The 255295-nt window shown below is 39.5% G+C and overlaps 1 long non-coding RNA gene across 6 annotated transcripts; it reads left to right on the top strand.

The window, feature by feature from the left end:
- Nucleotides 1–17324: 17324 nt before the first annotated feature.
- Nucleotides 17325–157857, top strand: LOC136099325 (uncharacterized). 6 transcript variants are annotated; one of them, XR_011738269.1, is made up of 6 exons: nt 116529–116609; nt 119471–119586; nt 123271–123354; nt 123466–123548; nt 124874–124956; nt 128865–131954. It is a non-coding gene; the product is annotated as an uncharacterized lncRNA (long non-coding RNA). The 6 variants fall into 6 exon arrangements; XR_011738271.1 differs by lacking the exons at nt 116529–116609; nt 119471–119586 and adding an exon at nt 17325–17432; XR_010651072.2 differs by lacking the exons at nt 116529–116609; nt 119471–119586 and adding an exon at nt 17626–17733.
- The last annotated feature ends 97438 nt before the right edge of the window (nt 157858–255295 follow it).

The raw sequence follows: 255295 nt of genomic DNA, 5'->3' as shown, positions 1-255295 counted from the left end.
CCCCAGCAGCAAGGGCAAAACCTGCACAGGCAGCCTCGATTCTCCGCCTTCCGCCGCCCAAACGCAGGTGTGGAGCCCGAAGCCTTCAGGCAGGCCCTGCCCGCCGGCTGCTGTCGGGGTCAGCGCGGGAGCTGAAGGGTTCACACACGGGGTGCGTGTCCCGGCCGGGACGGGCAGAGGCGCAGGAAACACGGTTGTTCCCAGCTCGGGAATATTTCTGGTGTAAAATACGACTGCAGCCTCAGTCCTGCCCATGTCTCAAGTAAAATCTGTGAAACGTTGTCATGATAGAGGGAACTAACTAGCTAACACTTTATAAGGGTGCTTATTTTAGAGCTTTATGTAACCAGTTATGTGAAGAAAAAACATCCTCGTTGAATGCCAAGATAAGAAGTTTTACAGCACCTAGATGTAAACTTGAGAAGACCAGATAACGACGATTTACAGCAAAAGGGGGGAACTCAGTCTGGTTTCAATCGACTTGGCAGCTTGGGTTCCAGCCAATGCATCATAATGAGCCAAAGGTAAAAAGTTCACTGTGATGAAGCTGAAGGAGCCTTCATCCAAAGACGCCCAAAGACTCCTCTTCAAAATCACCAAGTGTTGCTGCGCAGGCGCAACAGGGGAGGGTCAAGGAGGAGAATATGGAAATGGTTATCTGAGACTCATTTTAATGAGAAGTGGGGAAAGGTTATGAATATGTACAGGCATTCCTGGGGTTATTATGAATATGTAATACCTCATCAAATGCCAAGATAAGTTTTACAGCACCAGCTGTAAACTTGAGGAGACAAGATAGCCAAGATTTACAGCAAAAGGGGGTGCCAGTCTGGTTTTGGTTGACTTGGCAGCTTGGGTTCCAGCCAATTCATCATAATGAGCCAAAAAGGTAAAAAGTTCACTGTGATGAAGCTGAAGGAGCCTTCATCCAAAGACCTCTTCTCAAGACCAGCAAGTGACACTCCGCAGGTGCAACAGGGGAGGGTCAAGGAGGAGGCTATGGAAGTGATTACCTGGGACTCATTTTAATAAGAAGCGGGAAAGGTTATGAATATGTACAGGCATTTCTGGAGTCATTATGAATATGTAACACCTTACTGTATTTAAACACACCTCATATTGTTAGAAGTTGCGCATGAATAGCAGAACGATCCCCCTTGCGCCCGACGTCAAAATAAACTTACCTGCTTTATAACCTTGTGAGTTGTAAAGTTGTTTCCATGCATCAGTCAGATGTTGGGCACGGGAAACAAATAGTCTGATCTTATGGGGCATAAGAAAACAATATTTCAGTTTTCCAGCATTATGATAATTCCCCCACACTCCCAGTGTTTCCTTATAGTGAAATGCCCTGCAGCCCACCACCCACCTCTGGGCGCTGGGTCTGCGGAGCGTGGCCGCCCACGGCCGAGCTGAACTTGAGACCCTTGTTCTGACCTGATTCAGACATGAAAGGGGGGGCTTGGGTGCCAAAATTTCTCTGGATCCCCTTTCCCAAATTATATCACTAGTTTTCCAAAAAACACATTTCCCTAAATAGCTTCTATTACTCTTAATCTTAGAACTGTGCAGCTGTTGTATCACTGTAGCTCTCAGGGCTAAAATTCACACCTTTGTACACCATGCTGCTTCTATGATAACTCTCCCGATTTAAATAATTTTGTTTTCTGTTACCAAATTGCTGTGTCAGGGAAATATGCGCTTGCAAATAATGATTGCAAAAACATTAATGATTCTCTGCATAGTTTTAATGCTTTTGTGTTCGACCCATGCGGTACTTGTGGATGTGTGAGGAACTGGGCTTTACAATTCCTCGTACCAGCTGTTATTTCAAGACAAATTATATGTGCTGGTACAGATTAAAATGTTTAGTCAGGTTATGCTCAAATGTTTGCTCTGCAGCAAAACACCTTCTATGCAATTCATTCTTAAGAATTTAGACTTTAGACTTCATTAAGTCTTTAGCTTGGATAGAAACTAACATGAAAACTTAACACAACATTGCTTGCTTCCCCCTCTCCCGCCAAAGCTGAAGCCATTTGAGAATTAAATAGAGACTTGAATTGCCTGTAACATGGCCAAATATCCATTCTGAAACCATTCCAATCAGTATGATATCAAGGTAACACACACCAGTCAAAACAATAGAGAACATAAGGCAAAAAACTGTTTTTAACTACAGTTTTCAAAGGATGCAGAAGCAAGCCTGATGTTTACATTTACAGTACCTTTATGAAGCATCACTTTTCCCTCTAGAATTGAAATAACTGTAATTAAAGGACTTCCTGAATTTAACTGAACAGCAAGTGATAATGAAGGGTGAAATACAGAAAGCATTTTATGTTAGCATTAAATGTCATAGTTGTTCAATTAAGTGAACCTTTCAATTGCAAAACATGTTCGATTATATGTAAAGTGAATAAAGATCAGAATTTGTTAACTTCAGAAAGAGGCAAAAATTATCATTTTATCATTTGCTTCATCATCAATAAAAAATATCCACAGGATTTCCAATATTTTTCTTCAGTAGTTGTTATTACTTACCATGAAGGGTCTGGTCCTGTGGTTCTATAGTTATTTTATTTTACTTAAAGACTACGTTAAGCTTGACTCACATCTGTAATCCAATTGAATATGTCAGGGCTGAGCATATCAGGAAAGATAAGAAATGAAATGTCTTTGCACGCTTAAAACCTTGTATTTTTCCAGTTTTATCAGACTGTACGAATACAGGCATAGCTCATTAAACCAGCATAAAATCAGCTTTTACACCTCCAAAGACAACCTCTCACTGTCAGAAGTACCTACTGCTGCTTGACAGAAACACCCAGAATTAAATGAAACTGTAAAAGAAATATGATGAAATAAGAGCATCTGCGTAAGAGATTATTCCAGTTTTTTTCTGGGATACAATCATGTCATGTCATGTCATGTCATGTCATGTCACGAAGAGTAAGCGGTTTTGCGCATGTGAGACAGCAGCTAGAGGTTTGATTTCTTTGCTGTTCTTGGCACCTATCTGAAGAACTAGTACTCAGTAAACAATTAAATGTTTGAAGATTGTATATTTAGGCCAAGATGCTGCGCAGTGGTATGTCTTTGCATTGTAACTGAAGCTGCGTGTGAAATTCTACCACGGCAAAATAATACCTGTCTACATCTGTCTGCAGAGATCACCGTCACTCTGGTGAAGCTGAAGACAGTTACTCAAGACAGTTTTAGGATCCACAGAAACTCTTGCCACTGGTCCTTCAGCTGTCTTCCAGACATTATGCAGACATTCAGTTGTGTTTGGCACAGAGTAGTTCTGTAGTCCAAATTCCAAAGAGAGAAATTTCCTGCCCTTCCTGCTGCTGCCTTCCTTCCTGACTTACAGGGATCCTAGGCTAGCCATGGCTTGTTTAGCTCTTTATTTGTTCCAAGATTTTGCTGAATTAATGCTTTACAGTTTACAAGTCTCATTCAGCACTCTTGCACAGTCAGAGATTAACCAGCTTTCCTCACGAGGCTCTGCACTGAGCCATTTGTAAAAGCCTATGTGCTGCCAAGGAGTGTGACACTCACATGGACAACGGAAGGGCAGAGTCCAGTCCATGTTCCAGTGTCCTCTGTGAGCCTATCCCAGAACAATACAAAAATGCAAAGTGCTGGACTGCTTCCAGTGCTCTTCATGCTTCAGATAAGCACCGAACAAAGTTTTAGAAATATGTTAATAATGAGATAATAATCATTTAAAACTCTCAGGAAAGAGCACAGTGTGTGAACTGGATGGATCTGCCACACTGAGTCACAATCCGAACTAAGCATCTGTTAGGAGTTTCTCAATGTCTTGCTGAAACTTTGGGCTACACGCCTGAACAAAAAGCAGAGCAAAGTGGAAGACCTGTTCCTGTCCTCCTGTGGGGCTGAAACACACCCAGTGCTTGTGTTGGGGCTGCAGTTCGAAAAAGCTGTGGGACTGCCTAGTCTAGAGCAAGCAGGAGAAATCTTTCATGTCCGACTTCCTGCAAACTGAGTACAAAATAACTGTTAGACTTTGCAAAGACACCCTGATTGTTTTGTCCATCTTTTTGCAAAAGCAGAAGAACATTGTCCCTCTCTGCAGTTGTTGCTAGTGAGCAGCATAGGCTTTAAAAAAACTACCACGAGGACAGAGATTCACTGTTAAACTTCAGGGCACATGTGAGGTACGAGTTACTAGCTTAGGACATCTCAGTTGTTTGACAGCATCATAGCATTTTTCAGTTCAAAGCACACCACTTTGTAATTATTCTTATCTACACTTGAAAAATGCTAAGGAGCTAGTGCAGCACAGACTTCCATTAGAGTTTGCTTTCCTCATTAGAAAGAGGCTCAAGAGCCTTTCTGGTGTTTTTTTCCTGGTAGCTGGCACAAAATAACATGCACAGGGATGTACTGCTCCCATGGAATTAAAAAGCATGTGCCAAAAAACACATAGAATTACAAACAGGATTTTCTAAATACCCGTGCCAAGGCTGCCACAAAACCAACAGCCTCTCACAGATGTAAAAGAAATCACAACAAGACCAGCCATTTTAATCAAATTGGTTTGAAAATCATTGCTGTGGAACCATCCAGGCTGGTTAGAAAACAGGTGTCAATGTTGTTGATCCTATGTCTGCTATCGCTCCTTACCTTCTGTCTGCTGAAGAAACCCTCCCCTCTCTCATCTTCTTATTCTCCTCCTTTGCTATATTTTCTTTGATGTCATCTAGTTTTGCTGCTCATGACAATAAGAAAAGAAGAAAAAAAAAAAAAAGAGGGTTTTAATGTTACTAAACTTGTAGCGGTAATATTTTTGGCATTCTCTGTTTGAGCAGTATCTAGCAGTATATCGAGTAATGGGCTGTGGAATACCAAGGAATCCAACTGATCCTACACATTTACTACTCCTAAGTCTACATTTACTCCTCCATACTGTGCACAGCTACGCTACAGAAAAGGCATTAAGAAATGCATAAAAAACAGAGGTTGATATAAATAGAAAAGGAGAAAAAAGGAAGCAGGGAAGGAATGGGAGGAAAGAAGGGAGGAAGAAAAGGAGGGAGGGAAGGAAGGAAGGAAGGAGGAAGGGAAGGAGAGAGGGAGGGAAGCTAAGGAAGGAAGGAAAGAGGAAGGGAAGGAGGGAGGGAGGGAGGGAAGTTAAGGAAGGAAGGAAGGAAGGAAGTCTCAGACCTGAGAATTCAGCTGTATTTTGGACAAAACAAATCGTGATCTCCCTGCTTCCTTGAAGTACAGATCCAGTTCTTGGTCTTCGTCTACTCTAAGAGAAGGAATTATGCCTTCCCTGCTCCAGGAGAAATGCACTGAACCTCAAAAGGGGAGAAGGCAAACTCCAAATGGCCTTATACTGGCTTTGTCCTCAGGCATTACGTTAAAAAAAAAAAAAAAAAAAAAAAGCCTCTCTTGAAATTGGTCCCTGTATTTGGAAGAACAACTAATTTAGTTATACAGCTGGACCAATGATCTCATGAAATATGATGATTATTTCCCATTTAATTTGCTTTGAAGCAAGAATATTCATCGATAACAGGAAAAAACCTTCTCCACATCCCAACAAAACAATAAGCAACAGCACAGACCTTAAAGATTTAGTTGTGACTGAAGAGTTTCATGCGACTTGGAAATCAATTCAGTCCTGTCAAGCCTCTAAAGTATACCTGTCTTATCCCTTTCAAAACCAAGTGGGAGTGTTCATAGCTGGCATCTTAGTCAACCTAGGATACGATTTATTTGGCTTAGTTCACTGACAGAAGCCAGCTTTCAGTCTGCTAAGCATCCCCCCCACAGTAAGTGAAACTGTAACAAACATCACCTTGAGAAAGTTAATTTGTATCCAAAGAGCTTTATCAAGTTAGAAAATTGCAAGGCAGGAAATGGAACAAAATAAAGTAAAATAATAAAAACATTAGGGCATCTTTGTGGGCTGTTAGGGTTAGGGTTTTAGGGTTAGGGTTAGGGTTTTAGGGTTAGGGTCATTAGGGTTAGGGATTAGGGTTAGGGATTAGGGTTAGGGATTAGGGTTAGGGTCGTTAGCATCAGGCTTACGGTCATTAGGGTTAGGGTTAGTGTTAGGGTTTTTAAAAAATACCAAGGAAATTAAGCTAATAATTCACTTCTTTAGCATTTCAAAGAGACTTAGTATGAGACAGTACATACAAATAAATGACATATTCTTCTAGAGAAACCATTAACACTTTATAACAAAACGAACAGCAAGGGACCAAAATTATGGTTTAAATATGAACTGAAAGGCAGCTAGAAGTAATATGCAGAAAAAACCACTCTGGATGACCTCAGAGCTGTATCCCTATTCCTGGAGCACTCTCATGCCACCTTCCTGGCAATGCTGTGGGGTTAGAAAAAGCTCCAGTGAGAATGATCTTTTTTCTGTTGACTGGCTGCTGTGAAAGGGCTTTTGAGGTTATGAAACATTTAAAACCAAAACCAACCAGTCAACCAAAAGAAAAAAAAAAACCCACAAACAAGCAAACAAACACCCTAAACCAAAAACCAAGGCAAAATAAGGGGAGAATCCAGCTTCCACACAGCCTAATAATGGGCAAAGTAAAAGGCCACTGTAAAACCAGCTCATCTTGATCACATCAGATCCCCATCCAGACAAATGTTTGCTGTACCGATTGCTTAGAGCCTAAATGTCATAGACAGATAGACAACATCCATAGCCTTTCCTTTGTCCACTGATGTAGTTACTCCATTGTAGAAGGCCATTAGGTTGGTCAGGCAGGACTTGCCCTTGGTGAAGCCATGCTGGCTGTCCTGAATCACCTCCTTGTCCTCCCTGTGCCTTAGCATGGCTTGTAGGATGATCTTTTCCATGATCTTCTGAGGCACAGAGATGAGGCTGAAAGGTTGGTAGTTCCCGGGATCCTCCTTTCTACTCTTTTGAAAAATGGGTGTGATGTTTCCTTTTTTCCATTCACCAGGAGCTTCACCTGACTGCCGTGACTTCTCAAATATCATGGAGAATGGCTTGGCAACTACATCAACCGATTTCCTCAGGACTCTGGGATGCATCTCATCGGGTCCCAAATTACACACATGCTTACTCAGAGTGTAACTCTGGAGACTTTTTCCAGCTCAGTTGTTCCATTAAACTACCATACTGCAAAGAGGGTGTGGAGGGAGTAGCCGAAGCATACAACTCTGTGCAGTCTTGCTCTTCTCGGTGACCCGCCATCAGTGGGGCTCTGCTCCGCTCACATCTGCAGACAGGAGAACTAATTAATAGCAGTGTCTTTGCTGCACATAACAGCATATGCTGTACTTTGACCTTTCTTTGCCTATTGAAACAGGGGTAGGCATATCCACCATCTGACCATTCAGTGCAAGTTTTTAGTCTGTTTTATGTGTCTGGGTACAGATTCTTACTACTGAAGAAATAAAAATGGCAAAAAATCTCACTCACTATTTCAACATCTGGATAGGTCTAACCCTACAGATATTTGACATTTAACATCTTGCATCTGACCTAGTCTAGCTTCAATACTAACCATCATTATTTCCCATCTACATGAGATAAAATCTGTTGAGGAGTTCGGGGTTTGTTGTTGTCTTTGGTGTTTTTTTGTTTGTTTGTTTGGTTGGTTTGGTTTGTTTGTTGTTTTTTTTTTTATTTACTTTGACTTGAACTTAAACCTTCAGCACTGTCTCCTGTGCAGTCTGCCTTCACTAGAGATGCTTGCTTAACAAGGAAATTACACACCACAAGATATTTAAAGTACCCTTTTCACAAGGTTACACCATTCCTTGTATGACAGGCAACAATCGCATGTGAATGCCTCTGATTTCAGATTGATTGAAAGAAGAAGGAACATGAACACCTGAAGTTTTAGAATGAAGGGACATTTATTTCAAGCTTTTTTAAAAGGCTTCAGTTCAGGATGGTATGGAGGTTCAGCTTAGGGTCAGATCTGAAAACCTTTGGTCAGTTCGAAATATCTCATTTAGATAACTGCAGATGGGTTCTAGTATGCTTAACACAGATCTGTCTGTTTTAGCTAGCTGGAGAAGTAATGCTGAGACAAGTGCTACAGATGTCTAGGTATTTGGGGAGTGAGAATAATACTTGTGAAGATCACCAGCTTTGGTATACTGAGGGCATCTGCCTCAATGAAGAAGAACTGGGCCCTCTGCTGGATGGTGGGTGTCTTCAAACACTTATGGTGGGTGGGTGTTCTTCTGGAAGTGATTCTTTCCATCAGGAAAGAGGCACCATACTCTGTATGTACTTTGTTTAGTTATCTAAAGTTTTATAGGATCAATAGTGTTTCTGGTACTTGAATAATTTGAAAAATTGGTGCTATATAAACAGCTAAGCCAGGTTCTTATGCTGTTAACCTTAATAATTTTTCAGCAAAATCACAGACCATGTTTTTCTTGAGAGCTTTTCCTGCACAGTAGGCAAAATTTCGTAATTTGGGCCAGTCTTATTTATTATAAAGCATTAGCAAAAGCTTGTGTGCTATTGATGGTAGGAAGAAAGAAAAGCTCTTTCAAGCAAAACTTAAAATGACTTAATTTAAAAAACCCAAAGAAACAAAGAAAAACAACCTCCCTAAAAACCCCAAACCAAACCATAATCAAATGCAAAACCAAACCCAAACCTCTTCCTAGTTCTCTACTCACTTAGTTGTGACATTTTTCATCTGACTTTTCCAAGTATGCTTTTCCAAGTATGCTCTTCCAAGTATGCTCCACCAAGGTAGAAAAAGATCTTTTCGATGGGAGGAAGCAAGAGCCTGGTGTGTTTCCAGTACTTGGTTCAAGTGACCCAGAGGAGCAACATCAGTTCCAAGCCATTAGTATCACCAGCCTGAGCTGCTCTGTGGCTGCAACTGAGCAGGAGCTGAGCCCTCAAGGCAGAATCATGCAGTGCAAAGTGTGGTACTTCTGGCAAAAGCAAAATAAATCTCCAAGCCCCCAGTAAATATTGTTTGCATATATAGCTCACTACAGCAGGATACCAGGAGAAATAAAACATGTGGAATACTGTGCTTTCAGCTGAGGGTACACAGCTTGACTTAGATAGTACAGGATCTGGAGCAATCAACACCATATTTTAATGAATAATTTCTTGAAATATCAAAACACAGAGTCATTATAAGGGTTATCTGTTTCCATCAGCAATCTGTTGTGTTTCTGACAGTAACTTCAGCTTGAATTTGTTTACATTATCATTATACTAGGAGCTTTTAGGGGGGTTGCTGTGGCTTGTAATTCCAACCCACCTGGAAAGTGGATGCTTGTTAGCACCTTTGCACCTGAAAGGTGGAAAAGGAGTAATCAGGAGGTCAATATATGGGTGGGGACAGTCAGATCTCATTTGTTTCAGTCCTTTGTGGGTGAAAGAGAGAGGTATTAGTTTAGACAGAATGGTCATAAAATGGTTTTTGTGAGGCATCCTTACTTTTTCCAGAGTCTGAAGCTCCCGCTCAAATGAGAAAAGCAGAAAGTTTAGAGGAAGCTTATTGTAATATGGTGAGTAGTTTTTATTTTTCTTTAGGATGATTTAGGTATTTTTAACATCTTTTTTCATGATTGTCTTGATAGGATTTGTTTTGTAATCCATCCTTGTTGAGAATATTTTGACTGTTCTGTCTAGTTACTACAGAAAGTCTGGTTTCTTCTTGAGACAGTGTTCCAGTTCTTTGCTACTATGAAGCTTCACAACATGTTGTAAAGTGGGCATATATTCCAGCTTTGGCCAGAAATTTTTGTTGTTGACTCAAGAAGTGGAAGGTTTGAAATAAAGGATTTCATTGTTATTGGTAGTTCTTTTTCCTTAGTATACTGTTTTTCCTGCAAGATCATTAGTCTGGGGAGAGGGTAAGAAAAGAGGTGCCAGCATAGCTGTTGTTTAAGCTCAGAATGGGTCCTGATCCCTTTCAAGAGAGGATGGTGTCTTTGCCCAAGAAGGTTCTCATTTTTTCCTTCTGTTGTTGTGCAAGTTGTCTTTGACATGAGGCTGAGCTGTCATGGGTGGAGAAAGGGAAGATGCTCTTTGCCTTCAAGTCATACTTGGGGGCAAGGTGACCAGTTAAAGATGGCAGATGAGTTGAATTTCCCCTTGCATGGATCCCTGTAAGTTGAAATACAGCGTGAGTGTGTGTAATGGAAAAACAGCAGAAGACTGAAGAGACAGTTTTTTGCTCAGACTGGCTTGACTAATGGTCAAAATATGAAGCCAGGTCTATTTGAAGAGTGGGGTCTTTGTTATTTTATAGATTTATTTTCCACATTTACACAAGTTGCAAACCCCTGTGACTGAGCATTTAGAGGGCTCTTAGGGGAAAATCTTTTCCCTTTGGTGCCTGGCACCTGAGAAGGGGGTAGTGGTTATTCCTTTTTATTTTGAAGGGTGGGAGGACAGGTGAGAGGTGGGAGTGGTGTTTATTTGTTGTTGTTATTGAAGGGCAATCTATTATTTTCTGCCTTCCAGATCTGCTAGCTCTCAATCTGTTCTGAGCCCAGATATGATAAAAGAGAGCATTCACATGCAAATATGTCAACTTACTTCCATGATAGCAAACCACTGAGGGCTGAAAGGGAAGCCACTCTAACGTTTAGAGTTACGTTGTTCCAAAAGCACTCTCTCCTCAAATTTGGGAGAGGAAGTCTAATCAAAGGCCATTCAAATCTCAAAAACCACAGGACTTGCCTTTCTTATCTTCTAGATATTTCTTATCATTCTTGAGTTTTCTTTTGTAGCAAAATCACTGATATACTCACCTGCTCAGCTCCATCTGGCCATATGACATCAAACTGACAGAGCTGAGGATATTTCTGCCAAGGCCTGAGAAACGCGTTTATCTACATTGTTTCCTTGTGTCTTTGGCTTTAGGGAGGTATGGTTTAAGAAGACCGCAGGCAGACTGCAGAATGGAATGCTTTAATTTGATATGTGTTATTTGTGAACTAAATGAAGTCCTTTCCCCCAAGAAAGAGAAGTCAATTGTAATCTTGTAACTGTCACCAAAATGTGAATATTTAATGTGCTTTCACATTGTGGCCAACTAGTAAGCAATTATTCCTCGAGATGCACAGTCTCGAGGAAAGACCATATTTATACCACTTGAAAATTAATGATGTTACCTTGAGTTCCTGTTGGGCTATCAGAATACAAATGTCTTTGTAATGTGAGAAATGTAGTTGTGATTTATGCAGAGAAGATGTTTAATGTTTACAGGTATAACCAAATGAGGCATGGGCTCTGAACCTGAAAAAAGGAAAAGGTGGTTAAGTTCTATGTAAAAAGTTGTGAAACTTGTTTATGAAGTTATATTGATAGAGGGAAGTAACATTTTAAGGGTTAACCAACCACATAATGAGTGCCTACTAACGAACTAACACTTTAAGCCACATAATGAATGCCTAGTTTAGAGCTCTATGTAACCAATTGTGTTAAGAAAAAACAGAACCTCATCAAATGCCAAGATAAGTTTTACAGCACCTGCTGTAATCTTGAGGAGACAACATAGCCAAGATTTACAGCAAAAGGGGGTGCCAGTCTGGTTTTGGTTGACTTGGCAGCTTGGGTTCCAGCCAGCTCATCTTAATGAGCCAAAAACATAAAAAGTTCACTGTGGTGAAGCTGAAGGAGCCTTCATCCAAAGACCCCTTCTCAGGACCACCAAGTGCAGGCGCAACAGGAAAGAGTCAAGGAGGAGGCTATGGAAATGGTTATCTGAGACTCATTTTAATAGGAAGTGGGGGAAGTCTATGAATATGTATAGGCATTCCTGGGGTTATCATGAGTATGTAATACTGTACTGTATTTAAGCACACCTCTTATTGTTAGAAGGTGTGCGTGTTGGGCAGAGTGAATCCCCCGTGCACCCAGTGCTGTTTTGCCTGTGCTCTAATGAACACGTGTTTAAGGAATACAGTTAAGGAATTGGATTAAATGCTGTTTATTCATGGAAAAAGTGAGTTATTTCAGTAATAAACATCATTCTCTTCTTCCCAACCACATGCTTTAAAACCGTTTCTTGCTTAGGTTAGAGGAAGAAAACAGCTCGTATGCTAAAAATGTAGTGGGAAAAATAGCTGAATAATTAGGCAAAGGAAAGCTCTTCGTAGCCCTTTCCAAAGTTCTTATTCAGTGCATTATTAAGAGAAAAAGTAACAAGATGACAACATTTCATGGGAACGTGTGTGTGTAGAGTATGCTCATGTGGAGGTGGAAAAGCTTGTATTCACTGAAACAAGCCTAATCTGAATCGTGCTGTCATAGATGAAAAACCAATGAGCAAGCTGCCTCCTGGGATGGTGAGCCAGAGCTGTCCCACCAGCTTAGCCAGGGACTGGAAGAGCTTGGGGGCAGCCCCAGACACCAAGCACCTACTGGAACCAGGCTGTGGCCAGGCTGGGTCATCAGCCCCTGGGTGGGGGTCAGGCTCTGGATCAAGGAGGTTGTGGCTGAGCAGGGACAGCCCTGTCCCAGGAGATGGGCAGCCCCCACTGAGCCCCCCAGCAGCACTGTCTGGAGGCACTTTCCCCAAAAGCCACCAGCAGCATCAGCTCTGTGTTGATGCCAAGCCCAGGAAGGGAAACCTCCAGGATGGGGAAGGATGGATGTGCTCAGGGCTCTGACATATATTAACAGGGATACATTCTCTCTTCACACTAACTCATTGCTGAGTGGCCTATTTGGTGCTGGGGTGTATGTTATTTTTAATCTTGCTGTGGATTTGTAGAAGAGAAAGCTCAGCGGCCTGTGAAGCAAGTTAGAAAAAAATGTAAATTAAAATGAAGACAAAAGAATAGATGACAAAACACTTTATCCTAGCATCTGATACCAAGTAGACACAGTGGCAAATTTAGAGAATGTTGATTGTTTTTTGTGCCACCACGGTGAGCCTCTGGTTTTTAGGTAGGTTGCATGCTAAGATAATGCCTCTTCAGCATTGAGGTTGGTTACAATGAAAAATGCTTTTTTTTTTGGACCTGGAAGTGAAGCTTCTTCCTTCTGTTAGCCTCTTGTCTTGAAGTTTTGAAAAATATACCCTTCTTAGTGCTGAAAAGGTTTGGGGGGGTGTGGGTGTGGGTGTGTGGAACCCTGGGCAGCTGAACTAACCTCACCACAGATGGACTTCCTGAAATACAACTCCGATGTCAGTGGCTGAATGTGCAGGGCTGGCTGTTCAGGTTGGGAGTACAGTACAGGGTGCTGATTAAGGCACCGAAAATATCCGTGTTCCCAGTGTAACTCTGAATTTTCTGAGAGCTGTTCACGGTCAGGTCAGTTGCCCTTCTTCTAGTTCATTGTTGAGGGTTTAGATTGCGTGGTGACAATAAAACCCTGGCAGATGTATTATTAACCTCCTCTCCCCCCGACTTCCCCCTTTTTGCCCCTCCCTCTCCCCCCTTCCCACTCAGGACAGGCGATCAGGGGGAAAGAAGGACAGAGAGAAGAGAGTTGGAAAAATTAAAAAATGTTTTACTAATGCTACTCATAAGAATAGAGAAAATAATACAAAATATACAAAACCAATCTTGAAAAATCTCAGCAACTGCAGAGCCTGCACCCAAAGTCCTGGACTGGACTCTGCAGCCAACCGGAGCTGGATTCAGTCTCTCACTAGGCCTCAGTTCGCAGGGACGACTAGCAAGGTCCTCTCCTAATGTCGGCCATAAGCAGAAGGGAAAAGGGAAAGGAAAAAAGGGATGAGATCCTCGTGATCTCCCACTTTTATATGAAGTATTCACATGTATGGAATGTTAGACACAGTTGGTCAGCTTCTTGGTCACTGGTTTCTCGTTGCCCCTCTTGCGAGATGTCCATCTGTGCTTATCAATAAGTTTGCATTCCATTGCAAGGTTTACCAAAACATGTGTTGGGTTCTCCAGGAAAATGCAGCTAATATGAAGGCTTTAGCTGACAGGCAAATTCACTGAAAGAGAAACTTGTTTTTTAACAAAACCAGAACATTCATATATTTCATGTTGCTAGCTTTGGCTGATAAACTGGTTAATGCTCACTGTTGTATGAAAAAGCAGCATGTTACTTTGTCACTGTCTATTGTTAGAGACAATTCACTGAATCATTTTTGCAATAGCTTTTCCTTTGATTCATCACTCTTTCATTCCTTTATCTAATTAGAAAGCAGTTAAACAGATGCCTTTTGCTCATATCTGTGCAGTAAGCCTAAATTGATAAATATTATTGCATCAGTAATGATTCTCCTTTAGTAACAAAGCAGCTGACTAGGTTGAAATGCTGAGAGAAATTGAAATGTGAATGGAAATGCAGGTTAATATGCTTATTAGCAGACAATAATTAGTAATGCTACTTGCTTGAAAAGTAGGTAGCTTCCTGCCTAGGAATGAAGCTGGACACTTTCAGATGGGAAATTTCAGTTTAGTACTCATATAAAAACTATCTAAAAAACCCCTGGGCCTAGTATGAAAATCAGAATTAAAGCTTTGTATTGTTTTATTTATGTGGGTTTGGTTTTTTTGCCTTGTTTGCAAAATGCAAATGCTAGGCATCTATGGTAATTAGAGAAGGTTAGAGATGGGCCTATACCAAGTTTTGCATTATTTAAACAGATGTTGCAACACTTGCCTGTAGTGTTACAGGACAATTCACTCATCTACATTAAAAACTGAATTCTGATGAAGGCTGAATGGAAAAGGAGGAAAACTTGGGTAAGAAGCAATCCCTTGTGAAAATCTAACAGTAAAGTAAATTTCAAAGCCTACTGAAGAGACAATGTTCTTTCCTTGGAGTAACTCCATGAATGCAGCTGGGGCAGTTGAACATTAACTTCTGGGTGATATTTCCAGATGATCTTGCAGTCCAAGGCCCTCTAAGACTTCCCAGATGTCATCAGGCACTAGAGGAGAGAGAATATTTTTCTTAACCCAGAGTAAGTCCTTTTCAACAGAAGACAGGCTATTGTTATATGGTCAGACCTGTGGTGTTGTATAATACATCACAGGCTACCTGGAAATACAATACTTCCAGGCAAATACAATATTAATGAAATACATTATTTCTAGGTAGTTTGTGGAGTCCAACACTGCTACTGGCATGATGTGAAGTGGCCAAGAACTGCAATGTGCCTATTTGTATGCAAGATACATACAATCCTAAATGTAGTAGTGGCATTAAAGGCTTTAAGTCTCATGCAGAAACAAGTAGTTCTATCCTTTTTCTTTCAGGCCTAGAAGTCACCAACATGGAAACTTCCTACCTCTCACAAAGCTATAATAAAACAAAAATTGTGCTTATATTGTTCTTCCTGGAGTACTATTCCAAGAGATTTGCTCTGAATTTGTTGGCTTTGTTGGCATTTGGGTCATTCTTCATTCTGATTGTTTTGCCAAATGTGCCTTTCAGGAACTTTCCATGTTTTTGTGTGGTTTTTTTTTTTTTTTTTTTTCTCATCTGTTGCAGGTTGGACATTAGCATTGGCATCAACGCTGAACTGCTCTGGAGTACTGATAGAAGAGTTTGTGGTGAGAGGATATTGGAGTCCATGTCATGGACTTGCATATGTATGCAAACACCTTTGAGGTATGGCAAAGTACTGATGCTGTAGACATCAATGCTGTCTCCACTTAAAAGGACTGTTTTCTTAACTTAAATCCATGTTAAGCCAAATGGATGCATGATTTTAGTGTAGGTATCATACAGCTGTGGTGCTTGATCTGGGGTATGGTGCAACTGAACCAGGCAAACGTGCAGAAAGTCTTATTTTATTAATGAAGCATTAATCTGTGTATATCTCAGAATTTTTTCTGTAACTTAGAACTTTAGTGGGTGTGTATAAAGATAACTTCTTAATAAGTGTACTTAGTCTGATTTATACTAGCTGGGGTCTATACATCTAGTATCTGCAAGGAATTTTTGGAGGCTTTAACAGATGTATTTTCAAGACTCTGAAGATTTTAAGACACATATTATAATGTATTATTATAGTATAGCTCACCTTTGAATGTATGAGTAGATAAATGAATGTGTCATGTCAGGAGACAGTTCACTATTTTTTAAAGAAATGTAGATATGAAGCTTCACAAGAGAAGGGTGTTGCCAGAATATAGGTACTTCTGGATTCTAGTTGGAAGAGAAATCAGTCCTTCCCAAAGTTCCTTCAGTAAATATCTGTGGCAGATGCACACCTCCCTCCCTGCCTCGCCCCTCCCCCCCCCCCCAGCCCGCCCCTTCTTCCTTCGATATGGAAGGTGCAGACACATCCCCACACTTTCCTACAATGGGGGTAACAACTTCTTTGGTTTGACCCCAGAACCTGTTGCGAGAAATGCAGTTGTGATTTGTACTAAGATGTTCAATGTTTACAGATATAACCAAATGAGGCATGGGCTCTGAACCTAGAAAAAGGAAAACACTGTTAAGCTCTGTGGGAGATTTGAGGAATTTTCTTGAGGTTGTTGTGTGGATGGGTTTCTATTAGATGGAGATTTATTTCTGAACTAGCCAAAGGAATCTCAAGGCCAGCGCGAAGGCTGAAAAACAGCACCCTGAAAAACAGTGAGACTCGGGCGCGTGGACAGCTCGTGAACATGGACAATATCCAATCAGCTAATGCACGCTTGGAGCATGGACACGTGATCAGGAAATAACTGCATATATAAGGAGGCTTGTTTCTGTAATAAATGGCTTTCCTTGAATTCATATTGGATTGTGTGGAGTCCATGAGTTTTCGCCTTCGCAAAGTTCTATGTAAAACGTTATGAAACTTGTTTACGAAGTTATATTGGTAGAGGGAACTAACATTTTAAGGGTTAACCAACCACATAAGGGCCTACTAATGAACTAACACTTTAATCCACATAATGAATATCTAGTTTAGAGCTCTATGTAACCAATTGTGTTAAGAAAAAAAAAAGAACCTCATCAAATGCTGAGATAAGAAGTTTTACAGCACCAGCTGTAACCTTGAGGAGACAAGATAGCCAAGATTTACAGCAAAAAGGGGGCACCGGTCTGATTTTGGTTGACTTGGTAGCTTGGGTTGCAGCCAGCTCATAATAATGAGCCAAAGGTAAAAAGTTCACTGTGATGAAGCTGAAGGAGCCTTCATCCAAAGACCCCCAAAGACTCCTCCTCAAAATCACCAAGTGACACTGCGCAGGTGCAACAGGGGAGGGTCAAGGAGGAGACTATGGAAATGGTTATCTGAGACTCATTTTAATAAGAAGTGGGGAAAGGTTATGACTATGTATAGGCATTCCTGGGGTTATTATGAATATGTAGTACCTTACTGTATTTAAGCAGACTTCTTATTGTTAAAAGGTGTGCGTGTTGGGTGGAGGCGAATCCCCCATGCACCCAGCGCTGTTTTGCTTATGCTCTAATGAACACGTGTTTAAGGAATACAGTTAAGGAATTGGACTGAACGTTGTTTATCCATGGAAAAAGGGTAAGTTATTTATTTCACCGTTGATCAGGGTCATTAAGAGAGATGAGTGGGGGCGCAGAGATACCAAGGAACCGCTGGGCGCCCACAGCCAGAGTGGGGGCGCAGAGAAGCTTCTGGAATGCCCACAGTCAGATCTGATGAGGCTTTAAAAACAGGATCCCTCCCACCGACGTTTTGCCGCTGGTTGTGTGGACTTCTTGGAGCACGGGCCAAAGGCTGTGGCTGAGAGCCCTCCCCCTTAGGCAGGATGGCTGCCTAAGGTAGTCTCCTGGGACCGGGATTCCCAAACCAAGCCACGTGGGTGAGTGATACAACTTCTTAATAATTCCTCGCCGGATTGCGGGTGCTTACTCCGTGCTTAAATGTAAACGTGTGTATTTTCTTTAATAATTCCTTGCCAGATTCAGGCAAGTGTATACTTTTCCTGGAGTCAGGGATGGCTCTGGCATTGTTTTTGGTGAGCCATGTGTATGCACACTGTGGATCTCCATTGTTATTATTTGCTGCACCTCAATAATTACCTCAACTGATACTTGAACCTGTATTTATGTCACTATTGGAGAGCTAAAACCCTATTTTCTGCTGGTTAATCTGCTGCAAAAGTTTTTGGACCCCGTTGTCAGCCTAAACTAACTTCAGGGTGCCTCCGTGACAATGTCCCGGTGAAGCTGCAGTGGAACTGGAAATGAATGACAGTAAGGATACTTGTGGTACTTCTGCTGATTACATAGATTTCCTTGAATGGCACACTTAACCCACTCATCCCTTGCTTCTTTGGAGACACTTGTGGAATCCTGTCACTCAAGGTGGCTTTGCAATGCAACAAATCGCCTGTCACTGCTGGGTGCCATAGACTTACCATCAAAAGCACTTTTTCTGCTGAAGATTACATGCAAATGCTTGATGGGCATTTGACAGTGCCTGCTGGATTAATAAATACAATATACTGTATAATTGCAATAGCTGTGAATTGTCTTAAGCAAGGTGGGGGTTGGGGGGGAAGGTGATTGCTACCTCACTATTACTGATTACAACTAGTGTATTTAAGTAACTCTGACATGTTTCACATTAACTCTGTTTTCATCTCCTGGGCTTTCTAATTATCACATTGTTATCAAGAGTGTACGTTTTGTTCACAAGTTGAGAAAGAGATCTGGAGTGTACAGATTGCAGAAGTTGTCTTCTGAACAGCAAGATCTACAGGTGGACAGAGACAAGGCAGCCAGAAGGTGGAGCCTTGGCTTTTAACTCTGATACTGATATTTTGTATCATCTTGTAAAGTCATTTCATTATTCTTAACTTGTTGTTATAGGAGCCTGGCATGACCAAGAAAATGTGCTAGAACTTTTCCGAAGTCGTTCATAACATTTGCTTAAGTTTCCCATCAGTGACATACAGACAATGTTAAAGACAAAACAGATAAAGCACCATTCAGGGTTCTGTTAAATGACAAATCCAGCAGCTTGGTTAATGTGGACTGTGATGTTATTTGAGTTTTCATAATATGCCTCAATTTTACATTCTGATGAAGATGTGTGCCTGGCATTGTGACTGAACTAGAGCAGCATTCTCTCTATAAGACAATGTGAACTACCTTGCCAAGAAGAGTACATTTACAGTGGGAAAAGCTGGGCAGGAGTTCTACTTTGTTAGGCTCCTGCTTTTTCACTATCTGCACTTCATGATGTATGTAAGCTTCAGTTGAACACCTGCTTGTCATTCAGAAACCTTTGGGAATACTGGCAGGAACCCATATCTCAGTCAATACTGAAATTAAACTGATGATTGTCACCACTCATTAAAGATGCAGACTTGCCACTGCCCTCAGAATGATATGGGAAACAGATTTTTTTTTTTTTTTCTATAAAGTATCTAAGCTATTGTAGTCCTGTCAACCTTTGAATAAATTGCTAATCTCTGAAGATGTTAGGCTTGACTTGTGCCTCCATATAAATTCTTTTTCACCATTCTGGTTGGTATGGAGGAGCTAAAATGAAGTACATGTTGCAGTTGTGCCTATTATGATCTCTTTGTGTTCAGGACAGAACGATGAGTCCTAGCATAAGTGAGACACAGCTCTTTTACCTTTACCTGCATGAGGAATCCAACTGATGTCTGTGGAATCAATGGTAAGAGTCATGTAGTCTTCAGCAATAGCTGTATCAGCACATATGCATCCACTGAGAGAGCAGAAGGGAAAAAATATTTTTCTTTTTAAAAAATGTATATTTTAGGTACTTTGAGCTGTTGGGTGAGGCCTAGCTTCCTTTAAAATAAAAGTTGCATTTTGACTTTAAAAACATTTACCAGTTCTCATGTTATTTGAGTGTTTTAATGTTCTTAACTTACTGGTCCTAGCACCCAATACCAAATTGGTCACACAAGCTGAGACAAGGGGACATTGGGTCCCTTTGAAGGCTGAGTCACAGTCAAAAATGAAATATAAAAAAACAAACCTCACAATTTTGGTCATTAGAAAGTAACAATTGGATGTTTCTTGCAAGAGTAGATGTAGTAACCTGGCCATCTTAGTCCAGTTCAAACATTAACCATTATATCCGGTCTGCCAAAAATCTTTTCTGTTTTTGTGTTTGGCAGCCTTTGTTGCTCCATGAGCTGAACATGAGCTGAAATTTGGGATGAATTTCACTGCTGGGGAAAAAGGCTTTGCTATAGTGTGTACTGTATGTAAGATTATAATAGCATATGGAGAGGTATGCACTACATTTATAACTGACAGGGTATGAATCAATTTATGTACCAGTAATTAATGTGACTAGCAAAGTATTCTTATAAAAGGTTGAAGACTCTTTTGTCCCTATAATAAAGGGTAGAAAAGTGTTTTATAGCTGCTGAAGTCTGTCAGCTTTAGCTTTATTCCATATCAATCGGGTACATGCTTTTTCTCTTCTGTAATTGCAAGTAGTATCAATGATGAGTACACAAACAGCAATGAAGCTGAGTAAACAAGTTTACCAGGTGATATTTCATGTTTGCAGAAGATATTGTAAGGAACATTTAAAGAAGAACTGTTGTTTTTACATAACTGAGGACCTGGTGCCTGACTCCAGCAGGGGGGAAGGACCGAGAGACATCTGACTATGAATTCTTAATGTAATATACTGTCTCTTCCCAGAATATGTACTGACACCTGTACACATACTGATACCTGTATTGATAAGTTAATTTAGGGGGAAGTGTAGCCGAAGTACCAGGAATCCATATCTTAAATAGACTGATAAAGGGAAGGGTATTGTGTATGTTGGGATAGTCTGTAAACCCTGAAGTAACCAACCAATGGGGGCCAGGGGAGGGAAATTGTGGCCGGGATTTTGGGGAGATACAAGCAGGGGCTTTTTGCCCTATTAGGTGTGCCTACCTTTAGGTAGAACACCCGGTCTTGTAAAATCGTTATTAAAATATGCTTTGCCGAGAGATTCTGCCTGGGCCTATTGTATTTGTAAAATAATTGTTTCCTGCAATATGAAGGGTAATTTTTAATTGACATTAAAGTAAGCATCTGAAAAACAACAGTTCTAGTAAAACAGAATTCCTGCCTGCTATGTTTGAGAACTGAATCCACTTGAAGGGGGAGAAAAGAACGGCACGTATTAGATAATTAGAAAAAAAGTTGTGAAACAAAGATTATTGTAGTATTCCCTTGAAGACCTGTCATCTCCTACCTTAAATGACTTGTTGGAAGGAAATTCCAGTGTGACACACGAAGTCCTATTAGGATAAATTGTAACTTGTGTGTTTTCCTAGATCTAGAACAGCAATTTTGATGTAGTGCAGGTGGTAACTACAAACCTTGCAGAATAAGGAAAGATTATGAAAGCAACAAACCTCTGTCCCTGTGACTCTACAAGCCTTTGATTCCTTAACATGGGGCTTGCCAGCCTAGTCCTTCTGAATTAGGCTGGCTATAAATCCCTGTGTTTGTTACATGTGACTCTCTTTAGGTATCAGTAATTAGGAACAGCCTGATAATCAACTGGGTGTTTCATGTGCCACTCTGAGGGTATCCTGGGAATGTGCACAGGGCATTAAAAGATGAAAACTGAGCAATAGGGAGGGAAACTATAGCATTGCTTCTAATATGTTCCTGATTTGGTATTGTTGACTGTGGCAGTTACACTCCCCCCACCCCATCCCCCTGAGAACCAATGTAGCAGTTGAACACCCTCCTCTCCTTCAACACATTCCCTTCTCCTACAATGAGGTGGTGAATGGCTGCTTTTGTGAGACCCTGAGTCGGTTAGCCAGAGTTGTTATGAGAGGAGAGGGGTTGCAGAGAAGCTGGGAAGCTTCTGAAATGCCCACAGCCAGCTCTGATCAGGCTATAAAATGGGCTGCTCACTGAGGATCCCTCCCTTTTGTGTGGTCTTCTCAGAGCTGTGGGTTTGCTGAAGCTAAGAAACCTTCCCCTTAGACTGGGGTGACATCTAAGGTAACCTCCCCGGACTGGGACCACCTCACCTCTGTATGTGGGTGAGTGATAACTTAGTAGATATAATACCTTGCTGAAATTAGGCAAATGTATTTCTTTGCTGAATAAGCAAGTGTATGTTCCTTGCCAGACTCAAGCAAGTGTATAGTCCTCGCTGGACAAGTGAGTGTAATATCCTGGAGTCAGAGATGGCTCTGGCTTTCTTTTTTGTGAGTGCGTGTATGCACACTGTAGATCTCCATTCTTATTTGCTGTACCCCAATAATTTCTTCAACTGATATCTGAACCTGTGTTTTATGTTACCGGAGTGCTAACTAGTTGTATAAACCTTGTTTCTTGTCGGTTGATTTGCTGCACATTTTTGGCCAGAGTAAAGTCTGTTTTGCACCTTGTTGTCTGCCCAAAACTAATTTTGGGGTGTCTCCGTGACATTGACCTTGCATCAATGAGACAAAGGATGTTCCTGTAGCCTCCCTGTTGGTGGCCACAAGAAATGTACTTGAAGAGGCAACCAGGAAACTTTTTGCTGGGAACACAATCTGAAGCCACACCAGGCTTTTAAAATCTGCTTTATAGACCAACTGAAAATGCAATTGTTTTTGATTGTTATCTGTCTGGCCTGAATGTGAGATAAAACCCTTGACTAGAGTTTCTTAAACCATCCATCAGGACTTTCTTGGAAGTTTATTCCAGCACAGTGCATTGGGAGAATTTCTCTGTCCAGTAGTGCAAGAATAGGCATTTTATGGTATTGTATTTTATCTTCTCTCTTTTTTTCTCTCCCCTTTCACTATTTATCTTCCTCATTTTTGGACACACTGAATTGCCCTTGAAGTTTGGAGGGGAGGAAGGATGGCACAAATGAGCGATCCTGAGCTAGCCAGGAAATTCTTATACAGCTACAAATATAGCCGTACCATGAAGGATCTAGGGTTACAGTATGTTTCCTTGCTGGTTAACTGAAGATTTACCAGATATATCACTTTTTTGTCAGTACGTCTGTTTTTTACAGCACTGACATTCATCTTCATTTCCTTCCTGCACATATTCTCTCCTAATGCAAATAAAAGTGGGCTAAACATCCTCCAATGCAGCTGAAAATGGGTGAAGGCAGGGCTAATGTGTTGTGTTGGTCTGTGGTGTGTTGTTTTTTTTTTTTTTTTTTTTTGTAATTTCTCTGATATATGTAGTTCTTGAAGAAGATACTTGTTCAACACTCAAGTGGGGAAAAAAAAAATATCCCTCACCCATGTAAAATTGATTAGATGTGAATGATTGCTTTCTAAGACGCCTCACTCCAGACCTTCAGGAGTGCCTTTCCAATGTAAGGATGTGATTCAATCTCAGCTGTTGGTACCTTAGCCCATATGCTTACATTTCATAGTGGAACAACTAGAGAATAGTGTTTGTGATACAGACAGCTTCCATGTAGGACCTGCTATTGCTTATTTCATACATATTGCGATGTGGTTAGAACTAGATTTGAAGTTGCTGGTATTATCTGGTGTCGTATAGTAAACTGCAGGAACAAGAAACCAAAGTTTTTCAGCAAGAACACAAATCTCAATTTTCCCTGTAGGTGTCCCACACCCAGTTAATCCTGCTGCAAATCATTGTCTAGTTTATTCAGGGAAGATGGAAAAACTGCAAAAGCTAAAACATGACTTAATTAATAATTCCCAAAAAGAGCTCACCAAAACTTCCAGAGAAAGGTCTGTGGGGTGAATAACCACCAGCCAGGTCCACCTGTGTCCAAGGCACAGTTCATGCTATGAAAAATTCCTAAACAGGCCTGCTTACCATCGAAAGGCATGTGTTGTATAAACCACACATTAAGAAGTGATGGTTTGTAAAATTCACGAAGCCCAGAAGCAAATCCTCATTGGAGCCTTACATGACCACACAATTTACCTGCAAAAAAGCAGTCCCCTGAAATTAGTGAGCAGAGTATGACTTTCTGTCCTCTTACATAAGGTTTCCCAGTCCTTGCAGAAGGCAAGGTGGATAGAATTTTTTTTTGAAAGAAAAGATTGAGAGAAGTTACCAAGACTGAAATAGTATATATATTTTCTGCTGAAGTGACTGTAACTTTTTAATTTCAAGTGTTTTTCATAGCTCTATAGCCTAAAACACTTGAAGATCTTTCCAAAGCACTGGTGAAACTGAAGCGAACCACAGGTGCAGAACTGTGAACAGCTGAGTTGGGGTGAAGTTTCATGTTACAGCTGAGCTGGTTTACCTGCAACCCCCCCAGAGGAGGACTCCCTTTCCCTCCCTCCCTCCCTCCCACTGGCATTCAGAGCCTTCTGTCAGCAGCTGAAGGAGGTAAACCAGGAGAAAATTAATGTCTTTCTGCAGGATAGTTTTCTGCCTGTTAACTCCCTTGGCCCAGTTCACAGCTGGGTCAGACAAGTGCCAAATCAATAGAGGGGGTAGGAAGAGGCAAGTACAGAGCAGGACCACCCTGGAGCTTACAGTAAGGCTTGTCAATAGGTTTGGTGCCACAGTGAACCAGTACCCTCAGCTGCAGGAGGAGATAATACAAATTTCCCCCATCACATCTTGCTGTGATCTTCAGTCTACTAAAATTTTTCTTCAGTCTTACCAGAAGTTATTCACAGAGGTGGGGGAAATAATAAATTCCTCATCAGGCAAGCTGTATCTTTCATCACCATTTATGGTAACACACAACAGTTCCAGAGTAAATAAACACTGGCTTTACCTTAACAGGATGGTAGCCAAGTTCAGTGGCTTTGTGGATTCCTTCCATTACCTTATGAAAGCCTAAGATATAAAAAGAATTAAAAAGATATTTTTCTTGTATAAAAACAGAACACAAAAAGATGACAAAGAGAAACCAATCTGATTCCACAGACAGGGCTGCAATTCAGAAGAGCTGCAAGTAAAGAGACTTCAGTGCTACACACAAACATCACACAGGCTGCCAGTGTTACTGTGGTCAAGTCACCAAAACACATTTTTTAATGGGTATCTAAGTAGTCAAAATATTGGTATGTTTTTCTGCATATTTGGACATCTGTCTATTGTTGGCATATGATTCTCCATTGCCCCATACTCAGTTTTGCCTTGTGTTACGTTCTTAAAGAGAGTGGCAAGCATTTGTGAACTGCCTCCAGATGCAGTGATGAATGTTAAATTAATGTTTATTTGATAATAATGGCACATGTTTCATTGCCAAAATGGCAGAATCTCACTTTTCTCAGCCATAGAGCAATATCGCAAAGCAAATTTTTAAAAGATCTATCTGAAGTGGCTATGGAGGGGAATGGGGTTAAGAACAAACAAAACCCCCTCGATTCCCTGTTCATCCCTGGCTACAGGTATAATTGGTTTCCCAAAGCTACTGACTATCCGTTAGTTTGAAAATCACAGGCAGCATTTTGCATAATTGTCATTTTTATGACTAAACATGTAAAGTTGGTGAGCATCACATGGGGGTGGAGGGGGGGAATTAGAGCATTTGGGAAAGCAATTTAGTTGGCTTTTGAACCTTGAAAACAAATGAAAGAGGTCAGTAACTGCAGTGGCTTCAAGGAACGAAGTGCCTGGCCTCACCCTGCCATTTAGAGTGGCCTACACTTGTTAGCTGCTCCCAAAGAGCTACGGTTAATTTAGGGCAAGTATATTCACCCCTGCACATACCACCTAAATTTGGAAGAAAAATAAAGTGACAATGCAATTTTGGAATTCCAAAGGCCTTTAGGAAAGCCTCTTAATCATCCCATTCAAGCCACACCTTCTGTCAACTTTAAACAAAGTGAAGACCCTGCATCATGATACAAGTTTTACATTTGACAGATTATTCCTTCCCTGCCACACTCACTAGCTGGCAGAGAAGTTGGGTGATGGGAGTAAGAAGGAGACAGAAGCTACGGAGCTCTGGGTACGCATTTCTGGTGAGCAGCATGCTCAGCTGCCAGCCCAGTTTGTGAATGTCCCTCCTGCCCTGTCAGGTACCAGACTAAGTTCTCCTCCTGTTCTGCACTCTGAACTCAGGTGTGAGAGACCAAATGCTGTATGGGATTGTGCTCCTTCTTCCAAACCTGCAGGCTTCAACAGTGAATACTTCACACATGCAAGCAAAAGGGTGGTATCTTCCAGAAGTTTGTGTTTTCCCGTGTAGGTCCATCACCCTCCTTTCCCGTATCTTTTATGTACTGGAAACTTAGATCCTCTAGTGAAGACCTTACACCTGCATTAATCTGTAGGTGTTTTACCAGAAATAAGCAATAACTTAGTAATAATCTGTGCATACTTTATATTGGATGTATTTAACATGAGGGGAAAAAAAAAAGACACAATACTTTGACTTAACCACTTTGTGGCTGATAAAGGCATTATAAAGCATAAACACAGGAAAGCAGAAGATGCTAACTGTTTTATAAGCAGACTCTAATATAGTCCTGGCTGCAAAGAGAGAGGTGATGAGCAAGGAGAAGACAGCAAACTAACACTTGCAAGCAACTCTTTGAACTGATAATTTGTCACCCTTCTCCTTCACTACCTACTTGTTTTGCATGTGCTCAGGAAGCTTACAGCCCTGGTGGTACTTTTGTTCCAATTAAGCAAGTTTGAAGGCTGAATGTGGCAACAGAGATAATGATACAGCACTGTAAGCACATCCCAGAGCCACAAAAGGGATCAAAAAGCTCCCCAACAGCTTAGAAAACCTTATGTGCAACTTAAGAATTGCAGAAAGATGTAGAAAACCTAAAAGACTCTAGCCAAGGACAACTTCCTGCACCTGTCAGCAGAACTTTGGTTTGATAGCAGAAAGTTTCAAACACTGAATGATTTCTCAGAGCATCCAAGATTTCTGCATTCCTCGCCCTACACTTCTCTTGCATTGTTCTACCATCTAGTGGCTATTTGGAGGTTTTGTCTGAATTAGTAGTTCACAGACTGCCTAAGTTACATTACTGGACAGAAACAGAATGATACAAGATCTAATTAGTTTCAGGTTGGAAGGAAGCCCAGCCATGAAGATGAACTTCATGATGAGCTTTCAGATTCATTTAAACAGGAATCTGTAATACTGGGCATAGCCAAGCATTGTTGAAACTTTATATGGAGTTCCTAGAACAGCTCAATCAGAGAAAAGTTCCAAAGCTTGCACCTATCCTCAAATGAACCCTGGCACCGTTTATATTTATTCCTAATATAAGGTAATTGAGGCACGGAACATCACTAATCACAAGTGAGACCACTGCAAGCATACCCTAAATATACCTTCCAAAACCTGCCACTGTTCATGACAGGAAGTTGCATTTCTTGTGGTATCTAAGTCGCCAGCTGCTACAGCAGAAACGTGTTTTTTGAACAGTATTGAAGAAGAGCAGCACGCAAGACCAACACCAGATTTGGAGAAATCTCTTGACATCCATGACTAATCAGTAACCAGCCAGCTACTGGCAGCTGTAGTCACAGTTCCACTGACTGTGGGGAGCTGAGCATCTTTTACTCTACCAGCTCCAACTAAAGAGGCTCTACCTGCCTAAGGGTTGTGGAAAGAATGAAAAAGAGTCACTAGAAAATCAGCTAGGTTTAACTAAATTTTTTCCTAACCCCAGAAGGAGAGCAATTCATTCCCTTTCCTAAGTAAATGAATGTGAAAGGCACACCAAACAATTCATAGCATTACTGCAAGTATTAACACAGTTGCCTTAGAAGACAAGCCTGTACCTTTCCTCCGGACAATGAACTCAAACTTAGCTGGGACCAAAGTATCCAGGCTAATGTTAACGGCATTTAGTCCTGCCTCCTTCAGTCGGGGCAGTAATCTGGCCAAGTTGATCCCGTTGGTTGTGACAGCAATGGTTTTCAGCCCTTTAGCTTGTTCAGCTGGCCTAGGAAAATAAAAAATAAAAAACACTCTAAAAGAAGTAATTCAACTGTATGTTACACAGGTAACTGAAAAGAAGATTTATGAAACAAATGAAATATCACTGAGGGTGTGAGGAAAACATGGACAAGTCAGTGCTTCAGCCTTCTTCCAGATGTACAAAAATGTACAAAATGTACAAAACACAATCATTTGTTGCATGCAAAATTGATTATAAAGAACACTAATTTTGTTCTCCATTTCTTAGAGTGAATAGCTACTTTATTGTTGGAAGAACGCCTCTGATGTTGTTTACCTTCTTTCCCTCAATCTTGCTTTGCAAACCAAATTCTGTGTTGTGCAACAACAATAAGCAGCAAGCCATCCCTTTCACACCTGACACCTGAACTAACTGTGTTTTCTAGCAACATTTGTCCTGCTCTGCTCTATCAAAAAACAATTCTAACTGAGAGGTAGCTGCCAACAGTAGTGACTTTACACTACTGAAAGAAATACCACATATATGCCTAAAAAACCAGAAAAAGGTCAACATATTAGACCACTCCAGAGAATCCAACGCAAGAACACTGAAGGGACAAAACACTTGCACTCGACAACTGAAATATTTCCATGACTCACAGTGGTAGCCCAGCCAATTGAAGAGAGCTTATACAAGACACTAAAAACGGCCAGCAAAAGTAAACCATGTAAGTAATGGTTAATCACATGATGTTAAGAATTAGAATAAGAGCTGCCCTCTCAGCCCAAATGCAGAAATCCTCAAAATACCAGATCTCCAGAGGGCAGGATTTCAAACCTCCAGTTATCAGTACAATAACTGTTCTGTTCCAGGGCAGGGAACAGAACATGTCTGAACTCTTTGTTTCCTGCATTAGGAAAATGATCTAATCACCTTGCCATCTAGATCTGTCATGGCAAATCAGTCTGCATGTCCTTGGACTGTGGGTTTGTATATGCTATGAAGAAGATATTTGGACATGTTCTGAGAAAACAGAAAGAGACTGACCTCCTTGGTTGGTGGTAGCAGAACATAGAACTTTCACATGAGCAGGATACAAGCAAGAGCACAACAAATCCTACTAAAATCCTGTCACAGTGAAAGACATGTTAAAGTCCTCATCCTGAAACACTCATTCCCATAGGCACCTGGGCTCTACACCTTGTATCAGAGGAGACAGTACCCATCCCGAGGAACTTGGTTCTGACTTGGCAAGATATGTGATGGGACATAAGTAAAGGAGTTGGGGAAGAAACATGGTTGAAAAAACATAGATGAGCCCCAAACTTGCAGGATCTGGTGATAATCCCTGTATTTCCACCCAGCTGGAATGGCTCTACTTTCGCTAAATCACTAATAGTGAGTCACGACAAAGAAATGTTCTGAAAACTTCCATGTAGTTTGTTTGTGCAGTCAAGACATTTGACTGGCTTAGAAACTTATAATCTAGAACATAGCTGTAATAAAACACTTCCTTTAAGGTGATTAATATGCAAGGAAAATCAAAGCTGATTTAAGCCTATTTTACTTTATCAGGACGAAACATAGCTGTAAGATCAAATGATAAATTCTGACCTCTGGCTCATTCTAATCTGTGATCTTCTGTCTATAAATTTCAGTGCCTTTAATCTGTTCATTTCCCCATTGACACTTCAAATATTGTGTTCGCAGATTTTTCCTGCAATATATTTCCTTCTCTTCTTCTTCTTCTTTTTTTTTTGTTAATATTTGTAAAAATATGTAAAGTGTAACAAAATAACATTAAGCTTTTTCTCAGAAATTTCCCATAAAAATTTAGACTTCAGAAAAATTTTCACTAGAACATGGTCCCCTTGCAAAAAGGCAATTCAGCAGACAGTTCATCTGCTATTTCAGACAAACTAAACCGTTTAATGACTCACAATATCTGCTAATACAATCGATGTTTGAGGAGAAACAGTCCTCCTTAAACAGAAGATATAATCCAAGCAGTTTTTTCGTCATTGACTTCTGCCTTGTACAAAAATTTGCAATCAACTCACATGGGTAAATGACTGCATGAGGCTACAGGATACTGAGCCCTTTGATACAATTTTGGTCCATCTCAAATGAAGAAAAACTTTGTCCTTGAATTAATAGGAAGGATATGGCCTTAGTCCTCCTAATTTGTTTATGGTTAGGATATTAACTCAGTCATGACAAAGTTAACAAAGACTTCATTCAATTCACATACAGACTGAGAATCTGAAGAATGAGAATGTGCAGACGTTAATTCTAAGAACAGATATATTGCAGCAGAGGTAAGCCCAAAACAAAAGCTACCAGAATTTCAGACTTTCTCTGCTTACCTTCCCAAATGACTCCAACTTGTTGTGATTACTGGAGTTTTATAATTATGTTTCACTGCCTGCTAGCACTTTTTCTAATTTTCAGATTACCATGACCTCCAACAATCACAGGTGTAGGCATCAGAGGCGAAAAAATGAAGCGAGGAGGGAGAAAGCTAGGTGGAAATTTTCTGTAGGAAATTTAGTAGGACAGGAAGGGACTTGGAGGACCATTGAGATGAGTACATTGCTGTTAGAGATGGCCACATCACAAACTTGAACCTTTACTGTTCCTGGGAAGCCAGTTCAGAGCCAAGGAGCTCTGATGGCTATAAACTTTCTAAGTTTTGACCTAAAAAAAATTGTCAGTACCTTATGCACAAGTTGGTCTCTGTCTTATGTACTTCTATTCCCAGCTTTCCAGCCATGTACTCCTTCACAGAACAAATGAAACACACGTCTTTTAGATTTCTCTTATTAAATGTGGTGTTAGGGTAAGCAGGGAAATGGAAAACTTTTCTCCACATTTGTTCTGCTGTAATTAGTTTTGCTATTGGGCGATTTAATCTGTTCTTACTATTCTGTAGGTGCTGTGAGTGAGACAAGTGATGCTTCTTCTTGGCAAAGTCATTCCTGGAGGCCCTCAGCTACAGAACAGTGCTATGAATTCCCAGTGCCATTAGACATGGCACGTATGTTGATCATCCTTCTGAATGACCCAACATTCTCTTTGCACCCTTCCAGTATTAAAAAAGAAGAAAATATTTTTCTTTACTTGGGTGGCTGTCTAGATATATGTTATAAGATACATCCTTCCAGCAGCTGAGGTCTGCACTCTGCCTTATATATTAAAATTAATCCTTTCTCAATATATTGGCTGCTGGAAATGTCTTTCCTAATATGATCCCAAGATGTATTTATCTTTTTGAAGATCATATCATGTTGGTATTAATAGACAAACTACGATTAGCTACTAAGCATAGGATCTTCTGTCATTTCACCACTAAGGAACAAGCAATAATATATAAATGCATGACCTTCTGTCTTCTGTGATTTAATTTCACCTCATTTCTGTTACTCAGGGCCCCATGGTAATCCAGTTTTTCCTGTCTGATATTCAATACCACCTCTGATTTGCTAATCACTGTAAAGTGTATACAACAATTTTAATCAGAGCACCAGAGTTCTGAGCCAACATCATTAGTGAAAATATTTGACAAGTTTGAAGATACTAGCCATCTCTTTCTAGGCCTTTTCTTTCAGCAAAATGTTCTTTGTAATTTTTAGATAGTGCTTAACTAGCTGAGGTCAAACTAATAAACCAGTTATTGTCTGAATCACACTACTACTCCTTTCTTAAACAGAAAATATAACATCTTCTCTTCAAACCTCATGGAACCATTTAAGACTAGAAGGGATAGCTTTTGAAATAACCTTGCCACTAGCCTTGGGTCAGTTAATTCCCTGTTGAGTGTGTACTTTTCACATCCATGCACTCATTCATATTAATAGTCTTGCTTTTACTGCACTTTCAATAAAAATATGTGTATGTAGAATGGGGAACAAGATGCTATTTACTGGTTGCTCCTATATCAGTTATCTGTAGTCTATGCTATCTCTATACAAAGGAGCACACTACTTTCATTTATTAGTTTTTATTTCTACAAATAAGCAAGATTTTACCATTTATTTTTGTAAACACTGCAAGCTCTATCACACTTCAATGTTTTCCAACTATTTTTGTACTTCCAGTTTTGGATCTCCAAAGAATAACTTTCTTTTCTGGTCAAGGCTTTCCTCCTCACCCGTTCTCACTCCCAATATTCTTGTTGAAGTGATTCTTATCTTCAAAGCTCATCCTTACAGATTTTTCCCCTCAACTAGGATGTAAATAACAGATAGGATTTGTCAGCCCAGATGCAACAGTGGTCTGGTTATAAGGGCTATGCAAACTCATCAGAAGCAACCATGTCCTGTGAGGTACTGCAGGAGGAGGTACAAAAGCAACATGGTAACTATCTTAATTCCCTAAATAAATCTCTTCCTCCTATTTAGAATAGGAATAAATTCTATTCCTTTTCAGTATTTTATATGTCTGTGCTGCAGCGCATTTCTTTTTCTCTCAAAGTTTGTCCTATTAAACTAAATAGCTACAGACTTTGATTTTAAATTAATACACTAATGATCAGTATATGGAGTTATTTGATTATTTTGTAATATCTTCTGTCATACCTAACCTAAAACTAAACAACAGAAATTGTTATTTGTTTAGGCATTTGTAAAGAAAAAAATAAATATTTTGTTCATTGCATCAAAAGTGTCTAAACTGAACTAATATTTAAGTTCTGTTACTCTTTTCCTTGAGGAGTTTACTCTCACTTTCTGGGTAGTCTCTGCTTCTAACCAAGATTCAAAATTACAGAACCTCTTCCAGAATCTTATTGCCATGTACCTATTTATTTACAGGATGCTGGTAAAGCAGCGTGGAAGGAATGAAATGCCAAATACTTTCTGACAATGTGGATTGCAAGGAAAAGGAGGAAGGGCATGACCATTTCCCCTTACCTTTTTTCTTCAAGAGTGTACTGATTTTTAGGCTACTCTGGCACATTACTTCTTTTGCCTGAGGAGGCAAGAGTCCACCTCTCTGGCCATGTTCTGTCTAAATAGTCCTGAGTAGAGCACCATCAGTCCATCTCTGTTGAAGGTGCTGTTGATTTGCATGGGAAAATTACCTTTTGAGCCAGGGGAAAAAACAAGACTCTTCAGTCTTACAGCTAAATCATTCCATTTTGTAAGCAGAGGATCATGACTGTTATTTTCCACTCTAACAAACACTTGATAATTATAATAATTGGTAAGCAATGACATCTGAGTCCCAAGCAGATGCCCAATGTAAAAACCTCACACATAACAAAGTTTTGTTTTATGCAGAATTATATTAAGACCTTTCCATTGGATGGGTTGGTTGTGAGCTGTGTACATTTACCAGATTTTCCCTGTCCCTCAGTTTTCGCTTGGGAAAAGGTAGGCATCATTGTATTAGGCTTACTGAATCAGATCATGGAAGTAAAAATATCACTTTGTGCATTCTATTTCTCTGGTCTGAGCTGACAAGACATGTTGGAATAATGCAGCAACCTCCAGCCATACAGCAGCCATATATGTTCTGGATGGTGGGGAGGAGTGTGTGTGGAAAGTGAGGTCTTAATGACAGAACCATCTAAATACCATTTCTAGCACCTTCACTAAATGTTTAAGTGTTTAAATTCCTCTTGAGACACTTTCCTTTTTTGGATTTCCTTGGCTGTAGTTCTTTGTTCACATGTTCAAAATTTTACTCAGAATTATGTGAAAAATATCACTAAGGTCCATTAAACCCAGGGTTCCAAGGACTTTTCTTACTTGTATGCAAGACTGTTTTTAACATAGATCTGTTCTCCAATTAATCTCACCATGTTGTCCTCAAACAACCCTGCTGGCACAACCAGAAGACTCATTTCAGAATGCATGCATACAATGCTAACAAGAAAATTTCACAGTGCTTTATAAGTTGTACTGAGTAATGGATAGTAAAGGTCAGCAAAAGCACTATATGCAGATTCTTCGATATGCATCAGAAAGAGGGGTAGGGCAGAAAAGCTGTGAATGATGACTAACAATCCAGGGAAACATTTCCTATTTCTCTGTAATCATTAAGGTTTTACAATGGCTTCTTATTGGCAGTTAACCTCGCTTGCTTAGTCTGGAAGTGTGAGCCATTAAGAACAGTGAATTTTGTCCCAGTCCTTTGCCCTGAAATTCATCCAAAACATTCCTCAAGATCAGGAAGAATTCATGACTTATTTGAGTAGTTTCTCTTCATTTCTGGAGAACTTCCACAGCAGGGCTTGGGCGGCCGGAGCTGTCAGAATGCAATCTTGCATTGAGAAGGATGCAATCATTTCACTAAGCTTTGGGAAAGCTTTTATGTATTGTTAAGATAAGGCAACTTTGAAATCAGCAACGAAGTTTCCAAGTCAGTGGAAATGATGAAATGCAGAATAGCTTTACCTCTGTGGTTCAAACAGCTCACCTTGCCGTATAGCAAAAGTAGCATTCCAGTGTGCTTAATAGACATCTTATCATAGAATCATGGAACCTTCTAACTCTCTGGTTAATTTCTAATAGAAAGCTTGCTTGGGGAGAAAATTTGTATCTTTCCTCATGTCTGTGGTAGCATTCTTTGAAGCCTGGGGCATGAGATTTAAGGTGCTGATACTATGATCTCTTTTCCACCTGCTTTTTCTTCCATAAGCTTCCAAAATAAATCTTCTGAAGCACCAATAAGAAAGCACAGGTCCAACTGTGCTAAAGCTGTCATTTCAACTTTTCTGTGGGACTTTTGATAATGATACCGAAAGAAAAGTCTGTTCTGTACAGATTAAAAGTCTCTCCAAGTAGTTTTGCACAATGGCACAAGTGAATCCTGCATCCATGTAGCAAAGAGACAAGGAAGCGGACATGTCTAAAATGCTATCTCTAAGGAAAAGAAAACTCAAACTATTCTCTATTCTCTAAAGCATGTGCTGCATCTTCCTCAAAGGCGTTTTGCTGAACTCTACCTCAGGTGAACATTGACAAAGAAAAACATTAGCTTTCTGTATTTTCACCAAATATAATAGCTATTAACAGTATAAAGATCTCTCAGTCATGAAGACCTTGCCATTAAAACTCAAGCATCTTTTCTGACTGTAAGTGTATCCAAGGCCACCAAGTTCATAAAAACCCATCTTGTAAATGTCAAATTCTACTTCTTTTATGCCAAGGTTTCTGGGAAACATATCAAGAGCAATGAAGACATTAATACATCTTGATATATCTCCAGCCTGCTGTGTGGAATTGGCTAAATAATAGGATATTTGAATTTGTTCAATGGCTCTAAGAAATGTCCCAGAAAAGGAAGGCACATTGGCTTAGATTAACATAGAAATGAATAGCTATTTAAGAAAATAGACAAAATACCATTTTGTATAGACTGTTTCTTTTAACCCCCTTGTTAAGTGAACTCTTTAAACCTGAAGAATACGGGTGTTTGTTTTCAAACAAATATGTATTTGTCATGTTTTTAAGAAGCTGCAGAAAAGAAGAGACAATTTGGGAAATTTGATATTTCTTACCGCTTTCTGGGAATTTGAAACTGCCAAATTTGATCCAAAGAAACAAATACTTCTGACTTTCAGAAAACATCAGAGTTTTTGTGGTTGGTTTTAGATTCCTAAATTATTATTATTTTTTTTCTTTTTGGGTTGGTAACACAATTTTGTGGTTTAACAGACAAATAGCTTCAGTATTTGTTCTGGTTCAGAAGGAAGAAATACAAATTAGGACCTTGGCTCAGCCAAGCAGTCTTGTACCTTGAAGTGAGCCCTAGACAGGTAAGTTCCTTCCACCAAATTGGTACACATAACTAAGCACCCATATGACATCCTATAACAGATCAGTGACATGAGCCAGAACATGCAGAAGACTTGGAACAGGTCTGGGAAGCCAGAGACCAGTAGATTTGTAGTACTTAACCCACTTAACCCATTTAATTCAGTGCTAGCTGAATTAAAGCTGAGAGCTGAATTACAAAGTTGTTTTTTTGAACTGAAAAAAATTAAATCACAAGTGTTTGCAGCTAGGTGGTGCCATAGGCTTATGCAATCCAAATTAGTGATGCATAATAAGAGGGCTTCCATTCTAGTCATGATGTGATGTAGCAGTCAGAAACTGCTTCGAAGGCTCTGTTTTGCTGTCTCTAGTATTGCAGGAATAGTAGTCACTTTAGAATAATTTCCTGTCTCATGACACACCCCAAATCAAATAGAAATTTCAATGAGACCCCTCTGTGGAGAAGCAGAATTGAGATAATAACAGGAAACTTCAGTGATGGAGGAAGAGATTTGTTTCCTGACAAATACTGAAACTCTGTATGAGCTTTTCATCAAATTAATGCATTCAAGTGCTAGACATGAAATAAGATCTGTGAAATCATGTGGCAGATTGTCTTGATTGGACGGGTGTTGAACAATATGAAATCCGAGGAGAGACTATGCACACTCATGATTTGCTTTAACACTTGGGGTCTTTAGCTAGTTATGTGCATCCTCTCCTGAATACTATATGTAGATTTTATTCTTTGGCCTTGATAGTTATCCAGTTCTCCCAGTTACTTTTCCTCAACTTCCCGAACTCCCCAAAAAGAACAAGTATTTTGTTAAGAAACTCCCACAGACATCTTAAATAGCTGGGGGAAACAGTAAGCTAAGTACATTTGTAAGGTTTATTTTCCAGATTGCATACTTTTATACCACTCCTAGGGTACAGAACCATTTTGGTGGAATCTCTTCTGTGCTTCCTCACAATTTATATTTTGAGGGCAACTTATAATTTTTACATTAGTATGCAGCACAGTATAAATGACACTGAATACAAATGCACCATTGTTACATGAATGCATTTGACAGAGCATTCAAACTGTGTGGCTCACCAGCTTGAACCCAATACAAAAACCTGAAAAGAAGCAGCAGGATTATTAGGAAGCAGAATTCAGTTGAACTCAGTGATGTGCTGTTCTTTAATCTCCTTCCATATAACACATGCATCTCTCTAGAAGTAAGGAGCATTTTCTCTGTTGCTTTGGAGCTCACTGCAGTGCATGTGGTTACAATCCCTTTAGAAGCTGTGCATTAACAGACTAAGAAATGGAACTCTGTCTGTGACTTGTCTGAAATTTAGATGCCAAAAGGTTCAATGAGCTTGACACCATCCGTTTTCGAGTGCTACCTAAAAATTATGCTCTGTTCTGGGCCACAAGGATCACCCTTAGTGTCTACACTTGAAATCACTGAGTGGATTAAAACCTGGGACTTCCCCCTGAACTAGAAGTGTCTCACAACTGAATTTGTTAGCTAGAGTTCCTTTCCACTGGCTTATACATTTCAATCTCCCCTTGTGATGGAGAGCCCTGTTTTTTCCTCCTTTCTACTTCTTTTCTCTTCCTCCCTCCCTCCTCTTGAGTAACCATATCATCAGAAGAAAAACAATTTCTCTTACTGTAAGTGATTTGTTCCTTAGTGTTCAGTATACTTTTTACACTTCAATAAGTATGAGTTGTATATCTTGCAGGAAGAGGGCTGATGTGTTTATTCTGTGCTATTTAGTTATTTGTGCCTTGATTATATAGTTCTTTCTTATGGTGACATTTGCAGTGAAAACGTGTACAGAGGAATTGTATGGAGAATTGCTACCTACTGCTTATCGGTACTGCATCTTGTTTATTTTTATACCTTTACCAGTCAAAACTCCCTGAATGTAAAGGAATGACTAATGGTATTAGAAACTCCATTGTTATTCTCAAAGGGAAGCTGAGGCTGACAGGCTAGTGATAGGAATGAGGAAGATTTCCATTAGTGCTTCTTCTAATCACACTTGCAAGGTAATGTGTGACAATGAGGTACCTTGATGCCTTGCTCAGTGAAGGCTAAATCCAGTGTTTTTTACTCAGCCTGGAGATGTTGTGCATACAAAATTACGAATGCAGACCTTCCTGTGTTGCAGTAGGATGGGGTACACTTCTATGGGCTCTCACAATCTGCCCTACCTCTCTTTTCTGTGGTAGCTACACAAGGATGGCCTCAACCAGAGGCAGAATGCACACTTTAGTGGTGTGTGAGCATCCTTCTGGGCCCACTTACACAAGCCTCTGTCTTGGAGCTGGCAGGCCGATGAAGTGTCAAACACAGTATGTATTGAGCCCTTCTTGTAGCCTCTTTGTCACTGGGTAGCTAGTTGTTCATCAGAGATGGTGCTCTGGTTTTCAGCAGAACTGTTTTTCCACTGTCATCATACAGCCAGGTGTTGGTCAGATGGCTGGGTCATTGGTTGTACCTGTTCTTCCCTAAGGTAGTGCTTTACACAGGCTTTTGCCAGCTGGTTTGAAAGAGTTAGCTGTGCATGTACGGCTGTCAATACAGAGTAAGTCAGTTTAAAGTGCTCAAGAATGATGGTTATGTGTGTTTGTGGGTTTTTGTTTTGTTTTAATAAAAGGAGGAGGAGGAAGAGAAAAATAGATAATAGAATCAGGGAAGTCTGGTGATGATGTGTCCTTTTAGTGACCTTCTTTGATGCTCTTCGTATATTAGATTAATTTTGACTTGGTTTTAGTGGAACTGGCCAAATGCTTTGAACCATTTCAGCACAAAAGTAAGCAATACCCATTGCAAATGGTTGGGATAACTGTAAATACTGTAAATATTAGCAAGCTTTCAAAGCTACCATGCAGATGCCTAACATGGGAGATGTTGAGTTATAGGTAATAATCCAAACACTAATTGGAAAGCAGGTCTCTTAAATAAAAAAAGAGCAGTCCATATAACTGAGTACCAGAGACTTGTTTTCCCCAGTGTAAGAGGCTCAAGGCAGGACACATGTAACTCATCTGGCTGCATCCGGCATTTGTGAGGACCGCACACTGTGTAGCATAAGCAGAATTCAGATTCAAGAATTTCTTTATATTGCATCTTGTCTGCCGAGCACAGAGGCAGCTGTCAAGATGACCAGGAAACTGATACAAAAAGGTGAACCAACTGAAGGCAAAACCCCATAGGCTGTATTTCTAGGCAGTAGGAATACAGTAAGAACAGGCAACATACAGGTATAGCACATGATGTTGTACCTGTCATGTTCTCCTTTCCCTACATGGACAAATATTTGAAGTCAGAAATAATGGAGTCATTCAAAGACTTCAAAAGTGACTGCTAAGCAAGTAGACAAGCACGTGTAAATAATCCTTCAAAACACCATCAAAATTCTGCAAAATGTGGTTCCTGCTTGAAGGAGGGTATGCAAACACACAAAAATCAAACAAAAAAACTACCCCAAAGAAACAGATATGGAAAAGAAAAAAAAAAAAAGATGCTTGCACAATAATATTAATAAAAAGTGATAACTGGGATTTATACAGACAGCCAGATTTTCTGCCTCCTCTAAAATCTTTCTGGAGCATCAGCAAATATTCTTCTGCCTTTCTGGCACACCTTTTGAGAGGCTATGAAGTTATTTCTCTTAAATAAATCTTTTGTATTTTCCCTCCTACTAGAGCCCTGGGTTTCCAATGAACTGTACAAAACCTTCAGGGAATTTCACACACACACTTTGTCAACACATTCAGAAGTTCCCTCCATGTATATTTTATTAATTTCAACTTTCTTTCACCTCAGTGCAAGACCTTTCTCTACCATTGTGTGCCATCTGGAAACTTGTCTGTATCTTTCCACCTCAAGGGCTGAAAAAAAATGCCTAATTTCCTCACCTTTCTGGCATTTAATTCCTCCACCATTCTACCTAATTTAAATTCATAAAGCACTTTGAGATCGCATTTACATCAAAGACACTCCACAGGATACCTCTGTATTGTGTTTGTGTTCTGTTCATTCATTAAACGGTCGCCCACTCCATTTGGAACATACACTATTGAGTTTCTATTTTCTTTCAAAATACCAGGAGTTAAAGAAAGAGAACCTACTTTTTGAAGCCCAAATATTTGTGTTTTCAACAAGACACTTCACGTTATTTACATGGTTTCTCCTGTTTATAAGGAAGATTGCATCAATTGGACATGAAAACATGAAGCTCAATGGTTCAAGAAGTTGAGAAAAATTGAAGGAGATATAGAAACCTTTTAAAGACAGTAATAAATGAAGTGACACTTTTATTTCCTGTTATTAGAGTTACTCTTCTAGCAGCCTAATATTTTCTGTGCCCAAGCCCTGATTAGAAATTTGTTTTAAAGAGAAAAAACAGTAATCAGGTTTTGAATACGCCTTGTTTCCCCACACCCCTTTTCCTCCCTCTTCTAAAGCCTACATGAAAGCCATTTCCAGCATCACATCTTTGTTTATGACCTTCCCTTCTGCCCCCACATGTGCATTGTGTTATGTTAAATTCCCTGTGATCTGTACACCTTGGAAGTACAATAAGTCAATGTTTTATTTATAAGTGTGGCAAATTCATATACCATTATATTATCTCAGCTAGGTTAGTTAATTGTATTTCACCTCATTTCCTATGTAACTCTGAAGTTTTGTTTCCGTCTACCCTCCAATTTTGGCAGTTGCTTCTAATCACATTCTCTTTTGCTGTAATTCTCCTGTGAGTACATAGGAGTCCATAATAAGCCTATCAGAAGTAGTTGTTTCTGTTCCTATTATCAGTCACCTACTGATGGCATTTTACTTTTAAAAAAAGGGACGGGTCAGCTTCCATTTATGTCTTGCAACACTTTATTATTCGAGTCCAGGAACTTCTGTTATGGTTGTCTACCATATCTTAGTTGTGATTTGTATTTTTCTGTTTCAAATGGAGTACTTTCATAACTCCTGTAATCTGACTGAAACAATCCATAAGCTGTTCTAACGTTCGCCTCCTGTGGATCACAATTACTGTCTCCATTTCATAGATGTAGAATCAAGGCAGAGTGGAGAGCAAAGTAATGTCCCTATAAACCCAGGGAAGGAGACAGACTCATAACCAAATGCTTTGATCGTGGTCCTGTTTTCTTCCTGATGGAAACATGGGCCATCGAGAAGGCAGGACACAGAAATTGCTGACATTTAGAAGAAAATGTTTTCAGCGAGCTTCTGTCAGTGATTAGATGGTCAGCAAAAGAGGCAGCAGAAATAAAACCCGGAAATACGGGAAAGGGGAAGCCTGCTAATAACTAGGCTTTTTGGCTTAATAGCAGAATGGCACAAGAAATGACTAGCTGACACGACAGAATGGGTTGTGAGTAATCCAGATTTAAAGAGAAAAGAAAAGAAAAAAAAAAGAAAGAAGTGCAAGGCAGAGTGTAATAGTTTAAATCTGTAAGTTAATAAATAGAAGGAAGTGCAAATACTCATCTTTGGTGGTCAGAAATGGGATATACGATAGTTTCTTGCATAAATTTGTAAGTTTGGAATATTTCCTTATTTCTATGTTAATATACCTGATGTTTTCCATATTGTTTTTCTCCAGGTAAATAGTTGACACTTAGAAAGATACACGGCAGAGAATATTTTTCACTTTTGGGTATTCTAGGAGTTGCCATCAGCTGACATAAAATTCTCCTGCCTAACACAAAATTCCTTCTCATGGAACACGGCTTAAAATTAGTATCTGTAGAGTCACCTGTTACATATTTCACTTGCACTGTAATCTGTCAGCACATATTCAGGCTGGGGATTTATGGTGAAATATGTCCGTCTGGTGTCCCTAATCCATGTAATTTCAAGCTAAAAAAAAAAAAAAAAAAAAAAAAGCATAGAAAATATTTTTAGTTGGGTACCATTTATTCTCTTCTATACTAATCACTCCCTGCCATTGTTAAGTGACTCATTTTTAACACTGTTCTGTTAAACTCGTGCTGCTTAATGCTCTGTGTGACCAGGATCTAGCTTGTGTTAGTCATTCAATCCCACAGTTTAAAAATGACTGAAATTCAACAACATTCTCCCCCTAAAATAAACACTTATTAATGTATCCAAATATGCAGTAAGAAGGGGAACAAGCTCGATTCTGGTGCAAATTGAATGAAGTCAATGGAATGACTCTTATGCAAAACCAGCATGCAACCAGAACAGGGCCTCAGAGTACTAACAATGATTATTTCCTCATCAGATCAAAGTCCCATAATACACTGCACTGCTGCTCACTGACCTCTTGGTCCAGATTCCTGTTCAGGATAAGTCCAGTGATGTCAGTAGGATTTAACACAAGTTGTAGTGGTCAGAATGAATGCTTATTGAGTAATCCACAGCAATTTGCAAAACTGAGTTAGAAACCACTGTGCAAAGTTCAAAATATAGTTTGCAAAGGCTTCAGTGGGCACATACAGCTGAATTAGGGGGAACGAAAGCTTCCCCTAGACTTTCCATTATAGAGATAATTCAGAACATGTAATGAATGTTTAAGATTTAAGATGCCTCACTGAAGCCAATGGGCTTGCCATAATACTTAAAATTATAGACATGTTGATTAGGTATTCTCTAATCAGATCTATTTTACCCACTATATATATTTGCTTTTTGCATTGTATTCTTGATTCTGCTTGTATATGGTAAGTTAAAAAAAAGCTATATATTCAGTGAAACACTTGAATGTATGTTCTTTTTCCTTCCTATAATGAAGTCAAGATCACAGCTAAATGTTTCATAGTATGTCATTCAAAAAAACAACCCAAACCCACCATTGGCAGTATTAATTTATTCCAAAATAAAACTGAAGACAATTGTGAAGACAGCCTCCCCTTATTATATGTTATTGAAATTATTTAAATTATTTCAATAAGAATTTAAGTATATCTTGAAATATCTCAAACTTTTTCTTATTTATTGTGATTCATGAGCTTTATCAAATATCACACCTTCTAGCTGAGGTTGTACTGTTTATCGTTGTTGAAAAGAAGCCCTGACATTTTTTTAACATACCATATGGGGGTGGGGAGGGGTGAGGGAAGGGCAAGTGGGGAACACCAACCGACCAAAAACCAGCTACAAGAAAAAACCGAAATCAAAGCCATTCCAACCTCCAACTCATATACAAGACCAACTAGCTGGAAACCATCCTCCAATTGTTTAGCTTCTCCTTTAACCTACTGATGAAGTGGATTTCATATCTCCAGGCTGCCTGGTCTAGCCCTTCATCAGTCTTCCTCACAGTAAGCAACTCTTTACATTTAGTGTAAATCTCTGCTAAAAATAAACTTTTCTTAATTTCTTTTCCCTATAGAGAATCTTTTATTAATTAGGAAGCTTGTGTCTCTTTACACTTTTTCTTTTTTTTAAAGGATGAAGACAAATTAAAATCTTTGAAGATTTCTTCATAGTTGGTATTTTCTCAGCTGAAGTTTGTTCGATTTCACCTCCTTTATGCTCTTCACCACAACTATCTTACTTGTTTTAAGATTACCAGTGGCTTTGTGATTGTTTATAACATTTTAGCTGAATATCATGTTTGTTTTAAACCACTAGAAAGGACTTGACTCACTTCATCTGCTGTGTTAGGCATGATTACAAACGGAATGGACTGATTTTTGTAAGGAAGGAAAGAGGCAGCATAAGAATTAGAAAGGGGATGAAAAAAACTTGCTATATTTAAAAGCTGACTTCCAAAATTGTGCTATTGCCAAAAACCAGAAAGTAGATGTATAGGATAACTTTTTTTTTTTTTTCATTTTCGTGCCTTTCATTTCCCTCACCAAAATACAGGGAATGCATAAGCTAGCTCATGGTCTGACGATGCAGTATCTAACCCTTTTTGCAGCTGTGTGATCTTGTGTTTGTTGAAGACCTTTGCTGTGCTACCTACATACTTGACCTGTTAGGAGGTCTCAGTTACCTATTTGAGAGATTGTGTGAAGGCTTCCCTGTTCACTGTACAGCAGACAAACCTGCTACATAATCTACACACAAATAAAAAACCCTAGGATTATACCTTTTATCCCTCATCTGTAAAGTGAACAAGCCCTTACTGTCAGAACTAAGAGACAATGTGGTGGCCAGAGTTAAAAGTGTTATTGGTGCCAGGGGCTAGGAGGAAAAGTCACTTGTATTTAGAAAGGTGACATAGTTCCACAACCATGGGGAGAAAGTCTGCTAAAGTTGTTTTCTCTTAGCCTGTTCACTATATGAAGGAAAATCACGTATTTGTTCTGGATTCTGACCAGAGTATGCCTTTTCTACAACATCAATGGTAGAATATAGGAAAACATGCATTTGTGTCATTAGGCCCTAGGTTACTCTTGCATGCACTGGGACTTTTGCTCTCAGGCTGAGGTAAGCAGAAGATGGTGAAGACAGAATGATATTATCAGAAGCACAAGCAAGCCAAAAGGCTTTGCTCTATCTGAATTATACTGATGTGTCTATCCCCACATTTTATCTTCTTTCACATATCACGAATAAAGCAGGATCGGCCTTGAGAAATGCCTGTTTATCCCACAAGATAACAATGCTTTGAATTTCTATACAGACCCACATCCAAGGCTTTCAAAGAGCTTTACAGATGTTAATCCATTAAGTATCAGTGTAAGGCATTCCCATGAGGCAGGTGTTTTTAATTACCTCCATTTTACAGAGCAGAAGCAAACAAGGCACAGGTAGATTTAACCACTTTATTTGTAAGGTAACAGGGAAAATAACAGCACAGAGAGAGAACCAAAGAGTTTTGATGCGCAGCTCTGCTGAAAAGCTTTCTATTCTTTCAGCACTTTCAGTAACTTTCATGTCTTAAAAAAGAAGAGGGCAAGGAGGGAAGTTTTAGTAAGGGGATGAACTGATTAGATTTTGACATGAGGTTACAACACAGAAGAAATGGACAGAATATTTGTTCCATGGATCAATGGTCAGACTGCTACCATCAGTGTCATTAAGCCTGCAGAAGAAGAAAAAAATGGAGGAGAAATGAAAAACAAAGAGAAGCAGTATCTACCTATCTATCTGATTTCCCTAAAGGATAATGTAAGAATAACTTAACTTCTTCACTTGAAGCAAGTAGCATGTAAGTTTGGAGCCACTCCATTCACCTGACATCAAGCCCGCCATCAGGCAACACTGGCATCTCTCTAGGTTCTGCTATGGAAAATTTCTTAAGCAATTGTTTTTGATGGAGTTGTAGAACAACATTATGACCCCAACTCTTACAATCCCACTTCCTACATGCTATTATCAGCAGTTTCTTTTATTCTAGAGGAGACAAAAATATCAGAAGTTGACATGTAAAACTGTCTATGCGTTTACAAGAGAAAAGGCAACATTGTAAGGCTCCTTTCCTCTGATATTTTTTTTCATAATCTTATGGAAAGTAGATGCTCACGCGTATATAAACAACACTCTCTTCTTCCACAAAGAGTGAGAAATTGCCCTACAGAGCATCTATTTAAACATGTATGTTTTCCTCCCACCCCTAAACTCCTCACCCAGCTCTGCACGATGGATAAAAAGATGTTGCTTCTTATTTGAAATTTTTGGAAACTGATTAGCAGAGTTCTTAAGTTGGAGTTACAAGGAGATGGCAATGGATCAATAATAAGGATATGCACATGTCTTCCTCAGATAACCCCTGAGTATTCCTGTCCAGTGACCTCACTAGGGCACTTTTACTTTTTCTTTTTTGCTAAGTATCCCTCTTCACAGTTATCGTCCTGGCAGGGACACTCAACATTAAAACACATCTCTTACTAATGTTATTCTTTGTAATAATTCTGAATAGTCTTATCCTTTATTATATCTATCTTAAATCTTCCTCAAGGAGCTTTCCTGTGATTGAATCACTAAATACTGCATAGCTACAATAATTTTTTTTTTTTTTAAGGTCTGTCATGATGTGTCTTTTTCTGTCCTTTTAAGTATTCCTACTACCCAGAATACTTTCTCTTTGAAATTAAGTCAAGCACTCTGGTTTGCACAGCATTGCTGTCTCTCTGAGGTATTTACCATCAATAGTATCACTATTTGCCATCAACCTGGGCCCTGTAGTCTCAGTAAGGTAGCTAAGTTCCATCTCTCACATGTCATGCTGTTTTTTAACATGATGAAGAGCAACCTACTGATAGTGATATTTAAATGGAGTAACATTTGTTAAAATTACTATTACTTGCTGGAAATGCAAATCTGTGATCACTTGGGAATTCAAGGATGTCTTCTTGTTGTGTATTATGCCAGAGAAGAAACACGTCGCTGACCTACCTGCTCCAAGAACAACTAGGCCTTAAGAGAAGTTGTACTAATTGCTGGTAATCAGGCAGGTCTAGCAGAATTAGCCATCGCTAGTTACCTTTTCTCTGCCTACCTTTTTCAGCTTATGCATCTCTGACCTTCCCTGCCACAGACTTGAATTAACACCAGGAACACTGTTCAGTTATTTTCACTTTGACAACAGCAAACACCAAGCAGCACAGCATTTGTATGTTCCTGGGCAAACAACGACCAGCAGGATTTAATCCAGTAGCTAGAATCCAATGTACACTAGCCATGACTTCCTTGAGACAGAAACGTATGTTCTGTCACCACACGAGTCATTTGCTAAGAGACTCCAAACATATTTACTTATTGGACTATCCACTGTCTGATAAGCACATTGATCACAAATTTGGCATAGGTTTTCCCTCTTAGCTTTAGAGGACTTCTGACACACAAATGCCATTTTGGAATATTGTGCATATACACTGATTGTAACTCTAACCATGGTCAGGTGACCTGCAGGCATATCATATTTGCTGGTGATATTGAGTTCATTGTAGATCTCTCCAGCAGCTGACAACTTCCCTGCTAGTTGCCATGCATAATTTTGATGGTCAGTTCAGCCCAGGTCTGCAATATATGTCAGGGGAATGCTGAGAAAAATAGCAATCAATGAACTGAAGTGTGCCATAATAGAGACACAAGAGGACTGAACCAAAATTCTGTGTACTGCCGTCATTCTGCCACTTTCTAACTTTGCACTGCGAAGCTGCAACCTCAATAAAAAGCTTTTCACTTCTTAGAGTGTGTAGATCTAATTCACAATCAAGAGAGAATTGTGCTTCTTGCTTTCCCAGCTGTGGCATTTTAATAAGAGAGCCTGTGCTTTATCTTGTACAAAAAAACCCACAGGGCAGCCGTTCAAGCATGGGGAGCCCTCTGGGGGAGGTGATGGACATAGAAGTAACAATTGATTTTCATTTATTTATTTGTTCTCCCTGCTCATCTCTGTCATGTGTTATTTCCTTATACTAAAATGTCTGTTTCAACACATGAATTTCTTTTCATTTCACCTCAGTTTCTTTCAGAATTTTCATTTGGGCCTGGGGGTCTCTTTTATATATTTACTCAGTGCTTGGCACAGCAAAGCCCTGATCTCAGCTAGGCCCTCTGGAAATTTAAATTTTAACTGTTACCTGCAAGATGCAGAGCTTAGAAAGAAACACCTTGTAGCCTAACTTCAGGCCATAGAAACAATACCTTTACAAAAATGTTTAATAGTTTGCAAAATGATAACTGTTAGACAAGCTATTTGCACTTACATGGACAAGAATAAGGATTTGAATGATACGTATGTAGCCATGGCAGCTACACTCCATCTCCTGTGCATCTGTACTCAGAGAAACAGTTCTTGTGGGAGTAAGCAGCATTTCCATATTGTAAACACTCAGTTTTTAACACAAACCATTAATCATGCAGGGGAAACTGAGGCAGAAATCCACATTTGGCCTTGTATCCTATTAATCACAAGGCTAGTCCTCCATTTTTACAGCCTTATTGGAATCAGCCTGCTTTATCACAGTCTGCGAATGGATACAGATGGCAAAGGATCACACTCCTGCTTTCCACCAACCTACCTAGTACCTGTCACTGTCATTTGATGATGAAGCTTGGGCAGTGATGCAGGCAGAGCTTTTTAGGAGAATTTTACGACTGAGGCCAAAGGCTCACTGCTGACTGGGGTTGGAACAGGTGATGCTCTTCCCCTCTAGCACTCCTTATCACTTCCTCCCTCACTGGTCAATGCGTCAGTTCATCTCCAAACCGCTGGCATGAGGATGCAGTTTTCCCTCTGAACCACTAGATGCCCTGAGATCTCTTTGGTTTCACATTTCTTTCAACGATCAAAACTGTTACTAGGGAGAAGACAGTAACAGCATCCCGGCTAAGCCACGAGTACAACAGCGTGTTCACTGGTGGGCAATATTTTCCAGATTAAAGTAATACCTGCTTTGTAAATGTATTCAGTTCAAGCACTGAAAAGAAAAGCAGTATACATATTAGGGAATTTATCAATATCTTTGTTGAAAGAGGTTGAAAGATAGTTCCTCAGGGCCATGCTGATAGAAGTGAAGAAATTAATATTATGGAGATGGAAATCTTTCAGTTGCCCCAAGTAATAGACAGTTTTGCAGAAATTTAACATCTTTGGCAAAGGTATCCTCAGAAGTGCAGATCACAATAAGAGACAGTTAATACAGTCAAGTTCTGGTATTATTGCACGGTGGTATAAGCTCAAATAATGCCACTAATCTCAGTGGAGTTATTCTAGTTTACATCCGCGTTAAATGAAAGCAGAATACGGCTCCTCAAGTACTAGACTTGTGCTGCATCAGAGCTCCAGCCCTCAAGGCATGGGACACCTTTACCCAGATACAGTAAAGCTCTTAAGTACATGTTAGCCTTTAATTCCTTGCAGAGAGGCCCTTGCTGACTGTGGCAGGAGTACACTTGTATTTAAGCACGCGTGAGCTTTGCTTTGGCATGACCAAGCCCCTCAGCACACAGCAGCACTGACTGTGAAAGGGCTGTCATTCAGCAAGCAGGCCCTGGCCTGCCAAGCTGCTAAAATCCAGATCATCAGTACCTACCATGCAGCATGCTTGTCCTGCAGCTGAGACATAGCTATTATATATCTGGGTTTTTTTTAAAGCATGAATTCATCCTCAGTCTACTCAATGGGCACTTTGGGGTAGATTTCAGTGAGATAAAGATCAGACATCATCTATTTCTGAAGACATTTAAAGATTGTAGATAAATATTTGTTGTATGCACCTTCATCCCAGGTTAGAGGGTTCTGTCTGAACTAGTATTAGCTGACAGAGCTTCCTTGACTTCCTTTGGCTTGTGATCTGGGCACTCTGTTTAATGAGGGAGCATTCATAATACAGGTGCTTCTACACAAGCATTTCAGCAGTTTTCACATGCTAAGAAAATAGTGGGAGGCCTGTTTTATTTTAAACAAATTTGGACTTGCAGCAATCAATTCTGCTGCTCAGACACCCAACAAATTAGTACTAGAGGTGGAAACAGAGCAAAACTATCTGGGCTCATACCTTTTTGTTTTAAGTGCTACATAACCCTGCTACATTAGTACACCTGAAAAAGATCACCCTGCTTCATTCTTTGGGTTGTCTGAAAAGCTCTGTTAAACAGCTTGGGGGATCCCCACTACATAAAAAAATCTTCTGATAAAACTGCTCTCAATTGAACAGTCGTTCCTCATTTCTACAAAAGAAATCATTATATTATAGGAGGAAGTTTTGTCCTCTATTACAAAATAGGATGTTGAGAATGTTGAGGCAGGCTTACCTGTGCCAAGCTTCTCTCTGTTTTTTCTGACATTAGAATGCATTTGCTTTAGGTGGCAGGTTCAGGGGCTTGTAAGTCCTTCCTTTCCTAGGGAACTCCAACAATAAATCACCAGGCAAGTGGTTCACAGGATTAGCTAAAACAGAGACAAAACTCAGCCAGGCACAATGTTGTTGTATAATCACTGTAATCAGGCTTACACTTATGAGTTCATGCATTATGTATCCTCCCACCTGGATTCTTCTCAAAACCTAACCTTTCTGAGTGTGAGGGGTGAAAGCCGCTTAGTGACCTGAAGACTGGATTTTTTTCAGCATGACTCAGAATATACTATCCCTTTGAGAAGTGTTATGTTGAAATTAGACTTGACAGAGAGTGATTAGATAATTTAGAAGTTGCTTTGGATGCACAGATGTTGTCTATTTCCTAAAGAGTTCCTCAGTCCTGAATATGAATGCACTAAAAAGCTTGCTAAGTTGAGGCCTTATACTTGTCACGTACAGAGACTATGTAGAATACTTAATAGAATCATAGAAACATAGAATGATTTAGATTGGAAAAGACCCTTAAGATCACTGAGTTTAACCACAAACCTAATGCTGCTAAGTCCACCACTAAACCGTGTCCTTAAGAACCAAGTCTATATGTCTTTTAAATACCTGCAGGGATGGTGACACAACCACTTCTCTGGGCAGCCTGTTCCAATGCCTGATAGTCCTTTCAGTGAAGATTTTTTTCCTAATATCTGATCAAAACCTCCCTGGTACAACTTGAGGCCATTTCCTCTTGTCCCATCATCTATTACTCGGGAAAAAGAGATCCCAAACCCTCCATGCCACACCCTCCTTTCAGATAGCTGTAAGGAGTGAGAAGGTCTCCCTTCAGCTTCCTTTTCTCTGGGCTAGACAACCCCAGTTCCCTCAGCTGCTCTTCATCTGATTTGTGCTCCAGACTCTCTTCCAGTTTTGTTGCCCTTCTTTGGACACACTCATTTACTCATACTTACTAAGGGATTTAGACCAAACTGTTCACCTCCCTGCCCCCCCCGCCCAGCTTTTCCCTCCAGCTTTACTAATGTGCTCCCGGTATTTAATAGCCCTTATGAGCAACAACATTGTTAACTCAAGTGTTCTGTCTTCGGGATTTCATTTGACTGTGGACACCTGATTTTGTAAGAGTAAAACCAAAGGGGGATTCCTTCTTCATCCATCAAGGGAAAACATAGTGACAGAGGATGAGGGAAAGGCTGAGGTACTAAATGCCTTATTTTCCTCAGTCTTCAATAGTCAGAACAGCTCTGCTCCACATACCAAGCTCCCTGAGCCAGAAGACAGAGATGGGGAGCACAATGAAGCCCAAATAATCTAAGGGGAAATGGTTAGTGACCTGCTACACCACTTGGACACCCACAAATCTATGAGGCCAGATGGCATACACCCAAGGGTGCTGAGGGAGCTGGCAGAGATGATCAGTAAACCACTTTCCGTTATCTGTCAGCAGTCTTGGCTAACTGGGGAAGTCCCAGTTGACTGGAAGTTGGCTAATGTGATGCCTGTCTACAAGAAGGGTCATAAGGAGGATCAGGGGAACTACAGACCTGTCAGTCTAACTTTGGTGCTGGGGAAGGTCATGGAGCAGATGATCTTGAGTAATACTGCACAACACATACAAGAGAACCATGTGATCAGGCTCAGTCAACATGAGCTTATGGAAAGCAGGTCCAGTTTGACCAACCTGGTCTCCTTCTATGACAAGGTGATCCACCTAGTAAGTGGGGAAAAGGCTGTGGATGTTGTGTACTTAGACTTCAGTAAAGCCTTTGGCACTGTATCCCACAGCATTCTTCCGGAGAAGCTGGCAGCTCATGACCTGGACAGGTGTAGTCTTCAGTGGATAAAGAACTGGCTGGAGGACTGGGCCCAAAGAGTTGTGTTGAATGAAGCCAAATCCAGTTGATGGCCAGTCACAAGTGGTGTTCCCTAGCGCTCAATGTTTGGGCCAGTTCTGTATAATCTCTTTATCAATGATCTAAATGAAGGGATTGAGTGCACCCTTAGTAAGTTTGCAGATGACACCAAATTGGGTGGGAATGTTGATCTTCTAGAGGGCAGGAAGGCCATACAGAGGGATCTGGACCAGCTGGTTTATTGGGCTGAGGTCAGTTGTATTAGGTTTAACAAGGTCAAGTGCCAGGTCCTGCACTTGGGTCATAACAACCCCACGCAGCCCTACAGGCTTGGGGAAGAGTGGCTGGAGAGCTGCCTGGCAGAAAAGCACCTGGGGGTCTTGATTGACAGCCTGCTGAATATGAGCCAGCAGTGTGCCCAGGTGACCAAAAAGACCAACAGCATCCTGGCTTGCATCAGGAATATTGTGGCTGGCAGGACTAGAGAAGTGATTGTGTCACTGTACTTGGCACTGGTGAGACTCCATCTTGAATACTGTGTTCAGTTTTGGGCCCCTCATCATAAGGACATTGAGGTACTAGTGAGAGGGCAGAGGAGGGCCATGAAGCTGTTGAAAAGCCTGGAGCACAAGTCTTATAAAGAGTGGTTGAGGGAATTGGGGCTGTTTAGCCTGGAGAAAAAGAGGCTGAGGGGAGACCTTACTGGTGTCTACAACTACCTGGAAGGAGGTTGTAGCATGGAGGGTGTTGGTCTCTTCTCCCAAGAAGCAAGTGATAGGACAAGAGGAAGTGGCCTCAAGTTGTGCCAGAGGAGGTTTAGTTTGGATATTAGGAAAATAAATGATTCGTGGAAAGGGTTGTCAGGCACTGGAACAGGCTGCCCAGGGAAGTGGTGGAGTCACCATCCCTGGAGGTGTTTAAAATGTGTTTAGATGAGGTTCTTAGGGACTTGGTTTAGTGCTAGAGCTAGTTTAGATTATGGTTGGACTCCATAATCCTGAGGGTCCCTTCCAGCTGAAATGATTCTATGATTCTGTCTTTTATGCCTGTTCCTCAGCTAAGTATAGCACAGCTGTAATCCCTTCTGGATGGCAAAAGCACAGAAGAGAGAACAATGCTACTTCCTTTTCTAGTCCCTACAAAAAGGATGCAATTAATCTTAAAACAAATGTAGGAAAAGTGTTCTTGGAGTATTTGGAAGAGGGGGTCCCAAATAGCCTCGCAAGGGTGGGATTTTAAAGTGAGTGCAAGAGGGTAGGGTGAGGATAAATACACTGAGAGAACACTTTAGCAGAACAGCAAGAAATGGGAGCTGTTAGGTTATGGGATAGTTACCAAGGGATGTGATGGAGGCTGTGTTACAGAGGCCATTTGGAAAAGCAGACTAGACAGAGTGCTGTTGAGTATACTCCAAGGAATCATCCTTGCTCCACAGGGAGCCCGGTTAATGGTCTGATTTTCTAAACGTATGATGTGGCTATTTCTAACACTGTTTTTAGCAAGACTTCTGGGTATTGAATTCTTCAAGAAAATAACAGGTTATCGATCATCAATGACCTCATTCCCATTTTTGTGGCCATGAAAGCTATGTTGGATTTTTTTACTCATGCAATGTACAGGGGACTCATGAATTTTCCTGGCTGCAGGAGACCACAGCACTCTTTTTGAAAGACTGGTGTCCCACTGGCTTTTGCTGAAGTAAAGTGAAGTGCACCAGCAGAAGCACCTGGCACCACCTGCCTCATCCATCTATATGGCATTTGAGCCACTATCTGCAGCTGCTTGGGACTGGTAGAGCTGCCATGAGCAGAAGAGGTGGACACATTGCAGAGCCAAGCAGCCCCATGGAGTGGACAGCAACAGGGCTGCTTTAGTTCTGCAAGATAGGCTCTGCCTCTCCTGGGCAGGGGATGGCATATGCATCAGGCATTGTGATGCCAGTACTCCAGTTAAATATTCAAATTTAATTTAATACAGCAACAGAGGAAGCAGAAATTATGTTTTATAGGGAAAATTATTTTCCAGCATGCAGGTTAATTTTTGGTTTTTTTTCCAGAATTTTTCCTATCCTTTTTTCCTCCCTTCACTGTTGTCCCTCTCAAACCTCCATTTTAAATTCCGTTTTAATTTGCTTGAGTAATAGAGCAAAAGGAGGAGAGCTGGGGGTACACAACACCTGACTAAACACTTACTTTTCAGTGGAAGGTGGTCTTGGTTTCAAATAAATTCTCTGCACCAGACCCTGCAGCTTCAAGTTCCCCCACTGTTCAGGTATACCCACTCTGCTATGCAACTCCTCTTAGCATGTATGACCTCAAGATCCTTGTGGACCAAGCAACATTACTTTCCCACCTGTATGGGAACAAAAAATAAATAAACCTGCAATACAGTCAAGAAATTAAAACCATTACAAATAGGCCCCAATTTCTGAGCCATTTAAAATATGTGCTGCAGGTGCCCTGTATGGCAATATATATATATATTTATAAACATATACAGAGAGCAGGATTTATGATGGTTTGCTATGTACCTTAAATATCATGAAAACCAGTCAATTTCATTTTTTTACAGCCTCAATCTGTCTTGGCAGCTCCTGCTACAGTCTAGTTCCTGTTACAACATAGGGCACTGAAGATGGTACAGCCTATTTACTAAATAGATTTCATAAAAGCTTCTGGTAAGGACAATACTTCTTAGTTTAAAAAAAAATGTCACTAGGTGATGCAGAGCTTTGGAATTTGGTCATTGTGAATTAAAGAACTGTCTGAGCTGATTGAAATGGATGTTCTCATCTCTCTGTCTACATATCCTACTAGGTATGATCTGGCTTCTTAAGCTAGTTCTTCACAATGGTATCTGAGCAGTTCTGTGGAGGAGTAAGTGTGCAATGTGCAATGTTCAGTGTGTGCTGCTCCTGCCTGAAACTAAACTAATTTTACCATATCTTTCCTTTCTTTCTGTCTCTGCCTTCCCTGGGATAATCCTGTAAAGCAGATCTGCAGGCTACATTTATGCGGTAGGCAAGAGGGAAAGGCGCTGTTTGGGTGGTACCCAGGAAACATCTAGATAAGGAAAATTTAGTCTGAGCACCAGATATGTCTTCTGTCTGGTGAACTGTGGATTCAGCAGAGTCTCCAGGCACATTTTGAGGCCTAAAACTGCAGACTACCGAATGTCCTGACTCTGTGCAGCCCCCACAATATCTGCCTCAATGGAAGAGCAGAAACATTGGCTACTCCTTTTCTTTTTTGCCTTTTTGAGAGCTTCACAAAAGTGAGTTCTGTGCCCAAGTGATGAATGTAAGTGAACTTCACTGTAGTGTTTACACGACTGCACCCACAACAGTTTTCCTGACAGTGATAATTATGTATCTGTATTTCACATCTTCAGGAATCCTCCTTGAGGGTCACTGACAGAGAGGTGTAGGATTCATCAGGATGAAGCTCTAGGGAGCAGCTTCCAGTGGGTAGTTACACTGATCCTCCAGGAAGCCTTAAATCACTTGTTGAGTAGACATGAGTAGACTTCTGCACTAACCAGAGGTGCCAGCTAAGAGCAAGCTTGTGAATCAACTCTGCAGCAGAGTGGGATCCATGTTGCGGTGCGGCAAGGCATAGCAGGAGTCAGCATGCCTGGTTTGAAGCCATTTCTTTGGTTTCGTCATATGTGGTTTCTAGATGTCTTCTCCTTAATGTTCCAGTCAGTACCAGAAAAGGAAGAGTGCAGCTGTGGATCTAAAGAATCGCTGTGAAAACATAACAATTTTTACAGGCACTGTGTACTACTTGGCTGTACAGATGACTGAATCTGGTGGTCTTCATTAATGGACCTTTGTAGCCATCTGTCAGGTAAATCTAGAGCAGAACCAAAGATACCTGTTAAGAAAGTCATCACCCATCCAGAGGCATGCCAGCCAGACGATGTCTCTGGAAGAAGACCGTTGCCTAATCATTTTGGCAGTCCATTTAACACTGTGTGTTATCTGTGAAACAGGATTCTGCAGTGACTAATATAACTGTCTGAATGATGGACATTTGTAAAAAATTTGTCTTTCAGAACACCATTATCCCATATTCAGAACAGGTAATAAAGCCATAAAGGTTTCTATGTCTCTTAATTTATGTAGGCTATCAAATCAGCATATGGATGTCCTCATTATCTATGTAAATAACCAGTTCTTTCTTCAATGCTGATAAAATCTTAGGCTTTGTGCTTTTTCATGATGTAGCAGGTTTCACATGTTAGCTGTAGTTTGTTTTAAAACCTTTTTCTACAAAAAGTTGTTGCCTTTACTGTATTGTGTGTTACTTTTTGATAAGAATGTTTTCCTGTATTAATTGAAAGTCCAGATCATCTTCCAGGAACTACTGGCACGAGAGCAAATTTGCAGAATCATTCTCCATCATAGATTCTCAGTTTAGGCCAGTGGAGTGCTGGCATGCTGATCTAACACCTGTGCAATTATTCTGTGAAATGAGTTCCTGAGAGGCTTTTAGTGGAGACAGGAGAGCTCTGAGAAACAAATCAGGGCTTCAGTCCTGTATTAAATTCTGATACTTCTTGTGTTCCTGGATTTATAAAAAGGTGAGGTATTGAACTTTTTCCACATGACCAAAACTTCATTGCATTTTTAATTCGGATGCAGTGTAAAGTTTCATTTTCAGTTCTTTCTAGGAACAAGATGCTTCAGTATTTCTAAACCCCAACACTTTGTTGCAATGACTCAAATTTGTCCTTCATTAAATTGTATGTACTTTGGGTGCTGTAGTGATGAAGATATTTTCTAGTGTGAGGAGAGAATGTATGTCTTGCACATCTATTTTTTCTCATGGGCTGGACACATTGCAGTTTTTCAGATACTGCCTTTTTTTGGTCCCCAAATAATTTGTCCCAGGTAAGCTAAGTTTGAAGTTATCTTTTTCCCTCTGGCAATTTGTATTTGCCATCAGAGACATCTGTTATTTGAACTTCTCTGTGTTTATAAATTACCTAAACAGATCAAAATGCCATTTTTAAGCTGGTAATAGCATCAAGAGAAGGGAGTTGATAGAATGGATAGTCCTGACACCTACAGGCTTAATCAGGTGAAAACCGTCCAACACCTCCTCCACACTCCCAATGAAGTGTAAAGACAATTTAAGATGAGAAAACTATGCACTCAGTGCATCAGGTGTAAAATCTGAACCTACAGGTGCACTGCACATAGGTTCTTTTGAGATTCAATGGTCCATACAACAAACATTTTTTTTTCTAGTCCTGTGGGACTGTGTAACTTGGAGTCCTGTGGAATCATACACCAGGAGACTAGGCTTGCATCTCAGCCATCATGTAACGTAGAATCAACCCCACTTTCCTATTCTAAAATAAGGCTGCTGGAGAAGCTGATCTGTACAGACTTGAGGGTATTGAATCTGGAAAGGATTATTGCTGTGTCCATCCGACTTGACTTCTGCACAGCGTAAGCCTCATGGTTCATCAGTTAAGTTCTGTATCAATGCTGTAACTCCTGCTTGAGATATAAAATATTTCAATGGTCCAAGATAATTTTAGAAATCTCATTGAGAATGGGGGCAGGACTTATCCATGACTCAGAAGTTGGGGCTGTCATCAGAAATGAGGGACAGATGGATTTCCTGCTAAAGCAATGATGTGCAGTATCATTGACAGGCCTGTCCCACTCCTCAATTCTTCCAACTTTTCTCTTTACTCATAGTTTCTCCTTTCTTGCAGCCATTTTCCTGGTTAGGTCTGATGTACAAATGTATTCTGTTTTGTTCTCTCTATTTACACTATTTTTCCACTGGCTACATTCTCTGTAGTTTGGGATAACCCTATTGCTTAAAGTCTCATTACAAAGATGATGTTTTTGAAGTGCTGATGGTAAAGGAGGACTTCTCTGGCTTCTTTTCTGGCTGTTCCTCTTATTTCCAGTCTCCACAAGCTTCCTGTGTTTTGTGTTTGAATAAGTTGGTAATGACTCATGAATTACTAACTAGACTTTGTTACAAAATGGATCAGACTATTAACTCCTCCATAGGTTAAACTTTAGCCAAAACCCAGCATAAAACCTGCCAGTTGCATATCCATACAAGTTTGTTGTTTTCTGCAATGTGAGAGCTGATAGGTTGTAACTAGAAGCAAGAAATTCGTATCCCTTGCTTTGTCTGTCTTGGCTTTTATGGATATAGACTTCTCAGTAAACTTTTCAGACCTCACAGTGAAGCTTCTTCAGAAACAGTTACTTTTTAATTGGTGAGCAGTTATATATATTTTTTTCACCTGAGTGCAGACTTAAAAGGTAACTTCTAAGTTTCCTCCAATGTTGGTGCTACACCTGGATGATCTGTACACAGGCATCATAGGTGTTAAAGGTACCTTCCTTCAACAACTTCTCTGGTTCTACTGAAATCTTACTTTCAATAAGGAAATGCAAATTTTTAGATTTTAAGAGCCTCTCATGGAATGACATTTCCCTGGCTTTTAATTTTATTTGAAGACTCAGCACACTGGATGCCGATTGTAAAAGATTTTACATTATTTGATAGGCAGCAGGATAAAAGCCCAAGCTGCCTAGAGTAGATATTCTGTACTAACTTTAAATTATAAAGAAAGAAATCACACTTTGATTAGTGTTAGTTTTTCTCCTCTTCCTACCTGATAGAGCTTTATTTGGCAATTTTCTTTAGCCTAAATTTTACCTTTTCTCTGTTGGATTGCTACATTATGCTGAGTTTCCAAGTTCTGAAGTACTCATCCATATTCTGTCTTCAATCTGTTAATTTTGCACCCTTTGAAGCTGGGAAAAAATACATCTACAGTCCTCATATCAAAGCCTAATATGACATAAATCCACATTCTGTTTTCCCAAAGATAATCTAGTGCTTATTGCACACTAACCTTTTCTATAGTATTATTGACAATTTCATCATGGATTGATACATTGTTTTTTTGTTTTTGTTTTTTTGTTTGTTTGTTTGCGTGTTTGTTTGCTTTTGTTTTGTTGTTGATTTTTCTTTTTCCCCCACTAAAATACTTAATTTCACTGTACTGACCGGGTACAGTACTTTATACAATTTGGTTTACCTTATCAATTTACTACAGCTGAACAGAGAAAAGTGATAGATTTCAATAGATGGAAACAATTTCCTGTAATTCAGGAAAATACAAATGTGTTAAAATATTTCTGTCTGATGTTTGGAGGGAATGTCTGTTTACAAGAATTACATGATGTAATCATATAGGTTGCTCCTGAAATAGTTTCTTCATCGGTACTAACACATAAGAATAGTAACTCCTTAAAGTACCTAATAGAACTATGAGGAGGAGCTAACTAGATCAATACTTTCTGTCTGCATTTGGCCAGAGTAGAGTCACTCTTGCAACGTGGTGTACTGATTTGACGTCTGACGTTGAACAGAGATATCGATAAATCAGAGAATTCAGTATTTCTGATTCTTCATCAGGTATCCTTGCACAAGAATTTGTATTGCAGCTCTTCCTTCTCTGGCCCAGAGCTGAAGAAGTATGTCATTGCCTCACCTCATTGTAATTACTTTCTTCCAGGTAATTTAAGATTAATTACATCACAGGTACTTCAGCTGTGGCTCTACAACATGTTAGAAGACCACTGATTACAAGGGAGATTTTTCTTTTAGTCGTTTTAGTTTATGCTATCATGGAGTTTCTGTCTGCAATTTCAAGAAAGAATTCCATGCTAACTTTAAGCATACCTTTGAAAAAGGGATTTCTACATTAAAAAAAAAAGGACTTTACTACTTTATCTCGAGGAAGAAAATCTGGAACTGCTGGTAGAAGTTTCTTTTTCATGCAAAGCAACTGCTCTATTGGAACACGGCACACTTAACCAGGATGTTATAAACGTATTTGTGTTTTTCTCTGAGGCTTTCTCAGCAAATTATGAGGTCTAAGACATTTGTCTTACATCCACATGTCAAGTTTCTTGAATGCCTGAGAATTAAATTTGGCTTCCAGCCTTGACAGTAGTAAGGTCAAGATGTTGTATCAAGTCTGGGTGTAGTCTAAGGAAAAGTCAGCTGAGTTGTAGTAAAAAAGAAGTTGCAATAGATGCTTCTGAGTGAAGAAAGGTTAATCATGCTAAGTTTTTCAGCTTGCAGAAGAGATGGTCAAAGGGGATTTGACAGATCTCTATACATTCTCAAGTAGGGCAGAGGAAGTAGTGTACAAGTGAAAGAATCAGATGGATATTTTTAAATTAAGAAATTAAAAGGAGAGTATTTTTCACACAATTAAAAAAAAAAAAACAACAACACGCTACTTCAGATTGTTGCAGGGCCCCAGAGTATAAGTAGGTTCAGAAAAAAAAACGGACATTCATAGAAGACAAGTCCACTGAGGGCTATTAAGAGTGAAGATGCAGGTACAATCTACAGTTCAGGACATCTGTAAACTAGCAATTGCCAAAATCTTGGATGTTGTCATAAAGTGTCACTGTAGATTTATCCTAATCTTATGTTTTTCCCCAAATTGGTACTATTGACCAGTGATAAGTTCTGGTTCAGTATGACTATTCTGGTATTGTTATTTTCTGAAAAAATGTAAGAGGTGTGACTTTTTTTTTAGAGACTCATTCAGTCCAACTGGGATAATGCTCTGCTGTGGTTTAATAACAGATAATAGCAGGAATGACAAGGTTATCTACAGGATGAAACTAGTGAAATCTTGCCTTTTTTTTTTTTTTTTTTTAAAGTAAGTTTGAAAAAACAGAGTGAAATCCAGCACCAGAAGCAGCAGCAAGTCCAACATCTTGCAAGGGCAACTTCATGATGTGAATAATAACTAAAGTACATGAGAGAGATACAGGGACAGTGCTGTACTCAACAGTCTGACTCCCGATGCTCTGAAAAGCAGTCTGCTCAGCAGTGGCTTTGAAGTTCTGTTGCCAAAATTCAGAATTACATAGGACAAGAGAACACATGCATTTTGCACAAGAAGACGTGGGATCTGAACCTAAAAAATACATTTCTCAAATGGTTAATAAGATCTTAGAATCATAAAATAGTTTATGTTGGAAGGGGCCTTCAAAGGTCATCTAGTCCAACCCCCCTGTAATAAGCAGGGACATCTTCAACTAGATCAGGTTGCTCAGAGCCCCATCCACCCTGGCCTTGAATGTTTCCAGGGATCTTGCTTATAGTTTAGACACATGGACATGTTGTTCTAGGGTAACATGCAAGAGCACAAAAGTAGACCTGTGGAAGATACTTGTGTTTTTATATATAGCCTGTGGCAGCTGAAAATTACCTCAGCTTATCTTGCTTCCTATTAGACTTGTCTTATGGTTTAGATGTAAGAACAAAGTAACACAGCTAACAGGTCATTGTGCATCAACTAGTTTGCAGTAATTGCCTCGACGCATCCTCTTAGCCCCAAGCAGGTGCAAAATAACTTAGCTGAGGTCTCAGTGAAATATAGCCAAAGTAACACCAGATCCAACACCAGAAGATGACATTGTGTAGAAAGCCTGTTCCATATTCCACTCCTAACACCCACACGTTCCACTCACAGCCTGGAGCTGAGCAATAGGCCTCAGAAGAACAGAGTCACGGCTATCGGGAGCTCCACCATTCCTGTCAATTTGGTGACCAAGGAATGGGATTCATTTATCCAGATTATCTGGCCTCTACTCATATAAAACAACTAAATCTGTGGGACCATGATGAGGGTTCTGGGATCTGGAGGGAGAGTATTCTGGAAAAGAGGCCTGTCTCTGCAAATAGCTTCTATTGGAAATACTTTGGAGTGTATCTGGGTGTGCTCAAGGGCTGAAATTGTACCTCTCTGTGTGGGCTGATCTGAAGCAACAAGCTTCTGCTTTTTCAGCTGACTGGCCAAAAACATCTTCTTTGCCCTTCAGCTATAGAGTACTGCAGAACAGGATGGTGGATTTTTTTTCTCTCTCTTTTTAGCTATTAATGATCTAATACAAACTATAAAAAGTGCATCCAGATATCATGGTGGTAAGTGCCTTAAAAGCATCTGTAATGATAAATAATTCAAATGATGATTTTCTTCATGAAGCTTTTAAAGTATATTAACCAGAAACTTATGTAAGCAATGAAACCTACATTACTCACAGACATGCATATGCAAAAAGTGATGAGTAGATGAAGAAACATCTGCAAGATCAGAACAATTTTTTTTAAGTTCTATATTATTCTTGTTCTGTCACTTGTTCACCCCCTTCCACTCCTGTCCCGGCAACCAAAGCAATTCAAAATCAAAGCTCCGACTAAGTTAAGAAAATGAGTGTTCATAAATGGTAATAGCATACAACAGCAGTGTTTTTTGATGGGATATACTACTCATAGCAAAGAATGATCTGCTTAGGATCTTTTTTAGATAAACTTGGTACATGTAAGTGTAGTACAAACACTTGTGAATGAGTGCTTATTTACAAAAACAAAACTAAACTAAATCTAATCTGTTGGGTTTTTTGGATATAATGTTCATGTGAAGGATCAGAGCTCTTGGATGGGACAGTCGGTTCCTGTCCAGACAGTAAATGTAGTCACCATTCCAAGAGGCTTTGTAATCTTCAGCTGACTTACGTGAGACATCCCTAACTGCTGTTCTGCTGAAGACTTATACCCACCTATGATACAGAACTGCTTGATTAAAAGTAAAATCTTGAACTTGCATCCTGACCATTAGTAACAGACTACTGACTATTACTATGTGCTTGTCTCTTTGTATGTCCATTTAGACATATGAACATATCTGTATGTCTCTACTTGTATGGAGAGGCTGAATTTTGCATAGATCATTAAATATTCACTGGACCTGAAAGTAAAAACACCAACGTCCACAGACCATTATCTGAGTGCTTTATGAAGGTAGAGAGGTTCAGGTCCTGGATCTAGTGATATTCCTTGTACACTGTATTGGCAAAATACAATGCTTAGGGCTGAAGGTTTTCCAAAGCGAACAAAACATCCTTTGAGACTGCTTTTCCTTTTGATGTGCCTTCGTTCACTATCCATAAATCGGGCTCGTTCCTATAAACTCTTTATATCTATTAACTCTAAACAACGTTTGTTTCTGACTGGCAACTAGTAAATGTTGCATATTTACAGGAGTTTGAAAAAATGTCCCCCTTCAGCAATAGTACAATTAATTCTGAATAAAAAGATTATACATGTTACGCAGGGAAGAAAGATACCTCTACATATACACCCCCCACTCCTCCACAACCCTTTTTGAACTGCTGGACTTGCTCAAGGAATGAGTTTTGACTTTGCAGGGGGGATACTCTGACACACCTTCAGCCTGCAATGAACTGCAGTTGAGACCATCTCCTGCCAGAGCCCAGGGAATAGCAGCAGCTGCCTTTAGAATTCTGCTGTGTATCCACTACAGATTACAAGTAGGACTTAACAGGCATCCTTCACCATCACCTTGCAGGTTTCTGGAAGTCTTTAAACTTTGATGCTGGGATGGAAAGATGTCACAGAGAAATGATTATCATAGGCAAGTTCTGCTTTTGCATGTGCAGCTTGCCACTCCTGGTGACAGGACAGTGGACTTGAAGAACACGTGACAATCCTTAGATTCTAAAGGGATTTAAAATGCACTTACACTCACTTGAAGTCTCCATCAGACATCCAGAGCAGTGAAACAGACAGCTCCTTTAAACATGAAATAAGTAACAGATTTCCTCGCTGCATTGTCTCAGTTTCCAGGAACAAATTGCTAAAAATGGACAACAGCAAAGCATGCTGTAAACAGCTACTGTATATTCTGCCCTGGAGAACTGACACAGTTCCAGGATCTCCCAGCAGCATTGACAGAACATTCAGTATTGAACACCTGCATTTAAGTTACTTTTTCCTCTGTCTTTACCTTTAGGTTCACAGGGGAAAAACAAACACACACAACACTTCAGGAAGCAAATGTAAGATTGCTTTGGACAAACTCAGTTAAGCTTAAGTGGAAAACTTCAGCAAACTGTAAATTAAACAGCCTAATCTATATTTTTACTTATTTGTAAGATTCATCTTTTTGCAGCAATGTGGTCAGAGATACATCTGTTCCAAAAGCATCAGAGCTCAAGGATCTGACATATGCTTTTCATTCAGGTGTATGGCAGACAAGAAACCAGCTCAAAGGTCTCAGAAAATAGCACATGTAGTACGTTGTGACTATTTCATTAACAGTGCATGCATTGTCGACCAGCCATGCCATTCACTTCCCATTGGATCCTCCCTTTCTCAAGATACATTCTTTTTCTGGGGAAAAAAAAAAATAATAATTCAGTTATCCTCTCACAGGTTATTTTTGCGCTTTAATTAAAAATCGAATTAGCCCACATGATCATTTTCCAGTATTCCAAGTGCATTTTCTCTCTCAGTTGAGAAAAAATTAGGAGGTCAATTCACATAAGAGCATTAACTCTTCTACAAGTCACACTCCAAACTCTTAGTGTCCCAGTTTCTCTGTTGTTAAATGGGGATAACTGTACTGACTGTTGTTTGTGGAACATTTTGTGATCAGCGTGCAAGTAAAGTTGAAGAGAGAAGTGCAATGCATTATATGTGTCAAGCACTGCTTTTGTAAAAATTTGCAGAAACCATGTCACAGGACAAGTGAAAGTTTCCTTGTAAGGTCACATCAAACCAATTCAAACCAACAAGACTAAGGACATGGATTTGGAGATGAAGTGTCTTTAGATAAATATGTCTGTGGATATCTGTTATTGCAGTCCTCCACCTAGAAAACAGGAATAATAATAGATTCAAACCAAGATTGAATTGAAGTTGCATGTCTGCGAAGAATTTGAGTACTACAGAAAATCACCTGATGAAATAACATAATACTGCTTTCTGGTCATGTAATGGCGGGGTGGAGGGCTAAATGAGGAAAATGCAAATACAGATTAGATAGCTGCTTGTTAGTCATGAGATTAATCTCATCTAATTTAAATCTTCTGAGAGTTCTGTGTCTAGGCTAGTCACCTAGGGCAGGACTCAGCTAACCAGCTGTTAACTCCTACACTGTGCTATAAAAGGAGCATGGGCTGACTAGCTCAGAAGTGAACACCTACACCATAGGCTTCTAAAGACAGACAAGGTGAATCCCAATGCTGGTCTTCCTGTGCAATCACTGCAAAGAAAAAAGGACATTTTTCAGGTAGTTTTCTTAGCAACTTCTAACCTGCTCCCACTGCTTTGTTGCTGAGAAGACCTCTACAACATTTTCTTGAATGGATTTTTATGGAACAGCTAAAGGAACACAAAGGTAACTTCAAATGAAAATACGAAAGAAGTCTCCTTTCTAGACCCTGGAGAATGAGAGTTTGCAAACCAATGTGCTACAAAAGGTATTCTAATGTGTCTAAAAATGCCTTGTTGGAAATGATTGAACTCTCCTGATCAAAACTTTAAATAATGGGTTTACAGTTATGGAATTCAGATTAGAAGGGACTTTAGGAGATCTCTAGTGTGAGCTTGTGCTCAAAGGAGAATCAGCCATTAGATCAGGCTGGTTTTCTCAGGGTTTTATTTAATGTGATCTTGAACGTCTCCAAGGACACAGACTGCATAACTCTTCTCTGTTTGGCTGTCCTCATGGTTAAAAAGCTTTTCCTTATATCCGGTCTGGATCACTGATTTAGATTTGTACCTATTGTCTCTCATGCTTTCACCATGCATCACCGTGATAAGGTTGTCTCTCTTCTTTATAACGTCCCCATAGACACTAAGAGGCTGCTGTTACCTGTCCACAAAGTCATCTTTACTTCAGGCTGAACAAACCTCCTTCCCTTAGTTTCTCCTCACAGAAAAAAGTGTTCCTGCTCCTGAACATCTTGGTGACTCCAGTGAATTTTCTTCAGTTTGTTGACATCTGTCCTGTGCTGGGGGCCCAAAATTGGATGAAGTGGTCTGGGTACAGTCTAATGATTGACAAGTAATGCAGAAAAATCACTTTCTCCAACCTCCTGGCTTTTCTTTTACTACAGCTGAGGATGTGTTGGCCTCCTTCGCTGCCAAGGCACACTGCTAGCTCATTCACAGCTTGCTCTCTGCCTGGATACCCAGATCCTTTTCTGCAGAGCTGCTCCCCAGCCCATCAGTCCCCTACCTGTACCACTACAGGGTCCTTTCCTTCCCCATTTCAAGACTTCGCATTTGTCCTTGTTGAATTCCCTGTCTGGCCATTCCTCCGGACTCTCTAGGTCCCTCTGAATGGCCATCCTGTCCTCATGCATATTGACTGTGCCCATCACCTTGGTGTCACCTTCAAACTTCATGATGGCGTGCTCTACACCTCCTCCACGTCACTGATAAAGCTTAGAACAGATGTTCAGGATAACAAATCTCAGCATGGACTGTTAAAGTTCAGAAAAATTGTAAGAAATTAAGAACTGGGTCCTAACATCAAGCAAATCTAACTCTATAACGTATGGCCAGACGTGCCTATTTTTGCTTCCTGTCACCTAGGAATTGCATTGCAGGAATGTGAGAACATAGCATCTTTCAAAACAATAGAGCTTCACAAAGAAGACACGGGATTTTTTTGAGGCAAGACAAAAATCTGGTATGAATTATGGTAGATAATAACATAGAACAACATAGGAGATAAAAAGGGTACACAAATACATCAGAAAAAGCAGTGACTACCACATATAGCAGAAAAGGCAAAAATAGTATTATATATAGAAGAAATTTTATTTTCTCATACAGGATTCATTTTTCTGTTTGAGAAATATGCTTGCTCTGCTGAACACTTTGGTGTTTTAATGGCCACAAGTAATTGGTCACACAGCCTTCCTCTTGCTGTGTTGGTGCCCCAGTGCACCAAGCAGTACTTCACTGCTCACTGTGTATCGGACATTTCTACCTGCAAAGTGCTAGTGCTACTTATTTCCCTAGGCTATCTTCAGAGCTTTGTTACACAAATTGTGATCAAGCCTGACATCATTTAGTCAAGAAGTTACTGTATGAAATCATAGTCCTGTGTGTCTTTCTAATGATACATCACAAAAACTTTCAAAGTTACCCACCGAGTATCTCCAGACATACATAATTGGAAGAAAACATTGCTAGTGAGATAGAGAGGTCTCAGCTTGACTACGGGTCTGACCACTAAAGTGATGAAATTCCCATTAATGTTTAATGGTGACAGCCAGGTGGTATCTAAGAGGCCAAACACTTCAGTGTAATAAATAGAAAACCAAGTTCTGTTGGAAAGATAGCAGATATCAAGCACATATACACCTAGATATAACCTGTTAAAATTTCTCCTTCTGCCCTTATTTTGCCCTAGAACCCAGGTTATCGCTACTTAGTAAAGGCTGATTGCTAGGACACTTCTCCATTCATCCATCTCTCTGTCCATGTAAAGTGGTTAAGCATCTATCACCTAGCTACCTTTCTCTCCGAGTAAAAGATAGGTGCCACTATCCTTATTCAGAAATCAAATTCTTAAGTCATATCACTTTCTTGGTATCTCTCAACAGAGATACCAGCTCAACTGGAAATCAAATCATCTCTGTTCTCACTAAAAAGAATGCTCAGAATATTCATTTTAGTGTATCTCTCTCTGAACAAAGTATCAGAACAGAGCAGGTAATTTTATCACACACAACCTGCTTATTGCATAGGTGACCTTCAGTCTAAATAACAGAAAACAAGATCAAGGCTGTCTGGCCCAGATGGCTCTTGACTTTTCACAGAATGTTCACAGAATGTTGGGGATTGGAAGGGACCTTGCAAGATCATCTAGCTGAATCTCCACGCCAGAGCAGGAACGCCTAGATGAGGTTACACAGGAATGTGTCCAAGCAGGTTTTGGATGTGTCCAGAGGAGGAGATTCCACAAGCCCCCTGGGCAGCCTGTTCCAGTGTTCTGTCACTCTCACTGAGAAGAAGTTTCTTCTCAAATTTAAGTGGAACGTCCTGTGTTCCAGCTTGGACCCATTACCCCTTGTCCTATTGCTGGTTGTCACCGAGAAGAGCCTGGCTCCATCCTCATGACACTCACCGTTTATATATTTGTAAACATTAATGAGGTCACCCCTCGGTCTCCTCTTCTCCAAACTAAAGAGCCCCAGCTACCTCAGCCTTTCCTCATAAGGGAGATGCTCCACTTCCTTAATCATCTTTCTTGCCCTGCGCTGGACTTTCTCCAGCAGTTCCCTGTCTTTCTTGAACTGAGGGGCCCAGAACTGGACACAATATTCCAGATGTGGTTTTTTGTACTATCTGAGCCTGCAGATGAGACAAGATTGACCAGAGGCTTGTTACACCTTTTCTGCTGGAGAACCTACCCTCTATTGTGAAGATTCAAAGCAGGGAAGCCAGATGGGCCATATCAGTGCTGTGGCTGGGGTCACCGTGTGTTGATGACTCCTTTTTCCTGGAATTAGTCTCTCTGCTGGGAAATAGCAGATCTCTGAGCATCGATTAGCACAGAACTGCCTTCTTCAATCCTTCAGCGTGGCTCAGGCAAAAAATATGATCTGGGACAGCATCTGGAATAGGCCAGCCATGTTAGAAAGATGTCAGGTTACTTTTAACCGGAAGAGTCAGGCTTGGGAGCTCTTTATGTTTTAGGTTGACCCTTGCTACTACAGTAGCTATTCTTCTCTTGCTTCTTGCCTTCTCCAAAGGAGAGAGAGGGACAGAAAGGTAGGGCTAGCCAATACTTGGTTATTATACCCTGCAATTTAGCTTAAGTTGGCAACTTACCAATGTGAATATCCCCAAGTGGGCCTTAATGCTGGAGTGGGTGGTTTAATTAGCACTGTGCTCCAAATTATAATTAGATTTCTGTAAGTTCAGTTTGAAGCATGATTTCATAATACAAAATTATTTTAAAAAATCCTTTGGGGGTATTCCTAGTAAATTAATACTCTGGACTTTGATGAACTGATGCTTTTAATAGACTGTGGTATTTGGAAAACATCTAAATCAAAGCAATAGCAATACCATCCCATAAAAGTCAATGCCACATGATAATAAATTCACATGCAAGAGGGAAAAAATTCAGAGGTTTACTCAAGGAGAATCTGGACTATATGCTTCTCTATTTCAATTTGGAAAGCTTGAAAAATTTAAATCTAGTTAGGAAACATATTTTTTCTCTTTTTTTTTTTTTTTCTAAATAATGTTAGCCTCAAACCAAAATTTTATGTTCATGTTCTCCAAATAGATTTATAATAGCAAATGAAGATAAGTCACTGATTTTAAAACATAAAAAATAAGACTAGAAATGAGAAATGTGCTAAATTCTACACAGTCCAGCGTGCAGTTTACCTTCAATTAATTGATTTCAGATGTGGTTAAATCCTTCTTGATCTATATGATTGGAATATTTCCTTTCTAAATTTTCATCTGATTTTATCATAGTTGCAGGACAAGAGTTGCCTATAGAATGATAAATCATTGCAGAATGACCACAGCAAAACTAACCATGATTTTACTCAAGTGCAATGGCAAATTCATTTTTGTGCAAGGGACAGTGTTGGAGGAAAGCCCCACTCAGATAAAATGAGGTAAAGAGGAAGTAACAGCTCAGTGAGAATCTTGTGATGATCAAGTATTTATAAAAGGACATCCATACTAAAATCATACTGTTTACTGTTCTTTGTTTCTAAAAAAACCTACCAGTGCGAAGCCTTACCTTTTGGAAACATCAGAGTCTATAATAGCAGTGAGAACCAATTTATTTAAATTCTGATCTGACACTTTTGTAGGTAAACCCAGGTGCATGATCTTTCATAGACAGATAGGAAGATGAGGTTCTTGCTCCCAAGGATCATTCAGGCAAAGCCTTTAACCTGACCTCCAGTGAAGAAGTGTCCTTTGACACTATCTCTTTGGAAATGGATATCATGCTAACCAGAGGTTTAACACATCTCCAGCAAGCATAGCCAGGTCTGTTCACATCTAAGGTGGATCACTTTGCATCGGTATTCCTTTATTATAATTTTATTAGTGTAGGTACTGATGGCTAGTGAGTGTTAAAAGCCCCTCTGCCGTAGTAAGTGACTTGCACTGCTGTCATTCTTGCATTTGGCCAGATCCTTTCAGAGGGCTTTTCTCTACCTGAGAACTACCATGTGCCTTTACAGCACCAGTCTGTACAAGCAAATGTTTGATGTTAGGTCCGTGTTCAGTATGTGACACTGTACCTGGAAGAGATACCGCCTTACTTTATTATTAAACAGATGGATCTAAGCCAGGAGTGATACAACCTATTGCTCTGCTTCTGGAGGCAACAAAAGTGTTTTGCAGCTTGCCTCTGCACCCTAAGGAAAAGACGAAGTCTGTAGGGTTCTGCTGGAGCAGAGCTGAGACTCATCCTATTCTTCCAAGTTGTATAAAGAACCCAGGGTGGATGTGAGGCCTAATGGGAAAAGCTAAAGAAGGGTAAGTCTGAAGTCTCCTTTACTTCCCTTTTTCCAGAAATGGGAATATTGAAAGCCATCTTCTGTATGGGTTGAATTCCTGGTCCAATGCAAAAATCCTTACAAGCCCAGCCAGGCTCCTAACCTCCAGGCACTTTCCACACGGTAATCCTTGCTAACCTGACCACCATGGAATGGGAGGGATTGCCTTTAGGTTTGTGTAAATCTGGAAGCAAGTCAAACTTCTTTTGGTAGGAAATGAAGACTAGAATTTTAGTTTTGGTTTCTTTCAGTCTTGAGCAGATATAGCAGTGTGAATGGTAACATGGCATTTCATCAGGTAAATTATTCTATATTTCATTTTTTTTTTTTGAGAAGGAGAAAAAGAGAAGGTCAAGAAGATAAACCATAGGGGAGCAGGGTCCATAGTGTATTTTCATTAGCCATCAACACTCTAGCTGGCATTTTTTTTAAAGAATTTGGAGAGATGCCATGAAGAAAACACACAGATGGACAAGATAATAGGAGACTGAGTATTTTGTCTCCCTTGCTTGTTTTACTACACTAATCTTAGTTTAAAGGAGCAAAGGGAGTAATTTCTTGCTATAGTGTGAAGAACAGAGGGCTGAGTAGCCCTTGCAGATTAGATGGTAATAAACAGTAATATAAATGTTAAGTAGTTATTTAACAAATAGTAAAACAAATGTTGAATTATTAAAACTAATACTTGCTATGTTCTTCATCCTTCAGAAAAATCCCTATCCATTGTTTCTTTCCTTCTTACTAGATGATTAGACTAAATATATATTCCCAGTGCCACCATACATATTTGAGCCGTTGCTGCTAAACTGATGGTTTTATAATGAACACATCCATTTCAAAGAACATCACTGCTTTCTACAGCCACACAGGGTCTAGAACGCAGTCCAAAAGACTTAGATAAACATTAGAGAGCACTTTAAACTTGTAGAAGTGTTTTTTTATTATGTTACAACTTCTACTATAGTTATGACAGCAGAAGGTTTTGGCCCGTGCAGGCTTCAAACTGAGCAGCAGATCCTCAGTTGTAATAAATCCTGACTCATACCTGCAAAAATGTCTGTATCATAGCTGTTGTATTACTTAGCTGCCATTTGTTGACCTGACTGCTAGATCACTAACATATATTTTAACTTTTAACTTCACTTTAGTGCACATCTGGCACAGAAAGTCCATGCAGGCTAGGTAAATTAAGCTTATAGCTTGGTACTTTGGAGCAATCAAATCCCCACTTGCATAGGTGTAATTAATAGATAAACAAATTAGAGGAGCTGAAAGGACATTATGACTATCTCACCTGATCTTCTGCCTGTAATAGACCTTGAGGATTTCTGGAGTTAATTGTTTATTTCCCTAAAGCTTTGAAATTTTAACTCCCTTTTTGATCATCAGTCTTCATGCAACCGCTATGAAAACAGGTGGAATTTATTAAGCTTAAATACTTCATAACATTTCTTTCTAAAACTTATCTCTCATTTTTCTATAGTCTTGGGGAATCATGACACAAAGTTGAAGAAAACTAACATAATTTATATGATATTAATTAAAAAATATCAGAGGTGGGAGCTCTACAACAGCCTTCATAAAATTTAACCTGTCCTTAGATAAGCTACTGTTTAAAATACACTTTCAAATTATATAGTCCCATTTTCCCTGCGGTCCCATAAGAAGATACTTACAGACTGTTATGCAGTAGACCTCCACATGAGCTCTTGCAAACTCTTTTAGAAGGGCATGTTTTCATTTCTGTAGCCATTTTCAAGGTTACTCTACGAGTGTTCTCCAATTCTTCCATAACCTACACTCTTACAGGCCCCAGAGCTGAACATGGTCTTGCAGGCAGTGCTATGAGACTGCTTAGCACAGATAGAGGCAATGCAACTTCTCTACTTCTGCTTGACCTCTTTATATGCACAGTGATCTAATTAGCTATTTTATTAAGTTTTATTTCACTTCCCTAACATTTGTGTTATCTGAAGAACTGAAGATGAATAATTTTGTGTTTACTTCTGAGGCAGTAGCTAAAAAAATAAATTACTGGATTAGTGCAGGCTGCATCTTCAGCAGTGGCTGGCAAAAAATGTTTCAGGAAATCTTATAAGGAATAGGGTATATATAAAATGGCTCTTACTTCAGTTTACTCCTATCTCCATAATCATAAGGGTTTCAGAATCTGCAACTACATCCGGCAGATAACTTACGAAAAAGAATGGGTCGTGACTTGGATGGCACTGATCGCTGGTCTTCTACATAAATGTGATTCACAAGTACATTCTGAAGCTTGCCAATTAGTCAGTTCCTAATTCCTGTAATATATGCCTTCTTGATTTTATATAGCAGTAATTTATTTTATAACTTCATATATTATACCTTTTGAAATAAAATTGCAATACATCTTATCTAATGTATTTATGAGCTTTTGTTCTTTTCAAAGTTCTGATGTTATCTTAACAGGATCAGCTTTTATAAGCTCATATTGCTTGGATTTAATTATAGCTACTTCCTTTAATTCTGTTTTAATCTAGACATGTATCAGTCTTGTATCAGGCTGTGTTTGAGATCAGTGTCAGACTAGCAATGACTCAGGTCATTTTGTCCAAGTATCCTCTGGAAATCTGTTTTGCCAAGATTCATTGAAAATCAACATTTACATCAAAGTGAACTTCTTAGTTTTCAAAACCTGTGCATACTAACTATACAGGTCTGCTGATTTAAATGCATGTAGTAGTAGCTGTCTTTACATCCTCTTGCACTTCTGGCAGAAAGGAAGGTATTGAAAGGCCATCAGGTGATGAAAATATATTACTTATTCTTTCCAAGCAGAGAACAGAAATATTTACTGAATGCGTGCAAGCCTTGCACTTGTTTGTTTGTCTGTTTGTTTGTTTGTTTTTCTGCGTAGGAATAAGGCAGGACCAAGCTCATGTTCTTTTTGTTGACAAAAGTTCTTTCATATCTGCTAAATTTCTCAGGCTACAGATTATTTCCTTTATATCCTTTTCCTCCCCCTATCAATCTTCTGTGATTGCTAATATCTGAGTTTAAGTAATTGCTATCAACTTTTTTTTATTCCATATTAGTTTGTTTTTCGCAGCCTCTTTCTCTGAGTCAGACTGTAATTTCTTCTAAGTTGTGGTCAGCAGAAACACCACCATGACAAAGACTAGGAGTTCAGGAAAACTGTTGGATTAGATTTTGATGATAATTATCTGTACAAATGTGGATTCTGCTCAAATTGCACCAAAACAGTAGCATCTTATACTTTTCTACCTGTGATACTTCCGTATGTTTTAACCTTTTAATTACTGAAACATATGGAACAGTATGCCAAGGAAATAATGATCTTACTTTGTGGACTTTTCCACAGACATAACTTGCTAATTCAAAGCATATCACAGTGAGTCTTTTTCAGCACCCTGGAATAAATTCACTCACTTAGAATTCAATGGATTAATCTTTTATGAAAACTAATTAATATTTTGCCACCTGACTGAACAAGTCAATTCTGTTAGGGCACTGTCACCTTTAGTGGCACGGTGGAAGAAGAAATTATGTAACCTTCTGCTGTATATGAGAAATTAATAAATAATGAAACTGCTAGTATTAAGACCATATAAACTGAGTTTACCCTCAGTAAGTTTGCAAATAACACTAAGTTGGGTGGGAGAGTGGATCTATTGAAGGCTAGGAAGGCTCTACAGAGGGATCTGGACCAGCTGGATCATTGAGCTGAGCCACTTGTATGAGGTTCAACAAGGCCAAGTGTCAGGTCCTGCACTTGGGTCACAACAACCCCAGGCTACAGGCTCAGGGAAGAATGGCTGGAAAGCTGCCTGGCAGAGAGGGATCTTGGGATGTTGATCGACAGCTGGCTGAACATGAACCAACAGTGTGTCCAGGTGGCCAAAAAGGTCAATAGCATCTTGGCTTGTATCAGAAATACTGTGGCCAGCGGGACTAGGGCAGTGACTGTGCCCCTGTACTCTACACTGGTGATGCCCCACCTTGAATAATGTGTACAGTTTTGGGCCCCTCACTGCAAGAAAGACATTGAGGTGCTGGAGACAGTTCAGAGAAGGGCAACAAAGCTGGTGAAGGGTCTGGAGCCCAAGTCTGGCGAGAAACAGCCAAGGGAGCTGGGACTGTTTAGCCTGGAGAAAAAGAGGCTGAGGGGAGACCTTATTGGTGTCTAGAACTACCTGAAAGGAGGTTGTAGCATGGAGGGTGTTGGTCTCTTCTCCCAAGAAGCAAGTGATAGGACAAGAGGAAATGGACTCAAGTTGTGCCAGGGGAGGTTTAATTTGAATATTAGGAAACGAATGATTCATGGAAAGGGTTGTCAGGCATTGTAACAGGCTGCCCAAGGAACTGGTGGAGTCACCATCCCTGGATGTGTTTAAAAGATGTGTAGATGTGGTGCTTAGGGACTTGGCAGTGCTAGGTTAACAGTTGGACTTGATGATCTTAGAGGTCTTTTTCAACCTAAATAATTCTGTAATTCTATGATTCTATATGTATAGCATGTATAACACCGTTGTTATGTTTACTGCTCTGTGGCAATACAAACTTTACTTAAAAATTCCTCATAAACACTGGTGAAATGTTTTTATTCTGTTTGTCAGAAGGATGGAGTTTCTGGTTCAGCTTGTCTTTTTTTAATGGACTGTACACCTAGGCAGAGACTGTGTTCCCAGACATTGCCATGATGGGCTTGGTTGTTGTCAAGCATTTGAATGATAGTTAGCAATGCATAACTACTGTAATATTCTTTGGCATCTCTCACAAGTGACAATCTTGTGAAGGCTCCAAGTTTCAAGTAATAATAATGTGCTTTGAAATTAAACAACTGTTTCCTATCAGTTACCAAATAGTATATAATGACGGTGAGAATGTAATTTTTTCAGGTGAGCAGAGAAAGGTTCAAGCTATGGCATTCAAACCCACACTCTGGGTCTGAAGAGGCTCCAGGTATATTAAGAACCTCTATTCAAATACTGTGTGGATGGTGCACTTAAATAAAGCTACTTTGAATGTCAGAGGTTTATCTACTAAATAAAAAAAAAAAAATCATATCTTCTGATAAGAAATAATCCTTTTCTGGAGACAGTGATTCACAATGTTGACAAAAATGTCAATGGCATTTTAAGCATTTTTTGACAGATTCTTTTCATCTGGGTTTTCTACTCATCTATAGCCTAATGCAGTTCTTGGCATTTTCCTTCTGTATTTTTTCAAATTAAATCTGAAAATATCAAGGCTATGCTGAAGTTGAGCACAATGAAAGACTGTGAGGGAAGTAGCTAATGGAAAGTAATTTGGGGAGCAAAGCTTTGCTAGCTAGGAAAAAGATAAAAGGCACAGGTGAGAAATCCTATTCCAGCCAAACACTTTTCTCTGTCCTTGACTTGAATTCAGCAGAATGTTGTAGAACCTTGATAGGTAATCAATATCTGCACTGTGTTCTCTCTGCACTTATAAATGGTTCACACTCTATTCCATGTTCTGAAACCTAAATCTGAAATTCAAAGACATAGTAAATTATTCAGAAAATTTGGGCCTGGGTTATTGATGGAGGAAGAAAGGGGATTCAGCAGTGATATATATGCATTGTTGTAGAATCAGTGTGCCTTTTCCTCAAGGGTTAGCAGTTATAAAAATAAAACAATGTGATATGGTCAGAAATGAAACCAGAAACTCTTCAGGTGTTTGGTTTAGTCTAGACACTTTTCAAATAATTCTAAAAGGCTTCCTGTGAACATTGGACTGCTCTTTGTCTTGCTTTCCCATTAGAAACACAAACTTTGCAGTATGGTTGATGCAGGGGCTACTTTGAAGCATGCATGCAGCTTTAACAAGGGGCAGTGATCTGTGGCAGAGTTGTAGATCAAGTTTCCTGTCCACTTTCAACTTTCACTACACAAGGCTTATTCAAGTGGAGAATAGATTTCATGGGGAAAAGCTACCACTTTTCCTTTCTCCTTCAGCATCCCTGGCACCAGGGATGTCCTTGAATCTGATCTGATGGACAGTTTGTTCTGTCTCTGGGGCTAATGCTGAGAATGCAGTCCAGCTTTTTATTCAGTAACATCATACATTATTTTGATATGGATGGCAGGAAACAGGTCGAACAGAGGCAGAATATTTTGCCTAGTTAATGACAATTAAAGAGTATCCTACTGAGGTGGTCCTGGTATTATGTGGTCACCAGACTGTTCCCAAATTGTCTGATTCTGTTGATTCTGCTGCAATTTTATTCTTTTTTCTTTACAGACCAGGAATAAGGGTGCTCTCATTTGCACAAAGGAAAGGATTAGAAGTTGATGAGGGAGGTTCACACACAGTTCAAAAAACTCATCATATTTTTAGACCAAGTATTAGTGAAGTAGGCAAAACAGATCTCTTAATATTTCTGAAAAATCACTTGAGACTTTGTCATGAGGTATGTATCATTAGAGCTATCTTTGTTTTTCCTCCGTGGCCTTTACATAGTTTTCCAGGAAGATAACACACAAACCTTGAATTTCCTGTCTGTTACCATCACTGTGTATTTCTCTGGGAGCTGATGCAAGTCACGTCTTCATCTTGCATTATCCGTGACTGGGGACTGGCTTAGGACAGTCTCACTGATATAAGGGAAAAAGAAACAGATCTCCTGTTTGTAGTAGGGGCATTTATTTGCATTAATTAATTAATTAATTAATTCATTCATTCATTCCTTCTCTTTAAGGCTGATATGAGTTTTAATTCCCTTAGCAATTGGCAGTGGGCTGGGAGGTCACAGTAAAGTAAACTCATTATTTCTACAACCTATTGAGCAATCACTCTAGAAAAGACTATAATAGATCAGAAAACTATTTTCCCGTTTTTCATTTTGCATTGTTTGAAACCTTTTCATGTTCAGAAAGAAAGACTAAATTTAAAGATGTTTGTTAAAATCACACTCTGAAATACTTTGTTTCAGAAATATTGCAAATTGGTATTCCTAAAATAAAATCAACTTCTCTAAATTCTTGAAACCTACTGACTCAAAGTGAGACTATTTCTGGCCAGTTTCATGGTGATTCAACATAAAGCCTTATGAACAGATGACTACTGTAATTTTAGGGTAATTGACTTCACAAGCTGCTGTGACCACAGAGCCAGGGCACCGTGTGGCCACTAGCCAGTAGCCAGGCTGAGCAATGGAAACACTGAGTTCTCTTTGCACTTCATTCAGGATGCTGGCTTGCGGGGTGACCACCCCAGACTCGGGCTCTGAATGCTGTGGCAGCAAGTCTGGAAACCCTGTCCAATAAGTTCTTCTCTCTGCTTGTGAAAACAAGTTTCCTGAGCATAAAAGGTGGGCAGCAATTCTGGGATGCAGATATCCTGGAAGTTTAAAAGCTGTGGAAATCTGAGCTGTGTGACAGTCCTTCAGGGAACATCTGAGGAGCTGGTTGGGTGAGCAAAGAGGAGGCAGAGAACTGTTTTGTTAGCAGAGTTGTTCAAATTGACATATTTCTGCAAAACATTTCACTTTCAATGGACTGGCATTTTTCTGGCAGAAGTTGATTTTTTGGAAACATTTCTGAGCATTACTAGTCAAATTGTCATGAAACCCCAGGACGCTCAAAAACACAGCTTTTTACTTTGTAAGAGAAGTTTACACATCTTTCTTGAATCAACATGACCTTTTTAACTTGAACTTATTACACTGCAGATCCTCTGGGTACTATTCATGCCTCCCTGTGAGTGTTCTGCCACGTGCCATTTTTTTTACAGGACTTTGTACTAAAACAATAGTCTGCATATGTCTGCTTTGGGGATTTACAAACCATCATGCACCACTGACCACACAGCTGTGCAAAGAAGTTCATGCTTTTAACAGTTCTCCCCAGATAGAGAGGAGCTCTTCCAATGGCTGGTTCACACAAAATAAAAAGAGAAGATACTGCTGAAAGCTGAGTGAGGGCCAGCAGAGGGAGAAGTATTAAAACAATCAGGTAGAAAGTGTAATTTCCTTTCCAAGCGAAGATCAACACATTCACATCGCTGTTCACTTAAGACAAAGAAAAACAAAAAACAAACCAAACCCACAAGAACACAAACAAACACACACCCCAAAACCAAAACAAAAAACTGTAACAAAACAAAAAAGAAAAACTGCACAAAAACAAACAAATAAAAACAAAAACAAAACCAAACCAAACAAAAAAACAACAGTAATTAACCTTAGCTAAATTGAATGAGTTATGCCAGGACGCAAAACTGATCTCCTGAAGATGACCATGTTCTTTGCTAGCCCGCAAACACATCACACTAGTGCCAAAAGGGTAAACATGGTCCTTTTTGAGCTTTCTGCTTTTGTTTTGACTAAAAAAAAAGAATGCACAGAGTGACCTACAGTCTAAGTTCTCTTATATTTCTTAGCTGTTTCTGAAGTTTCATCTCCATTTTGAAGCCAAACATCAAAGATTTTTTGCACTTTCTTAGGAGATAAAAGGAGAGAGAGCAAGAAAAAGAGAGATGTTCATACCATCACACAGGACCTCTGAAAATAGTGAACTCTCATCCTGTCTGAACCAGATCCATCACTCTGAAAATGTTGAGTAGATTTTAGCTGTCTTTTACAGAGCTTGCAAATATGTGACTTTTCTAACATCTTGTAGAAGGTATCATATATCTTTCTTTATTCAGGGAGCTGAAGCCATGCAATACCATAGTTCCTAGTTGCTTTGTTTGAGTGCAGTGTCTGATTTGCCTTGTCTTTTGTTTTTTCTTGAATAAAGTTCACTAAAATCATTCTTATGAAAAGTGAATTGCCTGCTCTGCACCTGGCAGTTAAAAATATTTATGAGATACAAGGGACCCAGTTTCAAATGTTAACTAGGTTTAATGATGCTTTGATTCAAGAAGGAGGTCTGGAATTGATCTCGTATCTTCAGCAGGACATGTCAGCTACTAGGTGACGCATCTCTGGACATTTTGACAACTTTTCTCAAATCAGACCTGAAGTTTCCTGTTTGGAACTGGAAACTTTGATACAACTTCCCTATTTTAAAAAGGAAACAAAGAACAACCAATGGCTTATGAAAGGTTTCATTTTCATTTCAGATATGAATAAGGACACACTTAGAAATCAGAAAGATTTTCACAAATGAGAATTCTCAGCCACAGCTCTATCACAACATAGAGTTGCCACCTGATCTAAAGCACCATTCAGACCAGCTTTATACAGTGAACAAATGGCACTGACCATGACAAAAGAGCAAGATGTAGGTAGCAAGGAAGATGCTAAAAGGATTGAACTGAAAGAAATAAGCCACGGTGTTGCAATCACATTTCTGTTCCTGGATTAAAGATAGCAGATAAAGAAACAATAGTTAGCCCTGACTTTTTCTGTAGCCTACATGAGATGATTTCAAGGATCTTCGCAAAATTGTATAGGTGTCCCTTGAAACCTTCTTCAGGTACAGGGTGCACTACACTACACACTGTATGCTAGACTAACAAACATTTGATATCACTGAATAATAATAATTTCAGTAAAATCATTTAACATCAATATTGCACCCATGAAATATAAAAAATGCACTGCTTACTTCTTCTAGTGCAATGAAATGTTTTTGAAAACCGTGAAAAAATGTTAATTCCAGGAAAATAAATCAATATTTTGCGTGAATTTGGTCAGAGAGCCCGACTGAATTTGCTTTCCTCTTAAAAAAGAGGTAGCTGAGAAAAGGTAATATTTCTGACAACTATTTTAATTAAATAAACAATGATGAACTTTATGGGGAGATAAAATATGAATCCAAGACTGGTACTCATCCAATGTGAGAACAAAAACCTAATATGGGATACATGCAAGCAATAGCATGGAGCAGTAATTTTAAATGAATGACATATTCAAGAAAATAGTGATTTCCTCAATGATGAGACACAAAAAGATGAAGAGGAAAAATGAGTAAAAAATACATTACTGAAACCACTCAGCTACTTCAGTCTTTGAATTATTAGAAAGTTCTATTAATTTGCAGTCTTGAAAAGTACATATAAATATATTTTATCACCTTCTTTCTAGTCAAGAGTAGACTTTATTCTGCAAGTCCTTTTTGCTTTTTTTTTTTCATTTGTTTTGTTTTTGTTTAGATAATAGGGGAAACTCATGCTGAAAAGATGGTTTTGTATCTTGTTTTGAAGATATTTATACATTGTAGTTATTTATGCCTCCTTTATACTCAACCTCCATATTCATCAAGTATCTGTTAAATTGACTGTACCCCCTGCATACAGATTACTTGTACACCTTACTCTGCATGTTGCTAGTTCCACTGTAACACCATAAGAGCCAGAGCAAGACTTATTAGGTCCTCTGGCAGGACTGCAGGCACTTTTTTGCTTCCTATAGCATGATGGGTAAGTCTCTCGGATTGCAAGGCAATTGCCATGCCTTTAAATAGTCTCTGTCAGTCACGATCCAAAAAAGAGATCATTTCCAGGTACCTTGGGCCAGACTTCAGGAAAGCTCTGACGAGGATGAAAAGATTTTAAACACTCTGTAAAGAATGCTGACACGCATGAACCTAAGAACATTTAAAGTATCACAGTGTCCTTTTTGTAGTGGACGTTGCTCTTTGGAAAAATGAAAGAAGATGCAGATATTTATAGATGTACAAGAAGTATTATCTGAAAACAGGATCTTTGTTACTGGTGCATTCAGCCTCCTAAGATCATACTCTTGTGTGCCATTTGTCATATCTAATTCCAGGGCCACTTCTGTGCTGCCTATGAAAAGTGAAAAGACATCCCTCACATCTCAATTAGTATGTGAAAGTGTATTGGAAAATATTATAAATGCCAGTAAGGGCTCAGATATAATAATAATAATAATAATAATAATAATAATAATAATAATAATAATAATAATAATAATAGATCTACAGGTTAAAACATGGGCAGAAAATAGCATGCAAACTAAATTATCTGGAGAATAATGCTTCAATTCCATACTATTCAAGAGGAGACAGATAAGCAAAAAAATGAAAAAATCCTAGAGGTGGCCACAAAAAAACAGTTAAATTACTTTGTAATGAAACACAACGGCATTAAGAATCAATGTGTTTGGAGGAGAAGGGAGAAGGAAAGGGTAAGCTGAATTTGCAGATCAATCCTTGTATGCTGTTTGCTGTACAGTGCTTGTGAAGCAGTTTAAGTCCCACCTTGTTTTCAATTCTAAACCTGAGAATATCAGAAAAAGATCAGCAGACTGGAAAAGAGAATAAGAACGAATAAGCAGATACATTAAATCACTTTAAGTCTGTCAATCCTTTTCTACTTTATTAACCCTTAAATCTATGCTTTAGTTAAATCTTCCTATCCACAAATACCCACGCAGCCTGACGTTAAGTGCTTAACAAGACACAAAAAAGAGGGTCATTACTAGGAGGCTGCATCACCCTCGGCAGTAGGGATATTCTCAAACAGTAATTTCTTCATTGTTCATTGGCTGTTTTACCATTAATGGTGTGTGTGAGCCCTTGGCCACTGGGGCTTCACTCAGTAAGACAGGAGTCCTCTTGCCAGAGGAGACAGCACTGGACTTATCCCCTGCTCTTGCAGCTCCCAGCCTGCCCAAGAGAACTCCACCTTGCCTGTGGAGCGTGGTCTCATGTTGGGAGAGGAATTGTACTGACACGGCAGCACTGTGGACCTGTACAAAATAATTCCTTTATTATTAGAGGTTCCTCTGATGTTTAATTAATGTTTGTGAAGCATTCTGAGGCCTTTGGGTTGGGATCTTCACAGGAAATAATGAAGATTGATCTGTGCTGTCTCTGTCTCATGATACGCCAAATAATTTTTTGGTGGCTCCCATGGTCTGTGACCAACCTGTTCTGAAATAGCCACCCTGCCCAAAGTGGGGTGGAATGGAGGCAGAAAGACATCGTGCCAGTGGAGCAGGGTATGATGCGCCTTTGGCACTGTCATTAAAAAGGTCACGTTAAGTAGCTCTGGAAGACAGAGGCACAGCACCCTGTCAAGATAATTACAGTGGATGGTGCCTGCTAGTGTTGCCTTTATTGTTTATAAGGACGTTGTCTGTTTGTGTTAATGCTCTTGTCTCTCAAGTTTGTTCCAGCATACAAGTACTTTGTAAAAAATTAACATTAAAGAAGGCCAGAAAAGTCACACTCCCATGCACATGCATACACACACATGAAATAAAACCTGACAGAACATGATACATAGAGTGTCAGCTCCTAGCTGTCAGTTTCCTGGCTTTCTGTCAGCTGTAATAAGACCTGCTGATAACTTAAAAATGTGAACTTCTAATCTTTCTTTATGTGCGTGTCTGTTTTTCATGCTTGTATAAATAGAATTTGGACTGAAAAGCAACACATTACTTAAGGTAATGATAAATAAACACAGACAAATCTTTTCCAGAAGAAGCATGCAAAATCAGTTTACTTCCTAAAATACTAGGTATATGTGACTGTTAAAAAGCAAGCAGTGGGTTGCATGTTGACATCTTCCCCTTCCCTGTGTCATTAAGTTGATGGAATTATTCATGCTAAGTAATGGCTACACATGTAAAGCACATGTTAATGTGTCATAAGTTAAATGATGCTAAAAAATAGAAGAACTATTTATGTCAGTTTAAATCTATCCTTGCTCATAGATACAGAAGGTGGGAGCTAAATAGTTCTGACCAAAGTTTAGTGAACTCGAAGTGTCATTTTTCCAGTTATTCACAGCCTGCTCGTGTGAGCTTAGAGTGCTGGGCAGGCTTGCTGTCAGCTTTGTGACACAGAAGCTGACTCTTATGGGAGTAGTGACAAGAGTGGCTAAGGAACAAGCATGACTTGCCTGAGGTAAATTAGCGGCAGAGTGGAGAATGGAATTCAAGTTTCTTAACTTGGGGGATTAGTGTCTGATCTCTACCCTGTGTTCACTTTACAGACACAAAATACATGCAATGGGAATAAAAACAAGGGGTTGGTTGCTGAAGAAGTGGTTTCTGCCAGTGGAGGACGTAGAAGTTATAGCCCAGGGTGTTATAGCTCAGTCTGTAGTAAGATCATAAAACCCACCAAGAGATTAAAGCATGTTCTTCTAAGAACATTGAGTTGAGCAGATGTGCATCTTGAGAAAGCAGGTAACAGCTGTTTCACATTCTCTCAGTTCTTCAGAGAGGACACTATGTTAACTCTTTCTGATAATTAATGGAGTGGCCAACACTGAAGTTCTGTGGAGAGAAACCCATTTGTGCTGATGAAAAATTACCTATTTATCATGGCTGCAAATGGACTCCACGTGTTCCACAGGAACTCTGCATTCTGACAAAGGGGTTCAGTGGCCACAGTCCGTTACTTCTGCCAAAAAAAATAGTTGACTGCTAATTAAGAACAGATTAAGTTCTACGATGAGAAAAGTCCTGTGGGTTGTTGTAGGAGCAGAGCACCTGCTGCTGTTCTCCATGTAAATTCTGAAAATCTCTTATATTCCACCTTGTGAAAGGCAGAATGTGCAGTTCCTGTGGGGTGCTAGTCTGACCAGGGAGGGCAAACATTTCCTAAAGGACCTAAATACTGAAGAAACCACAAAGATCCAACTTCCGTCCCTTAGAGTAGACATAGTTAATTCTCCATTAAATCTGAATCTTCAGAGCAAAATCCGTGCGTGTGGGAACAGCAGTTCCAGCGAAAGAGCCTTGGACAGATTATACAGAGGTATGTTTTTTATGAGTGTAAGAAGTGATAGCCCAGGCCAGTGAGAATGATATCTCAAGTTCGAAAACTGCCCCCATACGTATGATGTGTGAATGTCCTTGGGCCTGCTTTGTGAATGAGTGGGAACATACCTGAAACAAACATAACGTAAGTGTGGTGTGTTTTTAATACAATTATTGAAAAAAACATCTTATGTAACATCTTAGTCCAGGCCCGTATCTGTAAATCCCATAAATTGTCAATGGCTAATAAAGGCCTCAGTCTAACTTAGTTCTCTGCTCTGCTTGGCCAGCACTCCTTCCTGAACAAGATCTTTGTGCGTGCATCTCTGTCTGCGTCCCAGTGTGTGTCATTTCTAATCGCCACAGTGAATCTGCTCAGCCAAGTACAAATGCCTCAGTAGAGCATTTTTGCTTCTCTGATTCAGTGCAGGTGATTCGGTTTGTTTCCAAAGTCTTGCCTAGTGAATTATAAAAACCTGCTCTTAGTGCATTCAATAGAGCTGCTCCTTCAGCTCAAGCACTGAGAACTTATGCCTTTCATGCTAGACTTTGAACCTCGCTGATGACCTCAGTGTCCCTGTGTATGTACCATATACACTCTAACATAAATGTGATGAACAGGAGTAACACTGAGCATTCTTTCTTATTCCAAACCATATTATCTTCATTAAGGTTCTATTTCAAAACTAGCTGGTGACTCATTACTGGGATTACTATTACATATCAAATTGGCTTAGACAGCTTACATGTAAACTGTGGAATGCAGGAATATTTCCCAGCTCCTAGGTTCAGGGTCTCTGTCTTCACATTTTTCTTTTGAGGAAAAAAAACAAAAGCAAAACAATATGAGGGCGGGATGGCAACAAGGATACTCCTGCAAGTCACCCAACCTCAACGGCCAGAGGACATCCCAGATGAGGGATTTTTTGATGAACTGGAATCAGCCCAACATCATAAACTTTGCCTTGAAGAATCTTGTAGGCTTTGCCTTCACATGGCAAACAGCATGAAAATTTTCAAAGTGGTAGCAGTTTTCAGTTACCCTAGATTCAATCAGGCACATCACAAGAAAGAATTCGTAATAAATGAAAATAATCTATGAATTTCATACCCTTCTATTAACTCACAAGATCAGCTGATAGTTTGGTTGGAAATGCAAATTGTAGTGTAACAGGAAAACCAGTCTAGGATTTTCTTGTTGTAATAACTTTGGGAAGGAGTTTAAACATCCAAAGAATCAAAAGATTTGGTAATAGTTTAGTCAAGTACAAGAGATGGTACCTGGAAAGTGATGCAGCCAGTAAATACTCTGAGGGAAGGCAAGGCAGGAAGGTGAAAAAGAGCTTTCAATTCCCGTTATTTGCATTTGGCCAGACTTAATAATTATCTGAAAGCAAATTGCCTTGAATTGGTGCATTCCACATTGCTGGCTCTGAAACGTTTTACCTCTGGGATTTGAGATCATTTATGCAAAGAATCAAAACTTTTAGTCAAAGTATTAAAAAAAATCATCAAACCAACATTCCCCTTAATACAGAGAAGTGAGGAGAAGGAATATCTGTCTTCCATTGACAGTATTAACAAGAAAGGCTCTTCACACATGGTAAGACAGAGGTGAGCCTAATTGAACTCCAAAGACTTTGAGAGATTTTTCTAATATTGTTATAAGTCAAGATTATGGGACAACACTCACAGACAGCCCAGGTTCCAGATAAAGTATTCTGTTATGTGGTTTTGTCCTGCCCTTATCTTTGGCCACTAGTACAAACTTAAAACCTTCTAGTGTTTAAAAAACAAACTATAATTTGAAAAGTAAAATCCCAGCCATAGTTATATCTCCACATATTTCATTCCAGGAAGAGAGTCAGTATTAGAGGTTAAAACTGTTTAATTGATTTCACCATGAAAAGTCAAACTAAGTTCAGATTGGGGTGGGAATATTAGTAAAACATTGATTAAATGCTTCAGCTACCAGCAGTGGATGGAATTTATACTTTTTTTCAGTTCTTAGCTGTTTCATTTCCAAAGCAATATAAAATAAAAAGAATTGGTGTACACCGTCCTTTAAATATATGGGTTCATTTACAAACCTGATCAGAGTAATCTGAGTAATGTTCTGACTTTGTGTTTCTTCTGCTAGTTTCGTGTTTGCTGCTTAGGCTCTTCCTCTTTCATCACTGTTGAAGTCTTCTCCCCACTACGTCTTCATTACATGGATCAATTACACTGCTTTCAATGGATGGTCAGTCATTTCACTTTGAAATAGATTATTATTACATTTGCTGAGCATAAAAATAATTACTAGCCTTCCATTTATATCTAAAATTCTCCATCTCATTATTCACACTGTCTTGAAACAATATGTTAAGCTATGAATTTAGTGCAAGAGAATTTGGCGTTGATGAAAGATACATGAGTGACATCTTTGTTTCTTTCTCCAGAAAATACACATAGTGAGCAATGTCAGGTCAGGCTTTTCTTACAACTTTTGCTGATATATTTCTGATTTGGATGCAGGACCTACAAGAAAACCTGAAGCTTCTTAGTCCTTATGTTGGTGTTAAGAGGCCATATGTGAAAGAGGAGCACCCTTGTGCTTGGTGCTCACTGGTGTAAACAGATAGTGAAAGACAATGCTTATCCCAAAAGAGATAATGACAAGGAAAGGGTGAGAAGCACAAGATCACAGAACAAGTAAATACCCTACTCCAAATCCTTATAACTGACTCTGGGTCCTTGTGCCCTACTCTGTTTCTTTGGTCGGTGTTTTAACCACTCAATGTATAACACTCCGGCTCTGGAACTTGGATACTTTCAGGTTGAGAGCACTTCACTCTCATCACATAGACTACTTACCTCTTTTATTACCTTTGAGTACTGTTTACTTGAAGACTTTGAAAAATGCTGTTAGTGCCATCAGTCTGCAGTGACTGTCATTAGCTGCTTCAGCTGCATGCAGGGAAGAAATCCTTGGAATGAAGTAGAGCTGTAGCTGCTCCCTTATTTTCTCTGCTCAGAATACTGATATCCTCTATAAATATAACTTGTTAATTGCAATGTTGATCTTGGTTTGTTTTGTTGGTAACCAGTGAGTTGATAACCTGCATTTTGAAAGATTTTTCTTAGATTTTGTGTTCTGAATAGAAACAGCTCTTTGGACCATTAATGGCTAGAAGTCTGTAAATACAGTCCTATATAACAATGAAACTATCTTCTCTTCCTTCAAGTAAACTGAATATACCCTATACATTATAGGTCAGGGGCAACCTTGAAAAAAATTAGTGTTGATAGTGGGAGTGCAGCACCATTTGATCTTGCAGCCCTACATGTTTGGAACTATGACAGAACATTATCCAAACCTCAGGACAGGGAGAAGAGGAGGCTTGCAATTTTGCTAATACAGCTGTCAAAATAAGAACAAGTAATGCAGGAAGGCAAGCTATACCACCGGGTGTTGCCTCCTTGCTTTTGGATTACCAGTTCTCAAATAGTATTATTAGCAACGTAGCACATTAGGGTGATATGGAGTGAAATTCTGTCCATGGTTATAATGTTAGGAGAAAGGGGTGATTAATAATTGTGACAGATGACAGTCTCATCCGACTTTCTCTGTCCTGATCTTGATCAGTCTTCTGCTGTATCACAGAAATGACTCTTTGTGCTCTTTGAGGCAGGGATTATCAGCCAAATCCAATGTTGTCATGACTCTACTGGCCTTGATGGTGTTGTATGATCTGAGAACCTGGTGGAAGGAGTCATTTAACTGCCTGGAATACTTTTCAGTACTTCAAGGTGAATGGTTGATTTATTGCTGAAAAGGTTGAGCACTGATGTAAAATCAGCAAGGGGATAGGATCAATAATATATTGTAAATATTTATGTGGAGGCCAATGAGTTCCTGACAATAGGATTTATTCTCACATTATTCTCACAACTTCAGACTTTTATTAACCATCCAAAAAAAAAGTTATTCAAAGAAGCACCCAGAACCTCCCTGCTTTCCTTTTCAAGAATGGGCCTTGTTTTCAGCAATGTTCTGAATGAGAGAAAATTAACTCAGATTTTAGTTACTTTCAATTTGTGAGGTGAAGTGGAGGCCTGTCTGAAAGCTGAGTCTGCTTTTGATGTGATATTGCACTTTTGCTGATATTATGTCTTATTTTTCAGACTTTATTAACTCTCAGAGATTAAGCCTTCCAGAATCTATGCCTCATTTATCTCTCTCTGTCTTACAGAAGTGGAAACAAAAACACAGGGTACATAGGAGGTTTATCCAGAATCTCAGAGTGAAGATTCTGTGGAAATGACGCTGCCTTCCTTATCTATACCCATGTGTTCCAGTATTTCAGCTTTGTTCCGACTTTTTGTTTAAGTGCTCTTGGGATACTGCCCAGGTGTTGTATGTGATGGGTTTGTTTGGTTTTGTCTGTTTTTTTTGTTGATTGGGTTTTGTATGTGTGTGTTTTTTGTTTGGTTTAGTTTAGGTTTTTTGTTTGTGTGTTGTTTTTTTTTTTTTTTCTTTCCCAGCACTCCAAAGTACTTTTTCTGCTTTCAGTGACTTTCTTTAGAGCTCCAAATGTTTTGAGAACTTTAGTACACAGGCTGCCTTTTTGCCATTTTACCCACACTGACTAGTCATCCCTCTCACAGAAACCTAAGGGATACCGGGGCAGTTTATGGGGATTAAAGGTATCTACTGCTTTCCTATGCAAAATTATCATTAATTGCTTTCAGTTGTTAGCAACTCGGACATTTGAAGAGGCATTGAGATACTGCTTGATTTTCTGCATTGTACTGCAAACTAATCTGCCAGCTGGGTTGTTTACAACTCTGTGTATAAGAAGTTGCCTTTCTCAGTTGCCATCTTTTTGGAATCGTCTTATCCCTCTAGTTTCTTCCAACCAGCTTCTTAGTCTGAGATTTATTCTCCACTTTGTTGACTTCTATTGGAGCTGAGCACTTTGAGGAAGAGAATTTAGAGGAATTCTTGATTCTTCTTTTTCCTGTTATTAACTTGGGGAATATTCCTAGTCAAGACTGAATTAGGTGCCTCACTGTGCAATCCTTAAATATCCTGACATGTTGCCACTATAAACAAATCAATTTGTTTGTTGTACAACTGCTAGTTTAGTGGTTTATATCTAAAGGTACAGCTCAGTGGAAGTGTTTCTCCCAGCAGTTATTGGAGGTTATAGGCTAGTGTCTTAGCACTTGAAACTCCTCTAATTTAAGTATGTAAGAATAAGGTGAATCATCAGGAAAGGCAAACATGGGAAAGTGAGATGCTGACTGTGCATTCCAACTTATGATAGAACTGTCTTGGTTAAACAAAGCACAGATGCAGAGGAATATTCGTTCAGAGAGAAGAGACAGCAGAACACACCACAGACCCTATTTACATTATATATTTTGAAGTGGAACAGAAGCAAATCCACAGATGTCAGGAATTTCTTTTAGCATCAAATCAGTTTATGGGGCCAAGTGCATGCAGGAAGAGATAAAATATACTGATGCTCTTTCTCTTATGTAAGTCTCAGCACATTCATTATTTTTCAAGGAATTCTCAATGCTTCAGAGAACCAGATCTTAAATACAGAGTAATTTGAAACTTTGAAGCAATACCAGCCTGTTTGGGGTATAATTTAGTTAAAGGGACAGTATGCGGCTACCTGACCTGGCTGTTATAGAGAGTCATTATCCACGGGAACGAGACCTAGTCTTACCTAATTTTCCAGAGGACTTGTGTCAGAATTAAGGCAAGTTTGGGAACCAACAGACAGTCACTAAGGATGCATGGGACAATTTGTGTCTCAGTCCAAATTCAGCAATCTGGCTAGTCTAGGCTTCAGACAAACATTAAATGCTGTTCTTTGAGGCTCCTGGTCTGAATCTTTGGAAGGTGGATGACCTGGAAAGTACTAATAATAGGTGAAATACTGAAAGATTTATTATGTTCCCATTGTATTTTGAATCTTAGCATATTTAAGGGCCTGGCCAATTATTTGTTAATTTGCATGCACAGATGCCTATTTTCTAGGACACAAACAGGGGGGTTTTATGCATAATCACCTTATTAATGAAAGCACAGAACTCACCAAATGCTTACAAAGGTTAAAGTTGGTACAGGCAAAGGAGGAACTGATGACTAATTCCAGACATGAGAGGTGCTCTGAGGGAGAGGGATTTCATTGTATAATTTATGGGCAGGAAAATGAAAAGAGAGGCTAAAAAAACAATAAGAACTACTTGGCTGAATTCCAGCTGAAAACTTTGAAACTATACTCCCCATCTTCTTATGACAAAACAAAACCAACCTAACCATTTAACAGATGATCCCCTTGCTAGAAAAAGCTGCCAGCTTGTATCATTTTGGCTCATGTGTTTGGCTTGGAGATAGGAACAGCTGGAGCAAAGCAAAAGGAAAAACCCAAAAGTGCTCTCTTCTTCTCTTTGCTCACGGGCACTGAGCTTTAATTAACTTCATCATCCTTTTATTAAAATCAAACTCTTCTAATAGGGCTCCTCCTCTTCCCCAGATTTTCTATTCACGCTGTGTGGATATCAAGGAATTTTCCTACTGGAGGCTGAAATTATCTGGGTATCTCTCAAAGCACTCATACCATCCTGCAGATTAAGATTGCCTCCGAGAAAGCCAATACTAAGATCCCATAACGAAAGAAGCAAAATCTTAAAAAACTGTCTTGAATGGGAACACTATTTTTCATCTTTAGGTAATCTGCGTCTGTTATCACAGTATCACAGTATCACAGTATCACAGTATGTTTGGGATTGGAAGGGACCTCAAAAGATCATGTAGTCCAATCCCCCTGCTGGAGCAGGAACGCCTAGGTGAGGTCGCACAGGAACATGTCCAGGCGGGTTCTGAATGACTCCACGACCCCTCTGGGCAGCCTCTTCCAGTGCTCTGTCACCCTCACTGAGAAGTTTTTTCTCAAATTTAAGCGGAACCTCTTGTGTTCCAGCTTGATCCCATTACTCCTTGTCCTATCATTGTTTGCCACCGAGAAGAGCCTGGCTTCATCCTCGTGGCGCTCACCCTTTATATATTTATAAACATTAATAAGGTCACCCCTCAGTCTCCTCTTCTCCAAACTAAAGAGACGCAGCTCCCTCAGCCTTTCTTCATAAGGGAGATGCTCCACTCCCTTAATCATCTTTGTTGCCCTACACTGGAGCCTCTCCAGCAGTTCCCTGTCCTTCTTGAACTGAGGGGCCCAGAACTGGACACAATATTCCAGATGGGGTCTCACCAGGGCGGAGTAGAGGGGAAGGAGGACCTCTCTCGATCTACTGACCACCTCCCTTGTAATACACCCGAGGATGCCATTGGCCTTCCTGGTCACAAGGGCATAGTGCTGGCTCATGGTCATCCTGTTGTCCACCAGGACCCCCAGGTCCCTTTCCCCTACACTGCTCTCTAATATGTAATTTCCCAACCTATACTGGAACTTGGGATTGTTCCTGCCCAGATGCAGGACTCTACACTTTCCCTTGTTAAATTCCATCAGGTTATTCCCCGCCCAACTCTCCAGCCTGTCCAGGTCCCGCTGGATGGCAGCACAGCCTTCTGGCGTGTCAGCCACTCCTCCCAGCTTAGTGTCATCAGCAAACTTGCTGATAGTACACTCAATTCCCTCGTCCAAATCGTTAATGAATATATTGAATAATATTGGTCCCAGTACTGACCCCTGAGGCACTCCACTAGATACTGGCCTCCAACTGGACTCCGCATCATTGACTACCACTCTCTGGCTTCTCTCCTTAAGCCAGTTTGCAACCCACCTCACTACTCTATTGTCTAGACCACACCTCCTCAACTTAGCTGTGAGGATGAAGTCAAGGTTATTTATATGGGAACACTATTAGAAGTGTTGACAGGCCAAGGAATAGTGTTATGGGAGTACAAAAGAGCTCCAGAGACAAAAAAAGACCAAAAGTTTGTCTCCATCGATAGTACTATGTTCTACAAAGGGAAGCACCATGTCTTCCAGGCTGTGTTAGTGATCTGCTTGCAGAAACCTCAGGCGTACCTTCTGGTAATGTGTGTTATTGTTCCATGCTTTATTGCTCTCAAATTGAGGGCACCTGAAAGAGACCCTCAGATATTCATCTCAGTACCCCAAAATCTGAACAAAAACTACCAGATATTAAAGGGCATTATGAGGAGCATTGACCATTTGCACAGGGATTTATACTGACAGTATAGGCTCTCAAATGTCAAATTAGCACACAAGCTGCCAATCATCTTGTGAGGTGATGAGCTCAGTGGATATGCCTATTGCTATGTCACAGGACAAAACAAAAATGTTTTTTGTCATGTTTGTTTCCTTATTTATTGTTTAGAATTTCTTCTATTCCTTTTTACTGCCTGAATACAAATCCCCTTTGTTTGTGGTCTTCTAGCTGCAAGTAAACACTGTTTATTTTCATCCCATGGATCCTCACTTCTCTTTTTTAGGCTTTGCTTTATTTAGGAAAAAATGTTTCAGCTCTAAAATGAGTCTGGTTTTGAGCCATAGGTTCTATCAAGTTGGTGCATTTTCATGGCTTCTGCTCCACCCTACCGGAGCATTAGCTGGTTTCTAGCTGGGATTAATATGACATGTCAGGGTCAGGATTAAAAAGGAAATCTTCACCTTTCCTGAGTGATGCTACCTCTATGGATACGTCATGTCTGACTGTGTCCACATAATGCTGATCTGATAAACCATGACCTTTAAAAATGAGCTTGGCAATAATTCCACACTGGATAAGAATTTAAATGAGAAAAAGCCATTCTGATTTTAAAGCTGTTGATTTAAATAAACCATAGGAACCATGGCTGTAGAAAAAATGGACTTGGGCAGAAAATCTATGACAGTTTCATGTGAAAATCCTTTTCGATATCTGCAAGGGAGCAGCCCCTGTGTAATTTTTCTATTCCAAATATATCAGCAGAAGTATTGGAGAAACCTTTAGGGGTCTGGCATCCACTCCACTGCCTGTAAAGGAAGGTGCTTTCAATTTCTGATCCAAGTTTTTAATATCATTCACTCTCAGGATATCTGTGAGCATTCAGCACATAGGAAAAAAATCATACCATTTAGGTTTGCGTTCTCCCCACGCATAATCTGTACCTGCTGTACTTTGATGCACTGTGTATTATCCAACCGTTAAGAATCAGTGTGTCAGTTTCAGTCACACTGTGATTCCTGGTGAACATGGGAGGTAGTGTGAAGCTCACCTCTTACTTGCTTATAAATACCTCATGCTTAAGACTGATGCCATATGTTTTGGTGCTGTCCAACCCACTTGCTTCCAGAAATGTTTCAGCTGGCTGACAACCCTGTTTATTTCCATGTTTACTAGTCATATTCTCAAGCCATTTTATTTTTTAAGTCAGTGTGCCCTGGTGTTCAGTTACTGATTTTTGAATGAGCAAACGTGCTATGTTCCTTTTGTAAAAACCAACCCTTTATTGTATTCCAATATGAAATTGAAGTGACCTCCCCTACTTTTTAATAACTATTATTTTGGCACAGACTTTAACACAGTACTCAAGATTTGAGTTTTGTAGGAATTGCAAGAGAATGGAACAACATAACTCCCACATAAAGTAGGAAGAGTAGTGGAAACCACTTTTCCAAATGGGACCCCATTTCAATTTTTTTTAGCACCTGTAAACTAAAGTTAGACCTGTACTAGCTTGTTTCATAGCATATACTTTATTAAAATCACCTGCATTTGACAAATCTTTATAAAACTAAACACTGTCGGTTAACAATTGTACCAATATTTGTTAAATAGAATTAATATTAATAGAAGTTTATATCCAAGTTTTGGAAGCCATTCTACTTGAAGCCTCCAAAATACGTAGAAAGAAACTTTTTCTTGATAGCAACTTACACAGTTTTAGTATATGCCTCTGGAAACATGATACCTGCATGTGCATTAAATTCTGTAGTGATTCTTGTATAGGATCATATATCGTCCAATACATACCATTAGGAAATCCTTACTTGGCCTGTGGAAGAGAAGTCAGTTGTTTCATTAACTTGGAAGATAAAAAATGTACACTTTCCATCTTGTCTTCAACCTCCTTCTGTCTTGTCTCTATTTCTTTTTTATTGGGGATGCCATAAAGGCTTTTTAGACTGTAGAGGGGAGACTGGAATGGAGACTGTGTGCATAATTGTAAATAATGTATTTAGAATCACAACAGGCAAAGCGCATACAAGCTTGTCATAGGACCTGACTACAACACTCTCTTGAAATTAAATGAGCACATGGTATTCGTGGGAGATTTGAGGGATTAACGTGTGGATGGGTTTCTATTGGATGGAGATTTGTTATTAAACTAGCCAGGCCCAAAAGAATTTCCAGGCCACCCTGGAAAGCTGAAAACACAACGTAAATCAACAGACCTGCTATCAGTGAGACTCGGGTGCGTGGACATCTTGTGAACATGGACAATATCCAATCAGCTAATGCATGCCTGGAGCGTGGACATCTTGTGAACATGGACAATATCCAATCAGCTAATGCATGCTTGGAGCGTGGACACGTGATCAGGAAATAACTGCATTTATAAGGAGGCTTGTTTCTGTAATAAATGGTTTCACTTGAATTCATATTGGATTGTGTGGAGTCCATGATTTTTCGCCCTCACAGGTATCCACAAAAATAGAATATGTATTTCAAAGGAAATTCCAATTCTGCAAAGATATTTCCCTGATTTACATAAATTATAAATTGTGAGATGATACCATTTGGAAAAAAATAGCCAAACCAAATTAATTCTGAAATGTCAAAAAGCCTGTATTAAAATCAGTTGTTTAACTACTAAATCTTAATAATTTATGTTTCTGAGGCAACATCTATTTTAAAAATATTCACTTTTGTCAAAAAAAAAAAAAGTCAGAAGAGAACGAAATGAGAAAATCAAAATGAAATGCCACATTTTGACATGAAGGCACTCCAAAATTCTGCCTGTGGAAAGAATTAAATGAAAATCAAAACATTCTAGAACAGACAACACTATTGAACAGTTTCTGATTAGCACTGGTATGCAGTTTCACTTCAATTACGAGAACAGCATTAAAGGTGATGTATCTCAGGTTTGTTCCTGTGTAGCACAATGTATCTTCCACCCTTCGAAAACAAAACGAAACAAAGCAATCCCTGGATTGTCTCTTGTTTAAGATATGGGACCTGGAAGTGATGACAGCAGTTTTCTCTTCCAGGCTCTGTCACTAACTTCCATAACTCCTCAAATAGTACCTGACTTTTGGAAATGGCATGGACTGAGTTTGTTAATGTTTGCAAAGTAAATTGAGCCATCAAATAGAAGTCATGTTCTAAGTATTATATTTGACCTGAGTCAAAGTTAGAGCTGAGGTTAGAGCAGAATGGAAAGAGAATAAGCAATGCCAAGAATACAATTTTCAGAGAAAATGCAGGGTTTATTTCTAGGATAAGTGGAGGATATGGAAATAAAATGCAGGATTAAGTAGTTGCTATAAAGAATTGTCTTTGTGCTATGAACACTTTTCATCTCTTTTCCTTTTAGTACAGTAAAAAAAATTCAATGTGCTTTAGCCATCTATTGTAATAATTCTTTACCTTATGAACTAGAGGCTTGGGAAACGTAGAACATATCACAGGGCTGAAGCTAGTGCAGAAGCACCCTGTGAAATTGAGAAAGCTGCTGCTTCAGATGCAGCCTCTGTTGACTGAGGGGTTGAGACTTACCCAGAGACTGTCCTTTAGCTTTTGCTCCCTTTTATCTAAGTATCAGTACCACAGGTAGTGATTGCTGGCAATTACCATCCTCAGTCTGAACACAGCCTGAGCTAGGCTGACCCTAACTTACTCTTTGAGTGAAAGGAGGTTGTGGTGATTCTGTTATGTTTTACATTTCCCCTAAACCTGAGCTAGTTGAGGAAGGAAAATCACTATTTAAGGAAAATAATTTCTGGTTTAGGGCTCAGCTAGAGTAGTCGGTGGATGTAAGATCACAGAATTTGCATTTCTGACCTCTTCCCAGTTTTGCTAACTGCCCCAGCTCAGACCATCACTCATATTCTCTACCAGAATTTGACAACATGGGGAATCTTTATTAGCTCTTTTCTGTTTTACCTAATACATTTGTGTTGTATTTGAATTGTAGACCCCAGGTAAGGTGTGGATATGAAACTCAGTCTATGTCTATACTGTAAGTGGAGGTGTGATTGCGGAGTGGGTATGAGTCCCTGACTCTCAAAATCTGTACAGCAGCCATACTTTCAGGGACAGCCAGCTTTGAAGCATTTAACTGTCAGTCTATTTAATCATTTCAGTTACAACTGCATCATTTAGCAACTGAGTTTTTCCTTTGACAATACAGTTTGAGTACCTTTATAGGGCTGACTGCTTCTTAATTAATAAAATAAATGTTTCAGAGCTTTAGAAGTCATGGGGCCAACAATTTACTTTTTCAAAGTATGGAAGTGTGGGTGTATTGCTGAAAGCAGTTCATTCTTTGCATTTGGCACAAAGTGAGCTGATTTGATTTGTTTCTGTTGCTATATGCTACAGGCAAAGAATAAAACTGAAAAAAAGGAACATATTGTGCCTCGTATGGGAGAATGTATTTAAATAAGAGGCAGACCCCTAATTTGATCAGGGTTGTTATAATTCCAAGAGGGTGTTATCTCAAAAATTGAAAGTTATCATGGTTTGCTGCTTGTTACTCTCTTCAAAACAAAACAAAAAAAGGAAAAAAAATATTTCACCATCTAAATGCAAATATTTTTTTTTTGTTTGTAGGTTTGGGGTTTTTGTTTGCACTCAAAGGCTGCCCAAGCACAGTTGCCTATGAAATGTCAGTCCAATTAAGATTTTAATTCTAAAACTGTCAGGTTCTGTTTGGGGAGAGAAGTGTTTCTAGAAGTTCCACACAACAACAAATGGTGATTCTTGCACAATGTAAGACTTAATGAAATTGGACGCTGGTGGATAGTATGGTGCTTTCCCCAAGCTAAAACCTGCAATTTCTTTGAAGCTCTAAAGCCTCATGATCTGGAATTGTGAAAGAGATAAAGACGCTTGGAAATTGAAAATAAATCTACTTGCTTGGCTGAATTTTTAAAACACTCTTAGACTTGTGTCTAAGACAAGACCACTTGTTAGAGATCTAAAACTGGTGAAACAAATGTGGTGACAGGCATGATTATTATTCTGAAAACCACTGTGAGCAGCAACCTGCAATCATTGAGGCATGAAGAGAGCTGAAAGCTGCTTTTTCTTTGGGGCTTTGTTGTTTTGACTGACACTGTTGAAAGGTCTAGCTTAGCCCATTTAATCATCTATTATTGTTAAAACTATTATTATGACAGTAATTTCTCAACCGTGGACAAGGCACACAGGAACAGATGGTGCACATCTCAAAATGCTTACAAGCTAAGTGTGAATATGCTGTTGTGAATCATCTCAGTAATAAGCCACAATCTTTTTAGAGCTGTGACTAGCACCTGTTGTTGAGTGTGCCGCTGATTTCTGCCTAGGGTACTTGATTTACTGCCACAATAGCGGTTAAGAAGATTAACATTAAAGCAAACCCAAAAGTTTTCCAGAGGCTTAGAAGCTGGAGTCAAACTTTCCCCTGTCATTAGGTCAGAACATAAGCAAAATTTTGTCAGTAGAATTTGATGATTTGAGCTACTGAAGAGGACTTCTCAACCTTCAGAGCAAATCCAGCAGTTTCTCAGATCCACAGCCAAGCTTCACCAACATGGATGCAAACGAATACAACTCATGCCAGAGTTTCAGAACCTGTGACTGGGTTTTTTGGAAGGTAATGAGTTGCCCTATGAAGTCCCCTTCTACTTCTTCTTCCTTTTCCCCTTTCTCTACCACTTCCCTGACCTTTTATTCTTCTAGTTTTGTTTGTTTGTTTGTGTGTGTGTATGTGGTTTTTGTTTCTTTGGGTTATTGTTTGGGTTTTGTCTGTTTCTTTTCCCCCCAAATCCAAAGCAGCATCATGAGATTGAACAGTTTTTGAAGACAGCCTGCTTTGGATCAATCTGACCTCTGAATATGTTGAATATCTGATAGAAAAGTCAGACACTTGCAATACCATTCCACGTCCTTTAGAAACACGCTTATTATTCGGTTGGAGTAATTTTGGGGTGTCTCTGAGACACAAGCAGTAAACAGATATTTAACCTAGAGATTCTTAACTGATTTTTATGACATCCTCTCTGATAAGTTTCAGCCTTTCCAGATGTTTTTCCTTTCCTTTTCTTTCCTTTCACTTAAAAAAATAGGAAGTACTTTCAAGCCTATGTGTTTTCCCATTTATGTTCCAATTACTGTTTGTCATTGTCTCTTTTCAGACAACGAAACATCCCACAGGGACTTTTTAAGGTTTCTTATGCTGAAAAGAAATAATTTCAAACTCATTTGGAAAATGCATTCTAATTGTCTCTACCAAAATGTACACAAAGGCCTTGCTCAAGCACAATAGGTGTACTCTGAAATTGTGCTCAGGCTCAGAAGAGAGCCCTAAAAGGCACCACTGTGGAGAATGTGGCTGTGCCAGTAAAAATATTAGATATGTGCCTAAATAAAGCAGATTCAGTGTCTAGGAGGCTGCCTCATTTGTCAGCTGAGGAAGTGCAATTAATGAACTTCAACAACAGAGTTAAGACTCAGTATTAAAACTCCAGGACTGACTGAAAGATGTGAAAGGATAAAGGTTCCTTTGAACCTACTTTTTTATTGATTTGGATCAAGACTGGAAGAGACTAGACTGGACAGCTGATGGCATAGAAGTATTCAATGAACTGTGGAGACTTCTCCACTGCGGGGTATGGCTTATTTAGCCATTTTTGTTTGGTTGGTTGAATTTACTGAATTAATGGTAAAGGCACACCCATGTATGATTTTACTCAATGCAGGTTTTAATAATATATTTTTAACAACAGGACAGAACATAAATAAAATTGGCAACCTAACATCCAGTATATCTTTATGACAATTGAATGTGAAAAAATGACAAATTATTTCATTCAAGCCTTTGATCTATTCCCCATTTCCATATCTCTTTTGCTTACTTCAGGAAAGATTTAATACATTTATCATTGTAAAGTATGAGGTTCCAAGAGGAAGGAAATAGACAAATGACCTATTATACAAACTCACTGAAAAACAGTCTGCATCTACTTTATATTGAAATGCAAACAGAACCCAAGACAAAGCTATTCCCAGTGATCAAATCTTTGCACCAGATGTGTGCAGTTTGCATATTAACTCGCAGTTGTGACTATGTCAGCTTGTTTTCTTGCTCTCCAGCCTAATCCTTGGTCACCACAGTGGCCATTCACCATTTTCACTCTACTAAGATCTGAGGAACTGTGCCTCAAAGCTCCCTGAAATAAATGGGTCTGAGGTCCCTAGTAACTTGGATGAGTTACTGTTATCTGAGGCTCAGACCTTTGTCAGCTTGATGTTTCTGCAGGAAAATTGTTCCATGCAGAAACAAAGGACGGGTGTAAAGGCTGGCTTTAATTTCATTGACTGAATTCACAGTGAATGAATCAGGCTCAAGATCAATCAGAAGTAGCCCTCCCCCTGTATTTAACACCCAAGACAACTGTGACATTAAGAGTGAACACAAATCTTAAATTCTGTCCCTTTTAGAACAAAGTATCTAGGTCTCAATCAAACAGAATAGCAGTTGAACATTGAGAACTTCTGTCCTAACTCCCAGACCCCTGCTTAGACTAGGAGATCACAGGGATTTAGCCTCATGAAGGCATCAGATACACCTGTTTCAGATAAATTTATTTTCCCCTAGTGTTTTCCCCCTTTCGAGTGGAAGGAAAAATTACTTTGGCTATTTGAGCAGAAGTTGGTGGTGAAACCTCCTCTTTTCTGTTCACCTTATTCTGGAATACTATGTGCTCATACCCATTATTGACAGTAATGCCACCATCAAAACAGTGGTCTTCTGAACTTTGAGAAGCCAAGACCCTAGGGGTGTTGGCTAGATCACAACGTTTCTATGAAGCAACTCTACAATACATTTTTTTTTAACCAGGAAGAACCACATCACTCAGCCTCAAATCCTTTATTTTTTTATTTTTTTACTAGATTCAAATACTAGCTTTTCTGAGCTCTGGGTGAATTACTTTAAATAGCACTAGGATCCTGTCTCTTCTTTTCCATAATGCATTTCCCTGGAATGTGGAATAGTGCAGTCCTGGCATGTTCTTGATGTGTTTTTTTTCACTGGTACTGCCCCCTGATGCCTGTGTGCGGTAGCTGTGCTACGATGTACTGTAATCTGACAACACATTAACAAAACTAATACAGTTTACTCCTCAATAGTTTCCAGAATTACAGCAACAGCTGCACAGCTGGATGACTGAATATACTTCATCACCTATTGTAGCAGCTAGACATGCATTACAGACATGTAGTATTTGGGCTGTAACTTGGGCTTGTAGAATACCACCCACATTCAAATGAGGTTTTTATGCAATCTCTGACTTTAATTATGGTTATGTATACATATCTCTCTCTCTATATATATATTTTTTATTGCACCTAATAGATGGGAGTGTAATGTCTCCCATCTGTTATTGATTTCCAAGGCAAAGCAGCCAGCCAAATCAGATGAGAGCAATTTGCCAGCTGCTGTTGAGCAATAAATATTAGTCCCAAAATGTCATGTTTCTTTGCATGCTTCTCTGGAAGATGCTGTCAATATTTTCATCAGGAGGCTGGATATAAATTCATTTCAGCGGTAAGGGTTTCCCTAGGGTATTCAGCACCTGTGAACAACAATTAAGCAGCCCATCCAGAGAGAATGCCCAGAGGTTATAGAGCTATTTCTCTCTAGATTGTAAGTGAGAAACTTACTTGGCTTGTTAGCGAGTGTTCAAACAGCTGAGGGAAAATACTCTGGATAGAAATGAAGCAAAGGAGGAAAACTCAGTGCTGTATGAGAATAAAGACTTATTTATTTTTCCTGACATGAACTAGTGATTTAAACAATACTCTAGGCAGACGACTTGAATTATGATGCTGGAAGTGTGACAGCAGCTTTATAATTGTTTATCAATCATTTAAAAAATGCTGCTCAGTGTCTGATGAAGGTCTTTGGAAAGTTTTATTTTAATTTATTGCAGTTCACAGTTTGATTTGAGAGAATGCTGTAATACACAGACACATTTTCTCTCACCTACCTCCTTTTTTCTATCTGCATTTTGCCTTACAAAATTAAGTAATGTGAGCAAACTGCCTGCATAAACATCCTCACTTGTATACATGCTCTATCACCACCTGTCTTTCTGTTCCTCACTTATGAATTTATATCCACAAAAATGATTAGTTGCAACCACATGAGAGTACAATATCTTTGCAAGGCTCTGAGGAAGCAAGGGGATGTGGCCACAGAAAGCAGAAAATGACTGGAAGAACATCAATGAATTTTAGCCCTCCTCTTAGTCCTATCCTAGTGCTATAGAAAACATGGGAGTTTAAACATTATTTTAAAACTACTTCCCTTTTCTCAAGTCTCTCCCTGTCCACAGCTGTCTCTCATTGCAATGTTATAGTTATTTTCTTTCACATTATTGAATTGTTAAACGTATTAAATGGGAAGTTTCATTTATTCTTCTTAAGTACATTGGTATAATATGCAGAACCTGTGCAATGCTTACTGAAAAGGTCAGAGGGGAAAAAAGAGGAACAGTGGAACCTAAGGTCAAGTGAGCTGATGAGTCACCAGGTAGTTCTCCTCACTCAGTAAGACAGAGCTGTAGACAACCTAAAAGCAATAGTTTTGCCAGTTTCTACTTGTACCCAAGAGGAAACCTGATTCATGCTTTATCCCAGCCTTTTCAATTTCTTAGAAAACTTTTGGAGCTTGAACGTGAAAGCAGGCACCTCTCAAAGTATCTCTTAAAAGAACAGCTGGCCCAAATTAGGCTGACTAGGAGGAAAGCAACAACACAATAAGCAGGCCATCTGTTTCAGAGATTGTGTTCCTTGTCAACTACTGACATAGCAGTTACTAATTGAGTACTGAAGGAAACAGAGATAATGTTTGTTGCCCCAGAAAAGCCAGGTATCTAGGTGCCTATAAGATTTTCGGAAATGGATCTTCATTTTTCATTGGAACTAGAAGTGATGCATGTGGGTGCAAATATTACAACCGTGGACATCAAAATATGTTTTTGAAATATGACCATTTGCTCTGTAAGAGTGTCAGGAAGCTGTTTTCCAATGTGAAATGCACCACTAATTGAATCAATATCTCATGTAAAGGCAAATATGTTAAAATTCATCTACTTCCCATGCTTCACTCAGACCTGTTATAAGAACATCTGAGAAACAGAACCATAGAATTATAGAATCATATGCATCGGTCCAACCCCCCTGCAATGAGCAGGGGCATCTTCAAATAGATCAGGTTGCTCAGAGCCCCATCCATTGGGTCCACACACAAATTAATCTCAAGACATTGATCCTTGTCATGGCATGATAATGAAACTATATAGAAGACCATTTCTTATTTAGGAATGAGAAAGCTCTTATTGGCTACATCCTACCAGAACTGTGGTGTTGTCAGGGACTGGAGGACCAGGCTCCTTCTACACATCAAGCATTCAAACAGTATCAAACCTATAATCAGGCTGGCAAAAGTTAGGTAGCCCTTTATTTTCCCTTAACACTCTTCCCTCCTGCAAGTCCTGTCTCCAGTAGAGATTCTCTTTTGGCATGCTTTAACCCCAGCCAGCAACTAAGTACTATGTAGATGTTTCTTCACCCCCTGCCCGCTGGGTTGAGGGAGAGAATTAAGAGAGTAAAAGTGAGAGAACTCATGGTTTGACATAAAGGCAGTTCAATAAATAAAGCAAAAGCTGCCTGTGCAAGCAAAGCAAAACAGGGAATTCATTCATTACTTCCCATTGGCAGCCAGGTGTTCAGCCACCTCTAGGAAAGCCGGGCTCCATCACATGTAATGGTTACTTGGGAAGACATATGCCATTGCTCCAAATGCCCCCTCTGTGTCCCACCTTCCTTCTTTTTCTCCCAAAACATATACTGACCATGACATCATATGATATTGAATATCTCTTTGGCCAGTTTGGGGCAGCTGTCCTGGCTGTGACCCTTTCCAGCTTCTTGTGCACCTGACACAGCATGAGAAACTGAAAAGTTATTGACTACTTACCAACAATGAAAACATCAGTGTATTATCAACAGTATTCTCATTCTAAATCTAAAACACAACACTATACAAGCTACTAGGAAGAAATCACTTCTTCCTCCTGCCCAACCATACATGTTATTACTTTCAAGAAGGCCCTCCAGAGGCCTCTAGCAGAAAAGGGAGACTCACATTTTTGTTCGTGATTTATTTCTGATTTGCCTCTGTGTTTTCATTTGCTTGAAATTACAGTGAGGAGGAATGTATTGCAGAGAATTTAATGTTAGAAAGTTGTTGCAAGATTAGAAAAGCTCTATCAGTTACTAAAGCTAATATATGCACCCAGACTGAATTCTGTAGAATAACCTTTTTCTCATTAAGTGTGGCATTTTAATGAATTAAATTTACAACAGGCACTGCTTTGGACCTTACTGGCAACAGATTGCTTAGAAGAGTCAGACCTTCCAGCTATAGGAACCACATATTGTAGTTAATTAATGCACATTAGTACGACTTCTATTAATCAGAAATGCTAGTATTGCCTTTGAAGCCTCTTGCCTAATATTTCTGTATTAACATTTCAATTAACAATGAATCAACCTTCCAGTAAATATAGCCTAAGATAATATCATTAAAATGATGTGTGTCAATATTCAGTGCATTCACTTCTTTCTTTCAACTGATCTGCATCTCCAGAAATATATTGTGAGGAAAAATGAAAAAAAAAATATCTTGAAATGTTTCACCCAAAGTAAGGAATGGATCCAAAATAACTCCTTACAACATCTTGGCCTCAGCTCCAGGAAGCTCTTCTGTAACCAAGTGAACCCAAAGATGTTTCTACATGCTCACAATGAACCACATCTTTTAGCATGATAGCTCTTGGTCATGCGACCTTGGGGAAATAAAAGGTAAGGACCTTCTCTAGGATGGAAACTCTATCGTGTTAAGAAAAGAGCTTCTCCAGTAAGCAAGAAAGAGAATAACAGAAGAGAAACTGTTTCAAAGTTTTCTTCCAAAACTTGCATACAGGCTTGAAAATGCTTCTGAAAACACCACAGAATGTTTCAATTTAGAAAGATTCAATCTGGGATCCCAAGGCATTGTGTTTCAAATACTTTAAGCCTAACAGTACTTAAACATCCAGCTATGGAGAGCAGGGGAAAGCATACCATAAATAGGTAAAAAGTCTCTGATTTGGTGAGTTTTAAATTAAAATCTTAGATGTTCTTGAATATTAGAATGGAATCTGTATAATCTTTCTTGTGCTTTTTGCTTTTGAAATTCATCATTTATTACTGTCCAGGATTTTTTTTCCTTGGTATTCTTTCAACATATGCATTGAACAAACATGAACTGCAGTTCTTAAGAAAATATCTCTTAAAGTTTCTCTATCCCCATAAACATAGAAAATAATAATCTTAAGAAGTCCCAAGCCCACAAACTAACTTTATTCATTTCCTAGTTTATGAAAACCACATTGCTGTTTGCTACGTATAACACCAATTTTTAGTGGGTATTCCAATGGTCTGTATTTTGAGTAGACTCCTCCTGTCCATTTCTAAATCTACCTCCAGCTATTTTGCTGAGATGACTAGTGTTGCGTGACAGTAAAAGGAGTTTTTTTTAAACACTTAAAAATACAAGTGGCATTATCCACACGACCGATACTATATCAAACATACTCAGACAGGATAGCTGCTCTCGCAGATTGCAGGAGTGGTGAACTTCACAGCTGAAGAAGCTCCATGAAATCTTATTGAGGTTTTGTTGTACATATCTATCCATTCTGTGTCTTCTTTTCTTCCTTTTTAACATCACCTTCTTGAGTGTCCTCTACTCTTACATTGTTTCTTCAATGTATCTGTTCAGGTCCCCTCTACTTAATTTTGATATTTTGATTATTTGTAAATTTTGTGGCTTTTTTTTTTTTAATGTAGGATTTGGTTAATCCAGTTTCTAGTCATAATTTCAGTCATTGCCTGAGTCTTTGTTTTAAAAGACCACACACAACTGCCAAAAATTGATACAGCTTTGCCTTGTCCTCCTCCTTTTCCCTTTCCCCAGCTTATTCCTATCACTAGCACTGCTATAGAGCTTTGAGTGCAGAAGGATAGAGAGGTGAGTAAAGGAAAGTGCTGAGCAGAACAAAGCAAGGATATTTTTGTAACTGGTTCATCATCTTTTCTGTATCTGCTTCATAAGAACATACAAAACAAAATGAATTTTTACCCACAGATTCTGCTGTTTTTGAAGCAAAGATGACCACAATTCTTTTACCTCATTCTAGACTCCGCAAGGTCTGCAGGTAATAAAGTTCAGATGTGTCGATAGCCCATTTTGTCATTCTGTCAATTCCTGTCTGTCAATATTCTGAGCCTCTTCAGCTCACAAAGGTAACATATATTAAAACTTAATGCATTCATGTCCCATAAAATCCATCTAGAACTCCAGGTATACACAAACCTGAATTGTCCTGTAAGGGCAACATTAACTGATTTGAGGCATCAGGGACATTATTCAAGAGACAAGAAGGAGAAAATTAAAAAAAAAATAGTTTTCATTGTTGGATCACTGAGATGTTATCTCATATTCCACATCACCTTTTAAGGAAAGCTTTAAATACATTCAGATTCTTTGGGGATCTTACAGCTTATCCCTTTTGGGATCTTACAGCTTATTCCTGTGCTTTCAGCATATGTACCCTCTTCATAAAGACAAAAGAAGTTGAGGTACAAAGAAATATTTGACTTTTCAAAGAGCTTTCCTATAAGACAGTTTCAGAAATGAAGTCTGCCATATTTTCTTCTCAAGTTCTTTCGATGCACAGGTCTTTGAATCATTAAAGCTTTCTTTTTCTTTCTTCCTTACTTCAAAAGTAACCGACAAGTTTTTTTTTTTTTTTTTTTTTTAACAAATATAATCTCTTTCTGCAGTCCTGCCATCGTTTCTCTGAAGAGTCACTCAGCAGTGTCCTGTACTGTAGTTCAGTACAAGGTACAAGGAGAAAATCTGTAACCTTCAGAGGACTAGGTTTGAAGCCCACTGCAGTCAATGGGGTTTACAAGGTTCAATGTCAATAGGATTGAGCTATGCATGCATTACTGCCTGTTTGTATGCTCTACTGTAGTACGCCAATCACACCTTAGCCAAAATACAAAGACATGCATGTTTATAAAATCTTGTTTCAAGTATATCTAGAAACTACATTCAGAGAAATCACAGTAATTGTTCTGATACCCAGATACCCATGTGTCAGTTCTTTCTAATTTGTATCACCAATTTTCTTCCACAACTGCCACCTCTGCTGCTCGTAGGACAGTTTGGTAATGGAAGCTATTGGCCACACAGACTAGACATTCTTACTCTCAAGAGGAAGAGAGACTAACAAAATCCAGGCACAGTTGTGGGTGATATCTGTGTCCCCTCTAGCCACACTTTGTTTATGGTGAAGGGCTGGTCTTTGGTTACTTGGCATTAAAGTCTCCATTATCAGCAAGTTTCAGTGATGCCCGTAGCGGTGCTCCATTTTTACACTTAAGGGATCTTTCAGTCTCTTTACTACAAGGTTTTACTGTAAGCCCTTTTCCTTTCCTTTTTTTTTTGTCCTGTCCCTGTTCCTAGTTTATGTGACCAACATGCTACCAGCTATTGAGTCACTGATATTTAGCTTTTCTTCTAAGACTTCTGCTTTCTCCTAGAAACATGTAATATAAGCAAATAACTGACAAATCAATCTTTCCCTTGATATTCTGGTGTAGAGCAGTTTTCTAGTTTAGAAAAGCTGAAGACTTACTTGTAAAGGCTCAGACTCAGAGTGTAAACTGATGCATTTCAAATATATATATATAAAAAAAAACTTGCATGATTTTTAAACCTTTTTTATAATTATCATGGGTTCTGACTTCTGATGCTGAGCACCTGGTATTTAACAGTAAGGCAAGGGAAAGTTACATGGAAGTTCATTTACTTCTTCCACCTCAAACTCCGACTTGAGACCAGAAGAAAAAAACAGACATCTCCAAAAGGTGGAATGGCATGCTTCTCAGTTTTCTGTGTGCTACCTTCTTCAGACTCGGGCATCCATTATCCTAAGTCATTATTCTAAAAGTAGACACATATTGTAAACCTCCAGGCCTCTGCTTTCAACCCTTCATGGCAACACAGCTAACAGAGAAGAAAGCATCCCTTTTCATAAAACACATATTTCAGCCAAAATTCTCATTACCCTGTTGTATGAGCCCACCAACATCTTCATTTCTGTTGCTTCTACCTGGGAGGAACACAAGTATAGGTAGGCCCAATTCATTTTGTCATAAGAATATTTTCACTCTTTAAAAATTCTTCTTGAAATAAAGAGTATCATAATATATAAGAAATTAATACAAATACATTCAAGATGCTACTCATTTGAGAATGTTCTTGAATGTCCTGTTTTTTTCTGCGCTTAAACCATTTGACTTATGCCAGCTTTCACTCCAGAAGGAACCATGTTGCTTTCATGTGTCTGATCATACGAGTCATGCTTTCACTTTATGATTGGCTGACTCTAATTCATTTCAGATGTAAATGCTTGCAGAAAGTACATTTAATTTTTTTTTTTTTTCATACAAGCATTCACATATTGAGGCTAATATGTATAGTTTGCATGAATATTCATTTCAGAGAAACTCAATCATAGAAATGCTTATGGGAAATGATCACAGAATACAAGTGCATTGATAAGAACATGCAGGCACTATATTGAAAATTATAATTCTCCAAAGACCTTCTCAGTTACAACCTAACATCTTCAAGCACCTCAGTTTTGCCAGAATAATTTTCTGACAAAAGGCTTTCTTTATTGAAATGGATAATAGATCTAAGTTTCTTCTTCTTATCTTTAGCAGTTGACTAATCTCCTAAACTTAAGTTATTCCATCTTTCTTTGTCTGACCCAACTGTTCCATGCTGAATGGTATAGCTTCCGCTAGAGATATTGAGAGATCATGGCTTTATCCTTGGCTTCTTTTCCTGTCCTCAGACCCCTTAGCCAACTTCACAAAAGAATGCCAGTAAGTCTAGCAATTAGGCACTTCCTGATCTGTGGAAGAACATAACTTCATAAACCCCAGACAGGTGACACTTAAGTTTAGACATTCAATGACACCTAAAATGGCAAACATGTTCCCTAGCTTAAAATTTAATCTTACCCTTAGATATATATTGAGTTCAACTTTTTTGCCCTTTCAGGAATCTGAGAACAGTTTCTCTTAACACAATTTAGTTTCTTGCTAAAAATAGTGCAGCAAACAAAAAATACTAACATTTCTGTGATCAGTGTGGATCTTTGTGATGAGCTGTTTACACCAACTATGTAGTTGGTTTGGTTCAGCAAATTCCTCATCCTGATTTGAAGGATGGACTACTACTATTCTGAGAAGTATCTTAACCCTAAAGCACTCTACTGTTATGGGTTATTATACATTCTGATGTCAAGCGCTCTGAACATCTACCGTTAAACCTCTTCTGGTGGAAATACCCAACTCTTCCCTGAAACAGGACCTGAACTAACTATGCTCCTAACTACTGATCTGCTCAGTCATTTGTATCCTACCGTTAACACATTATATCGTTTATGTGAAATGGGAAGGCTTCAGCAGAAGAGAAAGAGAAAATGCACTTGAAACTGCACAGGATGGGTAATAGGATACTTTCCTGAGTGGTGAATGTTGTTGATTTCTTATTTAAAATTAGGGACTGACTGGGTTTAGGCCGTGGACTCTGTAAGTGAGTTTACAAGCTCTCAAACATAAGTCAGGGGATTTACTGCCTTTCAGCCCACATGTTAAAATCTCTTTGAGATGCGAAGTCTAAACAACTTCTTCCCTAATTGTTTTCCTGAGTTCCACCTTTCCTCAGCTCAGCTATCAACTTCCTTGAATTAAATTTTAGATATCTTTCTTTCCCTATGTGTTATTTAGGCCTTTTTGCTCTGATGTGCACTTGAATGGCAAGCCATCTACAAATGACTGTTAGAGGGATAAATGTTGCTTCATGGAGATTCCCATATGGAAATCTGGACTCTTGAGGTTCTTTTGTTAGTGACTATAATTTGTTAGTGACCAGATTCCCTTAGTAGGTCTTCCACTGCTTTTAGCTTCAGCAATCCCATGGGATGCAGCAGTATGGAAAAATTCATTGGAAAATGTGAGAGGTAATGTACCATCACCTCCATATTTCCTAATTGCTTTACAATAAAGGATAAAGCATTACAATGCATCACACTATTACAATGTCATGTTTTCACTGGTGCTATCATTGCACAGTCCATAAATTCTTGCAGTGAAAAAAGACTACTAAACTGTCTATACAGACAATGTTAAATTCAATGTGTTGCCTTCCGTTTCATGTCAATTAGCAACAGCTAAATGGTTGGAACCAATTCTGCATCTTCGTTTGCACTGCCTGTCTAATAGCCTGATTTACATCAGCAGAACCAGCACAGAATTTTACTTAATTGGGATTTCAGTAGTTAAATGGCATTTCATTGTGCTAGCAAAACAAACGTGTTTGTGAGTTTTTAAATAAAACTGTAAGAACTTCAAATGACACTTAGTTTATCAAGCACCAAAACTGGTTTCTATTATAATTCACCATTCATAATGATACAAAAAAACCCTAATGTATTCTTTGGAAAGGGGATGCCTATAGCCACAATAGTGACAGGAAAGGTGTAAACGCTGTGTAGAAACTCACCTGATAACGGCTTCATAATAAAACTATTCATTAGATAATTTCACTGTGCTGTGGAGGTGGAAGCTTCTCTTTCTGAGCAGAATTAATTCCTCAGAACCTGTGATGATGTACCACAAAGGCTTAGGTGCACTGTGAAATTCACTGCTTTCTGTACTCTGCTTAAGTCCTGCTGACACCCAGAGGGACCTAGAAATAACTTCCTAGCTCTAAGATAGTGTTTGTTTTATTGCCACAATATTGCCTAAAGGCTTATGCTATGAGGGAGCTTTGCTTTTACTGTCACTTGGTACTGTTAATTCCAGGAATTCTAGAATGATGAGTCACGCCCTTGAAAATCATGAGGTAGTGTTAAAAATAATAAATCTAAAACCTGTAATAAAAACACGCCTTAAGGCTTTATTATTTTACCTCTATTTTTAGAGATTAGAGTACATCTGAGTCCCATGTTATTCTCTCATAAAAAAACCCTCCAACCTTACATTTTCAAGGTACAACAGTGATATATTCCCCTGATTCTCTGAGACAAGGGTTTTGAAGTAAAGATCAAATTACATGAGGCCTTTTTGCTAGTATGAGATGTATAAGCATATACTTATCCATAACCTAGTGAATGTACGATTGAGAAGACTGTATCTAAAGTGTGGTTGAAGTATGCAAGCAGGCCGGGTTAGGAGGGAGGACATGGGGCCAAAGTGGACCAAATTTTGGTTTGTGTAAATGACCAGTTTTCTACTGGAGCTAACAGTGTCGGAGCAATCCACATGCGCTAAAGCCTGGCCTGCTCTGTGTACACATCAGATGCAACAGGAATAAGTATCAAAAATATATCATAAAGCTCAGTCCCACCCTTGACCCAGGGCAATGGAGAAACTCAGCTGGTCTGCTCCTCTTCTTGTTTCTGTGATTACAAGGAAGAGAAGAAACCCACATGGGAAGCAGAGGACCATCCATATATACTGGTTTTGCGAGGCAAGGTTTTGGTAGTGGGGGGTCTACAGGGGTGACTTCTGTGAGAAGCTGCTGGAAGCTTCCCATGTGTCCAATAGAGCCAATGCCAGCTGGCTCCAAAATGGACCCGACTCTGGCCAAGGCCAAACCATCAGCGGCGATGGTAGCACCTCTGTGATAACATATTTTAAAACGGTGTGGAGAAAACTGCAGCAGAGCAGCAGACAGAGGAGAGAGGAGTGAGATGATGTGTGGGAAACAGCTCTGCAGACACCAAGGTCAGTGGAGAAGGAGGAAGAGAAGCTGCACCAGGCACTGGAGCAGAGATCACCCTGCAGCTCATGGTGGATGAGGCTGGCTGTCTCCCTGCAGCCCATGGAGGTCTGTGGTGGAGCAGATACCCACCTGCAGCCCATGGAGGACCCCACACCAGAGCAGGTGAGTGTCCAAAGGAGGCTGTGACCTTGTGGGAAGCCCATCCTGGAGCAGGCTCCTAGCAGGACATGTGGCCCTGTGAAGAGAGAAGCCCACGGTCCTCACCCAGGTTTCCTAACAGGACTTTTGACCCCACAGGAGACCCATGCTGGAGCAGTCTGTTCCTGAAGGACTACCCCCTGTGGAAGGGACCGACACTGAAGCAGTTAGTGAAGAACTACAGCCTATGGGAAGGACTCACGTTGGAGAAGTTTGTGGAGGACTGTCTCTCATGGGAGGGACCCCACACTGGAGGAGGGGAAGAGTGTGAGGAGTCCTTCCCTTGCAGAGGAAGGAGCGAAAGAGACAGTGTGTGATGAACTGCTTGCAACTCGCGTTCCCATACCCCTGTGCCACTAGACAGGGAGGAGGTAGAGAAAACTGGGAGTAAACTTGAGCCTGGGAAGAAGGAAGTGGTGGGGGAAATATGTTTTAAGATTTGGCTTTATTTTTCATTACTCTACTGTAATTTGATTGGCAATAAATTAAACTAATTTCCCAAAGTCAGGTTTTTCACATGATGGTAATTGGTGCATGATCTCTCCCTGTCCTTATCTCAGTCCATGAGCCTTTCTTTATAATTTCTCCCCTTGTCTAGCTGAGGAGGGGAGTGATAGATGGCTTTGGTGGGCAACTGGCATCCAGTCAGGGTCAACTCATCACATCATATAAAAGAAAAATGTGCAAGGGTGAAAGTCTTCTAGGAAATAGTGGAGGTGTTTTCTGAAGATTTGTAATAAGTTGAAAGATTGAACAAGAAGAACAGTTATATATAAAGATGAAGAGATGAGGAGAAGTGAACCCACAGTAATTAAAAAGAAAAAAAGAAAAAGGTATTAGAATTCAGAACAAACACAGATGTCCTGCAAGGGACAGTTGAATATACTGTATGAAGCATCTTCAAGGCATAGCTCAGAATAAAATGACTGATGACTATAATAATGACCATTATTTCAGTTCTTCATGTCAGCATTCAGAACTGAAAATCTACTCCTGCTTAGAGCTATAATGCACATTAATGAAAACGCAGAAGACAAAGTCAAGAATCTCATTTTACCTTGGGGGAGAGGCAGTTTAATACTTCTCACTTTTCAAAAGTGATAAAATTTCCCTAAAGTGATGACAATGTTGCAAGTTGGTGACAACTTCAGTAAAAGTCAAAGAAAGGAGCACTAATGAAAGATGCATAGTAAAAATCTAATGCAATTGTTTCAAATCAGAACCTGTCAATGTTAGGTCAAGGAATAATGATTCTGAAAATTTGATCCACAGAGTTTTGAATTCACAATAATACTTGTCTAATTCGTTTTCTTCTGCATTGACTATTTTATTTTGCTTACAGTGAAATGTATAGAAGTTGAATTGAACGGAAATCCCTCAAAGTTTCCATCTTGAAAATGAACATAATGTGGATGAGTGTTGGACTTGTAGACTGGAAAAGCAACAGCTTTGAGTGATTCATAACACATCCAGAATGGCATCTGGTTATCCACCACAGTGTGCCTCAGTTTGGTCTTGGGAAGGGAGCAGTTCTGTTGGGTACACGTTGTAAGACTGTCCTTTCACTAGTACTCTGTGTTTCATCAGTAAGAGCATGACTGCAGTATCAGGTTCTTCAATTCTGTCTGCATGGTGTGGGCTTAGTAAAGAATATTTTTTTTTCTTTTTCCCGAGAGTTTAAGATGGTACACAATGCTGATAGAGGAACTTATTACATTCCTGTGGAAGAGTTCCCACAAAACCCTTTCTGTAGCAGCAAATGCAATTTTTCCAAAATTATTTTTTGGTTGGAAGCAAAGTAATGTGATCATGTTGGCTTTCCATCTGTTTGTTCATCTGTTCATCTCCTAATACCTACCTAAGTAACTGTCAAATCTGTTGGCTAGTTTCAACTGCATTTCACAAGGAAGCAGAGGTATCAAAAGAAATTGCTTTCATATACATTTTGTGAAAAACGGCGGCTGAGGAGTGAGATCCAAATTAGAGCTCCCATAGAAGGAAAGGCTGCAGTGTAGACTCAATGGTTAACTGTTCTGCTTGGCTTGCGTCTGACAAAATATTGCACACAAAGCTTGGAAGCTGTTTGAGCATGTCCTCAGTCTCCTGGTGTTCAGCTAATACACTGACTAGACTGAGTGTGGAGAGGCTGTTCATCTTTGCATTGGGATGAAGGAAATGAGGAACATGGAGGTATTCCAAAGAAAGCTAAAGTTTTCAAGGTCATAGGGGTAAAGGAAAGACCTGGGGTAATGGCTGGCAGGGAGCACCAGAATTTGGTATCTCCTTATTTGACCACTTGTGGAAAAATGTAGTTTATTTCCCACTGGTTAAAAGCCCTTTACAGTTTCCATTAAATGATGTTATGCTGTGAAATCCTAGTCTGCCTGATAAACATCCTCTCACATACTAGCAGGCTAAAAAGCACACTTAGTATTTTTCATTAGACTGATGGGAATCAAAATGTTCCTTTTTTGTCATACGAAATAAGGAAATGTTTACTTTTTGGATGTATTCATGATAAGTCCACATCTCCCTCAACTGCTAAAATGCACCGTGTTGATATCTCATGCCTCTGTTCTCCACTGGCAAGACTCCAGATTCCATGATTAAGTGTGTTTTCTCTAGCTGAACTGCTGTAACACTTCACTGTAGTCTCACAACTGCAGCGACTATGGGAGAAGTAGTCACTGTCTTGCCAACTAGCCTTAAAGAATAGGTTTTTTGTTCAGAAGCAAAGGAATAAAAATGTAAATCACAACTGGAGGCAACTTACAAATGAACATGATGCTTTCACAAGAATAAATTATGCTACAATTCAATAAAAACAAACATGGGAAAATAAAACCAACAAACAATACTATTGACACTAAAAATAAAATGAAAAAGAGGATACTAAAACTGTGGAGAGAAATATGTAAGCTCACTGATACCTGCTTTGTGGCTTCTACAGGCATAAATCAGTAGTACCTATATCGGTAGTACTGGAGTCTGTGGATCTTGAATGAGAGTAGAAATGAACTTTGTAGTACTCATAGTTGGTTATATTGAAACACTTCTGCAGATAACAAATTTCCCAGTTAAATTTCCTTCCTCCCACTCACCAGTGGGTAGGAATCCATAGGAATAAAAAAAGATTAATTAGAAAGCCAGTAGCTACATTTGCTAAATTTATCCACGGTTATGTCTCAGACAAACTCGGTAGTTTGAGTATTCTGTGACTCATCTGAACAACAAAGTGTAATGATTAAACTATGTAGAAAGTAGAGAAGTAGAGCACTAGAGATGTGTGCCTATCTCTTTTTGTTCTTGCAAGTATTTATTTATTTACTTAAGTATTTAATTACTTTGGCCTTTTGTTGAATTTGACAGGATTTCCATGAACTCTTAATGGGTAAACTGAGGGGGCTTTGATTAAATGTTTTCCCAGACACCATTTTATTCTGCTTTAGCAGCTCCATGTCTCTGCTCAGTTCTGTCTAATGTTTCTGTTAAGAAAAATATCAAGTCAGAGAAAGTAATGCATCACAGAGATGCTGCTACCACCAGCAAATAGCTGTCTGGCTGCATTGAAATCACTCGAATTAATGATGGAGATGTGATGAATTCATTCATCTTGTCCATCCTGACTGTCATAGGAGACATTCAGTGCTTATACTGCTAGAAGTGTTCAGATGGATAGATGCAATTTAAAGTGCCTGACACACTGCTTTGTCTAAAAGTTGGAGCTCAGAGCAAAGTGGGAACATATTCAATTAATAATCCATTCAAGAGCAAAATAACTTTGAGCTGGCTGAGCACAATTTTTTTCTCTGTATTCTTTTCCATGAACATTTGCATGTGTAAGGTTCTGTTCATATATGTACACAAAAGGAAATTCAGAGGTGTATAAAGAAGTGATGGCATGACAAGACTTACCAATGTGTAAGAAGCTGCTTCTACTATTTTGGGTTTGCAGTGGGAAGTGAGAAAGGGGTCTGTCCCTTGTTCTTTCCAAATAGGATGAAAGCGGGGTAGATGTTTTTATAGCGTGCTTTTTTTTTTTTTTTTTCCACACTATAAAAATTGCTTGTTCCCATTATTTTTCTATTGATAAAATGTACTTAGAGCAGCAAATGATGATGTTCAGGTGCCCTACACACCTCCCTTTTAAAGACAGATAAAGAAAGATGTGAAACTTGCATGTCAGAAAAAGGCACTATATAGTCTATGCATTGAGCTAATATGTTAAAGTGTGCAAAAAATATTCTGCAACAATGTGCACTTTTAGGATGCAGAGGTGTGAGCTCTACTTGACAACTGCCTTCTGTGGTAGATCACTTGTATATTCTCTCTCTGTTTTAGAGACCTTGTAGTGCTGGTCCTGTGAGGGAAAGACCATTCCTGAGGAAGAATAGTAATACAATCTCAATTACAGTGCTATTTTATGGACTTTATACCTGGTCTTTTGCTCCAGCACCCCATGTATTATATGCAGCTGGGCAATGAGTAGCTGGTCCAAGAGCTAAAGTTTTCACATTTGGAGGTGCCGCACACAATCCATTCTCACACCCTGAGCACATTGCAATCTGTGCTCTGGCTATGTGGCCCTGAGTAGAGATGAACACAGATGCCCCCAGTCTATACCTTAAAACTTTATTGTGTGCAATCCCGAAGTATGTAAGAGAAAGAGAACATAGCTTTATGCTGCAAAAATGCAAAGTTTGAAGTGAGACCCTATAGCACAAGTCTGGTAGACAGCGCTTGTATATAGATAGGGTTTTCTTGGACTCTCTCCTTGTTTCATTTTACGAAGTTGTTAAAGCTGAAGGACAGTTACTATCATCACTCATTCCAGTAGCTGCTACATATACTAAGGGCTGGATTTAATTAGAGTCTTCTCTAATGTTGTGAGGGGAACACATAGTAACAGGAGTTGTGACATTGTGAGAGGTTTCAAGTTCTTATGTATAGAGTGAAGAGTAAATGCTATTAATAAAATTAGGATCCAATTTTTCCCAGATGAAAGGTAATATAGATCATAGATACACATTAGAAAGCAATGAAGACATTATAAATGAGCTTGTTTTAGGGAATTACCTTAGACTGTGTGCTCACATATCACTACAACTGAAATGGGATAGAAGGATAAATAAAAAAAGGCACTTGGCACTTATTGGGTGACAGTGAGGTTTCTCTCTTCTATCATCTCTTGCCCATTGAGAAAACTGGGTTGTTTCCGAATGTCTGAAAGTCTGTTTTCAGAAGAAACTTCTGCCATTTACCAAGAAGCACTTCAAACTCTGCTTGTTATTGAGTTCACCTTGTAATAAAATTTTGGATATTTTATGCAATTCACAAACTGTAATATATACTTATTTATAAAAGTTATAGCTTCAAATACATACCTTTAACTGTCTATTTACGGTTTTTCATCTGTTTTTACACACACACATTAATTTACAAAAACAAGTTTGTCACTGTTTATGGCCAGCTTTTTTTTTTTTAATTTTAACTGATTTTTATCTTTTTTTGCCTGATTGATTTTTATCTTTCTTGCCTGACTGTGCCGGTGGGATCTTACAGGATTTGAAACATTCCCAGTTGTCATTCTCTATTTAAATTAATTCTTTTATCAAATTTAGCCTGGTGTGTTAGAGATAGTTTACACATGTTCTCACTATATGAAACTGAACCTTCAAGAAGCCAGTACATTCCTGACTGGTATTTAGTTCTGTTTGCAAGTGTGGCAGTTGCACTTTCCCCCCTGAGAACTGGTGTAGCAGTTGCACATCCCCCTCTGAGAACTGGAGCCTTCAATGGGGAAGTTAATGGCTCTTTTGTGGGACCTGGAGTTGGTTGACAGGGTCGTTAGGAGAGGAGGGGCCCAGAGAAGCTGAGAAGCTTCTGGAATGCACGCAGCCAGATCTGATCAGCCTATAAAATGGGGTTTCCGCCAAAGATTCCCTTTGTGTGGTCTTCTTGGAGCAGCAGGTCTGCTGAGCCGGAGCCTTCCCCTTAGACTGGAACGCCATCTAAGGAAACTTCCTGGGAAGTTTCAAGGTGAGTGATATCACTCACTCGTTTGGGTGAGTGATAATCTCCTTGAATAAGTCCTTGCCTAACCCGGCGAGTGTGAGTCCTTGCCTAACCCAGGTGAGTGATAGTTTACCCTGGAATCAGAGGGCTCTTGTGAGTGTGTGCATGCATGCTGTGGATCCTCATTATTCTCATTTTGCTGCACCCCAATAATCTCCTCAGTTTATATCCAAACCTTTATTTTATGTTGTTGGAGTGCTAACTAATTGTATAAACCCTGCTTCTAGTCTGTTTATTAGCTGCACTTTTCTGGACAGAATAAAGTAGTTTTCGGAACTTGTTGTCTGCCTAAAACTGACTTTAGAGTGCCTCCGTTACAGCAAGTAATGAAAAAAATGCAACCTCTTCCTAAATAAAGACACCTTTTGTTGCCATGATCTTGACCTCCACTGTTATCTTTCAGATTGTTTAGCAAGCAAAGACTGTGAGAGAGACAAAATATAGGCAATCGGGAATTTCAAATACATTGTGTTTGGAAGTACAGATGCACTGTGTTTGCCAGGGCAGAATTGAATATTTGCTGATTTATTTCAGGATTTTTATCCTGAGCATGTAATAAAATACTTTATGATGAGTGAAATAATTCTTTGGTTATTATAAGTAATACTAGCTCTAAAATATAAATTGTTGCTTATCATGTCTATTTTATTCCTCCAAGTAGAAGATAGAACACAGCCTCCTTTCTGCAGTCTTTTACTTTTCCAAGCTCTTGCACTTAAAGTTTTCCGAACAATAGTTTACAAAGAAAGTTTTCAAGGATATTGACCAGCTCTCATAGGAAAAAAGAACTTATTTGTAATACCATAGTCGTTTGTATTAGGGTGTCTTTTTGAGAAAAATGATCATGACTTGCAAGATAATACACCAACATTAATGTTATCAATACTGTCATGGGAATGAAGGGGTTTAGAAGAAGAATCTTCATATTTAGGAAAAATAAAATTACCATTGATCAAAACTAGAATAATTATACTGGTTTTGATTGTAGACATTTCATTAATGACAGTTTCCTTTTCTGCAGCAATACCTAAGAAAATTAATTTTGCCCATTATTAATGCCAAGTCTGACACAATCCCTGTACCAACATGGACAGTTTTACAAGGATCAGTTTCAATCCTGAATTTTGAAGGCATCTCTTTTACTATCAGTGATCCATCAAAGGGAATCAGTATCACAGTCAGACTCGGTGAATGGGAAATTCTTAGAAATAACTAGGTAAATCTAATAAAGTATTTGGAAAATACGGTGTATACCAGTCATGTAGCAATATATTAGTAGTCAACAAAGTTCTTACTTTTGTCTCCAGTGGTGCTCCTGACAAAATCTTTCATATGGCTGCACTAGAACATAAGTTTGTGATACATAAGACCTTCACATAAACATTAATGGTAAAAACTTGTTCTCTGCTCAAGGAAATCCAGGTTAAGCAATCCACTTCTGGAATGTGCCTCTTCTCATCTTTTTCTTTCTTTAGCTTAATTTAAATGTACATATATGGACATAAATATGTATGAGGGAGGGGCATGTTCAGGAAAACAAAGTTTGGAGGTGATAGATGAAGGTACAAATTTGTACTGGTATCATTTAACATGGGCATCCTATCTGCCACAGCTTCCATGAGGGTCACTAACAACGACTTTTTCTGTATTTCTTCTTGTTTCACTCTCAATGTGCCTGGATACATTCCTGTATGATCTGTTCTAGGTGAACCTGCTTTAGCAGGTGGGTTGGACTAGACAATCTCCAGAGGTTCCTTCCAACCCCAACCATTCTGTGGTTCTGTGTTATTAATTGTCTAAATTTTGTACCATATTAACAGTACCTAAAATTGAGTACCTGCCAGCTGAAGATCACAGCACATTTGACATAGATTGCAAACTCTCTGAAAAAAATCACTTTAGCCTCCTTTGAATCCCTTCTGTAGCATAAAATATAACTTTGTACCACATAGTAATTCTCCATACTAGCTTACGTAAGGAAGAATATAATGTATTAGATTCAAATATCTGGTCTATTTACCCAAACCTGCAAATGAAATTTAGCAAGTAAATCAGAGTTAGAAGATTATATATGTGGAGACACCATCATGTTTTTATCAACTCAGTGTAGCAGAAACCTTGGCTTCCTATCACATCTGAAAAAGGACACATAGAGAATAAAAAAACTTCCTTAACACGCCTCCAGCAAACATTACACCTACCAGCACTAAAAGTATTAGATATTTCCTGGCTGAGAGCCCTGATTGGTATCATAATCTCTGGCATCTGAATGCTCCTGATGGCAGCACTGTAATCAGGAAGCTAATTAGCTACAGAAGGGAAATATTATGTCATCAATTACTGATTACTATCCTATTGTGTAAGGAAGCAATCATGTGATGGAAATGTATGATCCTGGAGGATAGAAAAGGCCCAAAGTAATTTTATGAGCACGAATTGGTCCAGATACAAGAGGAAAAGAACAAATAAGAGGTCAAGTATTAGCACTGCGGGGCATATTGCACTTCTGAATAATCAGCTTATTCGAAGACAGTGCCTGCTAGTGAGAGTTACCATTGCTTTAGTAAATCAGTGACCCTCCTGTAATGGGGAATGCTGCATAGAAAGTGAATTGGTAAATTGCAGCCTCTAAGGTCAGCAACATGATGTGTTTCCTCAGTGTTTGATAAGAGCAGATGGAGGAAGTGGTAATGTGTAGTCTTCTTGCTGGTATGAAATGAAATGTGAAAGATTTCTCTCTGCATTTTTTTTAAATTAAAAAAGAATTCCGACTTATGCAGACCCATATCTGGAAAAAAGCCCCATAAGTATGTTTTCCCTTACAGAGTTACTTCATGTTATGTCAGCTGCTAATTTGGCCTATTGATGTCAATGGAATTGTGACTTACATTGGAGTATTGATCTGTGGTACTGATTCTAGTATGGATTTACACCTTTTGAGGTTTGTATTCAGAGCTAGTTCTTTATTTCAGAGTGACATTGCCCTTCAGTTACATATTATTTATACATCTTTTAGAAATTAACAAACAACAGCTGAAGTAACTTGACATATCTTAATGAAATTAAAGGCAAGTCTCTGAAAACATTCTGCAACAGTTAACTAAAGCGTTTCTTTAACCTAGAAAACTTACATACTGAAGTCAACAGACATAACAAAATAAATACCTAAACAGTTGAAACAGGTCTGTTTAACACTCTTGATGTTTGGAAAACAGTTTGTATTTACCTTCCCTAGTTATTGAAACACTCCCCTGGATTTGTGCATATGGTCTACATCTTTATATCTTTTTATTTATACTATTATTCTGTAAAGTGCCATTAATATTTACGCTGAGTCAGTTTTTACTGCTTTTGGTGGTGTGGAATAACACTTCCTTACTTGAACAGATAATATGAATTCTCAGGTGGAGAGGGATAGATTATAAAGAATACTTGTCATTTTACAAAACCCTATGACGTATATTTTACATGTTTAAACAGTGTTACTTTATATTAAGTCTCATATAGCATTACTCTTCAGAAACCTGGGAGAGAACAACATTCTTTCAAGAGCATATAACTGATTTCAGAGGAGCATCACATGTTACTAAGGAAACTAGGAACTTCAATTACTTTACAAAACTGCTAAACAAAACAGGCTGATGGAATGATAAAGCCCAAAATATCAGACCTAGTCAAAGATACATTCCAAAACATTTGTTTGCCATGAGGAGACTCCACTTAATCTGTACCAAACTTAATTCAAGAACATGGTATGTGACTTCATGCCTGTGAATTTGTGTATGCTGAACTTCTGGCCTGCACTGCATGATGGATCACAAAAAGACATTCTGCCTCAGCATGAGAATCCTTGACTGATAAATCTCCTCTGCTAAGCATAAAATCGTGATGAGGTGGATAAGATTAAAGGTGTTCAAACCTAAGAATAGCTATACTAGTAAATGAATCGTATCAAGTCATTTAACAGTCCATTTAGCTCAGTACACTCTTCTTCATGGTGTCCAGTAGACATTGACTAGGAAAAAGTATATGAACAAAGCAGTTTTCTCCTATTCTTATTCCCACATTCTGGAAATCTCTGGTGTAAGGATTTCCCGAGACAGGTGCTATAACCCTAATTTTTGTGTTTAGGAGCCCTTGAAGAAATTTTTTACATGAATAAATCTTGTTACTTTTTCAGCCATTTATACTTCTGACCCCTGTACTGTCCTGAAGCAATGACATGTGAACAGAATACTGACTATGGTTGAAAACTCTTGCTCAGTGATTGGATTGAGTCCCTTCTAGCTCTTGTGTTGAGTGAAATGACAAAAAGTTGTTCCTTGTTTATCTTCTCCATGTCAGTAATGATTTTGTTGTTGCCTGTAATATCCCTTTCTTCTGTCTCATCTCCAATATTAAGATCCCTTATCTTTTAATTTTTCCTCATCTGAAATCTTCTCCTTATTTTTCATTGGCCTTGACTGCTCCAAGGCATTATAACACAGCACAATGCGCTTTCTCATCTCTTTTTCCCAGTGTTTCTATCAGTGTTTCATCTTTCTAATAATGTTTCCCTCTTTGGCTGATGCTGAACACTGAACTGGTGTCTCCATTGAATTACAGAACCACTTTTGAGAAGTTAGAGTTAATTTACAGGCCAACATTTTATGCATCTAATTAAGTTCTCTATGTTCCTCAGTTTTCATTTATTGACACTGAATTTCATCTAATGGTTTTTTGATCAGTTACTTATCATTTGGAGCCCTCTGCCACTCTTAGCTGTCAATTCTAGTTTTCACTGCTCTGAATAACTTTGTGCCGCATCATATATGAATACCATGAAAAACATTAGGACCACTTCCAATATCTTTCCATTGTGAAAGTTAACTTATTCTTTCCCATCTTTTATGTGTTCTCATGAGAAGGTCTTTTCTTATGCTCTGTGGTAATCTATCTCCCAACAAACAGTTGGATAAACTGATCTGGAAATCAGACCAGCTGTAACTAAATAGTGCAGTGAGAGACTGTCATGTGCTTTTGGGTTTTTCAGGAAGAATAAATCGGAAGCAAAAATTTTCAGCAATAACACCATGCACAGCAAATTGAAAATAGACATATGGAAGTGAAGTCCACCAGTCCTGTAGTGGGATTCAGCACGAGATGATTAAACAACACAAATGATATTCAGGCAGGGATTTCAAGGAAAAAATACTATCCTCATGAACAGAAGGAGGAAAACTGCACCTGATTTTTTATAATATTTGCCTTGCATTTTGCATAAAGTAGGTTGAGAGAAGTGCCAATTGTACTGCTCATGAGCTGATCAATTACTGTATTTAGGCATGTCTATAGCTATCAGGGCTTGAGAAGTAACCTGGAAAGATGGTTCCCATGTGTATGTTGCCATAAACAAAGTAATTGATATAGCCCACTCGCAGGTGCAGCTTTTCTTGATTGTTCTTGGAACTAGGACAAGGAGTAGACAGTGAAATACAGGAACAGTCTGTATCTGGGAGTTCTTTTACCTCTTCATCTCCTGAGTTCTTCTTGCATTGTACGATCATGCACACATAATGTGTTGTAGAAAAGATGCTTGGGAGAAGGTAGCATCTTGCCTTCAGAAAGATCCATCCTCCTTTGCAAATTGCTGTTGGCTCAGGCTGAGACCTCTGAAAGGGAATCCAGAAGCAGGCTTCCGCCTGAGTTAATTGTCATATAATGCTACAGATGGCTTGTGGGCTGAAATCCCTTGTAATGAATGATACCAGAGAGCATTGTTTCATTGTTAAGTGCTTAATTTGTTCACAGGATAATTTTGGAATCATAGTTTGAGCCACTCACTTAAAATGTTTTTGTTTTTCCTTTAGCAATGCAAATTCTTTCAGGATTTGGATTTTTTTTTTTTTTTTTTTCTCATCAAGGTCAGCGATGAGTGGGTGACCTGTGAGTGGAAAAAAAACCCGTATATCTTCAGGTCACTAGCTTTCAAATGAGGCCATCTGCTTCAAATTGATAGGAAAAAAAATGGTAAAGTCTCTTGTTGGAAATAAATAAATTGATTCAGACATGCTCAGGAAATTGTATTGTGCTATAGGGAAAAATTAATTTATGGCCTCATCTGGAGATCACTTTCTGCCTCAAGCCACAAAGACTCCAGAAGTAGGCTAGATAAATAGTTTCCATTGGGAAACTAATTCTATGGGGAATAGTTTCCATTGGAAATCCTGCCATTGGATGGACTGATTGGCCTATACGATAGTGTTGTATCTCTAATTTTGGAGTATCTATGATTTACAGCCATTATAATCTCATTCTAGCTAATGTCACTACAGATGTAAAACTTAGTCATACATGTGTCTTATCTTCGCTTTTAGATTTATGAAAACTACTTTCTTTAATCTTGTAAAATAGGTCAAAGGAAGGGATGGATCATTATGCTTTTCTTTAATTTACCCTCATATTAGGTGCCTCCTATTGCATGTGTACCATGCCATCTCTGTGAGAGAAGTGTGTTCTTGCTTTCTCCATTTCACCTGTGAGGATGAAATGTCACACAGTACATCTATGACACTGCACAAATCTCAGCCTTGGACTTCTGAGCTCCAGCCTATCTTTGTTCACTTGCCCATCCCATCTTTTGCAGGTCCAGGAAGAACAGCAGACAAGTGTAGGACGGAAAAAAGAAACTGGCTTTGTTTATAAATCCAAATCTCTTGCAGAAAATTAGGTACAAACATTTTTCAATGTGTTTCAGTGCATGCATTTTTAAAATTATCTTTTTGGGGGGCAGGGAAGCAAATATAACCTAGCTAATTGAGTTATCCATATACATTTTCAGAGATGGAACTATGACTCATGAAAATTACTGGAATATATCGGTAGTAAATCCTCTTCTGGTGCCTGTTGTTCTGAGGAGCAAAGGTAAGCAAGCATGTTGCTTTGCATCAGAGCTCTGACACACAATTAAACCTCATACTCTTTCAGGACCAGAAAAAATGTTTCCAGCAGTTTCTTTATACAGGAGATCTGTAATCTAGGGTAAGAAGTTGTGAATGAAAGTAAGCAGAGATAGCATGATGAGAGTATTTGCAGACTAAGAAAATAAGCTGAGGAAAGGGCAGAGGATTCAAGTGCAGAGGATTGAAGTGCAGGTGTGAGAGAGCTCTACAAAGCCTGAGGGTAAGTAAGGTAAGTAAATAAACTGGAGGAAAGATGTGAAGGCCCTTGAACAGCAAGGTGGCTTGCCCTTTACCGTGGTTAAAAGAAAATGTAGTAGTAGTTTTGGCTAAGAAGCAAAGTAATCTGGTAACTAGAAGGTTTAGACAACAATGGTTCAGGTGTCAGCATGCAGATCAAAATTGCCCAGTGAAGGGAGACTGGGACATGGTAGACTACCCCTGATACAATTCCTGAGTGTTCTGTCTGGAAGAGACATTAACAAGCTCTTGCTTTAGTGATCAGGTGCTTTTTCAATGCTGCTCTTGCTGTCTCTCCTAGAGAACTGATTCTAATGTGAACCTTAGCCCTCAGCTGGAATGGGGCTGGGAATTCTTCTAGGTCCTGAGAGCACGTGCTGCTGGGTGGTGAATTCCCACTGCATCCCTTCGCTTTGCCAGTCTGTTTTCAAACAACTGTGCTCCTACTACTGCCCAGGGATTTCTTTTTTAGAACCCTCAGTGTTACCTGAACCTGGTAAAGAAACAGATATTCAGGCCTGTCTGTGTGATTGCAAAATACAGCATTGGGAGGGGTGTCTAAGTCCAAGACGCAAATGTCACCTTGATAGAGCCTTTTGAACTCTATTTTTACTCTGTCTCTTGTTAAGATGTTTCTGAAACAAACCCTAATCCTAGGTTTGGGCAATGCCCTGCCCACATATCCATACTCTGCACTTCTGGAAGAGAAATTCTACCTGCATTCTTCAGTTTATTTTGGAGGACCTTTTTTCCCAGGTGTGAAGGTCTCTCCCAGCTTTCTCAAAACTGGTTCTAACCTCTCTTGGAAGCAATGATATTTGATCCTGCAAAGTAGAAATTCAGCCCAGATGCCACAGATTTGCAAAGCATTCTGGAAAATCTTTATTGAGATAAAATTTAGTGTGTATTTGCATTTTAGTGGTGTTATTATGCTTGTCGTACTACATCTAGTACAGTATATACAGGCAGGTAAATCAGTTCCTAGCTCAAATAGCTTAATTTAAACAGACAAAAAGAACACAGATGATGTGATCAATCTTATATGTCAAGGCAGGTTGACAAGATCACAGCCTGGAGAAGAAATGACTACAGGTGTGCCCTGTTTACCACCAATCACAGAAGGAAAAGCAGAGGTATGTATAAGGGCCAGCTGCACCAGCTTCTTCCTCACACTGATCTTCTTCCACCTAGACATTTCCCCCAATTATTAATAGTTCGTATTAGAAAGCAGTCCCTCCGGCATCAAGTGGATTTTGTCAGTAATGGAAAAAAACCCAGAAATTCCAGTGCACCCAGAAAAAGACAGGCACTGTATACAGAAATAAGTGACAGCAGAATCATCTGGGCATGAATTACAACCTCTCTTGGCAGCAACACTAAGGGACTCAAGCATCAATCAAAATGAGAAGAGCCATACCCCTTGGAGCTGGGACTCCTAACATGACTAGCTAGTGCCAAGTACAGCTAGGCAGACAGCCATTCTCCTAGTAATGCATTCCTGTTGAATAAGCCTGTATCTGTAGGCTAATGGCTTGAAATTGCTTAGAGATTTAATAAAAGCTCTGAAGAGAAAGGGAAAATAATCGTCTTTTAGATAAATGATAGGACTCTACCCAGAACAAAGGCATTTTAATACAAATGTGTTGCCATCAATGGTGGCATGTGTACTCTGCTGTAATTAGACATTTTCTACCAAGGCAACACAAAGCCAGCTGTTTGCCCCATTGTGTGTGCCTCCATTCTCTAAGTCTCAGTTGTGTGTGCTAGTCATAAGGCACAGAAGAGTGGTTTCATATTGAAAATATGAAAACATGCAAAAGCACACACAAGAAAATGGCAGGGGGGGCAGACTGGCAATCACACAATGAGCTGATTATAGAGTGCTAGTTTCTAAATTACTGTCAGATGGACCAGGTACAGCTACTCATGAGACACCTGTTTTATTGGGGTGTGAAGCAGCTCCATTCAAAGTACAGCTGCAGTGTGGATAGATCCAGACACGTTTGTTGGGAGAACACAAATATTATGTAGATTAAGTGCCAGACAAGTGTGGGGTGAACTGTGTCTGCTTTACCATGTTTTATAACTCATTGCAGCTTGGAAATTTCGTACTGTGCTAAGTTCCACCAGCTAATGCTAAGTTCCTATGAAAACAATACCTTCTTTTAGAGAATGAGGGTTTGAAATTGCAGTGACTTATACAGAGCTTTGAAGGTTTGCTGTGTATAGGATATAATACATTTTGGCCGGTACCCCTGCCTGGTGTAACCTGTCAGAACTAATCTGATTTCTACCATGTGAGGATTTGTGTCGTCTTAGTTTTTAATATTATCAAACAGCACTGGTGTGAACAAGGTCTGTATAAATGTAAAAGCCTTAAATATACTCCCAAATACTTACAGGATTGTAAGTATAGCAGATTGCATCTACTAGTGACTGTATGCAGAGATCCTGTAAACAGCGTTGCTGAGCTATTGTATATAACAGAGCAACTGCAGAAGAAAACACCTGCTGAGTTTCTGAGTATATCATGCTCAGCCTCTGAATCCACTGATCTAATATCAATCTCTGTATAAAGGTAAGTAGAGATGATATCGTGGAAGAAGGTCATGCAAAGGCGAAAATACTCTCAGCAAATTCTTGTTGTAAGAGAGTTATTTCTTCTCACAAAATACATGCACAGCTTTAAAGTTGTTCTTAGATGCCCTGAAAGATGTCAGTACTTATTTCATTGATTTTTGCTGTTGCAATGTTCCTATCCTCAGAAGGCCAAATCCTGATTATCTCTGGTATAAGATGCAAGAACCAGGTTTTCCTAGATTTTTTGTTTTCTTTAGGTTTGAGTAATAAAGAAGATATACAATTATTAATACAATGCATAGTTAAATGATACTGAATGTCATCCCCTCAAATATCTATTGGATGGACAAGAAGTAAGCAAAACAGAAAAATGATTTGTCTTCTTTTCCATGTGGGTACCAGACAGGTGCTTTGAAAAGAACATATATTAGTACTAAAGGACTTTTCAGTTTGCACAGTAGGATGGGTGAAAGTGATGCATTCAAATCAAGAAAATAATAGGAGGATTTTTTTTTAAATTTCTTTATTTTGTATTATTTTCATCCTATATCTAATCCTTATTAAGAAAACAATAAGGTGTTGAAGGTTACTATTTTAAAGAAATTATTCTACAAATAAACCTTCCTTTTTTCCATTAATATTTTTTTATCTCAGTGCAGCATGACCAAATGACTATCTGGTGATGCAGAGCTGGCCCATCAGGACCTTGAATCCTGTGAATTTGGAACTTGGGTTCTACTTTTCCAACCTTACTGAGAATTACATTAGGGTTTAATTTAACTGCTTGTTCTGAAATGGAAATTTTCACTTAGGTGATAGGTCAATAAAAGCCAGAAATATAACAATACAAGTGGTGCTCGTTAAGCAATGGGAATCTGTCAACTATGAGATTACAAACCAGAAATTAAAGAAATAGGGGAGAAATGGACAGGCATGCAAAATAACAGGTTGCAGTGAATTTTGCAACTCAGCTACTGAGTATTTGTGAAAGTCCTATGGGCTGGTTTTGAATTTAATCAGAAACGGAAATAGCATGGAACAAATGGAGCTGGATAGCTATTTAAATATATATATATATATATATATATACACACATATGTGTGTGTGTCTATATGTGTGTGTGTTTAGAAAGTGGCCAAGGATGAAATGACCCAGGAACTGGTAACTAAGCAGCATTCAGGTGAATTGTGCTTAGCTAGAATCAGGGCTTATATTGAAGTTTTCAAGCACATTTACTGTTGTCATCTGGCCAGCTGTAGTGGGCCATTGATCTCTGAAGGAGATCAAAGGAGATCGTCCGGTTTTGGCTTATGTAAGCTGAAGACAGATTGCCATGCTTTCTGAAAGTGAGAATGGAAAAAAACTCTTCAAGAGCTCACCTCTCTATATTTCATTTTCTGAAATGTTTTTCTATCGTACTGGAAAAAAAAAAAAGCAAGAAAAGTGAAACAAGGGAATTCTTAACAAAGCAAAATGAGATCTATTGTTGTAGGCAATGGTTTGGTTGGCATATTAACTTAGCTTCCTATTGGTGGTATTTTATTTGTCCCCATTTTGCAACCATCTAATAGGCCTGCAGATATATTTTGATGATGGATCTCTGCTTCTGACATACTATTATATTTCTTTTTCAGTGTGAAAAACTAAAAAAAGCCCCATATTATGCAGAATTACAAAATAAAAGAGCAATAGTTCACCTATGCATATCTCTCAGCTAGCAGTTTTACTGACTATGTATCATAATTTTATAATGATCACCACAGCAGTAGACATTCTTATTATAGTATTATTTTAAACCCTTTGCAACTGACGAAGTATTAAAACAAAAAACTTCCTCATATAAGAAGTAGAATAGAGGAAGTTATGTTCCTGACTGAACCTTTTGCTGAAATCTAACCATTTCTGGCAGTTACTTGCAACCTAACCCTGAAGTCTCTTGATGCTGACATTTCTGTTATTTTCACTATGTACACAGCTGTTCATACCTTTACACTTATGTTTATGATTTCAGTAAATCCCTGGGTATTTGCTTGCCTACCTCAGCTTCTGGGACTGACCTTGTGGATGTGCTTTGAGCACAATCAGCAAGAAGAAATGCCTTCTTGTGTTTTACACAAAGGTCCAACTGCTGGAGCACTTACCTACAATTTATGATATAGGTTCATAGACCTTTTCAGTATGTATTACAATTATGATTTTGATGCAGAGCTCTCCAGAGAGGTTACAGAAGCCTGTTGTGTTGGGTATTCTCAGTCCTGGCACCTACTCCCAGGTCCTCCTCCTGTGAAACAGAGTTTGAGTTTGGGAATATTGCCTGAGAAAAGGCTCCAGAAGTCACAGTGTATCATGCTGACTATTAACACCCCTAATCCTCCCTCCATGTGACACTAGCTCTAAGTGCCTGTCTAGTGGATAGAAATGGATGTGGCTGTAGGGTTGTTTTTTTTCTTTTTTTTTCCAGATTTACCTCAGCAACAAAGTTGGAAAGTGCTTAGAAGTTGTCTGTTCTCCCTAAACCTGGTCTAATAAACTTCTGTAATCGGCAAGGAGAGTGAGAGAGAAGGGAGACACCTCTTCTTTGCAGGAATGTGGACACAGTTAATTCAATCCAAAGAACAAAGTCATGCTTATAACAACATTTGTCCACACTGGATTTTAGGAGGATAACTAATACATAGACAACTCTAGTTTGTGTATGAAAAGTTATATGCTGATGTTTGTTTAATAAATTTGCCTGTGGCTTTGGATGCTTTAGGTAAAAAAATAGCTTTGTTTTTCAAAGATTTTGAAAGGTAGCTGCAGGCTGCCTCAGGTAAGAGCTGACCCACACAATACTTTCTTACCAAGGGTTCTGAAAGACAAAGGATCATGTGAAACAGACTCACTTCATTTACAGACCAGTATCATAGCATTCTCTGTTGGGAGATGTTCACTGGGGACAATAAAACATTTCAGGGGGAAGCCTGCATAGAGACCTTATAGGATATATCTTTACTTATATGTTTATTCAGTGTGTTATCCCAAACAACCATGTCCTTTGTTCAAGTCTCTTTCTTTGTCACCTCTCTTATCCCCTGTTTCTGCCCAGAGCAGTGCCTACAGATATTGATAGGGAAGGAGAACTTCTTAATATTTCTCTTAACAACCTGGAAGAAATATCAACACCTTGATGCTTTGTAATTCTGTGGCAGGAAATATACCTCTGATTCCATAAAAATACAGAACTGGTTTTAATTTCTATAAAACTTCAATGATTTCATCGTTGATAAATCTTAAAGAGATTTTCCATACTAAGAACAATATTGTGATAAGCTTATAAAATAAATGTATCAAAAAGAACAAATGCATCCAGCTTTTGTTCTTACTCACAGCTGTCTAACTGTCTTGATATAAGACTGAAAATGAGATATTCTCAGTTTGTATCTTACCAGACTAAAATACAGCATTATGGAATGATGAACAAAAAATGATAGTTCCATCTTTCAGAAAAGATGCATTGGTATTAATTTCTTACTATTATGGATGTAAAAAGACACATGACTCAGGAGTAAACTCTGGTGTCCTCGCAAAATCACAAATTTGGCACAGCATGTCCATTGTATCCCCATAATTTTTCCCAGCAGTTTCAGCTGTGAAATCCACATTTTTTTTTTTACCCTAAATGGACACGTACGGCTGCTTTGCACCATCCCAGAGCTGCTTCCATTTTTGTGGTGAAATCCATGCGCATTCACATACAGTCAGATTCTGCCTTGGGTGCCCTAGATGCACTAGGAGACGTGTGAAAGTGCTACAGAGAAACTGGCACCATTTCACTAATGAAATCAGAACTGCTGCTGGGCTTCACTTTTTCAGCACTTGAGCACTTTCCAGGGCTGGTGTAGAGTGCATGTACGTGAGGGAAGGCAAGGGACCCCTGCGAGCAACATAAACTGCCTCAACTCATCTTTCATCTTCTGTGTAGCACTTACATGGCTGAGGAGATACCAGAGTTTGGGATTCTGGTCAGTCTCAACACAGATGTGTGAAAAGCATCTTGCTGGATTTCACACTTGGTACCTGCAGCTAGGTACTTCCCTGCTGGGTTAGAACCTAACCCCTGCTTTGTAAATGTGTTCAAGCCTAAAAAAATGTGTGGAGCTGGCAAAAATTAAGAAGAAAGAAAAAAATGGATAGCTAATATCTCCACAGGTTATTTGCTACTTATTTACAGTAAGGAGAAAAAGCTTCAGTGAGCTCTGCTTTTCTGCTCGTTAATTTCTCCACTGCCACATTGTGTCAAGGATCTCAAGTGACTGAACATTTCAGCAGAGAGTTTTAGGCTTTGTTCCCCACTGACTGCTGGTCTGATGGCCTTCCAGCCCTGGCCACTGGAGAAGGAGCTTATCATGAGGACCCAAGGGCTTAAAAAGCCAAAGATAATGATGATGGTTACACTGATACTGAAAACAAGAACTCCCAGATGTCATTAAGAGCACTAGAGTTCAATTTGACTCTGCTTCCCAGGCACAGCCTTCCTCAAAGATGATGCAGTTGTCTTTATCTGGACAAAGAATTTTTTCCCCTTATGACAAAAACTACATTCATCTCAACATGTCTTATTAAGAACACAGCTTCCACCCGAAGAAGACATACCTTTTTGAAGAGAGGTTGTCATGGTGCTGTATGCAGGGCCTAAAAATTGGAATTGTTTAAGATTTATTGTATCTAAAATAGACAGGAACTCACACGTTCCCTCATTACTTCTTGTCAGCAAGTCAGCCTGGGTTTGCAGATTGAAGGAACAGAAGCTTCAGACTTAGAAGGCTAGAGCTGCTAATGATTAATTGCAATCTGCCATGTGATTCTTGTACAAGACAAACACTCATGGCATCAAAAAGCAGAGAAAAGCTAGAAAAACTGCAGCAGATATTTGTGCCTTGCAGTAATCTGGGCATGGAAGGAGTCAGGACAACACTCCTACTGCTACCGAGGAATGTCACAGCACTGTCTTCTATAACACTGGGTACACAGGTACAGCCAGTGCTGGCAGCAAGAAGAGCTGCCAACCTCTCTCTCTCTCCAGCTGGGCTGGAGATGGTGGCTGGGAAAATCTTCAGTCTCCCTAAGGCAAAAGCACATGCTTACATGCTTGCAGATGTTCTGCTGGGCTCCAGGATGCTCTGCTGCCTTGGGATCACTGTGTGTTGTATAAACAATAAAGTGGAGGTGCCACATGTTAGGCTGTTCCAGTGCTGCTGCCAGACACACCTGGGGCACTTAACAGGGCCCCTGTAACTTGAAAGAGAAGCAAGAGTGACCGAGGATCCCCAGGGAATGGAAAATCTGGGTCTTGTCCAGGGCATTTTTAAAAATTGACCTTTGGGCATAGGAAGTTTGTGGGATTAGTTTAAATATCACAACATTTTATTGTAGTAGAACAATGTGATTATTTGTTGTTTATATTTTTAATCTTACAGTCCATGTTTTCAGTGTTTGGGGGTGGGATACAACACAGTGTTAATCAACAGTTATGTCTATTCATTCATGTGCTTAAACGTTCTACAAAAATCCTGGTCTATGGGGAAAAGTATGAAGTTTCAGTCTTTTAAGGAAAATGCTGATTTTTCAAAAGAAATTACATCGCATTTAGTTGTCAGCAGCAGCCCTAAAAAATATGAAGTACTAGTGCCGGAAAAACATTCAGTACAGAGTGTTGGTCCTAGCTTTTAAGTACTGGAGAGCTACATCCTAGACTCACAACTTGACCGTTTTTTTGGAATGATGCTGGGATTACCTATTGGCTGAATTTCTGACTGCTCAAGGTTTGCAAGAGATTGAAAAAAAAAGAAAAGGGATAAAGGTTCCTCTACTCTTGCTTTTTTCCTCTTCTAGCAGATTATTTGAGATTCTGCACTGACCTCAGATAAACAAACAGTAGAGGCATAATTGTAACAAGTAAAAAGCTGAGGGCTGCATTTACTGCAAATCAGTAGCTGGGAAAAGTAAAAGTCTCTGTGTTCTCCCTTCAACTAGTGATAAAGGGGTTGGAAGAAGATATAGGGCTAAGAGCTGGGCAAAAATTTAAAACCTTTTGTTTTTATAAAGATGTAAATGAGATTTTTTTCAAGGGATTTAGTAATGTAGCAGTTTTACTCAGAGGAAGACTGACTGTTTTTTGTGTGTGCATATCTACCTCTTTTTTTTCCTCTTTCTTTCTTATTTGAGGTTTGAGTAAAGTTCACTACAGGATTTAGATAAAATTCTTGAAACTTCTCTGTAATGGACTACACAGTATCTACATAAAAGTCCGTTGCTACTCACCTTTGTAGCACTCCTCCTATTTACCAACTATGGTGATGTGGTATGTATAAGTATCATGGTCAGTTTTTTGTTGTTGTTTTTAAACCTTAAAGAATAAACTGAGTTGAAATTGATCAAAATTAATAGTAACTGAGATTAGTATTTTGAATTGAATTCTGCCTTATTGCCTGTAAGTGTCCTATGGGTCACTATGAGTAAATAATAACATAGTTTTCAAGTAGTCTGTGATGCTTATTTTATAATGACGGTAAGAACAGTTGAATATAGGACAATAAAGCAAGTGTTTCAGCAGAATTAACTGAGAATCTTCCCAATTTGCTGACACAAATGTTGGATGAAAATTCTTCACAATGTAGTTCAAGCTTTCTCATGAGAACCTCAGTTAGGTCACAAAACTTTTCTTTCTTGATAAGGAAAACAGTGAAACAGCTCCTTGCCTGCTTGCCCATAAGGTGTGAAGTTTCTTGGTTTGCCTTCCTTCTTTGGGGCTGGGGTGAGTCATTCTTCCTTTCCTACAAGTAAGTCAGAAGGGAAGATGCAGAGACAAAGAACCAGACATTGTCAGAAATGGGGAATTAGGGCACTGGAATGGAAGCCTGAAAAGTTTACTTTACTTTTACTCTCTGTGTGGAAAAACAATAAACATCTGTTTCCTCTGTCTTATTTTCTGAAATTGCAAACTGTGAAAAATATGTACCTTTTGTTTGGTTGGGTTTTTTTCTTTCTTTTCATTGTAATTCCTGAGGCTTTCCACCTTCCACCCTCCCAAAGGCATTCTCTGAATCTGTTCGGCTTTAATTACAGATTACCTTGGTCAAATGATTGATAATGATGGGATGTGAGAGGTGAATGTTGTTGCTTCGGATGGCTTGTCTGATGCTGCTGAGTGTGTAAATAAGAACCAGCAGCGTTTTAAGTTTTCAGTAGATGCACTTTTTGTATCAGACTGGAGTTTGAGAAAGCACAAATAAAAACACTAGAAATCATAACTGATAGGTCAGCCTAAATCAGTCAGTGGTTTTATTTGCTTTTATCAAGGAAATTTTAAAACCTGAGGAAAATGTAGACCCGTTTTCCACTCCATTAACTAGAAGAGAGATGAAAAAAAGAGTGGAAGCTGGAAGCTCCAAGACAATGTGCAAAACTCTTGCTTCTCAAATACCACATGTCAGTAACTATTTGACACCTTGCGGATGTGTTTTTCATCTCAGTCATCCTCAGGATTCATTCAGCTGGCAGTTTGCAATATGCCAGCATGCTACAGGCTAAGCTGATTAAAAATGTGTATTTTTCCTTCTTGTAAAAATTTCAGAAGATAAATAGTTTTTATGTTTAAGAGAGCTGAAGTTTGTGGTGATCCAAGGGGACACCCTCTAAGGGATATGTGGCTTTTGTTGTTATTACAATCACTGTGACTCCCATGTCTAATAGTTCTCAAATCCTGAGAGTGGCAGACCTCCAAGGTCAGAGTCCTGGTTGTATATTCAGTTTAGTATTGATAATAATTCTTTAAAAATTGTAATGCCTCCTGAATGGTGAGCTTTAGCCACGGGGAAAATAATTTTAAAGTTATTGCATTGACTTTATGAAATTATAAATACCAATGATACAGATGGAAAACATACCTGACCAAGAGAAAAAGTGAATTGTTTTGAAGTTAAACATGTGAGAGGAACATTTTAGTCCAGACCTGAAGTCTTGGATCTCTGTGAGAGCTCTAACACAAGATCAAAATTTGAATTGGTGTCAGAGTCCAGATATTAAAGAGAGAAAAGAAAAAAAGGAAAGAAAAGGAAAAGGAAAAGGAGAAAGAAAAGGAGAGGAAAGGGAAAAGGAAAGGGAAAAGGAAAGGGAAAGAAAAGGGAAGAAAAGGAAAGGAAAGAAAAGGAAGGGAAAGAAAAGGAAAGAAAAGAAAAGAAAAAAGAAAAGAAAAGAAAACAAAAGAAAAGAAAAGAAATGAAAAAAGAAAAGAGAAAAGAAAAGGAAGGAATGAGGGAGGAAATAAAGCTAAAGGAACAGCCTGTTATTATATCACAGGATTAGTATTCAGGAGATTTGGCTTCTTTTTACAGGCTGGCAGCAAATGTGCAATATAACTATAGGCAAATTATTTCCCCTAGTAATAATGTCAAGAATAAAAACCTTAGAGAGTTGCTGAGAGTCTTAAAAAATGCTTTTTCTAAAGAATATCAGTGCCGTGAATGGCTGTCTCACTTTGTGATATAAAGATATGATAACTGGAATTAAAGTAGAGTGCTAGGACTGTAATTTTTTTTTTTGCACTGATAATCAAATTTAGGCATTGTACAGATAGAACAAAAATTAAACATGAAGAAAAAGAGGTACTGAGCATTAGTCACAACACATCCTTCTGAATTCTCCCGAAATTCCAATAGTGAGAGTAACAATTGATGAGAAGGAATTGAAGGCCTTAGCATATAATTATTCACTAGTTTATTGGCAACAGGCATCAGTCCAAGGTCTCTCCTTTCTTATCTCTTATAAATGGCCTTAGGGTTCCTGCTGACCCAAGAGATCACTTAAATAGCCCTCAGTGCAGTGACATCATAGCAATGAAACAATAAGTCAGCATTGCCCCTGTTCCCAATGCAGAAGACAAACAATCATGCAGATTTCTTCCCAGATAGACTATCCATCCTAATTAAACATCTCCTCTCCTGGGCCTTTTCTCTTTCTAGTAGCTGAGAAGGGTAATTAATCTTGTAGGTACTATTGCTGAAATCCAGAAGTTGTTTATTATGTCCCCTGAATTTCAAACATAACATACAAATAAGATATGTCTATCTAAAATCCCAGAAGTCTTTTAAGCCTAAACAGACAGTGTATTCTATGAGTGTTGCTCTGCTTGCTGGGCTTTTCCTTGCATTTACAATCACTATTTAAAATTGTGTCTTTTACTCTGCGTGTTTTAATCCAAGTTTCTAAAGGTGTCTTAGGCAAGTTTTATGACATCTCTTGTCTTTAATTTCCTGTCTAAGAGTCAAGTTGAGCGACATACCTAAAGAGGACTTACAAGAAAGCTGGAGAGGGATTTTTTACATGGGTGTGTAGTGATAGGATAGGGGGTAATGGCTGTAAAGTGAAATAAGGTAGAATTAGATTAGATATAAGGAAGAGAGAGAGTGGTAAGGCACTGGAACAGGTTGCCTAGAAAAGCTGTGGATGCCCCATTCCTCGAAGTTTTCAAGGCCAGGCTGGATTGGGCTTTGAGCAACCTGGTTTAGTGGAAGGTGTCTCTATGCATGGCAGGGGGGCTGAGAGTAGATGATTTTTAAGGTCTCTTCCAACCCAAACCATTCCATTAAATGTTTTCTTGTGTGTTTAGTTTTTTTGTTTTTTGTTTTTTTAATTTTTCCTTAGGAGAAAAAGGCAAAAAGAGTGGGAGGAAGAAAAGTTTCATCAAATATGTTTCTGTTGAAAATCTCGACCCTTTGGTACATAATTGGAAATATCAATTTTAGGAAAAACCCAAAGGAATTTGCCTAAACCCTGAAATTTTTAGTTATAAACTTTGGAATCAAAATTGAAAGACTGTTTATATCCATAGTATTTATCAAGCACTGTGCATTTACAACTATTTTTTGAGATAATCTGGTGTTTGATGTGCACATGTCACGGTGCTACAGTCTTCCTTAGTAAGACAGGGGAGTCTGACTGAAGAGTATTGGCCCTGAAGAGAAAATGAGACATTTCTCCATTTTCACCTCTAATTTTCCCAGCTTTGAAAATGGTGCTTTCATCATCTTTCATTACCCAAAGCTGACTGAAAATATTTCCTTTCTTCTACCCATTATATGGCTTATCTACTTGTATTGCAGAATGTACGAGGCTCTTGATCTCTATCCTCTGTGTTCAGTTGCCAGGTAAAGGAGAACTAAAAGCACACAATAGATGATCTCCAGCAAGGAGCACCAGGAATTATGTATTTCACTGGGAAGCCCAGCCTGCACCAGTGAACAGGTGCCTTGACTTGTGTATTTGGTTCATTTCCTGGTGCATCGCAAGGCCTTGCTCCCACAGACATCTCTTTCATTCACATTAGTTTGTGCTTAGGAAATGAATCTGAGCCTAAGATGTGGGACAGATGTCTTCCCTGATATTTTTCAGTTCTCCCATATGTCTATTAAGAGGCAAGCTGCAGCATGATATAATTATTTTCCAGCCTGAACATTTGTATTTTTGTTATAGCAGGTGTGCATCATGCTCATGTTCTGACCGAAAGGCAGGACAGTGTCAAGAAAGGTACATAGCAATATTACTGGATTAAACTTTTACAACATGTATGTGATATGATTCATTATTTTTTTTCTTTTCCAGCCACAGAACTGCAGATAGATTGTATGACTTGATCTGCATTAAAGGGAAATAAATTTGCTTATCTGTGATTATCTGAGTCTAAGAGCTAGTGGGCCCCATTTTATCACCTTTCTCACCAGAAGAAGAGTCCAACTTGTGGTATCCTCACTGTCAAGGTGGTCTTATTACTGCTAATGAAGAAAGTGAAGGTGATTAGTTTTAAATTACTCTAATGTCAAACCTGAATGACTACTGACAAGTATGGGATGCCACAGCTCCTCCTGTGCTTGATACTCCCTGACCTAGCACATTTTCCAGCTAAACTCATGGCCGAAAGTGTGTGATGTCATATACTGGGGAGCAGGTCTTCCACAACAGCCCTTATGTCTGGTGTTGCTTTAAGTAAATGAGTGAGAGGACTATAAGATAAAAAATAGTTGCTTCAAGAAGTCTCATTCTTGTATTTCAGAACTTACTTGTGAGATTGGTCTGATCCTCTGCTTTGCTAAGCTTTGAAGAATCACAGTAATGGAGGACACTCCATTACTTTCAGATTCACTGTTTCTCCTCTTTCTCTGTTTTTTATCTATTTATTAGGTCTTGTTCGCCATTAGTTTAAGATAAATGGCTAGCACTGGAAATCTTCATGGACCAATTTCACACATCATCTATATTTTAAATGGTGAAAATCATTAATTTCTTCCCTATATGCCCATATGGTGGACACAATTTTTCAGAGTATATGTATATGTTTACTTACAATCATCAGGAGTAAAATGGCAAAACATATTGTTAGATTAATGTTACACATCATGTTTTCTATTTCTAAGCCAGCTGTGATCATATTGCTTATCCTTGTATTCTTCCAATTTCTTTCTCTGATGGAAGGTGTGATCACACAAAGTTAAATTTTTTTCAATACCAAGCCTTCTTATAGGGCCCTGTACGCCCAGGGTACTCTGTCCTATGCTTGTTATTTATCTATCTTTGTGTTAATAACGTGTTTACAATACTCTCTAAATGGAGTTAAGGAATATTACATTCTGTGCCCTAGTCACTAGGTTACGAACGTTTGTTTTAACCTCTTTCCTAAACTCATTTCTCTGTTAACAAAATCTGACTTCATACTGAAATTTTTTCTTACCCTGTTTTTTTCTCAGAAAATAACAATTTTAATAACCTTTAGTGGGTCTGAAGGTTTTTAAATATACTTCTCTGAAAATTATACTTCTTATGAATTCTGACATTTTATCACAAGCTGGAGTCATTTAGAGTATCTGAGGATGGTAAACTAATTATCTCTTGCCCTTCTCTTGCTAACATAAAAAAGATTAAATTAATAATATTCAGTTATAGCTGGTATTAAGCATACTGACATGTTCTTTTTTAGAGAGAGAGAGAGAGATCAGTGGCTTTTATTAAATGTTTTTCTCTGCATGTCAGAATCTTCTTTTGAAAATTAAAAGTGCCAAATTAGCAATTTTCGTGTTTTGTATTCATTTCAGTATTTTCATATTCTTCATCAGAAGACTGACTTCTCTTACAGCCTGTTTTTCATAACCCATTCCTAAATGAGTAATACTCTCTCCTGTGTCACTTTTTTTTTTTTTTAAATTTTTGTAGTATAACAGTCTTTGAGCTATGCAATGAAAGGATGTTGACTTGGCAGCAGATCTATCTTGAAAAGCAAAAATAAGTGAATGTTATCTATGAAAGTTCTGGTGTTTGCAGTCAGAAAGGAATGTTTCTGTAAACCTTTGAGCTAACTAACCTTAACTCAGAGGAAATTGTGTCAGACCACTACATGGTCACAAATGGTGGAGCTCAGACACAGGATTAACCATGACAACTTTCTACCAGTAAGCTGAGCAGATTTCTGGAATAGTTTGGGAATTTTTTTTTGTCTGTTTGCACTGCTTTTAGATAGAACTACAGTATATGGCCCTCTGCCAATGAAATTATAATGCGTTGTGCAAAGAACTTGACTCCTAAGAGCTGATCTTCACTCCTACACTAATAGTTCTGTTGATAAACCTTGTTGTCTTAATCCACTCTTCCATATACTAAGATTTGACAGTGGTCATCTGTGCTTGTTTGGGGTATGCATCATTTATTCACAGTGGGATTGGGTTGAACAGGATTTATCGGGAGCAAATGAGATAGGATTGATCAAGAATCACTGGCTCTTCCATCTGCATCCATATGTTGTAAAGTACAACAACTCACCAAGGTAAAGACCTTAATCTTCCTGTTCCTTAACCTTCCTGTTCAACTCAGACCCTTTTTAATGAGACAAGACATGACTGAAATTCTGCAACATCACTTACTTATTTGTAAGTCTCATTCCAAAATGTCATGCAAACAAGTCTGTGTTCTCAAGTAGTTTTCATTTGGTACCAGATCCCACAGCAGACTGCTGATTCAGGCTACCCCTCCCCATTTCTTACTACACCTTCTGCTCTTTAGTGTTCTTGCAATCCTTCAAAATGAGATCTGAAGAGATCACTGCTGAGAGTGGGGCTCCAGAGTGATGGTGAAAAAAACCATCATGAACCACATACTTAGTGCAAATCAGCAAGTTCTTGATATCTATCCAGGAAATCTTTCACACAGAGAGTAAATATTTGTACCTGGGAAGCTGTTGCTGTTTTGCTGCCATTGATGTCCTGTGTGTACATCGCAGCAAATGACATTGGATTTACAAACAGCTTGAGTGGGAGACAGGATGATTCACCCTCAGGGACCACTTCTATGTAACGCAGTCAGTGTGTAATGGCAGAGGAGAAGAGTGACCTTGCTTCCAGAGACCCTGGTACCCACTGACAGCGTGAGCGATGCTGTGTCCAATCATCCCTTCTGACACACAGAAAGAAACGCTGGCAGAGGCATAGCTAAACCATCCATCACAGTTCCAGACGCATTGCCTTGGTTTCTGAGTAAAATATGTGCTTGGATATGGTTTGTGACTACTAATAAACCAGCACTTGGTTGGAGACTGCAGACTGTAGCTCTGTGATGGAATAATTTGCGGTTTAATTGTTTCTTATCGGTTCAGCACCACAGTGGTTCCAATTCCTGGAATTTTATAATGGTGGCTCTGATATTGCAGATGTACCTTAAAGCTACAGACATAGATGATGGGAGGAAAATTTCTATTAAAATGGAGGAGAACTCCCAGTTGTCACAGAAGTTGAAACTATCACAAGACTGACAGGAGGGATTAGAGTACAGAAGGAAACAAACTTACTTGTAAGCCATTCTCACAACCATTTTTCCAACAGGGATTGCTAAGTGTTACATAGATTGGTTTTGGAATGCTCAAAACTGTAGAAAACAGAGAAACTATGAGAGTCTGGTTCCAAAGATTTTGCTGTCTAGAGATCAAGGTTAGGAAACCTCAAGAACAAAGAAAGATGGGCATTAAAGAGCAGTTCCCACAAAATGAAGAAGTAGATTTTTCTACCTGTTTACAGACACTGCAAAGATAATAGATAAAAATGTTTTCAGTCTCCTTGCAGTTCCACAGTTATATCTTGGGAAAGGCCAAGCATATGATATGAATAAACAACGAAAGTTCAGAAGTTTCTCTAATTCCTTTGATGTGGATGCTCAACTGCAAGTATCTTCTGAGATATCTTCTTTCTCCAGGTGTTAGCAAAGCTGGAAATGCTCTAAGTCCAGCTTTCTTTGTAGCAGTTTTACAGCTAGAGCCACGGAATTTAGAGACAACAGGAAAATTGAAGAGAAGGGCTTTGGTAACATAATCGAAGTTTCACTCCACAGAGTTTGATGGGTAAAACTTTGTTGGCACTGCCTCATGTACCTGTACATTATATTAAATCCTACCAATAATACCCTGAATTTCATGTAGACAATTTAAAATGTGTTCTTAATGGAAGCTGTATTATATCAGCCCCTTCCACTGATACAGTACTTGAATTGGCACTATATAACCATTGTCTTTGTTCCCCTCAACATGAACACTGACCAATATTTTGAATTCTGCAGTCCTAAGGTCAAAGGACCTCTATTCTGTCTCCTACCCTTACAGTGCAAAAAATACAGACTTTTTTAGAAATGCCTTCTTTCTTAACAGCTCATGCAGAATCACAGCTGCAAGTGAAACTGCTGTTGAAAACAATCCAGGTAGTCATTTGCAAGCTGTCTAGCCTAAGGAGAGTCTAAGTCTAGAGGCTAGGGGACAGTGCTGGGAGCAAGATTAATGGGAATACACACATTTCTCAAGCAAAGGCATAACAGTCTTCCCAGGACAGAGCAGCAGATGAAACACAGTGTTTTTTTTTTTCTGAAGTGTCTATATGTACCTTGACAAAGCATGGGACAGGGTCTTCATCACTCCCTGGGAATAACTGTAGGACTCTGTCATAGAATCATAGAATTTTGGTTGGAAGAGACCTTTAAGATCTTTGATTCCAACCGCAACCTAACTCTGGCACTAAAATGTGTCCCTAAAAACCTTATCTATAAGTCTTTCAAACACCTCCAGGGATGGTGACTCAACCACTTCCCTTGGCAGCCTGTTTGAATGCCTGACGACCCTTTCCATGAAGAATTTTTTCCTAATATCCAATATAAACATCCCCTGGTGCAATTTGAGGCCATCTCCTCTTATCCTATCACTTGCTACTTGGGAGAAGAGACCAACATCCTTCATGTTACAACCTCCTTTCAGGTAGTTGTAGAGAGTGATAAGGTCACCTTTTAGCCTCCTTTTCTCCAGGCTAAAATTTTTGGAGTAATACACCTGCACATTGAAAGAGTGAAGATGTAAATATAGTTGAGCACGTAAATGGCCAGCAGCTCTTTAAGAGTGAGTTTACCCATTCCACATAAATAAAAAAAAAAAACAAAAACAAACTGTGGGTGGAAAGGCAGATTATAAATGCAATAACTATGAGCATTTCAAAGAAAAAAAAAAAAAAAAGACATGCCAACACTAGTATCTGAGCACACAAATTAAATATATTTACCATACAAAGCTTTTAAGCAATGTGGTTAAGGGACATTCAGACTTCATGACTTTGAGGGATTTATTATATTTACTGGATTTTTATTAACTGATCACAAACACTGGTTCTTTACGTTTATTTTGGCAGACACATCCTTTATTCCCTCTGGCTTAATTTCAGGAAGATTCTCATGAAAATTCTCTTTGGTCGTTTGCTTCTCAAAAGCAGCAGCCTTGTTCCTCTCATGAGACAAATGTACGCTTTTCTAATGTGAGCACCTCTGATATTTCTGCTGTGAAGAGGATGGTGGTGCATGATTGAGAAGCTCCCCTGGGCCTCTGGTAACCTCAAAGACAGTATATCTACACATTTTAGCGTAAGTTAGTCTGCTGCCCCTGTGATGTCTAGATGTTGGACATGTCCTGTTGTCACACTCCGAGGACTAGTGAATTATTCTCTCATAGATCATGAAGAGGTACTGTGCAATCCCAGAACTAGCAGTAATAGATATGCTTCTGATTGTATCACATCTATGTGAGTGAAGTTTAGGAGTCTAATTAGCAATCATTTCTAAACATTTTGGCCAAGTTATGAGTTAGCCTTACCATGAAAAAGTGGATTACATATCCTTCATCAAGGTAGTCAGCCAACATAAATTTTAAACAAGTTCTTGCCTCCACGATGATCGGTTATGCTGGATTAATACTGGAATAATGTTAAAAACTTGTTTCTGTTTAGGGTTGTGTTTTGGTTTTGTTTGTCTGTTATTTTTTTAAAAAGTGTATTTATTTATTTGTTTTTGCATCCTATTTAGTATGAACAATGAAACAGATTACTTTCAGTTGCATTTATAGTAGGTTTTCTTTCCTGGTTGTTATAAGTTCTCCAAATACATTAATGTTATTTTCCAGGCACAAAAAATGGTGGTCTTTAAAAAGTAAAAAAAAAAGTTAAAAAATAAACAGAAAATTTGCAACACATTTCATGGTATCATTTCCATTGATGTTAGATGTTGCAACAGTTCTCTCAGTTTTTAGCAACTCAGCATTATTGCATTAGAGTTACTTGACTGTATTTTCAAATCAGAAAGGGAGCACAGAATGATACATTCTTGAACTTGCGATGTCTCCACCTGTGAAACTGTAAAGTCTGCCTTTTTTTGCCCCCTCTTCCCATGTACCTTTGTGATATGGATCCTCTTATGGTCTTTCATCTTGTTTTTTTTTCTATTATAGATTATTTTTAATTATTACTTAGAGTGAAAGTCCCTTAAAATTCTATGTGGTCTCTATATGCATTTGTACCTATAGTTAAATATCTACATTAGGTAAATTTATTTAAGTTACTACATGGGCTTGGCAATGTTTGATAATACTTATAAGCTGTGCAAGCCAAGAATGCTTAACTTATTATTTATGAAGGTGAATGCACCACAAACAAATTGTTTTTATCCATCCAGAATGGGGAGAAAAACAACTGCATTTTTTAGGGTCCAGTTTTTCCTTGACTCACGTCGTCTTCAGCAGGCTTTCAGGGATCTTTTCCCTTCTGTGTCTTTCTGTGATAGTCTCTGATGAACATTCTGACATAATTCCTGCATCAGTGAGAGTCACCTAATACCACAGACCTTATGACCTTGTGTCATATCAGTTTCCAGGCACGTGGCAGAGAACACCCCTTCCTCTACTATGCTTTTATCAGGAGAGATATCAGATAGGATTTTTGACAACCAAGAGGACAGAAGGTTAAGAAGTCAACCCAAGTGTTATTTTCATATGCATGCTCTCTGTAGTCTGGTTTGTCACTGGGGAACTTGACATTTATTTTAATAGCAGTAAAGTTTTGTTAAGTTAGACTGAACTTTGATGTTGATGAAGGAAATAAGCCTTTTTAGTGAGGTAAAATACCATTCTGAAAACAACTTTCATCCACTCAGATGTTTTGCTTCTCTGTCTTCGACCCACTTATTGCCAGAGGGGTGTTCAACATGCTTAGCTCTAAAGACTCTTGTAGAAATCCCATACTTTCTAGCTTATTTTTGTCATCTGACACTAGTTTTCTGAAATGCAATAGAATCATCCCGAAAGACTAGAATTTGCCCCCTGCAAAAGAGCATCAAACCATTTCAATTTTCACTGCAGCATTTGACTGTAATTTTGGTAAAGTAAATAACATTCTTTACACATCTGACACACTAAATATCTTTTTCAACAGAAGGGCCTTTTCCTGGCCTTTGAGATATTCTACTGTTTTTTTCTATGATGAAAAATACTTTAAGTGATCCTCTTTATGGCAAAGGCATTGTTACTCTGTTGCTATGGTCTACAAATACTTATCTCTCTTCTGATTTTTATAGTAGAAGAGGACTTAAGGTTAATGTTAACATTTGTAACAAGTCTTAAAGTGTAATGAAAAACCAAGAAATCAAACCCTGGGAAGGAGAAGAGCTTTTTGGGGAGAGCAAAATATCTGATTGTGCAGTACCACACGGACAGATCAGCCACCACCTCCACCACAAGTTTGTGAACACCTACTGTTTATTCTTTCGTGCTTATTTGTTGATTCGGACTTGGCCTCAAATTAGTCTTCCATTGTCTGGCCATATGAACTCTGCCTTTTCTGGCAATTTAAGATACAAGTATATATTAAGTGAAGGAGTATATAGGGAGTCAAGCATGAAGGACATGTAGGAATTTTCTTGGTTTCCTTTTTAAGCAGGAAGTGTTTGCAGAGCAGCAGATGATAACTGAAAGGTGATAAGATCATGTTCCCTCTAACATATGTATCTCACCTAAATTTGAATATTCAAGCCTGAACTGGCTCTGCCTAGGTTGCTTAGTACGTCATGATGACTTCCCTCTTGGTACTGGACATTTCTCTTCATCAGCTCTTAAGTATTTTAGGGTGATCTGCAGGCTTAGATGTTCAACTTTCAGACACAAGAATTAAAGATGATGAATAAAAAACCAGTCTGACCATGGGCAAAATAATGTAGAAATTAGTACCAAAGCAAAAGGCTGACAAGAACCCAGATCTTTGCAAAATTATTTAAACACTTTTGTTTTATCACTGCTTTCACTGTCTTTCCTCAAACACACATATTCTCAGTTATGTCTACAGAAATTTACCTTTCCTTATCTTTTCCAGTGCCTTTTTCCTCCTGGAATTCAGCTAGTAGAAAGTAGCTCCAATATCGTTACATGTAAAATCCCACTCCTATCCCTGCACCCAAGTACAGCAGAAGGTCAATCAATGAAGTACAAAACCTTTCAGTGAAAGATGGTACTGAAATTCTTTGACAAAAGGTCTATCCCAGCTTAGAGCAGGCTTTTCTGTTTCTGTTTTGTGGATGTTTGTTTGTTTGTTTGTTTTTTTTGTGTGTGTTTTTGTTGTTGCTTTTGGTTTTTGGTTGTGGTGGTGTTGTTTTTTTTTTTTTGTTTGTTGGTTTTTTTGTTTGTTTTTAATTCCCCCAGAGATGTCCAATTAGATAATAATTCATTTAGTGTTTGTGAAATCCGAGAGCGAAATGCCTCAAGAATCAAAGTGATGGTAAGACTGCAAAATCTGTTAGTCTAGTCTCTGAGGCATAAAAATCTTCTAATTCTGCAAAATTTATTCTGTAAAACAAGTGCAAGTGTATCTGTCAGTTTTTCACTAAAACGACAGAATCATCTTTATTCCTTTCAAAAAGTGTGACTGAATTTTCAGCATGTGAGTGGCTTGTTCCATTTCTCTGTCTTGATTTTTCAGTTCTTTGGTGAATCACCTGTTCTAATGGAAGGCCTCAATTATATTTATCAACAAAAATCATGTTTCATTCCAAGTAAAGGGAAACTACTGAAAGAAGATGTAGGTTGGATGAGGTTTGATCCTGTCTTCATACTATTTTTGTGTATATTGGTTGAGGAACAGTCTGAAAATCCCATCCCAGTGGCAATTAATGTCTCTAATTTCAGTAAGAATGACAAATGTGAATTCTCAGGATTATATCCCAGACCACTGCAGTAACGATCATGCCTCTTCCCTTGCTGTATTTGGAGCCTCAACACTTGATTACCCTATGCCTCAGTAATTATGTATTCACATTCCTTGAATATCACTAGGATGCTTTAGGAAGTATCACATTTGCTCTAACTATCAACCTAACATAACATACCCTCAAAAAGCGATAACTCTTTGACATTGTCTCTCCTTCTTCTTTACTATCTGGAAAAAATGGAAGAAATAATGGGTGAAATACAAAACTTTAAGGAGTAACAGTGCAGACTCTCAGTTTGACTTCATCTTCTCTGTTGGACAACGTTAACAAGTATTCAAGATGTTGCAGGTACAGTTCCACCTAACTCTCATTTTGATTCAATCACTTTATAGGTAGATGAGATTTACCATTGCCCAGACAATCAAATAATTATTTCAATGAATCTCTTGTCTTTACCAATATTGTCAGTGTGAGAATACCAAAATGCTGGGATTCACACCCCACTTCTGTAGGTGATGATAGGTCAGGAATGAAATGATTGAAAATTTGCAGAAAGACACAGGAATGGTTTGCTGTGTTTCAAAAGTGTTGATTGAAAGAAATCTGAATATTGGAAGAAAGTTTTATTTATTTTTCTGTGGTTGGTAGAAAGATATGCCAATGCTCACAAAAAGAAGCCATGCCCTTCCTTCAGTCAGGAATGAGGGCAGACTCAGTAGGGATGGAAGGCGACAGACACTAAAGCTTTAGTTGTATTGGGTTTTATATGATTTAAAAGAAAATTCAGCTCACACCTAGTAATTAACATTTAGTGAGAATTTTCTTCCATAATCTTCAGTTGTGATCTTCTTCTATAGTTATATTCGCTATCCTACTTTTTTCACTTATCTATCAGAAAAAATTCATCACCACTGCATTCTGTCTTCTCAGTTTTCATCTTGTCATATTATACTTGGATTCCTGATTTACATTGTTTTAGAATATTATTTTATTATTCAGGTAAAAAAATATTGCTTTCAGTAACACATAACATGATTTCTGATGTGATCTTTTGGAGATGCTTTGGCATCATAATAAGAAAATAAATGTTATATGAATGTAAGTTCCAAGTTCTTTTCTTAGGAATTTAGGAAATTTGGGTTGTTAATGTAATCTTTTAGATTGCTTACCAGTAATCTATCATCTTGTCACTTCTATTGCCAGGCAGCAGGGATTGGAGGATTAGCAACAATCACAGGCAAATGGTCACAGAAAACAGCTCTGCATCACATACAATGTGTCTGACACAATTAAATGAGTTGGATTCACTGCATGATTTGTTAATCTGCAAATATGCAGTGAAACCAACATGTTCTGGATGCAGTGATTCATTGTAAATGTATAGCAAAGCCAGGAGAATGCAGGCTGGGGGGTGTGTTTGATCACCCACTTTTGATTTTGCCTGTGTTGACAGAGTTGTATTCATACTCTGAGGAGGAAGTATCTGCAGAGCCCACTGAAGTTCTTCGCAAATTGGTGTGTAATAGTAATTAGTAGATTACTAGGTGTATTCAAATATAATGCCATATTCAGCTACCACATCTCGTAAAGTGTTCAGCTGAACAGCGAGTTGTGCTCAGAGAAACCGAGAGAAAATAGTAGGCATTCAGCATTTTTGAAAATCATGATACTCAAATAAATATTTAAGTAGAGGATTAAAAACTTGGATGTGACTCATTTATAAATAATCTCTGTGTTTATCTTGTATTGAGGGGTGCAGCATGACGTGACAACATGCTGAAGAGTATTCTGAGGTGAGATCTAGTGTGGAACTACTGCTGAGCTAATGAGAGTCACAGGTGAGGCTGCATAGCATGCATGGAATAGGTTTTGTTCACAAAAGATAGATCAAATGTTCAGCTCTGTAAGAGAAAACTGAAACCCATCTGTTTGGGATTAAATTGACAGGTCCCTGGGGGGTACCACCGAGGAGGTGCCCAATACTCATGGCGGGAGCTGCACGTGTGGGTGCCCTCCTGCTGCACCAGCTCCCACCTGCACAGCTCCCCCAGCCCCAGGGTGCCTCTGGCCCAGAACACACCCTGAATGTACCTTTACCCAAAGTAAAGACGTAAAGCAAAGTTATTGTTCGGGATTTTATGTATAGTGATCGAAGAAAAAAAAAGATGGAAGGTAAGAAAATCCCACAGAAATGTACTGCTCTATGAACAGAGTGTTTCCAAACCAAATGTTTTTGAAAGGTTTTTTTGTGTCTGACCCTCTCAAGAAATTGAAAAAATAGTGTCTTTGGCTTGCTGTCATTTTGAAATATGTTTTGTTCCCTGTATAACATTAATTTTCTGGCTTTCAAAATGTCCAAGCTTTTAACAAGTGATAATAACTGTAAGTAGTCTATTAGGATAAAAACTCATTCACAAACAATTCATTAGATTACCATTTGGACTGTGTGTTACTTTCTTACAAAAATGCAGGTAAATAGTCTGCAAAGATTTGTTTGCACTATACAAATATCAGTGAAAAATGCATTTTGTTCTTTGTCAAGGCACTGTAATAATGTTGATAAAAGGTGAGTTGTTTTTTTTTCAATAATTTCGCAAAAGTAAGTGTCACTTTAGTTGGAAAAGGTTAGAAAACTTCACAAAGTGATCATGGAGGCCCTTACAGTAGGTACATGAGGATGTATTCACAAAACCCATATTCAACCTCTGTTACAGCTGCTAGTTTTGCATATTGGCTAGGTGCTTCTTGTGGTGAGGTGGTAGATCATGCTGAAGAGTAATTCCAGGTCTGCAGGATGAATCTGTCCCCAGTGTGTTCTGACTGCAGTGTCCCAGATCCATCTTCATGTTACACAATCCTGCTCAGTCTGTCCAGTCAGGGAAAAGAAATAGTGTGGTTTCTTGACCAACTGCGACCCTGTCAGCTAATACCTGACAAACCACTTTGTGGTTTTAGCGGATGAAATTCTTACTTGTATAATCAGTCAGTATGAAGCCTGTGTGCCAGTTGAGATCCACCTGCATAAGATAATTGCCTTTTATATAAGTACTGGCTAGCTGATATGATAGTAAAGTTCAATATCTATGTAATCCCCTAAAAGTGTAATAAACATGTCAATAAAATTGTTTGTTCAGTGGCTTCAGTCTGCTAAATCAATATGCAGCAGGAATGCATTCAGTTAATTAACCTGATAAATAGCTTAGCAAGCTGTATTTCTAATGGCCACTCCTGATTTAATATACTGTAGTCACAGAGAGTATGATAAGTATGAATGGACAGTATTGTAGATCCACTTATCTGGCAATATTAGCCAATATGAAAATCTGCAAGTAATCAATCTACAGTGTTCCAATCTGAATGGCAGAATTGGTTATTCTGAAGAATAACAATACACACTATTTCTGTCATTTGGGAGGCCAAGCAAAAATCCCTGAATTCTTCTGAGTCTGAAGTGTTTGTGTATTGTATATGACACATCTGTAGAATTAGACAGCCTAATTTTGCAAATCTGGATATCCATAACCAATTAATGTACAATTTTGAAAAAATACCTTAAGAAAAAAAAAAAAATCTTGAAATGCACTGAGTTAGGAACCTGATAATCTGAGCAATTTTCAGTTCAAATGGCAAGAGTTTTGCAAATATTACTAAGAAGTTGTCTCTCTATGTGTGACATGTTTAAAGTGAGTGACACACGACAGAGGACTGCTTTCCCATGCAGAAGTCAATAAGGTGTTGGCCGTGAGAACACCTGGCTCCATACTCAGCTGAGACCGAGGTCCCATCATCTGCTTCCATGTGCTAGTTTCCACAAAAAGAACACCGGTGATGGGTTTTAAAGGAACTGTGTTGTGCTCAACTAGATCATTTGCTGATGTGCTGGTGTCCTGATATGATGCACACTAGCAGCTGATTTTAAATGCAACCACAAATAACCTCAGAAATGTCCTTTTCCAATGTACCTCTCCTGTCCAAATTCTGTCATTCAGAGCATGAAGGTATCACAGAAGTAGAGAGCCCTAGGAAAGCAGCTCCCCCCCCCCCTCTTTTTTTCTGTATCCTCTTTAGTAGAATCACTTACAGTGAAGAACTGCAATGATATCAGCACCAGAAGAAGACATCTTGATACTGTTACTGTAAACAAAGTAGTTGTGAAAGTTCATGTTAACACTGAGCTGAAATTGGTAGTACTCTTATGCCAGTTAATAAGGAAGGAGAGTTCCTGAGAGTGTGAATGGGTCATAGTAAATCTAAGGAACAAAGTCAAGAAAGCATCACTGTCCATAAAACTTCAGGATAAGCAACTGTCAGTCTTTCTGGGAAAGTTTGTCAAAACAATTCAGCAAAGATTCCCTTTAAAACCAACTTAATTAACATATAAAAATTTTAGAAAGTGTTTGCCTCTTGAAAGAGCCTTTTGTTGCCCCTGTGTGACAGAAGAGGTCTGTGAGCAGCATGGAGACTGTGAAATCTCTGGTGCAAATGAAGTGGTACACTGTTAAACATGACTATTAAACTATTTTCTTGGGAGTTGTTTTTGATTCATGTGGAATAGATTAAAAGCCTGTTTCAAATCCCACAAGATTTCCCATGGAGTATAATTATACATGAAACAGAATAAGAAATGCAGTCCAACAATTACTTTAATTAGATGGTGGTTACTAAAGCTGTCAGTGTGCCTAGTCCTAAAAAGAACTAAGAAGGAAGAGTTAGGTAATGCAATTGTTGATACATGTTTGTATTTCAGAAGAATTAATTATCTGTGTAAATAAATAATGGGCTAGAAAAATTGCAATCAGCTGATGGGATCTTGCCCCTCTTCATCACTGATAATATAATACCTATTTTAAAGACCAATTTGCTGCCTTAATAAAGCAGCTCTCAAAGGTTTGCCTTGGTCTCTTTGAGCAATACAGCTTTCTGTAGTTTTATGGGGTCTGAAACTTGAAGTAATGAGGCTCAGCTCTAGTAGCATTAAAAGTTTGGCATCAGTAGCACTACAGATCTTTTTTTTTTTTTTTTTTTTTTCCTGATAGCCATTATGTCAATGAAATGGGTTTGACTACTTCTCAATGCAATAGAAGAGGTGAAGATATTAATTCTACTTGACCAGTCAACATTAGTTCTTCTATAGATGCACTGTGGAATCCCTACCATTGCTCTGAAGCATCTGCCAGAAGAGGAGATCAGGTGGAAGTGACCAGTATTTGGTTCTGGACTGGAAGTTTTTATGTTCCTCCATATGTGACTATGCCTGTATTGTTACAGTGGTACACAGAAAAGGTGGTAAAATAGTAGATCAGGTTTCTGTACCTGGGGGTTTTCAAAAACACTGTAACTCTTCAGAACTGAGCATCCCCAGGGATTCTTGCCTCCAGGTCCAGTTTTAAATCCATTCAAGGTCAAAGAAGATTGAAATTCTCTTAGTTGATGATACAGTTGGCCCTGCCATGTGCACATTCTCTGTTGGTGCCTTTGAAGCGCTTTAATGGACAGACCTGGCTGAGACGAGTGGCCAAAAAATTACTGAACCATGAAGTCTTCCTCATTATTCCCATATTACTTAAGAGATTGTCCTTTCATTGCTAGAAATGAAGCCCACCAAAGGCAGAGGATGGGATCAGTACTGCTGTCTCTACACCTACAGATCTGCACATCAGTTGTGTTGTGGCATTCTTTCTCCTTTGCATGTGGTAAGGTGTAACAACAGAGACAGGAATGTAAACTAACTATTCTTTTGATGAGTACATGTTTTTAATTTTCAACTCCAGGAAAGGCAGATGTAGCTATTTGAGTGTGCTCACTTTCCATATTGTTAGACGGTATCATCTTGCCATATTCCTAAAAATAAATATCTCAATGCAAAGATAAGCTTCAGTCTTGCACACTGATGATCCAGCTGTTTTCACTGATCTCTTCAGTGAAAGCACAATAAATAGTGTAATCTTCAGGAGGGAGTTGCCAGTAGATGCTTCTTGGGCGTGACAAAATTTCAGTGGCTTTTAGCTGTGAAATCCAAGTTATGTGTTGAGTTTGTACAGAAACAGAGAAAGGAAGAGTACCATAATATTCCTTGGAGAATATATCTGTTTCTCAGTTGTAAGCCTTTTTGAGAGTTACGTAGTTGAGGGTGTATTTTTGACAGAGACAATAAAGCAATTCCCATTTCTGTGAAGAAATACTCAAGACAGGGATTCAATTCCATAGATTGCAGAATCTTGCTATTTGCCTGTCAGCTTAACTGATGTAATTGTGGTTCACAGTTTCAGTGAATGTAAAGAGGAATACTGGAATAAAATTAAAAAATCTCACCTCTTGCTGAATTGCATATTAGATCTTAATAGACAAGAAAATCTGAACCTCTTTAGGGAGGTTTTATGACATGCAAAGTCGCGTGGTTAAATAGACAGAAATGTACTTGCCCCTTGAGTAAATGAAGTACAAGTAAGTATCACTCACAAATTTCTTTTCTACTTATCTCTTCCTTCCTCCCACCCCATCCTGAGCAGGGACTTGATTTAGGCAATAAATACGTATGTATAATTTGCATTTTTTTCCTAAGAGTTTCAGTTTGCAGCATTAATAGTGTTCTCTGCCATGGTAACATAATGAGAATCTAAGAAGTGGGATTTAAAAATGATATTTATGCCCCTGATTTAGGTTACTTTTTTTTTTTTTTTTCCTAAGCAAAATCAAAGGTGATTTTAAAGTTTTAAAGATAGTCCTTTGCATCTGTTGGGAAGAAGTTATCCACTGCACTGAGGAACTGTTCTCAAAGTCTGTTCTCTTAGAAAGCACATGACTGGAAGGGGTCCTGCAGATTTCTGGGCTGTTCTGGAGTCCTGTTCTGAGCACCTGGCCAGAACGTCATCAGCTAATGCCTGTTCTTGCCTTAAACCCCACATCCACTTCTGTGTAGTTGTTCTCAACATATTTTCTCTGTTTCTATAAACTTTCTTCAAGCTGTGTTGCATGAAAGAGATTTGCGAGATCAAGATTTGAGAAAATTGTCTTCATATTACAGTGCATTGTCATAGCTAGTCATTTGAGACTGAGGCATGAAATATAATATCTCTTCCCAAATCCGCAGTGCAGCCATTTGTACACTTCTAATAATAGCTTTTCTATGTCAGCAGGTGTTCAATCACCTGAGAAAATGTGACTGTAGAATTAATTGTGAAGCCTCCCCACTGTTATATACTGACTCCTCACACATGATATATGGAAGTCAATATGAGAAACAGAAGAAGACATAAGAAAGGAAAGGATCAAAGAACAACCTTCTGTTGATGATGGTGTTGCTAGCATTGCACATTATGGGTAGCTGGAAGCAGCAATTGCTTGGACCTGATCACCATGCTTTTACATCTCATCCATCCCATAAAAGAATTGCTGATACTCTTATATTAAGAGGTAATTTCTGGTCCTTAGCACTTTGTCGGGCAGGTTGTAGAAGAAGCTGCTGCACTTTCTTGTAGTCTGGATGTCCTGATGTGCTGATTCACCACAGGCATGGTGTTAAGGAAGGCAGGGATCAGCAATGGGTGTTAAACAAGTTGAAAATGTTTGAAAATACTGGACAAAGCGAAGAAGGAAAGAAGACCTGTATTTGTGCAAAAATCTTTTGTCTTGTTTTGTTGGAATGTCAGAAGGCAATCTTGAATGGGTGTGATGAGATGAGCAGGAACTGCTAAAGGGATAGGATGAATTGGCCAAATTAGTGAATGAATAAGACAAAGCAGGCTCCATTTCCAGTCAGATGTCCCAGTAAGTCCTTTTCTGTCTGTTCCCTCTGTTGCTCTGTGCTGCAGGACTTTTTAACTCTACTCCCTGCCAGGGATTTCCTGCTGTGGGGAGTGAGTCTCAGTGAATAACAATGAGCCTGGCTATTTAATTCCCGTGTTCTCTGCAATACAGGTGGGATTTTTCTGACCACAGAATAAAGATTGAGAGAAGATAAAGATCATTCCAGTTGCTTGTAAGCCATGTGTTGCCTGCAGATATTTTATTTCTTCTGAAGATCTATTTATTTGTTTTATTTTATTTTATTTTATTTTATTTTATTTTATTTTATTTTATTTTATTTTATTTTATTACTTACGTTCCACCAGGAAATAACCAATAAGCCTTGGTGATTAATGGAGATGTTCAAGCAGACGCAACAATCACTTTCCCGAATTATTCAGCAGATTAGTTCAGCAAGCGTTTGAAATGTCACATTTTTCATTTGTAGTTAGTGTCTTTTAAAGGTGAGAAGGTGAGGAATGGCTCCTTTGCACTACTCAGCCTTTTAAGAACTGTTTTCTTCTTTATTATACAATCTCTTCTTTTTATTTCTACCTCTTATATGCCATTTCACAGCCATTCAGTAGGTGCAATATGTCTACCCTTGCTTCTGCAACACAGACAGCTTTCATGGCAGGACAATAGGTTAGAGAAAAGAGCAAAAGTGTACTACTTAGAGTGAGCTGCCAAGGGAAAAGTTGCTTCACTTAGCACAGCCAGCAGTCAGCAAGTTCAGAGGGCAAGATGAAGTCTCACCATTAACAAATGGTGAAATGTGCTGACAGTGTCAGAAAGGTTCTCGGTCTCATCACTGCTGAAAGCTGGGTGGGGGGATGAGAGAAAGTGTGGAGTTTGGAAGATGAGGAGATGGTGTCAAAGGACTAAGGGGCACAAACACTGCAAATCTATTTGTTTGTGGGCTTTATCAGCTGCTGAAGACCAAACTATAGACTGGTTAGTCTCACCTCTATCCCTGGAAATGTGATGTAACAACTTATCCTTGGTGCCATCTCAAGGCATATCAAGGATAAGAGGGTCATTAGGGGTAGTAAACGTGGCTTCACCAAGGGGAAGAAATGCTTAACCAACCTCATAGCCTTTTATGAGGACATAACGAGGTGGATAGATGATGACAAAGCAGTGGATGTGGTCTGCCTTGATTTCAGTAAAGCATGTGACAGTCTCTCACAGCATCCTTGCTGCTAAACTGAGGAAGTGTGGACTGGGAGATCAGGTAGTGAGGTGGGCTATGAACTATTTGAAGGAAAGAAGCCAGAGAGTTGTGGTCAATGGGGCAGAGTCTAGTTGGAGGTCTGTATCTAGTAGACTGCCTCAAGGGTCAGTACTGGGACCAGTACTATTCAATATATTCATCAACAACTTGGATGAGGGAGTAGTGTGTTATAATAAAATAATTATAATAACCTGTTATAATAAACTGTTAACAAGTTTGCTGATGACACAAAACTGGGAGTAGTGGCTGACACACCAGAAGGCTGTGCTGCCATCCGACCAGACCTGGACAGGCTGTAGAGTTGAGCAGTGAAAAACTGAACAAACTATAACAAGGGAAAATGTAGAGTCTTACATCTGGGCAGAAACAATCCCAGGTTCCAGTATAAATTGCGGAATGACCTATTGGAGAGCAGTGTAGGGGAAAGGGACCTGGGGGTCCTGATGGACAGTAGGATGACTATGAGCCAGCACTGTGCCCTTGTGACCAAGAAGGCCAATGGCATCCTGGGGTGTATTAGAAGGGGGGTGGTTAGTAGGTCAAGAGAGGTTCTCCTTCCCCTCTACTCTGCCCTGGTCAGACCACACCTGGAATATTGTGTCCAGTTCTGGGCCCCTCAGTTCAAGAAGGACAGGGAACTGCTGGAGAGAGTCCAGCACAGAGCCACGAAGATGATTAAGGGAGTGGAGCATCTCCCTTGTGAGGAAAGGCTGAAGGAGCTGGGTCTCTTTAGCTTAAAGAAGAGGAGACTGAGGGGTGACCTCATTAATGTTTATAAATATGTAAAGGGTGAGTGTCATGAGGATGGAGCCAGGCTCTCCTCGGTGGCAACCAATAACAGGACAAGGGGCAATGGGTTCAAACTGGAAGGCAAGAGGTTCTGCTTAAATATAGAGGAAACTTCTCAGTGAGGGTAAGAGAACACTGAAACAGACTGCCCAGGGAGGTTGTGAAGTCTCCTTCTCTGGAGACATTCAAAACCCACCTGGACGCTTTCCTGTGTAATCTCATCTGGGTGTTTCTGCTCCAGCGGGGGGATTAGATTAGATGATCTTTCGAGGTCCCTTTCAATCCCTAACATTCTGTGATTCTGTGACCCAGAGCAGGGCTGTGTAGGTGCTCCATCTTTTCAACATTGCATGTCATAAGAGCTGCAGAAGTCACATGCTTTCAGAGAGATGCAGAGTTTAATGTGCAATGCATTCCTATCTGTTTCCATAGAGGAAGGGAAACAACATAACCTTTTTCTTCTCATCTGAGCAGAGTATCTAGTGTTATGAACAGATACAGTGTAATAACCAGAGTGATATTGTGCATATTAGGGGAGATGTTGAAGAGGCCATCTGTATTTCTCAGCTGAACTGGAAACTAGTTCTCAGTGTATGTTTGTGAGGGGTAGGTGGGTCTAAATGGGAATAGAAGCTCTGTTGAGAAACAGCTTGCTGAAGAAGGCCCTTGAATTATTAGCTTCTAGGAGTTCATCCCCAGTTTTAGTAATTTTTTTTTTTTTTTTTTTTTTGGCCTAACAGGTATGCAGCTTTATGAGTACCCTTGAAACCTTCTAATCAGTATGTTCTCAGGCTGCAGAAATCTTTTCAGCAGTTCTTTCTACAATAAAGTGGTCCTTCTCTCTCTTTCCTTCCCGCTTTTCTCAAAAAGAAGTAATAGCAGTATGTGTAAATCAAAGCTTTTCAGAGGTGCCTTAATTTAACCTAAAGTTGTTCTCTCAGCAGGACCGCTTGAAGTGCAGCATTTTTTGAAAAACAGTTTTTTGTACTATAGTGCAGATTTCCATGCCAATGTCTTAAATGAGCTGGATCTATCCTTTTCTTCCCAAGGATGGCTAAATAGCCATGAGGACTAGTGTACTGCCTGCCCTACCTCTGATGTTGGGCACTACGGGGAGATGTTCTACCTTGCTGAGTACTTTTGGAGAATGAGACCTGGAATAATGTGTAGACCGGCTATTATACTTACCCGTGTGCTGTGAACGACATGATCCTCAAAATACCTTGATATGAGATCTTAAGCTGTCCTACCTCTTCTGTCAGTAGATATGCAATTCCAGTTTTATTTCTTGAAACGTCTGATTGGTAGAAAATAAGACAGAAAAGGACCTTGCAAAGTCAGTTGGTCCTTCCTCTGAATCCAAAGCTGGACCAGCTGTACAGTTGGAGACTGTATCTGCCGAAATAGTCTGTGGCAGTTCCATAGCTAATTTGGGCTTCATAAAGCAACTGGTATTACCCCACCCTCTCTTCTGGATGCCCTTAGATGTTTGTCATCCCTTCTCTTTCTCAGGAAGAAGAGCTGGAGACCACTACCTAGGAGGAAATAGGATGCCTTTGACAGCAGAGATGGAGAAGTGAAGGAAAAAAAACACGTTGGGATGTGCCGTTTGCTATTGTTTTCCTGGAGACCTATCTGATAGTGTGAGGGAATAAAGATGATATGAATGGAATTATCTGCTGTTCTGGATTTTGTTTTGGTTTGTTGTTGTTGTTGTTTTTTTGTTTTGGTTTGGTTTGGTTTTTTGCTTCTTTTCATCTCTCCTGGCTTGCCTGTGAAGTTCTGCCCATTCTACAGAGCCCTGTCTGTGCATGTTTCTGAGCAGAAATGAAAATGAGTGAAAGGAAGACATGACATTATGCATTTACAACATCACTGTTCAGGCAAGCACGCAACAGAGCAAGTACCTGGTAGGCAGATGCATTCCCTTGAACTGCCTCTTCCTGTCACCACAACTATCAGAGCTTTATGATACGCAAATGTGAGAAAAACAGCAACAAAAAGGATCTTTAAGGATGCAGTGGAGTGATTTAGGTGTTGATAGATATAGAACTGTTTCTATGTTTATATGAGGTCCCCAAAGTAAATAGAGATGTTTCTCATTTCTACCATCTTCCTTGCATGAATAACATTTGTCTCTTTGTTAATAAGCCTGACATTAAATTGTGTGCACATGGTCTCTCTCTCTCTTCCTTGGAACTAATAATACAGCCCCTAGAAGTTCATTAATGCTAACATGTCTTTTTGCTTCACTTTCGTAATGCATGAGAACACAGGCCTTAAATAAAATCTTTGTGAAGCACTTGCACTTGTCTGAAGATAAAAAGCATGTTCCTACATTTGCATTACAAAGAAACCCATATCAGCATCTTCTTTCTCTGGCACCCCTCCTTCCTCCGGGCTTGTGTCTGACGGAAGAGGCAATTTCCAGCTAATCATTCTAAAAGCCTGTCACTTGTGTCTCTAATGAAAGGAAAGAGTTTTTACTCTTGATTTTCAGTGGGTATCAGGCAGTGGGATTTGTTGCAGTCCTATGGAAGAGTGCAAAACACAGAAGCACTACTGGGATCTCTAAATTCTCTATGTTCCACTGGGTGACACTTAATGGCCTGAGATTCCTAGGAGGGGGTAATAGGTCTCAGAATGGGGAGGATTTTACATAACCTCTTCCTAATGCCAAAACTTTGTTCCAGTTAATGTAAATGTGGCATCACCCTACTGATGACAGGAGAGTGACTTCAGATCACCCAGGGGTAACTGGTCACCTGGACATGGTGCTGAGCAACCTGCTGTAGGTGGCCCTGCTTGAGCAGTGGGTGCAGACACAATGACCTCCAGAGGTCTCCAGCCTCAGTTGTTCTGTGAAACACGTCAGAGTTGTCTGGAGCAATTCATGTTCCTTGTAGCAGGTATTTAGTGCCATTTCAAACTCCATGTGGCAACCAGCTCAGATTCCAGCTGCTTGTTTCTAGAAAGGGGCACCTTTTCCCTTGATCATGTATCAAACTCTTATCTGCCAACACATGAATACTCTAATGGTCTGAAATGGGACTGTAAGTTCTCCTAAATGTGAGGAAAACAGAGAGCAGCCTTGTGCTAAAACACACATCCCCCCCCAGATTATCGTATTAATACTGGTTTATTTCAGCACCAAAACTCTGAAAACAACTTCTCTTAGGGGACAGTCTTTATACCCTTGAGAATAATTAAGGCATGCAAGGTAAATACAGTCCTTCAGAAAAGAACTGTTAAGGTGAACAGGATCTTGACTGGTAGCCTTTGGGAAGGGAGAGATGAGAAGGACTACGCATTCAGGTGAGAGGAGTGAGAAGAGCATACTTTAGCTTACACTCTTACTTACCTCTTCAATACAGCATCACACACTGATATGCATGAAGAGTTGTCTGTGTGGCATGTCCTGAGTCTGAGGTACTCCTAGCAACACTGAAACTGCACTCATGGGCTTGCACCTCTAAAGAGAATGCCAAGAGGATAAGCTGTGCTTTGAGAGATGTGATTTTCAGGATTAGGAGAGATTTTGATCTCCACAGGGCAGAGGAACACAGTTTAGCTGGGAGCAGGGCTGTCAAGGTCATGGTATTTTCCAGGATGGCAGCACAATCTGGCTATGTTTATTTTAGATTGTTCAGTTTACCAAAACAGCAGTTCATTAGTTTAGCTGTCCTAGTTGCAGAATCCCTATAATGCTCAGAGGCAGCACCCAGCAGTAGTAAATCTCCGTGAATGCATCTTTTAAGGTGTGTTTGAGACAATGCCAACTAGTCCTTGAAAGATACCCATGTGTGGAGTTACATAGCATTGTTCACACACTTCATATTTAATAATTTCATTACTAATTAATATGGTCATTACCACAGTGAGAAGGGAAAACATGATTATTAGAGGTTAATGTCGTTGCTGCTCATACAGTGCCTTGAATTGTTACAGTTTTTGCCAAGGTATTTAATTAAACCAATAAGTAACAATGCAATTACATTTAATAATATATGTGCAACCATAGTTATCTGTCCCTCTGTGAGGCCAGTGACTGGCTGCAACAATGTGAGAGAGACAGGTGAATTAAATCCACAGTGGTTTTGTTTTCCTTTTAGTTTTGCATGCTCATTTCCTTTCTGCTTCTATCATGCTGGGTCAGGCTAGAGGTGAGGCTCCAAAGTCACAGGGTCATGATGAAAAAGCCTGTGTTATAGGTCAAAAATATTGCTTAGGTGTAGTGGCAGCCTAGCTTAGGAACTGGTAAATTTCCTTTCATATCTTTTTTCCCAGCTATATCAACTATAGAGTGAATTTCAGCCAGGATTTCAAAACACTTTAAAGTTATGAAAACTTATTGAATCAATTGTTTTTCCTGCTTTGACAAGATTAACTGTTGCTGAACTGACACAAAGTGACAATGTCACAGGGGAATCCACTCTTCTTTCTCTATTCTCTCTGGTTGCAGAGTGCACTCCATGCCTGGTGAGGCCTGGATCTAAGCTTACCTTAGACCAGCCCACTTGACTGGCTGTTAATGCACTCTTAGGCATAGCTGAGGTCTAGATTAAAGACTGTATTTGTGTTACTCATTAGAACAGACTCAAGCGTTCCTGCTAGTAATGCAGCTAGGTCACAGATGGCTAAACATAAAAACCTGTTGTTCATCACCATCTCACTCTTAAGGCCTTAAGGCCATGTCATGTGATCAGTGCTGGAAACACAAACCAGTCCCAGGCTCTTTCAAGAAAGGAGAGAGACTGTGTGTAACTCCTATACCTTAGCTGGAGGTATTCTGAGAACTCTGCGGACAAACCATGGTGAACCACAAAATTCATGAGACTAGCAACACGGACACGGAGACAATGGCAGGCTCTAGCCTGCACAGGAGCAAATATTTCACGTACAGACACATGTCAGCTCTCTACAGTGCGAGTGCTTTAAAAGCACAGTGAAATTAGAGGTAGACAACATGAACAGGCCCTGCTGATATGCAGATACGTGTTCGATATGTACATTTTTGAGTGTGAAATCAGGACTACACAGCGGTGTATTATAGATCTCATATTGCTACCACTGTGAACAGTGTTTGGAGTTAAATGACTGGAAATATTATTTTGTACACATAATGGCAAACATTACATCACAGCTGGCCAAAGAACAGTTAACAAGATTTTGATTGAATATTTATGCTGATAATTTGTACCTAGAGGAGCTGTATTTGTAATTCATCTGAGTTAACACTACGGCGGCGATCATAGATTGTAAATTTCTTTGCTTTTATGTGTTAAGGTATTCAGATTCACTGTTATGATTACTATAATTTTCAAATTCTCTGTAGTGTGTGATGTAAGAAATTAAGATACGTACAAGACCTGAGCAGAACTCATAGGAGCTGATGGAAAGACCTTAATGATTTCCATAGAGTTTGGGTCAAATTCTATTGCATAAGGTCACTTCCCATGTAGAAAGCTCCACTTCTCAGGATACCTTAGTACTGAAAGATGCTCTGGAGAGCAAGGGCAGTGTACATACAGCATTTTCCAGGCAAACACTTGTGGAATTTAGTGGAGAGCGATTGAAGTTCCAGAATATTGGAAATGGGTGAACACAGAGTCTTCCTTAAAAGGGGTAGGAAAGATAGGCCTAAAAGACTACTGGGACATCAGACTATTCCTTTGAGGCTTGACAAATAACCAACAAATCTTTGTCATGAACAAGTCATATAAAACTACATCCCGTGACAGATAACAGACCTTTTAGACAGACAACAAGTAGGTACTGTATATCTTCATGCTATTGATACTGTCTTTAAAAATGTTCACACGACCAAGCTACAGAATCTTGGCTAGAGAAAATAGCTGCGCAACTGGTAGTAATAATTGGTGGATCATAAGTAAACTGAAAAGATACTATCTGGCAGGATCTCTTCTGGTTTTCTTATGTCTGTTATTACCTAGCATTTTCTTGAACTAATTGGATAATGGAAAAACCAATCCCATTACTTCAGTTGTATTTAATTCCAGTCTAGAGAAGGGACATGGTGAAAGCACAGAAAGACATTTAGAATTTTAAAAAGTCTTGATCACTCGTATTAATGACTTGAAATAAATAGGGTACAACTTAATAAGGACAAGAAAGAAGTATTGTGCTTCAATAGGAATTCTTAGGTACACAAAATTGAACTAGGGAAAAACTGGCACTGAACTGGGGCAACTGGAACGGCAAACTGAAAATAATCCAACATAGCTTAATGAGATCAAAATAGCAAAGTCATTATAAGGATGTATAATAATGTATGCCATGTAAAAAATATTCAAAGAAATCCTCCCAATGTACTCAATTCTAGGCAGGAATACACTGTATTCGCTTTTATCCACGATGCCTCAGGAGAGATGTGGACTGTCTGGAGAAGAGGGGAGTTAGAGTGATCTGTTAACGTAAATGTTGGATTAAGAACAGAGTAGGTCAGTGTCTGTCTGGGATGGCACTTATATTTTGATCCTAATTTGGAGAGTGGTTTCAAGTAGATGACTTCGTGATTTTCTTCTGCATTTTCTATGATTTTAAATTCGTGACAGATTGAATTGTATAGAAGATTTGCAGAGCTGTATACATCCCTATCTGTTTGTGTGTCTTTTGTGGCCCCAGAGAGTCTTCATACTGCTACAAAAAATTCAACAATCGCAATTCTGTCCATTTTGATACCTCATCTATCTTACAAGTATCCAGGCAAACCCAACACCTTTAGAAACAAATAATAATTAAAAAAAAAAAAAAGAGAAGGAAGGATATCTAGTCCAATAAGTTTATGCAAAAAAAATAAAAAAAGGACAATTTCAGACTAAGTAACATGTTGTGATGAAAAATATTGCTTCATCGAAAATTATCAAACTTGTTTTGCATTGGCCAGTAGAAGATGGAATGAACCTTATCAATTTCTTCCATGACTGTAGACCATAATATAAAAAGAAAATTAACAAAAACCCTGCAAGCCAAACTGCAGGAGACAGATTGCTCACAGTTTCCTTACCAGGAGATTTTAATTTTTTTATTCCTGCTGAGGCAGCTCAGGAATCATGAAGAACTATGTTGAATGCCTCTTTTAGCTGACTGAATTGCAAAATGTTTAAGAATGCAGACCATGTGACAACTATGAAATAATTCTATTATTAGGTTGCCCTCACAGAGTTATTCCAGGGAGCCCTGTAGCTTCTCATGATTGGCAGAGAGAGGAAAGGAAGAACTCCAGGCTGAACTACAGTGAACAGATGTCCTCTCTCTTGTGTTTAATTTAATTAATTGATGTTTGTTGAAATAAAGCCACTTAACCTGGCTTATCTCTTTATCAATCATGCTTCTGCTTCCATTATTCAGCTGGAAAAATGGCATCTTGTATTCTATGTCAGCCAGCAAGAACAATTAAAACCAACCCATGATGTGTTGCCTGCAGCAGGCCTTACATGGGAAGATGAGAAACAGATTTTGTGGAGGACAAAGCAGTCAGTCTTTTACTTTAACTCTTTTCTGCCCCTTTAATTCCTTTCCATGCAGGGGTGAGGAGGAACTGAGGCATCATATAGTCAGTAGTCTTGCTTAGGATCACAGTGAGCTAAATCTGATTTCTGGACTCCTTGGTCTCAGACCCCTGTTGTAGATCACAAAATCACAGAATCGTACTCCAATGACAGGAGCCACCAAAGGATGATGTACTCTGAGATCAGCTGCAGCACCCATCTGCAAACATAAAAGAAGTGATTGATCATATATATCATAACCAAATGCAAGAGCAGTGCAGATTACTGATCATGGAACTTAGTATAAGCTACCCTTCTTCTGTCTTCCAGCAGTTATACCCTACAAACGCTCTTTCTTTCTTGTGTCTTGTTAAGACATTCTGATGAATGCAGATACAGGAAAAAAACTTCCCACTCTATAAAAGCACTATCAGGATTATTTAAATGTAGTTTTGCCATAATTTAACATTAGTAGGGCTACACAGGTGTCTTATGCTCCTCCTAATGTGTATTGGGATTGAATGGTGCCCTGCCTTTTTGGTTTTGTTCGTGTTTGGGTTTTTTGTTGTTTCAAGAAAGAGTTTTAGAGTCTTCAATTTTTCTGGGATGCTAGTGACTTAAGAGGAAAGTCAGGGAATTCTACCCAGAAATGCTGATGGTGGTGGGATGGTCCATTACATAAATCTGAAGGAGAGGTAGAAAGAGGGACACACCACTTTCTTGCCCACATTTAAAGCAACTGTATTCTCATGTGACAAAACTTTATATATTTGTGGCTTTAGGACGTATTTTGGTGATTTTGTACTTACTGGTCCTGGTAACAGCTACTTGCTCTGGCAACTTCAGTGTTTTCCAGTGTTATTCCAAATAATCCCAAAACAAACTCAAGAATAACAAAGCGATATATTTACCTACAGAGTAACCACTGGCTAAATACTGGAACAACCACGAACTCCTGCAGGAAAAAAATCCCTCTGTTTACAACCTATCACTAAACATTTGCTTCTTGGTGGTGAATGATGTACAAGGATAGCTGTGCATCTCCAGAATGTTCCTTTTAGCAAAACGTGTACTTCTTTGCAGCAGGAAACACATTTTTCTTTGCTTATAGACAATTCAGCCCTTTCATTTTGGTTCATTAAGATAGTTCTGGGTTAGTCATCTGTTTTGCATGATATTGTTTTTCACTCTGACTGGACACCTTAAACTTCTGAAAGAGAAGACGAGGCGAGCTAAAAAAAAAATAAGAAAAGCAAATAACTTCTGTCTGCTGCTGCAATTTTAGATGATTTATGATTGCTTCTCATCATATCACCACCATCCACTGTTTTCATTCTTATGTTAATTTCATATGAAAAGATGAAACAGAGGAGGTTTTTATGTGTATGATTTTCTGAGTTTACCATTGTTAGGGATGTGTTTAGGAGTAGCCACCGACTTTTACTACTTCCATAAAGCATTCATTGTATATAGATTGAAAACATAACTCAATTACTACCTTTTCAGGAATTCACTGCTAACATACCAAATGTATCAGCTAAATTAAAGCTGATCTTCTAAGTTCCCTGTGAAAAATTGTTGAAAGTCATAAAATATTGCTGTAATTTTCTGCAATTTGTCATGTTAGTTGAAGAAGTTCTGTGTTGAAATGACTGTTTTTAAACTTTTGTACATTGTTTTTGTTAAGATTTTTTTTTTAAAGAAGAATTTATAAGGACAAAATTTCTATAGCACAGGTTCCATGGACAATTAATATTCTGTTACTTAGAGACCAAATTAAATATATTGACTTCCTCCCCAAGGGATAATTTCACTTTGTATTTCTTGCCTTCTTCAGATACAAGGAAGCTCAAAAAGAAAAGTCAAGAGCAAGTTCTGCTGGAGAAGGATGTAATGCACATCTTTTTACTTTTGCTGAGCAAAAGCCAAGAAGATATTCAGCTTATTATTGGTGTCTTCTGCACAGAAGCACAGGCCTTCAGACAGAGTATCAATAGGCAGTGAGCAAACTGGGTTGTTGTAGGAAATTGCCATTCGGTTTACTGGGACTGGTAGTAGAATCTATTAGGAAAAAACTGTTGATCTGAGATTGATATTATTAATACATATGTAGCGCTGCCAGGACTTAGCATGTGACTGCAGTACAAAGGAAGTTATCTCATCATCATGGCCTCCACTCATGAACCCCAGACTCTGGAGCCAGACATCGCTCACAATCGTGTTACCCAGTGTCAACTGACTGTACCTGTTCACCTGGGCTCTTGGGGATTTTTCAGAGATACTAGGGCAACATTTTTCTCTTATTGTTTTATGTTGTTGTTCCTACATATTCTTCCTCAGAGGAAGTGAAAGAAGTGGGTTTTGGGGGGTGAGGGGCAGGTCTTTTGTACAAAATCAGCAAACTTCAGTAGTAATACAGTTATATTAAATCTTTGCCTTGGTAGGTTGTATCTTAGGGTACAATCCCATCAATGGGACAAGCTTCTGCATGAACCCTTTAGCTCAAGTTATTGAGATAATTTGTTCATGCCCTACTAAGAAATCTTGCTGAGCACGAGGAACATGGTATTTCATTCATAGCCATGATTCAGCCATATGAATGTTAGCACAACTTTCATAACAGGCACACAAAGTATTTAAAGTATTTCACTACATGTTCCTGGGAGAATGTGATGATATGTTTGTCTTCAGAAAGATAAAAATCAAATGAACATGTTCAGTCATGCAGTAAAAGGAGCATTTTTTGGCTGTGTCTAGTTTCTTTAAAAAACTTCATACAGGGAAAAAATAATTATAGAGAGCCACAAATCTACCCTGAAGAGATTTGAAATACAAGCTGCATAAAAAGTGATTTCACAGATTTTAGAAATTGCAGTGAGAAATTAAGAGTGCACAATACAATGAAATTATGACATACCTCATAAAAGAGGGATGTGAACACAGTTGATAGACGGAATGACAGAATGGGGGAGCTAAAGTATTGAATAGATTATTTATCCCATCGTCCGTCCTGACAGGACTGTGAGATTATCATCTGTGTGGAGGTGTTTTGTCTAAACTCCACTTGGTAATGATGGGGTTTCAACATCCACCATTCAAAAATCACTGTATTTTTCCATTGGCAAAATATGGAAATTCTCCTCATTTCTCTCATTAATATCACCTTGAGAAACCTACTTCTTTTTTCCTATTGGCACTTATATGTCTGTCTTTCTTATACTTTCTCGTGCACTTCCTGTCCTTCTTGATTTAAATCAAGTATTACGTTTTAAAAGTGCTGCTTTGGCTACTTACTTTTGAATATTGACCTGAAGATAGATTTTGGTCTCATTGAAATCAGTGTTAAAGTTCTAGCTGACTCTGAAAGTGGAACTGAGCCTTTGGAATGATTTATAACCAGATTGATTTAAAGACCAATTTTCAGCAGTCTAAGGCTCCTAACTGAATCATATTTTCATGAAGAACACAGTGCTGTACTTACTTTCCTGAGATCTTAGTATTAAGCGTTATATTACAAATGACTGGATCCTGTAAATTTTTAAGAAATGGCCATACTTGAACTACATGAATGGGATCTGGTTTATTCTGAAAGAATATCTGCAGATGTTTTATAGGAAAGTCTGGCTGCTGACCATATAGATACATAAAACTTGGCTTTATGTTCTTTGTGAATTGAAAATGTGACTGAGAGAAAATTTTTCAGGAAACTTAGCTGTTAAAATCTGAATATGTCAGCATGAGGATCTTGCCAGAATGTGAAAAGGCACACAAATTCACAGCTTTGACATCATATGGTATATGATGTAGAAAATTACCAGAACTTTATTCTTTGATAGCTCAGTTAAGATCTAGGTTGATTCTTAATTTCTGAATATCTTCCTACCTTGACTTTTCCTTCTCTGCTATGTCTCTATGTTTTCAAGTCCAAAGTAAACAAAAAGAAAATGGTCTTCAAAGACTACCTATCTTTCTCATGTTCAACACGTCTTTTTAGCCATCATTAAAATAACAGCTCTTATCAAGGCACAGCTTTTAAAGTCCTTAAAGTTCTTGAAGGAGTAATTTTCTGCTAACCACTAGACTATTTCTCATAGAGGCCTGTACAGAAGCAGGCGTCTGTCAAAATACATATAGAATAAATGTTCACAGGTATCAGATTTAGTGTTGAAGCAATCAAAGTGGAGCGCTTCCATTCCGCATGTGAATAACCTTGGGTGTTATCCTCTGAGGATAAGCTTGGTAGACTAGCTAGCAGAAAGTCCTAAGAATATAGAAATTCCCGGATCACCAAGTATGGCCTCCAATTATTAATGGTAACTTCATTATCTACCCTATTCATAACATGACTGAACTGCTTCTTAAAATTGTTATTCCTGTCCCTATTATTCCCACAGAAAGGCTGTTTTAGAATATCATTGGAAACCCTGTAATTTTTGGCTTAGTCAATTTACGTTCATTTTTTGTGCTCTTATTTAAAAAGTTATCTTCTTGTTTTAACAGAAATGGTTTCTTCATGAATATTTACTTAATGTATTTATAGTATTTCCCAGACTATGAAACAGAGGAAACCAAGGCTAGAAGATGTCATGGCAGATCATTCAAGTCACCCTCTTATTTAGTGAAGCTAAAGGAGCTTAGCTCATCTTGTTATTCTCAAGTTGTCCTAGTAGCTCTTATCAGACTGGCCTTTGATTTCAGCTTCCTTGAATGTTTCAAAGACTGCTTATGTGTCTCCCCTGTCCACAAACTAATGATGTCTTGTAGCCCCATTATAACTGACTAATGCACCCACTTCTTGATATTTCTCCTTTTTGCACATTGACACCTTATTTACAGCAGAAACTTTAACTCTGAGGGCATGGCATGCAGTGAGGGTTGTTTTGTTTTGTACCTGAAAATGACAATTTAACTCCTCCCATTTAACACCTCCTTTGTGATGACAGTGCCTTTCAAATACAACCCAGAAAGAGTGGCTAGACCTAGTGGCTAAGGACAAAGACTTCCAAGGTTGGTGTCAGTTTTACTATTACCTCATTGGATGTCATCAGGCTAAAAGGATGCTGACCTACTGTAAATCACATTCATTTGCTGCTCTTTCTAAGGTGTTTCTGACAATTTGGCATGATCCTCTTAAATGTGAAGTGCTATTGAAGGGGTATCAACTAAGATCATGGAGCTGTTAATTTCTTCCTTCTTGAAGTATGAGTTTCAACTAGGTGTAACAATAACTGAGATTACTGAAACAGTTTTGTCACAGGAGGCTGTAGAGGCAGATAGTATCAAGATGATTAATGAGAAACTAGACAGATTTGTGCATCCCAGATCCATAAACAATATACTGAAGAGGATGGACAGGGTTATATCCTCTATTATCCTTAATACAACAAGTGTGGATACTGGAAAATACAAAGAGAACAGATTAAAGGAAAAGCCCAGGCTCCTTTTCTCTCTTAGGTGTTGTCCTCTATGTTGACTGTCAGAGAGTGTACTTGGTTGGATGCACCAATTGTCTGATCCAGTAGAGCTGTTCTTATTTTCTCAGATTGAATTGTAAAGATACACATTAACAAGAGCTGTCAGTACAGTTATTCCTAAATCATTGTTAACACTCGTCTGTCATGCCCATTTTTCAGTAAAGAACCAAGATTACACATATTTTCCATATGACACCAATGAAAAACAGAAATGGAGATGTGATATATAGTCTGTGGTGATATGGATATGTACAGTTAACATATGGAAAGTTCCCAGTGGAAAAAGAAACATCCTTCAAATCTTATGTTGAGTACACTGACCCGAGTGATTTTGCTGGGCGTTTGGGTTTGGTTTTTTTAATTACTTCTCCTCCTACAGGTTTTATAATGGTGTTTCACCACCATCTCTGTGACCAACACATAAATTTTCTGTTTTGAAGGCAACTTTAGTTACAGATTGGAAATCTGCTTTTAGGAGCTGCCAAAACCCTGATGTTTCTGAAGACAGTGAGTCAGTCATCCTCCCTGGAAGCAATATGCTTGTGCAAAACTCTGTGTTTTTATTATCCATAAAATTGCATGTTCCTGCATAATTCAGCAATATTTGACTGAATGACCTCCAGCAGCCAAGGTAGTTGTGATGCACCTGTTCTAACAGTGCTCCATCATGCAAATCAAAAGATGCTCTAATTTAATTCACCTCTTCCTGTTCTATTATTTAATACTGTCTTTCCTTTAGCATCGTGATGTAATTAACCTTTCATCTCCAAAATTTAAGGAGAAGGCCGCTGCTTCCACCTAAATGCACAAGCCTACTTTGCCCATGTATTTTTTAATATATATATATATGAATATACGCTAAGTCAAGAAATACTAAAATTAATTTCAACTAATATGAGGAATACGTTTAGATGTTACGACTCAGTGTGATCATAGTGGGCACTGGCAGACATTTAGTAACATAAAAAACATCAGTTCTAGTACCAAGTGAAAACGTCATGGGTATTGGATTTAAGTAAAGGCCTTACAAAGAAGTACTTAATTTAAAATAAAGCAAAACAATTGTGAGTAAATTAAACATTGATAATGAAAAGACACTAATTAAGATGTACTAATGATATAAACTTAATTCTCATGCAATTTATGCACAACTACTCCTGAACAAATATTTAATTAAATTCCCTTTAATACCCTAAAACAATCTTCCCTTCTCTCTCACACTCTGTCTCTCTTTATTTCTAGTTGGTAGGTGAGCTCTTAATTGGTACAGCGTAAGAATGACAGGTATTAAGGGAATTCAATGCACTTACATTTTTAGTTCTTAAAAGTTAGAAGGAAATTGCTTTACAAGTGGATGACTTGAGTGTGTAGTGTTTTTACAGACTAATTGTTTTAATTAATTGAGTTAATTAGCAGATATTTTCAAAGAGCTTTTAAGACATAGATTGCAATGTAAACACTGTGTTGATATTATTATTATTAGTGAATGCTGTAGATGCTTCACTCCAGAAGCTGAGCTGGCAAACCTTCAGCAGGAACCGTAATGGTTCAGAAAGAACCCAGAGAGAAAATGAAGTTTCTAACTTCAAGTTCCATTTATGAAGTCCAACAAATGTGAATTCTTAGCTGGGAGCATGTGTATGAAATCCAGTGGCCTGAGAGTTTAGGCTGACACAGGTCTGTACCCCACAGCTACGTGTGGATTACCAGTAGGCACACACACAAAAACACACACGTACAACATATATGTAGACAACTGAACAAACAGATCAGCACTGACAAACTCAGCACTGACACAAACATAAGCAGCCTCAGCAGCCTCATCCTATTCCCTAGTCTGTCTGATCAGGAGTAAGGTTCACGAGTGGGAAACATATATGTATATACAAGTGAATATATGTACAATGTGTATCCCTCCAGCAACTGACCTAAGACAGTATCAGCCCCTTGGATCCCAGCCTCTCCGGTTCCTGGCATCTGGACCTATGAACCCTGGAGGTCCACAGCCCCACTCCAGTTACTGGTAAAGACATGTTGGTCACAGAAAAACGTGTGCACATGCATGCACGCACACAGAGGTCATTGGTAGCTGGCTGGGAATTCCCTGATCCCTCTGGTAGCCAGCTCCTCCCATGGTATCAACCTCTGAGACACAAGCTTGAATGACTCCCAGACCACTTCACCAGCAAGCCTGGCTTGAGATTTGCTGTTGTTCACACACTCGCACATCTGCACTCCTTCCAATTGCTGGCACCACAGACACATGGGCCTCTGAACCTGGATCCCACTCCAGTTGTTGGAACTTACACCCCTACCACACACATGCACACAGAATAGAAAAATAGTTAGAAAGGAAATTTAGTGAGAAAAGGCAGACTGTGCTGGTCAGACACTGTGCATAGTCATATAAGTGCACTGACCAGCAAGCTGTGCACAGCCAACTATCCATTTTATACCCTTTTCCCTCTCTTTTCCCATGCTTTTTCCCAAATCACCTAGATCCACCCCTTTCCCCACCTTCGTCTTGTGCAATCCTGGAATGTTCTTCCCCTGTATCCCATAGCGTGGCCCATATCCCTGAGCAGTGACCCCCTCAGTCTGGAAGGTACTCTGGAGAGATGGGAGTCCACCCATCAGCTCATTTTGACGGGTGTCATCCCTGGACCACAGAGTTGAGCATCTCCTGGGGCCACCCTGAAAAGGGTCTGAACAGGGTGCCCTTTCCCCTGAGCGTATAATTTGGGTTCCCTGGACATGCCTGCAAGGTATCAAAATTCCTGCTGTTTATAAAAAGCATTTTTTATTAAGAGTGTTGGAGAGTGTCTTTAACTAAGAGGTTTGTGAAATTTTCAGCTGAGCCTGAGAACTTTCAATCTGAGCTCTAAGGAACTTTCTGAAGGGCATCCAAATTATTAATCCATATGCAACATGCCTGAACTCAGCTGGGCATTTCTCGTTCTGCATCCAAGTGATTTTTCTTTCATGTTTTTTAATGCATCAGTATTAATGCATAAAGAATTTAAATGATGCCCTTGGATTAGAAAAATTTTTCACTTCCAAGGGTGGCAGATTGTTTGGATTTCTCAGAAGTGACTACCACATCCTTATACTTCAGCTCAGCTGTTGAAGTCTCAGATCACCAATTACCAAAACCTGCTGTCCTCTGGAAGATTTGCAGTCTGTGAGAGATAAGCTGAAGAATCAGAGGCAGTTTTAATGTCAGAATATGTACCTCTTGGTCACTTAGTTGTCACACGTAATAAAGAATTCAGAGCTACAGAAATTAACTTAAGGAGAGGACAAAGAATTAGGCATCATCGTAGAGACATTCAGGTTGAGCTTCAGGAATGAAGGTATGCACAGCCTGTACTGGGGCCCACTGCACAAATGTGAATAGCAGTCTTGGGGAATAACAATATGTAACAATTTTATACAGAGAGAATAACAATTTTATATTTTCCTCTTAATATAGAAAGTGTTTCTCTTTCAGTACTACTGTAAAAATAATCCCTAGATTAATTAAATAATATTTTTTGTATATATTTATATATACACATACATATATAGGCGTACATGGAGAAACAAAGAGAGGGATAGAGTTTTTGGGTTTTGTTTCTGTTGATGGTGGTGTTTTTGTGTTTTTTTTTTTTTTAAGAGAAAGAGAATAAGCTTTGATCTGTGACTGCAAAAAAAAAAAAAAAAAAGAAGGAAGAAAAGGAAAGGAAGAGAAATCTTCCTATAAATCTTCCTGTGTGGGAGGAAGCCTTGCTTACATACAGCAAACAAGATCAGAAAGGGCAGAAGAAGCAGCAGACTTTGGGAATCCACTCTTCCCAGCAGGGGAATTCAAACAGGTGATGTATGATCTTGGAAACTAAGATTATTTTTTTTTACTCCAAGGCAGTATTTTGCATTGTTAATACATTTATTCTTATGCAGACCCAAGCTTTGCCTATTTACCCCTGCAGCAATAATTATATGAGAAAGTCCTATAATTTTAATATTCCACTTGTCCTGAAGAAGCTCAATGGAGGCCTTGTAGGGGACTTGATATTATTCAAAAGAATTAATCCCACAGTACAGCAAATGCCCTGCAGAAAGAATTTTTAATGAAATTTTTGAGGTTCTAAGTGTCCTGTAGATAGCTTTGAAAAATCTCTATCTAACTTCTCTAGTGCTGGACAGACAACAGTCCTTGTAGTACACACTCTCCTGTGAGAGTGGGAGGCTTGTACCAGGTGAGAATTAAATTATTTTGTTATCACATTTGCCATTTTGCAAAACAGTGACATTTGAGAAAACAAAATATTGCATCAAATTGCAATGAAATGTTTATTCTGTAATTTTGCATCTCAGGCTCTGAATACAGTGCCTTCAATGAGAGGAAGGGAATAGTTGGTTGGTTTTAACTTCAGCTCAGGACTGAGCTCGTGTACCTAAGTAGCAAACCCTTCAGCCATTTTCTACTTTAGTATCCTGACAGAAAGATGTGGAGTCTTTTTGTCTGTGAAAAGGCTGATCGTGAAAATGTATCATTGATGTCTGTTCCAGGAATCAACCAGGCCGTACAGAATATAATGGCTGTATGTGTCCACACGAGGTATGAGAGTAGTGAGGAAAGACATAGGTTTGGAAATGAAATGGAGTAAGAACAGAATAAAAGGATTTTTCAGTCAAACACTTGGAAAAAGCCTTGCACCTAACTCTGCTCACAATAATGTTCCTCTCAGTCTGGATGGTGGCAAGGACCCAGAAGTAAAAATAAAAAGTCATAAAATCCTGAAAAAAATATGGGCTTTCTATCAACTCTTCTAAAATATGATCAGTATCATCAACAAACTGACTGACCAGGTTGTTTTGTACTTTGTCTGTTTTGGAAGGGAAAGAAGAGGATGGGATGGTGGGGCTAGAAAGGCTTCTATATAAAACAATTTTGGCTGTTTGGTTTGATGATGCATTTTGAAAATGGAACGTGTGTCAAAACAAACCTCATCATGTCACAAAGAATGTTTTGTAAAGCAGTGTTTCGGGCTTTGGAACAATTATTTTAGTTCTTTCCACATCTCAAAAGTTCACTTTTTTTTTTTTCTTTCCACACACAGTTTTTTAAAGCTTTACCTCATGTCCTCTGAAGTGCACTCTAAATATTTAACCACTAGATTTGTGAAGGAAATGTTTTCTTCATAGCAAGACACATACTTTGCTCCATACTGTAAGTAGCTGATGATAAAACATGGGGGGATGCTTCATTTTAAAATATACAGAATTCTTGCAGAAGGGCTTATTTGTTCTTATGAAAAGATACCCTTTTGCTAATTACAATGGTCATTTAGGTTTTACAGTTTTTTGTAGTTATGGTAACCTGAAATTGATTTGGGTTCAATTCAGTGCTGTATGATTCTGTTTACAAACTGCAAAACCTAAGACTGAAATTTACTGTTAAGTACAAGAATAAAACAAGTAGTACAAATGAAAAAGAGAAGTTGAAAGGATGCTTTTCAGAAGCCAAAGAGAATCACTGAATATTCCTGACATATTCCTTATAGACTTCTCCCCGTCAATATGACAAATCCCAATTATAACTTTCTTCCTGAGCAAGAGCCTGTAACTATGCAGTCTTATTCTTTCTACAAGTGAAAAAGGAGCTTTAGAGAGTGTGGTAACCTCTACAGTGTTGGAAACACACATATTCAGATATGTGGTATAGCTAAAACTTAAGTCATCTGGCTACAGAGATTGACGGAATCAGCAAAGTCACAGACAAATAAAATAATGAGATTCTTTAGCGGTAGAGGTAGGAACAGTGTAGAGCCACAAAAAAAACAAAAACAAAAACAAAACCAACTGTAGCAGGGTAAGTCTGATCTACTGTCAAACCACAGTATACTATTGATACTAGAAAAGTATATGGGTATTTAACATTGTATTTATATGAGATGCTAACTTTCACATTGAAACGGCTTCAGAGGAAATTTGCATTACATGGCATTAAAACAAAACCAGTTCTGTGTAGAGCGCTGTATAAGCATGATACGAATGATAAGAGGCTCTGGCTCAGTGATGAAACAGAAAGAATAACAGCAAATCACACTTAAGGCTTCAAAAACCTTGGCAATAACATTTTCAAAGGAGATGTTTACTATTTGTAGCTACTTTTCACAAAACACATTTTATAAGATGAAGATCTCAGAAGCAACCTGTTGAAATCAGTTTCTGATTAAGCCCCAAATCAAAGAAGGAAGCTCCCAAATAATGATGTTAATAATATCACGCATGTTTTAAAACACAGTGTGTTCACTGGCGTCAATGAATTTTGCAGGAGGAACGTGGCTCTTTATTGATAATGTCCATACAACTGAGGTGATTGTATTTAATTATGAGAATTCACTGGCCCTTTTCCTACAAAACCTAAAGGGCATTTGAGTTCATCTGCTTTATGTACACAAGAAATGGCTATTCAGATGGAAACTCATGCTGCATTTGTTAATTGCTTTTGCACTTGCTTTATGAAGGAGAGACTGAATAGTTTGCTCATTACACACTGTATATATGATGTCCACTTGTCTCTGATCACTCACAGGAGTGGTTTCTGACTGGATTTAAAATCAGTATGGGATTCTCCTCCCAGGAAAAGTGTTTGCCATGCCATGGAAGAAGGAGCTGGTGTTCTGATAGCATGGTTTTCCTTGGGTTTCTTGTATAAAAAGGAACCCTCTGTATAGGCTGTCACTAAACACTGACTTCCAGCAAAGTGATTGGCATGGCCCTGTGCCCACTGTGAATTGACATCTTCACCCCTTGGGGGACTTTCTTCAGGACCCGTCACAGGCACTAGGGATGGAAAGTTCCCACTGGAACAGGAAAGGGAAGGAAGGGATGGAAGGTGCAAAAGGCAGAATTTGAAAGGCTTCTCTACATAACTCCTCAATTATTTGTGGTAAATAAGCACAAATGACTTCTTTTTTTCAGTTTCCATGTCTAAAAACAGGATCAATAATACTCTCTCGTAGGGACAATGCACTGTGAGGTTCCATCCGTTGTTTTGCCAAGGACTTGAATCATGCTATTGTGAAGGCAGCCAGAATCCTCAGTTGCTGCTAAGAAGTGATCAGGTAGCTGGTGACTACAAGTGTCTCTGAGCCCAGGATTTCAGGAATTTCAAGGGGAATGACACAGTGTGTGGACAGGCACTGGGCAGACCTGCTGATACTCTTGAGTGGGACCACTACAAAGGACAACTGATTTTTTCAGTATAGACAATGCAGGCAATGTGACAATTGTTTGTGGATGTAAAGGTGCCTTAGCCTTACAGGATCCCAATGTCTGAGCCCAGATGTAGCAGCTTCACAAGGAAAGGAAATGTACAATCTGCACCATATCAAATCAGCAGCAGTAGCTGTAGTGGTCACCTTACCAGTAAAATGTGGGCACAACTGTTCTGGTGCATAATTCCTCGGTGGATGGGGGTGATCAGGGAAGCTGTCAAAAAACGTTTTCTGAAAAACAGTGTAGTTGATTTCCTGGAGACAAGGCAATTTGTTTCAACACAGTTGCAGTGGGATTATTTTCTGTCACTCTATCCACTTCATTTGGACCCAGATATGAAAGGGCTACAATTGTTGTGTTTAGAAAGTATTGCTGCATTGGAAGGTCAAGCTCACGAACAGCATTTTCACACATTTTCACTACAAAAATCCAGGGATGCTCTGTATAGGTCCCTGACTGACTCTTTGTTTACTTTTAGAACAAAAAAACCCATTTGAGTAAAACAAACAGAACACAAATTAAGATAGTGCTAGAAGCATGCCTCACAGTTTGTCACACAAAAGATTTCTGGTATACTGAAGGTGGACGTCTTAGTTATAAGCAAGGATGGCTTTATTGTCTAGACCAGGGGCGTCAAGCTCATTTTCACTGGGGGCCACATCAGCCTCATGGCTGCCTTCAAAGGGCTGAGTGTATAAATTTATACAGTCCTGAAATTGCATTTGGCCCTTTGAACACAGCCACGAGGCTGATGTGACCGTCTGTGGAAATGAGTTTGATGCCCCTGGCCTAGAATATAGAGTGCTGAACCTCTTTGGTACAGATACAGGGTTGAAAGTGTTGTGAAACTTTCCAAAATCATGACTGTGGACTGTCTTCCCCTTTGCCACAGAAGCTTCAGCCTTTCTTCCTTTTCAAAATGAGATGTGCAGCACTTCTGAGATTTTTCACACCATGCATTTCTGAGGATGCTTTGATCTAGACAATCTGTATTTCATAGTTGTTGTGGACAGTGGTAATACACCCTTGTCTCCAGATAAGGGTTTTGAAGTTGGAGCCAGAGTGAGGTCTGATTGCTGCCATAGCCAAGTCATGAAGTCTGAGCTGATGCTTGGAAGAACTGCTTTATGGGAGAAGCTGGTGGTCCTGTAAGTACAATGGCACTGACAGAGAAGAACAGCATAAGGTATTCTGAAGTGCCTTCTTCACTGTGAACACAATTTGTTCTTATATAATCCCATCCTCCTTTTTATTTGACAATCAGAAATTAATTTCACACTTTAATGCTCACTTAGTTCTGTGCTTAGTGTCTTTCTGTACAAGGAAAAGAAGTAATCAAATAAGAAAAAGGCTCTTTTTAGCTCCCTGTGAGATGGCCTATTTGTCACCTCCCTCCGCTGTGATCTTCCAAGGCAATAAGGGAATAAAACCGGAGACCACTAGTGTGATTATATGAATTTAAAGCAGCGTGTACATGCCATGCCTACAAAACAGTTCTGTAATTCAGAAATCAGTATTAGGTAAATAATAAGAAAGAATTAACTTAATTTTGGTCTTGTGTTGCCAACCACGCCACTTTCACTCTTTTCAGCTCAGTTTATGGCTTTTCCTTTTCTTTAGCGTGCTGAGTAGGGAAACCGAAGATTGTAGCACCACAGGTTTAATTGTTTGGGTTTGTTTTGTTTGGGCTGTTGTTGCTTGTGGTTTTGTTTTTATTTTTTGTTGTTTTATTGGTGTTTTATTGTTGTTGCTTTTGTTTTGTTGTTGTTTTGTTGTTGGGTTTTTTTTTTCCCCCCTGAGGACGTGGATTCTTTTCAGTGCTTTGCATTTGAAATGCCAGTGGCCAAAAGATGTCTTTTCCTAACCCAGTGGAGGAAAAACAACAGAACAGAGCTGCCAAAGGCTGGTCTCTGGAACACACAGTGAATAATTCCTGCTACTCTAAGGGCTAGAAGCCCTTACAGCAGCACAAAATATGGCATCAAACCACACTAAAATTCTGGACAAAGAATGCAGCAGCTGTCTTGCAGCAGAAAGAGAAAACAAGAATATTACATCTGGCATTTTCAAAGTTGGTGAGGGAAAGGATGTTTAGTACTGAATCTAGGAACTACAGCACATGAGTGCAATTGTACTGGCTCAGACATACATTTCAGTAAGTCACTATCCCATCTCCAGCAGTTGATGCGTGTTAGAAGAGTGCCAGTATGGCTCACTTCTTCCTGGAATACACCTACCTGAGTGCCAACAAAATTTAACATAAGGGTTTGCTGGGTTAAAGGTTGTATCTAGACTGTGATGGTTAATAGACCACAAATGATTTGGTTCAATAAGTGTTTCTCATTGCTTTTTGAACATTTCTTTCTCCTCTACAGCATCTTGCAGCATTATGTTGTGGAGGTTTATTATGAGGTGTGTGAAAGGTTCCTTCTTTTGTTTGTATTTAATCTTGTGTTTGGGTATTTTATTGGTGGAAGCTATTTCTTTTGCTACGTAAATTATTGAATAATTGAATAATTATTCCTTAATTCATCACTTTCGTTATTGTTATGGACTTAATGGTGAAGACATTTGTAGATATGGTGAAGACATTTGTGAGTCTTAAAGAAGACAAGGCCAAACTCTATTGCAAGTAGTTCCTGTGCATCTCACTAGACAGCAGTGGATGTATGCATTACACAAACACACGGAGACTGGACTCTGAAGCACCTCATGTAGGCATTCAGAGAAAATTAGCATGACTCATATCAACAAACAGCATAGCTTTGCTTTTGAATGCTGACACTTTCTGCTTCCCTAACCTTGTTCTAGGCTGGGGGAAGCTTGCTGAGGCAGTCATTGAAAATCATCTTAAAAAAGTGTTGAAAAGCTGGTGATGCCCCATCATCTCAAGTGCAGAATTAGAACTGGGACACAGATGTCCATTGACAATTGAAATCATGTACAAACAAGAGTCTGACACTTAGTAGCTACAGGCAGTTGTGTCCTCTGTATTCCCTTCCTCGCTACCATTACAACCTCAGAACGGATTTGATGCCATTTGCTTCAATGCTTGGTTTAAACTCACGAGGTAGTCCATAAAAACATTTCAAACCTGAAAACTGACAGGCTCAAAAAGGAGTCTGGAGTTCTCCATTTTGTGGATCCAGATGCTAAATACAGTCAAAGTTGGAGAGATCCCGCTCCGTAGTGGAAGCTATGAGAGGGTATGAGTGATTAATTAAATCTTCGTGTGTTTACAAGGGCACTCTTTTACTTTGGGTCAGTGATTTCAGTGCTGATATTTCTGTCATGATTTGCCACGTGAACTCAAAATCAGACTTCACTCAGTGTCCCTTGTAGTCATGTTGAAGTAAATTAGGAATGGTTGTATTATAGGATGAGACAGGGGTCAAAGTGTATAATACATCTCTTCAGACTGGGCTTTGAGACATTTGGACAGTATGCCAGGGAATCAGAGCTGTTTGAAATACCACATACATTTTGGTAAGCTTCTCATGCTTAATAGCTAGAAATGTGCTGATGATAGAGAAGTAGAGCCCTGCTTTGGTGTCAATGAATGCCATATGACTTCAGGATATTGCTAAGTCCAGTTTTCTGCCTAAATGCAAACAGGGTACTGGATCCTTGTTCCCTGGATTCTTCGAACCATAGTGTCTAGATACAGCCTGTTTCTACTTTGCAAAAATTAAAAGGAAAGAAAGTTGCTGCCAACTTTGCAGGCAAAAAGACTGTGACTTGGAGGAACTTGCAACAAAAACGAATATTATTTTTCCTCCCACTCTTCTGCAGAAGAGATACCTCTAACAAGCCCTGTACAGTAAGTTTTCCAGCAAGCATACTCTGTATATCCTGCCAGTGCCCTTATTTCTAGACACTGTGTTGTCTTTTAGATCCTATGAAAACAAACACCTTATCCTGCTGACTTCTAAATTGCTCCTTCTGCTCATGTACAATGAGAAGCAGGCTCAAAGCCCCTGCTTTTGCTGATAGTACATTATGTGCTGGATGGTCATTATATCTGCTCTACAGACCATATGAAGCCATGAAGCATAAGGGAGGGTAAGAATAAACAGAATAAATTCTGCATAGTTTTGCATGCTTCCAGTGAACACCATTATAGAACAATGATTTCCACAGCAGCAGCACATTTCCCAGGGGAAAACTGCAAAGTGTGAAAGACTTCCCACTCATCCTGTTATTGATGCCCTTGTATTGATTCCTTCATCAGTGTTGCTGCTCTGAGCTACTTCACATGCAGCACAAAGTCAAATCATATTCTTCAGCTATATTTCTCTGACAAAGGAACCTTTTTCAGAGTCAAGGATTTAGACACTAATGGAGCTGAAAGAAAGTTAAAAGAAGGAGCTTTTCTGTTTATTAAGGCTGGTGTTCATCTCTGTAAGGTAAAATTATCTTTCAAACACTCCCTGTACAGACTTAGGTCCTGATTTGGTAATGGCATTATGGACTCAGAGCATCCTAGAAAGTGAATAAACCTCTTCCATGAAAGAGACGTGGTTGAAATGTCTCTTCAGGAACCATAATAGATAGTAAAGTTTGTAACCACTAGAGTATAAGCTCCGAAAACACCTCTTCTCTCTGACTCAGGGAATGTAAACTAGACATTACGGTATTTTAAATTACAGTCAATTCTGTGAGCATAAATAATAGCAGGAATGGAAGAGAGCGAACTGTTTCACTACTATTGCAGTGATTCCCTTATGCCTTAAAACATTAGGCAGAACTCTATATAGATCCCCAGCTACTTGTGTTACTGTTTTTCAGTTATCTCAAACTTTGCAAGACTCGCTATTTATATGTCTTAGAGGAATGATTCTCCATTCATTTGGTGAACAGCAGATACATATACTCACTTCTTCCAGTTCAAAAACATTAAACTGTCTGGTTTTCAGGCCTCATTTAATTAAGATAGCACAACACAGAAAGTGAATTTGGGTAACTTTCTGGGAGATGACATGTCCCTTCTTTGCACTGCTCTTAGCCAGACCTAGTTTTCCATTTCTGGGTGCGTCACTTGACCTGCTCTTGGAGTTTTAAGCCTTATTCTCAGTTTATGTATCTCTGTACAGCCCTTTGGCTCAGACCTGGAAATTAAGCAGAGCCCTGCTTAGGCTGCAGAAACCTGCTAGTGGTCTTCAGCCCTCAGTAGCAATTCCTGGGTGGGGTGAAAGGAGGGCCAGACTAACCTTTTATTTTCTGTAATAACAAACTGTGTGTGAAAATCCTGCAGAGGAGACAGCACTGTGAGTGATTCATGAAGCAGCACTAATTGTGCTGGCCACTCACTGATAACTTGCACCCGTGGTGAGAGATTTAGCTCATAGATCACTGTGAGGAAGGAGGCAATTTGTTTGATGTAATCAGTTAGACCTGCCCATTTTGTCAGCCTCCCACTTTCTTTCTCTTCCTATTTTCTTTCCCTGTTTTTTAATTAATCTCACTGAAAGGAACAACCACGGTTACATGTTTCTCATTCCCTGCTCCAGCCTGTGCATCTCTTTGTCTCTTGCCCAGCTCCTACATTTTTCCACTTCACATCTTCTCATCAAGTTCTAGTTTCCAGTAAGACCTTCAGTTGCATCTTTCACCCATGGTCTTTCAAAGCCATTTACAAAGATACAGGAGTTCAGGCTTTAAGCTCTCCTGACTGCCTCACTTTTTTCAGTAGAGAAGTTAGTATACATAAGACTAAGGAAAAAAATTGCCCAAACTCATGACGCTAGAGCTATTTTACATCACAGTGATGTGCTGGTAACTTGTACAGACTGGTGTACTGTATAACTGCTTCGAATGGGGATTATCACAGGTCTGTAGCAAAATAAATCTTGCGGTTCTCTATAGGTCACCCTGTAGCTATTTACCTAGTCATTGTATTTGTTTATGGAGTGCCCAGAGGCTGGACAGACAAAGCTATTTCATAGATGAGATTTCACAGCAGCACACAAGGGCAAACAGAATGTACTTGATGCAGTTTGAGAGCCTCCTCTGAGCTAGGACAGAGCTCTTCTTGGGTTCTGTATACAGGCTGGGAGCAGAGACCAACTGTACTTGCAGACATTGCTACCTCTTCTCACACTTTCTAGTGGCCTATTTGCCTGTGTTTTGAGTCCACTATGAGCAGCCCTGCTCTGTTCTTCTCTTTCAGGTACTATGGGATTGTGTCCTGACCAGTGAGGGCACTGCCTTGCCAGCTTTACTGTCACCCACACCGAGAAGCCCCCTTTTGCAGCTCCCTGGCAGGTCATGTTATGAGTCAATTCTGACCACTCACTGAATGGATACAGTAGTAGCAATCTCCCTTAAACCACTGGAGACAAAGTAATAGGGTAGAGGATTACCAGTTCAGAAAAAGCTTGTGGGGTGGAGGCAAGTCATGGATGATATGGCTTCTGATAAGCTGTTTTCAGATTATTTTGTATCTTTGTAGTCTTTACTTGCAAACTTCAAATAACATCACTTAAACCTTGCAAGAACTTGAGCAAAGACTCAAAAGGCACAGTCACACATCATTATCACAGGAGCTCGGCAGAAATCCCAGGGAGCTGGGATCCTTAGAGTTGTGGCTACAGGAATTCACTGAGCTATTAATCAATTATTTTTTTCTGTGTCAAAGCAAGACTCTCTAACTGATTTTCTATACTTTGAGTGGTGCACTGTATGACCGCAATGACCTGATTCAGAACCGGCAAAACTTGGCTAATCATCCAGGTGCATCTTCTCCTCTTAGCTCCTGTCTGCTGTTTCAGATGGGAAACTAGGCAAACTCATAGTCAGAGTCTGACAAGGGCATTTTCTGCATTATAAAGACTAATAGAAGTGTTTGTTTTGTTTTGTCTCTTGTTTTTAAAATAAAGCTTCAACTCTGTGAATAATATTTGATGGCCAAAGTCGACCACTGTGTGACGTACCACTAACTTTTTGCTAAATCAGCTCCCTGTTTGCCAAGAAGCTCACCTTTTCTGAGAAAAAAATATTAGCACTGACTCCCACCTACATACATGATAATTTTGCACAGAAAATATTGTGTTTGTAAAAAGAATACTTACGGATGTAATAATACTTTTTCACATAAAAATGTGTAGCTAAATGTGCACGGAGATTTAATTTAATTTAATTAGCTATTTTGTTTGGGTAGTTTCAGTACCAGTTTACTGCTGGTAACCATTTATGTTATTCTGATATTACACATGAGGGCAGCACAACTATCAGTCTGTGTTTCTACACAAACACTTTTAAATACAATTCTGTTATTAAAAATACCAAGTAAATTAAGCTATTAATTCCATTAATTAAACCTAATAATTCACTTCATTAGCATGGCAAAGAGACTTAGTATGAGATAAAAATCACTCATAAAAATAAAAGATGTATACTGAGAAAGAAAGCATTAACTTCTAATAGCAAAACAAACAGCAAGGGATCAAAATGAAGGTTTAAATATGAACTGAAAGGCAACTAGAAGGAATATGAAGAAAAAAGCACTCTGAATGACATCAGAGTTCTAGCCTTGTTCCTGGAGCACTTTCATGCCACCTTCCCAAAAATGCTGTGGAGTTAGAAACAGCTCCAGTGAGACTGAGCTCTCTTCTACTGGCTGCTGTGAAAATGGCCATTAAACACTAATTTAAACCAAAACAAAATCAAACACAAAACCAACCAAAGAACCACCAAAACAACAACAACAATGACAACGAAACACCCCAAAACCCCAAACAAACACCCCAAACCAAGAAAAAACAATGGGAGAATCCGGCTTCTGCACAGCCTGATAATGGGCAAAGTGAAAGACCACCTTAAAACCAGCTTCTAAATGTCAGAAGTACCTTGGATTTTTCCCCACCGATTTTGATTTGAAACTTCCTCAATTTACAGCTGGAGCCCTGGTCTTGAACCATGGTCTTTGAATTTCATTATTTCTCTACAATGGCATAGGGCACTAGTAGACTTCTATGTGTTGAAAACTTTGGGAGCACGTCACTAACTTTGTTCCTAGGGGACCTTTTAGCTCTGATTTGCAGTGGCATACTGCTTCCAATACATCACAGTAATTAAAAGCTACTACTGCTGATAGTAATGGGTACTGAGAGCAAACTCCATAGATGTGCATTTTATCACCTGATCTGATGACAAAAGCTCCAAAGAGAAGGTAGAGAATCTCACTTTGACTCTCCGGGAGCTTATATGAAAGTAGTTCATGGCATCAGTATCACCCCTCAACAAAAATTCTTGTTGCACAGTCAAAACTAGTTTCATCATTGAGTCAAAGTGTAGAAAACTCTTCAGGGTGTGATCTTCTCCTTGTGATTAATAAATCTGTGAAAGTCATTCAGAGCAACAAGCAGATCCTAACAGATTCAATCCACAGTTCTTTCTTCATGGAACAGTCAAGAAAGCTTCTGTCCCAGCGGTTGTTTCTAAGATACCATCAGGAGAATTTGACCGTAAAATTCACATGTAAACATTCTAAAAATCAAGGAATTCAAAATAAGGGGAATTTACTTGGACCATAAGATGACAATTAATGTTGTAATACATTCTTGTAACATATGTTCTCTTCACCATTTAGCACTAAAAGAAAATATAATATATTGGTTTAGCAAATATGTCTACAAATAGAAGGTCTTGTCCATGATAGCTTTTTTATTTTTTGACATGCACAAAGACACTATTCTCTACCCAGACATGCATAGGGAATTCTGTTCACTATTGACATGCCTTTAACAGGTTGCAATGAGCAAAACTACCTTCTAAATTGCCTTCCACTCTTATTGAAATAGCCCAATACAAACTGCACTCTAATTGCTAAATTAGGACTGTGTTCTTTGCTGAGCTAATTTTCTTGCTAAACGGGCACATGGTGTGGCAGTTAAGGGCTTTTTATCAGGTTATTACAATGACAGATTATATGGTTTCAATGTAATTGAATTTTAACGAGGACAACTCTTAAGCAAATACACCTCCATAAATGATGCAGCACTGATGCTATGCTGAGAAACTGAAGATGACAATTCGGTGAAGCCAGCTGGACTCAGGAGAGTCTTTAAGACTAATTAAAAGCAGTGAGGACTCTGGGGTTTTTTTTGTTTGTTTGTTTGGTTTGGTTTGATTTGATTTGGTTTGGTTTTGGTTTTGGTTTTTCTTTATTCTTCTCCCTGTCTCGATTCCTGGCCCACCCACCATCTCTGAAGGAGATTTCTGCTTTCATTTCCAGTGATCTCAGAATCACCGATGAGGTCCTCTGCTCTGAAAGTCCAATTTGATTGTCATTCATTCTTTCTTAGATGCACTTAGGAACAAATGCAGCAATGAAAGCAATTCACATCCAGCAGTCTTAGTGGCCTACAGCAGATAAAGAAAAACATGAAATACATTGCATGAGACTTGCCCATGTGTAAGCAGAGTTAACTTTCTGCCAGAAAGTGCAGGCTGAATTCTAATGGTGGGTTTCAGGTGCTAAACTTTTCCTAGAGGAGCAGTAAATGTTATTTTTTGTGCATGGTAGTACAAGAGGCCTGGCTTCCCCCAAAGATGCACCTTCTTATTGACAGTTTAGGCAGTGAGAAATTATGGTGTCCATAAGGCTATGGAAGAGAAAAAAATCTGTCTTGGATGATTCTCTGATTATGAATAAAGTAGACATCTCTTGGCTGTGCTGATTACTGAGGAGAGGGAGGAACATACATGTGGTGGTGTTATATAACATCTATGCTGGGATGTCAAAAAGACAAGGCAATCCCAGATGTATACCCTTCACTGCCAGCAAAGTAAACCCTAGAAGACTGGGTTTACAGTTGCATTACTTAGCCACTCCATACTTGTAGTAGAGAGGACTAGTGTGGAGCAAATAAGTGGCATATGACTCATTTCTGAAGAGAACAAACTTGTCTGGACCATTGTGAAACAGATAATTTGATAATGCAAATGCAAAGACAATTTGGGAAGCTCAGTAATCCCCAGGATGCAAAATAACTAATGCATTAGGTGAGGTGTCAATGTTTGTCAACAGAGATTGCAGCTATTCCTGCTTATGAATATGGAAATAAACCAAACAATCCTCAAAAAAATAAGTGCCTTGATAGGTCTACAGCTACTGTGTTTTAATTGCTGGTACATGCAGGCTCTGATAATGGCATCTGCTGTGTAGTCATGTAATCACAGACCTGGCCTGGTTGACCTGAAGCAACTGCAGATGTATACTTTAATGAGGGTCTCCTGGGAAGAGGGGTGGACTAAGCAAAAGTCTTCTGAGACTGCTGAAGATGTTGGATTGGAGAAGGGATCAGGGTGGGCCCTTTCTACCCAAAGGAAAATGCACACACATTAAGAATGTTTGCTTGGCAAATGCCTTCCTCATGTGCACACAGATATAAAACTGATTCTGATGCCATGATATGCTCAGATGCTGATACATGTCTGACAACAGTTCCCATAATGAGCATATTAGACACTGTTCATTGCATCCCTGGAAAGCAAACCTGGTCTAGGTCTCAGTGAGTCACAATGAATTCAGCATCAGACTGCTGATATGGGAAAAAATGTACTTATGGAAGCTGTTTTTATATTTACATTTTCTATTACTAGCCAAAATGCTTGGTGAGAAGAAAAGATCACCCCTGTCCTGCCTCTCCCCTAACCACAGGTCTCTGGGGACTCCTCAAAGGGTAGCCGTGGAGCACAATAATTAGGCAGCTCATGGGAAGGAAATAAGAATGAGCTCAGAATTGTTCTGGTGATCTGAAAATCTCAGGTTGACTTTAAAACATTAAGATATTTTGAGGTATTTCAGACACCTAATCATTAAATTAGTGATGATCCCAAATCCCATGGCAGCATCATTTAGTTGCAAAGACACCAGGAAGCCTGGACATGTTCTGGGCTACTGATGGATCAGGCACCCTCAGGAAAGTCCTTTCACCTTCTTTTCTTCTGACACTACTGTGCAGACAGAGGCTGAGGTTCAAGCTGAGTGACCAAGGTACAGATGACACTATGTTCCAGGTTGGAGAGGAACAAGGGCCTTCTGTTCTCCCAGCATACTATTTTACATGTCACTTGCTATAAAATAAAGTATTTCTAAATCTACCCAGTCAGACTGTCTTTTTATATTCAGATGAGAAATCCTTCCTTGGTTCTTAGGATCTTTGTTACACTCCATCCCCACTTCTGGCTTTACTTCTTATGGTCCTTTGTTGTCCACCACCTACCTTGGGTCCTTTTCCCAGCTGTATTAATCCACTCCTAATATTTCATAATGTGAGTACTGTGTATGTTGGTAAAGCTCTTTCTATCTCTCTGGGAGGATAAGTAACTTTTGTTCTTAAACTTTCCTATAAAATTTGACATGTAGGAACATGTGGTATGTATGATTTGCCTTGAAACTTGCCCTGGTTGGGTGCCTGGTCTCTGATGACTACTGACTCCAAAAAAAGAACATTGAGCAAATGCATAAGCAAAAGGCAAAAAAAGAACTCAACATACAGTGCTGAGTGTTCCTCTGGAACAGTGTTTCAGATATAGACAACATTTGCAAAAAGTATCATTACCACCATCTGAGGGCTTTCTGGTGGAGTGAATTGAAACTGAATTTTCCAGTGTCTAGAAGGTACCATATGTGATAAACCTACTATACAGCAGGATTTCTGCCTGAGATCTGCACTGTGAGTCACTGCTACCAAATATTGTTTTGGCACAATTTAATTGCTTTTTGACAACTGCAATGTTAGTTGCTATTGAGGCAGTGACTACAGGAGGACACCATGCTGTCATTTGCTCTGATTCACAACCAACAATTTCATCAGAGAAGCACAAGACTGAATATACATGGATACTGAAATAACCTCTTAATCCTGAGAGTGCTCTATCCAAGGGGAGTAATTAGACACTTTGGTTTAGGCTGTGTGTGGAAAGTTTTTACTTCACTTAATTTGTTGGTGTATCCATCATTATTTTCCACCTATATGGGTGTGCTGGTTTGACTGAAAATGAGTTAATTTTCTTCATGCAGATTGAAAACTTTCTTTTTCATAGCTAGCACAGTTATTATTTGGACTTATTTTGAGAACAAGAGATAACACCCTGGGACAGAGTTAATGTTTTTAATTGCTCTGAGCTGAGAGACAAGGACATTCTAAGCACTTTGCCTGCTGGTGTGAGGTGTCAAGGAAGGTGGGCATAGATGGAGCAGAAGTTGACTGACATCCAGACTGATCAATAAGAGTATTCCGTCTCATTAACTTTATATTCAAGGAGAATTAGGATCTTCTGGTCTTTCTCTCTCTTGCATTCTTCTTCGCTCTTTTTGTCGGAGCCGAGGGAGTTCTGTTTGGGACATTTAGTTCAGCCTTTTGCCATTTTGAAGAGGGCTCTGAACCTTTCTCTCTTCTGCTTTTTCTCCCTTTGGGATCAGCTGTTCAGGATCAGGTGCTGCTTCGTGGGACTGGCTGCTCAGTGTGGATGGAGTTTGTGAGGAATTGCATTGAGTATCTTTTATTTTATTTCTATTTATAGATATATATATTTACTAGTAGTGTATTAGTATTTTGTTATTTTATTAAACTGTGTTAATCTCGATCCAAGTTTCTCCCTTTCCTTTTGATTCTCTCCCCTATTTGAAGGGGGGTGCGAAGAGGGGGTTAGTGAGCAGCTATAGTGGTTATATTGCTAGCTCAGTTTAAACCACAACAGCAGGCTGGATTAAGTTGAGAGGTTTTGGTGGTTTTTTTTGTTGTTTTTGTTTTTTAATTTTTACTTTGACTTGTGCTTATTAGAAGATGAACCCAAACCTTCAGTGCTGTCTCCCATGCAGTCTGTCTTCACTAGAGGTGTTGGCTTGACAAGGAAAGTACACACCACAAGATATTTAAAGTACCCTTTTCAGAAGGTTACATAATTCCTTGTATGACAGGCAACAATCATATGTGAGAGCCTCTGATTTCAGATTGATTGAAAGAAGAAGGAACATGAAAACCTGAAGTTTTAGAATGGAAGGACATTTCTTTCAAGTTTTGCTAAAAGGCTTATGTTCAGGGTGGTATGGAGGTTCAGCTTAAGGTCAGATCGGAAAACTTTTGGTCAGTTCCAAATATTTCATTTAGATAACTTAAGATGGATTCTAATTTGTTTAACACAGATCTGTCTGTGTTTTAGCTAGCTGATGAATTGACGTTGAGACAAGTGCTGCAGATGTCTAGGTATTTGGGGGATGGGACTAATGTTTGTGAAGATCACCAGAAGGTGCCCATTTAACTTGAATACTTCAGCTTTGGTACACTGAGGGTCCCTATCTCAACAGAGAAAAACTGGACACCCTGCTAGATGTCCAGTGTCTTCAAGCACCTGAAATGCAGCCTGAAGTTAGGTCCCTCTGCAAGGTAGCTGGATACTGCCTGCTTTGGGTCCAAGAAGTGAGCCTCAAGAGTATTAACTTTGTGTTGTAGAGAAACCTCAGACAGCCTGTTCAGCTTTTGATAGAATGCTGGTTCATGTGTTTTGAAAGATAACATCTTTCCTGGATATGCTACAAATCTGGTTTTATATCAGTATTATTTATCTGAGAACTGAAAGCAAATATAGTCAGTGCAGTCAATGGAGGTGAAGTTGCCTGGTGTTTTTTTTTTTTTTTGTGTGAGTGTGCATGTGTGTAATGATGGATGTCTTTATAAGTTGTACTTATGGTGGGGTGGGCTTTCTTCTGGAGATGGTTCTCTCCAGCAGGAAAGAGACTCCATACTCTGTATGTACCTTGTTTAGTTATTTAAAGTTTGATAGGGTCAATAGTGTTTCTGGTGTCTGAATAATTTGAAAAAATGGTGCTGAATAAATAACTAAGCCAGGTTCTTACACTGTTAGCCTTAATAATTTATCAGGAAAAGCACAAACCATGTTTTTCTTGAGAGCTTTACCTGCACAAAAGACAAAACTTGGTAATTTGGGACAGTCTTATTTATTATAAAGCATTAGCAAAAACTTGTGTACTATTTATGGTAGGAAGAAAGAAAAAGTTTTTCAAACAAGACTTAAAATGATCTCATTAAAACAAAACAAACAAACAAAAACACACACACACACACACACACAAAAAAAAACCCCAAAACAAACAAACATCTTCTTAGTTCTCTACTCACTTTAGTTTGACGTTTTTCTCCTCACTCTTCCAAGTGTACTCTACCAAGATAGAAAAAGAACTTCTCCATAGGAGGAAGCAAGAGCCTGGTGTGTTTCCAGTATTTGGTTCAAGTGACCCAGAGGAGCAACATCAGTTCCAAGCCATTAGTATCACCAGCCTGAGCTGCTCTGTGGCTGCAACTGAGCAGGAGCTGAGCACTCAAGGCAGAATCATGCAGTGCAAAGTGTGGCACTTCTGGTAAAAACAAAATAAATCTCCAAGCCCCTAGTAACTATTGCTTGCATATATAGTTCACCACAGCTGGCTACCAAGAGGAATAAAACGGGGAATACTGTGTTTTTAGCTGAGTGTACACAGATTGACTTCAATAACAAAAGATGATGATACAGGATCTGGAGCAATAAACACCATATTTTAATGAAAAAGTTTTTGAAATAACAGAATACAATCATTATAAGGGTTACCCTTTTCCATCAGCAATCCATTGTGTTTCTGACAGCAACCTCAGTCTGAATTTGTTTACATTACCTTTATGCTAGGAGCTTTTAAGGGTGGTGCTGTGGCTTGTAATTCCAACCCACCTGGAAAGTGGATGCTTGTTAGCACCTTTGCACCTGAAAGGTGGAAAAGGAGTAATCAGGAGGTCAATATATGGGTGGGGACAGTCAGATCTCATTTGTTTCAGTCCTTTGAGGGTGATGGAGAAAGGAATCAACTGAGACAGAGTGGTCATAAAATCATTTTTGTGAGGCTTTCTGTGATCTGTTAGTTTTTCCATGGTCTGAAGCTTCTGCTCAACTGAGACAAGCAGAAAGTTCAGAGGAAGCTTATTGTAATATGGTGAGTAGTTTTTGACTTTTCTTTAGGGTAACTTAAAAATTTTTAACATCTTTATTGAAGGTTGTTTTGTTGGGATTGTTTTGTAGTCTACACTGGCTGTTCTGTCCAGTTACTACAGAATGTCTGCTTTCTTTTTGAGACAGTGTCTTAGTTCTATGCAATTTTTGTTGTTGACTCAGGAAGTGGAAGGTTTGAAATGCAGGCTTTCACTGTTATTGGTAGTTCTTTCTTCTTAGCATACATGTCTACTTTTCCTGCAAGATCTAATGATTGAGGAGGAGGGAAGAGGTGCTGGCATAATCTGTTGTTCAGGCTTAGCATGGGTCCTGATCCCTTTCAAAGAGAGAGGGTGGTGTCTTTGCCCAAAAAGAGCCTCATTTTGTTTTTGTGCAAGTTGTCTTCAGCATGAGGCTGAGCTGTTGGGTGTGGAGTAGAAAGGGAAGATGCTTTTGCCTTCAGTTCATACTCAGGGGCAAGGTGACCAGTTAAAGATGGCATATGATTTTAATATTCCCTCACATATATCTTTTTATGTTGAAACACAGAGTGAGTGTAATGGAGAAACAGCAGAAGACTGAAGAAACAGTGTTTTGCTCAGATCAGTTTGATCAGTGGGCAAAATACAAAGGCAGGTCTATTTGAAGAATGGAATATTTGTTATTTTACATGTTTCTTTTTAAGGCTTTCACAAGTTGAAAACCCCTGTGTGTTCCCCTCTGGTCCCTGACACCTGGGAAGGAGGTAGTGAGTTTCTCATTTTTATTTTGGAGGGTTGGAGGACAAGTGAGGGGTGGAATTGTTTGTTGTTGGTGTGTGTGTGGTTGTTTTTTTTTTCTTTTGGGTTACTAAAGGGGCAATCTATTCTTTTCGTCCTTCCAGACCTGCTAGCTCTCAATCCATTCTAAGGCCAGATATGATAAAAGAGAGCCTTCACATGCAAATATGTCAATCTATTTCTGTAGTAGCCAACCACTGAGGGCTGAAAGGAAAGCCACTGTACCATTTAGAGTTACGTTGTTCCAAAAGCACTCCTCAAGTTCAGTCTATTCAAAGGCCATTCAAGTCTCAAAACCACAGAACTTGGCTTCCTCATCTTCTTGATACTACTTATTCTCAAATTGCCCTTTCCAGCAAAATCACTGACATGCTCACCTACTCAGCTCTATCTGATCGTATGACATCAAACTGTCTGGCAGAGCTGAGGATGCTGCCCCTGTGACCTTAGAAATGCATTTATCTACATTGTTTCCTTGTGTCTCTGACTTTAGGGAGGTACGGTTTAAGAAGGCAGGCAAACTCCTGAATGGAATGCTTCTGTTTGAAGTGTGTTCTTTGTGGACTAAATGTGGCCCTTTTCTCAACTCATGTCAATAGAAATGAATGAATGTACTGAAATGTTCTATGCAAATAGACTATGATAATACAATGTGTGGATCCTTTTCTGAAAATAATGCTGCTCTCTAATGGGCTTTCAAATATAAGTAAGGAAATGAAAGGACCTGTTTTATACCACTGACTTTGATACCCTCAGGCAAATTGAGATGAAAAGATAATTAGTTATGATGCAGTAAAAGTACCAAGTATTGCTCAAATCTGGAAGCAGACTTGACAGCATGTTCGTGACACCCAGGCTAGATACTCCTGACTGCTAATGTGGAAGCATTTCTAAGTCTGAGATGGCTTGAGACAAGTCAGTGGAGAGAGTCTGTGCCCAACACTTCTGTTTCAGTGATTAGCAGGGCTGGAGCAGGCTTGTATCCATTCTACTGCACCCCAAGGATGAACTACTCAGAAAGGGTCAAGAAGGAGGAAATGTAAAAAGGAGCTTCTAGAGACTCTCCTCTGCCCAGTACTGCAATATAGGACCTAAAACAGTTATTCTTGATGCTCTTGGAGACAATTTTGTTTGGCTTTCAAGAGGCTTTGCCTGTGTGGGTAAACATTTAACTCACTGTAGACTTCTGAGTGACTAAAGACAGAAAGAATGGTACTGTCCCTACTGTGATTCTGAATCCAGATAAATGTGCTGAAACTAACCTATACAATAATAAGCAAAATACAATGGTGGCCTTAGTTTCCCAAAACACAGGTAATCCCTGCTGCTCAAGGATTTTTACAGCAATACCTGTGGGTATTCATTCTGCCTGTGCCTTGAATGTGTCTTTGTGGATGCACCTTGAAGCTGAGATCAGCAGGCAGTCTCACTCTGGGAGATTTGCTTAACATGTCATAAAAAAGACACAAGAGGACCCAAGTGGATTTCAGCTGTGACCTTTTTGTAGTGTGTTTTAAAGCAAATACAAGTTTTTCAAAGCATTGAGTTAAGCCCTCTGGGATTTTTTTTTTCTCAACAGCTGCAATACATGTACATGCAAACCTCTTGGTCATAGTGAAGTGTCCCTCTGGACTGTGTGTACTATAGAACTGTAGAGAGGGAAAAGTACCCTTCCTTCCTTCTAGTTATACTTTCAGAGTCCAACTAGCTATACAAAATGGGAAGCTGGTTATGTCAGATCTTGGCAAGCACAACTCATGACTTTTATATAACGCAGCTGTTGAACAGGGATGAATTCCAGTAGCAGGTGAAATCTCACCTTTATTAAACCAGGAGTAGCCTTATTGTCATCAGTGAATGTCCTATTTCCTTCTACCTGTAGAGGTTTTTCTGTGAAAAAGAAAATAACTGAAATTCAAAGTGGTGTAGGTGATGTCCTAGTGGCCAGCCCTGAAAGTTTTAATCATCTATCATGTAGTTGTGCTTTCCTTTGTTTATTTGCTGGTTTCTTTATACTGAAAGTGTTGAGTTGTACAGCTGCTTTTTTTTTGTTTATGCAGACCATAGTGTATCTGTTACTCACATATAGCAAATCTTCAGTATCATAAGTAGTTGGTAATGATTTCTCAAAGTAAATTCTGTGTCTGAACAGCCTAAAATCCCTTTAAATCAAGCTCTTTAAAATCCAGACTTTCTGGCCACTTTCCTTTTCTTGATCTAGGATCTGCAAAAGTGTCTGCAGAGCCTGTGATTATATCTGTGTGGCAGTTACACTTGCCCCACCCCATTGCCCTGAGAACTGATGGGGCAGTTGCACGCACATCCCCCTCTCCTTCAATGGGGCAGTTAATGGCTTCTTTTGTGAGACCCTTGAGTTTGTTGGCCAGGGTCATTAGGAGAGAAGCGGGGGTGCCGAGAAACTGGGAAGCTTCTGGGGCACCCATAGCCAGAGTGGGGGGGTGCAGAGGAGCTGAGAATCTTCTGGAATGCCCACACCCTGATCTGATCAGTCTATAAAATGGGGTGCCCACCAAGGACCCCCTTTGTGTGGTCTTCTCGGAGCTGTGGGTCTGTGTGCCAGAGCCCTCCCCTTAGACTGGGATGTTGTCTAAGGTAACTTCCCAGGAATGAGAGTTCCTCACCTCCTCGTTTGGGTGAGTGATGTCCTTGAATAATTACTTGCTGAACCTAGGCAAGTGTAAGTCCCTGCCTAATTCAGGCAAGTGTAGTGTTTGCTAATACAAGCAGGTGTAGTATTCTGGAGTCAGAGATGGCTCTGGTTTGTTTCTTGCGAGTGTGCACATGTGTACTGTGGATCACCATTATTCTTATTTGCTGTACCCCAATAATTTTCTCAACTGATATCTGAACCTGTATTTTATGTTACTGGAGTGCTAACTAATTGTATGAACACTCTTATTAGTCGGCTGTTTTGCTGGACTCTTCTGGCCAGAATAAAAGTCTGGTTTGAACTGTTTTGCATCCTCCCTCAGCCCCCCCAACTGATTTTGGGGTGCCTGTGTGACAATCTGTAAGGGAACTGGTAGTTGTTTCTGTATGTTGCATTCAGGTTTGGGCAAATGTAACTGAGTGCTTGACAGCATCTGTGGCAGGATGCAAACGCCCCTCTCTCCCTTCCTCCTTCATCATGGAAGGAGTAGACACATCTCCCTCTCTCTCTGCTACTTGAGGCTAACAGCTTCTTTTGTTTGGCGCCAGAGCACCCTGGCCAGGGACGTTAGGAGAGGTGCCAGGGAGCCGCTGGGCGCCCGTGACCAGTATGGGGGATGTTTGGAGGCTTCAGGGGCACCCTGTAGCCACTGTGGGGGTGCAGAGAAGCTTCTGGAATTCCTACAGTCATACCTGATCAGCCTATAAAAAAAAAAAGGGACTCTCGTTGACACTCTGCCCATTGTTGCAGCTCTCTTGGAGCACGAGTGAGATGCTGCTGCCGAGAGCCCCTCTCCCTGGGACTCTCCTTGCCTTGCTGCCACGTATGTGAGTAAAATTTCTCCTTGCAGGATTGCGAGTGTATTTATACTTTCCGTGCACATTTGCATGTGTAACTTTCCATGCTTAATACAAGCACGTGTACAAATTACTTCCTTACACAGTCGCGGGTGTATTTTCCTCCCGTGCTTCCACATTTGCAATATTCCGTGCACATTTGCATGTGTATTAACACTCACAGGATTGCAAGTGTATTATAAATTTACCCTTGCAGAATTGTGAGTGTACACTTTCAGTACTCGCTATGAGTAGTGTATTTCTTTAAAATAATCCCACACTGTGTTCATGCAAGTGTGTACTCTTCCCAGACCCAGGTGTGGCTCCGGCATTGTTTTGGTGATGCCTTGTGTATGCGCTCTGTGGACCGCCTGAATTATTGGTTGCTACCCCTTAAAAATTTTCCTCAACTGATATCCAAACCTGTATTTAAGTCACTTTTGGAGTGCTAAAGCCCTGTTTCTCACTGGTTTAATGAAAGTTGTTTTGGACCCTATTGTCCCTTAAACTAACCTTGGGGTGCCTCTGTGACAGCATCCTTTACTTCTGGAGGATTTCTTCTGTCATAATTATTTTGACTGTGAAATTTCTAAAAGCTTCTTGTTTGGTTTTTTTTTTTTTTTTAATTAAAAAGTAGGTGTTTAAAAAAGTTCCAGTTATCTATCAGAAATTGGAGAAGTGTGTGCTTCCTGCCACAATTAGTCTACTGGTTCTTTTCTAGCTTGTATCCTAATTATGTAGAGACAGTGTCTACCATGAAGCGTTAGCATCCCATCACCAAGGTGTGTATGCAGTTCCATAGATTTCAGTTACTGGGTTAGCTGGAAGAAATAAAGATAGTGGAGACCCATGAAGTCATCTTGTCCCATCTTCCTGGCTGGCATTGCTTTTTTTTACCTTTAAGGATTCTGTTGATCCTGTGCTTAACAGGTTAAGGAGGGAAAGAGCTTTTCACTGTTTTTGAGGGGAGAAGTGCATCTTAATTTGTGAGCCATGACCTTTCAGATATGCAATTCATGGGCAGTTGAACAGTGCTGAAAATGACATAATAATCCTACAGTAAAGAAAATGAAATATCCTCTGTAGAATTTGGGAGAGGTTAGACTTTCAAATTATGTGACATTAAATGTATCACAGTATGTTTGGGATTGGAAGGGACCTCAAAAGATCATCTAGTCCAATCCCCCTGCTGGAGCAGGAACGCCTAGGTGAGGTCGCGCAGGAATGTGTCCAGGTGGGCTTTGAATGTCTCCAGGGAAGGAGACTCCACAACCTCCCTGGGTAGCCTGTTCCAGTGCTCTGTTACCCTCACTGAGAAGAAGTTCTTTCTCAAATTTAAGTGGAACCTCTTGTGTTCCAGCTTGATCCCATTACTCCTTGTCCTATCATTGTTTGCCACTGAGAAGAGCCTGGCTCCATCCTTGTGGCACTCACCCTTTATATATTTATAAACATTAATAAGGTCACCCCTCAGTCTCCTCCAAGCTAAAGAGCCCCAGCTCCCTCAGCCTTTCTTCATAAGGGAGATGCTCTACTCCCTTAATCATCTTTGTTGCCCTACGCTGGACCCTCTCCAGCAGTTCCCTGTCCTTCTTGAACTGAGGGGCCCAGAACTGGACACAATATTCCAGATGGGGTCTCACCAGGGCGGAGTAGAGGGGAAGGAGGACCTCTCTCGATCTACTGACCACCCCCCTTGTAATACACCCAAGGATGCCATTGGCCTTCCTGGCCACAAGGGCACAGTGCTGGCTCATGGTCATCCTGTTGTCCACCAGGACCCCCAGGTCCCTTTCCCCTACACTGCTCTCTAATAGGTCATGCCCCAACCTATACTGGAACTTGGGATTGTTCCTGCCCAGATGCAGGACTCTACACTTTCCCTTGTTAAATTCCATCAGGTTATCCCCCGCCCAACTCTCCAGCCTGTCCTGGTCCCGCTGGATGGCAGCACAGCTTTCTGGCGTGTCAGCCACTCCTCCCAGCTTAGTGTCATCAGCAAACTTGCTGATAGTACACTCAATTCCCTCGTCTAAATCATTAATGAATATATTGAATAATATGTGGTAGTATGTATTTCAGCCAAACATATTGCTATCATGTTTGATATTTTTTTCTTTGTGAGCTAAATTTAAGAGATCAGGGAAAAAAAAAATCTTTATTTTTGGTTTATACCTGAGAAGGTTGACAAGGTGTAGATATGAGGAATGTTCTAGAGACTATGCTACTGCCATGACTTGTTTGGCTGGTGTCCCTTTCACCTGCCATGGATTTGTGGTGCTGATGAACTTCTCAAGGAATCCAGGTCCCCAGATTTAGGCCAGTGCCTGATGTTTCAATTTCTAAGTTTCACAAGTGAAAGAGGTAGATGCTGTTTATCTGAGGGACAAGGAGGAAAAAAAGGACAACAACCTGTGGCAATGATTCCTACTTCCAAAATGTCCTGTTTGAGCAATGTGTCTATGAGCCACAAAAATTCCTTTTAGCTTCCATTAAAGTAAGCTAACTGTGCAATATACCTGGGACCATAATGACATGCTGAAGTGTTGATACTCAGCACATAACTTCTGTTCAGAAGTAATTATCTGAATTAGGCTGTGTCTTTGCTGAAATGGGGTATGAAATGATTCAAGATTAAGTCTTATTTACTAATGGAAATAGCCTTCTCTTGGGAGCAGCCCATAATTCTAGATGCCATGTCTTCCCTTGACATACATCTTGCCAGGACTGTGATTTTAATTATCTAAATAGATATTCCACTAGATCTCGATAGTGAGCATCTTTCATTTTGTCAGGAATCTTGTCAAATATTTGACAGAAAAATTTAATTATGTCCAGTATAGGTCTGAAGAGGTTTAGTCAGGAGGTGAAGACTTTGGCCAGAGATGTAAGAAAGCAGGTTTCTGAAAAGCCACAGGCTGCTGTTAGTTTCTTTTCCCCCTCTCTTCTTTCCATGACATGTTACTTATGGTACCAGTCATCAAGGCATTTAATCATGTGACAAATTCCCATCCAGTTCAGTGAAGCAGTCTTCTGCATGTGGGATTTAGTTGTGATGCATGTTGTATTTATTGATTAAGCTGAAAACTAGGGGAAAACCATCAAGGTTTGGGCACTAGTAAGAGACCACTTTGTCCCATCTCGCATAATTTTGTTTCTTGAAGAGCTGACATCTGGAGGTGTGTGATTAAATGTCATTTCCTGCCTTTCAAAAACAACCAAGTGAAATATAGTTGGCACCCATGGTTGTAGGAGAGGAAAATCTGAAGTTGAGGCTGGTGCATTGGCTGAAGGAGCAAAAAGCAGGAGTCAAAACCAAATCCATTTCGATTTATTTTTCAGGTCTCTCAGTCTTTAAGTTAGTGTTATGACTTTAAGGAAGGTAGAGTCATGAGGCTTAGGGTTTGGGGGACTGATTATAATAAAAACTGAATGTAATTCCAGTTTAAGACTCCCCAAAGTTAAATAAATGAACTGAGAGTATGAAAACATTGAAGTTTGACTTCTTGATAGATGTTGGGTTATTCTTGTTTTCTGCGTGCTCTCATGTTGCTTTTCGGTTAGTCCTTACTGTTGGGTCTTGACTGCAATGCTCAGTAACAATCTTCTAAACTGACATTAGGATGTTAACCAGGTAAACAAGCTGTGTAGATTTTTGGGAGGCAGAGGGGAATTAACTGTGTAAATGCAAGACCTGATGGCCAACTTATTTTTACCAAAGCAAGCACACTTTGTCCCACCTGGCAAACTAGAGGAAAAACAAACACAAAAAACCTCACCTTTCTTCAAATGTCACTAGACATACTGTCTGTAATGGCAATCTGTCCTGCCTGTATTTCTGGTGGCTTATAGCACTTCAGTGAAGGAGGGTGGAATAAGGTTGAAGTTTCTTTCATTACTTTTCACATAGAATGAGTGTCTGTGCATGAAACTTTATTTTGAAATGGATGTTTGGGAAGGTTGTTGTTGCCGTATTGCTACTGTACTCTCTACCAGTTCAGATTGAACCATGCTGTGGCTTATTGCCTGACAGATACTCTGGGCACATCAATTCCAATTAAAAGCTGAAGTTGGTGCAATAAAAAGACATGCCTTCTGGATCACCTGTTGTCAGACCTCTGCGTGTCACAGAGCTTTTTGTCTGACATTTTCTTGTTGATGTCATATTTATTCATGTAACCTCTTGAATGTCTGTAAAGAGGATCTCTCTGTCATTTACCTGGAGGATGTAATCAGCTGCTGCCTTCCTTCTGACTTATAGGAGCCTTTATCTGATGCCTTGACTGACCTGTAGCTTTCTTCATTTATGGCTATTTCTTTCTATCATATCTTCTAAGGCCATGAATTAATTTACATCCGTAATCTATTATATTTTTTTTAAGGTATTGGACTATAATCGTATTCTCTGTTGGCTTATATTTAACTCTGACTTGCTCTTTGTGTGGCTTATGCTCTCATTCTTATAACACTTTACAGTTGCCTTAGGTATTTATCTTTTTGTGATCTCAACTTTTTCCCTAAATTTAGAAGAGAATAAAAAGGTGTTCTGTTCTGAAGGATCAGTTTCTTTGCAGCTGTATGTATTGGCATTTCACCTCCCTGCTTTTCTGTGTGGTGTTCTTTTTTTTGTGCATCTGAGAATAATTTAGGAGTGAGTATATAACTGTTAGTGCAAATCTGCTGTCAGCTGTGTCAAGGAAATAAAGATGAGGAGTGAATGAAAATAAAACCACTTGAAGCCTCTGGAGTTGCCTTTGCTTTTATTCTGAAGATCTTTAAAAGAGAAGAAATAAAGCAGAGATCTCAAGGGGTAGATCATAAAGGCATTTTTAAATCAGAGAAAGAAATACAAACTTGGAGCGATGTGATGTTCTGTTAAAGATACCAGCAGTGACTGGTGGTTTTCTTTGAGAAAGTTGGCTGGATGATGATACTCAGACTTGAATAAAGCACTGATAGACTGATCGAGGTTGTTAATAGTATTTCTGAAGTACTTAAGGGAATTGTATCAAATATCTTTAGTCCTTCAATGATAACTCAAGTAGGGGTAAAAGCCTTAAAATGAGTCACATCTACTTAATACCACTAAATATTTGTATGTAATCACAGTATAGTGTGTCTGTTTAAACAACGTGAGGATTATTAAGTCTTGACAGTGAACCTGGATATGAAAGGGTAGTCAAGTATTCCCATACTAAGGAGGTTAAAACTGGAGGTCTCTGACTTCATAGTTCAGTGTGAGTGTATTTTTATTCCTAAAAGGTGTCCTGCCAGTGATAAGTGAAATAAAAGGTAGTTTGCATGGATCTGGTTAGAAAAGAGCAGTACCAGAAGTCATTATTTTGGGGATCATGCTAATGGGAAGGAAACATAGATCTGTTGACATCAGAAGGATTGCTCTGGATTTTTTGCTAACATATTCTACTTCATAGCAAAAAAAATTAAAAGCAGGTACCCTGTGGGATCCTAAGCAGAATGGTGGGTAGGGATGGTGGTGCTCTTTTGGCATGAGTTGGATTTCTGATATTGGAGGAGCAGAGGTCTAGTGTACAGTCAGCTTCAACATGCTGACACATCTGATTTAAAGCAGGCAAGTAATTTTGACAGGCAAATCAATTCAGGCCCTCCTTTCCTGAATCTCCCACGTTTTCTGTTACTGCTTCCCTAGTTTCACTAATGGGAGTTCTCCTCAACTTCTCCCATGCAAGGTCAGGCAGGTTAACTTCTCATTTGCCTCTGGAGCAAACCCATGTGAATTCAATGGGGCTGCCTAGCTGTGTGCATTGTAATGAATTCAGTATGCCTGGGAATGTTTGCTGGCAGGGAATGACTTTCAGTCAGTATAAGGTGTGCTTTTACACTCCTGCATAGGCAGTGTGCAGAGACTGCATGTGATCCTTCAGATACTGCAAAGCTTGAGCTCCATATGTGAAAGAGCTAGTTGCCATGGGTCAGCAGCATGTCAGGATTTGTTTCCACACATTACTAATGAATAACTGCCCTCTCCTGCATGGAAAAGTCAGCTGGAATGTGGAATTTCTTGCTATAGAGGCACCCTTATGTGCTATAAACTCTGAGGCGATCATTCAGCTAACAATTTCTATTCCTGTGGCATTTAAATAAATGTTTACCCAGTGTTTGCATGCTACACTTCCATGAACTCAGTTATTAATAATAACTGGACTGTAACACAAAGTTGATTTAGGAAGAATACTCTCTATAGCACGTGCACATAACAATGGAAATAACTGAAGCAGGACCTCTTGGCCCAGTTCTTCTAGGGCTTTTGGCCACTTGGAATTGCTTTCAAAACAGCTTGCCATTAATGTCTTTTCTCTCACCCTTCCTTACCCCTCTTTACTTTTCCTTTGATTTTATTCAGTGCTCAAGATTTGGAACAGTCTGCCAAGGCATATTAGAAACATGTCAGTAAGTAATTTACCTGCTGTCCAGAGCTCTTTCATGCCCGCTTGGAAGGGGCTCACTAGCCAGGAGTAACTGCTACCATTGCAAGGATGCAACACTAATTAGATGTTGCTATATGAAGGGGGAAACAGTAACTGTTTTAAGTGGAACACTGTTAAAGATCAGTGTTGTCAGTCAATTATTCTGGTCCCTAGGCACTTCTTTTGCATGTTATTCTGCTGAACTCTCCTGTTTTTGCAGATTTTTAAAGACAGAAATTGTTTTAAGTCACTGAGGCTATCACCAGAGGCCAGGTTAAGGTTATTCCCCGTAATTTTCTTAAATCCTCTTCACTCTTGGACTCCCAAAGAAAGCTGAAGCACAACCATAAATTTCAATAACAGTTGTAGGACTTGCTGTGCACAAAGTTTCATTCGCATGTTTATCTACTTATATTGCTGATGCCTTTGGGTGGGGAGCCTGTCATGATGGTAGAATAAATAAAGTTGTCCTGTGTGTGATACTGATGACCAAGGACTTGTTCAATCTGCAGCTTCCCTGCTCAGTAGGAATGCCAGTCAGCTGATTGACCAATTCAACAGTTTCTACAGTTTCCTACAAATGCTGCTTGAAACTCATGATGTTAGTGGGTTCATTTTAGTGAAGTTTCCTGAACAAATGAATGCTGTACTGGAACTGTCAGTAGGGAGATGTGAAAGGTGAAAAATCAAAGGGAAATAGGGATGGGGGAGAAGGAAAAGAAACAGCACAGCTATGTGCAAAGCTTGTTTCAGATTCTGTACTTACTTGAAGACTAGATCTACTTGTGCATGTTGGTTGGATTGAGCCCCATATTTAAAATTAACTTTGAAGCTGTTTTCAAGGAAATCTGAAGGTTCTAATTACTTAAAATAACTTCAAAATAGAGATGCAATGCTTCTAGTTTTAACTCTGAGTTTACCAAATGGGCTTTTGTAGACACAGCCAAACCCACCAAGGATCCAGACTTCCTCATCTGAACTATTCAGGGGACACTAGTTTTCAAAATATCAGTAATTATTTAATTGTTCCATTAGAACATATTCTAAGTGATCAATAATAGTTGCTTCTTAAATACTCTTGATATGTCATTTGCTTGAACTTAGTTCAAGGGCTATGGCATGTACTCTTAGTCTGATCAGATAAAATGATTTCTTTAAGACAAAATTGGTAGTATAACATGCAGTCCAATTAGGGAAAAAGTAGCCTATTGCTTCAAGGCTTCATACTCCATTGCTGCAGTCTACAAGAGCTTGATTTTATAGCTTTTTTCCAGCTGCATTTTGCATATCTTCATCCAGGTACAACTAAAAATGTAGCTGTCTTGTCACTTGTTGATGTCACTTATACAACTGTGTAAGGAGAACATACCTCATGCTGCTACTATACATGTAGATACTGTATGTATCTCTGTCATGGTACTAAAATGCAGCTTATGCTATTTGAACCCCATCTATTGATGTTAATATGTTTTTAATACTGTGACTTGCCTTGTCCATTTAGATTCACTCCTGAGAGTTTAATGATACAGTAGCAGCTATGTTTATGGGAAAAATAAATCCCTTGGATTTGTGATTTCTCTCTACAAGTGGTGTTGTGATAGTTCTTAGAGGAAAAAATAGTAACAACCATCAGTCACTTTTCAAAAGATAATCTCCTGAGGCAGTAGCTGGCTCAAGAGGGTAGTAATACCACATGGTCATTTATTGCACAGGGTCAGCAGTTCAAGTCCACCCTGGGTCATTGTCTAAACACACTAAAGAAAATGGAGTGTGTCCTCTTTGCCACCTAACTCCTAAAATATGTGTCCACCTTGCCATAGCTGCTAATTTTCTCCCATGTTTTCAGACTTAACAGAGAGGTCACAAGGTAAGGGACACTGTCAAAAATTCATTGCTCTCCCTTGCTAGTAACAATCCAGTTAAGGCATGTTAGCTAGGAAACAGGTGTATGTGGGAATGCAAAAGCCTGCATTGTTGTTGCCTTTACATCAAGAGTCAATATTGATCTCTTGATTTGCCAGACTAGTTTGCCTACAGGAGCCTTATGTTAAATAGATACAAATATTACTTTTTCTGTGGAAGAGAACTAGTTAATGGGCATAATTGAATGGTGGTGTGTTGAGATTGAACACAAATGGCATGTCTGTCCATATGTCTGAGCAGTGAGGCAGGTCCTGGAGTCTAGTGGTCAGTGAGGGTGAGGAGACCACACAGAGACAAATATTCAGGTTAACAAAATGGGAGGTCTTGGTGTTCTGCACTGCAACTTTTGAAAGTGATGGTCTCCTCGTTACTCCAATTGCAGACCTGACCAACAGCTTTCATCCTATTACAGAAAAACTATTTCTGAACAGTTTTTGTCAGGCTTGGGTAGGAGAACTTCAGTTATGATAAGAATGAAACAGAATTACTGTACCAGTCTAACAAAGGATTCAGATACTCAAGCCTGTTTTTAGCTGTAACTAAGTAGCTGTAGCTGGATATAGCTCTATAAGGTAGTTATGAATGAATAGGAACAGGATGAACATATTTAACACTGATTATCCCTGTTTCTTTCTAAATGTCTGATTACCTTTACAACAGGACTCCATTTTTTCTACGCATTTCTTAAGCCTCAAAGATTTCTTTTTTGAATAGTTCCCCTCCATTTGGCACAAACAAAAGTCTTGCATATTAGCTCTTTGGTCAAGGAATTCCACATTCCATTTTCCCCTCTCCCTGTCCCCCCGCCCCCCCCCCCCCCCCCCCCCAAGTTTAGTAGAGGAAGAAACTGCTCCCAGTCCCTCCTTTCCAACATAGAAGGGAGCAGCACAGCAACTGAAACTTAATGAGGCTGCTACACTCTCTGCCAACTGGCAGAAGACCCTGGAGCAGATTTATGCAATTAGTGGAGTTTCTTTTGACTAATTTCTTCAGGTCTCCTGTACACAACACCTGATGTCTCTGGTTTTGCCTATTACTGCAATCACAAGGTGAGTCCAGGATCATCTGCTGAACTGGGTAAGCTGAGTAGTCCTCGTTTGCTTACTCCCAGAGAAGTGACTTGATTCAGTATCTTGTATAAAAGTCAGTTAAAAGTTTAAGCTTTCCCTCTCTTTTTGAAGTAGTGTTACTACTTGGCATATTCTGTGTGTGTAAAAGTGGCTGGGCATGTGTTGAGTCCAACAGGACTGTAGCATCTCACAGAACCATTGCAAAAATCCTCATTTTCTTCATCTTGTGGAAACAGGAAACCCAAGCCTTTTTTTGTGGAGGGCATGGACCTCTCAAAGTGATGTTTAGGTGTTATCTGCTCATCTCTAGGTCCACTGGTAAATGTTGATGCCATCACTGCACAAGTCTAATGTCAGCCTAAGACTGCAATGATGTCAGACAACAATGGTGTAAAACCACCTGTTCTGCATGATTCACAGCACTGGGTGAATCCCCATTATATTGTCAAGGATTTAGACCATTTTAAGAAGTAGGTCATACTTAATGGTGCTACTTTGAGTTATGCTAGTGGGGTGTTTTGCCAGAAGATTGGAGCCAAAGTTTGGAAGCAGTAGGATCTGGGTATGCTTGCTATCTATAGCTGTGCACCCAGGGTCTGTGATTGCATAGTCAGGGGGGTTACCCTGAGCATACAAAAACTTGGAAACTGCGTACTTTTTTTGTGGCAATTGAGCTAGTAAATCCTGGGACACTTGAAACACTAGAAATGCACATAGTGGAGAAACTCCATCCCTCAGAAAGCCATGCACAGTATGCTGATGGCGGGAGATTGAGTTTCCAGGCATGATGACTATGCAGGCTAATAGATTAGAAAGTAAATCTCCTGAAGAGATTGCTTTGAATTAGAGACCATGCCTGGAAAATTCTAGTTTATTTTCACCCAATTTATCTTCATCAGAATGTACTGGTTTTGTGATTCACACTATATTATTCCTTTTTTTTGATCCAACAGCAGTCATCAGAAGTTTTCCTTCTGTGCATTTCTAAACCAAATACCTATGTTCTTTGTGTAATTTGCACAATTGTGTTGCCTAAGGCTGAGTTACCTGGCCTGGAAGTGATTTTTAAGACATGGGGAAATAAGGAAGAAGAAATGCAAAGAGCAATGAATAGTTGAATGAGGCAGGGAGAGTAAAACGAAAGGGACCTCAATAAACCACTTATTTGGTAGTCTGTCCATAATTCAAGTCCTAAAAAACCACAGCAAACAAGGAGAGGACCAGAAGACAATCTTGTCCATATTCAGTCGCACAAGGACATATTTACAGGAGTGAGTTGTTTGCAGGGAGCTGCTAAATGGTTTGCTGATTCAAAATAGATTGTGGTTCAAATTGCCAGTACTTCTGAATCTCCATTGAAGAACTGAAGGAGCCATTTAGATTCCTAGTGAAGAAGAGCCATCCTTGCCGTGAGTCTTTCAATTTATTTTCAATCTAAGTCCAGCCATCTGGCAATACAGGACAAAAGAAACCGATCTGGCTGATATAAACCGTATGTGTTCAAGGCTTCAGGTTTTCAGGAGGTGTGAGGTATCTTCTAAGAAGGCCTTGATCCTTTGTGAAGGGGAGATTCTGCTCATGGACCACATTTTGAGTTTAGGTGGCATCATCCAGATACTTTGGTGTGTAAGAGAAATCTAAACAGTCTCAGCAGCAGTTTTGCATGACAGTATGAAAAATCACTTTGTGAGCAACTGATAATAGTGGGAAAGGGCTGCAGACTGATGAAATTAGATCTTTTTTTTTTTAAGGGGATTTTTCTTGAGCTAGTATGAGGCTGATCTTGCTTCAGCCAGAACCAGTTCAGCCATTGATGAGATGGGTTTACTTTTGATTTTTTTCCCATTTATTTCCTTTGACTTTTTTGGGGGGTGATTGTTGGGTTTTATTCTTTCCATATTTCTGTGTACAGCCGCATCTGCATAAAATGTCATTGTTGTACTAGAGTATTTATATAACTATCTCAACTACATATGTAATTCAAGTCCTCTCATAACTTCCACTTTAAGTAAACTCTAGGCACTAACCAGTGCCTGCAAGCTATAGCTATCAAATTGGAAGAAATGTATCTGGCTTCACTACTCATCTTTTATCAAAGCAGTAGGAACTTAAAGGCCATCCTATTACTGCTTTCAAGGTCCAGTGGACGTGTAGCAAGAATAAAGATCATCTAAAAAGAAAAACAAAACCAAACCAGTTGTCTTCCACTTGATTGCTCTTCGTGTTTGATTTGTGCACACAGCATAATAATTTTATTAAGGGTAATCAGTACTGCCATCATTATTCAGGCAAAGAAAGGCTACTGCACTCTTGAACAACTCTTCAGATTTGAATCCTGTGGAATAATGTAGTCCATAGAGCATCACTATGGTTTTATATACCCTGGGGAAAAGCAGAGACCAAAACTGAGTTAAGATCTGACAAAACACGTGGTTGTTAATTTTAAAGGATTGTCAATAGAACATATAGCTCTGGGCAACACCTTCATAAGAAACCAGTGCCTTGTGTTAGGATCTAATTTCCAGATAATTGGTGGTGTATGTGCCTTGTATATGCTAATATAGGTATTGACTGAACATGCAGAAATGACATGAGATATGAAAGTAAATCTCTTGGAAATTAAGGGACCAGGTGGGAAACCTGTAAGTAATGTCATTTACTTCTTATATGATGCTTTATATTTGCATTAAGAACATTAGAGCACATCACACAGGCAGTGCAGGAAAGTAACACTAACAGGTCAAAAATATCCATTTTTCATTTGAAGGTTCACAAGGTCTATGTGGTGTGTGTGGTTTTGTTTTTTTCCAAATTATCCCAGTATTTTTATAGTATTTATTTTCAGAAACAAACCCAAGAAATTTGAGAAAGGAAAAAAAATTCTTTATTTTCCCATTCTTCTGAAGATTTCAAGTTTTTTCTGGCTTTTGATCAAATTTTCCTGCTTTAAATTTTTTTCAGACAGAAAAAGCCAATGGAATTGAAAGTCATTTTAATTTCAAACTTTTTGGTTAAAAGGAAACATAATTATTACCCATATTGCATATAAACTGGGGGACTGAAAGTAGTAAACTAAACAGAGATGATATTTGTCCAAATACAGGGATTGTTATCTATCCCGTTTAGCTGTATGATGCAAACTGTGGTGATCCAGTAAACCTTACATCTAGGTAGTGATCCCTAGCCTTTTTTATTTACTGGTATTATCAAAGCAACAGAGACTGACAGTGGTATTCAGACCAATTTACTACTGGTGTTTGATATAGCAAAGAAACTTTAAAAACATTGAATTTGATGGTTCTAAAATTTTTTATGGTAAAAAAAATCTCACAGTTGTAATTGTGAGACTAAGTTTAAGGCAAAATAAAAAAAAGTTTGATAATAAGAGTTACTGGCTTGATGTGTTTGTTTACTGCAGATAAAGATGGTCAGCCTATGCATCTGCTTCCAAAACAATCTAGAAGCTCTCTGAAGTGGCAGGACACCACTGGCAGACCGCTATATGGTTAGTGTGCTTTCTGTGTACCGGAAATCCTGCCTGATGAGCCTGAAATTTTTTATATGTGTTCCCTGGGTAAACATTAGAGACACGTAAAGATCAGTTAATGCACTTGTCCCACCACCTTCAGTACTAGGATGGATCTTTTTTTAAGAAAGGTTAAAAAAATTAATAACTAAAATATAAATGACTGAAAAATTTAATTTAAAAACTACTATTCTTCCACTACACTACTTCTAATAAGCTGTGATATGCCTGCATGAAACAAAAAGCAATATTCCTATTAAAGACAAAGCTTAATAGTACTATTATAAGAAGAAGGGTGGAAAAGAATCCTGAATTGATTATATTTTGTGATTCCTCAACAAGACACTTCACCAGGGAAGTGTCTCCACAAGCAGAAAGGTTGTTCAGTGTCATTTCAGTCTGTGCCATCTTTATTGCTCAGCTGTGTCTGAAAATTTAGGGAAACAGAGTTGGCACATCTCTCTGGATCTTAGTTCAGCTGCAGTTTCCAAGTTTTCCTTCTCTGAGCTCAGGTGGTGGGACTTCCCCTGGGAGACCAGCTTGGATGATTCTGCTGGGCTACCTCTTCTGGGGTTATGGACTGGAGTGTCAAGGGCTGGCTGCTATGAAGGGGTTTAAATTTCCTCTTCTCAGGGAATGAACTGAGGCTCCTCTTTCTTTTCTGCTGGGCTCTTCAGATTATGGGTTTCTCTCTGAGCTGGGTACCTGACCTGAGTGTCAAGCTTAGATTTCCCACAAGCCTATAAGTTTGGCTCTCTGTCAAGTGTTGCAAAGGGCTTCACTGTTCTCTGTACATTATTGTTGGGAAGCGTCTGCACTGTGCAGGTTCCCAGAGGAAACAGTTGTTTAATGCCTGCCATTTGGTTCTCCACTTCCCAGGGAATGAGATGAGTGTTTGTATATGTGTAGAAACAGGATTACACTGGCACCAAGCACCAATCAAATCAAGGTTCTACAGTACGGTTTAGCCGAGATTAGAAAGCCCAGAGGGAAACGTACAGGGACAGCGTGACTCCCGGCGGTCCCGATCCCCCCGAAGCCCCGGTAGCCATTGCGAGAGAGCGGCTGACGTGGCGGGGGGCGTTCCCACGGTGGCGGCGGGAGGTTTAAAAGCGGCTGAAACTCGAGACTAGCATTGAGTCAGCTGATCGGAGCCAGCGCAGCGAGAGCCAGAGCCGGCGAGGTTCAGTCGACTACGAGGTTTAGCTGAGATTAGAAAGCCCAGAGGGAAACGTACAGGGACAGCGTGACTCCCGGCGGTCCCGATCCCCCCGAAGCCCCGGTAGCCATTGCGAGAGAGCGGCTGACGTGGCGGGGGGTGTTCCCACGGTGACGGCGACCACACCTCCTCCCCTTGCCTTGAAAAAACCTTTGGGAGGGCAGCGACTAGTCGCTGCCCACCAGGTGCAGAGAGGAGCAACTAGCTAGCGCAGTGGGTGTGGCAGCTAGCGCAGTGGGTGTGGCAGCTAGCGCAGTGGGTGTGGCAGCTAGCGCAGTGGGTGTGGCAGCTAGCGCAGTGGGTGTGGCAGCTAGCGCAGTGGGTGTGGCAGCTAGCGCAGTGGGTGTGGCAGCTAGCGCAGTGGGGTGCAGAGAGCACTTGTTGTTTGTCATTCCCACCGACTTATTGCCAGCGTCCCAGACCGCTGATGACCATGGTCGCCTCCAGAAGGAGAGCATGTCTCAAAAAGACTGTGGCAACGCAGACTGAAGTTCTGTCCCAAACGGTGGCTGTTCAGGTCTCCGGCTGCAAGGAGTGCCAGAGCCTGCTGCTGCCGGAGGAGGGAGGCCAGCACTCTACTTGTGTGAGGTGTGAGCAGGTGCAAGATCTGCTCGACATGGTTGTGAAGCTTAAGGAGGAGGTTGAGACGCTGAGGTCCATCAGGGAGTGCGAAAGGGAGATCGACTGGTGGAGTAGCACCCTTACGTGCCGGTCGGAAAGGCCCCAGGGAGGTACCCCTGAAAAGGAGATGGACCTCCTGCCCTCCCGGACAGAGGCGGAGGTCCTGAGACAGCCCCACCCTTGTCGCTGTCGGGCAGAGGTAAATGACCTAAAAGAAGATGAGGGGTGGAAGCTTATTCCAGTTCGGCATCACAGGCAGCCCCCCTCCCTGCCTGATTTGCCTCCCCAGGTGCCCCTCCGTAATAGGTTTGAGGCCCTGGATCTTGAAGAAGAGGTAGGTGAGGAGGTGGTGCCAAGCCTGCCTACAAGATCACACAGGAAGAGGCGGTTGACTACACAACTGAAGACTACCTCTGATAAGAAAGATAGAAGGGTGATTGTAATAGGAAATTCCCTTCTGAAAGGAACAGAGGGCCCAATATGCAGGGTTGACCCTCATCTTAGGGAAGTCTGTAGTCTACCTGGAGCCCGGATCAAGGATATTGCTAGAGAGCTCCCCAGACTGGTGCACCCGACAGACTACTACCCGCTGCTGGTCTTCCAGACAGATGGGGAGGAAGTTGCTTCCCGTAGTCTGAGGGGAATGAAGAATGACTTCAAGGTCTTGGGAAGGATGGTGAAAGATTCAGGGGCTCAAGTGATCTTCTCTTCACTCCTTCCCTCTTCAAGTGACGATGTGGGGTGGAATGGGAAAATTCAATCTCTAAATGGTTGGCTCCAAGACTGGTGCTACAGGCAGGGCTTTGGTTTGTTTGATAATGGCTGGTTTTATAAGACTCCAGTCCGGACAGTGTTATGCAGGAAAGGCTTATCTCGCAGAGGCAAAAGGATGCTGGGGCAGGAATTAGCTGGGCTCATTTGGAGAGCTTTAAACTAGGCTCGAAGGGGGATGGGGTTGTAGCTGGGCTTGCCCCAGTGGGGCAGCATTCTAAAACAGATGAGGACCGGGTGGCCTCCTGTGCCCCTAGGGAGAAATTGGTGTGCTCTGCTCGCTCCCTGAAATGCCTGTACACCAATGCGCGCAGCATGGGGAATAAGCAGGAGGAGTTAGAATCCTATGTTCGGTCGGGAGATTATGATCTGGTGGCAATTACAGAAACGTGGTGGGACAGTTCACATGACTGGAATGTGGTCATGGATGGCTACGCCCTTTTCAGGAAAGACAGGCCAGCCAGGCGTGGTGGTGGAGTTGCTCTCTATGTGACAGAGCAACTGCAATGTACTAAATTCTGCCCAGGAGCGGATGAGGAACGAGTTGAGAGTGTATGGGTCAGGATCAAGGGACAGGCTGGTAGGGGTGATACTGTTGTAGGTGTCTATTACAGGCCACCAGATCAGACTGAGGAAGTTGATGAGGCCTTCTATGCGCAGCTGAGAGTGGCCTCACAGTCACAGGCCCTGGTTGTTGTGGGTGATTTTAACTTCCCTGATGTTTGCTGGAAGGACCATTCAGCCAGCCAGCCACAGTCCAGGAGGTTCCTCCAGTGCATTGATGATAACTTCCTCATGCAGATGGTGGAGGAGCCGACCAGGAGAGGTGCACTGCTGGATCTCATCCTCACTAACAAAGAGGGTCTGGTCGAAGCAGTAAAGGTTGAGGGCTGCCTGGGTTGCAGTGACCACGAGATGGTGGAGTTCAGCATCTCGTGTGGCAGGAACAGAATAGCAAGTAGAATTGCAACCCTGGACTTTGGCAGGGCTAATTTCGGCCTTTTCAAGCAATTGCTGGGGGAAATCCCATGGGCAAGACTGCTTGAAGGAAAAGGGGCCCAAGAGAGCTGGATTGCATTCAGAGATTGCTTCTTCCATGCTCAGGATCAGAGCATCCCCACACGTAGGAAGTCGAGGAAGGGAGCCAGAAGGCCTGCGTGGTTGAATAGGGATCTGTTGGGTATGCTCAAGCAGAAGAGGCGAGTTTACAGGTCATGGAAGCAGGGGCTGGCCACTTGGGAGGAATATAAGGCTGCTGTTAGAGGATGCAGGAGGGCAGCTAGGGTAGCCAATGCCTCCTTAGAATTACAGCTGGCGAGAGGGGTCAAGGACAGCAAGAAGAACTTTTTCAAATACATAGCAGATAAAACTAATACCAGAGGCAATGTAGGCCCACTGATGAATGAGGTGGGTGCCCTGGTGGCAGAAGACACAGAGAAGGCAGAATTGCTGAATGCCACCTTTGTCTCTGTCTACTCTGCTGGAGGCTGTGCTGGGGAACCCTGTACCCCTGAGACCCCGGATGAAGCCAGGTTAATGGAGGAGTTTGCTTTAGTCGATGAGGACTGGGTTAGGGAACAATTAAGTAGTCTGGACGTCCATAAACCCATGGGTCCAGATGGGATGCATCCGCGGGTGCTGAGGGAGCTGGCTGAAGTCATTGCTAGTCCGCTATCCATCATTTTTGCCAAGTCTTGGGAAACGGGAGAGGTGCCCGAGGATTGGAGGAAAGCAAATGTCACTCCAGTCTTTAAAAAGGGCAAGAAGGAGGACCCGGGTAATAATAGACCGGTCAGCCTCACCTCTGTCCCTGGGAAAGTAATGGAACAGCTTATCCTTGGTGCCATCTCAAGGCACATCAGGGATAAGAGGGTCATTAGGGGCAGTCAGCATGGCTTCACCAAGGGGAAGTCATGCTTGACCAACCTCATAGCCTTTTATGAGAATGTAACAAGGTGGATGGATGATGGCAGAGCAGTGGATATGGTCTACCTTGACTTCAGTAAAGCCTTTGACACAGTCCCTCACAGCATCCTCACAGCTAAATTGAGGAGGTGTGGTCTCGACAATAGAGTAGTGAGGTGGGTTGCAAACTGGCTTAAAGAGAGAAGCCAGAGAGTGGTGGTCAATGGTGCGGAGTCCAGTTGGAGGCCAGTATCTAGTGGAGTGCCTCAGGGGTCAGTACTGGGGCCAATATTATTCAATGTATTCATTAATGATTTAGACGAGGGAATTGAGTGTACTATCAGCAAGTTTGCTGATGACACTAAGCTGGGAGGAGTGGCTGACACGCCAGAAGGCTGTGCCGCCATCCAGCGGGACCTGGACAGGCTGGAGAGTTGGGCGGGGTATAATCTGATGGAATTTAACAAGGGAAAGTGTAGAGTCCTGCATCTGGGCAGGAACAATCCCAAGTTCCAGTATAGGTTGGGGCATGACCTATTAGAGAGCAGTGTAGGGGAAAGGGACCTGGGGGTCCTGGTGGACAACAGGATGACCATGAGCCAGCACTGTGCCCTTGTGGCCAGGAAGGCCAATGGCATCCTTGGGTGTATTACAAGGGGGGTGGTCAGTAGATTGAGAGAGGTCCTCCTTCCCCTCTACTCCGCCCTGGTGAGACCCCATCTGGAATATTGTGTCCAGTTCTGGGCCCCTCAGTTCAAGAAGGACAGGGAACTGCTGGAGAGGGTCCAGCGTAGGGCAACAAAGATGATTAAGGGAGTGGAGCATCTCCCTTATGAAGAAAGGCTGAGGGAGCTGGGGCTCTTTAGTTTGGAGAAGAGGAGACTGAGGGGTGACCTTATTAATGTTTATAAATATATAAAGGGTGAGTGCCACGAGGATGGAGTCAGGCTCTTCTCAGTGGCAAACAATGATAGGACAAGGGGCAATGGGATCAAGCTGGAACACAAGAGGTTCCACTTAAATTTGAGAAAGAACTTCTTCTCAGTGAGGGTAACAGAGCACTGGAACAGGCTACCCAGGGAGGTTGTGGAGTCTCCTTCCCTGGAGACATTCAAAGCCCGCCTGGACACCTTCCTGTGCGACCTCACCTAGGCGTTCCTGCTCCAGCAGGGGGATTGGACTAGATGATCTTTTGAGGTCCCTTCCAATCCCAAACATACTGTGATACTGTGATACTGTGATACGGTGTTTCTTACTATGTTTAGACTACACACAATCCCTGTGGTGGTCACAGCCTACATAGCAAGAGAAGGAAGGATGGGGGAGGAGGGACTTGGTTACTAAAAATGACTTGACTTTGAGCAGATCTCTGTGACAACAGATTTTCAGCCAGAATCTAATGAGTTAGTTTCAAGACTACAGTTGTTCCCACTGAATTTGTACACTGTACTGTAGGGAGCCACCACTCCTCTTGGTGTTTTGGAAGGAGAAAGAAGTTTTCAGAGGGCAGCCTGAGCTCAAATCCTGTTGTTTGGGCCTGTGATTCTTTCCTTTTTATTTTCATCTCATAGTGCCTCTACCTTCTCCTTCCTCCTTCTCCTCCTTACCAAAGCCCCTGTTATTAGGACCGTAGTCCACCAAAGTGGTAATGCTCAGGGAATTGCTCCTGAGCCCTTGAAAATTGGCTCTAAACTCTCTCTATGCTGTATTTTGTTTGCTACAGAACAGTTTAGCAACCTTTGAGTATTTCTGCCCAAAGTAAAAAGGTTGAAGAAGGATGGAGGTGGATGGATCCATCAAAGTTTGAGGAAAAACAAGCTGAAATATGAACATAATAGGAAATGGTAATCTTAGAGACAATCACCAAGTGGTGTGCTAGGAGACTGAACTAATGTACCCAATGGGCACAATCTGAACTTACTTGTTCAAGTTCAAACTACTTTGGACACCGGCTGTCTCTAACGGCAAGCACACTGACTGATTATATGGTATAAATCTGCATAATTTGTCATTATACATAATGTATTAATTTACTTCAGGCTAAAACTTTCAATCTATTCGTGTTAACACATTTAACGAAGAGCAGGAGAAGGGCACTCAGATGACATGTGCACATCCCTTCCATGGCTCTAGTTTCCTGTGCTGCTGGGTAGGAACTTGGAGCTGGCAGAGTGTCCTGGGGATGCAGGGAAATATTTAACATAGACGCAAAGAGTCTGCTGCTCCTTTGGGGTTCCCAGGTAGAGTTTTGCTATGGCATGCATTTTTTTTTAAATTCTGGGTTGTGTGTGGATGCAGACAGAATTTTAGCAAGAGAATTAGCAGAACTGGGGTGTTTCCATGTACAGTCCTGCTTTGTAGCTCTCATCTGTATGTATGCTACTTCTAAAATAGCTAACAACTCTACTTAAAACTACTACCAATGTAAGGCTTGAAAGGCAGTAATACCTGTAGCATCTACTGTTTAAGACTACTTGTGTTCATTTTGTCTGGTGGCTGGGTCTCATTTCTCTCACTGTGAAAACATTTCTATTAGTATTGCAAATTAAGCTTCTTGGTTTTGGATAGAGCTATCTTCATCTTCAAAATGGAAGAGTGAGTTAATATTTCACTCTTCCTGGAATGAAGATGGGGTGTCAAAGTTCTCAGATTCAACATCAGTTGGTTGAGCTTGGGCTGAGCACAACACAGGGATTCACAGAATCACAGAACTTTAGGGATTGAAAGGGACCTCAAAAGATCTAGTCCAATTCCCCTGCCAGAGCAGGAACACTTAGATGAGGCTACACAGGAATGTGTCCAGGTGGATTTTGAGTGTCTCCAGAGTAGGAGACTCCACAACTCCCCTGGGCAGCCTGTTCCAGTGTTCTGTCACCCTCACTGTGAAGAAGTTTCTTCTCAAATTGAAGTGGAACCTCTTGTGTTCCAGTTTGAACCCATTACCCCTTGTCTTACCATTGGTTGTCACCGAGAACAGTCTGGCTCCATCCTCGTGACTCTCACCTTTTATGTATTTATAAACATGAACGAGGTTACCCCTCAGTCTCCTCTTCTCCAAACTAAAGAGCCCCTGCTCTCTCAGCCTTTCCTCATAAGGGAGATGCTCCACTCCCTTGATCATCTTTGTGGCCCTGTACTGGAGTCTCTCCAGCAGTTCCCTGCCCTCCTTGAACTGAGGGGCCCAGAACTGGACATGATACTCCAGGTGTATTCTCACCAGGGCAGAGCAGTGGGGAAGGAGAATCTCTCTCAATCTACTAACCACTCCCCTTCTAATACACTCCAGGATGCCATTTGCCTTCCTGGCCACAAGGGCACAGTGCTGGCTCATGGTCATCCTGCTGTCCATCAGGTCCCTTTCCCCTACACTGCTCTCTAATAGGTCATTCCCCAACTTATACTGGAGCCTGGGCTTGTTCCTACCCAGATGCAAGACTCTACACTTGCCCTTGTTATATTTCATTAAATTTTTCCCTGCCCAACTCTCCTGCCTGTCCAGGTCTTGCTGGATGGTAGCACAGCCTTCTGGTGTGTCAGCCACTCCTCCCAGCTCAGTGTCATCAGCAAACTTGCTGATAGTACACTCTATTCCCTCATCCAGATCACTGATGAATACATTGAATAATACTGGCCCCAGTACTGACCATTGAGGCACTTCACTAGATACAGGCCTCCAACTAGACTCTGCCCCACTGACCACAACTCTCTGGCTTCTTTCCTTCAGCCTGTTTGCAGTTGACTTCATTACCTGATGAAGTACTTCCCTAGGTGTGTTAAATAATAGTATTCTAGAGAAGCTCAAAGGGTGAAGATGGATATGAAGGTTTCTTGAAAACACACTGACCGCTTCTCATAGCATTCAGAGTAAGGTATTGCTACCTTTTGAAGGCTGATTCTGTCTCAAGAGATCAAATAACGGTGAAAGCAATGGAAAAACATTTTTTTCTGGGTCCAGTATGAAACTTCCCCTTGCCTAGTTCTGATTTCTGGACTGGTTCTGGTGGTGAAATACTGGGTAATATCTCTCTTAAAATTGATCTAAACACTATATAGCTTTATGGAAGTTGTGGCTTGTGTGCATTTTTGCCCATTTCTCCATTTTTGTGATAGTTTTGTGTATACTCTTCTAATAAACTCATGTATCTGACAAATATTACAATTTTTTATTTCAAATAGAATCTCTACACATTTATGCATTAGTGTGATTAGATAGTGTTGAGGGTTTTGATTGTGGGGTGACAATAAAACTGTGGCAGATATATTGTCAACCTTCTCTCCTGCACCTTCCCCCTTCAGCCCCTCTCTTCCCGCTTCCCCCTAAGGACAGGCAATCAGGAGGAAAAGAAGGACAGAGAGAAGACAGTTGGAAAAATTAAGTGTTTTACTAATGCTACTAATAAGAATAGAGAAAATAATACAAAATATACAAAACCAATCTTGGAAGTCTCAGCAACTCAGAACCAGTACCCGAAGTCCTGGATTGGACTCTGCAGCCAACCGGAGCTGGATTCAGTCTGTCACTAGACCTCAGTTCGCAGGGACAGCTAGCAGGGTCCTCTCCTAATGTTGGCCATAATCAAAAAGGGATGAGATCCTTTTGATCTCCCACTTTTATATGGAGTATTCATGTGAATAGGATGTTATACTCCACTGGTCAGTTTCTTGGTCACCTGTTTCTTGTTGCCCCTCTTGTGAGATGTGAATCTGTCCTTATCAATAACCTTGCATTTCATTGCTGTGTTTACCAAAACATGTAACTGGTTCTCCAGGAAAATGCAGCTAATATGAAGCTTCAGCTGACAGGCAAAATTCACTAAAAGAGAAACTGTTTTTTTAACAAAACCAAGACAGATAGTCTTATGAAAGTTTGAGTGAGAAAAATGCATTCTTTGGATTAGCAGTAGTCATTATATCTATTAGCAAGACCTTAATAATACTTATGGATTAAGATGACTAAAATAAGTCAGGTGTTCATAATAAGAACAGAGACCAACAAATGTGCCTGTCTGTCCACACAAATTTTTCCCCTCTTCTGGTAGGGATAAGCCAAGACTTTTTTTTTTTAAGAGGAAGGAGAAAATGGAAACTAAATTAAAAAAAAAGGCAGGAAAAGGACTATGGAATCGTGTGTGTGTGTGTATATACACACATCTGTACACAGTCAACACCAACCAAAGAGACACTCATTTATGATTAAAGGTTTTGCTGAGCATAAGGAATTCTGAACCCAAAATTCATGCTCTGCTTGAGGCTAGTCCTTGGATCTCTTCAATAAGCAGGCGTGAGTCTATTTTTCAAGAAGTTCAGTGTTGGATCTGGAGGTGGAGGGAAGAAGAGAAAACAAAGCCAAAAACTTTTTTCCTAAAGTTTACTTTTTGATTAACTAATTCTTTGGAATGAAGAAACATGACTGGGGAAAACAAACAAACAAACAAAAACTACTACTGTGGTTTCAACAGCTCTTCTCAACTCTTCTGCTAAAGTGCAGTATGTTGATTTTCTTCCACAGTATAAAAGAGATGGGATTACTATATGAAATATCTTTCACACACATTTTTGTTTCTGACTGATTTATCATGATCCCCAGTACTTTCTATGGGTGGCACATTAAAATTCGGAACATTTGTAAATTGTGACACAGCTGTGATACTGGCAATACATAGGGCCTAAGGACAGTAAGATCTGGTCATATTTTCTGTTGCTCAGAATATGATGCACTTTGTAATCAATATTAATCAAGTATCCATTCAAAGAAAGTAGGAGCTAAGTAAAATATCTAGATCCTTGTTTTAAATCAGTAAGTAAAGTTCTGTTATTGGGGCCCATCATCAACAAATCTATGTTTAATCCACGAGACCTTACAATACAGAAGCCAGCTTCTAGCTTTAGTGTGAAGGAAATTGTATTAATTATAGTGAAGATATATTGGCGGCCACCATGATGGAAGTGCCATGTAGCCTCATTTTTCATGGTCAGAAAAATTAACTTGGCTGCTGAATTAGATTTGTCTTAAACAATAGTCAGGTAGAATAGAAAACTGTAGGAAGAGGGAAAGGTTTGAAAGCAGCCTAGAACATAGGCTGGATGGCTAGTTTAACATACCAGGCTAAAAATGGTTAAGATTGGAGATTGAAGGACTGTGCCATGATAAACATCTTCTGTCCTGTAGAACATGTTTTCTTCTCTTTAGAACCATGGTCTGTATTTCATTTTGGTGGTATTTTCTTTTTTGTTTATTCATTTTGCATCGGTGCTTTGTGTAGACTGTTGGTCCCCAGGATGTGGTAAGACTCAGGAGATATTCAGGTTGTATTCCTGGCTTTCTCTGAGCTCTTACTGTGACCTTTATTGTGTGACTTCATATCTCCAGTTCCTGCATCCAATCAAAATGAAATTTCTCTACCTCATTAGGATGTTATGAAGCTAAAATACATCTAACAGGTTTGAGAAGCTCAAGTATTTAGGTGCTGATAGCCATGTTAGTAGCTATCAGAGAGAACTAGACAAATCTGAGCTACCTCAGTTCACCCTTCCTGGAATGTATTTCAACTGGCAACTCAGCTGCCTGAATTTTGGAGTTTTATTTAATCACAATGCAATAAGGACTGGATCACTTACACTTTTTTCTTTATGAATGTTCCTGCCTGATAAGTTCACCTCCCATTCATGACTGTCTTATCAATCAGTTTTAACAACTGCTGAAATATTCACCTTGTTTCAATTGGTGTAAAATAAGAGACCTCCCTACTCTTTTACTGTATCTTCTTGGAGAAGGAAGGGAAATGTGCATTTTTAGATCCTTTTCTCATAACTCTTTGGTCTGAGATCAAGATTACTTACTAGATAACCTGGCTTGTACTGTCAAATATCTCTGCTCTAGGATTAAATCCAACAGTCATGTAATAAGAGAAAAAAAACCTTTAAATAATTTAAACTAATTATTCTACTAATCCTTCCATTCTCCTAGGCTCCCTAGAGGTGTATTAGGAGATAATTGAAAACACTTTAATACACTGAAAAGACATTTGAGACTAATGTAGTGAGCCCCTTGGTAACTCTCTACTTCTTTGGCAGTTTAGCAATAACGAAGAGCAGCTCACTTTGAGAGGAGGGGAGGAAAGGGAATGAGAAAACAATTGAGACAAAACAATCTAGGGACAATAATGTGCATTTACTGCAAATAAGTACTAAAAAGCATTCACAGTGTCTTCACTATAATGTGGATTGACTGAGCATTTGGAAGAGCACGTGAAGGTGGCAGAGGGTAGTATCTGGTGCTCGATGCAAGGCCCTGACACAGGGTGCTCCAGGGATCCAGACTTCATCTCTGTTTTTTGCCCTGGGTGATACCTTTTTGAGTCTATATCTAATTTACTTTGTGTGGAAAGAGCTGCCTCTAACTCTTCACATGCTGAAGCTTTGATTAATTATTGCTTTTAAACCACTCACAGATCCTTGAATAATGTTGTTGTAGAAGTTGGAAGTGTCATTATTGCTCCAAAATCCTACAGCAGGAATGGTGCTTAAATGTCAATTGTGACAGGTAGTTCTATGGTACATGATTGAACTACGCCTGTAAAACGCTTGTATTAAGAACAGTGTAAAGCTTCACTTCTCCAAGGAGAATTTAGGGAGGAATTACCTTAGCTTTTGCTTTTTGTTAATAACATATTTGACTCCTGGCAGGGTCTGTTTGAGGACAGGCAGCCTTTAGAGCATCATTAGACACTGTAGGATGATAACAGTGATTTTTATTTTTTTCTGGTTGCAGTCAATTTATTTTACAAAGAGACATTGTACCCAACCCATGGTTCACAAACAAAGGCTAATCCAAGACATTTGAGCTTGTTATGAAAGCAACACTTTCAGTCAATAAAGCTTTCTTTTTTTTTTTTTTTTGGTAATATTCCAAGCCCAGCCACAGAACAGAGTCAGTAGTGGATTAGGGAGGCTTTTCCCTCAATCAGGATTTTAAACTTCAGAGTTTTGCACTCAAACTTTTGTTATGGATAAACTGGCCAGTGACCTACACAAAAAGAAGTGTAATGGTTTTGCCACAGTCCTGGGACATCACCACACCTGGGATTTGTGGGTTATCTTAGCAAATCTTCAAGGACCAGAAGCCTCTTTTTTTTTTTTTTTTTTTTTCAGATGCATATCTCCCTCCTTATCCCAAAGTGGGCAGCTTTTGGCAGGCCAGCAAAGACTAGGGAGTAATTTATCTCCTTAACAATCTTTTGTCACTAACTAAATATGAGAGGTGTAAAACTCTGCCACTTAGTGTTGCATAAGGTAAATCATCCAAGTTATATACAGTGACAGGTCTGGAGATTTGTTTACCTTGGGTCCTTCTTGTGTCCCATTTTATTTACAGATGTTAATATATTAAAATATTACTACATAGTAAAGCAGGGTTATTGTGAGCATTCACAATGGCTGGACAACTCCCTAAAATTAAGTGAAGCTCCAAAAATATGACTTAAATTTTGGGGAAAAGTTGATGTGCTGGGTTTGGCTGACATGGAGTTAAGTTTTCCTATAGCAGTCCTCATACTGCTGTGCTTTGTACTGGTAGCTAGGAAGGTGTTGATAATACCCCAGTGTTTTGACCACTGAGCAGAGCTCAGACAGCACCAAGGCTGTGTCTTCAACATTCCCCCTCACCAGGAAGCTGGGGGTGGGCAAGATCTTGGGAGGGGACATAGCCAGGACAGCTGACCCAAACTGATCAAAGGGATATTCCATACTACATGATGTCTGCTCAGCAATGAAAGCTAAGAGAAAGGAGGGTTGATCCACAAGGGTTTTTGCATCTTCTTTTCTTTTCTCATTTGTCCTGTTAAAGAGGGGAGTAATGGAGTGACTTAGTGGGCACCTGGCATTCAGCCAAGGTTAACCCACCACAGCTGGGTTCCTGAGAGTGCAGATACACAGGGGGAAGGGAAGTGAAGTTTCTTTGTTCAAATGCCCTGAAACTGGAGTGGCTCACAATTCAAGCTGGAGTAGCACCAGTTCACTGCCTCTGTATTCCATTGTAAAAGCTTAGAAATATGGAGCAGACAACCTATCCCGGCCATCACTGCTTTCCTGCATACATACAGCTACATGCCCATTGATTCCCACTCATTTTACTTGTACTTTACCCACATTGTGCCTTGTGGCAAGAGAAGGAAAATACAAACCTGGCAGACTTGGTTCTGCCCTGGCCCTTACATTACTGCTTCTCACTGCAAGGACAAGACTAGTACCCATCTGTGTCAGGTAGATGGGGACAAATGTCTGTAGGGGAAAGATAAATAAGATTTACATGTAGCTTATCCATGTCCAGAAAACAGGACCCAATAGGTGATTTTAATTCACTTTCCTTAATGAGAAATTTCCTTTTATACTCAGTCATTAGACTGCTTACCCAAATCTCTTCAGTGCTTTTAGAACTTCATTCATGCAACTTTCCATTGTAAGGAAGAGTGTACAGCACAGTGTAGGCCCCCCCACATGTCACAGCTGCAACCAGTTCTCTGTAGCATCTCTGAGGCAATCACAGCAATTTCTTCTACTGGAAAGTATTTAAATACCATTTATTTTGTAATGTAATTTAGTAATTGTTAGATAGGAAATATCTTAGTCTTTGCTATTAATTTACTCTCAGTAAGCTTCCCATCTCCTAATAAAATAACAATTAAGCAACTTATTTTGTTAGTGCAGACTCTGACATAATTTTGTTTCTGTTTTGATTTCAATGGCATTAGCCAGTTTTACACCACGTGAAGACCCACCCTCCACATTGTAATGCTGATGAAGGCTGATCATATTTTCCTACTGCAACTTTAACAACTGTAAGAAAGAGGTAATAATTATACTAATATTGACTTGTGTACCTTAAAGGGGTTTTGAGGGGATCAGTAGTGTTTGTAATGTGCTCTGAAATTGATGCTTTAAGGGCTATTAGAAAGCTGCCTTCCTGACAGCCTGACATATTTTCAGACAGTAGCACTGCAGCTATGTTAAGCCATTGAGCAAGCTAACCCATATAAAACATCTAAATAATAGAATTCACCAAAAATAACTTCAAAAGCACCTCTCCATTTGATGATGCACAGAGAAATGGAGATCCATTTTATGTGACTAAATACATCATTCATCTGTCTGGACTTCAGTTGGAATGTACTGGTAAAGAGCTGAGAGATATCAGCTTCACTGCTGGATCAGTGCTGAACACTGTTATGCATAGTGACAGCAGTGCTGAGAGCCTGGCAACTTCTCTTTAGAAAATGGTGGGCCTCATTCAGCTCTTTCTTACATCTGTGTAAATCCATGGTAGCATCATCAAAAATGAAAGCAGTCTTTTGTATCAGTGTGACTGAGATATGACCCAGATTCTTGAAGGAGCTTGGCAGATCTAAAACAAACTTTGCAGAGATTAGCCAATAATTTAAGTGTCCAGGTTCATGGCTAGTGAGTAACTGCCTTGTCATGAGGAGGAGAAAATTCATGATATCCAACACTGTACCAGATGACTGAGTTTGCAGTTACCAGGAAACACCTACTGTGCACCCTTGTCCAGCAGCCTCAAAATTCTTCTGTCCCTGTAGTCATGACACTTTATAATGTCAAAATTTGCGTGTAGTTCATATCAAAGTAAAAAAAAAATGCTGTAATTTGCTTTTGTTATTTTAAGTTTATCTGACAACTCAGAGGTTACACAGAGTTGTTTGGGAATGATTCAAATATAATGTTGTTTCACTTTTATTGCTCTTAATTTTTTTATTATTCTAAAATACAGTTAAATACTGTAGATGCTATATTACTCTGAATCTAAAAATGCAGTAGAAAATAAATAAAATAAATCTTTTACAATTTTTTGCTGTAGCTACTCTGAGTTGAACTATCAGGTAAAACAGCACAAGTTTATCAAACAGTTCATTCTTGAAAAATACACTGAGAGCCATCCTGCCCCTACATTCCCCCTAACTTTTTGCTAAAATCAATTAACTTAGACCTACTCCAGGAATTTTATAACCTTAGCTACTCTGTCTTCTTGGGTTGGGCAACCTAGGAATAGAGAGCTGATATTGGCAGATGCCAGTTTTTCAGTGTCTTGTTTCTTCCTCACACTAAGCTGGCATCTGATGCTGGGAAAAGGAAAATTCTATGTGTATATGTAGATATATAAAAACTTTTGCTGGTGCTGAAGGCCTGGCATTTTATATAGCATGAAGTTTAGGGAGTGCAACTTAGACTAAAATTAGTCTGGTACTCTGGACCAAACATCCTCACTATGCCAAGGGTTTAGAGTTGTTTGGCTTCACTGTCTGTGTCCCTATTAGATTTGGAATGCATCTGGTATGGATCCAGAACAGACTTTCTGGTTCAGTTTCATCTGAAAGAATGTAGTTTGTTGGCACCAAGTAAGTCTGGAAATCCAATTTGTGTATGGCAGGTGGGTACACTGAGAAGAGTCACCAAGATACATTAATATTAACATTATGGTTCAGTGTAAGTACAGCTGATGATTGCTTGCCTACATGGAATCTAAACAGTAGGAAATGCGAACTGCACACCAGTTTGAGCCTTTTAATTAATTCTCTGTAGATGACAAAGAGCCAGAGACATACTTGTGTTAATAACTGTAACAGCTAGGGTTGTTCAGATCTCTACTGATAATACAGAGGGAAATGCTGTATTAGTTTTTACTAGTTCAGCGAGTCATTCAGCCCTCTGCTCAGCTGTGTTCCCAATAAAATAATAATTAAGAAATAAAAGTAAGTTGTTACTACAGGTTTAATTAAAGTTCTGAGCTAATTTCACAGTACAGCTTTGGGTCCTGATAACAACAGATCTAGAGCCTAATTACTGTCACACCGGGTGGTTTGCTTTACATCTAATTGCTCCCCTTGAGTCTGGCAAGAGCCTGACTTGAAAAGTTGACTCTGTTTCCAGTAGAATATGATTTTATTATTGATAAGGAAAGAAGAAAGACTCCTTCCCTACAGGTACATGCTTACTCAGCTCTTGTGCTGTGATCATGCTCTGAAGCTTCCTACTGGAATTTTGAATGAAGGTGTTAAACGTATGTTTTCATATATTGATATCTCTTTAAGCTCATCCATTCTCAATTTGTACGCAAGGTTTATGGGAAGCAAACCTGAGTAGATAGTTCAAAAAGATGTAGTAATGATTAGTGTATAAATTATGACATCAGCAAGAGAGAGGATAGGTGCTTTTAACTTTAATGCTGGTTCAAAAATACCTGCTTGTGTTTATTAAGACAGAAGCGAAATATTCTTGACTGAAAGAATAAAATGAAGCCTTTCAGAAGTACACAGATTAGCTTCAGCATCTTCTATACCACTTTCTTCTGGTAAACAGGATGGAGTTGCCTCCTGCTTGAACATGTAGAAACATTTATTAATTCACACATCTGTCTGGGGTTGCAGAGTTATTCTGAAAAAGGACCTGGACCTGTGGGAGAGGGTGTTAAAACAGAGGTGAAAGCTTTAGCACTGACTGATAGTATGTGGAAGCATAGGAATTTTTAAGTGCTGAAGGCAACCACTTATTTTCCCCATGATTTAGGATGTTTGGCTTGTATAAAGAACATTTATTTAGTCATTCAGAGTAAGAGTGTCAGGAATGATGAATAGTATGGCTGGACACAAAACACAGTTATATCAAAAGAGAAAAATTATTGTTTATAAATGGCTTTGGATCAAGTCCAAGCTCACTGTGTCACTGGACTTGCATCATAATCTTTTGTGATACTTAATTGTCACACCTCAGAAACAGGTATATTGTTTGGAAAAAAAATCTCTCTAATTCAGTGATGCCTTAATACTTTTGCTGTGGGGAAATTGAGGAATTAACCCTTTTTTTCACCCTCATTTTTTTTCATAGTGATGTTAGCTGAACTTAATGTTCATAAGCTACATAATGTTCTACTCGATGCAAATACAATTGTGAACTTTTGGCTTGGGATGCAGAGAATTTAGGCAACAATCCTGATACTAAGTTTTGATTGATGTTTATAAGGGTAGACTTCTAGTGGTGCTTTTCAAAAGAGGGATTAAAAACACCTGAAAGAAGTTTGGTGACAGCTACAAGATTACAGTTAAATGTGAACATTTAATGTGTTTTTACCTTGTGGCCAACTAGTAAGGAATTGTTCCTTGAGATGCACAGTCTGAAGGCAGACCATGTTTATACCACTTGAAAATGTATGGCAATACACTGAGTTCCTGTTAGGGTATCTGAACACAAGTGTCTTAATAAACTTCATTCTCCTCTTCCTAACCACATGCTTTCAGATTGAACACATGCTTTAAAACTGTCCCTTGCTTAGCTTAGAGGAAGAAAACAGCACATATCCTAAAAATGTAGTGGGAAAAATAGCTGAATAATTAGGCAAAGGAAAGCTCTTCTTAGCCATTTCTGAAGTTGATACTTCAATGCATTAATAAGAGAAAAAGTAACAACAAAGCATTTCATGGGAACAAGTGTGCACATAGAATATGCTCATGTGGAGGTGGAAAAGCTTGGATTCACTGAAACAAACCCAGTTTGAATCATGCTGTCATGGATGAGCACCCAGTGAGCAAGTTTCTTCCTGGGGCTAGGAGCTGCCCACCAGCTTAGCCAGAGAGTGGGAGAGCTGGGGAGCAGCCACAACCACCAAGGACCTTCTGGGACCAGGCTGTGGCCAAGCTGGAGCATCAGCCCCTGGGTGGGGGTCAAGCTTTTGATCAAGAGGGCCCTGACTGGGCAGGGACAGCCCTGTCCCAGGGAATGGGCAGCCCCCACTGAACACCCCAGCAGCACTGCCTGGAGGAGCTCTCCCCAGAAGCCACCAGTGCCATGAGCTCAGTGTTGGCCCCAAGTCCAGGCAGACAAACCTCCAGGATGGGAAGGGAGGATGTGACCAGGGCTTTGACACATCTTAACGGTTATAGATTCTCCATTCTAGCTAACTCATTTTCTGAGTGGCCTATTTGGTGCTAGGGCATAAGTTATTTTTTTAATCTTGCTGTGGATTTGTAGAAGAGAAAGCTCAGCAGCCTGTAAAGTAAATTAAAATAAAGACAAAGGAGAGGATCTTAAGGGCTAAATAAGTGGGAAGAATGACAAAACACTTTGTCCTAGCTGTTAGTACCAAGCAGACACAGTGGCAAATTTGAAAAATGTTTATTGGTCTCTGCCACCAGGGTGAGCCTCTGGTTTTTAGGTAGCTTGGATGTTAAAATAATGCCTCTTCAGCAGTGAGGTCAGTTGCAGTGAAAAAAAGCTTTTTTCGGTCCTGGAAGTAAAGCCACCCCTTTCAGTTAGCCTCTTGTCTTGAAGTTAGAGTTTTTAAAAACACATCCTTCATAGTGCTGGAAGCAGGGGGGAAAGGGGAAGCCTGGGTAGCTGAACTCACCTCATCACAGATGGACTTCCTGAAATACTATATTGGTGCAAAAGTAATTGCAGTTTTGAACCATGAATTTTAAATCATTGTAACTAGGATCAAACACGTCTTTATTAATCAAAAAAGGAACCATTACAATCAACACATTTTTGCCAATGAGAAATAAGTTTGTTTATTCATGTAGTGTAAAAATCCGTGCTTCAGGAGTTGACAAACTCTTGGAAAGCATTTTCTGCATCCTGCTGGTTGGGGAAGCATTTTCCCTGCAAAAAGTTGTCAAGATGCTTGAAGAAGTGGTAGTCAGTTGGTGAGAGGTCAGGTGAATGTGGTAGATGAGGCAGAACTTTGTAGCCCCATTTGTTTGGCTTTTGAAGTGCTGATTGTGCAACATGCAGTCAGGTGGTGTTGTGGAGAAGAACTGGGGCCTTTCTGTTGAACAATGCCAGCTGCAGGCACTGCGGTTATCTCATCCATTTGCTGAGCATACTTCTCAGATGGAATGGTTTTGCCAGGATTCAGAAAGCTGTGGAGTGGATTGAACTGGTAGAAGACCATCAAACAGTGACCATGACCTTTTCTTGGTGTAAGTTTGGCTTTGGGAAGTGCTTTGGAGGTTCTTCTCGGTCCAGTCACTGAGCCGGTCATTTCTGGTTGTCATATAAAATCCACTTTTCATTGCGTGTCATAGTCTGAGTGAGAAATGGTTCATTGTTATGTAGAAAAAGAGATGGCAACACTTCAAAACAATGATTTTTTTTGTTTTGTTTTTTTCTATCCACTCACAAGACACCTGATTATCATGTTTTTTCACCTTTCCAATTTTCCTCAAATGCCAAATGACTGTAGAATGGTTGACATTGAGTTCTTCAGCAACTTCTCGTGTAGTTCTTGGAGAATTAGCTTCAATGATTGCTCTCAATTGGTCATTGTCAACTTCCTCTGGCCAGCCACTATGCTCCTCATCTTCAAGGCTCTTGTCTCTTTTGTGGAACTTCTTGAACCACCACTGTACTGTGTTTGGTAGTAGTTCCTGGGCCAAATGTTGTTGATGTTGCGAGTTGTCTCCACTGTTTTAAAACCCATTTTGAAGTTGAATAAGAAAATCACTCAATTATTTTGTCTAACATCATTTCCATACCCTAAAATAAATATAAAATAACCAGCAAGTAATAAAACGGTAGCAAAACAATTAAGTGAGAAAAGTGCATTCAAATGCTATCTAACATAACATTTATTTAAGAATACTGACATTTGCCATTTGATATTGAAATACAATGTAAAAACTGCAGCTCCTTTTGCACCAACCTAATACAACTCTCTCTGATGTCAGTGGCTGAATGTGCAGGGCTGGCTGATCAGGTGGAAAGTACAGCACAGGGTGCTAACTAAGACACCAGAAATGTTTTCCCAGTGTAGCTCTGGATTTTCTGAGAGCTGTTCATGGTCATGTCACTTGGCCGCCTTCTGGTTCATATTTTTCATGTTGGTTGTTTATAAAGCAGTGTGTTATTTTATTATCATTGTCTATTGTTAGAGACAATTCACTGTATAATTTTTGTGATAGCTTTTTGATTCATCACTTTTTCTTTCCTTTATCTGATTAGAAAGTAATTAAAATGAACAGATACCTTTTTCTCATATCTGCAATAAGCCTGTATTCATAAATATTATTTCATTGGTAATGATCCTCCTTAGTAACAATGCAGCTGACTAGTCTGAAATGCTGAAAGAAATTGCAATGCAAATAGAAATGCAGGTTAATAATGCTCAGTATCAGGCAATGATTAGAAACACTACTTAAGAAGAAAACTCTCTACCTAGCTCTCTCCCCCCTGGTTCATAAAACACAGCCACTCGGGCATCTATGGTAACTAGACAAGATTAGAGAGGAGCCTGTACCAAGTTTCACATTATTAACACAGATGTTGCAATGCTTGCCTTTAGTGTTACATGACAATCTACTCATTCACATCAAAAGCTGAATTCTGATGAAGGCTCAATAGAAAAAGAGGAGAATTCAGATTAGAAGTAATTCCTTGTGAAAATCTAACAGTAAAGTAAATTTAAAAACCTACTGAAGAGACAATGTTCTTTCCTTGGAGTAACTCCATGAATGCAGCTGGGGCAGTTGAACGTTAACTTCTGGGTGATATTTCCAGACTATCTTGCAGTCCAAGGCCCTCTAAGACTTCCCAGCTGTCATCAGGCACTAGAGGAGAGAGAATATTTCTCTTAACCCAAAGTAAATCCTTCTTAACAGAAAACATGCTATTGTTATATGATCAGACCTGCCTTCCTGTATCACAGGCTACCTGGAAACACAGTATTTTCAGGCAAATACAATATTAAGGAAATACATTATTTCTAGGTAGTTTGTGGAGCCCAACACTGCTACTGGCATGATGTGAAGTGTCTGAGAACCACAGTGTGCCTATTTGTATGCAAGAAACACGCAATCCTAAATGTAGCAGTGGCATTAAAGGTTTTAAGTCTCATGCAGAAACAAGTAGTTCTATTCTTTTTCTTCCAGGCCTATAAGTCACCAACATGGAAACTTCCTACCTCTCACAAAGCTATAATAAAATAAAATTTGTGCTTATCTTTTCTATCTAGGAAGATTACCCAAGAGATTTGCTCTGAATTTGTTGGCTTTGTTGGCATTTGGGTCATTCTTCATTCTGACTGTTTTGCCAATTGTGCCTTGCAGGAACTTTGCATGGTTTATGGTGTGTTTTTTTTTTTTTTTTGTGTGTTTTTGTTTGTTTGTTTTTCAAATATCCCTTGTAGATCATACTCTCAGGATTGTAATCAACAATGCTGAACTGCTCTGGAGCAGTGCTGTGTCATGGACTTGCATGTGTATGCAAACACCTTTGAGTTATGGTGAAGTACCGATGTCTTTAGACATAAATGCTGCCTTCACTTACAAAGACTTCTTTCTTAATTTAAATCCAGGTTAAACCAAATGGATGCATGACTTTAGTGTAGGCATTATACAGCCATGGTGCTTGTTCTAGGGTATGATGCAATACAAAAACTACTCTTACAAGGAAAAAAAAATCAGCTAAGTAATGCAAACTTGCAGTAAGTCTAATTTTATTATTGAAGCATTAATCTGTGTGACCACAGAACGCTTTCTGTAACTTGAAACTTGGCTCCGTATGAAGATAACTGCTTGAAAACAATGTACTTTTTCTGATTTATGCTAGGTGGGGGCTGTACATCCCTCCTGATATCTGCAAGGAATTTTTGGAGGTTGTTTATTGTAACACATGTATTTTCAAGGGTGTGAAGATCTTAAGATGCACATTAGTTTTCTATATCTCACCTTTGAATATATGAGCAAATAAATGAACACGTCATGTAAGGAGACAGTTTACTATTTATGAAGAAACAAATAAGTAGTTTCGTAAGAGAAGGGTATTTCCAGAATATAGGTACTTCCTGATTCTGGAAGTTTCTTCTGTTGACACCATGGAGAAGCTGCAGTTGAACTGGAAATGAATGCTAGCAAGGGTACTTGTGTCACTTTCACTGATTATATAGATTTCCATGAAGGACACATTTAACCTCTTCATCCCTTGGTTCTTAGGAGGCTTTTGTGGAATCCTGTCACTGAAGGTGGCTTTGCAATGCAACAAATTGACCATCACTGCTGAATGCCATAAACTTACCATCAAAACCAATTTTTCTGCTGAAGATTACATGCAAATGCTTGATGGGCATGTGACAGTGCCTACTGGGCTAATAAATACAGCCTTCTGTATAACTGCAATAGCTGTGAATTTTCTCAAGCAAGGGAGAAGGAAAATAAGGCAGTCACTCCCTCCTCATTATGTATTACAACTAGTGTGTTTCAGTAACTCTGGAATGTTAATGTTTTGCATTGATTAGAAAGTATGGGACATGAAGATGGAGTTATCACATTGTTCCCAGGGGTGTATGCTTTGTACACAAGTTGAGCCAGAAATCTGAGGTGTACAGACTGCCGAAGTCTTGTCTTCTGAACAGCAAGATCTACACGTGCAGTCAGAAGGTGGAGCTCTGACTTTTAACTCTTAAGACTGATACTTTGTATCGTCTTGTACAAGTCCTTTCACTAATCTTGTCATAGGATCTTGACATGGCCAAGAAAATGCATTAGAATTTTTCTAATGCCATTTATTTCATAATATTTGCTTCAGTTTTCCATCAGTGATATGGAGACAATAGTAAAACAAATACAGCATAGTTCAGAGGTTCTGTTAACCAAGCTGCTGAATTTGTCTAATGTGGACTGTGATGCTATGAGTTTTTGCAGTATGCCTCAAATTTTACATTCAGTTGAAGAGGTGCAACTGGCACTGTGACTGAAGTGGAGCAGCATCATGTCTATCAATGAAAACTATGTTGCCAAGAAAAATACATTTACAGTGGGGAAAAACTGGGCAGGAGTTGTACTTTGTTAGAGTTCTGCTTTCTCACTGTCTGCACTTCCTGCTGTATATAAACTTTAGTTGCAGACCTACTTGTCATTCAGAAATCTCTGGGAATACTGACAGGAACCCATATCTCAGTCAATACTGAAATTAAACTGATGGTTGTCACCTCTCATTAAAGCTGCTGACTTACCACTGCCCTTAGATCAATGTGGGAAATAGTGTTTGATTGGTTGGTTGTTTTGGTTTTTTGGGGGGCTTGTTTGGTTGTGTGTGTTGTGTGTTTTTTTTTCTTTCCATAAAATATCTAGGCTATTATGGTCCTGTCAGCCATTGAATGAATTGCTAATTGCTGAAAATGTTAAACTTGTTCTTCCATATAAAATTTTCACCATTCTGGTTGGTGTGAAGGAGTTAAAATTAAGCACAAGTTGTAATTGTGCCTTTTAAGATCCCTTTATGTGTTCAGGACAGAACAGTGAGTCCTAGGATAAATGAGACACAGCTCTTTTACCTTTACCTGAATGAAGAATCCAATTGATGTCTGTGGAATCAATGGTAAGAGTCTTGTAGTCTTCAGCAATAGCTATATCAACACCTGTGTCCACTGAGAGAGCAGAAGAGAAAAAAACATGTTTGTAGTTTTTAAACATATGTCATCTAGGTGCTTTGAACTGTTGAATGAGACCTATCTTCCTTTGAATAAAAGGGTTTTGTGACTTTAAAAATTTTCACTGTTTCTCATTTCATCTGAGTGTCTTCCCACTTCTGGCACCCAATACCAAATTGATTACACAAGCTGAGACAAGGGGACATTGGGTCACTTTGAAGGCTTGAGTCATAGTCAAAAATAAAATATAAAAAAACCCTCACAATTTTGGTCATTAGAAAGTCACAACTGGATGTTTCTTGCAAGAGTAAATGTAGTAATCTGACCATTTTAGTCCAGTTCAAGTCCAGTTCATCATTACATCTGGTTTGCCAAAAATCTTTTCTGTTTGTGTCTGACAGCCTTTTTCACTCCATGAGCTGAACAATGACTGTTTGGTATTAATTTCACTGCTGAGAGGGGGCAAAGTCTTTGCTACCATGTGGAAGGTCGTAGTTGGATATATAGAGATAAGCACCACATATGTAATTGATAAGATCTGAATCTATTTACATACCAGCAATTAGTGTGGCTAGCAAAGCATTCTTATAAGAGGTTAAACACTCCTTTGTCCCTATAGCAAAGGGCAGAAAAGCTAATGTGTTTTATAGCTGCTGGAGTCTTTGTCTACTTTAGATTTATTCCATATCAATCGGGTACGTGCTTTTTTTTCTCTTATGTAACAGCAAGTAGTATCGATGATAACTATAACATGTTCTGGAACACAAATAAGAATGAATCTGAGCAAACAAAAAACTCACCAGGTGATATTTAATGTTTGCTGAAGATATGAAGGGTAATTTTTAACTGAGATGAAAGTAAGCATCTGAAAAACAATGATTCTAGTAAAACTGGTTTCCTGTCTGCTATGCCTGAGAACTGCTTCTACATGGGGAGGGGGGAAGAGAATGGCATCTATTAGATAATTATCTTTGTTTCACAACTTTATTTTCTAATTAAATTATTCCATTGAAGAGCTATCATCTCCTGCCTTAAATGACTTGTTGGAAGGAAATACTAGTGCAACACACAAAGTCCAATTAGGATAAATTGTAGCTTGTGCATTATCCTAGATCCTTGATGTGGTGCAGGTGGTAACTACAAGCCTGGCTGGATGGGGAAAGGTTGCAAAAGCAACAAACCACTGTCCCCGTGACTCTACAAGCCTTTGATTCCCTAACCTAAGGCTTGCCAGCCTAGTCCTTCTGAATTAGGCTGGCTATAAATCCCTGTGTCTGCCACATGTGACTCTCTTTAGGTATCAGTAATTAGCAACAGTTTGACAATCTGAGGGTGTCCTGGGAATGTGTACAGGGCATGTAAAGACAAAAACTGAGCAATGGGGAGGGAGACGATAGTATTGCTTCTAACATGTTCCCAATTTGGTATTGTTGACCTTGCATCAATGAGACAAATGATATTCCTGTAGCCTCCCTGTTGGTGGCCACAAGAGATGTACTTGGAGAGGCAACCAGGAAACATTCTGCTGGGAAAACAATCTGAAGCCACACCAGGCTTTTAAAATCTGCTTTCTAGACCAACTGAAAATGCAATCATTTTTGATTGTTATCAGTCTGGCCTGAATGTGAGGTAAAACCCTTGACTGGAGTTTCTTAAACCATCCATCAGGACTTTCTTGGGAGTTTATTCCAGCACAGTGCATTTGGGAGGATTTCTCTGGCCAGTAATGCAAAGATAGGCATTTTATGGTACTGTATTTTGTCTTCTCTCTCCTTTCTCTCTGCTTTCATTATTTGTCTTCATTTTTGGACACACTGAATTGTCCTGGAAGCGTAGAGGGGAGGAGAGTGAGATAGGACAGACAAGCCTGCTCTAAGGTAGTCAGGAAGCTCTTATATGCAAATACACCTGCACTATGCAGGATCATAGAATCACTGAATGTTAGGGATTGGAAGGGACCTCAAAAGATATAGTCCAATCCCTCTGCCAGAGCAGGAACACTTAGATGAGGTTACACAGGAATGTGTCCAGGTGGGTTTTGAATGTCTCCAGAGAAGGAGACTCCACAACCTCCCTGAGCAGCCTGTGGTCTCACCAGGGCAGAGTAGAGGGGAAGGAGAACCTCTCTCAACCTACTAACCACCCCTCTTCTAATACACCCCAGGATGCCATTGGCCTTCTTGGCCACAAGGGCACAGTGCTGGCTCATGGTCATCCTGCTGTCTACCAGGACCCCCAGGTCCCTTTCCCCTACACTGCTCTCTAATAGGTCATTCCCCAACTTATACTGGAGCCTGGGCTTGTTCCTATCCAGGTGCAAGACTCTATACTTTCCCTTGTTATATTTCATTAAATTTTTCCCTGCATAACTCTCCAGCCTGTCCAGGTCTGGCTGACTGGCAGCACAGCCTTCTGGTGTGTCAGCCACTCCTCCCAGCTTGGTGTCATCAACAAACTTGCTTATAGTACACTCTATTCTCTCATCCAAGTAATTGATGGATATATTGAATAATACCAGCCCCAGTACTGACCTTTGAGGCACTTCACTAGATACAGGCCTCCAACTAGACTCTGCCCCACTGACCACAACTCTCTGGCTTCTTTCTTTCAGACGGTTCACAGTCCACCTCACTATTCGATTGTCCAGACCACATTCCCCCAGTTTAGCAGCAAGGATGCTGTGAGAGACTGTGTCAAATGTTTTACTGAGGTCAAGACAGACCACATCCACCACTCTGTCATCTCTCCACCTCGTTATGTCTTCATAAAAGGCTATGAGGTTGGTCACGCTTGACTTCCCCTTGGTGAAGCCATGGTGACTGACCCTAATGACCCTCTTATCCTTGATATGCCTTGAGATGGTACCAAGGATAAGTCGTTCTATCAGTTTCCCAGGGATGGAGGTGAGGTTGACCGGTCTGTAGTTAGCCGTGTCCTCCTCCTTGTCCTTTTTGAAGACTGGAGTGACATTTGCTTTGCTCCAGGCCTCAGGCACCTCTCCTGTTTCCCAAGACTTGGCAAAGATGATGGAGAGTGGTCCAACAATGACCTCAGCCAGCTCCCTCAGCACCTGCGGGTGCATCCCATCTGGACCCATGGATTTATGGAGTTCTGTATTGCTTAATTGCTCCCTAACCCAGTCCTCATCAACCAAGGCTGATTATTCCACTGTCCTGACTTTCTCTGGTGACTTCAAGGATACGGGGCTCCTCAGGACAGCCTCCAGCAGAGTAGACAGAAACAAAGGCGGCACTCAGTAACTCTGCTTTCTCTGTATCTTCTGCCACCCGGGGACCCACCCCATTCATCAGTGGGCCTACATTGCCTCTGGTGTTAGTTTTATCTGCCATGTATTTGAAAAAGCTCTTTCTGTTGTCCTTGAACCCTCTTGCCAGGTTTAATTTTAAGGAGGGCTTAGCTTTCCTAGTTGGCTCCCTACATCCTCTGACAACAGCCTTTAATTCTTCCCAAGTGGCCAGCCCCTCCTTCCATGATCTGCAAACTCTCCTCTTCCACTGGAGCTTACCCGGCAGTTTCCTGTTTACCCATGCAGGTCTCCTAGCTCTCTTCCTTGACTTCCTACCTGTTGGGATGCACTGATCTTGATCTTGGTAGAAGTAGTCCTTGAATACTAACCAACTATCTTGGGCCCCTTTACCTTCAAACAGCTTTGCCCACGGGATTTCCCCTAGCGATTGTTTGAAAAGGTCAAAGTTTGCCCTGCTTGAAGTCCAGCATCTAGGTTTACAGTATGTCTCCTTGCTGATTAACTGAAGATTTGCCAGATATATCACTTTTGCATTAGTAGTTCTGTTTTTACAGCACTGACTAATATTCATCTTCGTTTCCTTCCTGCTCACGTTCTCTCCAGATACAAATGACAGTGGGCTAAACATCCTCCAATATATTTAGTTCTGGAAGATGGTGTTTGTTCAAGACTGAAGTGGGGGGGGGAATCCCCCATCCGTGTAAAATTGTCTGAATGCAAATGGTTACTTTCTAAAATGCCCCACTCCAGACTTTCAGGAATGGCTGTCTAGTATAAGGATGTGATTCAGTCTTATCTCTTGGTACCTTAACCCATCTGCCTACATTTCATAGTGGAACAGCGAGAGAATAGTGTTTGTGATACAGACAGCTTCCATGTAGGACCTGCTATGGCTTATTTCACATAGTTTGCACTTTGATTGGAACTAGAGTTGAAGCTCCTGGTATTATCTGATGTGATATGTGTAGTAGACTGTAGGAACAAGAAATACAAGTTTTTCAACAAAAAATAAAAACAAATTTAGGCAAAATTCACTTTAAATATAACTAATTTTAATTAATTATACAATGAGTTACAAGTGTGTTGAACAGGGTGTTTGGAATTCTCTTTCACCCACACTGATATCAGCCTTAATAAGTTGCCATGAAGATATGCGTTTAATATACAATATAATGAATATAAATGATGTGCTAATTTTTTATGTGAAATATAATATGGTGATATTTGAGAGCATTTGAAATACTTCTCTGCTGGGATGTCTCTGTCATATGCAAGGCAATGTTTTGTGACAATATTAGTGATGTTGGGCAATGTTAAGATACCAAAGAATCAAAACTTGTATGTGAGAGACTTCTTATGGTGATTTTGATTCTTCTGTTGATACTAACTTTCCTGAGTAAGTCAATGAAGTTACTCTGAGTTATATACTCTAGAGTTATGTGCTTGGTTATCTGTAACTGTGAAGAGAGAAGTTAACCCAGAAGATTTGGGTTCCATTATAGTTTCCTGCCTCCTGTTCAGCTTTTCTGCTTTTTCCTGCATTTATTCAGTTTTTCTTTTTCCCAGTACACTTTTGCAGACAACTGTCAATATTGCAAAGGCAACATGAACTTAAAAAATCAGTAACTTCTTTCTTTCAAAACTTCAAGGCATAAGCCAAACAGTGTGTACATAGCACTAAAGATAAGCTTCCTTTCCATAAGCACCTGCTTTTGCCATGAAATTTTCCTTTTTCTGACAGACTAATTAGAAATGTTATCTTTTTCATGGATATTTGCCACCTGACAGTGACTTTGAGCAGGTTCCTGGTGGCAGAAAGTATCTTGCTCACTGCTCAGAGCCATTGCTGTACAGTGCCAAGAGCTTGAGAGCTAGGAAGGATGTGCTCAGGGAAGGTCCTAATCTTCTCTTATGGTATCTTAGAGTCTCAAGTGATTGTGGAGGATAAGGTATGAACATGGAGAAATAAAATGCATGAGGTTGCAAGGGACAGTAAAACCCCTTTAAGTGTATTTTATTTATCTAGTAACAGTTTCTCTCTCCCATTTTCATAAATGGAAGATTACATTTTGCATTTTCACTGAGTTCTATAGGGTTTCTCATTGCCCAGTATGGAACTGATACTACCATGCAGCTGTGAGAGATAGTACAAATTCCATTTATTTATTAAGGATAGGGAATGGGATCTTTACCCGTTTTGAGCCCAATCCCTAGCCCACGCATGCATGCAAGTGAATTCTTGGTAATGTCTGGGAATACAATATCTCATGCCAAGATCATAGTTCTTTTCAAGACAAGACAAAGTTAATAAATAACACAAGGTAAAACATTAAACATCAGAAGTGCTTTAGTAGACTGTGGGTAATAGCCACATAAGGTATTGATTCAGGATGTCAGAAATTGTCTCTCTAAAGTGCCTTAATGATGTCAAATGCAAGAGGAATCTGCCCTTATCTGTAAGATGATAACTTGTGTGTGATGCCAACCAAACATCACTGAATCTGGAGAGCAGACTTTGGAATAATTATTCCTAGATGTGTTTTCCCTGGAGGTTTCCTATCCAGAGACCAACTTCAGCTCTGTTTACCCTTAAGAAGGATGTGACTTATGTGAAATGATAGCACTCCATTTTAGAGTACAGTTGGTTTTCTGTCTGTTTTCTACAGCTACATGTTTTAAACACCTTTTTAGACAATTGTCTTTCCTTTTCACTGGATTTTATCAGCATTCTTCAAGAAAACAAGTATGTGCTAGTATCTTCTAACCAGTCCAAGAAGAAGCTTTAAAGAAGGAACTTAAATCTAGGAGAAACAAAAAAAGAATCCAGACCAATATTCAGCCATTGTATGCAGTACGGTTGTTTCTCTGTTGTGCTTAGTACAGAGGACATGCATGAGAGCTTTTTACTATGCCTGTATTATGTGTAGATATGAGCTTTGTTTTTAAACAGATGTATGAGTCCTTTTCATCTCTGTAAAAATGTTGTGTCAGATTAATGTGTGGAAGTGAAAAATGTAAAGACAGAAGAGGGAGTGAAAGCAATTTGTTCACTGTGTTGTCCACATTTTTAATTGGAGATGTACTTAGAAAGTGCATACAAACACGTGATTTAGTCACTCTGATACCTGTGCCAGGTACTCAAGATTACAGCAGTATCCATGTAAAGCTAAAAAAACCCAGTGACCAATTGATCTTGGACTAATAACAGTGCAGGGAGCAGCATGCTCAGAAATGTGTTGATCACAGCAGCCTGGATGTCACAACAGCCCAGATGTTGCCACCTTTTCTACTTTAAAAAATAGGTCCCCCTTCCCCACACTGCCTTCCTCTATCATTCTTTCTCAGTCTGCTACTTACCTGGGACTGTGTTCCATTTTGATCACCACATCTCTTTCCTTTTTCTCACATTGACTCCGTCCTTCCCTCTCTCTGTCTGCTTACTTCATAGGGCCATTCTCCTTTTTCTGCATAGACTTACCCTGACAGGTCTGGTTGTGTGTGAACTGGGAAAAGGTTCTTTCGTTGATCAAAAGTTGTTAGACTCCACATACGACATATGCTTGATTAGAGGGTTGGATAATTTATTTGGTGTAGTAATTTTTAAAAGGAATTAAGAATGAATGGTTAAAGATTTTTTGGTTGAATTTCAGGATGTTGTTTCAGTGAGAGATGGCATTTTTAGTGGTTAATGAATGCATGAATATCGCTCTTCCAATGCTAGTAGAGGCTGAGGTAGAGAACAATGAATGTTTCAGAGGAAAAAAAATTACTTTCACCCACATTCTCCATTATTATGACAAATACCTTAGAAAAGGAAGGCGATTAATTTTCAGTTTACCTTTTCTTTAGAGTAAGAAACTTCCATTTGAGGTTTAATTGGATCTGTTCTAGGATGCAACAAAAAATAGAAGATAAAAGGCACATAGCAAGAAAAAATATTCAAAGTGAATAATTTAAGATCACATCCATAATTAATGGCATTTGGAAAGCTTCCTCTAGTGCTCTAATCATATCTCAAAATGTGATAATTAGAGTAGTTTGCTACAAAACAGAGTGTGCAGGTGTTGAACAGCTTCTCCTTTTCTTTTTTAAGAAATGTCGCAGTAACTGGTTCTCCTGGCATTAAGACTCACATTTAATAAATGTCTCCCCATTTAACATATATTAGACAGCTGAAGAGTGTGCTTATAATTGTTAGCTTGTTAAAATATCTTTGATCAAGAATGCAGAACAAAATCAAGTATTTTTAATACAGAAACTTAAGGTTGTAGTAAACAGTGATGCATCCTTTAATTGCCATTGGGAATATGACTAGTAAAGAGTTAAAACTGAAAAAGAGAAACAAAACCAAAACCCAGCATTCCTGGCCTTGAAACAAAGTATTTACATTCATCTATGTGAAATTAACATTATCTAAAACCAGTCCTGGTACTTTGGCAAAGCTAATACTTTGCTTACTGCTTGGACTATACTTGAGTGTTATCTTTTGGCTGGGCAGGATTTTGCTGGTTAATTCCTCATTTATCTTGGAAATCAGTGACAACTTCCCTCACAGTTCCCTCTCTCTGACCCCTCTCCTGAACTAAGCAATACAATCCAGAAAGAAATGAGCTGTGCATTCAGGTCTTTGTGTGTATACATCTGTGCATGTATCACTGCTCTGCCACAATGAAACACAAATGCTGAGAAGATGCTTAATGCACAGATGACTCAGCACCCTCCTGGTAGCTCTGCATTACTGGAACAGGAGCTGGTTCTAGGGGACCACAGTGTCCAGCAAGCAAATGTGAGAGTACTGTCAAATAGACAAAAGGATAAAACAGAAGATCAGATTGCATTTAAAATGAATGTATTGTGAATCTGCAAGATTTGTGTTTTATAAGATTATTCTAATACAATGTTTTATTGAGGTTCTACAAAATTTAGTGGAATGAGACAAATAGGCCTATAACCATTTATTAACTGTTAACATTTCCTTTAAGGTTAGTTAACCTGGCTGAGAGCAGAGTTTCTTTCCATTACATACTGCACATTTGAGACACTTCCTCAAAGAGCTTACAGTCTGAAATATTAATTTTGCAAAATCTAACACATGGGCTTAAACCTAATGCATGTCAAACTTTTCAAGAGACTCAGTCACTAGACTTATTGCCATCTATGAATTAGCTTTTTTCTATGCTGTGTTCTCTACATTGCTACCCATTAGCATTCAGCTCTTTTCTGTCTTCTGCAGCTAGGTGAATTATTCCGTGAGAACAATTAATTTGACAATGAAATTTGCCCTTTTTGCATTTGTTATTTCTTCATGAACACATCACAATTTGCATTAATTAGTTTATTATTTGAAATTGGTTGAATAGTTTGTTCCAACCCATTTCACTCATGTATTTCATCCCAGTGATTTGCCATTTAAACTGTGTCCTATTGTATCATGTGGTGATTGTTTCTGCTCCTGCTCTGGATGAGACACAACTAGAGTCAATCAAAAAGAGAGAGATGGTTCATAGAAAGTTTTCAAAAAATAATTTGGTTTTATTCTTTTACTATTTTTCACCTTTTTTTTCCCCCTGAGAAAACACTCCATATTTTTATCTTTTTGTATTGTGTTCTTCCTTTTTCGCAGTTTCAAAACTGCAGAAAAATGAGGAAAAAAAAGGATTCTTAAGTCTTGTTTCTTGTATTCTCAGTTCAAGGAGATTGAGTAAATTATATTAATTTATCCAGTAATATTTTTTTCAGTTGGGGAGAGTTTATCAAAACATGGTCTTTGCAATAAAAAGGTTGGCTGTTCCAAGTTATAAAATTTTTAAACAGCTTCTGCTTTCACATGAATTATACTTCACCAATAAAAAGAATATTTTACCAGTGTTAAGTAGAATTATGACAGAATTCAAAGATTCTTCCACTACATCTGTTTGTCTTGAAGAAAATTATACCATCAGGAAAACTGGATATATGTGTGGAAGAAAGAGCAAAATAAGATTTCCAAATTCACAGGCATTATCACGAGCCCTTTCTTTCTAATCTATGTTGAATTCTGGTCTATTGCTCTAAACTTCTACTAAATTTGGTACTATAATAACTTATTTATTTCTGCTAACATAGATATTATCTCTGTACAGGTCCAGTCTGAAAGACATCTTAGGATGCACAAAAAGCTGCAGTGTTCAATATATACTTACAAATACATTACCCCAAAAGGAGCAGAATGCTATAATCATATATTAGAGTTTACAGTAATAATGAATACCTTCTTATTCTAATGTTAATTGTAGCAGGTACTGAAAAAACAGCACTTGAGTATGTTCCTTATTATTATTTTTTTATTGTTTTCTTTTTGTTGTTGTTTTGTTTTGTTAAAAAATAAAAGTCCCTTAAACATGTCTTTTTACAAGTCTTGGAAGAAAATGGGAACATTGAAGTACATAATCATCTGCATTAAAATTTTAATTACTTAAGGTGTTCATTAAATTTGCCTAGGAAACCCTAAGGTGAGTGCTCATGGGAAGGCAATGATGGGACACAAATAGGAAAGCAAGAAGGAATGGCAGTATAATTAAAGACATCAGCATGCATTATATATAAAATTGATGGCATGAAACAAACAAGTGTAATTTTTGATATCGGATGTGTTTGAAGACATCTCTATGGTATAAAAATCCAAGGTGTTTTTGAGACAGATGATATACTGGAACAATGCTGTGATGAGAAAACTACCACTAGAAATCAAGAGGTCCCACAGAAGTAGATGGCTGAGTGAGAATAACTGTAAAAGTTCAAGTCGTGGTTCCATGGGTTGATTTCTGGGCAGATTACTGCTGCTTTTCATTCTTTGTCCAGTCTAATCCAAGAGGAGTACACCTGTAAGTACCACATTTGTAAAATTCCTGACACAGATTAGTGAATGAATAATAATGGTAAATTGCATGCTAACTTAAAGCAAATGACCAGAAGGAAACATATCGCAAGACCTCAAGTTGCTGCAGAAATATTGCTCAACCTTCTAAATAATTCCTCCATATCTGATATCCTGCTTGACTATGCCAAAAATATCACGGAGGCATCCTGAGGTTAGTTTAAGGGACAACAGGGTCCAAAACAATTTTTATTAAACCAGTGAGAAACAGGGTTTTAGCACTCCAAAAGTGACTTAAATACAGGTTTGGAAAATTGTTGAGGGGCAGCAACTAATAAAACAGGTGGTCCACAGTGTGCATGCACCTGGCTTCACCCAAAACAATGCTGGAGCCGTCCCTGAGTCCAGGAAGTGTACACACTTGTCTGAACACGGTGTGGGATTATTTTAAAGGGATACATGTACTCGTAGTGAGTACAGAAAGTGTATACTCGCGATTCTCCAAGGGTAAATTTATAATATACTTGCAGTCCTGTGAGAGTTAATACATGTGCAAGTGTGCACAGAAAGTTACATGTGCAGATGGGGAAGCACGGGAGGAAAATACGCCTGCAATTATGCAGAGAAGTAATTTATACACGTGCTCGTATTGAGCACGGAAAGTACGTGTGCAAATGTGCATGGAAAGTTACATGTGCTTATGTGGAAGCATGGGAGGAAAATAAACTTGTGATTCTGTGAGGATTAATTTATACATGTGCTTGTATTGAGCATGGAAAGTACACGTGCAAATGTGCACAGAAAGTATAAATACATGTGCAAATGTGCATGGGAAGTAGACACACTCGCAATCCTGTGAGGGTTAATTTCACTCACACACCTGGCGGCAAGGCAAGTGGAGTTTCCATCCCGGGGGGCGGGATCTCTCGGCGGCAGCATCTCACTCATGCTCTAAGAGATCCGTGATAAAGGGCGGAGTCTCGATGAGAGTCCTGTTTTTTATAGGCTGATCAGATCTGACTGTAGGCATTCCAGAAGCTTCTCTGCACCCCCGCACCGTGTGTGGGGTGCCCCTGAAGCCTCCAAGCATCCGCCCACACTGGTCGCAGGTGCCCAGTGGCTCCCTGGCACCTCGGCACTCCCTTCTCCTAATGGCCCTGGCCAGGGTGCTCTGGGACCAAACAAAAGAAGCTGTTAGCCTCAAACAGCAGAGAGAGAGGGAGATGTGTCTATGGCTTCCATATCGAAGAAAGGGAGAGGGAGAGAGGAGGGTTTGCATCCTGCCACAAGCGGCTGCTCTGAAACACACACAAAAATAAACAAGTACTTCAACAGACACTGTTTTTTTTGTGGTTACCTTACAAGGCTGTATTTCTAGGCACACAGAAAGTGTGTCAGTCTTGTGATACTGAGACTTCATCATTGAAATCAGTAACTGAAGAGCATGAGAGCAGTGAAACAGCTGAACATAAGTGGTCAATCTGATATAGTTAAGACTCAATACAACTTCTGAGGAATTAGTCAGGAAATATCTTATACGAACAAGGGATTGGTATTTTTGCAGTTCTCATGACATGAAGAGGGACTTGCTTGTTTCTTCCTAGCTCTTTCATTTGCTTAACTGAAAGTTATAACTTTTTATGAGTCATGGACCTCTGGCACTAATGATAAACTTTTGAGTTCTAATAATCATTCTTTCTTAAAAAAAAACTAATGAAGGACTGAAAAGGATCCAAAAAAGAATAATAGGAAAATATTTCTTTTCTAGGAAGAAATAAAAAAAATTAATCTACTTAGTGCATTGGAGAGAAAATTAAGAGGTGATAGTGGGAAGAGAAGCCTTATTGTGGGTGATATTTCTGTCAGAAAGATGGATCCATGAGATTCAGGAGCTGTAAGCTAGACTCAGGCAAATTCAAAGAGTAATTAATCAGTGGAACAACTTTCCTCTGATTATGATAGATTCTCTTTCACTGTCAGCTTCTAACTCAAGTCTCAGTGTCTTTACAAAAGATACTTTATTGCTCAAAATAAGATAAAGCTCTCAGAAAAAAATCATTTATGTGAGATTTTTGGCCTGTTGTGTAAAGGAGGAGAGGAAAAAAGATCTCTACTCAAAATATATCCATGAAGATTTACTTTATAGTTTACATGTGCTAACAATATTTAAGTATTTCAAATAATTTTGAGTTGTGTATACAAAAGACACTATGTCTTATCAGAGGGAATTCAAAGTGAGTCCAAGAGCAAAATAAATATAATTATAATCAAATTGGTAAATAAAAGCAAAACAAAGCTTTTGAATTATAGGTATGCCAATTCTGTATCACAGCTGTGATAAAAACTGTATTTCTGTTTCAAGCAGATACAGACAAAATATATGGATTTTTTTCTCAGAAAACAGTAGATGTGACCATATCTCTAAGTGCTTTACTGCCAGAGCTCCACATTAAGCAATTAAACGACAAGTCTTTCTGGAGTATCAGCAACTCAAAGAACCTGAGTGACGACAGGCACCGTATAAATAATGTTACCGATATACACAATATTGCCTGAGAGTTGTGGACTGTGTGGAAGTCATGCTGGCAGTGAGGCAGGTAGCATTTCCTTCCTAAATGCAGTCTGTTTTGTGGTGGATGTTTCTCTGCTGAAATGCCACAGTGGGTTATTTTTTGTATTGAGAAGAAACTGCAGACACTTCTGGTAAAAATAATGGCTGAATGTTGCTTTATCATAAAGCCCTTTGATTTATACATTTTGCTTCTGTTTTGAAGTTTAGTATTTTAGCTTATTTGTGAAATTGCAAGTTACATTTGTTGAAAAGGTTGTAGAAAGCAAGTCCAGGAGCCAAGCAATGGTGTGCTTAGGGATGACTGGAAGATGCCCAGGGTCATTCCTGCAGGTCTGTGTTTTATAACTCAGAGGAGAAATCTGTCCATGATCAGAAAAAGAGTGATCAAGACTGGGTGTGCCAGCAGACACGGGGACTGCTTGCTTCACTCCATTTCTCAGACCTGTCACAAACAATTGTGAATATACTCTTTAAGAAGGTATTGGGGTGGCGGGGAGGAAGGCTTATTATCAGTTAGAAAGGCTTTCTGGAACATTGTTGTGTATGTCACTGGTGATCTCCAAGGGATGCTGTGAAATCTGGTTAGGAAATCATGGCCATTAATCTGTGGCATTTATTTACCTTTTGGATATGTACAAATGGGCTAGAAACAAGCAGATGTGGGGTGGGGTACAAGTGATAGAGTGCAACTGCTTCCCACAGCCAAGAAGAGACAAAACCACTGCTTTTAACTAGTTTCTGTCCTGACTCTTATGTCTATGTCTGTGATAGTCTTTTCTCTTTATTGTGCCTTTAATTAAAAAAAAAAAAAAATCTCCCTGTCTCTCTGGGGCACATCCCTGAAGAGAGATTGGTTTCGGATGAGAATCATATTCTGCTCTTTCATCCTCTTCAAAGCGCAAAGTTTATTTTCCCTCTATTTGTCAATCAGCATGAAAAAGCATTTTTTTTTCTTCTTTCTCTTCTCTTAGTGTACCGGAAACAAATATGAAGAAAAGATAGAAAGCTTCAGGCTGTTTTAATGTGGAGGAATGCAATGCTGATGTAAAGCTGCCTTAATTAGATGTTAATGAATAGACAGGCACACGTAAGTAAGCAGCTCTGAGGGGGTGGAAGGAAGCAGAAAGATAGAGCAGTAAAAATACTCTTATGTCACCTGGGTAAAGGTATGTTCAAATATTTCTCTCCCTGCTGCTCTTTTATCCAGCCTAGATTTTCCCATCACTGTGTGGCAGCAAATCATTTTGTTTCTTGCTGACACAGTGAGGGGAACTGAACTGCATCTTCCCCTCAGTCATGCTTTGAACTGCTTCAGTCCTCGAACTCTAGGGGAGAGTTTGGAAACCTGAAGTGGCAGAGATCGATGCAGCAAAATTTTTGGCAGATCTTAGGTGTCAGAGTTATGGAGAAAGCCAAGGAGGCAGCTGGAGAAAACAGAAGGCTCTCTGGACTTAGAAGAAACAGGTAAAGAGTACAAGCAGAGATGAGAGGGACACAAAACAAGATGAAGAGACTGGAAAATCAAGAAATTATTTCAGACCCTGAGATCACAAACCACTTTTGACCATATATGTAAATTGGTGTACAGAATGGGTAATCAAAACCAGCACAAACACCCAAGATTCAAAATACCTGTGAAGTAGTGTTAGGAAGTTACATATAAAAACCCAAATATTATCAGATAAAAATGAAGAGAGTCAAATAGCATGGTAATAAGAGTGATGATAGGTTTAAACACTTGGTGTGCTGCTTGCTACGAGGAATTACATATATTATTCAGGGTATGTAGATGGCCTTGGATTTATTTTTTTCAGAGTAGTTTAATATCTAAAATCAGGGTATTTCCATTGTCTGTCCTCAGTGAGGCATCGCAAATCCTATTTATGGATTTAAATGAGCTCCAGGCTCTGCAGTATTCCCTAGAATTTATGCAGCTAATGAAGATCACAGGTCTGGTGTAAGGCACATATGCAAACTCCTGTAGAAACCATGTCACTTCCCAAGGCCAAGGCAGTGAGCAATCTGGGAGGAGAGGTTCAGCAGAGCAGAGATATCAGTGAGGACACAAAGGTTTTCTTCACAGAGAAATGAGAGTCAAGCTCTGCTTTAGGAGGTTTTGTTTTTCTTATTCTCAGATATGTGCGATAGGAAGCATTGTGTGCATCCCTCACGCTCTGCAGCAATGGACCTTACTGGTGATGAGGGATCCAGAGACTTGACATCCAGTCTCAGATGGAGATTGCAGGCAGAGACAGATGCTGACCCTGTGCTTCCAGGGATGCATGTTGATGAATAAGAGTATTCTTTGTTTATTAATTTATTTGGAAATATATTTGGATTAACTTCTGTGGAAATATGTTCTGATATGGGCTCTAAGTATTTCGACTGATAGACAGGCAGGCAGACAAGCCAGGCTGTCTTTCTGTTTGCCTGCCTGTCTGTCTGCTTTTGATCTCTCTATGTACATTTGTTGGTCTCCAAGTGGTATAGACAGCCTGTCTCTTCTGCTAAATGGGGACTCCCCTTCTTAACAGCCTGTTTGAAGCCAATATAACTTCAGTATGACAAAAGAGTTTTATTCCTGATAATAAAATAACATTTTTATACTTTACAGTGCAGGAAGGTCTGGATACCTTTTGTGAAACCTGTTGCCTCGAACACACCTTCCCCTTATCCTTCCACTGAATTAGCATCTACTTGTGACACTAGTACCATTTTGTTTATTTTGGAGCAGGGATTACCTCTGTGTATTCTGAGGACAACTTTCAGCCTTTTGTGGGGCAGAGGGAGCTCCTAGGTCTTCTGCCTGGAAAGGATAGGGCTGGCAAACGTAGTGCAGGACATTAAACCCAATATTGAGCTCAAAGAAGCCAGAAGAGCTCTAGAGAATGAAGAACTGGCTGATAAACCAGGGCTGTGCTCTCTGTTGCCTGACACTGTGGCACTGACATACATCTAGGTTCCTCACCCCTGCCTGGCTGCTGCAGGACTGGCTCAGTGTGGAAGCCGAAGGGCAGTGTTAGGTGGTGGTGGGGAACTCAGGACACATGAAAGGTACTGAGTCACAGGTGTAAACTGGAGCTATGAAGGATTTCAGAGCACATTGTGTTTTTTTACTGAAGTAAAAATATCTAGTAGGATGTATGATCTTGGACATGATAAACATGTTGCAGTAAATACATTGCATACAAGAAGAATGTGTCTAGTATACTTAGCTAAAATATTTATGTAACACTCATGTTGTACATGCTATAATGTCTAGCCTTGGTCATACAGAACATCCTAAGAACTATTAATGAGTCACAAAAAGTTCACTACAAGCTCACATTGCTGCATTGCTATGTTTTCCTTTGTAGACACTATTTCCTTTTTGAAAAAGTGTCTTTTAGTTGTGCTTGGTAGTATGTTTGCTACTTAGTCTCAAACTCTGACAGTTCACAGAAGTGAACTGGCAAAAGGACAGGAATTTCACCACATTGGCTACTGCTAAGCAAACAGAGTCATCCCCATTTTTTAATACTGTAGGTTGTGTTAGTACAATTCATTTTTCAGCAGATCGAAAAAAAAGACTAATCTTCTGTATGCATAGTAGGTAACATGTAATAGAAAGCCACTGTCTAAAATAAGAATTTTCCCAGGTCCTTTCATCCCTGGGTCATTTATCAAATATGTAGGCAAGAAAGCAAGAGGCAAGTATCAAACTAATTGATTGACATATGATCTCACCTCCTCCCTTCTCTCCAGAATTTGCACAGCTGATCCATGCTTGCTGCTAAGGAGGTGCCTATGTTAATGTAATGGCAGAAGAAGCGTGAAGTATTGTAAAACTAATGTATTTTGTCTGTAGAGGAAATAAAATCTAAAATGATTTAATGAATTTGCCAGAGAAAAAGAACAAACTAGAATCCTTCTAGGCACCTCATCTTCAGCCATGAGTGTTTGTGTTCTGTTTAAAAGTGCAGAAGGATCATTGACATCTAGTGTTTCTTCCAGTATTCTTCTAAAGAGATTTAATGGTCCACAATTCAATTTGAAGTGAAAGTATCCCCCAAATGACTCTTTATAAAGTCTTTTGGAGACCAAAGTCAATATCTATGGGCCTTTGGAGATGCAGCAATTGATTACCTGTCCAAGTCAATGAGCATTAAAACCCAAAGAGATTCAGAAGTACATTTCACTGTTACAAAACCTCACCCCTGATACCACTGATGTACATTGACTGGTCCACGTTGAAGTTCAGTATATAAATAAAACATCTTGTTCTGAGACCTAATTGAAGTTTTGTAACATCCAGAAAACTGTAAGTGAACGCATTTTGCTATAGTGCTCATTTGCCTGCATTAGTTTTAGTGCATATCTTTAGTGCATGTTGGTCATAAAGTATATCAGATTTTGGAGCCACTTATTCTATTGTTGGCTAACGCTGTCATTCTTTGTCTCCTTGGCTTGTAGAATAACGTCACCTTGTCTTCTCAAAGCTCCTTTCAACCTGAATAGCTCTACCAGCAGTATACAAGAGTCACATCATCTCCTCTAAAATGAAGTCAATTGAGCAATTACTTTGCGACTCTCTGAAAGGCAGGAGCTGTTTAAGAGAGCCAACAGTTTATGACTGAAAAGGAGAAAAAGCAGTGCCCAACTGTAGCTGCATGTTACAAATAAACTGTGAGTGACAGAAACTGGGACTCAGTAGTGGAAGGAGTTGATTCAATCCCTTGGAAAATAAAAACATCTATCAGGAAATTGCTAACTCTATCAGTTTAGGATCTAAGTTTTACATCTTACCTGAAAAACAGGAGGCTGTTGTGCTAACTGAAATGGAAGTGGACAATTTCTTGGAAATCTAATGTCACGACATTGTTTTCCTTTTCTGCTGAATCTCATGGCTGAGTCCTGATGATTAAGCAAGATTTCACTGGAGGAGAACTTAACTGGTCTTCTAATTCTGAACATTAATTCAGGATCTCCTCTACCTAACCTGAACATACTCACAATCCCTGAGAGGCATTTGACTAACCATGGTCCTGGATGACAGTATTTTAAAGTACTGCTTATGTGCAAGTAACATTTCCCTATCATGATTCCTTCTGGAATTTCATGTATGCAGTGTGTATGAAACATGTGGCACATGTTGACGAATGTCATGCCTACAGAATGTCCCAACCATAAAGCGTGGGAGCTCTTTCATTACTCAAAGCACACTTTAAAAGTCCCATGTTTCAGGGAAGTATCGAGCTTTCTATACAGTTGTCAATAATTAGCATATGACCAGAAAACTATCTTATTTTTTGAGATATCTACCTAAAAAGTTTTATTTGTTTGTTTTTCTGATTTCAATATAAGGACATAATATATTTTGTTTTAGTGAGGAAAAAGATAGGTAACTTTGTAGTGCACCAGTGAGTGAGTCTGGAGATCTTATAAAGTGTATAGCTGAGGTCCTGTCCATCTTTTAAAAAAGATAACAAGGACAGTCTGAGCTATGGGCTAATCAATGTCTTTTCAGCTTCCAAAAGGTTGTAGACCATGTTCTGATGAAATGTGTCTCTGGGCACACAAAGTACTAGAAGATAATTTAAAGAAGTCAGTATGGATTTACTAGGGGCAAATTGTACGTTCTACACTGGAGTAACTGTATGGATGAAGGGAGAGAAGTTTCTGTTGTTTGCAAGCACATGTCATTTACTACAGGTTTCTACATGCTGTTCCATAGTATCTTGCTAGCCAAATTGAAGAGAGGTTGACTGGGATGGGGTCTACCAGGTGTTGGAATACGATTTAGAAATGCACATGGAAGTGTCTATGAAAGGCATATGGAAGTATCAAATAAACATGACACACCATCTTTCTAAGAAGTGGTTACAAACCTGTGTCCTTTGTTTTCTGTCTACCATGACAGAGAAATGTGAATTCAAAGAGAACTAAGGGCTTCACTTTATTAGAGGAATCACTTGATTATTAGCATGAAGGATATATGTTGATTTTATTCTTCAAATATGTAGTATTCTTCTGGGAGTTTTTTACATTTCTTGTGTTCACAGAGACCTGTTTATTGCTTTTCTTTTTAGTTACTTTTTGATGAAGTAATCAACAAACGTGTCATAAGTGGACTTACACTGTCTTGAGACATTAAATAGTAGGAATAATTCAGCTTCAGAAATCCCACTTTTTTATGACGATAAAATCACAGACAAATAAGGTTTTTTGCTTACTTTAATTAAATACATGAATTTTAAAAATACTAAAAACCAGAAGTAATGAAAAGAAATTGCAATTTTTCAGAAATATATCTGAATTTTTTTTTGTTGTTGTACTAGGTTTATTATTCCTTATCTTTCTCAGAAGGTTAGTACATGAACTCTGTTGTATTCCGGAGTGAGTTTTACCTGGAGGCTGCAAGAGCTGAGCCAGACTTTCCCTGCTGATTTCTCCTTCTTTTTTCAACCAAGAAAACCTCAACAGTTCTGATCCTTTTTTGAATAGGTCCTGATTTGGTGAGTAGTTATCTATCTGATTTGTTAAACATTGAACCTTAAACATAGACATAATCTCTCTGATTCATCTGGATTATTCATATGCCTGATATATATATAAATATGATTAAATATATTGCTAAATCTGTTACAAAGTTTTAAGCTACTGTTTGTTATGAAAAACTTGGGAATTCTGGTGTCTCATAAATACTTAAAATTACTGTATACACATCGATCTGTGTCAACCTGCTGGAATTTTACTGATTTAACAATAGTTGTAAACTTTGGCCTCCTTCCTTTGACTAGTAAACCATCTGAAACTGTTTGGTTGTCCATAAGTTCTTACAACTCACTGAAAAAATACCTTTTACTTTAGTTGTGACAGTTAATTTAGCACAGAGAAAATCAGTGTTGCTTTTTTTAATTAAAAATAATTACAAAAATATATTTATCATGTAGTGTTTTGATGTGAAACAGGAAAGCTCATTATTGAATTATGCCCTCAACCTTATAATCCAATGACTTTTTATCTTCTCTAGTCATAGTCAGAATTTTTAATATGTCACTGTTTGTGTACCATGGGGAAACAGCAGGTGACAGTGAAAATAAAATGAAGTTTACTTTGAGATATGTTTCAAGCCCAGATTCTCCCATTTGAAGTCTCAAACAGTCTGAGGAACATCTATTGGGGGGGGGGGAGGGGGGGGAAGTCATTATCTGACCACCAAGGGAAATGTGAATTCTTCTGTTTTGTTTGTCCAGAAAAAGGAATGTTGGCTACATAACATTACGTTTATGGCTAATCAGGCAAACTTAACTGATTTCCGAAGGCAAAGAACAAGTATAGATATGAGGTATGACATAGCATCCTGGGGGTGAGAGTACCTGGTCAGAGAATTTCACACAATACTCTCTTTCCTGAAACTAAATCAAGAAAGTAAATGAAGCTGAAGTTAGTAGATAATTATTGATCTTTGGAGATGGAAAGGCTCAATAAATAGTTGTCTTTTCCAGACAGCCATTATTGATCCTCATTCTAGGAAATATAAAGATTAGCTAAATAAAGGGAATGGCAGAGCCAAATGTGCCTGCTATGTGACACCTGTGCAGTTGAATACATCCAGCCAAATACTCTTTATTTGTCTTGGACAAAATATGAGGTATTTGACTATTTGGGACTTCTGGAAGCTTGATGCTGAAGAGACATAGCAGCTCTGGCAGAAAGATGGATTTGTGCAACGGTGAAAGGCTGAAAAGTTGACCGTTAAATAGCCTCTTTTGCGGTCTTACAGACACTGTTGCTCCTACAGAGAAAGACTCTGTATACAGTAGGTCTAGTGAGATGTTGAGCAGACAGCTCAATTTATGTTATTTCCGTGCAAGTTCTGGAGTCTGCAAAATCCCAGACTAAAATATGATGTGCCAGGCTGAGGCAGACACCAAACTCACTAACTTGAAGGAAAGTCTGAGAAGACATGAAATGAAGGAGGGAAGAGACTTGAAGATGCAGGACTGACAACCCCGGAGCCCAATATTCTCTCCTAAACCACCACATAAGCAGCAGAAATGGCTCTTCCTCCTGCCACGCTTTTAAAAGCTTTGAATCCTCATACACACATCAATCATGAATGTGAAGACAAGAACATGAATGATGAAGGGGGTGTCAGTGCATTTAGAAGCTTTTATCTTTGCTATTGCTGCCAGCAGAAGAGGCAGAGCTGGAACTGCTAATAAGTAACTTTTTAAAACACTATTTTTACCCATTTTAGTGGGAAATTTGAGAGAAATATATCCTAGCAATTCCTGTGTGCCTCATGAAACTTTAGACTTTTTTTTTTATCTCTACCAGCTCTTCCAGAAGTAAGGAATGTTTAGTTTTCTTTATTTTACTAATCTAAGACACACACAGTGATTTTTCTTAGCAATGCACAAGGAAATTTGTGATAGAGAAAACAGTTAAATCCAGCACCCATATTCCAGACTATTCTGCTTCCCTGTAAACAGCTGTTCCTTAGAGAAAGGATTAAGAGGCAGTCCCGTTTAGCAGCCATAAAGCTGCATAAAACAACATTCATTGCCAGTTTTAACAAGCGCATTATGGAGGCAGAGTTCCACCTGCTTTTTAGTTCCAAATCATCCCAAACTGCAGGAAATAAGATGAAAATGTATGTCCACAATTATATCCATTGACAGCGACACTTCTACAAAGAGATCCAGTTCACTCTGTCTTGGGCAGAGAATTTATCTTCTTAGCAGAGAAATTGCTCTTCAATGCAAGCCGTTTGCTACTGTCAGAAAGGTGTGACACACAAGATCAACATGAGAATGAGCTGAATTTCCTCTCTCTGATCTCCTAACATAGTCAATGTGTTGAAGGTTAATTGAAATTGCTGTCACCTGACTGAGGTCAATATTGAATAGTTTCTCTAGTTAATGCTAAAACCACTTGATAAAAAAAGTCATAGATCGGAGGGTTAGTAATCCGTATTTGCTATGGATAGACCTCTGGGAGAACAAAGTTTAAAAAAACCCAAAAAAGCAATAAAGCAGAGCTGCTGTGAAGTGCAAGTCAGTGGCAATGATTGGAAAAACCCTGTATCTCCCAGCTGAACTGCGAGGTGACTAGCGGGGAGCTGAGATAAGGTTTGTTTGTGCAGAAGTCCAATCCTCTGAGCATTGAGATCTTGCTCAAAGAAGCGCACAAGCATTTCAGACCTTATTAAAAGCATGTGTCCAGGAAGGGAAGGTGGCATTTTGCATCAAAATGGGAAAGCTGGAAAAATGATGGAGAAAATCCAGCTAATGCAAATCAATACCCAATGATTGAAAGTTGCTTCCCACAGGAGGAGAGCTTCTAACTCAAACCACTGAGGATCGTATTACCTCAACACTGACCTGTTGCTATTTAAGTGGAACAAATTCCCTTCAGTAGAAGATGAAATATCAGATTACATCCTGATATGAAGATTATTGCAGTGTTATCAGGATCAGTTTCTACATTAACACATGTTTCTGGCCAGCATTTACACAATACTCAGACTTCTCTCTCACCAGCTTAACAGCTTTAAAACTCTCTCATTCTTAGTCAGCCTCACAATTCCTGGTTAAATATCTAATATGTAATTCTGGGAAGCATTTTGAGATACAAAATTGAACCCAAGTTCTGTAAATCAATTACAATTTAAGACGCCTATCGTTTTGCAAACCTAGACCTTAAGGCTAGTGTTTGTTTGTTTGGGTTCCCCCCCCTCCCCCTCCCCATCTTCGAAGTTCCATACAGACATTTCTGTTAGTGGGGATTCAAGGGCTTTCAGGCAAACAGGAATTCTTGGGAAGGACTGCTTTCCTTCTCTGACCTCCTGTCACACTCCAGAAGAGTCAGACCCTTTCAGAATTGCAACAGTGTGGGTCTCCACATGCATGTTTGTCAGCTGTGGGATGAAACAAGTGGTGGTGGTTAATGGTCCTATATCCACTGTTCTAGAGCCATAGGAGAGAATTCTGTTCCTTCTGTGGGGTGTGACTGGCTTTTGTTGACCCAAGTGAGAGAATGAGACCTTGGGAGTTTTATAAAAAAAACCCAAAATATTTTGCTGTTTTGACAACTTCTTGAAGAAGAAAAAGTTAAATGTCCTCACAAGTATGTCAGAAACACTTTGCATGTCTCAAAGCAGTGTTAAGGACTGATTTTTATTGAGTTTTCTCTCTTCTGTATATGCTTGTTCTCTTGTGCTCTTTCTCTCTCTGGGGCGATCAATGCAGACTTTTAACAAGGTGAACTTTGAAATAGAAATCACAAAATGATTTTTTACAGTACTTCAAAAAGGAAAGAAAGAAACTTTAATATGTAAGGAGAAATGACAAGTTGCAGTTGTCTAAAGCCTTAGGGGTTTGATGGTTCAGTCTAGTTTGCA

Source organism: Patagioenas fasciata, chromosome 3 (assembly GCF_037038585.1).
Source record: "Patagioenas fasciata isolate bPatFas1 chromosome 3, bPatFas1.hap1, whole genome shotgun sequence".
Classification (NCBI taxonomy): Eukaryota; Metazoa; Chordata; class Aves; order Columbiformes; family Columbidae; genus Patagioenas; species Patagioenas fasciata.
This window is presented reverse-complemented; position numbering and strand designations above follow the sequence as displayed.